General features: G+C 52.2%; 10 protein-coding genes across 27 annotated transcripts; 4 read left to right on the top strand and 6 right to left on the bottom strand.

Annotated features, from left to right (window-relative positions):
- The first annotated feature begins 24,476 nt into the window (after positions 1-24,476).
- On the top strand, positions 24,477-35,847 carry CRYBB1 (crystallin beta B1). 2 transcript variants are annotated; one of them, XM_065851360.2, is made up of 6 exons: positions 24,477-24,954; positions 31,937-32,096; positions 32,980-33,098; positions 34,817-34,949; positions 35,081-35,223; positions 35,483-35,846. In XM_065851360.2, the coding sequence occupies exons 1-6, from the start codon at positions 24,944-24,946 to the stop codon at positions 35,661-35,663; spliced, it is 747 nt and encodes a 248-aa protein (XP_065707432.2). In that variant the 5' UTR covers positions 24,477-24,943; the 3' UTR covers positions 35,664-35,846. The 2 variants fall into 2 exon arrangements, with proteins under 2 accessions (XP_065707432.2, XP_071671899.1); XM_071815798.1 differs by lacking the exon at positions 24,477-24,954 and adding an exon at positions 27,190-31,336 and having other exon boundaries at positions 35,483-35,847.
- Positions 26,415-27,706, bottom strand: CRYBA4 (crystallin beta A4). The gene is made up of 5 exons (XM_065851802.2): positions 27,664-27,706; positions 27,441-27,559; positions 27,078-27,219; positions 26,802-26,944; positions 26,415-26,641 (listed from the first exon to the last, which is right to left on the bottom strand). The coding sequence occupies exons 1-5, from the start codon at positions 27,700-27,702 to the stop codon at positions 26,494-26,496; spliced, it is 591 nt and encodes a 196-aa protein (XP_065707874.1). The 5' UTR covers positions 27,703-27,706; the 3' UTR covers positions 26,415-26,493.
- A 713-nt stretch (positions 35,848-36,560) lies between the features above and the next one.
- TPST2 (tyrosylprotein sulfotransferase 2) lies at positions 36,561-50,485 on the top strand. Of its 13 annotated transcripts, none has more exons than XM_071816081.1 (8): positions 36,561-36,646; positions 44,073-44,141; positions 45,813-46,009; positions 46,321-47,228; positions 48,043-48,241; positions 49,461-49,511; positions 49,708-49,756; positions 50,355-50,485. In XM_071816081.1, the coding sequence occupies exons 4-7, from the start codon at positions 46,393-46,395 to the stop codon at positions 49,735-49,737; spliced, it is 1,116 nt and encodes a 371-aa protein (XP_071672182.1). In that variant the 5' UTR covers positions 36,561-36,646; positions 44,073-44,141; positions 45,813-46,009; positions 46,321-46,392; the 3' UTR covers positions 49,738-49,756; positions 50,355-50,485. The 13 variants fall into 13 exon arrangements, with proteins under 13 accessions (XP_071672182.1, XP_071672176.1, XP_065708021.1 ...); XM_071816075.1 differs by having other exon boundaries at positions 45,419-46,009; XM_071816078.1 differs by having other exon boundaries at positions 36,603-36,797.
- A 226-nt stretch (positions 50,486-50,711) lies between these two features.
- On the top strand, positions 50,712-58,897 carry TFIP11 (tuftelin interacting protein 11). Its single transcript, XM_065851944.2, has 12 exons — positions 50,712-51,169; positions 51,967-52,120; positions 52,756-52,912; positions 53,451-53,578; positions 54,079-54,231; positions 55,056-55,565; positions 56,237-56,343; positions 56,555-56,723; positions 56,920-57,163; positions 57,797-57,939; positions 58,200-58,365; positions 58,451-58,897. The coding sequence occupies exons 1-12, from the start codon at positions 50,973-50,975 to the stop codon at positions 58,804-58,806; spliced, it is 2,484 nt and encodes an 827-aa protein (XP_065708016.1). The 5' UTR covers positions 50,712-50,972; the 3' UTR covers positions 58,807-58,897.
- An 802-nt stretch (positions 58,898-59,699) lies between these two features.
- SRRD (SRR1 domain containing) lies at positions 59,700-61,528 on the bottom strand. Its single transcript, XM_065851958.2, has 7 exons — positions 61,407-61,528; positions 61,287-61,327; positions 61,075-61,211; positions 60,896-60,994; positions 60,638-60,792; positions 60,374-60,419; positions 59,700-60,100 (listed from the first exon to the last, which is right to left on the bottom strand). The coding sequence occupies exons 1-7, from the start codon at positions 61,526-61,528 to the stop codon at positions 59,876-59,878; spliced, it is 825 nt and encodes a 274-aa protein (XP_065708030.2). The 3' UTR covers positions 59,700-59,875.
- Positions 61,341-75,283, top strand: HPS4 (HPS4 biogenesis of lysosomal organelles complex 3 subunit 2). 3 transcript variants are annotated; one of them, XM_065851945.2, is made up of 13 exons: positions 61,341-61,708; positions 62,423-62,513; positions 63,019-63,162; positions 64,153-64,260; positions 64,439-64,555; positions 64,686-64,780; positions 66,079-66,151; positions 66,814-66,847; positions 67,477-67,573; positions 68,029-68,839; positions 71,825-71,957; positions 72,792-72,900; positions 74,188-75,283. In XM_065851945.2, the coding sequence occupies exons 1-13, from the start codon at positions 61,680-61,682 to the stop codon at positions 74,357-74,359; spliced, it is 2,013 nt and encodes a 670-aa protein (XP_065708017.1). In that variant the 5' UTR covers positions 61,341-61,679; the 3' UTR covers positions 74,360-75,283. The 3 variants fall into 3 exon arrangements, with proteins under 3 accessions (XP_065708017.1, XP_071672171.1, XP_071672170.1); XM_071816069.1 differs by lacking the exon at positions 61,341-61,708 and adding an exon at positions 61,758-62,162; XM_071816070.1 differs by lacking the exons at positions 61,341-61,708; positions 72,792-72,900 and adding an exon at positions 61,756-62,162.
- A 944-nt stretch (positions 75,284-76,227) lies between these two features.
- On the bottom strand, positions 76,228-85,576 carry ASPHD2 (aspartate beta-hydroxylase domain containing 2). The gene is made up of 4 exons (XM_071816083.1): positions 85,421-85,576; positions 81,470-82,555; positions 78,853-78,966; positions 76,228-77,792 (listed from the first exon to the last, which is right to left on the bottom strand). The coding sequence occupies exons 2-4, from the start codon at positions 82,353-82,355 to the stop codon at positions 77,683-77,685; spliced, it is 1,110 nt and encodes a 369-aa protein (XP_071672184.1). The 5' UTR covers positions 82,356-82,555; positions 85,421-85,576; the 3' UTR covers positions 76,228-77,682.
- Positions 85,577-89,751: 4,175 nt separating this feature from the next.
- On the bottom strand, positions 89,752-128,902 carry SEZ6L (seizure related 6 homolog like). Of its 2 annotated transcripts, none has more exons than XM_065851812.2 (17): positions 128,627-128,902; positions 104,607-105,368; positions 104,259-104,392; positions 100,707-100,899; positions 99,997-100,182; positions 99,383-99,548; positions 98,389-98,555; positions 97,207-97,401; positions 96,979-97,117; positions 94,703-94,899; positions 93,327-93,521; positions 92,994-93,185; positions 92,573-92,767; positions 92,055-92,087; positions 91,803-91,917; positions 91,455-91,557; positions 89,752-91,202 (listed from the first exon to the last, which is right to left on the bottom strand). In XM_065851812.2, exons 1-17 carry the CDS (start codon positions 128,691-128,693, stop codon positions 91,173-91,175), a joined length of 3,069 nt encoding a protein of 1,022 aa, XP_065707884.1. In that variant the 5' UTR covers positions 128,694-128,902; the 3' UTR covers positions 89,752-91,172. The 2 variants fall into 2 exon arrangements, with proteins under 2 accessions (XP_065707884.1, XP_065707885.1); XM_065851813.2 differs by having other exon boundaries at positions 91,803-91,914.
- A 27,261-nt stretch (positions 128,903-156,163) lies between these two features.
- MYO18B (myosin XVIIIB) lies at positions 156,164-219,401 on the bottom strand. Its single transcript, XM_071816180.1, has 43 exons — positions 219,392-219,401; positions 217,918-218,075; positions 214,444-214,599; positions 213,046-213,768; positions 212,740-212,806; positions 212,474-212,583; positions 212,129-212,305; positions 211,327-211,525; positions 210,402-210,544; positions 209,514-209,614; positions 209,171-209,234; positions 208,680-208,824; positions 201,505-201,675; positions 200,630-200,720; positions 198,571-198,763; positions 197,335-197,415; positions 196,786-196,933; positions 196,506-196,665; positions 195,193-195,370; positions 194,242-194,428; positions 193,688-193,797; positions 191,689-191,754; positions 190,412-190,540; positions 190,130-190,273; positions 188,916-189,005; positions 187,753-187,872; positions 187,520-187,628; positions 186,869-186,993; positions 185,672-185,826; positions 184,770-184,893; positions 184,070-184,270; positions 183,869-183,979; positions 181,877-181,981; positions 178,874-179,020; positions 175,270-175,383; positions 174,783-174,899; positions 174,001-174,084; positions 172,832-172,969; positions 171,854-172,039; positions 165,284-165,417; positions 164,003-164,164; positions 157,596-158,863; positions 156,164-156,952 (listed from the first exon to the last, which is right to left on the bottom strand). Exons 1-42 carry the CDS (start codon positions 219,399-219,401, stop codon positions 157,597-157,599), a joined length of 7,200 nt encoding a protein of 2,399 aa, XP_071672281.1. The 3' UTR covers positions 156,164-156,952; position 157,596.
- Positions 218,002-278,634, bottom strand: GRK3 (G protein-coupled receptor kinase 3). 2 transcript variants are annotated; one of them, XM_065851870.2, is made up of 21 exons: positions 278,360-278,634; positions 263,287-263,363; positions 248,637-248,710; positions 244,438-244,539; positions 243,526-243,600; positions 242,105-242,166; positions 241,213-241,264; positions 240,552-240,643; positions 237,852-237,951; positions 236,429-236,507; positions 235,122-235,252; positions 234,376-234,470; positions 233,432-233,539; positions 231,510-231,576; positions 231,256-231,356; positions 230,063-230,129; positions 229,521-229,616; positions 226,776-226,938; positions 226,082-226,218; positions 225,046-225,159; positions 218,002-224,480 (listed from the first exon to the last, which is right to left on the bottom strand). In XM_065851870.2, exons 1-21 carry the CDS (start codon positions 278,470-278,472, stop codon positions 224,319-224,321), a joined length of 2,067 nt encoding a protein of 688 aa, XP_065707942.1. In that variant the 5' UTR covers positions 278,473-278,634; the 3' UTR covers positions 218,002-224,318. The 2 variants fall into 2 exon arrangements, with proteins under 2 accessions (XP_065707942.1, XP_065707943.1); XM_065851871.2 differs by lacking the exon at positions 263,287-263,363 and having other exon boundaries at positions 278,360-278,437.
- Positions 278,635-279,141: the final 507 nt, after the last annotated feature.

The following is a 279,141-nucleotide window of genomic DNA, read 5'->3' as shown; positions in this document are numbered from 1 at the left end:
AGTGTCCCGCTGCCGGGGCTGGGCGAGTGCCAGCTCTTTGCAGACACCCTGGGACGCGCCTGGGAATGCCAGAGCCCTTAAAAGTTCAGTAGCAATTTATATGCAATACCACTGAATTTTGCAGAGTTTTAGGCAAACCAGTGATGCTATTTGCAGCCACAGCCATGCCGTGTCACCGCTGTCCCCATGTGCTTATGTGTCACTGTCTCACTGCTGCTGTGGCCTATCCCGCACCCCACCAGGACAGGAGGGGTGCAGCCGTGTCCCCAAGCCCTGCGGCAGAACGGTCCTCACCGATGAACATTTTGGTGTTGTACTATGCAGGGACAGGAGCTGGACTTGATAATCCTTGTGGGGCACTTCCAACTCAGGATATTCTGTGATTCTATGATTCCAGGATGGTGCCTCGGCTGCCACCATCACATGCCTGGCCAGGCTGCAGTGGGTGCTGGTGATAGCAGACATAGCCAAACTGCTGGCATTTTAACACTTTTTCCTGGCCCTGTGATTGGAGGGAGCTGCCAGACAAGGGGATGACGGGGGGGGTCTCCCCGTGCCAGAGTGGAGCCCCCGGCTTCTGTTGGCCCATCCAGACATGGGGCTGAGCCTGAGCTGGAGGCTGTGGAGCTCTGGCTTGAGATTAAGGGCAGGTGATGACTTTTCTTTCCTGCAAATGATAATTGCCACTGTGGAGTGGTGGCATCAGGACAAACCCACGCAGGTCCGCAGCCCCAAGCCATATGCCCATCAGAGCCAGGGGCGATTTGGGAACTGCGACAGCAGCGCCGGATCAGGGCTAGTCTGGAGCCAGTTAGTGCAAATTATGCAGCAAGCCCCAGAGCATCTGTGCTTCTACACTCTTGTCTCTTTTATTTTTTTTTTTAGTGGCAAAATCTAAATCCAATCAGAACAAAAGGCCAAGCCAGCATCTAAACAACAGCCAGTGCTCTGCAAGGAGGGCTAATAACTGTGTGCAGGGATCCTGGCGCTGGTTAAATGAGGAGTTTTCAGCCTCTGGCTTCACCCAGGGCCATGAAGATCAGCAAACCACTAATAGGGCTGAACCTCTGCAAGCAGCTGAAGGGAGAAAACCTGCCAGAGGCTGCTCCTGCGCTGCAGCCTGGCCCCGCAGCATCCTCCGGCCAGCCAGGTCCCCAAAACCCCACCAGCCCCCCAAGTGACAGCAGCACAGAGCAGCAGGTGAAGTTGTGAATAAACTCAGATACAACCAGGCAGAGGGACTTTGCAACACTGCAAGGTTAATACTACAATGAACAGACTTTGTCTGTTTATTATAAATAATAACCATAGTTGGCTTTTCTTTGTACGGCTCAATCTGTCTGTCTCTCCACCCATCCGCGTTTGCGCCGTCTCTCTCCTCCTCGGACTATCAGAGTCCATTGCTCCTGCAGCAGCACAGTGGCTTGCGGAGTGGTTCATTAGCACAAGCGGATTATGATGTTGCATCTGATGAGCAGTAGCTGTAGCAGCTGCTGAGGGTAGAGCACAAATATGAACAATTAACAACACTTCTGATTGAAATGAAAACCCAGGACTGCCAAAGTGAAACTCTCTCCATGCTCCATGATGAAGGTCCCTCCAGCCATGCAGGAGATATCAAAGCAGAAGAATGGCTCAATCTTCCTCCTTCCTGACTGTTGATTTGGCCATCTGAGCTGTTCCCTCTCCCCTTTTCCCAGGGTTGCTCCTTGTCCCTGCACCTGCGGAGGTTCCAATGGCCACCTTGGGGACAGACCCGAGCAAAAGCATGGCATCTAGGACCAGCTGGCTCCCAGAACACACTGCAAGCCTGATGAGGAGTTAGTTGTCCTTAGACAGTTGCCTGTTAACTACCAGGCTGAGGGACATGAGTTCACTGCAGCCAGACCCTGTCCTCACGCTGGCATCACCTATCCTGCTGTACTGTCACTGAGCAAGGTCTGTTCCTGGCAGCCACCAGAAGCTGCTACCAACACAACATCAGGATCCTTCTGGAGGCACTTCTGGGGCTGCTCTGCACAAGCTTTGGCAGGAGCATCCCCCTGCTCCCCCGGGTGGGGGGACAGGAGGGTGGTCTGGGGACGTGCAGGACCTGGGCAGATGGCTATGAGAGCTGCCATCCCCCATGCAGGGGGCCAGGACAGATGCCTGCAAGATGAATGCCTGCTGGGGCAGGCTTCGACCATCATGTGTCTCCATTTCATCACTAATATACACAATTAATAAACTTAATTGCACGTAAAATTGCGGCAGCTGAAAAATGAGTGCAATTCTTTCTCCTCCAGCTTTGCAGCAAGCCTCTGCTGAGGACACGGGGTGCAAAGGTGTCACCACCAGGAGGTGACAGGAGTTCTTCAGACAACCGTGTGGCAAAGATTTTCTTTTATACCATGCCCTGTGTTTGGAAACCCTCCCTGAAGCCACTTTCATCCACAGCAAACCCCTCCCGCAAGGCCCGTCTGCTGGGACTCTGTGCTGGCTCTGGTTTAGACTGGACAGGGACGTTTCTTTGTGTCTGTGAGGTGCTGATCACTGTGCAACATAACCAGCCCCTGTTTGCTGGGGGATTCAATGAGTCCACAATGCAGAACTTCCCCACGCTGGTCCCCAACACCCTGCGCTGATCCCCGTGGGCTTGGGAGGACACAGGGGTGTCTGTCCCAGAGAGGGATATCTGTCCCAGATAGAGACAGATGGGCATTCACAGGGACATTGGAGCTCATGCTGCAGAGCTGCAGGTGCTGCCCAGCTCTCTCAGGAGGGTGTCATGGGGGTGGCAGGAAGGACACACAGTTGGGTCACTCATCCCTCACACGGGCATTAACAGCCCCTGTGGTAGAGCCAGGAGGGTCAAGATGCCCAAGGTCTTCATCGGCCACCACCTCTGGTCACCTTGTCTGGAGGAGAAGGAGTTAACAGTTCCCTTCAGTGCCGCAGCACTAAAGTTCATTACTTCTGCTAATTGCTTTGAAGTCAGCGATTCAGCAGCTAATGGAAAATGTATCTCTAGGTAATAGATTAATTGGCCGCTGCTGACCAGTTTGCAACAGGGTGTAGGGAAGGGGCTGCAGTCCCCTGCCGAGCCACCCACACTGGGACACCCAGCACCACTGTCTGCAGCAAAACACGGCTTCCCAGTGCCTGGCTGGTGCCACCATGCTGCGGTGGGCTGGTCCCAGCCCTGGAGGGGTCACAGCTATGTCACCACAGCCCGGGCTGCTGCAATGGGCAGCTGGGCTTTGTGTGACAGCAATGTGACCAGATGCTACACTGGTGGCAGCTCAGGTGAAGGCTTTAACTCCTGCCTCATTACAAATGCTCTCCTTTAATCTTCAAAGAATTAATGTGTTGAAATAATTTGAATGCAGCCCTATTAATGACACCACTCGTGTCACCAGAGAAGCTTTACTTTCCCATGTAATGAATGTGGCCATAAGTACTTTGCAACCATATGGTGATTATGTTTAATAAAGAACATTTTCTGTAATTAAACAGTTTTATTAAGGCATTATTAGCCCTTTAAGTTGAAAAATAGCTGAGCAGAGGTGTAATAAGGTGCTAGCATCTGTATTTGGTGAACAGATGGGTGGGAAGCTCCCATTCTTGTGCTGAGCGCCCGGTTGCAGGGCGAGAACTGCACAGTGTCGCGAGGCAGCAGCGACATGGGCCACCTTGTGTGCCGAATGCCAGACAGCTCTGGCCACAGCAGGTTCTGCTCACTGCCAGCATCGGGGCTCAGGACTCCTCATGTTCCCCTTTTTGGGGGTGACATTACCGCTGTGCCAGGGGGCTGCCAGCTCCTGGCCCATGGGCAGAGCACCCTGTGCAGCCATGGCCAGGATGCTGCCACACCAGCAGGCTCCCACTCTCCTTCCCCAGCGCTCATTTGAATAATTCAGTGTTGCCTTGTCTCGGAGGCACCGTTGTCTTCAGTGAAGGCAAATCAGCAGCCTGGACAGCCTGTTAAGAGGGCCCCAGTCTGCTGCCTTCTTCTGTAAATCAGGATTAATGAGACGGTGGAGGGAACTCAGAGCCCAGCGCAGCTCTGCTGGCAGCTCGCAGCGTGCTGCAGCCGGGCACGTGAGTGGCAGCTGCCTCTGTGTCCCTGGGCAGTGGCAGTGGCAGCCAGCAGCGTGTCATGCCAGAAACCTACCTCTTTCCTACGTGCCACCACCACCATGGGCACTCTGTTGCCGGTCACAGGGTTGTCCCAGGGAGCACAGCCTGTGCCATCACACTCAGCCCTGGGAGCAGGACAAGAATGGGGAAGAAACCCTGTGAGATCTGCTTGTGCCCTTGCACCAGGGATGGTTCAACACATGGGTTCCTGCAGCACCAGCATTCCCTTTGTTGCAGTGTAGTGTCCGTAAGGAGATGCAGGGTTTGTGCTGGGTCCTGCCGGCTCTGGAGAAGAGGAGCCATGGGCACATGCAGCTGCTTGTGCAAGCACTGACCAGAGGGAAGAGAGGTGTGACATTGCTGGTAACGATTTTTTCTCCATCTGAATTTGTGCGGCCTGTCCTCTAATCATTTGTACGTTATCCATCATCCTCTGCTGCCCCATCCCTGCTGTCGCACAGCTCCAGGCAATCTATCTTATAGTTAAAAAATTGTCTCTCTTACACAGGGGCTTTCAAACAAGACAAATAGAAAGAATAAGATCTGGTATTGAGATGCTGTGTACGGGGCGTGATACATAAAGCAGCAGGTAAAAGATCCCATCTGATTGTCGGGAGCAGATCTACGGTGCTGTCAGGGGACATGCAGGATTGGGCCCCGGTTGAGTGACAGCCTCTGCACCATGGCCCGGGGGGCTCAAGCAGCTCAGTCAGCTGTGGTACAGGTACCAGGAGTGGCTTTGGTGGCTTTCCTGACACAGGAGCACAGTCTGGCAGCCTGGCACAGAGCCTGGCACAGAGCCCTCCTGCACCAGCAGCCTGTGGCTCATACTCTGCTGGGACTGACCCTGTTGCTGCTGTTACTCTGCCTGTGAAACCTCGGACATCTCGGGTATTTGGAACGTTGCTGTCAATTGGTGCAGGTTGTGACAGGTAGGCCAGGCAGGGAGGGCAGGCAGCACCAGGAGCCGTACGGAAACTTGAACACAGAGAATGGCCCAGACCTGAGAGCTGGGGGAAAAACTCGTGTGTTTCTGGTACCAGCGCAGCGATGTGCCTGGTCTGTGTTAAACTCTGTTCCTGCAGTGGCTGAGTGCTGCCTTGTGGGACTTCTCCTCTTTCCATAATGAAGTCACTCTAATCCCCACACTCTTCCTCCTTGCTGGGCAGAGTGATGCAGGGGTGGCCGATGCCGTGGGGAACAATGCCCTTGGTGCAGCAGCTGTGCCAGTGCTCGTGTCTGCAAAGCTGATGGTCACCTGTGCAAATACCGGGTGTGACTTTAGTTAGAGTGTTATTAAAATGCTGATGAACCCATCCTCATGCCATGGAAGACAAGAGGGGTGCCAAGCACCCCATCTCCTCCAAAGGTTTTCTGCTAACCCACACCTGCTTTGGAGATAGAGTGGATAAATACATGCTCGGAGCCGAGTTGGCGGGAGTGTGACGGGCTGTGCCTCTGTGGCGGTGCAGAACCTCGCTTTCCCTTACTCCCTAATGAGACAAAATAAATTTACTTGGATTCCCTCCTAACCCCCCTTGCCTCCTCTCACGCTAAGGCAAAGGCAGTTTTACGCTAGTTTAGACAACCTCCGCTCTCGCCTGAGCCGCGGAGCTCACAAGCTGCCTGCATTTTTATGAGCTGACTTGTTATATGGGGTGGAAGTATGCAAAATATGTCAAGCCCAAGCAGAGATTTGAATCAAAATGACTCTAATTACTTGTAATAATTTTTGCATTCCAACATAAAACAATGTTTAAAAAAATCCATTACAATAGTTAAAAGACAAATCATTTAGCGGGTCCCTTACTTTATTGCTTTATTAGACAATTTACTTTGCAACATTTTGAACGTGTGAGTGGGTGATCGCCCACGGCTATTCCGCTGTAAACTGCATTAACGGAGAGTTGAGCCCTTGGCATTAGTCAAAAAGTCAAACACTGTAGGACCAACGGCCCTGTCAAATTAGCCACCATCATTAGCAGGGCACCAAACTGGGAGAAAAGCCGGGTTCTCTCCTTCCCCTGATTTTCTTCATCTCTAACATCAGCCGGGTTGATTCTCCCTTTGGCGAGTACCCCCAGTGCTGCACAGCCCCGCTGGGGTGCAAACATCGCCGGGGATTTGTCCAAACGCGCAGCCCGAAGCGGGGCGAGCAGGCTGAGCCTCACTCCTGGCCCAAAATTGTACTTTTTCTCAGTGGGAAACTTCTCTGAGCTGGTGACGCGATGGGTTTGCAAAATCTCATAATTACGCTAAAGCAGAAGGTGTCTCATTATCTGGAATAGAGCAGTGTTTGAGCACCAAGAGAAACCAAATAACGTCTCGTTGCTGCAATGAAATTGTGTCCCCGCCAGTCATTAGTGTTTGGGAGTCACCCGGCTGCCGAGATGGCTAATTCGGCTGTAAGCACCGGCTGATGGCCCATAACCGGTGTTTAGCACCTTTGGGTTAATGATACCATGAGAATAAAGCACTATCTGCTTCCTTTTTCTTCCTCATTTTTCTTTTTAAATCTCTATGACTGCCCCGGGAAGGCTGTTTAGTCTTCTAAAGCCCAGCACTACTGTCTTTCTCTCTGACCCTGCCTGAATTAGACAGTTTAGTGTTCAGGTTTTTCCTGTTCCCGCAGGCGTCAACGTTTACAAGTCCGGTACCCACTGTACAGAGTCCAGATCTATTACATTTGCAGCTTTGCAAGTATCTTCCCTTTTGCTGCCGAGTCTGGTGTGCTGGAGGCAGGAGGGCAGGAGCAGGGGTGGGAGGAGCAGTCGGGCACACGGGAGGGACGATGTTTACTCAAATCATCCCCAACGTTTGAAAACACCCTCTCCTAATAATAATATTGATTATAAAGTCGCATTCTTTTCAAATACTAATAAACACAAAAGATGAGGTAGAATAAAGAGAAATAAACACACATGAGCAATGCCCGTTCTCACTACTATTTCGGAAAATTTAATATAAACCATATGAACAATGCAAAGAATTTACATAAATATGAGTTACATCATGCAATCGCTTTTTCTTATACATTTAATTTCCTATTTTTTTTTTGCAACCACGACTTGGATTTTCTTGCCATTCGATGCTGTTTTCATGGCAGTCTTCCGGCTGCTGCTGTCACCGAGCCGTGCCACTGCAAAAACCAACTTGTGCCGCTCTTGCTGGTGGGATCTGCACCCAGTGAGGCCTCTGTGCAAGGGGAACCCCCGCGCTCCCCAGCGCACAGGCGCTGGGCTGCCCCTGGAGCTCGCACACACCAGCAAGACAAGCCCTGGCGCCTGCTCTGGCTCTGCCGCGGTGGTGCAGGGCTCCGGGGCGATCTGCCCTCCGGATTGGCACCCAGTGCCCTCTGCACACGCACAAACCGCCGCGGCTCTCAGCACACCGGGCACCCGCGTGGGCAGCACCCTCCCCGGGGACTGGCAACCCCCGCTTCCCCGGGAGCTGCTCCGGTGGGTGCCGTGCGGTGAGTGCGCAGGGAGCCCCTGCACTCGGGGGACAGGGGCTGTGGCCGGGCCGTGCTGCCGGGGAGGGTGAGGACGGGAGCGTTAAGCACGTGTCAGCAGCAGCCAACCCGGCCCTTCGTTTAGACAGATTAAGCAAGTTGCTTATTGCCGGTGACATAATTTAGATGAATGGTGTGGGTAATCCATCAGGCAGACCCCTGCGCGGGCCCTGCCAGCAGCCGGTGGGGATCCCATTACCTTACACGTGTTAACAGCCAAACTCCTTTGTATAAACAACAAAGTGGCTCTCCTGAAAAGGCCGCTTTTCCCTCATTGTCTGGGAGAGGAGCGGCGGGTCGGCGGTGATGGATGGCGGCGGCTGACGGGGCGGGATGCGGCCGTGCGGCGGGTGAAGAGGGACATCGTGTGGGGATGCGTCGCTGCACCGCGCCGTGCGCTGCACTGCCGCATGCTGCACGCTGCAACACTGCACACTGCAACACTGCCGATGCACAGCTGCATGATGCATCGCTGCACGCTGCAGCACTGCCCGATGCATGGTTGCATGCTGCACCGCTGCCCCAATGTGTGGCTGCATGCTGCATCACTGCATGACTGCAGCGCTGTTTGTTACATGCAGCACACTGCATTGCTGCACTGCTGGGTGTCAGGACGGTCCTCACCTTCCTCCAGCATTAAAACCAGCCACCAAAGTAATTTCTTGCTCCTCAACTCCCCACCAGGAACATTATCCCTTGATTGCTGCATTTATTCAGACTTATTCTGTATATCTAACAATAATGAGTGTATTAGATATGTAATTATTACTGTCATAAACGTAATAGTGACAAAACAATAATTGAAATAGTGTCTATGAGGATAATTCACCATTGCAATTAATACTGCCCTGCTTAGTTAATATGTCACGGTTTAAAATAAATGCTGTCATTACTCCATTACTAATACTATGTTATAATAATTATTGCAGTAATAATTAAGTGTCTATAGTGATCACAGATTGCCATAGATCGGAATAAAAATCACCATAAATAATGCAGGAGAAATAGCCACCAGAGGACAAGGTGAACAGTATCTTTGCTTTAGTCATCCAAAATTAACAGCAACCCTTACTAACTCCCCCCGTTCTGTGCTGGATGGGGGTCCCTCACCTTTGTCAAGTGCATTTTCTACCCAACGCAGGTACTTCATGCTAACTCAACTTTACTGGAGTTCAACTCAATTTTCTCCGATTAAATAAAATTTCCAAGTGTCACTCACTAGCAAACTATCAGTGAGAAGGCGGTTGATTTTTCTAACCCTATCTCTGGTCCAATTACAATTTTTAATCTATATGTAGATAATGGTGAACAAAACCCCTGTAGAAATGTCAAGAGTGAGGAGGTTATTAGCTTAGTTTTAATTACTGTCTATCATTCTTAGAAAACTGCAGTAACCTGATAAATTAGGTGACAGCTCTGGCTGGAGGAGTTTAGGTGGGCTTCAAAGGCAGATGTTTTTTTTAACCAGAGGTAGCTGGGGGTGGGCTGTCCTTCCAGGTGGGCTGTGTGAATGGGAGCAGATTTTGCCATGTCTCCTGCTGCCTCTCCATCCCTGGAGCAGGCACCCATCCTCCCACAGCACTCATCCTGCTTCAGCACCCAGCCCTGATGCTGGGAAACCCCTCATGTCTTTCGCTGGCAAGATGCTGGCAAAGCAGCTTATTTGTTCAAAGCACCATTTGAGGTGAGTTTTGTTTCTAAAGGAGCAGGGGACAGCCCCCAGTGCTCGTCTGGTTGACAAACAGTGTGTCCATCGCTTTTAAGGAGACAAGATGCCATTTTGCTCCCCGGAAAAGCACATAATATGACAGGTGAAATGTCAGAAATGAGACTAAAGGCTTGGGGAAAACATCCTTCAGCTGGGAAGTATTCCCGCTAGGAATGTTAAACCGTAGATTAAACGTAAATGTCTCTAAAAGCCGGGGACGTAACAGCACGCTTCATCAGCACACACATGGCCATGGGGATGCAGCATCTGCCTCTGCACACAGGGTAGGGGAAGGTTTGGGGCAGGATGGAGATGATCCCCACCCTGTGGCCAGCTGCCCTTTGGCTGCTACAGAGGGTTTCCCCAGCCCCCACACACCCCATGGCATGGAGAGGGGCCAGGATGCTGGTCCTGCCACGGGGTGTTGGGGGGATGCTCCCACCATGGTGGGGGGCCCTGGGGGACCCTGCGCTCTCATCCCCATGCAGGGACCCTGCAGGGACCACCCTGTGTGACAGGGCTGTATCCATCAGCCAATAAACAGTTCATTGCACTGAAAGAATTATCATTGCTGGCATTAAGGTCGGCTGTAATACAGACATTATTACTAGCGGGAGGCATATAAGTAGAGCCTGTGGCAGATAGCAGCCTGTAACTCCTTATTATTTATACTGAAGCTCCTGGGAGGTGGAGGCGAGGGTCCCCGGGGCTGCAGGGACAGCTGCGTTCACCCTGTGCTCGTGGGGACACCCAGGATGGGGCACAGGGAGCAGAGAGCTGTAGGGCTGGGTCCAGCTCTGGCAATGGGTCCAGCCAGGTCTGTGCATGCGAGAGCCCTGCTGCAGCCACCAGTGGCGTGGCAGAGAATGAAACCTAGAAGATATTCAGGGACCCAGTGGGGTTTTGACTGCACGCTCGGCTGCACTGGCCACGTGTGGTTCTGCTCGCCATGGCCGGCTGCTCACAGCGCTGCCGGTGCCGCCACACCGTGAGGAGCATCCCAGTGGCCAAGCACCCTGCTGGCAGCTTGCCTCATGCTCAGCGAGCCAAGAGCCCTTCAAGAATTCACTAGCTGCGTGCTTCATGGCATTAAGATCAATTTTTCTCTGAATAAAACTCCAAGGAACACATGCACGCTGACCTGCAGCATGCTGCCCGGGCTCTGGCAGCTCCCACTGAGCCCCGGGGCGGTGGTAAATGCCCATGCAGTTGGGAAAACCGCTGCCATTCCATCCACCTGACATTGTCATGGAAATCCTGACGCCCTTCCGCACTTTCCAAAATGAAAATGTGCCTCCGCTATAAGTTGTTATCAAAAATAGAAGCATTTTATCTATCTTTAGTACAGAACACAGATTGCACGGAGACATTCAATTTGGAGTCAATTTAAATTTCAATTGTCTGTGAAATCTAAATCAATAGGCTATAGTTCAATGGCACTTTAATAAAACAGGACATAACAGAGAAATCATTAGGGATTACATATGATAAGAGATTGAAAACAGTGTCTGTGTAATGGTGGAGGAGCCATTAGAGAATTACCTCGAGCATTTGCAAGTAAACCAACAACCTCCTTCTCCTCCTGAGACTAACAAGAAGACTTAATTGTGCTGCAATGGCTAAAAATACGTCTCTGTCATTCTTTGGGTTGGCAGACGATTTGCAGAGACATAAAACCATTGGGGTGCTCTGCTCCCTGGCCACCCCTCGTCCCTGGCTGCCATCCGCTGTCCCTCTGCCCGGCTGTGGGAGCTGCTGTGCCAGGGATGCGGCAGAGCTGCAGGTCCCCACCATGTAATCACCATCCCAAATTAACGGGAAGGTAATTGAGGGTCTGGACAGCTCTGGACACACAGGCAGGTATTTAAAGGTAGTAACTAACTGTGGTGATATATTACCCCGGGCTAAACTTCCCCCTGATTTATGTGGATGGTGTGACACAGAGCAGCTCCCAAACAACGTTATTTAACTTCTATTTGCATTTAACAATAATTCACTTTTCCTTAGCTCATTGCAAATTATCACAATCAGACTGAAGATGAGATTGGATTTCATCAGCCTTGGTTTCCCACTCCTAGATGGGAGAATCATCTGCATAGAAATGGTGTTCTTGGGCAGAGGGGAGGATGGTGATCGCTCATCTGCGGTGCTGAGCGGCTGCGTGTCCCCAGTGCTGCCCAGGAAGGCACCAGGATGATGCTGGAGCTGCTGTTGGGGGGCTGAATGCTCTGCAGAGCTGGAGAAGAGCTGGTTCTGCCTATTTTATACCCTCGTGATAAGGAAAAAATCTAACCCCAAGATTAACAATTTCAATAACAAACCAAGCAAAGTTAAGGGCATTTGAAAAATGTTTTTACAACCTTTGGTTAACCTGCAGTAACAGCTGTTTGAGTGCGTATAAATAAGACTATTCTGTGGAGGAGACAGGAAAAATTGGTTTTATTTTAAAGGACACTGTTTGGCTCCCCCGGTGCAGTGGCATCTGAGGAAATATTGTGTAGCGGCGACTGCGCGTCATGTTTAATACTCAGAAATGCAGCCATGGAGAGCAATACATTTGCTGGCTCCTGACAGCTGGAAAGCTGGGCTGTATTTTAAAAGCAGCTCCTCTCTCAGAAGGAAAATTTTGAGAGGGATGAAGATGAAAAGGAATACCTGTTCCCAGTGCATCCCCCCATGCCTCGACTCAGGACTGAGGTGCCCCAGCCCTGGGCACTGTCACCTGCCCGGCACTGCAGGGCCAGCGGCTGCCAGCCAGCATCAGCCCCAGGAAATACATCCCCTGGAATAACAACCATAAAACACAAATAATCCCCACTGCCCCTTTTGTTAGAAGAAATCATGGCCTAGCTTGGAACCAGAGACATTCTTTTCTCCATCTGAAAATAAAAGTGTCACGCTGCTTGCCACTTCAAACCCTGCCAGAAAGGACTCGGGAGTCCACTAAAGAGTGAGACTTTAAGCCTTGCCGTTAAGAATTACAGGAGATCCGCTGGGCAGCGTGGAAATACAAGAAATACTACAATGCCAGCGCTAAAACCTAATGAGAAATGGAACAAGCTGAGACAGAAGCTTAACAAGAAATACTGGACAAGTCCCCCAAGAAAAACTGCAGGCAGTGGTGGAGAGGAGCTGCCAGCCAGCTCTGCAGCTGTATTGATCAGGGCCAGAGAAATAAGAGGGGGCCTTTGGAAAGTAGATAAACAGGGAGATATACAGCGGGAGAGGTCCAGAACTGATGAAAACAGGAGAAAATGCAGCTTAAATCAAAGGGCAAATACACAGAAAGAGAAAAGGTAATAGGATTTGTGTTTATGGCTAAAGAGGAGAGTTGTGGGGAGGTGATCAGACACTGCAGTAATTGAAAAGAAATGGAAAATGGAGCTCAGTATAAATATTTTCTTGGGAGAAAGTGGGCTGAAAATTTGAAATAAGCCATTATTAATATCAGTTCCAGCCTGAATCTGGGAAGATCATGCAGGGAGGTGTGAGGGAGCAGATGTGTGGGCAAAGGATGGGGAGCCAAAGTATTTCTGGTGCAGAATGGCTTCTAGCTGCCCGAGGTGGCCCAGCTGGGGAAGGTGAGGAGAGGCTCCTCTGGCTGGGCAGAGCCTGGGGAGCCCCCTTCCTTGCCCGCACAAAAAACTGTGGCAATGACCCCCTGCCCCAGCCCCTGCCCTCCTGCCCGCAGTGAAGTGATGCTGCTGCGGGGCTCCTCTGTGGGAAGTGGGGCTGCCATGAGCTCCTGGGGCTGGGGTGGCGTGTGACAGGGGTGGCATGGGGCAGGGCTGCAGCATCCTCTGCCCTCCCTGGGGCAGGAGATGGGGACGCAGCCTGGTCCATGACCCCTCTGCCTGCATCCCCTCCCAGACCTCAGTGCCATAAAGCAGGAGCAATACACAAATTCTCTGCCTCCTGCCTGCTACATCTCGCCTGTCTCGGACTTGCTGCGTGATACACTCACCAGCATGCAGAAAATATGTACTGGGTGCGGAAATTTGCAGCCGCCTCACTCACTCCATCAGTACTGGGCAGCGGTGGAAGCTCCTGCACCAGGGGACGGGGGTGCAGGGTGGAAGCCCCTGTGTGGGTTCAGCCCCCCATGTGGGCACCTTGCACATCTGGGGCCTCTCCTGTTGTCCTGGAGGGCTGAGCCCCACTGCATGGGGAGAGCTGGGGGCAGCTCTTGCCTCCCACCTGGATGCAGCGGGTCTGGTTTTGTGCATGGGAGAGCTGGGGGCTCTGAGTGATGGGGGGGTCATGGCATCCCCCTGGGACCAGCCCATCCATCCCTCCCCCAGAGGGAGATTTGGGATTTTGGGGGAGGCTTCGTGGCCGCCCCAGCCAGGGGGTGGATTTACAGGGAGGCTGCATCCCCCCCGCGCCCCTCGCAGCCCTGCAGCCACTCCACCACATTGCCATGGCAACAGGAGAGGAAGGTTCCCCTTCGCTCCCGTGATGCTCGGTGCCAGCGTTCCTCCGCATGTGCACAGGCCGCTGCTGAAATATTAATCAGAGCTAATTGTCAGGAAGCCACCCCCACCCTTCATGCCAAGCACGGCAGCTGCCGGCCCAGCATCGTCCCCAGCCCGCGGCTCACCCCACGTGGCACCGTGCTGTCCCCAGTGGTGTGGGGGAGTCCTGGTGCCCCCAGCCTGCTGTCCCTGCAGCGGCAGAGCATCATCGGGCTGGTCCCCTGCTCCTCCTAAATGCCACCAAACCTCTTCCCACCACACTGCCAAAGCCGATATATCCCCCACATCTTAAAAAAGTAATTAAATTGAAAGGTCGTTCTTATTTATTCCTTTGTTGCGCAAGCCCAGAGCTATCAAATAGTCAAATTAAGTCTCAGAAGCGTTTAATGAAGGATGGGAGTGAAAGCAGGGGCTGCGCGGGGAGCGGCATGGGGCTGGGTGGAGGATGCAGAGCAGATCCTGGGGCAGGGGCAGGGTTTGAGGGTGGAAGATGGAGCCCCATAGCTCTCCCTGGCCAGGGTTTAGTGGTTGCTGCTGCTCAGAAGGCAACTCATGTTTTACCACGAGGCAGATTTGGGAAAAGCAAAGCAGAGGCAGCAGGTGGGCTTCCAAAAAAGCAGTGTAAGAGTGCAAACAGCCATTTCCACATACGACGGGGCTGCCCCGCCACTGGCACTGCCTTGGGGGGGACAGCAGCAGCATCTGCAGCCTGTGCATCACCCGCACAAGAGTGCAATATTCGCAGGGGAAGAATTTTTTTTAATAGGGCCCCATGGAGACATCAGAGCAATTTTCAAGGAGGTTTGAAGCCACCGGGAAGCTTATTAGATCTGTTCTGCAGAGTTAATTTGATGTTGGTAATCAGTGAGCAAGTTAAGCAGTTAAGGAGCTGGTGGTTGCTGAAGGCTTTGGCTGTTTAGCCTGCTTGTAAGCAGTGGTTACTAATGAGTGGCTCATGAATATGAATGAGAGATGATTACAGTGTGGAAAGGGCAGTCAGCAAACCATAAACTTAATTTCAATCTTTTTATTATCAAAGTCATGTTATTAATAAGAGACTTTACATTAAGACCAAGCTTCATCAGCCAATTACTGCACTGCCCCACCTACCCCCAGTATCACTCAGCCCCCAGCTCTGTCGGGGTGGAGGTGATGTGCCTATCACCAGGTCACCTGTTCTCATCCATCAGCGTAGGATGGAGCATCGGTGACCCCCACCCACCCCCTGCCTGGGGCTGATGTGTGTAGAGTGGTACAAGGAGCCACAGGCTGAGATTGCCCCGTGTTGCTCTCCTCCCCGACACAAGCATCCTGGTCAGTACCGCTGCCACGGGGGTGACCCATCACAACCAAACACTAAAGGATGGCCCTATTGTCTTTGTGTCTAACTAATTATAATTATTTTCTTATGGCACTATCGATACAGGCTGCTCATGTAATGAGGCAGCAGCTTCTGTGTGAAATGCTGAAGTAAGGAATGTAGAACATGTTAAAAAATATTAATCTACAAATGAAAATGATTTTAATTGGATTCTGCCTTTGGGGTCGGGTCACTGTTACATTTTCAATCAGAGTTGTCCAGTCAGCAAAGCGGCTGCACAGCCCTTTGAAATGGAAACGGCGAGCGGCTTGCAGAGGTTAATAGGAATGTTGGAAAATAAATAGGTTATTGATTGATAATAACAATAAGCTGACTCCAGTCCTACCTGGGTGACCTACCCTCACCCAACTTAGAGAAAACTCAGTTAGCATCTAATTATGGATTGCTTTACAATCACATGTATTAATGAGAGCGCGTGGCAGAAGGCAGAGTCGTGGCTGCTTCCGATGGCACCGTGTCCCATGGGATGGTGCAGAGGCACCACATGGGGTGGCAGACCAAACTTCTTCACCAGAAATCACCCTGATCCCTTCCCCTGCCCTGTGTGGCCACCAGCACCTACTGGGCTGGAGCGAACTGGGCTCTTCAGTGGAATTCTCACCCAGGAGCAGCTGGGCTGACCTGTCACCAGCACTAGTCTATCACCAGCACGGAGCACCCAAGCTGGGAACCAGGAGCCTTGTCCTTCCCAAAGCATCTCCAGCCATGAGAAGGCAAGTCCCCACAATGCTCACCCAGCTGGGGCCACTCTGCACTTTGCTCCAGGTGAGACTTAAATATTTATCCTGGTGCCCAAGGTGCAGCCACTGCCCTGTTCTGCAAAGCTGGAAGAGGAAAGGATGGTGGCTTTGCACATGCAGAAGTTTGTAACTGATATTTTAATTGTTTCAAGATGTGCCAGGATCTCCTGCCTTAAGCTTCGGCTTTATTCATTATTCCACACATGGTTTTCAGCTCTGTTTGCTACAGGATATGGAATAGTCACCACCATCTGGGAAACAAACGGGTTCCAGCCGGTCAGCACAGCTCTTGGGGAAGGAGGCTCCTCCTCGCCTGGAGGTGAGCAGCCACATCGAGCGGTCAGGACAGCAAGCACCTGCCCAGACACCAGCGCTGCCTGCACCCTGCTGCCTGCGCCCAACAACAGTTTCACTATTTAAGGTGCATTAGCCCTTCCTTGCTTCTCTCTGGTTTCCAGGGGTGTTTCAGCGCAGACCTCCCCCCATACAGCGATCCCAGACACTGCACCGGTGGTGGGTGGGCTTCTGCAGGGTTCACTCAGAAACAGGGCTTGGGGACGCAGGAGGCAGAGCATTAGCTGCTGCACAGCCACAGCCCTGGGTGTGAATGCTGTTAAAAGGCACCCATAAAGTTTCAGTTTGCACTGCCCATTTTTGTATCATTTTCAGAAAATTAACTTGGTGGAGCATTAGTTGTAGAAATGAGAAGTGGCCAGAAATAAATTAAACCAAGAGAGAAGAGCAGTTTGGGACTTCATTATTTTAATTAGTATTACTTCCACCTTCCTAATGAGGTTAGGTCAAGAGGCCGCCTGTGCAGCCGCATTTTAATCTGTGCTGCAGTGCTCACGCCCAACATGGTCCCCCCAGGGTGTCCCTGCGAGGCACTGGGGACAGCAAACACGCGGTGCTGCCCGGGATCAAGCTCCAGGACTTGAGAAAAGGCCTCGCCGAGGGTCCATGTGATGCATACATTGCACAGTTTCAGCTCTACTGTAGCCAGCTCCCTCCAGCACTCATGGGGTGAGCACAGCTCTGTTTGCCTCTCAGAGGGAAGGGAGGGAGGGGAAAATGGATTTTTTTTTTAAAAAAACCCACATTTTTGCAGATCTGGGAGCAGACGCGTCAAAAGTGCAGCACGGCACAGCTGGGGCTTGGGTAGAGCTTCAAGTACCAGGATGTTTCACAGCTCCTGAGCTACATCCACCCCCAGCAAGCACCCCATTACCCAGCACCCTGCCACCCCTCTGGGGTCCCTTGGTAGCTGGTAAAACCAGGGTGCTCGGGGCCTTCACAATCCCACTGGCAAAGCCCTTCCCATGGGGTTCCTCCTTGGCTCCATGCTGTGGTGGCAGAGGCACCCGCGCCCCTCACAGATCTGCCATGTATCCATTTCCTAGCATCGCTTGGCAATTTGATGCAAATGAACAACATTTCTCTTGCTTGTACACATTTTCTGTCAACATGTGTTTGAGAGACTTGCTGTGACACGTCAAGATGCTGCTTACTTGGGGGAAAATAAACACAGTGGTTTGGCTGCTGCCTTCGCACACCGCCGGGAATGGCGGGGCAGGGGCCGGAGCTGGGGCTCCCTCCCCACAGCCGCGATGTCTCGCCAGCCCGCTGTGTCCCTGCTCTGTGTGACCGTCGTGCCCCAGGATGGAGAGACCACCCTGCCCAAAACGTCTCTTCCGCAGCTGTGGTGTCTCTGGGCACTGCCCTGGGCAGGGCAGAACATGCTGCCACTCTGCCTGCTCCAGCAGGTCCCTCCGGTGCCCCCCTGCCTGCTCTGGGGAGGGTTTGGGATGAGCCAGACCCCACCGGGCACAGGGCAGGGACACGCCAGGCCCCAGTGCTGCCACTCACGCAGCCCTTGCTGCAGACACGGGTTTGGGGTGTCCCCTCTCCCGCACCCCCACCCGCCTGCGCTGGAGGAGCTGTGGGGTAGCCGGGGTGCGTTCCTGGGGTTTGAGTGCTCTGCAGTACCCAGGCAGCGGTGACACATCTCTGATGGGGCTGCCCAGCGCAGGGGTACTGGAGCGGTCCCTCTGCCCTCGCTCCTGCCGCCGGCTCCCAGCGCAGGTCCCCGGGCAGGGATGCGGGCAGGGCACCGCCGGGCTGCGGGCAGAACCGCAGGCAGGGATGCAGGCAGGACTTTCCTGGAACGCGAGCTCCACCTGCTGCCGCCCTCCCGGGTCCCGGCGGGTGCCCAGCGCCCCACAGGCAGAGCCGGCAGTACCTCACACCGGCCCCCCCACACCTCGTAGACATGGCCCCGCACAGAGGGGGTGCCCCCGCCGCTGCCGCCTCGCGGAACCCCGGAGCCCGTCCCCGCCGCGAGGGTCCCGGGTGCCACATTGGAGGCTGCCCCCGCCGGCGGCTCCGGCCCCGCACTCCGCACTGCCCGGCCGTGCTGCACCTCTGCACGATGTCACTTCCCCGCCCCTGTGCCATCTCCCGGCAGCGCGCGGGGAAGTGACACCCCTCTGCCCCCTTCCTGCCCCGGACGAAGTTCTTTCCCCCCGCGGGGCACCCAGAGACTCAAGAGTTTCTGTTCCCTCCTGCCCTGACACCCCGTCGGGTGGCCCTGGTTGCTCAGTGGACTGCTGAGATGGCCACAGTGACAACCGCCTGTCCTGGTCCCCACGCAATGCGCCATGGTGCGTGTGGGAGCTGGGACTCCCTGAGACCGTCCTCACCCAGCTCCCCCAGACCATCCGCACCCGGCTCTCCCAGCCCCCCACAAAGACACCAGACTGCAGTGTAGTTGCACACTTGCCATGTTGACAGCAGACATTACAGATGGTGACATCCTTGGGGCCATGGGGATCCGTGGGACTCCCACTCTCACCGACTGAGGCAGCCCAAGGACCCCTTTCCCCAGAGCATCCTTTGCCCACACCAGCACCTGCTCCCACCGTGCTGAGCAGGGGATGGCAGGGGTTCCCAGCAGAGCAGCGGCAGCCCCAGCCAGCTTGGGCTGGCATGTCCTGGGCAGGACGGTGCCTCCAAGGGCTGGTTGCCATCCCCAGACCTCTGCCCACGTCACTGCTGGTGTCACCTGGCCCCCCACCCACTGTTGCTGCAGCTGGTGAAGGGTGACCTGCTCATAACATCCTGCCCGCGCTGCTGCCTCCCCTCTTCAGATAGCTCTGGGGGCACCAGCAAAATGGGACGGACAGACAGATAGACTCCTCTCCCAGCTGAGGGAAATGAGGAGTAGGGGCAGAGCCCTGAGGTGCTGGGGAAGAGCAAAGGAGCAACCTGGCTGTTTCGTGAAGCCTCTCACTCCCCCAGCCCCTCTCTGCATGGGGAAGCAGCCATCTGGCAGGCACTGGTGGTCTGTCCCAACCCAGGGGTCTGTGGGCAGCCCTTGCTGCCTGTGCAGGGTCACTTATGCCCAAATGTTTCCTCTGGGCCATCTGGGTGACTAGTGGTCCCATCACTGACCTTGGTGACCAGCCTGGGGAAGTGACCCCTGGGTGCAGGGCTGGCTGAAAGGCTGCTCTGGAGCTGAAATGAGTGGGCTCTGACAACTCCAGCCCAGTGCTCATGGTGCTCCTGACCAGTGCAAGAGCTCTGAACCTGCCCAAGCCGTGCCCAGGTCAGCTTGTCCTCCTGCGCCCGTCCCACTCCCCTCGCCTCTGCTCGACACTCTGCCCCCAGCGGGTCCTGCCCCCTCCTCAGTCAAACACAGGAGCATCAGCCCAAAACCCGCGCTGGTCTCAGCCCTGCAGAAGAAAGGGAGGCGTGTGGTCAGTGGGTTAAGGTGGAGGTTGGACAACAGTAGAACTGGGTGGGGAGAGGATCCCCATGAGACCCCCCAGCTGAAGGACCAGGATGTGGTCAGTGCAGAGCAGGGATGCCAAGGGGAGGAGGGCAGCATCACAGGATGAACTCAGACACCCAGGAGAACCTGTAGGCAGCAGAGCTGCTAGCGGGTGAGACTGAAGTCACTAGTGACACTGGGTTACCTGGGGATGTCCCTGGCACAGAGTTAGTGAGCATAAGCCAAAACCAAGAGAGACCAGTCGTAGCTGGATTCTGCCCAGATCTGTACAATCCCTGGATAGACCTGCCCTGACCCTTGGTTGAGCAGGCCCCCCACACCACCCCACAGCTGTGTCCCCCCAGCAGCCATGGTCTGGGGTGTCCTTGTGAACCAGCCCCTATCCCAGCCAGCAGCACGGGGCCACCGTCCCCTCATGGTGTGCAGGACTTGGTTCTGTGCTCACGCAGCACTGCTGCTGGCACAGCCAGCACTTACTGCTGACATTGTCCACCACAGATTGACAGTGTCCACCGCAGATCACTACCCTGCGTGCCAGACCCACACAGATGGGCCCCATCCTGGAGCCTTAACTCCAGCAGAGTCCCTGTAGAGGCAGGGGATGTTTATCTGACTGACAGACAGAAAGCAAAGCACAGGCTGTGTCCCTATCCCAGCCTGACAATGCCCCGGTTCATGGCAGGGGGGACCCTGCAAGTACCAGCCCCATGGTTAGACACAGCCCTCGGCGCCGTGCAGTTAGTCAGGACCACGCTGCCGGTAGCGCCTTCCACATGCATCGGGGTCACAAGAGAAACTGTGGAGAGACAAAGGGAGTAAAGAGAGCACGGGAGCACCCGCGTGCAAGTGCGGGAGCAGCACGAGGCCATTCCCCATGACGGGTGAACTGGGGCCCCAGGACAGCCCCAAATTCAGGCTCTGCTGAGGCTCATGAGAACAGCATTGCTCTTTGGCTGAATCTCTCTGCAAACTGGGTTTGCTGGACCTGTTTGGCAAACACCAGTTGTTATTAACAATTTCCGCATTGTCTTATTTCCACTTAGCCTCTTTTCCTCATTTAACCACATGAAATTTCTTGGGAAAGAAGGCCAACAGAGAAATTTTCAAATCAGCCTGATCATCTTCCTTTTCATTGCATTGAATGCGAGGTAGAGATGCTCAGCAGCACTGAAAATGGGGCTGCTGCAGGTTAACAACCAAGAGTCCAAGAGGAGGCCACTGTTCATTTGTCATGGTGAATAGTACCTGAGAGTTAAAGTGCAAGAGTATTTGTTAGTAGCAATAGAGAAACAAGTCAGAAATGATTAGTACAGGCAGTTAGTAACAGAAGCGTGGCACAGTCAGTCTGACTTAGAGGACATACATACTGGAAGAGAAATGAAGAGAAAAGCAGCGACAGTTAGTTTGTTTAATTCAGTTCAGGAATGTGTTAGTAACAGAGATCTACTGGCTTAAAAAGGAACTGAAAAGCTTCTGCTGATAAAACCATTTTAGGCTCCCAGTCAGCAGCAGACTTCACAGGCAGACCTGGGCACGGCGTGCAGGGAGAATCCCCCTCCCCGTGCCAGCGGGGGCTACCTGCGCAGGCAGGGGCTGGTGCTGCCCAGCCCTGCCTGTGCTGCCTGTCACCAACACAGCAACCCCAAGCATTACCAACGTACTTACCAGCTTTTCCGTTCCCTTTTAAGGCCAGTGCTGGCTGCCACGGTTAGTGCAGGCAAGGCATGGCCGGTTAGTAGGGCATGCGCTGGGCCGGTTAGTGGGTTAGTCCGTTTGCCAGAGGCTTCAGCAGCTCTTAGGGTCCTGGCAGGTTAGTGGGTTAATGTGGGAGCGCAGCAGCAGCATGCAGAGCCCGTCCTGGTCACCCCCCCGCCGGTGGAGCAGCAGGCCACAAGAGCAGGATCCGTTTTTGGGCTTTGCCACTAGATTGAGGTTTAGGAAGATGTTGGTGGTTTAGTCTGTGTAATGTAACCTGCTTTCTGAATTAAATGCCCAATGGCTTAGCCCTCCCCAGCAGAAGCTCTTGCAGGAGCAGGCAGGCGAGAAGGGCTGTTTGTCAAGGGGTGGCAGGAGCAGCAGCTCTGCACCATGCCCTGAGAAATGGGGCTGGGAAGAGGCACCCAGGGCACCCACTGCCCCGTGTTCCTCCGGGTCACCTCCTCCTGCAGCACTAGGTCCCCCTGGTTCCCATGAGGATGCTTCTCCATTTTAGACTTCCAGGAGCTTTAACACCCACCACAAGCTTGCCATGAGTTGTGTCTGCTCTCAGCCCCCAGCCCGCTGCACAACCAGCCATCCTACCTGCTCAGGGGACACAGGAGTGGGCTGCTTGGTGGGACAGTGGTGACAGCTGCCACTGTCAGCCCCACGTGGCCTCGCAGAAGCCATGGCACGGGCACCTCGAGAGGAGGATGTGCTGCCCCTGTTGCTTTCTGTGCCCCAGGCTGCTCCACAAACCAGGTGATTTCTCAAAGTAGAGCAGAAAGCACTGGGACTTTCCTGACAGACAGAGGGACCAGCAGGATCAGTGGGGACAGAGTCCCTTTGGGATCTCGCTGTTATGTCTGCTTGAGGAGCTGGCACAGCTCTGCTCCTGTCCCCTTTCCCTTCTCCCACATGGTATTCAAGAGGGACGGGTCTCATCCTGCCCATTGTGCCTGGGGAGACCCATGCACTGGGTCTGGCTGGGATGGAGCAGCAGGAGGGAAGGGAACTCTAGCACCTTGCAGAAAAACCCTGCACACACGCAGACCCCTGTCCTCAGGTGTCACCACCGCTGTCTCTTCGGCTGCGTCCCCTACAGCAGCCGGACTTGTGGGTCTGTCCCATGGCAGGCGGCAGCGCGTTGCTCTGCTGGCCGTTGCTCAGCCGGCCTGGCTCTGGCATCCGTGTGCGGGCAGCGATGGCGGGTCCCCGAGCCCTGGCTTCTCTCCAGGCACAGCTGGTCTGGCTGGGCAGGAGCTGGGGCTGGTGGCACTGGGGAGCAGAGATGCTGTGAGACCCTGGGCAGGGTGGCGGCTGCCCCCTCCCCACCACTGGGCATGTGTGGGACACACACCCCCTTGTGCAGGTAGCCCTGGGGACAATGTGACCCATGGACCCAGCCAGAGCCCAGGAAGAGCCCAAAGCGGATAGGACTCTGGGGACTAAGGCTGGCTCCTGTCTGCCCAGAGCCCTCCCAGTTTGCGAGGGGTTGGGAGAGCATGGGGCTGGCACCACCTGCGTCTCCCTCCCTGAGGGTCCTACCTGTGGTCACCAGCTACGCAAATGTCATGCAACGTCCCCCCGTCCTGTCTGGCTGCTCCGCCGTGGAGGCCGTGCAGGGGACTGTGTGTGAACAGACCTCAGGTCAGTCATTAGCAGCTGCAAAAGAAAGCAACCAACGCAGCAAGGGAGAGCAACACAGTGCCACTGGCCCTGGGCAGAGCCTAGCTGGCGGGGACGCACCGTGCCACTGGGAACCTGGCAGGAGGGATGGACAGGGCAGGCAGGAGTGCAGCCCACAGTACCTGCATCCCTCTTACCCTGCATCCCTCTTGCCCTGCATCCCTCTTGCCCTGCATCCATCCTGCTCTGCCCTCCTCCTGCCCTGCCCACATGGAGGAGCCGCAACAGCAGCAGGTCACAGGGAGCTGGGCTGTGATGGCTCTGCAGTTCAGCTGCGGAGCCGCCACTGCTTCCTGCGGTTCAATGTCGCTGCACGCTGCAGGCGCTGCCTGCATGACAGTCCCTCTTGCTGGGACAGCACGGCTGGGCAGCATTTGCAAACCAGCTGCCGTGGGGCCAGGCAGTGGGAGCCGTGCTCAGGCTTGTTAGGGAGCAGCAGCAGGCACCCGAGATGCCATTGAGCATCTGGCAAATGGATTCCCTGCCTGGATCCGAGTGGAAGGTGCCTGTTGAGGGGCAGGCAGGACGTGTCTGCATGGGGTGGGCCGCAGGATGGCCTCTCTCACGCAGCAGTGAAGCACATCCCAGGAGATGGCAGGGAGAAAACCAATTCTGTGTGGGCAGCACTTAAGGAAGAAACGCTCACCTTGTGTATGGCGAGCGGTGATTGTCTGCTGGGAGCTCGAGCTGCCTCTTGCCACATAGGGTTGGTGGCACGTATGGTGCCCCAGGGCTGAGCACCTAAGTGCAGCATTGGGGTTAAACGGCGTCTAAAAACCCCCTCAAACAAAGAGGAGGCTGGAGGGGAGCACAAGCCCTGCCAGTGCTGCCCGCCACCGGCACAGCCTGAGTGCTTGCGCTGCCGCAGCCATGCCAGCGCTGCCTTTGTCTGCAGCTCGGGGTTGGGGGTGGTGGTGGTGGAGAAAAGCTCCCTGTAAGCTCTGAAGAAGCTGAAAATCTGATTATTTCTGGGCTCCTCCTGGCGCCCCAGGGCAGGATGCAGTTGCACACACAAAAGGCAGTGAGACAATGAGGGAGAGAAAATGGCTCCCCCAAAAGGAGCCCAGGCAGCATCTGTCAGATTAACCCTTTGCAGGGGAAGGGCTGTGCTGCCATGCCCTGGGGGGTGCTGGCCCCAGCCTCTCCACTAACCCCCTACCTGAGATCACCAGGTTTAGGAGAAAATGGTGGTTTCAAGACAAAGAAATAAACCAGTGTTTTGGCTACATTTCCTCCCAGGACCACTGAAAATCAGGAAAGAATCCATTTACCTGTCTCGAGCCCTATTCTTGATGGGGTTTCTGAAAAAAAAACAAAACAAAACAAAAAACAAGTGATGCATCAATTAATATTAATTTGGTACGGGGGCTGCACACGGTGCCGGCAGGAGCTCGGCTGCCTGGGTGCTGCTGTCCGGACCGGGTATCGCCCCGCCAGGCCAGGAACACACTGCTGCTCCTGCCTCTGACTGAGGGAGGGGACCGAGGCTGTCCCCAGCCTGGCACCCCTTGGGGGACGTTGGTGGCTCCTGCATTGCATGTGGGTTCGCGGGGGAGTTATATATAACCAGGGAATAAGGATATATTGCTGGGGGGCATTTTTTTGGGAGACCGAGCGGCTGGAGTCGCAACCCTGCTGGCCCCGCAGCCCCTGGGGAGAGGTTCCCAGAGCGCCGTCGTGTTCCGGGGGGGCAGCAGTCGTGTCCCGGGGTGCAGTCGTGTCCCGGGAGAGCCGCAGCTCTCCCTGCTCCCGGCTGGGCACGGGGTGGCCCCCGGGGCTCCGCCTGACGCCCCTGCTGCCCTAGACCACCCTAGCGCCTGAAGAGGAGCCACATGCAGAGAAGGTAAGCGTGGGTTTACCTGCTGTCCGGGGAGGGCCGAGCTGGGGACCGCCGGGGACGGCCGGGACAGCCGGCTCCGCTGGCTCTTGCCCGCCGTGCAGCTCCTTTGTGCTGGAGCTTTCCAGAGCGCATCCCTAAGGAAGGGCTCGCCGTGCAAACTCCTCCTCCCTCAGCCCCCCCGGGCCCGCCCGGCCCTACCTTCGGCGCAGGAGGATGCTGCAACCCCCATTAAATTTTAATACAGAAAATGCGGACGAGCCGCCTTCCCCCCTCCCCGCCCCCCACCGCTCTCTGCTGCGACAGACCCTGAAGCATCCACCGGCCATGGCCCCGCTGCAAAAGCCAGCGTGTGTCCCCCCGGGCCACTGGCCCACCATGGTGACAAGGGCTCCCCACAACCATTTGGGGTGGCATGGTCACCCCATACACATGAGGGTGGCACATGGGATGTGGGGTAGGGGACATGGGGCAGGGGAGGCTGGGCAAAAACGCTTGGGGACATGGTGCCATGCTAGATGGGGAAGAAGGGACAGCAGAGAGACCAGCCCAGCCTGGGGACATGTTGGTGTCAATGGTACCAGCACACAGGGGGACCGGGGACAAACCCTCACCGTGGGGGCCAGAGGGCTCAGGCAGCCCCTCTGCGGCACTTAGCAGCTGCTAGGCTCTGGCATTGTTGTCCATGTCCCATCCATGTCCCTGCCAAATCCACAGGGACTCACCAGTCCCACCACCAGCTGCACACCGTGCTGGCTCTGTGCTGGCCCCCACCAAACTGTGGTCCCTCCTCCAGGTCTCACTGACTAGTGGCCCCAGCTGTGATTGTCCTGGGGTGGCAGGAGGGTTTTACTCAGCCCATCCCAAAATTTGTTGTTTCTTCTTCTATTCTACATTTTTAATTATGATTTCCTGTGGACAGAAGCCCTTCCTGGGCAGCACTGTCTCCCATGGTGGTCCTTCTGCTGCAAATGTCAGGAATGGGACATTTTCATCACATCAGACCTTTTCTCCAGAGCTCTTCTGAAATGAGAAATTTTTCCAAGCCAGCCTTTCCCTGTCAGCTTCAGTTAACCGCCGCTTTCTCGTGAGCTGGAGAAGGTGGTTTCTCAGCAGCCCCTGACAGCTTTTAGCTGTCCCACGTTTCCTGCAGCAACAGCCCAGGGCCAGGCAGGAATGAGCATCCCAGCGTGTGGCCACTGTGCTGCCAGGACCAATGCAGAGCCACAAGCCCATGATGCCACCTTGGCGTCACTTGACTGCTCCAGGGCCAGCACAGGATTGGTCTGGCCCTCTGCTCTGCTGAGGACAGAGGGCTGCCCGCTCTGGCTATCCTTCCCCTGCAGAGTCCCCACTCTGCCCTCGAGTACGGCATCGCTCCCAGCCCCGCATCCCCACGGCACCCCCTCAACTCCCAGCATGCAGCCTTGGACAACTGAGCCTTTATTGAGCTTTGCCCCCACCACTGTGCAGGAGAGATGGTGTCCAGGGTGCACAACCAGCAGCATGGTGGCTCTGGTGGCACCGCAGCTCTGGCACCGGTGGTCACTGCTGGACCCTGCGGATGGACTGGACCTGTCCAGTCTGCGCATGAGAGCCCCACTCCCGCACGTGCTTGTACTCTCCCGCATGGCTGTCGCTCTCCAGGAGGTACTGGAAGCCCCGGTACCCCGGGTACTGTGAGCAGACCCACCTGCGACAGAGCAGAAAACAGCAGTGGTGGCTCAGGGCTGGCAGCACCATGAAGCACCCTGGCAGTGGGCAGGCTGCTGGCAGCTGCCAGAGCATCCTCAGCAGTGGTGCATGCTCCCGGTGCTGGGTGCCAGCAGGGTGCAAGCCTCTGGGGTACTCACGCGCCAGAGAGGATGAGGAAGGAGCCCACGGCGCTGCTGCCCCAGCCCAGGGCTGGCAGTGAGGGGCAGTCATCGGTCAGCTCCCCCCGCCTACCCTGGAAGTTCTCCTGCTCAAAGAGCATCAGCCTGCTGCGCCCGTGGTCCTGCCACCGAGATGGGCGTGGTGTCAGCATGGCTGTCCTGCCTGGTCCACCAGCTGGCAGTGGGCTCTGGGGACCAGCCCAGCGGTGGGTTCTGGGGGCCAGCCCCCCAGCAGGGAGCCAGGGGTTCACTCACGGCACAGGTGATGGGGCGGAAGGAGCACATTCTCTCCACATGATAGGCGTTGCTGCCGCTCCATGCTTCCCAGCACGGGTACTCACCACGCTCCAGCACGAACTGCTGCCCCTGGAAGCCACAGTGCTCGAAGCCTGCCCACCTGCCAGGGGCAAGGGGAGTGAGACCCCCGCAGCACCCACCACCCCACTTAAATCCTGGGCTGTACCCACTGCACCCTGCAAGGATGGGGCCCTTCTCCAGAGGAAATAGCCCTGTGATTCAGGTGGCAAAAGCCACTGGAGAGCTCCATCCTCCAACCCCCCTCCATCTGTGGGGTGCCAAAGCACGGTGGTGTGTCAGTGCCCCATGACCCCCACTCACGCTCCACTCTCGATCTTGCAGGAGCGGACGGTGCTGAAGCCGTGCTCCGCGGTGCTGTAGCAGTCAGTGGTGAACTCGTGCTTCTTGCCCTGGAAGAAAGGCTCATCCCACACCACGATCTGGGGAGGATGGAGGGAGTCAGGGGGTTCTGTGGGTGGAGAGGCCCCGAGCAGATGTTCACAGGGCTCAGGCTGTGTCACCAGTTCTCCCCTGGCTCCCATACCTTCCAGAGACCAGAGGACCTCCTGCAGCGGTGGGTCATGGTGGCTCTGCCAGGGCACATGGCACGGTTAAAGACTGCCCCAGGGCTGGTGCATTGCTGGCCTCCATGAGCCTGGCCCGACCCACGGGCCCTGCGCTGGGGGCTTGGCCCTTCCCTGGGACCCCCACGTCCTGGGATGGGGCTTCAGGCCACGTGTTGTGTGGGCAGTGCAGACAGGTGGAGGCATGAGCTCGCAGCTGCCTGCTCTGCTCTGCGGGACTTGCTCCAGCCTCTGTCTGGACAAAACCGCCTTCAGGAGCCTGTGCACGTCCCTTGTCTGGCAGCGTGGGAGGCAGTGATGGGGCAGCCAGAGCAGGTGCGGGGTTCTGCCAGCCCAGCCGGAGCTGCTGTATGAGCAGGTGTCTGGTAGGGCAGCCACGGACCTGGCAGCCATCCTGGCAGCACAGCCCAGCCCAGCAGCAGAGTGAGCACGCTGCCTGCCCATGCACGGGGCTGCCTGTGCCCAGGGACACTCCTCCTCCTGCAGGCAGTCCCGTGCTGGTCCCCAGGCACGCTCACTGCATGCGGGTAGGGCCAGTGCTGAGCCAGGAGTGCTGCAGAGGTGGCCACATGCCCACGCTGAGCAGCAGCACCCTGCCTTGCAGCCCCCGGCCGTGCCATGCTAGCAGGCTCAGATCCTCCTCCACACGTCCCCGTGGCAGTTCTGCCCCTAGGATCCAGCCACGCGGGGCATGGGCAGCTGCCATGAGGCTCCTGTGCTTACCTGGAGTGAGGCGCTGGTGCTGGCGGAGGTGACATGTCCAGCAGCCCTCCAGCTGGGTTTTTATAGCCTCCAGATAGAGACAGAGCCCAGGAGAGCATTACTGAAACCCCTAACTCAGCACATGGTGGGGAGGAGGGACCGGGCAGAACAAAGGCGACACTGCAGAGAAGCTGATGAGCTGGGACGCTGCTCCCGCTCCCCCAGCCCACCGAGCATGGGCTCTGACCCCCAGCCCCACAGCTGGGGTATCGCCCCCAGGGTCTGATCAATGCTCCTGCCACCCATCCTGCCCCTGTGTGCAGCTGGCCTGGCACTGTGTCCCCAGCGCCTGCAGCTCCTCCTGCCTGCAGGCAGCACTGCCTGCCCTGCGCCTCGCCTGGGGCCATGGGGAGGTTTTCTCACCTGCTTTTCTAGGAAGTAGGAGGAAAGATGCATCACTGCTTGTGGCAGCGCTTGCTCTCCCCGCTAGGGCAGAGGAGCTCTCTCTGAAAGCCAGGCCAGCTCTTCTGCAGATTGAGCACACAGCAACCACGGAGCATCAGAACAAGCAGGGACCAGAGGCACTGGAAAGCAAGGGGTCTGCAAAGGCATTAGAGGGACTGAAGATGCAGATCAAGACTTCAGGAGTGCGGTAGCAGTCTCCTGCCCCTGTGCACAGGGACCTGGAAAGAGCCCTCTGCATCCACATTTTGGCTACCTAATACCTTCAAGCTCTGCTCACAGAGACCCCTCTACAAATTGTCCTGGGGTCGTGCTGGGAGCACACAGGGCACAGAGCGCCAAGCACCTGGCAGAGACACCTGCACAACCTGCCCCTTGGAGCAGTGGGACGGCAGCCAAAGGAGGCTGTTGGGCTGGGGGAACAACTGTGTTCCCAGGTAATGCTGTGTTTTGGGACAGCGTTTGCTGGGAAACCACTGGTTGCTGAGCTGGAGCATCCTCCTCCCTGCAGCCACAGTCACAGCAGCGGTGGGCACCACCAAGGCTGAGCTGGGTCAACTGCGGCCGTCTGCACTGAGGGCAGGTTGGCACCTCTTTACTGTGTTTGAGCTGTGCGCCCCACGTGTCCCTCCATGCTGGGGTGGAATGGTGCAATCAGCAGCAGGGCTGCTCAATGGGGAGGGCAGAGATTTTGTGTCCTGGGGCACAGCAGCTGCTGAGGACAGATCCCTGCTGTCAGCCTCTCTGCAGCACCATCTCAGGGAAAATCGCTGGGCTGCTGAGTAACTGCTCAGAGTAATGGCCAAAGCAACGCAGAGCAGCTGTCAGGAGCAGAGTCCATCCAAGCACAGTTTTCCAATGCCCAAGTCCAAAGGAGCTGTGAGGGAAACCAGAGACAGGAGCAGGGTAGCAGGAGCTGGGCGAGACCTGCTGATCATTGCCATGGGCAAGGCAAAGTGGTTAAAAACCCACCCTGCCTCCAAGAGGAAGAGAATGCAGCTTAAAATTGAAATCTGTCTAACAAACTTGAAAATGAGCGCAAAATGGAAGTCATGAACCACAAAAAGCTGCCCAGTGCCAAGGTGGGAGACCAGAGTGCCCAGGGAACGGGCAGCAGCCCACACAACTGGCCAAGCCCACAGGCACAGTACCACCACTGTAAGACTGCAGGAAAAGGAGGAGGGATCAATAAGTGCTTTTTGTTCTGGCTTTCAGCCAATAGCCCAGAGGGTGCAGCTGGATCCCACTGCTGCTGGTTAACACTTCACACCTGAGGGGAATGGAAGATGATGGCAAAAACCAGTTTTCTGAGCACACAGCCTTGGGTGATTTGCTGCTGCCAGTGATGAGGAGCCAGCCCAGGAGCGCTGGTGCTGGATGCTGTGGGAGGCTGGGGGGACTGGAAAGGGCTGGAAGGAAACAAGAGTGTGGGTATTTACACGATGGGCAGGATCACAGCTGGCAAATAGGGAGAGCAGCTGATCAGAGGCTTGGAGAGAGTCAGGGGAATGCCCCCCCAGTGCCTCCTAGTGTGCAGAGTGGCTGTGGGGTGCGGGAGATGTGGCACCCCGGGCTGAGCCATTGTGGGGACCGGTACCCAGTGTGTCCCCACCAGCCACCCCATGCCCCTACCTGCCTGCTGTCAGCAAGGGACAGCACTGGTGGACTGAAACCCCATGTGGGATTTAGTGATGGAGAAGGTAGAGATGGGGTAGAATGAGCATAGAACAGGTTAAAAGGGCTAGAAATAAGCCAATGGCCATGACAGTGCATGCAGTGAGCAGGGACATCCACAGAGAACAGCATTTTCAGGAACTAAGATATTTTGGAAAGTGTCAGCTTTGATGACACATCATTTGGAAACAAAACCCCAACCCTCGAAGCATTTCAAAACACTTAAGTCTTGCATCCTGGCATCTTCAGGGTGGCATGCTCAGGTGTTTGCAGGTATGGAGCAATGTTTAAAGTGAGAGATTTAGTGTTTAGATGGGAGAAATGAGCACAGGGCAGCACTGGGGCCAGGCAGGATGGAGCCGTGGGGCTGGTGCAGCCTCAGCGTTGCAGTGGGGCTGGTGCTGCTGCTGGTGTGGGTGCCGGGGGGTGGACAGAGCAGGGCAGCGTGTCGGCATCAGTCGTGCAAGGGCTATATATGCCCTGTCGGAATGGCCGCACGTGGGGCCGCGGGTGCCGCCGCACGCTGCAAAGTGGCACGGTCAGGTCTTCTGTTGTGCCGCGGGCACAAAGGAAAGTGCTGGGTTCAGCGGCTGGGCATGGGGCCGGGGAGAGGCTTCCAGCTCGCCCAGCGCTTTGCAGGATGTGATGACTGGGCGGCCACGCAGACACTGATGAGCTGGCAGTTCCTTTGTGCGCCCGCCTGGGGGTCTGCCCTTGCCAGGCTATAAAGTGGGGGCCTCGCTGCGCCCCGAAACACAAGCCCGCTCACTCCAACAAGAAGCAGCAGCTGCCCAGGTAAGAGGACAAAGTCCCCGGGCACTGGGCTGCAGCCGGACCTGAGGTGGGGAGAGGGAATGCAGGGTCTCAGCCATGGCCACTGCTGTGGTCACTGTGTCTGGGGGCACCCCAGTGCTCAGCATCCCACTGCCCTCTGCTCCCCTAGCAGCCACTGGTGACACCTGCCTGAGGGGCCACCAGCAAGGTGCCTGCTGGAGGGCACATGCAAACCAGGGCTGCCGTGGTCCCCAGCCAGGTTCCCGGGCACATCCCTTGCAGGAACAGCCCCAGAACCTGGTGCAGCATCAGACTCCAGCCCAGCTGGGCACCCCAGCAGTGGTGGGACCATGCTCGGGGTTCTCCTGACCACAGAAGGAGTGTGTGGGGACCTGGGAGCTCTTGCATCCTCATGGGGAAGGCAGGAGCCCTGCCTGTACCTGCTGTGAGAACCTTCCCACAGCTTCTCTCCTGGGCCCAGCTGCCCACCCCATTGCTGAGCCCCCGTCCCAGTGCAACCATCTCCAGTGCAGGGTGACGGCTGGGGCAGGTGGTGGGTGCCCATGTCTGTGCTTCCCCTCTGACCTGCTGCTGCCATCTCTGTCTGGTGCCCTGTCCCAGACTTGAGCCCAACACCACGATGTCTGAGACCACAAAACCCGCTGCTCCCGGCCAGGCTGCGGAGGAGAAGGAGAAGGCGGTCCCAGCGGCAGCCCCATCCCTCGACCCTGCTCCCATCGCAAACAGCAAGGGCGAGGAACCCTATGCAGAAGCCTTCAGGGTAAGCGCTGCTGCTCCCCATGGGCAGAGACATGGTTGGGGGGTGAGGGATGGCAACAGCATCTCTGGGGCGGTTAGCAGGAGGCGTTTGCAGGTGTCCCAGGGGGAAGGACCCTCTGAGAGCCGGAGGGGAGTGCAGATGATGCTGTCCCTCCCTGCTGTGTCCCTCCTAGGCAGCAGCTCTGCAGGTGCAGGATTTGGAGGGGCCCCTGCAGGGCTGCTGCAGGAGGGAAGGATGCTCTGGTGCCCCTTGGCCAGGCCAGCTCGTTGGGGACTGAAGGCTCTGCAATGCTCTCTCCTGGGTCATGGTGTTGGGTGCTGCCACCCTCTTCCTCCAGCCACCCTCCATGGGTGAGGACTCTGCAGTGCTGGGTGGGTGGAGGAGGAGTGTGTGGGTGACAGGGCCACCCAAGGCAGCATGCCACCAAGGTGCTGCAACAGGGCTGGGGACAAGGGGTGAGTGATGTGAGGGATCCAGAGACATTTCTTCATGTGCCAGGCACCCAAGGCCATGGTGTGGATGCAGCTCCTGGAACAGCAGCTCCTTCCCAGCCCAGCTGGGGCCCCATATGGGAACCGGCACAGGGAGATGTGGCTTTGCAGTGGCAGAACTGGGGGCAGGATGAGGCCACTGGAGAGCATGGATGGCTGTCGGGGGGAACCCTCCTGTGCTCAGTCCATGTCAGGATGGGGCTGCTCCTGCACAGAGCCCAGCTCTGTTTGCCCAGGCATTAGACCTGAAAAGCTGCAGGAAGCCTTGGAGAGCCAAGGGGAACATGTGGGGTGGTGGGTTCATGTGTGCAGGGCCCGTGCAGGAACGTGCAGCACTGCTGTGCCCTTCCGGAGCGTGCCTGTCCCCATCCCACCTTTCTCTCTGCCCCCAGATCATTGTCTTCGAGCAGGAGAACTTCCAGGGCAGGCAGATGGAGTTCACCACCGAGTGCCCGAACCTGGCAGACCGCGGCTTTGACCGGGTGCGCAGTGTCATTGTCACCTCTGGACCGTAAGTGACCCCAGTGACAGCAGGGATGGTGTCCCGGGGAGGTGGGGAGGTAGTCCTGGGGAGCAGCCCTGGGCACATGGTGACGTGCAGGGACATTTCCCTGCAGCCTGGGCAGAGAGCAGAGTACGGCCAGCGCAGGACCAGAGCTGGGGACCCCAGGTCCCCTTCGAGGAGGGCAGGGTGACCCTGGGTAGCAGGAAGGCTGCTGGGGCCACTTGTACAGCAAAGGGCACTGCAGGCAGAGTCAAACACGGAGGGAAGGTGACCATCAGATCTGCCATCTGGACCTGCCCACGACATGCAAGAGACCTGCAGATTTTAGAGACACCAGGGTGAAAGGAGGTGGGTGCCTTGACCAGGCTGGTGGCCAGGGACACGGTGGGACAAGGTTGGGGCAGGCAGGGGAGGGCAGGCAGCCCTGCACGCCTGCCTGCACCGGGCAGCTGAGCAGCCATAAAGGGGCTGCAAACGTCCAAAAGCCATGGGAACAGTTGACACAGGCAGGGACAAAACTGATGGCCAAACCAGATAACGAACAGGCAGATGATGTTTGTGTTGAAAGAGCATCTCACTGCAATCATGCCCAGCTGGACACACCGTGCTCAGGATGAGACAGCCGGGGGGCTGGCAGCGCTGCAGGGAGGATACAAGGGACACGGCTTGCCGTGACAGCAGCCCTGAGGGACTGGGTAAGGTGACCTGTGGTCACCTTGAATGACACCATGTAGCGCTGATGACAACGTCGTTATTAGGAATCCACAGTATCCAACTTTTATTGAAATGAAAGAGGGATGGAACAGCCCTCAGGGAGATCAGGCGTGACACCTGGGAAGCTACACTAGATACAGAAAGGGTGAAACTTGGAGAAGAGAGTCTTTTCTTGTCACCAGTGTCCTCAGAGTCTTCTTGAGAGTCAGTGGTGAGACTCTGAGCCCAAAAATTTGCTTAGGGAAAGACAACAGCAAAATCAACCAATCTGAGTCTTAGAAGTCAGTGTAAGGTTGTACTGCCTGTGGTGCTAAAACACGTCTCCTGCCGTTAGGAGAATATCTGTTGGCATCTGCAGAAATAGCTTTGCAGGGAAACGCGAAGCAGCAAACGCAGGGCTGTTCCAGTGCCCAGGGCTTTTGGAGCCCCGAGCCCGTGACATTCACAGCACAGCAGCGCCTCGTGGCATTGCTAAAGAGGTGACATTGCAGCTGAACAAGCCCCGAGCACCCACACCCTGGGAACGGGCTGAATGCCAGAGCTGGCTGCAGCTGGCGCAGTGAAGCGTGCAAGCATGCCAGCATCAGAGAGCCCTGGCCCAGGCTTGGTGGTGCAAGAGGGACAACAGGCAAAGTCCTGAGATAATGCAGGGACAAGGCTCCAGTGTGCAGCGTGTGGGGCTCACCAGCTGCCTGGGGGTCCCCTGCTCCTCGGGACAAGGAAAGGGAGCACTGTGAACACACTGGTGTGTGCTGCCGGCCTCGGACACACGCACCAGCAAGCACTGAGCTTGGAACCTGATGGCTCTGTGCTCCACCACAACTGCTGGCTCTGCACATACCACTTTGCCTGGCTTGGGGGAAAGGTGGGAGTGGGATGGTGGGGCCAGTTCTGTTCTGACACCCGCAGCCTTTCTGGGTGCTGGGAGGCCAGCTCCAGCATCCTGCAGGCTGGGTGAGCAGGAGAGGAGCTGGGTGGCATCTGACCCACTGTCCTGTCCCTCTCCTTAGCTGGGTGGCCTATGAGCAGGCTAACATGCGTGGGGAGATGTTCATTCTGGACAAAGGCGAGTACCCTCGCTGGGACACCTGGTCCAGCAGCTATCGGAGCGACTGCTTCATGTCCATGCGTCCCATCAAAATGGTGAGTGGTCTAGCAGCAGAAAGCCCCCAGCGGGGTCTGGTCAAGGCCAGATCCTGCTGCTCAATGCCTCACTGCAGCAAGCCCCAGGGCTTTGGCCACATGACCCAGCACCTTCCCCTTGTCATCCCCAGGAGGCTGAGGACCACAAGATCTCCCTGTATGAGTCTGCTGACTTCAAGGGCAACAAGATGGAAATCCAGGAGGACGATGTGCCCAGCCTCTGGGCTTATGGCTTCTGCGACCGTGTGGGCAGCGTGCAGGTGCCCAGTGGAACGTAAGCCAGGTCACAGTGGCAGCTGCCTCCTGCCAGGCTCCCCATCCCCCCCTGCACCCTGACTCGCTGCTTGGGGCTCTTGAGCAGCCAGAAAGTGCCACATGGCTGGTTTGGGGGATGTAGCCCATCACCTGGGGGGGCGCACCCAGTGCATGGGAGGCAGGGAGGCTCTGCCAGCTTCCCAAGAGTGTGACAGCCATGTCACTGCTGCCTGTCACTACCGACCCCGCTCAGGTGTCCTCTGTTTGCTTTCCTGCAGCTGGGTCGGGTATCAGTACCCTGGCTACAGAGGCTACCAGTACCTCTTTGAGACTGGAGACTTCCGACACTGGAACGAGTGGTCTGCCTTCCAGCCCCAGATCCAGTCCATCCGCCGCATCCGGGACATGCAGTGGGACCAGAAGGGCACCTTTGTCACCCCTGACGCGCCCTCCGACTGAGCGTGCCACCTGCTAGCGCCGAGTCCCGGCCCCGTGGGGCACCCCCGCCTCCCCTGCTCAGCACTTTCCTTGTACATTGCACATTCCCTGGATGTACTCTACCTTGTGAGGCAAATTAAAAAGAAATCAGAAGGCTAGAGCTGCTGGGGAGTCCATGGTGCAGGAGCGCAGCCGTGGGATGCTCTGCGATGACTCTGCTGCTCCGTTCTGCTCCAGCCTGGGGCTGGGAGTCGGTGGGACATGCTGGAGGGTGGTTTTCCAGGGGAACTGCGCTCAGGCAGGACCCCCCCACGCTGTGGCTGCGGTGGGGACAAGGGACACCCCGGTGACAGCACAGGAAAGGGGTGGCAGGAGGCTGCTCCAGCCCGCGGGGCCGCTCGCCTCTGGGGGGAACTCGGGACGCCCCGGGAGCGCCTGGACCATGTGGGGGTCCTGTCTCCCCCGTGCCTGCGGGGCAAGGGGTCAGCGGGGGCTCACGGGCGCTCCCGGGGGGTACGTGCCAAGAGGCAGGTGTGTGAGCGGCGTGCAGCGGGGTTCACCCGAGCGGTAAATAATTAACAGCGGTAACTGCAGCCAGTCAAAGAGCAATTCACTTTCATGGAGTACTTTTCCCCTCGGGCGCTGCTCGTCTTTCCTCGGGCCTCACCCCCTCTTTCCCTCCTGCTGAAGCACCTTCGGGCTCATTTTCCTGCGCTGCCACTTCGCTAATTAGCGATCGCAGCGCCGCGGGCACGGTGCGGGCAGCCCCGGCGCTCGCTGGGGGCCGCGTCCCGCCAAGGGCTGCCTGTGGTGCACACGCGTGTCCCGGGCACACGCACCCCCGCTGCGGGAACACGCGTGTCGCGCGACACCCCCACACAGCCCCGCGCGCTCCCGGTGCCGCCCGCGGGGCGCATGCGCAGTGGGGCGGGGATCCCGGCCCCGCGTGCGCGTGACGTCGCCGCGTCTCGCGCCGCTCCGGGCCGGCGGCGGCGGTGGCCCCGGTGAGTGGGGGGGGATCGGCACGGCGGGGGCTGAGTGTGCCCCGGCACCGGGGCCGGCACCGTGTGCCCCCGCCGCGGCACCGGGCTGTGCGGCGGACGGTGATCGGTAACAGCGGGCGTTGGGAGCACCGCGGGCAGCGCTCGGTGCAAGGTGGGTGGCGTGCAAGGTGTACGGTGCAGAGCGGACGGTGCACGGAGCGGCGTGGGGTGCTTGGTGCGTGGGGGATGCAGGGTGCTCGGTGCACGGAGCCATGCAGGGGCCGTGCTGTGCAGTGCAGGGTGTGCGGAGGGTAGCACAGGGTGCTTGGTGCACAGCAGGCAGTGCACGGTACAGGGTGCCCAGCGCAGGGCGCACGGTGTGCGGTGCATGGTGCTCAGTGCGCAGTGCTCCAGGTTCCTTTTTTCCCTTTTTTCCCTTTTTTCCTGCCATACCACATGCTCTCCTCACCTCTGGGCTACCTGGCAGCTGTCTGGGAGCCAGCACCAGGCTGTGCCCTCCACCGCCCGTGCCTTGCCGTGCAGCATAATAGTGTGGAGAGCAGGCTGGGGCACACTGCCCATCAGTAGGCACCCAGAGGCTGGGGCTGTCCGTCCATCTGTCCAGGCACCCGAGGCTGCCCGCCTCTGCTGGGGCAAGCATGGTGGCCCGGGCAAGTGCTTGGTGAGAGGCTGCACCCGCGGATTTTGCTTGGCATCAGCCTCAGCTCTTGGGATGAAAGGTTTTGGCAGCTGAGATCTGGGCAGCTGCAGGTTCTGCTGGCGGCCTCAGGGTGCAGGTCCCTGGCATGGGGGTTGCAGATGGGCTCCTGCATGGCTGCCCACCCAAAACATCAGTGCTCTCTCTGCTCTGCCCATCTGTCACTGGGCCACTGCCCTGCGGTGGTGCATGCTAGGGATGCGAGTGCCACACTATTTCTGTAGCAAGATCGAGTTCCTTGGGACTGGTGGCCAGAGTCACAGTCCCTGGTGTTGCTGGCAGCATGTTCCTGCTGCCAGCAGCGTGAGCTGGCCCACGATCTTCCATGGGAAGGGTATGTTTTGCATTGCACAGGCCTTTGTTCTGTCCCTCGCTGTATTTGTTTGCATGCTCGGTCTCCGTCCAAAAAACGTCTCACAGCTTGAAAGCCCTTCACACATCTTCCTCTACGAGTCAGAGCCCAGCCCCGCCAGCTGCTTGTGCTTAATGTATGGGCTGTGAGTCTCCCCTTTGCACAGCTGTGCTCTTCTTTCATGCTCCAGTACCGAGCAAGGGTGAGTGGAGAGATTAAAATGATTTGTGCTAACAGGTTTCCAAATTTGTCGTTGCTTTTCTGGGAATGCTGCAGCATGCTTGTTGGGGGCTTGTCAAGTGCCAACGCAGGTTCAAGTGTTTCCTCCAAGCAGGGTTTTGCAGCAGTGTGCCTGCCTGCAGCCTGTGACCAGTGCCTGCCTGTGGCACTGGGCAGGAACAGCCGTACCGTACTGCCCACAGAGAGGGGTGGCAGCCCCTAAAATTGGGGTGTGATTTCCAGCTCCAATGTTCATAATCACCCCAGGGGCTGGAGTTGGAGGAAGGGGCTGGTGGATCTTGCTGGTGCACTGATGAACACCCTCCTGGCAGACTGTTGCTTTCTGAGCTTCCTCTGTTCCTGCGAGTCGCTGCCATGCCCGTGTGTGCTCAGGGGACGGCGATGTCCCAGGCTGGGGACATGGAGGCGGGAGCTGTTGTGGGTCTCTCCAGGACACAGGTTGCTGCTGGTCTCACCAGCAGGACGGGCAGGCTCGTGCTGCTGCCATTCTCTGCCTGTAGGTTTTAAAAACTGTATTAATAACTTCTGTTGCTATTTTAGGAAGCTCTTTCCAAAGGCAGTGTGCATTACAGATACGCTGAGCCTTCAGGGGATGTGCGGGATGGAAGGAGTGCTGTAAAATGCAGTGACTGTCAAAAACGTTTTTGGAGAGAGAAAACAAACACCCAGGAGGTGGTTTTATTTGGCACCATACAGATGCGTCTTCTGACGAATTGTGATGCGTTTGGGAAGCCTCGGTCACATTCCTCAAAGTGTGCTTCACTTTGGATTTCGCAGCCCTCTGAGCGTGGGCAGTGAGCGGGCAGGTCAGCAGGAGAAGCTTGCCACGTTGTCCTCTGCCTGCTGTGCTGCATACCATTTTGCAAGCCGTGAGTTTGTGCAGTTCTCCTAAACTCCTGTTTGCCCCCAGTATTGCAGGGATTCTCCTCAAAAAAATCCCATCTGAAGGTGAATGGTGCATTTTTCCCCGCTTTTTGTGCCCGGTCCATCCTTTTGTACTGTCCTGGTGGTGTGGGTGCAGGCAGGATCACGGTGCAAGTGCCTCTGCCAGGGGCTGGCCCTGTCTGTAGGAGCCGTGTGGCATGTGACAGGTCCCCTGAGGAGCTCTCCTTGCCCCTCACAGGGTCTGCAAACCAGAACTGCTGGCAGCGGCAGAGGTTGCTCAATCTGCAGCACTCGGAAATTAAGCAAGTGGTTGGTTCCCATCGCATGTTCCCCGCTGAGCAAGCCCAAACCCTGACTGGGGAATCTGCGTGTGGCTGCGGTGTCGAGGTGCTTCTCCATGGAGAAATGACGGTCAGCTCTGGGGCCGCTGCACGCCGCAGGCTGCTGTGCCGGGGCAGGGGGAGCAGCTGGGGTTTTTGCAGTGCTCCTGTTCCTGCTCGGTGCGGGGGGTGGATCCTGCAGCATGAGTGACCGTGTCTGGCACTGGCTGTCCCTGGACACACTGCAAGGGGGTGGGAGAGCATCCGGTCCCCCGGCACCCTCAAGCAGTTGTGTGCACAGCTGGCTGCGGGCCAGCACTGCTGGGTGGCATGTAGAGGAAGGACAGCGAGCAGGGGAAGGACAGCATGTTGGGGAAGAAGAGCAGCATGCAGAGGAAGGGCAGTGTGCAGCTGCAGCCCTCAGTGACCCAGCATTTGCACATGTTGATGGCAGCAGAGGAGCCAGGGCTCACAGCTGGGCTTCTGCAGACAGGAACTGAGCCGTGACGCACTCGGATGTGCTGTTCGGGGTAATTTGCACAGAGCAGCACATCTGGGAAGGACCCGATTCCTTTTCTTCCATCCATGGTTTCATGGGAGGAGCCTCTCCCATGCAGGGGCTTGGTGGGAGGTTGTTGCACATCCTGGCTGGGGCTGTGCCTGCACACGGGCTTTACGCTGTATCGCGTGGGAGGCCACGTATTCTCACATTGCTGAAGTTGGTGCTGGCAGCGCTCTGTGCCCTTCCCAGAATTACTGGCTTTGTGAGGATGCCAAACGCTCACCCTTGTGGCAGCTGCTATGTGGAACCTAGGGCAGTCGATGCTCAGGATTGTGTACCGCAGGGTGCAAAGGGACAGGGCGATGGGTACAGCAGCATTCCTCCCCACCTCACTGCCCGGGGGTGCGCAGCCTGTTCCTCTGCCTGCATTGCCCTCTGTTCAGTCAGTGCCTTTGGCTCCGGGGACTCCTGGTGTTGCTGCGAGGGGAAATAAAATATTTTCATTTTGTTTTCTAAGCAAATTTGAGGTTTTGTGGTTTTCTTTTGCAGAGGCAACCTTTTATTTGCTAATCCTGATCTTTGTGTGTGCAAGAATGGAGTTTGTTGTCACTTACAGTTTCGTGTGTGGATTTGGAAAATATTTTTTTGAAGGTACTTAGTATTTTTCCTAGTGGTTCCTCAGACTTCTTTTTGTCCTTCATGTACAGTGGGCCCTGACCACCCACTTTCACCTGGGGGATCTTTGTTCAGTTTTGGGAGGGAAGAGTCAAGTTTGCACCCAGCACGGAAGCTACAAACTTCAGCTCCCTGGTCCTACAGCACTGCCTGCGCCCCTTGGCTGTCTGTCTGTCACCATTCCTGCAGTGGCACCCGCGGTGGCTTCGCCTTTGTCCCATCGAGGCAGTGTCTGCAGACTAATTAAGCAAAGGTAAAGCTCTGTGGGTTGATTAAAAGTCAGAAGCGTCCCTGGGAAGCGCGAAGCTCCTGTCCTGTTTCAGCACAAGACATTTTGAAGCAAAGACCAAGTGGATCTGGGGGTCACAGACACCCCTCCTGTCCTGCACCCGTCCCTCACAGCTTGTACCAGGGAGCTTGGGGGGGTCTCCCTCCCCCACCTGTGCCCCATCCCTCAGCTACGTCCTTTGGTGTCACCAGTGGCCCCCGAGTCCCTTCCCCAGCTCGGTCGGGCCATGGCTGGGCTGTGAGGATGCGGTGACTTGTGCCTCCCTCCCACCCTCTGCCAGCATCTTTCGCTTCAGGAGTTTCATAATTAATAAGCCAGTTTGAGAGACAGGCTATTGCCTCATGGAGAGGTTGGCAGAAGTGGGAGCTGTGGTTTCCATTGCCGGACGATAAAATGCCATCGCTGTGCTTGGAAAGAGAGGCGGGCGGAGCAAAGCTGCTGTAAATTGGTGGGATTTTTACTATTTCAGGAACACGGTGGCATTGAACAGGATAATAAAATGTTTTTCTAATCATAGCAGCCTTGAAGCAATAAACAAGCAGTGCATTTGTGCTGTGAAATGTCTGTCTGTCCTTTGTGGGTGTGATTTAAGAGCCTGTTCAAGCAGGCTGGCGCGCCGTGCGGGCACCTCCGGGGCCGGTGCGCCAGGCGTGGGGCTGGGGGTGCCACCTCGCGGCTTTGCTGAGCGGGGAAGCCGCAGTTTGCAGGCGCTGTTTGCAGCCCCTGCAGCTGCTGCAGGGGAGCGGAGCGCTGGGTGCTGAGGCGCAAGCTGAAACACTCGCGCTGTGGTTTGGGTGCTCAGACACTTGCTTAAACGCTCCCTCGTGCAGTCATTTGACTATTTCTTCCAATATCACTTGAGATTATGTTGGCAGAGGAAATGGAAACCGCGGTGCTGTTTGTTCTACTTGGGGATTTTCAAAGGGACACATAGCCCTGAAATGCTTTAGAATCCAGGTATTTTTACTGGGATTGGCTTCTGACTGCTGTAAATGCAACTGGGGTTGTGGCCTGTAGTGTGTCTTTAACTTTAATAAGCAAAAACTGTCAATGTTGCTGTTCTCGCCACTTGGTGGCCTGAAAACCGCTTCTGTTTGGTTTTGTGTTTTTTTTTTTTTTTTCTCACGTTTTGCATGCTGTAGATGCCGTTCAACAGCTTGATTTCATGCACATAAAAGCAGGCTCTCTTCTTACTGTCCGGAGCCTCGGGCCGTTGCTCACCTGCAGCAAAGGTTTGTACAAAGGTCTTGTTCTGCTGTGAGCAGCCGCACTATCGAGTGGGGTGGGCAGCAACGCACAGCGTGGGCTGGACCCTGCACCCACCGCCTGGCCATGCCTGCGGCATCGATCCTGGCTGGACCCTGCACCCACCGCCTGGCCATGCCTGCGGTATCGATCCTGGCTGGACCCTGCACCCACCACCTGGCCATGCCTGCAGCATCGATCCTGGCTGGGATAGATGAGCAGGAGCCACGGATTGTGCAGTGGGGCTGGCACTGCACTGGGTGAACCTCGGCTGTCACTGTGGCTGCCACCTCTTGCCAAACGTCCTAAAATCTTGTTCAGCTTTTGCTCAAGCTGCTTTGAAATTGAGATGGAGAAACACCCCACGTGTTGCGTGCCAGCAGCCCGTCCCTCCCTGCTCCTTGCTCGCAGCCTTTGCCTTCTTCTCTTCCAGCTTTCCCAGGGCTCATTTTTCCCTCTCCTGTTTGCCGTTGGGACATGAGCATCCCTTTCCTGCACAGGACATGCCACGGAGCCATGGGGTGCTTTGAATGCACGTTACGAGTTGCTACCAGGAGACACCAGAAGAAGGACACGTGCCTTTGGAGGTGACAGGGTTTGTCTGAGCTCAGGTTGGGACAGGAGCGATCGCCCTCAGCCAAGCTGTGTTTCTTTTTGTGTTGTATGCTGCGTGTGAGTTAACTGGAGACTATCAATTAAGTGATTAAATTTTGCTGATTTGTAAAGATGTGAACTAGATGCATTAGGGTATTTCTTGCTGACCACAGCTTCTGCTGCTGTTCTGCCCCAAAGATATTTGTAGTTCCTCATCCTTTTATTAAGCATCAATGATTTGAGCTAAAGTTTTCCAGGCTACACCTATGTCTTTTGGACAAGTTTCAGTTAATCGCAGTAATTTCTGGGAATGGAATTCAATGATATTAAGCTTCTCATAGAAACTGGTTTTGTTGTTTGTTTGCAACGCTTTGCTGGTTTAAAAAAATGGATTTGAGCTATTGCTTCATCACTGGGGATGGTGCACAGCTCTGGCTGCACCAGCATGGGGCTGTGCCAGTGTGGGACGGCTCTGGGTGGTGGGGCTGGTTTGCCCGTTGCACAGCAGCAGGTGTGGAGACTGCAGTGGGTGCTCACTCGGCCGTGGTGGCTGTGTGGCCGTGCGTGGTGCTGGGAGGCACCAGGAAGGAAGTTTGCAAGTGCATGTGTGTCTGTCTGTGCACACGCAGGAGCTGGAGTTGTTTCCGGAGCGGGGTGTCTTGGGGCCGGGCTGTTAAACCACTGCCGCTCTGTGCACTGGATTGTTCGTGGCCCTGCAGAAGCACATCTGGGGATGCAGCTGCTGCTCCACCAACCTGCAGCCTTATCCGGGCCCAGAATCCCATGGTGGCTGGAGGCCAGGTCAGGATCGAGCAGGAAGCCTTGAGGGGAAGGAGAGTGATGCGTATGCTATGGATAAGCTCTTGCAAAGTTCCTGCTGGGTGGAGTTTCCCTCTGTTTTTTAATTAGTGCTAAAGTGGAGGGGCTGCATGACGTTTTATGGCAGCTGGGCAGGAGGGGAGGAGACTCCTGGGTGGCTGGAATAACAATTAGTGTCTGTCCTTGAAATGTTCTCAAAAACATCCTCTGAGGCTGGGATACCATCGTGCACGAAGGGGCAGTGCGGGCAGCTCCCGGCACTGAGGTTGGTGTTCCTGTCACCGTGCCAGACCCGGGCAGTCCTCTGGGCCCGGCTCCCTTTGCTGTGACTGCTCTGGGGACTCTTGACCACAGTCTGACTTGTGCCCCATGTCAGCCTTTGTCCCAATGCCTGCGGTGGGCGACTCTGGAGCTGCTGCCTCTGGGATGTGCTGTTGTGGCGGTCACTTGCGTGCAATGGAACTGTGCCATGATCCGGCTGTCGTCTCCTGGCTTGTCCACATCCCAGCTGCTCCTGTCCCCTGAGGCTTCTCCCTTCCAGGAGACTTCATTTCCTAAAAGAGCAGCCGCCTTCCAGCTTCTGTCAGTTTCTCCTTCTGGCTCAGCACTGCCAGCAATGAGTGTCTGCCGTGTCTGGCTGCCAGCACTGCCCAGGACCACCAGCTTCAACGGGACCACCATCCCCAGGCTGGGAGGGTGACTGCAACAGGGGAAGGTGCCAAGGAGGAAGAGCACCGCTTGTCACCGCACGCACAGATGCCTGTGAAAAAATACACAAATTAATATTGTGGCTTTTCTTTCCCATCAGGTATTTTTGCGGCCACCTGCATTCCAGCATGGTGCTGGGCTAGCGGCAGCATGTCTGTACTGCGGGAAGGTAAGCACAGTGGATGGCAGTGCCCGAGGGCGGGTTCCCTGGTGACACTGGGCAGGGGCTGGTGAATATTTCATGTGTCTGTGCACACCATGTTAATATTGTATTGCCTTCACAAGCTGACAAGAAACGACCTAAGCCTTGTTTATATGAATACCTGATCAGCATACAAAATAAGGAAAACTTTCTGCCTGTAGCACCTCCTGTGTCCTTGTTTGTCACTGCTCTGCTGTCACTGTCACCAGCACTCGTCCTCCTCCACGCTCTCTGCTCTTTTGCCCTGATGGTGATGGGGGATGGAGCCCCTGGCTGCGGGTCACAGCCTGTCCCTGTCCTGCAGTTCCAGAGAAATGCCCAGGGTCAGCTGCTGGAACTTTGATTTCTGCTCCCTGTCACCAGCTGCAGCAGGTCCCAGTCCCACTCTGATGTGCCTTAGAAGTCCCCAAGAGCTCCCTATTTCTTTCTGGAGCGGAAAGCTCTTGGAGCCAGGCTGTCTGCCCTGCCGGGGCAGCTGGACGATCCCAGGGACACGGTGCTTTGTCCCGCAGGTGCTGCTGACACCACCGGCTCCCAGCCAGCAACATGAGCGAGTTCCTTTGTTCCCCTTTGGTGACACTGGGGCTGGAGCTGCTGGGAGCATCTTGGTGAGAAGCACTCACTCTAAAGCGTCTTTTTTTTCTGCAAAGAACAGAGCACTTCTGTGCTCTATCAGCCTCCTTTTAAACTGCAGAGCTTTCCCGCTAATTAGCCCATCTTGGTCTGCAGAGCTGTAATTATTCCAGTTGGCCTTAAATCCTGACTGCTCCAGCTACAATGCATTGAAATGGGTCTTGTGGCATTTGCAATTATTTTTAGGGTGAACATTTGAATATATTTACGTGACTGAGACAGATCAAGATAGCAGGAAGGAGCAGATGAGCACTTATCTTTTTAATGGGTCTTAGTGCTTAGTGCTGCAAAAATGCAAGAACTGTTTGTTGTTCCTTCTGATTTACATCTAAACAAATCGCCTGGCATTTGACTTTTTGACTGTTATACTGGTATGTGGGCACACATTTGGAACCGTTAAACTGTGGTATGTTAACCAGGTTGGCCAGGATGTTAACCACGGTTCTAAAGAGCCACGAAAATAATTTTGAGCTAAAGGGCTTTGCACCGGCCGCCGCTCAATGTGCTCTTTCATGGAGAGAGTCGAGAGGAGAAACTGTTTTTCTGGAGCAGTTCTCTGGCCTGTCAGCAAAACAAAACACACGGACGTCCCGTTCCTTCACTCCATTCAGCTCCCGCCCCGGCCACATAATCACAAAGACCGTGGAAGCCCAGAGGAGGATTGCAAAACCCGGGCTTGCAAACAGAGCCGAGGGGAGGACGCAGTGCCAGGGAGTGCAGGAGTCCCTCGCGGCTCGGCACAGAGCAGGGGACTTGCAGAAACTGCCGCCTTCCTGCTTGAGATCCGGGCGGGACACAGAAAACCCAAAACATCTTAATGCCAGATGAAGCCTTCAAGGATTTTTCTGTAAGGTCAGTCTCTGGAGAGAGGGCGTTTAATGCTGACTCTGTGTGTTGCTGTAGGCCTGCAGATGGATTAATTTCTCAGAGTTTCGTTGTAATGGGTAACCGCTTCTCCTGACTCAGACCCTTAACATTTGCATGCGATGCTTTTGTTTTTCTCAGATTTCACCTTTCCCCCCTCCCCTGTGACAGCACATGGAAACTAAGGAGAATGCAGGAAGGAGGCAGGTGGCTGAGAAAAGTGAGGAACCAGACCCGAGCTCAGCTTTGGGAGGAAGGAGAACTACAGGGAGGGTTTGGGCTTCACCTGGGATGGAAGAAGTTCTCTCCAAAGATTTTTTTTTTTAAGGACTGACTGGGTACGCATGGTTTTTCCTCTCTGAGGCATTCCTGGAGCTTTGCTCCAGCTGTAAACTGTAAAGCGTTGCTCCAGCTGTAAACCTGTGATTCTGGGTATACAAACAGCCCAGAAGCAATCTCTTTGGGTGTATACTGAGGCAGACTTTAGTCACCTTCTATGTAGAAAGCACCTGGCCTGGAAACTGCTGATAAGTGCAAAAGGTGATGAAAGGCTGGGATGGTGTCAGCATCTCTGGGGAGCCGGGCTGGACACTGGGCTGGGCTGGGTCGCGGCTTCTGCTGCCCTGACTGTGCTCTGCTTCTCTTACAGATGCCTGTGGGGCTGAACGCTCGGTAGCTGGACGCTGAAGCGCGGCCAGCAGCCTGTGCAGGGGACAGCAGGATGCGGGTCACCACGAGGAGGGTGCTGCTGGTAGTGGGCTCGGTGGTGGCCGTGATGGTGACCCTGCACCTGGGTCAGCAGGTCCTGGAGTGCCAGCAGGTCTTGAGCGAGAGGAGACACAGGCTGATGCGACCCGAGAGCGAGGAGCTAGTCGTGATGGACTCCAACCACGTCGAGTACCGCTACAGCAAGGAGATGCCCCTGATCTTCATCGGTGGGGTCCCACGCAGTGGCACGACGCTGATGCGGGCCATGCTGGATGCGCACCCCGAGGTGCGCTGTGGGGAGGAGACCCGCATCATCCCCCGCGTGCTGGCCATGCGGCAGGCCTGGTCCAAGTCAGGGCGGGAGAAGATGCGCCTGGACGAGGCAGGGGTGACGGACCAGGTTCTGGACTCCGCCATGCAGGCCTTTATCCTGGAGGTGATCGCCAAGCACGGCGAGCCAGCCCGCTACCTGTGCAACAAGGACCCCTTCACACTGAAGTCCTCTGTCTACTTGTCCAGGCTGTTCCCCAATGCCAAATTCCTCCTGATGGTTCGGGATGGCCGCGCGTCCGTCCACTCCATGATCACGCGGAAGGTGACGATCGCCGGCTTCGACCTGAACAGCTACCGGGACTGCCTGAGCAAGTGGAACAAGGCGATCGAGGTGATGTACGCGCAGTGCCTGGAGCTGGGCCGGGCGCGCTGCCTGCCCGTCTACTATGAGCAGCTGGTGCTGCACCCCGAGCGCTCCCTGCGCGCCGTCACAGCCTTCCTGGGCATCGCCTGGAGCGACGCGCTGCTGCACCATGAGGAGCTCATCGGCAAGCCCGGCGGGGTGTCGCTCTCCAAGTGAGTGTCTCAGCTCCTGCCCTCGGCTTTCCAAGAAGCAGTTTAGTGTCACTACAGCAGGTCCAGGCTCAAACCAGGGGCAGGGGCACGTCAGCGGTGTTTGCGCGTGCCTTTCAGGGGCAGAAGTCGCAGCATGTACGGTTTTGCTGTGATAGGTTTTGTGTATCTGAGTAGAAGACAGCTTGAATACCAGTGATCCATTGTACCCAACAGAGCAGCTTCTCAGGCAAGGATTTTGGGAGCAAGTGACTGTTTTATTAATCTCTTGACAGTGCAGAAATGATTTTGGTCCCTAATTTGAAAAGAACTGCTTGCTCTGAAATGTGAGCTCTTTAATGACTCTTCTCTCCACCCATCTTCAAATACCTCCTCACTGTGATTAGTTTTGCTGCTAATGAGCGGCTTTTAGCAGTGAACAGCAATTCTTGCTGGGTTTGGTGCTGGTATTGCAGAGTAAGGGAAACACCGGCTTGGTGCAGACACACCCCAGCACTCCCGCTGTGTGCCAGCGTGCTGCCTTCCCCCACCTTCCTCTCCTCTTTTAATGCTCTTTATTTCCTAAATGGAGGCTTAAGTCTAACTTAGCCAAATTTAATCAGTTGTGTAAGGAAACTGTACAAATGGTCTTTGTGTAAATTGGTCATGCCCAAGTGGTGAGGGCAGTGAGAAGGGCGATGGGTGTTTGTGCTGCACCCTTGTCTTGGGCTTTGGAAGTGACATGTTGAGGTGGCTCTTCTGTCTGAGCCCAGAACACCTGTGAAATCCAACCTTAGTGTCTTGTTTTGTTTTGTTTTTCTTTATTATTCTTCCTCAGGATAGAAAGATCAACAGACCAGGTTATCAAGCCAGTGAACATGGAGGCACTGTCGAAGTGGATTGGGCACATCCCGGGGGACGTGCTGCAGGACATGGCTCATATCGCACCGATGCTGGCCCGGCTTGGCTATGACCCCTACGCCAACCCCCCCAACTACGGCCACCCCGACCCCTTGGTGGTCAACAACACGCACAGGGTGAGTGTGGGGACAGGTGGTGACCTGGAGATGGGGTCCTGCACCCCTAGAGCCCCCTGGAGCAGAAGTGCTGAACCAGATCAGAAGAGAGCTGGAGAGGAACAAATGCCCCTTTGGAAGCCTGGGAGCGAGAGACACATGGTTACACAGAGATGATGTCAAACCAGATGTGTGCGGGAGGTTTAGTCTGGAATGGCCCAAGCTGGTGATGATTTTGGGGTGATATCATTTCTTCTGCTGTGGCAGATGCTGCCCTGTCCCTCCCTGACCCAACCCAGCTCTCGCAACAGGCTGTGGAAGTTACTGGTGTGTGCTGGTGTTATCTGGGAGCGCAGCTGCAACACCAGACACGTCAGTCTGGCCCCGGAGGACACTCAGATGGTGCCGTGTCCCTGTGTTGCTCCCGCGGTCCCAGGGGAGTGCAGAACTCATAATGCATTTGCGCAAAACCAGAAGACTTTTTTTTTTTCTGGAATATTGACTCATGCCCGTGGAGCAGAGCTGGAAGCAGCTGCAGAGCCACAGACAGCGCTTACTAGAGGGAGTTCCGTGTGCTTTGGGGGGGAAATGGTTCCTCCCTGGGCTGAGGCTCCCTGAGCTTTGCTGTGCTCCCGGTGATGCTGCCCTTGGACGTGGTGTCCTTTGTCATGCTGGTGGGAGCAGGGGATCGTGGTGGGACCAGTCCCTGTGGCACTGTGTGCAGGGTAGGCAGGCGGGTAGCAGCACCGATCTGGAAGGTCAAAGAGCTTCCCTGGGACTGGTCCATGCTTTGAGGGCTGTGCTCTTATGGCTCCTCCTCGCTCTCCCTGCTTCCTGGGACCTGTTCCAGGTGATTTGGGTGAACTTGTGCCCTAGGCGGGGTTAGGGACAGTTTGGGTCTCTGATGCGGACCTTTCAGTACTATTTTGGGGTGAATTTGGAGAACTGGCATGATGGTAAAGACAAAAATACTCTTCCCTCCCAGGCTGAGGGGCAGAATCACTTGTGTTGGTTCTCCACCGCAGCAGGAAGTGGCTCCCTGTCTTTGCCTACAGTCAGGAAGGAGGAAACCTCCTGCTTTTGCCCCAATATAGCACCAGGATGTAGAACAAACACCTGTCAGGGTGTTCTGGCTGGCTCAGGTGCACTGAGACATAGGACACAGTTAATGAGATGGATTTGCTGATGTTCACAGAGCTACCACCCCTGAAGGGTCACTCCAATCTTCTCTTTTCCACAGGTTTTAAAGGGGGATTACAAAACGCCAGCCACTTTGAAAGGTCACCCGCAGGTAAGAGTCCGATGTCCCTTGAGGGCTCTGCCCTGCTTGGCGCCTGGTCCCTTCCTCCCTCATACGGGCGGTTTTGGGCTGGGCAGCTCGTGCTGCTCTCTGTGTCCCAAACGCTCCCTTTCCTCACTTTGGGGAACGCAGCGCGAGTTGCAGATGGCAGCTTAGCGCTGAGCCTCCTGTCTCTGGGTTATTCTAGGTGACTCAGAACACATCGTCTTCTCACTAAGAAAATTAATGATTTCCAGGTAAGACCTTGTGCTTTGTTTTGGGACTCAGGCAAATCCACCCACATTGCCCCAGGGCAGCATTTTGCTTGTGTAACTTCTCGTGCCTGTGGATTAACCTGTTATGTGAGATGATTTATCGGAAAATCTTTTTCGGAGCTCTGGAAATGCGCTTATTTCAGCAAAATCGGAATCGGCCGCTGCGGGGGGGTCGTTACCACCTGTCCCCACGGGAGCTCCGAAGGGGACGTGGAGCTGATGGAGCCGCTCCCTGCCTGGGACAGGACGATAAAGCAGCTGCATCTGCTGCTGGTTTGGGAAAACAAAGCTGCTGTTCATATATCAGATGTTTTTCTCTCTCTCTTCTCAGTTATCCTCTATGCTAAAACATACAGTAACATTTTTCTCTAGTAAAAATTACTCCTTAAAAGCCACATTTTACGTAAAAGCAGTATATTGCACTAAAAAAAATATGGGAAGCATTGAGCGAGAATGGAAGTTGTGTGCCCAGTTCTGGTTTCTGTCTCTATTTTTTGCTCTGTTTTGGTGCTTTACAGCCCTGGATCGGGCACCTGCGGCCGGTCCTGCTCATCACCTGTGTGTTTTCTTTTTCTTCCAGAATGCTGCAAATGGCCTTTTGTTGCCCAACAAAGAAGAGTTTGCAAGGGCACCAGTGGAAATCGGTTCTCCAAGCATATTGCTTGCTCCTGTATTGCCAAAACGCCCGCCGCACGGAATGTATTTGCATTTATTTGCAAAGGCTGAGCACGTCCCGCGCCGGGTGGAGCCGGCTCTGGGAACCCGCTCCCGTGCACGGGGAAGGGGTTTTGTGCCACGGCCGGACTCGTTAATCGCGTTTCGGTGTCTAATTAGCGGGTGTCCTGCCCCTGTGGAGCCTTTGTCGTGCCAGTGGCCTCCCCCCTTCCTTCACCGTGACTTACAGAGGCTATTGCAGAGTTAATATATGAGCCCGCCCCCTCCTCTCCTTGCACATGATTAAAATGGTGTTTTAATAGCCGGGCTCTGCTCTCCCTCTCTGGTCCTCCACCCTCGGTGCAGGCCGCCCAACCATAGAGGCGCAGCGGCCAGAGCGGCCCCAGCTCTATGGTTGGGGGCGTGGCTTAGGAAGGAGACGGTTCATTTCCGGGCGGAAGCGGCGCAATCGGGAGCGGCGGGAGGAGTGGGACCGGTTCACCGGGTGTCCGTGTGTGGGCCGGGCCGGATTCCCGCGGGCGCCATGTCGATGTCGCACCTGTACGGTACGGACGGGGAGGATGGCGTGGAGATGGAGAACTTCGAGGTGTCGGACTGGGACCTGCAGAACGAGTTCAACCCCCACCGGCAGCGGCACCGGCAGAGCAAGGAGGAGGCGACCTACGGCGTGTGGGCCGAGCGCGACTCGGACGAGGAGCGGCCCAGCTTCGGCGGCAAGCGGTACGGGCAGGGGAAGGGGGCCCAGGCGGTCCCGGTTGTGCCCGGCCCGGGGGGCCGGCAGGGCCCGGGTGGTGGCCCCGTACTGTGGGGGGTTCCAGGCTGTAACCGCCAAACCGAACAGCCCAGCCCGGGACAGGGGCGGCCGTGGGGTCTAAGGCACAGTAATTAAAATAGTGTGGCCAGCAAACTTAGGGCAGTGACCATCCCCTGGGCTGGGCACCGGGGAGGCCAAGCTTCGAATCCTGGGGTCAATTTTGGACCCCTCACGCCAAAAAAAGCCCTTGAGGTGCTGAAGTGAGTTCAGAGAAGGGAACAGAGCTCGGGAAGGGGCTTGAGCACAAGTGTGATGGAGAGCAGCTGAGGGACCTGGGGGGTTCAGCTGGAGAACAGGAGCTGAGGGGAGACCCTCTGATCTCTGAACTGCCTGAAAGGAGCTTGGAGCCAGGGGAGCTGGGCTCTGATCCTAAGGAACAAGTGACAGGGTGAGAGGAAATGGCCTCAAGTTGCACCAGGGGAGGTTGAGGTTGGATCTTGGGAACAATTTCTTCCCCAAAGGGCTGTCAGGCATTGGAACAGGCTGCCCAGGGCAGTGGTGGAGTCACCATCCCTGGAGGGTTGGGCAGATGAGGTTCTCAGGGATGTGGGTTAGTGCCAGGGTTGGGGTAACAGTTGGACTTGATGATCTTGAGGGGCTTCTCCAGCCAAAGTGATTCTACGATAGTAGACCCTGGGCTTGTGTAGGAATGTGCACGGGTCCACTGGAGCAGAATTTACGCTCAAGTCTCATTTTGATGTAGCTCCAGGGATTACTCGGCCCCCGTGAACTTCATCAGCGCCGGGCTGAAAAAGTCAGCAGCTGAGGATATGTCAGAGGAAGACTCCGATGAAGATGAAAAGCCCATTAAGCAGGAAGAAATCCCTAAAGAGTTTGTGCCAAAGAAGCTAAAAACTGTGAGTTTTCCAGGAAGTTTTCAGTTCTGTGTAATGCATTTATGAAACTTAGGCTGTAGTCAAAGGTGCCGAAACATTAATAGAGCACTCAAGAAAGGGACAGATAATTAAAACCAGAGAACCAAACCAAGCAGGTGTTTTCTCGCTATTCTGATGTATAGTTGTGTGTCTTTGGCAACATCAGCCCTTTGAGGCCATTTTATCTTCCTTAATATTCCCTTTGGTCAACTGAGGTTACAGTAAAAGAATGGTTTCCTGCCTTTCAAAGACTTTTTTTTAATCTCACAGAACAGTATGACAAATCCAGGCATGCTATAGACTAAAAATCAAACTCTTATATTCAATTACCATACACAGAAAGAATCAGGAATCAGGCTCAGCTGAAGTCTGGTGGTAGAGCCTAATAACCAGCAGCTTGTCAGGACTTTCCTTTTCCATCCAAGGAATTTTGGGAAACTCCTTAGATGTCCGGCAGCTCAGGTGGAGGCACAAGTCGTGCCCCAGTGAGCTGTGCAGTGTGGTGACAGCTGAACTGATTCTGGGAAGAACGTTCTTTTTGAGTGAAGTTATCCCAAGCGTGGTTATTATGATGCTCTAAGGTAATGTGGGATTTACTTGTTTGTTTGTTTTCACAGGGTGGTAATTTCAAGCCTAGTCAGAAAGGCTTTGTAGGGGGGACAAAGTCTTTCGTGGATTTTGGCAGCTGGGAGAGACACACAAAGGGAATTGGGCAGAAGCTTCTCCAGAAGATGGGTTACGTCCCTGGAAGAGGTCTTGGGAAGAATGCACAAGGTACCGTGATTGTGTGTCTGGTTGTTTATTGTCAACTGGTAATTTAGAGAAGAGATTGGATTCTCTAAAGAACCGCTATCTCCAGGTGGCTCACGATATCATTCTTGTGTTCTTACATCTCTTGCAAGTGACCTGAGTCCTCTTGATAACATTCAATTGTATTTAACTTAAAATAGGTCAGTTTTATGCCCTTTTACTTTGTCAAGAAAAAAAGAGAAAGAAAAAAGGGAGATAAATTCCAGAGGTAGTCAGCTCAGAGAAAAGGAAATCTTGTTTTATGTGAAAGAAAAGAAAAACAGTGAAATGCAGATGTGAATAATACTCTGCTTTGTTCTGTGTTTTGATGTGTACTGGAATTAAGTGATTTTATAGCCACTAAGAAATGAGTAAAGTGGTAGAAGGTGCCAGACTGATGAAGGCAGAGCACCGGGCTGGATGTTTGTGTTAATTTGATAACTCGGGGTACTGTAAGAAACACACTCACTGTTCTCTTTCACTAAACAAACTGCTCCTCTGATATAACTTCTGGTTTTTTTAGGAATCATCAATCCAATTGAGGCCAAACAAAGAAAAGGTAAAGGAGCTGTGGGGGCTTATGGCTCTGAAAGAACCAGCCAGTCTTTGCAAGACTTCCCAGTGGTGGACTCGGAGGAAGAAGCTGAGGAGGTATTTGTGTGACTCATGGGCTATCTGGGTCCTTGTTGTGTTGTGCGTACAAAATACTGTTCTGGTATCACCTGCTGTGTCACAGAAAACTGTTTGGGCTTATTTTAAATAAGCTGAAGATATAGCACTTGAATTGCATTTCAAGATATTTTTTGCATTTAGACATATTTTTCTCATCACTGTAATGTTCTTTTGGTTGGTTGTGGCTCAGTTTATTCCAGTAGCTGTGCTAAAACCCTACCTTCGAACAGTCCCCCCAGGTAAACAGTCTTTTTTGTCTAAAGACAAAAAGATCAAAAATATATTGCCAGCAGTATGAATAGGGGTGTGACTGGACTATGGTACCTGAGCCAGTTTGTCACTGAGCTTTCCGGCTTTCCCAGTTATTTTACTGTGCGGTGCCCTTCATTGATCTGGGGGTTATTTTCCTGCAGAAAATAGAGGCGAATTTGGGGCGTGACAAAGAGCAGCACCCACAACTCCTCTTTGGTTTTGTTTAGGAATTTCAAAAAGAGCTGAGCCAGTGGCGGAAGGATCCGAATGGAGGCAAGAAAAAGCCCAAGTACAGCTATAAGACAGTGGAAGAACTGAAAGCCAAGGGCAGGATCAACAAGAAGCTCTCAGCCCCGCAGAAGGAGCTGTCGCAGGTCAAGGTAAGGTTGGTAGCCCAGGAGGTGATCTGTCTGGGAAGCTGTTTGTCCCCTTTGGCACCACAAGTGCTTTTTAACCATCAGTTGCTGTAGTACAAACCTCTTCTAAGAACTGCCCATCCACAGCCTCATGAAAATTGAGGTGTCGGACTCATGCCTGCATCATGTCATAGACCATTGTGTCACCTAGAACACTGGCTTTGTTTTTAAGCAACAACTTTGGCCTCAGGAAAATGCAAATTAGGTCAAATGTGTTTTTTTTTTTTTAATTGCAAATTAAGTTTAATTGTTTCACGTTTGTCATAAATGCTAATGTACCTCTGAAAGCACAGTTGTCCTGATTGCTATTGTGGAACTTAAACATGTAGTTTGAACCATCTTCTGCATAAAAGGGATAGTAAAGGATTTGTCCTTTATGCGCTTAATAACATTATTCATTTAAAGCTAACATGTCTTTGAAAAGGTATAAAGGTATTGAAGGCTTCTGTGTGCTAATGAATAGTGCAGTATTTGCATCGTAACCACTTGTAGAATTACTGGGTGAAATGGTAAAACTGAGGTGAGCAGAGGAGACTCCTCCAGCTCCAATTCCAGACTCTTTCTTACCCATCTGAACTCTGTGTCTGGAGTCGGCCTTTCTAGAGGCAACCCTAGTGGCCTCCTTCAGAACACCAGACTTAATTATTAATAGTAGCCTCCTGCAGTAATTAAGGTACTTGGAAATCTTCGGTTTTCAGTTTGGAGTCAGGGATTTCTTCCTTTTTTAAAGCACAAGATACAATTAATTTTATTTTTTTTAAGACACCTTTGTTCTTGTCTGTTGGAAGGTTATAGATATGACAGGCCGGGAACAGAAGGTTTATTACAGCTACAGTCAGATCAGCCACAAGCACAACATCCCAGATGACAGCCCACAGCAGCCGCTGGGCAAGGATGCCAAGCCCCAGGGCTTCGCCTTGCCTGAGCTGGAGCACAACCTGCAGCTTCTCATCGACATCACGGAGCAGGAGATCATCCAGAATGACCGGCAACTGCAGTACGAGAGGGACATGGTTGTCAACCTGACCCATGAGATACAGAAGATGTCTGAAGTCCTTTCGCACGAGGAGACAGCGATTAGCAACCTCAGCAAGGTGCTGGAGATGGTGGAGGAGTGCGAGAGACGGATGCAGCCTGGCTGCGAAAATCCCTTAACCTTGGACGAGTGCGCAAAGATTTTTGAGACACTTCAAGACAAGTACTACGAGGAGTACAGGATGTCTGATCGGGTGGACCTTGCAGTAGCAATAGTCTATCCACTCATGAAAGATTACTTCAAGAACTGGGATCCCCTCAAGGTGCATATTTGATTTATCTGGAGTTCATGATGCCTTAAGTAGTCTTGATTATCTTGACCCCCCACCACTCCCTGTCCCAAATTCTGATCAGTCTGGAGAGAAGGAGGAAGAAAAAGTGCTTTCCTCTTGCCTGGCAGGGGAGAGGAAGGTTCCAGAGAAACTTCCATGTGTTCATGGCAGAGCAAAATAAATGTGTGCAAAAAGATAGACCCGCTCTGCACCCACTCTGAGATTTGCTATGACTGAAGGCCACTGTTCTGTGAGTTGGCTAACAATTCAGGAGCCTGAAGGTTTGAATCAGTTGCTTTCATGGGTGTTGGGAAGAAATAGTAGATGAAAACTCAGTCTCTAGTCTTTGCTTTTTAGCAAAAGCAGGAGAGCTCTGTCGTTCAGGCAGTCAGAGATATGCTGACTGTTCTTAATGCCTTTTTGGCTGTGATGGGTAATTCTGAATTCTTTCTGTATACCTGAAAAAGTCCAGGGGTGTGTTAAATCCATAAAGTGGGATTTTCCTCTTATGGGGCTTTACTAATCACAGCTGTGAGCTCCTGGCTTGCCTTATGAGTGGTGAGACAACTGTCTGTAGTGAGCATGCCACAAGCCTGCTCTTTGGGGATACAGCCAACATGAATGAAAACGGATCAAGACCACTCATGCCTTGTCATTTTCAGGACTGTACGTATGGCACAGAGATCATAGCCAAGTGGAAGAGCCTTTTGGAAAACGATCAGCTGTTGTCACACGGTGGGCAGGACCTGTCCACAGATGCTTTTCACAGGTAAAGAGCAAATGAGTTGTACTTTGTGCAGCATCTTCAAGTCCTGCTTCCTTGGGGATGGAAAAGAAGGGATATGAGTGTGCTCTGTTAAAATCCAGCTGTCAGCTATGTAAAAAGAAGTAGAGTTTGACAGTTACCATGTAGTTTAGTTAGGCCTGGGGCTATATATTTAAGCTTGTATTTTGTTTTTGTTTGTTTTTCTCTTCTCCAGACTGATGTGGGAAATCTGGATGCCGTATGTCAGAAACATAGTGGCACAGTGGCAACCAAGGAACTGCGGATCCATGGTGGATTTCTTGGACAGCTGGGTAAACGTTGTTCCTGTCTGGATTCTGGAGAACATTCTGGATCAGCTCATCTTCCCCAAGTTACAGAAAGAGGTGAGATGAGAGGGCTGTGTTAGAGCGAAGCCATGTTCTCAACCACTATTTGAATTTCAGACAACGAGAACTCCCAAAATACCAGTTTGCTGTGTCTACCTGTGCACTTAGGTTGCATTGCAGCTCTTTTTGCACCTGGCAAGACTTCCCAGTAATGGATAGGCTTATTTAAATGTTTTCTCTGTTTTACCCTGAGGTCGAAAGCTGGAATCCTTTGACAGACACAGTCCCGATCCATTCGTGGATCCACCCCTGGCTGCCCCTGATGCAGGCACGCCTGGAGCCGCTGTATTCCCCCATCCGGAACAAGCTGGCCAACGCGCTGCAGAAGTGGCACCCCAGCGACTCCTCTGCAAAGCTCATCCTGCAGCCCTGGAAAGATGTGTTCACACCTGGCTCATGGGAGGCTTTCATGGTCAAAAACATCGTGCCTAAACTGGGTGAGACAGGCCAAACAGTGCTGGATTTCTGGAATCTGCCGGTTGCCACATTCTCCCTTACAGGCAACAGGTCACATTGACATGGTTGCCAGTGTCACTTCAGAAAATGTTATTAGGAAGTTTAGATCAAGCTTGTGTCTTCTGCTACTAGTACCATGCATTTTTTTCAGAGGCAGATATTTTAGAAAATATGGAGAAGTGCTCTATTCTGTCTTATTTTTCTAAATCATCTGATTCCTCTGTTCTTCAGCTGGCAGTAACATCTGATAGCTGTCACATAGTACCAGGCTATAACATCTCTCTGTTACTCCTGTATTCTTTGGCCTATGCTTATGCTTTTGCCATGAGATTTTGTAATTCACCATTCAGCCATGCAAAGTGGCTAAAAGGTTCTGTCGTCTATAGAACAGTCAAATGTTTTAAGTTTCAGTTCTGGCAGCAAACTGTAATCACCAGAAATGGAATTGTGCTGTTTTGGTGGCAGGGATCAGTGAGTTTCAAGATCCCAAATGTCCCTTAGGGCAATAAGCAACACAGGTGCTCCTCAGATCCTGTGTGTTGGTAGTGAAACAGGTCAGGGCACTGATAAACCTGTGCATTGGGCTCTCCTGACTCTTCTCCCTCTTTTCCCAGGGATGTGTCTGAACGAACTCATCATAAATCCTCACCAGCAGCACATGGATGCCTTCTACTGGGTGATTGACTGGGAGGGGATGATTTCTGTCTCCAGTTTGGTTGGGCTGCTGGAGAAACACTTCTTCCCAAAGTGGCTGCAGGTGAGAACCTACCCAGGCTGAGCAAACAGGCAGGATTGACTGAAGTGTTTCAGTGGCTCCTGCCTAGAAGCTGCTGCCACAGCACTGAAATGGTTTAACTACCAAAGGGTGTGATTTCCACTCATAGCTCCGTACACATCATAACAGACTATATAAGACTGTCTCAGTCTTTTACTGAAAGTTCAGTAATAAACAAGTGATAATGACTCTCCTCCATAAATGTGCCTGTCCTGCTGTATCTGATCTGTTGTGTTTTGCAGGTGCTGTGTTCTTGGCTCAGTAACAGCCCCAATTATGAAGAGATTACAAAGTGGTACTTGGGTTGGAAGTCCATGTTCTCAGACCAAGTGTTAGCACATCCATCAATCAAAGACAAATTTAACGAAGCTCTTGATATCATGAACCGGGCTGTGTCTTCCAGTGTTGGTAGGTGGCTTTTGGTGACAGCTCTGCTCAACCTCACACTGGAAACAGACTGGGACCTTATTTTCACATGTTTTTCTCCGAACAGGTGGGTACATGCAGCCAGGCGCTCGGGAGAACATCGCCTACCTCACCCACACCGAGCGGAGGAAGGACTTCCAGTACGAAGCCATGCAGGAGCGGCGGGAGGCCGAGAACATGGCCCAGCGTGGCATCGGCGTGGCTGCCAGCTCTGTGCCCATGAACTTCAAGGACTTAATTCAGACAAAAGCAGAGGAGCACAACATTGTTTTCATGCCTGTGATTGGGAAGCGGCATGAAGGGAAGCAGTTGTACACATTTGGACGGATTGTCATTTACATTGACCGAGGCGTCGTGTTTGTACAAGGAGAAAAGACTTGGGTGCCAACCTCCTTGCAGAGCCTCATTGACATGGCCAAGTGAGGCCCCACAGTGAACTGGGAAGATGATCTTGCAAACACTTTTACTGTAACTCTTAGAATAAAGTAGTTACAGATTTGTAAATAGAATGAAACTGTAGCTGTATGCCAGGATTTTTTTCTTGGAAGAGCTGTTCAGGCACTGGCAAGAGATGAAATGACCTGTGGAAGTTGGTGCTAAGGGAGGAAAAAGCAGTTCTGATGCTTGTGTAATTGCCACCCTGATGGGTTTATCAGCAGATCTGGAGGGACCATGGGAGGTGGATCTGGTCCAGCAGCAGATGAGCGGAAGGTCTTCATTGACAGATGTCACAGCCTCTCCTTTCCTGCTGCACTACTCTGGCCCTGAGTTACTGTCCCAACAGTTTCCCTCCTGCAGCAGGTTCCTCTCTCCTCATCCTACCTTTTGGCATGTGCTGACGGCACCTTCAGCACAGTGCCTGCCTGTGGGCCATCAGCCATCTCAACAGAGCTGCATTGGGGCTGACTTTTTTCCAGCAAATTCACAGAACGTGTGCTGTGGGACTGCAGCAGTTTGGAGCTCAGAGGTGAAGGAGGGAAATGGAGAGTTTTTTTCCCTAGAGGGAGGGAAAGAGATTTTTTTTGTTTGTTTTCCTAGAGGGAAATGGTTCTTCACAGAAGAACAGATGTAATGCTGATTTCAGTAGCACTGCACAGCTGAAGGCATCTGCCCATGAGAAAGATTTCCTAAGCCTGCATTTAGAACTAGACAACAACACCCTCAGCTACAACCCCCTCTCAAATAATTTCTCCATCCTGATGCTTCTAAATGTGTGTAGCATATGCAAAGGGAGGGGATCAAACAAGCAATCATGTGGTATGGATGGTTTAAAAGGCAGATTTTAAACTTGTTTGCTGTAGTTAACCGAGTGGAAGTCAAAGCACAGCTTTATCGTTTATTAAATAAGTAAGATATAAAAATGTCCCATCACGCTCAGTGTTTGGGTGCTGCTGCTTTTGGCAGAGCACGATGATGATGTTGGTTCCTGAGCTTCATCTTGGCTGCACAGAAGCTGCCGCGGGAAGAGCTGCAGCCCCGTGGCAGAGCCTGCTCAGGACTCCGTGGCAGCCAGGCTGTGCCACTTGGCTCTGTCCTCCTTCAGGATGATCTCCAGGTCCTCACAGTCCTGGTACATTGGCTCCTCTACAAAGTTCCAGACCTCAGGAGACAGTCCCTTAAGCTTTTGCAAGGGAAACCAGTGGACGGAGGTGTCGTTAAAGGTGTCTAGGTACCGAGGGTGCGTGGGGAGCGCCACTTCCTCTGTCCCTTTCAACACCTAAAGAGCATTTGAGGAAAAGGTTACGTATTATGCAGAAGAACTTTTCTGCAAATTTCAGTTAATTGGTGAAGATGCTGTGATGTTAACCTCAGCCGCTGTGTGTTCTGCAAAGAATGTGGAATGATCCTAAAGGGGTTCATTTTTATACTGTAGTGGCCAGGAATACAAGATTTTTAAAATACCCCCCCCCTTTTCTTTCCAACTGCAATTAATTTATCATTAAGAGGTAATTTGTAAAAACAATAAGGTTAAAAAACTAGTGGCTCATACCTTCGCTATGTAAGAATAATCCCTTTCCAATACTCTTGACAACAGTCTAGAATAACACAAAGTAACCAGTGTTAGATACCACATTCCTGTGAAATTTAGACAACTTTTCTCACCAGGTAGGTGGGATAGGAAAGAGGTGATTGATAACTGCAAAGGGGACAGCAAGTTGAAAATGGGCAAAACGGGGGAAGGGTTGTCTTAAGTAGTGCAGGAGCAAGGAGGGGAGCTCACTGCTGGAGCAGAGGACCCAGGGGCTGCACCCACCGCTCCTCGATGCCACGGAAGCTGTTCCCGATGATGACCATTTTGGACAGGGCCCCCGTAGACCAGTTGCTCCACAGCAGGTTGTTGTACAGTGCTTTACCGCAGTGCACCATGTAGAAAAGCGTGGCCGAACCCTCAACGCCGTGTTTCCCCTCCTGTGCGGACACCGGTGCTGCCTGTCCCAGCCGAGCCCCCCGGCAGCGGCACGACGGTGCCCCCACCCCAGATCCGGGGACTCTGGTCTCCGCGGTCCCTCACCTCGTTCTCCGGGAGCAGCCGCAGCCCCAGCTGCTCCAGCACAGCCGCCTCCCGGGCGGTGAACGCGGGGTCGAACAGGGCGCAGCGCTCGGGGGGCACCTGCGGGGATAGACGGGCGGCCGTGGGCGGGGGCGAGGTGGCGGGACCCCCCGGTTCCGGTCCCGTTCCCTCGTGCTCACCCGCAGCTCCTCCAGCAGCAGCAGCAGGAACGCCAGCTGGTGCCGGGCGGCGGGGCAGCCGCTGAACCGGCCAAGCCCGTAGCACACGCAGTGGGCGGGCGGTTCCGCGCAATCGGCCAGCGGGGCCCGCACGGCTCCTGTGGGCACGGACAGACGCGTCAGGCCGGGGGGCGGCCGGTGATTTCCCCCCTGGTATCCCCCCCCACACGCACCGGCGCTCGCCGCCCAGAAGCCGGAGCTCAGCAGGTCGTCCCTGTGGGGAGAGCGCAGCGTCAGCAGGACCGGCAGCCCCAGGGAACGGGGGCACACAGAGGCCGGGCCCAGACACTCACCGCGCCTCCTGCAGCCGTCGCAGCACCGCACCGCCTTCCACCGCCTCCTCGCCCGCCTTGCCCCGCCGCCGCCTCCGCTGCTGCTGCCCGCCCGCCAGGTTCCACCCGCCCGCCGCCGCCATGCACCGCCCTCCGTCCCGGCCACCGTAGCGCGGTCGGTCACGTGCCGCGGTCACGGGACGCGCGGGCCGCCTCCCGGAAGCGGCGGCAGGAGCCCGGGCCGGGCGGTCCCGGTGCGGCCGTTCCGCAGGGACGATCCCGCTCCCGGCACTCATGGCCCGTCCTGCCGCGCCGGAGCCGTGGTGAGCCCCTTACCCCAGGCCCTCCCGGGCGGTGTCACCGGCTCCTCGGTGCTGTGGGGGTCACGCGTGGCCGGTGTCGCGGCCGCGCTGCTGCCCCGTCAAGGCGCGTTCGTCCTTTTGGTGGCGCGGGAGATTCGTCCCCTGGGGGGGCAGCGCCGGGCTCTGTCAGTCCCGGGGGTCGCTCCGGGAGCGGGGCCGGTCCCAGGGGGATCCGGCCAGAGAGCGGGAGTGGGAAAAAGTTCCTAACCCCTGGCGGTTGTGAACCGAATAAATGCCCGAGTGGGCGATTTCTAGGGAAACCCCCATCCCATGCTCTGGAGAGCCGGCGCAGGCGGCAGCGCAATGAGTAGCAGCTGAATGAACAGCAGCAGGTTGTGGGAGTTGTTCGGTCTACCCGTGGTTAATGCTTAATGATAATTATTCCGCGCGCTTGCGATCAGAGGATTTCTCACAGGTCCGTGTCTCCTTCCTCATGTCTTGGCCGCGGTTACAAGATTTATCTTAAACCCACAAAAGTGGCCGAGGGTAATAGTGTGGGACCGTGTTAGTGCTGCTTTCAGGTTTAAACTTGGTGTGATTGTGTGAGAACCGCATCTGTCCTCATTTGTAATAACTGGTTTATTGCTCTACCTGAAATAACAGAAAAGAGAAGGAGAAGCATAACAGTTTTCAAATGTGCAGTCATTTCTGCCAATGCTTTGATTTTTTTTTTAGGTGGAATTACTTTTTCCTTTACGATGGTTCGAAGGTTAAGGAAGAAGGAGATCCTACAAGTGCTGGGATTTGTTATTTTTATCCTTCTCAGGTAACATCTGCTTTAGTTTTGGTGCCCGTAAGGGAATATTCACGTTGTGCTGATAATTCCAATTCAGGAATGGCTGGGTTTTCAGGTGGAGCTTTGGATTAATTCTTATGTAGTATTCACAGATGTTTTAGGAAAACTTGTGTGCCTGGAGGCAGCTGGGGAGGGCCCTCACCAGCCCTCACTTCATTGGGCACAGTGGGGGGGACTCTGCACCCTCGCTGCGGGTCCTGGTTGGCGGGGTCATCCAGCAGAGTCCAGGTCTGTTCTGGTGGTGTCTAAATACACACAAGGGATGAAACTGCTCCTAAATAAACTCTGTGTCCTTGTGCTGCCTGAAAGAATGCAATACAGTTGTTTATTTCCCCAGAAATTTACCTGTGCTACACATTGGTTTACAATTGAATTGAACTTATAATACATTTTTATTTATACTTGAATACAGTAGTGATTTTTTTTCTATGTCCTTTTAAAAGTAAAATAAACCAACCTCTCTGTTCCCTGCCAGACACTTACGGAGCAGCAGGAGCTGCTGTGCGGGCAGCTTGCCGGCGTGGTGCGCTGCATGACCGAGATCTCCGGAGCTCCCCCGAGCCTCATTCGCCTGAGGAAGCTCAAGTTTGCGGTTCTGGTGGATGGCGATTACCTGTGGGTGAGTTTGGGAGGTCTGGGGAAGGTCACGGAGTGAGGGCAGGGAGGGTCTGAGCTACTGCATCAAACAAAGAGGGTTGTGTTTTTCCCAGCCCTGGGCTGCACACAGCAAGACCTGGGGCAAGCTGGAGTGGGAACTTGCAATGCACAACTTGCTGTTGCAAGGGCACTTCAGTTTCGTTCACTGCAGCCTGCAGGCGTGTGCTGTGGCCAGCACTTCAACTGTTCAGTGAAAAGCTTTGTGTACCTCATTTATGTATCCAGATCCAGTGTGTTTTCTTAAGATGTGCTTGACAGTGGCTGCAAAGCATTGAGTTTTGCATCATTATGTGTATCTGTGGGTGACTGGTGATGACTGGAAACAGTTTCCAACGTGCTGCAGTTTATACCAAGGACTTGGTCTCCCTGTTTGGCAGCCTGACCGTTCTTCTAACTGTCAGTATTCCCCACTGCAGAGCTTTGTCAGTGTCAACAGACATTTAGTGTGTAAAGAGGAGTGTGGGACAGAGTTGTGACAGAAATGCCCCAAACCATCCCCTAGAAACCGGACCAAGACTGGTCAGACCTGTTTAATTGATTTGCTGTTCAGGCTCGCTGGGCTCTGTTGCTTCTATTTCTCTTGACAACTCAAACACTAAATGAAGCATCTTCATTTCTGTAAATAACAAGTTAATCTGAATATTTTTATGTACTTAGTTTCAGGAAAATGTTCTCAGCTATTAGAGCACTGAGCTAGGTCATCTAATGTGGGAAGGGAGTGTGTCTAAAATGCTGGATTTGTGATATTTATTTATCCTGTCTGTGCCAGGGCTGTTCTGTGAGTATTTTTGATTTTCCTTTTCATCTGACTTGTGAATCTGGGGGATGTTTGCCTGCTACAGAGCTCCTTGTATGCCCCCGATACTCAGCTGAACGCGATAAGAGTTGTTCTCACTTGCTGTGCCTGGTTTTGTCAGGAAACATTCTTCATTCATGGCTTTCTGTATCGCAGGCTCTGGGCTGTGCCGTGGATCTCCCTGACGTCAGCTGCAGGCGCTTTCTGGAGCAGCTGATCAGCCTCTTCATCTTCTACAATGGACCCGTGCGACCTGCGTACATGGTAATTAGGGGTGGGTGTCTGCTAGAGGTTTCCTAGATGTTTGGTCTAAAGTAGCTTCCTCTCGATATCATCTTCCTCCTCATCCTCACGAGATTTGTCACGTGTAGCTGCTGCCCCAGCTGGATTGCCTCTGACCCCTCTGTGCCGTGACAGCTGTGTGGGTTTTTATTGTCCGCAGGCATTTTCTCAGGAGGAGCTGAGCAAGCAGTGGGACAGATACATCGAACATATCCAAAACAACACCAGTGACCTCCACAAGATTTTCAATTCTCTCTGGAACCTGGACAAAACAAAGGTAAAAGCAGTGTCCTCTGCAGTGTCTGGCTCTAGCACTGCCTTAGTGTCAGTGCTTTTGTGTTTTATTTGCTGCTTTGAGAGTTTCCCAGGACTTGCTGGCTTAGCTTCCTGTGGTTCTCCTGCTCCAGGTGGACCCCCTGCTTCTGCTGAAAGCAGCTCTCATCTTGCAGACTTGCCAGCGGTCCCCCCATGTCTTGGCAGGCTGCATTCTCTACAAGGGCTTGTAAGTAACTAAAGGGTTAATATGCACATTAAATCTGCCCCTTTCGGGGCTGTGATCTCGGAGCAGGGGCACTGGTTGTGCACACAGAACTGCTGTTATTGGCAGGAACGTTAATGCTCCAGGCAAGGTGACCCCTGTCTGCTGCTCTATTGCACAGAGGGTGAACAGTTACTTGTGTTTATCAGTGAGAGAAATGGAAGCATGGAAAAGATTCAAGGTTTGGGTTTTAGTAGTAATCTACTGTCTTTGATATTCAGCAGAATGTGAAGACTGAACTTCTCTTAGGCGTTTTAGGTGCAAATCACTAAGAAAAAGAAAGTTATGTGAATGTTATTCTTTCCCCATTCTCTCTTGCAAAAACAGTGCGTGTGTGTGTATCTCTATGTATTCTTTTTTGACTGGCTGGTTGGCCAGGACCATTCTCTATACTGATAGGAAGTGTGCAGACAAATGAGCCAGAATTTCCCGTGAAAAATGTTGGCTTCTTTCAACCAGAGATTAATCTTAGCTGGAGATGGTGCAGATGTGGCACTGAGCAGCATCAAGGAAAGCCTCAAAGGCAGCCTTGAAAGGAGATGGGGGAATCTGAGAATTTCTTGGCAGTAGCATTCTAGCACCATTTTTCTTTGGCATAAAGTGTTCCTGTAACACCATTTAGGAACATTGGAAATGTGCCACAACATGCGCATCTTTCCAGGTCTGGCAGAGGCAGGCCAGGCGTTTTCAAGGGAATGAGCTCAGAACGCGGAGCGCGAGTCACTGCAGCACTGGGGAGCCGGCAGCGTATTGCAGCAGAGTGGATGCTGACTTGAAAGCAGAGTCTCGTCCTGTGTCTGCCCATCGCCCACGCTTGTGTCTCGCTGCTCTGTCTCGTAGAGATTTTTTCTTTTACACCAAGTGTCATCCAAGTTCTCTGAATTGCAAATCTTACTACAGCACTACAAAGGGCTTTGTATTCGAGTTAAACTTCTACTTTAGAGTCTTTTGGAGAACCTCCAGAATGTGGATCTCAACAAGACATAAACGGAAAGACTGAGAGCAATTTTGGGAGCCCAGTTTTTCCAAATCTTCCCCAGTGCCCACAGCTCTTCATGGGGCAGCAGGAAGCCTGTATGGATTGGCCTGTCTTAGCTATTGACTTGGCAAAACCAGATTTGTTAGCTCAAAATAAATGCCCACGGATGGTTTTCCTGAGTTTGGAGTGGATTTGACCCTTTTTTTGGGTCAGAGTGCTGGGCTCTGTGGCTGAGCCTCAGGAAACAGCACTGCTCACAGGTGACTTTGTCGTGTCCTTTCAGGATTGTGAGCACCCAGCTGCCGCCACCTCTCACTGCCAAAGTTCTCCTGCAAGGTGATGAGTCTTCGCACCAGGTATGTTGCTCAACACGTTCCTGAGTGCAGGTACCCAGTGCTACGGATGCAGCCTGGGAACTCTGCTCACACCAATCTTACGCACGCTCTTGCTGGCAAGTACAAATGTTTGGAGTAAATCAAGTAAGGTTTCAAGACTTCTGCACTAGAAATTTGCCTTTTTTTTTTTGGTCTTTAAATTACTGAATTCATGAGTTCTCACCTATGTGATGTTTTGATTAGCTTTTTACCCAAGTTTAGGTATTTAGTGCTAAATATACAAAATAAATGTCTGAAAGTGACAAATAGGTCAATTTCTGTTTGCATTAAAGCTTGTCAAAAGTATTTATTTACATGGCTCAAGATATACGAACAAGCCATCAAGCTCCAGATACAGATCAGGCCTCTGCTTTTCTCTGGTTGAGTGAACCCAGGGTTTGTGCCCTGAGCAGGCAGTAGTGGCAGATTGTGGCATTTGTCCTTGCTTTTGGGTGTATTTTGGTTCTTGCAAAGTCCCCTTGGCTGTGAGGGCTGCTTAAGAACCAAATCATTGCCCAGCATGGTAAACCAGTCACAGCATTTGCCAAAGTGGCTGGGCTGGGCTCTGCTGCAGCCCCAGGAAGCTGCGGGGGCTGACAGGGGTTGAGTCACAGCACGGAGCTGATTCTTGGCTTTTCTTTCAGAGCGAGCCTGGAGGTGAGGAGCAGCGTGAGCCTGGTGAGCATGCAGCTGCAGAGAACTGGTTGCCAAGTGCACAGCATACGGACAACACGCTGGGTCGTGTTCTCTGCAGCGAGAGCATGAACTGGTTCTCGGGGATCCATGGCAAAGCTCTTGCTGGATGCAGGAGTGCGTCCCTGAGGGTGCTGCTGCCACTAAGCAGCATGTGCCAGTGGGTGTTGTGAAATCAGAACCAGTTCCTTCCTTCAGCTAAACAAATAAGTTTGCTCTTTTGGGTTTAATTGTCAGTTCTGCAGATTCCCAACGTGCCTGCTTTAATTCCAGTTACCCATGTGCCTACTTGGCCACTGACGGAGCCCTGAAAACAGATGGCCGATGCTTTCTGTCCAAACCTTCAGTCATCATTTTGAAGCATCAGTTTATAGATATTCTGCCAGGATGGTTAGGAAAAAAACAAACAAAACCAAAGGGAAAATATAACTGTGTGAGTCATTAAGTGTATGAGGAGGCTGGGAAGGTGCTGCCTAGTGAGCTGTGGGTAGCTGTGGTGACCCAGGATGGTGGCATCATTTCTCCCATGGAAGCCTGGGTGCTCATGGATCTGGCTTCTGTTCCTTATGCTGAGGCATGTTAATTTAATCCTCAAACCCCCATTGCTCTTACAGATTCTCCATTGCCGCAGGGTGTCCGTATCATCCCCGTATTCCTAACAGAAGATGAAGTCTCAGTGCTCCGAGACTTTCCAGTGGAGTGGATGTCTAGGTAGGAAATCAATCTGACACACTGAGGGGATTTTTCAGCAAGGGAGCTAACACAGGGCACTGTGTTCTTGCTGGTTGTCGTAACTGTTTTTGCCAATAGACTGTCGTCTGGCTGTTAGAGCTGCCTGAGATCTTCCAGGCTGGACAGAATTTGTGGTGTCCATCTCTCTGCCATGAAGCAGCCTAAAATAGAACTGTTTCCCAAGAGCTGCTGCGATGTTCTGTTGTTCCTCAGCTCACTGTGCTGCTCTGCACTTTGTGATGTTCCCAGGTATCTGCAGCACCAGCGGCCCCTGTGTTTCACCTGTGCTAGACTTCAGCCCATCCTTTTCTGAGGCAGATGCTCTTTATAGCAGGCAATAGATTAGCTGTTGAACGCTAATAGTGTCATTAGGTGTCTAATAACTCCAAACAGATCCTATTCAGTAGCTTAACCAACTCATCATCTCCCATTAGGTCACCTGTGTCCGACACAAGCCCCAGAGGAGAGGGAAATGCTCTGTGCTCCCAGACATTGCCAGAATCAACAGGAGTTCATGAAAACCAAGCCCTGAATAACATCTCTGTGCAGGAATGCCCTTGGCCAGCTTCAGGCACAGCTGCAGCAGAAGGTGCTGCACAGTCAGGCAGCCTCGTAAACACGGGTCCTCCGAAGGGCTTCACCAAGATGGAACCCAGTGCAAAGAATTCTTCAGCTGCAATACCGAGCAGCCCAGACAGCAAAAGCTCAGAGCTCAGTAGCAAAGCGTCATTCCCAGCAGAGAGAGACACGAAGCAGCTGCCGAGCCTTTCCACACTCCATGCTGCTGAACAAGGTCAAGCAGCAGGTCTGTATCTGAAAGGCTTCTCCTTTCCAAACCCATACGCCCAGGAGCCGAAGAGTCAGAATGTGGGGAAATCTCTTGTGGACGCTGATGTTGAGCAACACAGTTCCCCAAGTTACTCTGCAACCAGCAAACAAGATGAGCAAAGGACTGTAAGTCAAAGCAGCATCTCTGCAGAAAGCAGCGGTGCAGCTGGTGGCGATGTGCAGGGTTTGGATTGCACGGGCACTGCAGTGCAGTCAGAGAACACACGCTGTGCCCAGAGCGGGGACAGTGTCCAGCTGCCTCGGGTGGACGCTCTGAGGGCCCAGGGTGGTGTGGAGTCAAGCAAACACTGCAAACCAGTTAAAATGAGCTTGTACGTTCATTGCATCAAGGGGCTTGTGCTCTCCCTGCTGGCTGAAGATCCCCTCCGAGAGGACCAGCGCTCCGTGGAGGACGTGGTGAGTGGCAAAGCTTCTGCACACCCGCAGAACCCCTTAGTGCTGCATGTCTGTGGGGGGGATGACAGGGGTTACACTGAAGAGCGAGTGTTACACCGCTGTTCCCATCTGCTCACCTGCTCTGTGTTGTGCAAGGCAAAGCCATTTGGCTCAGGGTTTGTCACCGCAACCAAAGCTTCGTGGGCGGTTGTTCACGAACATCGCAGTGAGCCCAAGAGGTGAGAGCATCGTCTTGCAGGCAGCTCCTATTGCCTGTTGTTGTCTGTCGGTGCCAGCGCCGGAGCAGAACGTGTAGGTGTGGCCGTCAGACAGCCCCATGGGCTGCCAAGGGCCTCTGCTGGCTTTGGGATTTGTTGGGAAACCCCATCAGTTCTGTAGTGCTTTTTGGAAAGCCAGGTTTGTTCTGTTTAACCTCCACTTTTCACGTCACAGCTTCTCACTCAGAAAGCACCAGAGATGTGTCTGGCAGCAAGTCCCTGACGTGATTCCTTTCTCCGTGAAAGTCTGTCTGTCTGCGTCCCCAGCCTTCTTCTCACTGATGCTGCTCTTGGCATCCGAGTGAAGCGTGTCATTTGGGTGCTCCCGATAGGTGCTGCACCAGAGCGATCCCAAGTTACCCTGCTGGGATTTGCTTTGTGCAGAGGTTTCCCTGGCAGGTGGTGCCGCTCGCGGGGCTGTGGGGAAGGACGTGGCGGCCCCGTCACTTTCCGGCGAAGCATCAGGCTGCAGAGCTGCTGCCGGCCGCTACCGCCGCCCAGGGAGCTGAGTCAAAGCTGCAGAGCCCTGTTTGATGTGCCAGTTGCCATGGGAACAACCTAATTTCTTTAACCATCAGACTGGAAGGTGGAGGAAAGCTCAGACTAACCCTGCTTCCAGCATTAGCAGAGCTCAAGGTTACTCCTTTTCCTTCCAAGCTCCAGGACTCAGAGGATCCCCCCATAAGCGAGGGGATTGCCGCTCCGCACAGCACAGGAGGGTTGGTATGCCCAGGAAAGGGTTACTGCAAAATTGGACGAGGCCATGAGGTGCAGCCTTGGCGTTTTGCACCAGACACAGCAAATCACTCTGTCCCCTTCCTGCTTGTTTTGAACAGGCAGCTGCTCAAAAGCTCCTGCTCTGCCATGTCTTCTCCGGCTATGAGGAGAGAGGGGGATGAGGCAGGTGGGAACGGATGCTCTGGAGCTGCAGGTCAGCCGCGTTGCACTGGTACCTGCAGCTGCTCAAGGTTTCCTCCGGTCGTGGCTCTGGTCTGGCTGACAGCGTGGCTCTGCTGTGCTGGGAGCTGGTGTGGTTCCCAACAGCTGCAGCTGAAAACCGACCTCTGCTTTGCTTCGTCTCTGACTTGCAGGAGCATCTGGGGGACAAAGGTAGTGTATGAAATGTCTCGTGGGGGACAGCTCTGCTGGTGATACCCTGCATGTCCTCTTCTGTCACACACCTGGGCAGCGCCAGCAGCGTGCCCGGCCTGGTGCGGTTTGTCATTCAGCTCATGAAGTCTTCAGATCAGGTGCCCATCAGTGCTGCTTGGCATCTTGGTTGGTTTTCCTTTGTGCATTGCCCTAGGGCTGACAGAGTCTGTTCCATTCCGGTTCCTCTTTTCCCAAACACACTGCTTCCCTCTCACATGCTCTTGCTTTGGATCTCAGCAAAGCTGCACTGTCACCTAGCGTGGGTTGTGACTGGGGTTGGGTTTTTCTGACTACGCCCTTCCTCCAGGTGCAGGTGTTTGTTATCTTGTAGAAGACACTCCTGCGGGGACACCCCAGGAGGAAGCTGTTGTTGGAGGAGGCAGAGCCAGGCTCTGCTGCTGGCACCAGGGTGGATTTGAGGCGGAACCTCAGCTCATCTGTTCCTTTGTTTATCTGTAGATTAAAAATCACCCTCGGCTCTCAGGGATGTCAAAGCTTAGTTAGAATTAATGTTTGTCGAGTGCTTTGAGGCCCCTGAATGACACCAAAGAAGGGTAAAATATGCTCCTTGTGCATCTGAGAGGAGCCGACAGCACCGATCATCCCTCTGGGAGGGCGGTTTCCAACACAGAGCAGGAGGATTTGGCGGCTTTCAGGCTCGCTTTCCACCGCGGTTTAGGTCTTATCCTTTCATTTCACTGCGCAGAAAAGAAAATCCATTCCATGCCCAGCGGGTGCAAGGGCAGGCTGGACGCTGCTGTCCTGCTGAACTGAGGTTTGATCCGCTCCGCGGTGAGGGGAACAGACAGGCTGGAGGATTATGGAGATAATCCCAGCACTGCCGGCGGGTCCCTCGGTCCTACCCATGCCCTGCCTGCTGCACCGACCCTCAGCATGGCCAGGGCTACTGAAAGTCCAGCTGGGCAAGCAGCTTGGCTTTCACATTAGTGCATTGTTGTGCAAATCCCTTGCTCCATGTGGGGCTGGTGTTAACACACAGTTGAGGCTATTCCCTTGGCTTTTCTTTTTTCTCTCTGGTGCTGGCCCAGCACTGCAGTGGCCCAGGGGCTCAGAGCAGGGTGCCTGTTAGAAGATTCACTTCTGTGGAGGCTGCTGCAGGGAACACTGCCAGGAGTTGGACCCAGCGCTGGTGTGTAAAGCTGCATCCTATGCTGTACTGCCTGCCTGGTGTAATAAGGGCTGGTAAGCAAAGGAATGTTCCTCGCTGCTGCTAAAGTCATGGCCAGGGTTTGGAAATGAACCCTGGAGAGTAATGTGTGATGGCAAATCAATTAGAGTCTTGCATTTTCCCAGAATTAATAGCATCAGGGGGTTTAATGGCTTGTTTTCAGGTTGGAGTGCCCTTCTCTGAGTGCCAGTCTCACTGACTTGTGACCTTTCCTCCATCCCCAATGTTCCCAGCTATTCCTGGGTGGCACCCTGGGCAGCACATCATGGAGGGGTCTGGTCCCCTTGTCATCGACATCAGTCACCCCAGCTCCCTGCGGTACCTCCCTGGGAGTCAGGCCCAGCAGGGCTTGAATCTAACAGGTGCCTTTTTTTGCCCTATCTGCAGTACCACAGCAGTCTGGCTTCTCTGAATGGCCTTGAGGTTCATCTGAGGGAGACTCTGCCCAAGGACTCCTCATCCTCAGCCAAGACAACCTACAGCTTCACTCACTACGACTGTGTTCAGAACGTGCTCACGGGTAAGTCTTCATCTTCCGGAACAGCAGCCACTTTGCAGGAGGGAATATGGAGGAGAGGAGGTTTATGGTAACCTTTTATCATGCTTCAGACAACTTCTCAGAAATGTTGCTTGCTGTAACTCTTACCAGATAACCTGGTTGTAAGGCCCTACTGGGGAAGCTTTGTCTTTTGTGAGTTTATAATCTGCTGAGGCTTACTGATCGCTTTGTTTGGATGGGAGCCAGAGGCCGCTGGGAGATGGAGCAGCTGCCACTGGCACTTTGCTGGTGTTGCTTGGGGTTCTGCTGAGGGCTACGCCTGAGGACAGGACTCGACACCATCTTCAAACCTGCCCTCCTCCCCCCCTAACTTCCTTCGTTCCTGGTGCAATGCCTTTTGTCCCACTGTACAACAGAGTGTTTGTCAGTCGTTTCTGCCTACAAGAAGTAGGATCTGGGAGCAGGTCGTAGCCAGCAGCTCAGCGAGTGCTGCCCTGGATTGGTGGGTGGACCCTCAACACACAGAGACCCCCGTGGACGTGTTGCTCCCGTTCACTCTAATATTTTCCTTTTTCTGGCAGCCTCACCAGCAGCATCCTGCCTCTCTCCAGCTTAGAAGTGGTTTAGGGGAAGAGAGAAACCCCTGTGATTCTGGGCAACCTAGGTCTTGGGCCCTCTTGTCCCCTCACTAACTAGTGTCAGTGAGCTGACACTGGGGTTTGGGGTGTCACCCAGTCTCTGTTCTGTGAGTACCATGGTGTGTGGGAGTGTCTGCAGCCTGCTCCTGCTCAGCACACAGGGACACGCTCCTCTGCAACCTGGGCTTGTAACCCAACCCCTGCTCCTGTCCCGCAGCCAACCTGCCCCGCACACCGGGGCCCCTGGACCGGCACTTCCTGAGAGCGGCCACGCTGATCCACAGCGACTTTGGGCAGCTCCCCGCCGCCTCCGAGGTCATTGTCAGGTACGGGGTGCTCGGAACCGCTCCCTGGGGCGCATGGGAGAGGCAGAACCCCTTTCCTAGGGCTGACTGAGGTTTGGCACTTGGGGGAATCACACTGGTGTCTCTTGCCGAGGGTCAGTTGCGTCACCTTATTCCCTGAAGTTTAGTTGTGGGCTACTTAATCTTGTGCTTGCAGTGTGGTCTGGGTGGTGAGAGGCCAGAATGGCACCAGGGTGAGTGAACTGAAGGGCCACCCAAGTTGTGCCACAGCTTTGGATTAAGATACAACGCTAGAATATTGCCAGTTCTTGGCGCCATAAGGTTCTAAGATGCAGTTTTAAATATAGCTGTTCCTAATAAATTTGTGTCTCGGCTGGGAGCCAAAGGCGCCCAGAATTGGCAACCTAGATTTTGTTTTCTTGCGCGGCGTGTTGGGTTGGGAACACACTGTGATGTGCGTGGCAAACTCCATTGTAATGCGCCAGGCGGGATGGTCTTATCGCAGCCACGGTGATGCTGGCCCGGAGCTGCAGCCCGGCTCCTGCGCTGCTCATGTTGTGAGTTCGCAGAGATTCTGCTCGACTGGCCCCACGTGTTTGTCCAAAACATGATGAAATAAAGATGCTTCTGGGAATTACGGTGTTTCACTTCCCTGACGCAGCTTGCCAAGGGAATGTGAATCACACACTCCAGTGCTGGAGAACTCCTTGTTTAGCGTTAGTTTGACTGGCTCCTTAAATTCTCTACCGGCCAAGCTGACGGATTCTGCGTTGCCCCAAAAAAAGCAACTCCACGTGTGAATCAGACTGAGTAGCAAGATGACTAAAACTGCTTTCTTTTATGGCGAGTTGTCACAGAAGGGTGTCAGCAAACATATCAGTTGCTGCTTTACTCTGTCGAGGAGGAGTGCAGAGTCCTTTGCTTTGCTCCCTGCCAGCCCTCTCCCAGGTAAACCCTGAGTGGTGACTTCTCATCAACGACTTGAGCTTCTGCGGTTACACTATGTGACTGTTGTCTGAGCTTCATCACATGTGTCCTAGGGGATGAGGCATATGATGCTTCTCTTTTAGGATGCCCCGATCCTTGAGGAGGGGGGTCTGGTTCTTGTGACCTCTGGCAACACACTGTGGGGTTTTGGTGCCTATTTTAGCTCTGGGTTCCCTTGCTCTGCTGAGAGAGACCTAAAATTTCCTCTCAATAGCTGAGAGTCCAGTGCCACCAGTATCCCAGTGCCCAGCTTGGTGAGCTGAAGGGGATCTTGCCCAAAGCTGTGAATCCTGACCGCTGCCTTCTCTCCTGCCCTGCCAGGAACGCCTCCACAGCCGTGTACGCCTGCCGGAACCCTGTCCAGGAAACCTACTTCCAGCAGCTGGGTGCTCCGCTCCGCAACTCGGGCGTCCCCAACCCCCATGACAGCGCCTTCAGCCTGCCCAGCAAGGCCAAGCAAAAGCTGCTGAAGCACGGAGTGAACCTGCTTTGAACCCACGCGTCTGAGCCCATGCTGAGCGTTCATCTCCAATACGTAAAATCTCAAAGGCGTTTACTCGGTGGGAGGCAGGAGGTTCTGTGCTACGTCTGCGGGTTCTCAGCCTGCCTTGCCCTGGGGAACAGGTTCTGTTCCTGCAGCTCATGCTGTGCCAGTGCAGTTTGGTGTTGGTGTTGGCTCTTACCAAAGGCTGCAGATAGAAAATTGCTGTTGGGCTGCTTGGTTTACATTGACTCTGGGACTGTTTGTGGTTCTCTGCTGCAGGGAGAGGCTCCTGGGGTGCCTTGACCTGAAGTCAAACCTCTTCTTGCCCTAAGCTATACAGACAGTGAGCTGCTGAGTAATGCTGACTTTGAGATGTCAGACACTGCATCTACTGGCAGTCCTGTGCCTACACTTGCCCTGGTCAGACTTGGGCTTTATTTATATCTCTTAATCTATAGAAATGATCCCCTGCCATGATGTAATGCCTTACCTTAATTAACAGCTTGTTCTCAGCCTAACTGGAATAGAATAAGTGCTGCAAAACTCATAATCCTCCTACAGGAGCTGTCAGGGGGTTTGATACTATCGCTGCAGCAGAGAGGTCCTTGTCCCCCCACAGCTGCCTTCCCGCCGGCCTCTCACTGGGGCTGTGGTGATGGTGACGGTGATGAAGGCTCTACACCCCCTGCCTGCACCTCAGCCTCCTGGTCCCTCCTGCACAAGGACCTTGTTTCACCTCCTAACTTTTGCTGCTGTCTGTTCTGTTGACAAAAGGCAAGTGGGAGTCCCTTGAGCTACCAGGACCAAAGCAAGTTTGCAGCCCCTTGGCAGCCACTCTCTGTGCTGGGGCTTTCAGGGCCTGTTGCTGTTACAGATGCACACATCACCGTGACGGTGACAATAAACGAGTCTCCAAGACTCATCCAAGTGCAATGTGTCAGCGGCTAGTGTCCCCTTACTGCCTGATTGTTGTGTTTGTGATTCCTGGTGTGAGGGTTTGGGGATGGGGTTGGTGCAGCTGGGGTTGGACAGGCTGTGCCTGTTGTTTCCACCGCCCCTGCAAAGCAGCCACTTGTCAGGGTCTGAGCAGATCACTGAAGGTGGAAGTGTTGGTGGCTTTACTGTGACATGGTGACAGCAACAGAGCTGCAAGGCAGCTCCAGACCACACTGCTGCTCCGAGGGGGATGCCGCTGTCTCCTGGCCGGGTGTTTTGGGAGGTGGTGGCATCCTCCATCAGGAAACGCGAACAAGTTGAAGGAAAAGCCTGAGAGGGACAGGAGGGAGTTTTGGCACAGCAGCAAAGCACAAAATAGATGCTTTTGCCTGCTGTCGTGAGGAATCTTCCTCTGCAATCTGCTGTGCCATCTGTCGGCAGTGAACAGCTGGGGTGGCTTCATTCCCTTGTGCTTCTTGAGCTGCATCTGGCCACTGAGACCTATTTCTGTCCTTTGACTGTTAAGAGGAAAGTCATCTTGCGGTAGTACAGCTAAGATCTCCAGGCCCTTGAGTTAATGGTTGTGTTGGAGACAAGATGTTTAAAAATCGGTCATTTCAAGTAGAACATGATGAGGAGCAGCTAGTGTGCTGGTTGGGTCCGGTCTGAGCATGTGAGTGCTGGGAATGAGGGCCAAGGCCTTGTGCTGAGCCATTTCTGGTGTTGCCAGGCTGGCTCTGTGCTTGGGGAATGTCGGGTGCTGGATTTGGGGCAGCTGGGCAGGACAGAAGTGTCACAGGGCTGGGTGTTTTAAAGCATTGCTTGTAAACTCAGCTCAGGCCTGTTCCCTACTCCTTCCCTGCCAGCAGCTGCCTCAGCAGAACCCAACGCCTCTGTGTTGTGCTTGACCCCGGAGCAGTTACACCAGCAGGCAGAGCCCATTCTGTTTTCAGCACAACAGTTTATTGATAATCTTTGCTTATCCACTGTATGAATGTCACCAAACCGTAAGACAGTTGCCGAGCCAGCCTGCTTCCTTGGGGTCTGGTTCCAGGCAGTCAATGCGTGTAGAAATCATGCACTGCACATTTTCTGTAACAAGACAGGTGTAAAAAATCTCTTGGATGTATTTGAAATCTCTGCCTTATCTTGCAATCTAATCACTGAAAAATTGGTAAAGAAATCATAGGGGAGGTGGGCTGTGTTCCCTCCCGGGTGCCGGGGCGAGCAGTCCCCAGAGCCACGCCGAGGCCACCGACCCCAGCACAGCCACGTCCCAACCAGAGGTGCAAGGATGGCAGTGAGCACCTGTGACATGCTGTGCTTCACCTGTAGTGTGTTATAAACCCTACGGTAGCTCTGCACCCCAAAACCCCCAAGCAAACCCTGGATGCTTGGCGAAGTCAGGAAAAGTGCGTTTGTTGCTGGGCAGGCAGGAGTCCCAGGGTGGAGGGCTCATCCCTTGGGCTGCAGAACGAAAAACCTGCTGCCTTGGGAAACCTTTCCTGTGCTGTCAGGTATGTGTGAGCTGCTGCTCTGCATGCTCGCTCTGGTTTCAGGAGAGGAGATGCTGGAGCATTAGAAGGAAGTGTCACCTCCTCCCTTTGCTATGGACAGACAAAAGCCTTGTTCTGCGCTCTCAACGTGTCCCTTCCTGCCAGGGGCTTCCCAGATTGAGCGGTGAAAACCTGAAGGTTGCAGACAAAGCCAGGAGGGGATTTAGGCAACTGATAACTCCCTTGGTCAGATTAAAGAGTGGGGCCTGATGTGCACTGTCCCCTCGCCAGGGTGGACATTGGGTTGCTGAGGCAGGAGGGATGGGAACTGTGGTCTGGGGCCCTGCTGTGAGGGGGACAGGAGCCCCTGGGCTGGTGGTGCAGGAGCTCTCTGCAGGCTGAGCGCTGCCTTTCCTGCCTCATCTGCCCCGGGGTGCATCGTGCCTGCTACAGCCTCTGGTGTCCATCTGTCTGTCTATCTGGGGACAGCAACAGGGGTAGAGGTAGGCTGAGCTCAGCGCTGGGCCGGTTGGCTGGTTTGATGTGTGTGTGCTGTTCTTTTGACAACCACAAGTAGTTTTACATTATTACATTCAGACAAACACCCTTGGTTTAGTTACTCTACTTCTGAACACCGCAAAACACAGTAGCAACATAACACGGACGGGCGTGGTGCTACAGCGAACCATGGGGGGCAGGCGATGCGCTGGCGTGTTGGAAAATAATCCCTGAAGCCAACGATGGGAATAAAGAGATGGGTGTTGATACAGGTGACAGTTTCCATTTACAGGAGCCCCGAGAGGGAGGACCCCGAGGCCATGTGCCATCACGGCGGGTGTCCATGCATGGCGGAGCCAAGCCGGCACGGCCGCCCTGGAACCCATGACACTGGCAGCACCGTCACCGTCCCGGCGCGAAGATGAAGTCAAGGGCTTGGCGCTCCGCAGCAGCGACGTTAGGGTGCCACAGGTCCACCATAAACACCACGCGGGGACCCTCCTCTGGGGGACCTGGTGGGGAAACAAGCAGGGGCTGAGGCTGCGTTCCCAGGGCAGAGGCTGATGCTCGCCTCGATGTGATGGTGATGGGCTCCACACTGGGAAGCTATTGCCTGCACCCCGGGCAGCGCCTGCACCCAGCAGCATGGCCAGCCTGCACGTGCAGCAGGGAGGCATCTGCTCAGTACAACCCCAGTAAACAACATCTGCTCCCTGGGAGCCCAGTGCCTCCAGCAGCTGGCAAGGGCACCATCCTCCCTGCCAGGGCTCCAGGGCTGGTCTGGGTGCTCAGAGCCGGCGGGTTCCCGGTGCAGGCAGCAGTGAGATGCTGAGCCTGCCCTCGGTGCAGCTGCATCTCAACTGTGCAGGGAGCTGCCGCTGCGCCATCCCGGCCCCGCGGCCTCGCACTGAGATGCCTTCCCAACCCCACAGCAGGGTGGATGTGGGAGCAACAGCTTTTGTTCTCCCACTCTTCACCGCTCTGCTTGATGCTTTTATGCCATCAACAAATGATGTCGGTTAATCCGGGAGAGCTGAAGCTGAACGGCCTCCATCAGTGATGGAGAGAGGCAGCAAAACAGGCCAGCATGACGCTTTTCTCCCTGCACCAGAAACAAAGGCACCTCTGGCACGTCATCACTGAGCCGCTGCCTCATACCAGGACCACTGCAGCCACTGTGCTGCCACCAGCAAGGGCCAGAGGAGGCCGAGGCTGTCAGCACTGGAGCCCAGGGAAGTGTTTCTGTGCTGGCTGCCGTGGCAGGGAGAGGATCGGGGGCCCCGTGCTGCGCTGGCAGCAGGAACAAGTCCTGGGGCTCCCCAGGGCAAGGAGCATGGGAACCCTCCACTGCCCTGGAGCAGCCAGGAGCATTCATGGGGGGTTGAGCCCCACCACGCCAGCCCTGGTGCCAGCTGAGGGCAGCAGTGGTGTCACCCCTGGGATGCAGCTGCCACCAGCCCTGCAGGTGCCTTAGCAGAAGAAGGGACTGGGTACAGGTCACGCTGTTCCCCCAGCTCGCCCCGCACCCCGGTGCTGTTGTTGGTGTGAGACGAGGCCCCACACTGCACTGACCTTCGTGGAACGCCGTGTGCAGGAAGGAGTCGTCGAAGAGCAGGCAGCGGCCCTCAGCCCAGCACTGCGGTTCACCCCCCACCACCAGCTCACAGTTGCTGGGCGTCTTCAGACCTGCAGGCACAGAGAGTGAGCACAGGGAGGGTCAGGCAGTGCTGCACTCCCTGGGAGAAGGGAGCAGCCCTGAAATGCATATGGTGAGCTCCACCCGGGCTCCATGCTGCTGCCAAGGGGCTGCTTCCCTGCAGAGAGCAGCAGCAGAGGCTGTGCTGAACCCGGCGCATGGCAGAGTGCAGGTTCAGAACATCACAAAGCTGGCACTGCGTTTGCAGGCGGAACTCAGAGCCTTGTGCATCTCAGCCCCTGTCTGCTCCTCTGCCCGCTCCCTCCTGCCCCTCTCGGCCCCAGCTGCTGCAGGGCTGTACCCCAAAGAACTCGGCATCGTGGACACCCTCTTTTGTACCTGGAACAGCCACTGAGTCCCCAGAGCCCACAAACACAGACTGAAGGCAGAGCCTGCCTTCTGCTTCCTCCAGCTCTGCTGCAATCCCCCTGCCTGGGCAAGGCTGGGTAGGAGGAGATGCTGCACTGGGACTCAAGCAATGGGCTCAATTCCCAGCTCTGCCACAAGCTGCCCTTTGACCTTGTGTCACTCAGCATCTTCCTTGTCACTTGGTCCCCCACCTGAGATGCTGCCAATTCTCCCCACGAGGCAGCTGCAAGGACAGAAATTCAGGGGAGGGTCACGAAACCTTCATAAAGGAAGAGACTGTGCAGGCCACAAGCAGAAGGACAATCCTAGAGATAAAATGGGTCTTTTCCTGAAACACTAATGCAAGTCAAGCCAATTTAACAAGGGTTGATCCCACCACCCCCTGCATCAGAAATGTCACCCCCCGCAATGCTGGGGACGGTTGCAGCTGGTGCAGAGTCAACCTGCCCCGAGGATGCGGCCGTAGCGGAGAAAGGGGTCAGGGCTCACGCGGTTTGCAAATGGTAACGATGCAGCAAACGAGCAGGAGCAGATCTCACAGTGATGCCAAAACCAAGCAAGCGCAGCAGGGACTCCCAGCTGCCCAGGACAGCCAGGAGCACAAAAAGCTGCTCTGCTTTTCTAACGGGTGGTTCAAAGCCTACAAACCCCAAAGCCATTTCCCTGCAGCACAGCCTCAACTGAAGACGCTTCAGCTGCAAAGAGGGAGCGGAGCAGCCAGGGGAGGTGGGGAGGAGGTGGCCAGTGATGTGCAGCCTTTTCATCACACCTGCACCCCAGGGTCATTCCCTCCCCTTGGAGGGCAGAGCCGGTGCCTGTGCTCAGCCCTGTGCGTTCAGCAGAGCAGCAGCGGGGTTAGGGTGAAACCTAGAGAGCAACTTGGCTGCTGTGCTGCCGGCTGCTCTGGCTTTGCAGACCAAGCTGGCCTGGGAGGGCAGGTTGTCTCTTAACCACACCTGTGCCTTGGGCACAGTGAGTGCTGAGCGCCCAGCACCGTGGTGGGGACATCAGCAAGTGCCCGAGCAGCTTGTCAGCATGTTCCCAGTGCAGTGCTGTGTCCCGGCTGGGGGGCCAGCAGCTGTGGGGCAGATGGAGCTGGGAAACATGGAAGGACAAGGGAATGACCTGCATGGCTCATCTCACCTGGACCTCACCAGCCCACTCCCCTCTCAGCCCTTGCAAGGGGAGCACATCTCCCTGGAGAGGGAGGAAAGCTGGCAGCCGGGTGCTGGGCTGTCTTGGGCACCAGCGAGGGCAGATCCCAGCCCCCCATACCTGGGCATGAAGAGATCCTGGGAGCAGCCCTGAGAACTGATTCCAGTTCTAAATAAATGGCCAGTCACTGCCTGAGTGTGTTTACCCGAGAGGAGTTGGCTGAACAAGCGCGTTCGGTGTTTGCCAGCATGGCCCGTGCGGTGCCTCCCCCGGCACGATCTGTGCTGCTTCCAGCACGGCAGAGCGCCGACCATCTGTGCCGCAGGGGCTCTCCCCATCGCGGCACCCACAGTGCGGGGAGCACCGTGCCGCCAGCCCCGCGCTCACCCGCCAGAGGGGACACCCTGGGGCCCCTGATTCGCACCAAAGCAGCAGCTTTGTTCACATCTGCCTGTGTCCGCACAGAGCACCTGAAACCCCGGGAGAGGGGGAGCTGCCAGAGGTGTGGCACTGGGAAAAAGTTTCACACTGGAGCAGCACCCCCGGCTACCCCGCATCCCGCGATGGGAGGTAGGGGTGCTGCAGAGACAGGGGTGTTTGGAGACCCCTGCACAAAACCAGCCCCGTATCATGCACCGGCAGGAGCCCACACCTCCAGGTTTGCTCGAGGAGGAGGCAAAACACTCCTGCTGCTGTGCTGGGGACCCTGGGGAGGTTGGGCACCCAGTGGGGACTGAACACTGGTCTCTCCTGGGGAGGCTGTTGCTGCCAAAACCCCAAAACTTCCTCATGCTGAAATGGAGCAGCCGCCTAAGCCAGCCCTGGGGCTGCAATTAGTTGCTGAATTGGGCGAGTACAGGGTGCGAGAGGCCTTTTGTGGGCTCCTGCACCCAGGTGTGGCTGCAGCCTCCCAGCACTGCCTGTGGTGGGGACACCCAGCCAGAACGGACCCCCCCACTAGGCACTTACCCAGGTGGCAGCGGATGCGGATGTTGGTGGGTCCGTAGTGCTCAGCGATGACGGTGCCCGGGCTCAGCACAGAGATGCACGCATTCCCAAAGACATTGTTGCCAATGCAGGTGCGGAGGCTCCCGAGCAAGCGGTACGTCCGTGGGCATCTCCGGCAGTTCCTGGGCACGCACATGCCCTGGTTCACCAGGTAGAAGGTGAACCACTCCCCGCTGGGCGTGCTGTTCATTTTCCATCCTTGCGGGAGGCTGCAGTTTGAGAAAGCTTTGTAGAGGGTCTCAAACTCGCACAGGATGGTCTGGAAGTTACGCTCCAGCAACTCCACGTCATGCTTTTGAGCGTCCCGGGAGAAGTAGGGCATGGTTGGCAAGTCCGGCAAGAAGAAGACTTCTGGTTTCTGGATGGAGGGCCGGCTGTTGAGGTAACGGCCCTGCTCGCGGATGCCCTTGTGGATCCTGCCCATGCCAGACCAGGAGTAGCGCTTGGCGTATTCCTGCAGGTTGTGGTAGAGTTTCTGGTTGAGCCCGTCGTGGTGAGCGCAGCGCACGCACTCGGGCGAGTGGCAGTAGACGAAGCCGTTCTGCACACCGTTGGCCTCGGCGCTCTGCATCAGGGCGTTGACGGTGGGGTAGGCACGAGGCTGCTCCCGCCCCACGTGGTAGCAGTACCAGACGAAGAGCAGCAGGAGGCAGGCGACAGCGGCCAGGGCGCTGGTGTCGCAGTCCCGGAACGACTGAATGCCAGTGGCGATGAAATCCCGCAGCCCGTCCAGGGACCAGCTCCAGTCCAGCAGCCACTCCAGAGACATGGTGGTGCAGCGGGCGGGGGCTGCGCACAGGGGGGCCCAGCGGTCAGTCCTGGTGCTCCTCAGGGGCACCCACACCATGCAGATGGGCCGGGGCGTGGGGCGAAGGGGCTGCCATGGGGACACGGAGCTGCGGCTCTCCCCTGCGCGCCCAGGAGCTCTGCATCAGCAGCCAGGCTGCCTGGGGGTGCCAGTGCTGCGGGTCAGCAGTGATGTGCCCGGGGAGTCACTGCCCGTGCTCTTGGGCCGATCATCCCAAAAGGCAGCGCTGGAGGGAGGCTCTGAGGAAAGAAACACAGAGACATTAGGGAGGTGGTTTCCCTGCTGGGATCATGTGCTGGAGCACCAGCTTCTCGCTCCTCTTGGAGGGATGATGGATGAGGAGTCCTCCTCCCTGTCCAGAAGCCAAACACCATCCCATGCTGAGAAAAACCCCACTCCTCCCAACAGCATCTTCCACAACTACTCAAATGGAAGGTGAGGAGGGAGAGCCCAGCACCTCAGCTCTCACTGCCTAAGGAAACTGTCTCCCCTCCTGCTCCTCCCATTTCTCTCCTCCACTGTTGTCTTATCACATCTGAAATCTGACTGATAAGGCAGCAGGGCAAAGCTGGGAATAGACACTTAACAGCCCTATCGGGCAGCACATCAGTTTATCCCCTCGATCTACATGCTCTGAAACCACTCTCCCTCCAGAGACTGAACTGACAGCCCGGAGCCCGTGTCTCTGCCCTCGGGGACACCGAAGCTTGGCCAGCTAGGCGAGGGCACAGCAGCGATGGTGGCAGGTTGGGGTTGGCTTGTTTGATCGCACTGACCAGAGGTTACCAGCTCACACATCACAGGAGGTGAATGGCTCCCAGCATCACTGCAACACTCCACACACCTGGCTCAAAAAGCAGAGCGTGTTCCCCTCCCTGGGCAGGGGACAATCCTGCTATACAACCAGTGGCTGCTGCCTGTCCCTTCTTCAATGACTCCCAGCAGCTCTGTCCTGCCCCACCATCACAGCTCTTGGGAAGCAGCTTGGTGAAAAGAGAAGATGCTCCAACCTCTCACAACCATGAGTGATGTTTGCTCACCCCAAACTCCATCCCTGGACACCTTGAGCAGCAGGGGCAGAGAAGCAGACAAGGCAACAGGTCAGAAATGGAGGGGGAACCCAAACTAGGTTGGGAAGCATGCTGAGGGCTGCCCTGGCCTGCACCAAGAGGTCATCATCTGGGAGATGTGAAACAAGGATGATACAGGTAAGAGGGAAAGAGATGCTATGGGAGCTCACCTGTAAGAGCATTGTAAGGAGTAGATTGAGTTATGAAGTAGGGAAGCCATCCAAACCCTTCCCAGTCCTCCCTGCAGCCTGGTAATGAAGGTGATTTCCCTATTGATTGCAAAGGGAACGAGCTTCAGCTGTGGAGCTTTGTCTGGAACCTGACCCTGCAGCTGTGGCCCTTGTGCAGGGCTGGGTACACAAGGTTTGGGCAGTTTTACACCTGAGGAGAGGACATCCATATAGACAGCCTCTCTCCATCCTACTTCCTTGTAGCACACTGCCTGCGTGTCCCGTTCCAGGATCTGCAATCCACGTGGCATATCACAGCCTCCTGGGAATTTAAAGATAACTTTCCACCTTGCCTGCCGGCTGGCATCCCTCCAGACATGCCAACTTCTCCAGCCCAGGCCTTGGCGCCCAGGGCGCAGCCATGGAGCCGGTCCCAGGGTTATTCCCCACAGCCAGCACAATCCCCCACACTTCTCCGCGGTGCTGGAGTGTGGCTGGGAAGGCAGGCACAGCCCCGGCATGATCTGTATTCAGAGTGGCTCTTACCCTGACAGGCGAGCAGGGAGCTGCTCAGCACAGCAGCCAGGCGCGTCCAGGAGCCAACGAACAAAGCGAGTACACGGGAGGGGCAGAGTTGGGGGTGCAACAGACTCGGGGTCCCAGAGCCAGAGTCACTCACACCCATGCAAGTGTGGCACAGCACAAACATGGCCCCACTGCTGCCCTGTGGCTGGTGCCAGCACCTCAAAGCGGGGAAAATTGGAGGGAAACCATCAGAGCAGCAGGAGATCAAAGCCCATGTGCAGCCTGTAGCCAAAGAGCCTTCGGGCTGCGAGCCCTGGGCTGCACTGGGACAGCGGGCAGAGTGTCCCCAGAGATCCAGCCCAGAGCTGTCCCCTGCACTGGCACAAGCAGACCCACTGCAAACCTGCCCAAACCCACCTTCTGTAGGGGCTGTGCGGGTGGGGGCAGAGCAGGGCCTAAACGCCAGCACTGCTCTTGGCAGATGCTGCGTGGTTGGGACCCACTGCCAGGCCGGTGGGTGCTGTCACCCTTCCCTGGCTGCACGCAGCACCACAGCCCTGCATGAGACGGGTAGCTGCATAAAGCACCCCCAGCCTGAGATCCAATAAAAGGTTCCTCAGCTAATAATAAATGTCAGAGCCAGTCCAGAAGAGTGGAAATCAATTCCACAACACACTGAAGTTGTGCAGGACGTGGAGGCGAGCACTGTGCCAGGCAGCAGCGGCGTTACATAATGAAGGCAGAGAGGCTTCGATGCAGCAGAAAGTTGCATGTTGGTGGCTCCGTGGGAGCCCCAGCATCTCCTGGAGCCCAGCTGAGGTGCCCAGGCCGTGGGCACCGTGGCGGTGAGGACGTGTGGCGGTGCTGTCTGTCCTCGGCTCAGCGCCGGTGGCAGCACCTTTGGGATCATCGTGAAGAGCCTCCTCTAAATGCAGGAGTGTCGGGGTGAGGCAGGGCACTGGCTGCTACTACAGAGCTGGAGCATGGCCAGGCACCCGCGGGCGCTCACTTCACCCATGCCACTGGCGTGCCACCCTGGTGGTGTCACCCATCGCGCTGGTCTCACCCAGTGTGACAGTGTCACCCCGCGTGGCGGCATCAGCTGGTGTCACCGGTGTGGCTGCATCACCCGCTGTGGCTGCAACACCCGTTGTGGCAGCGCTCTCCGCCGTGCTGCTGTCACATCACCCAGCGTGGCAGTGGCACTTGCCGCCGTGCTGTCACCGGCGCGGTCGTGTCGCCGAGCCCCGCTGCCCGGCCGGGCGGGGCCGGGTTGCGCTCCCCGCCGAGGCCACCGCTCCCGCCCCCCCGCGATGCGCTGCGACGCGCCGGTACCGACCTGCTGCCCGCTCCAAGCCGTGTGGGGCCACCCGGGGCCGCCGCTCCGCTCCGCTCCGTTCGCCGCTGCCGCCGCGGACCACAACTCCCAGCAGCCCGGGCAGGAGGGGCCGCACCGCCCCCGCCGGGACCGCGCCGGGGCCGCAGCCTGCGGGCCCCGGGCGAGGCACCGCCCGCCCTGCGCAGCGGGCCGGCCCCCGCCCCCGCGCCCGCCCCGCCCCGCGCCCCCGCACCCCGCAGCCAGCAGCCGGGCGGGAGCGGCGGGGCTGCGGCACCCGGGTGACGGGCTGGGGACGGAGCGGCCGGGAGACGGGGGTGCTGGTTCCCGAGAGCGTCCGTCCCGCCGCGGTGGCCCCGAACACGTGTGTGGGGCTGCAGAAGCTGGATGCAGGAGGTGCAGAGGCACCGGGGTATGCAAGAGGACATGCAGGGGACAATGGCTCCAAGGATGCAGGCGCTGCAGACTGCAGCAGTTGAGATGCAGGGGATGCTGGCCCTGGGAATGGGAGCACCCAGGGATGCAGGCACCCAAGAGACAGGATGCTGACTCCAGGGACACCGACTATCAGGGATGCAGCAGTTGAGATGTATGGGATGCTGGCTCCAGGGATGCAGGGAGTACTGACTGCAGGGATACAGGCACCTGGGGACACAGCACCCCGGATACAGGGGCTGCTGCTCCCTGAGGATGCATGTGTCTGGGATGCAGGTGACAGGAGCACCCGGGGAGGCAATATCCTAGGTGCTCGCAGCCAGGAGATGCCTCAGCAAGGATGTGCAGGTGTGCTGCAGCACCTGGGGTGAGGGCAGTGTTGGAGCTGAGGTTCCTGGTCTGCAGCAGCTTCAGCTCCTGGGAGTTCCCTTGGAGAGCCCATAGGCAGCGAGAGCAGCACCTGCAGGGTTCCAGAAGAACCCGGCCATGTCTAACAGCAGCAGCTCAGCAATTGGAGCAACCAGACTTAGTGCAACTGCCTCATACACGCTTGGCTCCAGCTACTTCAGCCAGCCCATGGAGCTTGACAAAATGGGGCTTCTCTTTGTAAGCCGACCTTGCGTGTGTTCAGACTTTGGACCTATGGAAGAGACCAGTTTTGCAGGCTGGCAGTAGAGGAAGCAAACTTTTTTTGCAATTTGGGGTGTCCTTTAACAACTCTTCAGTACTGGTGAAGAAACAGTTTGTCTTGAGCCTTTCTGCTTCCTGCTTTTTTCCTCCCCATTTCCCATTCTCCTAGGCACATACTGTCAAATCCAGCGGTTCCAGGAGCCCCAAAGGTCCAGCCCTCCCTCCACCATGCCCTCTGGTGCCAGGGAAGCTGCTGGGCCAAGCTGACTGCAGGCAGAGCCCAGCACAGGCAGAGCCCTGGCAGCACCACCCTGCTCTGTGGCACAGTGCCACGTGGAGCTGCGTGGGACATGTGTCACCACTCCCAGTGTGGGGGAAGCCCTGCTTTGTTTCACGGGTTTTGCCATCCGGTGCCTGCACATCCATCCGCTGTCACAGCTTGAGCTGGGTTTTAGCAGTGACCTAAGGGCTGCTCTGCCCAGCCCCTATGCTGTGTGTGCTTGCTCTGGAGCAATGTCAGCCCCAGATTCTGCACACTTAAGCTGCACCTTGTTTTCTGTCCCAGCACATTTTTGTCTCCTTTCTGCTCCTGCTGTTCCCCTGTGCTCCCACCAGCACATTCCCCACCCCAGCCTTCCTGGCTCCCCCAGTTTGCTCCCACAGCACCCTGGCAGTGTTGCATATTGCAAGGTGAAAGGAGGGTGGGTTTATTTCTTCTTGCTCTTTCCCAGACCCCACTCAGGCTCAGCCTGCATGTCCCGCCTGCCATTGGCAGGCAGTGCACCCTTCTGCTGGCAGCCACAGCGTCTGCTGGCTCTTGGACTCTCTCATCCTTTCTCCCCTCCATCTACCTTCTGCTCTCTGCTCCCTGCTCTGCCACTCATCTCTTCTCTCTTTAGGATGTCACCTGGGGCTCTTCACCCTCCAGTGCACCAACCCCTTTCTCGATGCTGCACCCTCTCCAGCAACCTCTCTGCTGTGCAGCTTTCCCACAGTGCTGGGGTGAGGGGGTGGAATTGAGATCTGAAGGTCTGGGCTCTTATCCTGACTCCCTGCTGTGCGCTTTCCCCAACAATGCTGAGCCCATAACATGCAGCACTGAGGTTTCTTACAACACGTCCTGCACCACCCGTCCCTACCCCATGCTGGGCATGCAGGGACCTGATGCCCCTGCCCTGTGCTCTTTGGAGGGGCTGGCAGGGATGCCAGGAGGGTTAACCCTGCTGCCAGACTCCTCTTGGGCTTGTGCTCTGCAGATCCCTGCTCCTTTCCTTTGGCATGGGTGATTCCCCCAGCCTGGGGATCTGGAGGAGATGTCATTCCCATGTCCTGGGGCTGGAACGGCTCAGCTGCGATCCCCTGGCACCAGGAGGGGTCACTGGGACCCAGGCAGGGACAGCAAGGGTCTGGCAGGGGATAAACAGGCAACGAGAGCAGGCACTAAACCATTACACAGCACAAGGACCGGGAGCAGCCCCAGGATGTGCTTGGCACGGCTCTCCCAGCGACATCCTGGCAGGAGCCCCATTTGCACGGCAGCCTCCTGGCTCCAACCCTTCCTTCTCCCTCTTCCCAAGATGTGCTCCTGGGGCAGACAGTGCCCGGTGTCCCCAGAGCCGCTGCCAGGATGCGGCTGGAGCCAAAACCGGTCAGGATTTCCCAGGGCATTCAGGCTGGAGCTGGGATGGTGCTCCCAGAGGGGTCTTCCCTGTGCCCCTGAGCCGAGGAGACCTCCACCCTACCAGCTCCTGCTCCCTGAGTCCCTGCCAGAGCAGCTGGTGCCCAGGCAGTGTGCAGGACTCTCTGAGCCTGGTTTTATCCCTCAGCTCTGCATTCCTCCCACAGCATTTCTGCCTCTGGGCACTGCTCTGCTGCCGGCCCAGCCTGAGCCCCCCCCGCTCTTTGCTCTTTAATCACATTCCACCTCCGCACGGTTCCCCCAAGCCGCTGTTGACTCCTGCTGAGAAATAACCTGACAATGGGGGAAGGTGCAGGGACGTGGCCAGCGAATGGCTATGTGAAATCCCGCTGGGGAGGGATGCTCTGCCTCACCACCCTGTGATGCAGCTGTAAGGGAGGTGAGGGGTCCCTGCTGCTCCACCCCCAGCTCAGGCAGGTGAGTGGGCACGGGGATCCCTTGGCTATGTCACTGCCAGGGGATGAGCACGCTGCGTCCCCCCGCCGTGGGGGACAGGCGGGTAATGGCTGTGGCTGCTGCGCTCACACAAAGCTTCATCCACGGCACAAAGCGCAAGGCCAGAGATTGGCTCCTGCTTTACGTCACCGGGGAGGAACAGCAGCATCGAGATTTTTTTTTTTTCTCCCCTTCATTTTAATTCTGTTGCAATCTCTGTCCAAAAATAACCCAAGCTTCCTCCCCCGGGAATGCTCTGTATCAGAGCCTTGGCTCCTTCGCCCCCCTGTGCATTAGCCTGACAGCTGCTAAACGAAGCTATTATCTTATGTCATATCGTAACCTTTTTAAAAAGCAGATTTTCAGAGTGCAGGATTATTCTCCTGTTTCATGTGGGGCAGTGCAGGGATACACAGGAGGCCCCGGGTTTCCTGGCAGGGTGGCAGATGCCCCAGCTGGGGGCATTTCCCAGGGTGCTGGGGGGGGCTGCACGTCCCTGTCCCTCCCCGCTGGCCATTGCCACTGCCAGGGAAACCTGGGGCTCTGCAGGTGCTGGGAAATGCTCTGAGCTGTGCCGCTCTGCTGCGTGTTGCAGGATGAGGCCAGTGTGGAGACATACAGGGGGCAGGTGAGGCAGCCCCCCCATATTTTGCCTGTGGTTTTGGGGAGATGCTTTCCCCAGAAGGCACATGTCCCATGGGAGCTGCAAGGTGATGGCCATGAGTTTTCAGGGCATGGGAAGGATAGGTCCCCAAAGGCCCCCTGCCCCATAGGGCTGTGCTAGCAGGGCTCCTGAAAACCTTTGCACATCCTCTGTGACACGGCCGTGGGTCCACAGAGGGGTCCCAGTGCCTTGGGCAGGACCCAGACCCCCACCCCCCCCATGAGGCATCTCAGCGGCTGGGCGGGCACGGGTGGTGTTGGGTCCAGGTAGAACCAGCGCTGGCTCCCATAGAGCATCCCGGGGAGCAGAGATGTCCCCAAGGCTGTGTCAGCTCGCCCCGTGGCCCGGTGAGGTGTGTGACGTGCTCGGTGCTGACCCTCGCTTGCACCAGGCCTGCAGTCCAAGTCTCTGCAAACCGATTTCAGACATTTAAAAGTACAGAACAAATTGTATTGAGGTTATACTGAATGCTAGAGTTTCCCATGGAAGTACTTTATCATGTTCAAAAATATTTAATCCCAGCAATTTTCACATTGTTCTTATAAAAACAGACATGTATGAAGGGAAATGAAATGCTTAGTACATTTTTGGCACTTTTTTCTTTTTTTTCTTTTTTTTTTTTTTCTTAACCTTTACAAATTACAAACACACATTCATTGTTTTTAAAGGAAAAAAAAACTAAGTCTCAGCTGTACACTGCAGAGATGCACTAACCACCCCAAACCTAAACCAGTCTCCTGTGGTTACAACTGCTGTTCTATAAGGACAAAAGAAAGACACCAGCAGCCAAGGACACCTTGGTGGCTTCACTGCCCTCCCCAGGGCCTGGCAGTGAGGGGGCCCAGGGAGGAGCTGGCCCTTTGGGGGTCTGCGTTCCCACAGCTGGGGAGCAGCCCTGCCTGTGGCCAGCTCTGGCAGGGGTGAAGGCAGTGAAGCAGCGCGGGTGATGCTGAGGCTCAAACTGGGGTCCCACTGCAGTGGGACCAGCTTTGCTGGGCTGATTTCTGCCCGTTTTGCTCCCTCCTGCTTACCCTGAGATGCTACCGGGGGACAAGGATCCTGTTAGTGGGACTGGGCTCTTCCTGGTAAGGGTGATGGTGTCACTGATGAGGAACAACCAGGGTGAGCAGAGGCACTGGCTGCTCCACTGGTGCCCAGGGCGGTGTCCTTGGGGCTGCTGGGGGTGGCTGGTTAATGCTTCTCTGTGGAGCTGGGGGTCCTGGCTCACTGCCTCTCGGCATCCAAAGCAAAGCGGGAAAAGAAAAGTGGCATGTACCTTGTGTGTGCCAGGCCGTCCCCTGCTCCCCGCACGGCAAGCAGGGCTCTGCACCGGCCGGCAGCTTTCCTGAGCCACAGTGGGGACGGTCCCTGCACTGGTGGCACACAAGTGGCCCCTGAGCCCCCAGCTGCAGGTCCCACTGGGGACGAGGGGAGCGAGGGCCTGTGGGATGGGGGGCTGGCAGCCCCTGTGGCAAACTCTGCGCCTACCTCAGCTCCCAGCAATCAACTGCAGGCTCTTGCAATGGAGACATTTTTAATTTTTAACAACAGCAGAACCGCAGAAATCCACCTGCATGTCTGTGGGCAGTGCCAGGGAATGCGCTGCCACACTGAGGGGGACAGCGGGTGCCCCCACACCTCCCCAGGACCCCCCGGGCTTTGCCCCGGCTCCCGCTGCTGCCTGCGCCTGGGGCTCTGCAGCACACCTATCGCAGTTTAAATAGAATAAATACAGTGAAGAAAACAGTAAAATCTTCAATAAAGAGGCAAAAGGAAAGACAACAGCAGGTCCAGGGGTCCAACCAAACTCCACGTGGTCTCTGGATTAGTTACTGAGGAAGTTCTATGAGAGCACATTAAGGTCACAGCCGGAGACTCTCTTACCAATGTCTTTATATTGAAACTTCATATTCTCTTGTTTCCTGAGAACAAGAAAAAGCCAGTTGAGGGCAGCAGCTGCATTTCAGGATAATCTCCCCATTCCCAGATGGTAAGAGAGGCCCCAGGAGTTGCTTTGCTCCCAGGGAAATGGTGCTGACCCTGCCCAGACCCTGCAACCCGCTCTGTCCCCTCCTGCCTGCCAGAGGACAGAGTCCCCGACAGGGATGGAGCCACCCCCCGTCACTTCCCTGCGGGGACAGTCCCCAGGGAGGGATGGGTGCAGCAAGACTCACCCCTGTCTCATAGATCGGGTTGTCAAACTCCGTTTCTACCGTGATCTGGCTGTAGGGGTGGGAGTACATGAGGGGCAGGCGGAGACTGGAGTAGTACCGACACCTGCCGGGGGGGGACATGGGAGTCACTGGGCTGCATAGCAGGACCCCAGAGCAAAGCACAGCCAGCCCTGCCCTCCCATGTCCCCGCATCCTGGCTCCCCCTGCCCCCAAGGGAGCCTGGAGCAGACCTTTGTGCTGGCTCCCCAGAACCATTCCTGGGGTATGCGGCCAGTGAGAGCACAGCGATGCTGAGCCAGCCCTGGCCACGTCCCCATGGGGCTTTCCTAGCCCGGCTGAATGCCTCACCTTGTGAGATAGATGTACGCTCCTCCCAGCAGCAGGGAGATGATCAGCACTGGGATGAATATGGCCAAGGCCATATTTCCCCCCTCGAGCGACGTCTCTGCAGCGGCTTCTGCTACTGAAAGGACAGGATCCATTATGTTGGCATTTGCAAGAACCTTGCGATCCCCCCTCTGCCTCTGCTGTCCCTCCTGCCCAGCCCCTCACAGGCTTGGGGTCCCGCATGGGCCTCACACAGCAGATCATCCCACTCACCTTCCAGAGCATGTTCAAAGCTGTCTTGGTTCACTGGAAGAGAAATGGAGAGTTACTGGTACGTAACTGGGTTTGACTGGGTGTTGGCAGCTGTTGACTACACAGGGAGCCTGGGCTCAGGGTCTTCCTGCCCCGTCTGGTCCCAGCCACATTGCAGACTTTCAGATTTTAATAAGCTCTTAGTAAGCTCATGCTCAGGACTGGGCAAGTGAGACACCATCAGGACAGCTCTGCCTGGAGCCGTGATATCCTCCAGAGAGCCTTGCTGCCCCAGAGATGAGGTCTCCATGGATTCCCACTAAGCAATAATTAAGGACAATTCATCCTTGCAGCTTAGTGGCAACAGGAAGGTCTTCCTGTGTCCAAAAAGCATAATAAACCCAGAAAAACACCCAGGTCCCAGGTGATTTTAACTCCTGGCTAGAAAATCACTGGGGGTTTGCAGCCAGATGAAGGTCCCCAGGCTGCCCCAGGTCAGGGACTGTGGCTGTTCCCATGTCCCCCAGATCCCCCGTTACCTTTGCAGATGGGCAGGGGTCCGCTCCAGTGGGACGGCTGGCCCAGGATGCATTTGATGGTGACCTCCCCCATGAGCTCAAAGCCTTCATAGCACATGAAGGTCAGGGACTCTCCTGGCAAGTAGAGGCGCTTATAAAGTATTTGGTAGCCGTTTTCTGGCAGTCCTGGGTTATCGCAGGCCAGTGATTCCTCGGCTGAAAGGGAACACATCCTGGCGTGAGCCCCAGGGCTTGGGCTGCCAAGGGAGAGAAGGAGCTGAGGAAGCACCCAAGATTTCACCCCATCCCGCTTTCAAGTAGCTCGAAGCTCTGCACCACCCTGCATGGCTGGGGAAGGTCTCAGCTGCAGGGAGGAGCTTCCCAGGACCCCCGATCAGAGCAGCTGAGCTGCGGGAGAGCAAGAGAAAACCCCCGGACTTACAGACGCAGTGCGGGAGCCGTGAGGTCCAGATGGGTGTCCCTGTCTCGCGGCTGTAGCAGGTCAGCAGTGAGCTGCCCTCCAGCACAAAGCCGGGGTTGCACGTGTACTGGATGGTGGTCCCCACCAGCAGCACCGGGTCGGAGATGAGGCGGGTCGAGTGCTCCACCTCCCCTGGGTCTGTGCAGTACATAACTGGGGAGAAGAGGACGCAAGAGTGGGGACTCCTGACACGGTGGCCAGGGACTGGCAGTGGTCACGAAGCTGTGTGGTCACAGGGATGCCAGGAGAACAGCAGCACGTTGCTCAGGGCACAGATGCTGCTTCTGCACTTACTCTTTTCGCAGAAGGGGGGGTCGCTGCTCCAGCTGAGGTCCCACTGGCAGGTGAGGGTGTCACTCCCCACAATGTCATAGCCCGGGTCGCACTGGTAGGTGATCTTGGCCCCTCTCACCAGCTCTGTGTGCGACGTGGTCTTCCAGCCGTTCTGAATTTCAGGCAGGTCGGAGCAGGAGTCATTGCGGGACACCTCTGCAGCCAGGAGAGACACTGGTTGTCACCCGCCAAGCGGGACCCCGCAGCACAGCCCCCCTCGGAGCCACTGCATGGGGACATGCAGCTCTTTGCCATGCTTCTGTGCCTCCACAACAGCTCTCTGGTCCCAGGCACCACAGGCAGTGGGGCCTGGTCTCCAGATGACATTGCCTGGGCAGAGGGAAGGGGCAGCAGCAGGTAATGGGGGCTCTTTGAAGCCTCCCCAGCCCTGACAATAAAAGCAGGCATAGTGCTGTACTGATCGGGGCAGGGTCTGTGCTGGGCTCAGGACAAAAAGAGCAGCCTGGGAACACAAGGCTCAGCGCTGACTGCAGACGAGGAGCAGCGCAGATGCCGTGGTCACGGCACAGCAGGTTTGCTCTGGTGAGGGGTTTGTGCCCTGCTGTCTCCAACCCTGTGTGCTGCAGTGCACTGAGGAGGGGACCAGGTGATCTGCATTGCAGCTTGTTCTCTGTTTGTCATAACATTGCAGCTTGTTCTCTGTTTGTCATAACAGCAGTGGAAAGAAAGCATGCTTGGAAGAAGTCTGCCAAGGGAAGACAGGCAGGGGGAGAGGCAGGCAGTGAGACCGCAGGCAGCCATGGGGAAGGAGTGTCCTTTTTAGTCCTTGTCCCTTCCTTGGGCACCAGCCACTCTGGTCTGGCGGACACGGCTGCACCAAAGGACATGTGAACAGCCGTCTCCAGGTGTAGTCTCAGCTCCTCCAGAGCAAGGAGTTGTGAGCTGGGGATGCCCATCTCCAGAGCCAGCCCAAGGACGGGGTTTAGTGACCTCTCCTGGGAGGACATGTCGCTGCAGCACCTCAGTGCCATCAACCCCGTGCCTGCGCGTATGTGCTGGGGGGATTTCCCCCCATTTTCAGCCATTTCCCTCCCTGTTTTGCTCCACAGTTGCACTGGGCTAGATTAGGGCTAACAGGGACCAAAAATGCAGCTGTCCTCCTGCAGAACCACCCCAGAACTGACTGACCCAGAGACTTGCAGTGGGGCTAGGGGTTTCTGTAGAAAGTGGGTTGTGCAGAAAAGTGCTGGTGTTACAGCAACTCTCCCTGCTTCCAGACCCAGTACCTGGACAACCTGGTCTGGCTGTGTGTCACAGTCCTCACCTGCACTGCAGTGACAGTGCCAGGGACGCACCCAGCACCGTGCTCTCCCTACCTATGTAGTTCATGATGAATCCTTGCCCCTTCCCAAAGATGAGCCCGGCAGGATCCGAGTGGAACTGGATGGTGAGGTCGGGACTAGAGGAGTAGAGCTTCTGGGGCCCGCTGCTGCCGATGTACTGCCCCAGGATGCGGGCGGTGAGCTCATCCCCATCATAAATGGTAAGGATGTCGCTGTTGCTGAGGTTCAGGCTGAAAAGTAAAGCTTGGTTAGCGGCTGCAAAGGAGACCTCAGTTAGCAAGCAGCTTGGGTGCGGAGTAATGTGATGGTGTCGGGCTCAAGTGGCAGCGAGGAGACCACCTGCCCCAGCACTGCGGTGCAGCCAACCTGCCTTGTGACCTGTCCCCAGACCTGTGCCATCCCCAGGCAGACTGGACAAGCGCTGTGGGATCGGCCTGCCCCTGGGGTCTCAGAGCTGGTTTTCAAACGGCAAAGCTGTCACTTCCCCGGCGTCATCCTCCCGTCCGCGCAGTCCCCGCCTGTCCCCGCGGCCAGCAGAGAGCAGTGGCGGCCCGCGGATGGGCGGCTCGGCCGGGATGCAGTCGGGAATGACTGCGATCCAGGCGGGCAGGCAGCAAGCGCTGCTGCAGAGCCAGAGCCAGCCCGGGCAGCAGACCCATTCACCCCGTTTGCTGCAGGGATGGGGCTGTGCCTTGGGCACAAGCAAAGGGCTTCCAAGCAAAGAGCAGACGATGGATGCTCATCCCCGCGGAAACACGGCTCCATCACCTCCCGTCCCTGCAGGGGAGCTGCCAGCCAGCCCTATTGCCAGGCTTCCTCCTGCCCCTGCAGCCCCACCACTGGCTGCCTGCTCAGTGCTGTCAGCAGTAGTGTGGGTGAACCGATCAGATGAACCCCAAGGGTGGCACAGACGGTCCTGTATGCTGGGGCACGGCCAGCACCTGGCGCTCCGCTATGGGACAGTGCAGGAGGGTCTGGGACAGGGACACCACGTCTACCCCTTCCCCTTTGGGGAGAGAAACGGGATGCTCCTGGACCTGCAGGAGGAGTCTTTGTCAGGTCTGAGGCTGAAGTAACTTACCCAGCCAGGCCTGGACTCCTGCACCCGGGCAGGATCCATCTGGCTGTGTGTGCAAACACCCGTGAGCCCAGGACATGATCGCTCATGATGGGACCCCTGCCCTGCACATTGGCCCATCTAATTCAGCCTTGTTTGGAGATGCCTGAGCCGATCCCCAAACATTTTATTAAGAATGTTCTTGGAAGGCGCCCAGCTAATCCCCATGGCAAGCTGACATTTGTAGTAAATCTCTGCTTTCTGTCAAACATGATTTGCTCAGTGACATTTATGTTTGATGACTGCAAATCACTTGGCCTCCAGTTCTGCTCAGCCCAAGCACCCACAAAGCTGAGAGAGGTGCACTGGGAGCGGCCTCCAGTTCTGCTCAGCCCAAGCACCCACAAAGCTGAGAGAGGTGCACTGGGAGCTCCAACTTGTGAGTTTTACAGAAAACTTTAAAACCTTTATGACTCTAAGCCCCTACTTGAAACACACTCTCCACTTGAAAACCCAAAATAGCATTGAAGATTCCCTTTGCACTGGCAGCATTATCATGCCAAGGGCTCCCAGCCTGGCACTGGATCCTCCACCCTTCTGACCCCCCTGCAGCAAGTGCTGCCGTGTCTGCCTGCACCCGGACAGGTCAGCTGGGGCCCTGCTGGGCCTCTGCTCCACTGACCCACAGCTTTCTGAGCTGTGTCACTGAATGGCACAGGAGCGGGCTGGCGGGTGGGAGGGGAACTGATGTGTTTTGTGGTCCCAGAAGAGGTAGAAGGCAGGGCACAGGACGCAGGGGTGGGCACAGCCTCCCACAGCCACTCGTCCTTCCTCTGTCATACTCAGCCCAAAGACCTAACCCTAAGGTTTCCAGCTCAGAGATGTCCCCAGGCTTTCCTGGCCCTGCATGAACCAGCTTGTGACAGTGCTGCTGTCACCCTGAGCCGCACATGGCCACGTGCTGCTGTGGCACCACTCCCTGTGGCTTTGCTCCAGAGGAGTCCAGGAGCTGTCTCAGAAGAAATTACCTACTCCAATGGATGGTTTAACAGTGCTTTGAGCTTGGGGAGCAGCACTGGTACTGCTCTGGACCTCCACCTGGGTGCTGAGGGCATCATAGGGATTAGGAAAGCTCCAACAGAGAGAACAGGGAAAAGGCATGGGTCTGTGGCTGGGGGGAGCAGAGACAATGCAGCCAAGTGGGCTGAGCACTGGCAAGGCAGAGACACGTGCCAAGGTCTGGACTACTTACAGCTGGATGTCCAGGAAGAGCCGCTTCTCCTCACCGACGTGGACCCGCCAGATGCAATCCTCCCCCTCCGCGTAGGGCTCCGGCCAGTTGGGGGACAGGATCACCCCGGCCACGGCGGTCAGCTCCCCCCCGCACATTGCTGTGGGAGCGAGAGGCAGGCAGGGCTCAGACAGGGCTCTGAGTGTGCTCACACCCCCACCCAGCATCGCCTCGTGTGTGGGGACCGACCTCGGCACAGCGGCTCCGTGTCGTTCCAGTACGGGTCCCGCATGTTGACGCACTCGATGACAGCAGGGCCCTGCTCCAGGGAGTGCCCAGGGTCGCACGTGAACTCCACGGTGGTGCCCAGGTTGTAGGTGGGGTCGGAGGTAGTGAAGTTCCCATTCTGGATGTAGGGCTCGTAGCAGTGGCCCCGCTCGAAGGCTGGAAGACAAACCTCCCGTTAGCCACAGAGACACAGCACTGGGTCGGGGAAGCACTGCCCACCCCTGCTCCTCACACCTCAGCTCTGGGGCTTTGATGCAATGTCCAGCTGGAAGCGCATTCCTCCGTCCCTGCCCTGCACGGGTGGCCTCTTCCATGGCGTATTTTACAGGCAATTTGGATTAACAACAATTTATCTGTCCTGAGCCACACAGGCTTAACCAAACTTTATTTCCATTGTGTCTCAGCATCAGTCACACACTTGCTGTGTTGCCAGTTGCTGTATTTGCTGAGCAATCTCCCCTGGGATTACTGCACCTTACTGAGCTTGCTCAGAGGCGGGAGGCTCCCGCAGGACTGATCCCACTATCAGAATGCACTTGAATGACAACAGGAGCAAACCTGTGTGAGCTGCCCAGGGCTTTCCCAGTGCCCCGTCCCCAAAGGAGCCACTGGTGGGGCTGGGGAAGGCAGGAGCCAGGACAACCCTGTGCGCCCGGCTGGTGTGGGCTCAGTTCCCAGCAGTGCTACACTATGGGGACTGAGGGAAGGGGACAGACTGGGTGGTGGCGGTCACCACAGACTGTGTAATTCCAGTGGAACCAATGACCTTTTCAGCCTGGGTTCAGAGGAGCCCCATCCTGGACACAGCACCTGCTGCCCCAGAGCTGCCCCACAGGAGGCACAGGAGACACATCCTGTGTACATTCAGCTCACCAACAGCATTTTTGTATTTCTTTTCCCATTCATTGCCGGGCAAATGCATTCCTCAAAGCTACACCAGCCCCAGATGAGGTTTGGGTTGCCCTGTGTGGCTACAGTGACATGGGGATGGCGGCACAGTGGAGCATGGGCTCTGCTGGTGCCAAGGCAGCCAAGACCCTTCTGACAGATTTCTCTGTAAATTGCCCGAACGTCCCGAGGCCTGGGGGTGTTGCCTGAGGCTGGCCTGGGGTTCTCAGGGGCACCAAAATGAGAGCACATCACCTTCGAAGCGTATGTTGAAAGCCGTGGTGGACGCCGGCTCCTCTGCTAGGAAGTCAATCCTGATGGAGGAGCCGTCGCTGATCACCCCCTCGAAGGGGACGCTGTCTGCACGCAGCGAGTCATAGAGGACGGCAGACTGGTTTGTGTCCCCGCTGTACACCACCATCCTGCAAGGAACGACATGGCACATTACATGGGAGAAGCATTCATGTGTCCCCCCAGAGCATTGCCTAGCCCCCCTCCCCGGTGCTCATGCTCATGGCATTTTAAAGAAATTGTGCAAACAAAAATTCACCAACCAGATAAGTCTCTTTTACGGTGTCATAAACAGGGGCTTTATTCTTTGATTTTACTACAGGTCATAAAGCTGCTTTACTGCCTGTTACCAGGCTGAATGTTAATGCTGTTTAAACACAAGCGTCAGCACCACCAGCGTGTGCTTTGTGTTATGGGTTCTGATTGTGGGGGACTTGCAGTTCCCTGCACCACAGTGGTGCATGTTGCTGGGCACTGGGTATTTGGGGGAGGAGGGGACATGTGTGACACAGCCCATGCATCACCGCACAGCTGGTGCGATCTGGATTCCTGCAGGAACCCTGACACAAAGTGCAGGGCCTCGGGACAGCAGGGGCTGGGGCTCTGCACGTGCCTCTTGCAGATCTTTTTGCTCAAAGACCCGTCGTGCCTCCTGAGTTCTTGGACACCTAAATCAGGATCCTCCTCCTTGCACCAGGACCCTTCTCTACCCTCATCCCCACCATCCTCTACCTGGCAGCCTCCTCCATGCTGCACCCCAAGCTTGGGTCGGTGCTGTCCCCTGGGACACCCGCAGCCTGAACACCAGGAGGGGTGAGTGAAGGAGCTGAGACCAGGTGGGAGCTCCCAAGCTTTTGTCTATGTATCACCCAGCAAAGCTCCTGGCTCTGCACTTCGGGCAGAGCAAAGCTCTCTGCAGTCCTGGGGTGTAGGGACTGGGGCTCAGCGCAGACCTCACCTGTCCTTCTCGGTCAGCAGCAGCTTCTCAAAGTGCAGGTGCAGTTTCTGGCCTGGGGGAGCCCCGATTGCCCACACGCAGTACATGCTGCTTGACTGGTTGCCCGCATAGCTGGGCGAGAGGACGCGGCCGATGGTGGCATTGTGGATTGTCCCGCCGCAGGGAGCTGAGACACAGAGCACAGCCATTGAGACACAGGGCAGGAACATAGGACAGGACAAAGAGCATGGGGAGGCATTTGCACCTGGAGCTTCTGCACAGCAAAGGGTTTGAAGCACTCTACTCCGCTCGATGGAGAGCTCATGCCCACCCAGCTTTCCTCACCAATCTTTAGTTCATAAACCTCTTGCCCAGCTTGGCTTTGCTTTGTTTTACGTATACAGATATATACTCACACGCTCCATAAAATCTGCAATTTCCTTTCCCTTACCTGCCTAATTAGGCAGATTCTGCTGCCACTGGTGTGAAAACCCGAAGTATCTTTGGCTGGAATGGCTCTCGCTCACTCCCAGGACCGTGTTCAACTCACAGCACAAAGAAAGCAACTCTAATTCTTTTTTTCTTTGGGGATCCCAATCTTTCTTAGCCCTGAGGCTGAACACCGAGGCGCGTACCTGAGCAGATGGGCTCTGGGCTGCTCCAGTGCGGCCTGGAGGCGTTGATGCACGTGAGCACCCGGGGCCCCTGCAGCTCGTAGCCCAGGTGACAGTGAAAATGAGCAATTCCACCCGAATGCAAATCCATCACAGTGACGTCTCCGAAGTCAGGTCTCCGTGGAAAGTTGCAGCTCAGCATAAACACTGGAACAAACACATTCATTTCAGAGCATAGGGGTTGTCTGCTCCCAGCCACCCTGCAGCCCAGGGGGGACACAAGGGATGTGCTGGATGTGCCCACGCTGCCACAGACAGACCCTGTAGCTAAGGGCCAGTATCAGAGCACTGACGAACCAGCAAGTCTCTGCTTTTCTAACTGTTACTGCTTTTGCCCAGACCCAGTTTCTATTTTAAAAAATAATTTGCTTGAACTCATCTATTTTTTATAGCTCTGCAAGGGAAAAAATAGACTTGCAGGCTGGGTCTGTGCAGGAAAAGCTGCTGCATGGGGACAGAAATGGGGCAAGGTGGGTGTGAGGAGCACAGCAAACACTGGGGTCTGGGATATCAGTTCATCTTGAACCCTCTTTCCAGGGCATGACAAGAGATGATGCCTTGAGCATGGACATCCAGCGAAACAAGAGCTCAGCCTCCTTCCATCCTGCATCCTGGTGAGACTGACACCCATCCCACCCGTCCTCGTGTGACCGCAGCGGAGAGACACCCACCCTGGTAGTGGAGTTGGAAGGTCCCCACCACCTCGTCCTGGAAGGTGCGGAAGTAGACGGAGATGGTGTTGGTGGGGCTGCGGATCACCTGGCCCTCCACCAGCAGGCTCTGGTTAGCCAGGACCACCAGCGCGTTGCCATCCACCCCGCGGATGGAGAGGACCTCCCCGTCGGACAGGTTCACGCTCTTCACCTGGGGGGAGCACAGACCTGTGAGCTGCGGAGTGAAGGTGGGGGTCCCAGTGATAGCGAGATAGAAAGGAGATGGAGTGGTCCCATGAGTCACTGGTCAGGATACTGGTGGGTCCCCAATTCCACTCTCATCAGTCCTGGGAGCAGAACTGCATCTTGGGGCACCACGACACTGAGCACGGTCATGGCCAAGGCTCACCAGTCTGAGCCACGGCTGGGCTGTTCAGCACAAATCTGCCACCAAAACAGGGCATTTTTGCTCACCATCCACCCCGTGCACCAGGGATCCTCTCCAGAATCCCTCATCTACACCAGGGAGTGATGGGGAGTCACTGCAAATGAGCAGTCCCAAAAGCCTTTAATTACTATTTGGAAATAGCTGAAAAGTAACCCCCCATTTGCATTTCAGCTTAATAAATGGGCTCATATTTCAGCAGAAAGATGCTCATCAGATCATTTGTTTCCTTAAGTGGGTGAGGACCAGGGCTCTATATTTAGCACAGACCACAGCCTCAGTCCGTAATTGTGAGTGCTCCCGACGACGTTGTGACTACAAGGATTTGTTGGTGTTGTCACAACTGTGCCTGTCCCCAAGGGCTGCTGGTACTGCACACAGAGCCACCCGCGGTGCCTGGCATCCTCTCACCTTCTGCTGGAAAAAGTGAGATTTCATCTGGATAAACAACCCCACCCTGTCAAGTAACTCCCTGCCTGTCCTGAAGGTCCATAAGCCCTGAACAGTGTCTGGCAAAGCCTGGTTGTCACTTTGAACTCAGGAGGAGCTGATTTTGCCTTATTTTGCAGCAGTGTGCTGGGTTCCTGCAGAGTCCTGGTCTGCACCACAGGGAACAGCAGTCCTCGGTCCTCATGGGTGTCACACAGCACATTGGAAATACAGGACAAGTGTGTGCCCTGGACCCCAACCTGCCCTAGGTTATTTCTTCTCCAGGTTTTGTCCTGAAAATGTGCCACCCTGACACAGCGTACACACCCATTGCAGCTGGTGGGCCAGCTCAGATCTAACTATTAACAAACAGAATGAGTTAAATGTTATTTGGGATGAATTATCTGGAGTGTGGGATTCAGGAAAGCTAAACAGGCTATGTACAATGTTAACAACTCACCGCCAGCTCCCACTGGAGCAGAGTTTTTATTCCTGAGCCAGGTCTGAATCACTGCAAAGATGTTTCCAGGGTATTTCTAACACATTTTGTTCTGAAGTCACTCAAAGATAAACCTTCTCCACAGCTGGCTTCCTCTGGTGATGACTAGCACCAAACACACTATCTAGCACTGTGTTGCTCTGGCAGGAGAAACATCCAGGGGTGCTGTCCAAGTAGTTGAGCGGCCCTGCTCCCCAAAGCTCTTCCACTGGGCAGAGGTTCGGAGGAGCAGCTGGAGTGGGCAGAGCTCTGCAGAGGAGCTGATGGATGCAGCATCTCCCTGGCCCCTCGCAGGGTGGGGGCACCACTCAGCCTTCCCCTCCTGCAAACCCAGCCCAGAGGAGCCTGAAGCAAGAATGTCACCACCAAGGACCTCATGGCAGTGGCATCTTCAGGGGACTCCATCCACTAAGGTGGCATCAGCGGGTACAGATGCCATGACCTGGTGCCAGGAGCCATCAGTCACTGTGAGAGAGACCATATGTGCGAGTTCCTGCTGAGGCTGGGGAGGACAAGTTCTTACTTTAATCAAACTGCACCAATGTCAGCTCCAAAAGGGCTGGGAAGCCAGGAGGGATCCTTCATTCAAGCTGCCAGCCCCGCTCACCCACTAGAAAATCTCTTTAGGGAAATCCTATTTCCTGGCAAGAAGACTCAAGAATTTTAAAAATAAATATAATTTAACTAAACATTTGGAGAGCTGGCTCCCAGGGCTGTGATAGTGTGACCCGGCTGGTGTGGGGGCAGGCAGGCTGTGGCACAGCTCCCCCCAGGATGCTGTGGGGATGTAGAGGGCAGACCCCAGCCACAGGCAGGTTTGCTGGCAGCCCTTCCCGAGATGGTGCCTGTCAACCAGGCTTTGTGCCTAAGACCTTCCCCCATGCTCTCCAGCACATCTTTCCTCATGTTCAGGCTCCAGTGGGACCCGCTGGGACCATACACCACTCGTGACAAGGGAGGGCACCATCCAGGCTCCTCATAGAGCTCGGTCACCCCGGTTCCCCATGTCACAGAGCAGCACAGCACACACAGCTCTGCTGCTCAGTCTGGCTCCCCACAAACTAGCATCCCCCAAACCAGCATCCCTCAAACCAGCATCTGGCCCGCAGAGCTCCTAGCTCAGCCCCAGCAAACCCACACAGAGAAAAAGGAACCCCCGTGGGTTGCCACTGCATCACGCCGTCCTGGCAGGTGAGCTCAGCCCTATTCCTCCTCCCCCAGCAAGGTCCCCCCTGCCCATCTCCATTACAGGAGCTGTGAATTAACTCCAAAGCACTTAAATATTCACCAGTTATCCACAGGAGGGTGAGGCAGCTGAGGAGGTTGCACCGTGTTACTCCAGCACCTACCCCATGTTGTCAGCCTTGCAGCCACCAAAGCTTGCAGAGCTTGTATGCATGAAACAATTAAAAAGCGATGGAAGGGAGTCCATCAGCATGAAGCACAACGTGGGGAGCAGCGGGAAGGTGACGGCACACAGGGCAGTGGTACCCGCAGCGGGTGTACTCGCAGCTCCGCGCTCCTGTGTGTGCCAGCTCACAGTGTTTGCAGACACCTGCATGCAGAGCAGCCCTGCTCTCTGCACGGCTGGGGTTTGCTGTCAAATACCTGCTTGTCTCTGGGATTTTAAACCTTCCATTCTCAGGGATGTGGCCCTGCTTCGGTGTAGGAGCTGTCTGTCAACACCCATCCAAAGCAAGTGCTGGTTGGAGAGGTGACTTGGGCTGCCCACCCAAACCCCTCGAGGCTGCCCACATCCCCCCAGCAGGCAGCGGGCAGAGCACTGAGCTTGGCCCTGCTGCAGACACTGCTGCTGCTTCACCCCTTCCCACAAAGGCTGAGTGCCTATTTTGCAAATTGCCTGCCAGAGTCTCGTTGTTAAATTAATTGCATGGCATTTTAATGCTTTGATCATCGTTGACATTCAGGATGTACCAGTTCCCTCATATAGTTTATTTATTACATACCTTAAGAAAAATCTGGGTTTTGTGTTTCATTTTTGTTTGTTTGTTTTTTTGTTGTTGTTTTTCGTGGGGGGTTTGGGGTTGGTTTGTTTGTTTTTCCCTAGGAAGGGGCATTTTTAGCAAGCACTGGTACCCGAGGCAGCCATGGCCAAGATGCAGGTGCTTTGCATCCTTTGCTACCACAGCATGGCGGGGGTGGACCACGGTGATCCCCCCACTGACGCGCTTCTCACCTGGAGCTCGACGCCGTAGCCGGTGTAGACGGTGACGTTGTAGGTGCACTCCAGGTAGCTGTGCAGGGGCAGCGGGGGATAGTCCGTGGAGTCGATATAGCCCTCGGGGTCGTGGAAGCTCACGCTGCAGAGGACTGGGGGAACTCGTGTCAGCAATTGCCCTGAGGAACTGGCAGCTCCCTCCCACGGCCCTAAATCCCAGCACCCCGGTCCCTGCTCCAGCAGCCAACCCCGCCAACGTGCAGAAGGTTTTGGGCAGCCCCCCAAACCCAGTGCACGAAGCTGATCCCTGGTACCCGCTGTATCCCCCTCCCATGCCCCCCACCCTGTGCAGGCAGTGCAGCTTACCCGGGCTGGGCTCCGTGGTGGTGACGGTGGTGGTGATGATGGTGGACGTGGTGGTTTCTTGGCTCTCTTCTGACACAGAGCTGTGCACCGTGCTGTTTGTCCGGTTAATGGCAGTGCTGGCAGGAGCTGTGGTGGGAGCCTCACCAGCATCGCCCGCGCTGGCAGGGAAGGGCCCAGGGACCCCCGGCGGCAGTGTGGACGGGGAGATCTGCAGCGCAGGGCGGCTGGTGGTGGCCTGTCCCCCCCAGGGCAGCTCGGGGTTGCTCTGCTCCGCTCTGGCTGCTGCCTCTGCCAGCACATGTGGTGCTTGGGAGGCACTGGGGATCCCAGAACCCAGCGGGGTGGCCAGGGAGGGAGCCTGGGGGGGCCGTGGCAGGGCGGGCTTGGGCCTCGGGTGCTTCCTTGCCGTATTTACTTGCTTTGGAGCAGGTGGCTTTTTCTTAACAGGGAAAGTTTGTTTTGCATCAGCGTTGGGGGCGGTGGTGGGTGTTGGCAAGACACGGCTCTGCACCAGCAGCGTTGTGTCCTCTGCCACCAGCTCAGTGCCACCCTCTGCCACCGGCAGGAGGTTGAGGGCAGTGGCATGCCCAAGCTCTCTGGTTCCACCAGCCAAACCTGTGATGTGCCTGAGCTCCCCAGGTCCACCAGCCAAACCTGTGGTGTGCCCAAGCTCCCTGGCTCCACCATTTGTGTTGTCCACCAGCTCTTCTGCAGCGAGAGGGTCCGGGCTGACGGGAACCAGTGCTGCCCCTGATCCGCTCTCTGCAAAAAAATGGAGAAAAGTGGGACTTGGGCAATTCTGGGTATGAAATCGTAGCTGTGCCACTGGCACGAAATCAGCCCCCTGGGGAGCTGTCGCTGATTGAATGCCTGCCGCTCTCCCAAACGGGCTCATTATGGGAAAGCGATAATGAGCCTGCACAGATTCCCTGAAAGTTCGTTTTTTGCTGAAAGTTGGTGGCCTTATCTCGCCGTTTCAGAGCTGCTATTTGGTCTCTTTATCTAGAGGTCACTTGTTCAGGGAGGCTCACTCGCTCCTGCTGAGTTTGTTGCTCTGGCTCGGTCTCTGTGAAAAGCCTTTATTTTTGCAATTGTCATCAGCAAATGTGGCCATTTCAAAGCACCTGATTAGGCCGTGGCTCTTTCCCATTGTCTTCCCCATGCTGCTGCCCGGCAGGGAACAGACACCAATTCATCGGCCTCCTCAGCCTCCTGCAGCAGAACACCACCCGCTCAAAACCTCTCCTCGGGCAGCCACAACCTTTTGTGTTGGGTGAAGCAATGCATGGGAAAGGAAGAGTAATCAAAGCTGCACCACCACCGCTTCGGCCAGGGAGTTGAATTGCATGAAATACAGATTTAGTCACCACCACCATCTGATGGGGCTGCGGTCCACGGTGTGAAATAAGCTGTAAGCAGCACCGCGGCTCTGAGAAATGCTGCAGGAAGCTCTGAGAGGCAGAGAGTCAACATTTTCCATGGAAACAGCAGTTGCCAGGGAAGGCATTTAGTGCACGGTGCTTAAAGACGCTGATTCCAGTCCCCTCTGCTCCCCTGTGAGGGTTTACAGCCCAGGTCCCCAAAACGTGGCACCTGGCCGGGCATGGCAGGTCTGTGAGCCCCCAGCCCTGCTGCTGGCCCAGGCACATGTTGTCCTCCCGCACTGCAAACCGAGGTACCAACCTGCTCTGAAAAGTGGCTTGAGCTGCCATGACATCCCTGTGGGGCAGTGGGGACATGTCCACCATAGTGTTGGGTGGCTGGGGGATCAGAGTGGCAGCTGGGGGCTTCCCCTTCCCACATACACTCCAGCAAAGCACAACAAACCTCTGTTTCACCTTGGGCACGTCATTATAGTTAGTGTTACAGATGCTTTAAACAAAAGCACAATGCTCGCTTTAAATTTAACTTGGGTTTTTTGTGTGTTTCAAATTCTGCTAATTAGGGTAGGACCAGAACAAAAAGGAAGAAAAGGAGCTTTTGGATGTGAAACCTGAAACACAGGGACTCTGCAGGGTAGTTGTTGTGGGGGAGTACCATTTCTCTGGCATCCAACCACCCTTTACACTACCCTGTGATTTTAGAGCCTTTCAACTTCTGCTGCTGACGCCTCACCATTAGTTTTGCACAGCCAGCACAGAGCTGGGCACACTGTGGTACGATCCAGCACAGCAGTGAGACAGTTCAGTGGGTTTATGCCAGCACCACTGGGTCACCTCCACGTATGTTGGGGAGAAAAGGGACTCACAGTGGCAATAGGGTGTCAGGGTTCAGCCCTGAATGCCCCAGCAGTCCCTGCCAGCTCCTGTGGAAACCAAGCAGTGTTTCTTGATGCAGCTCATGCAGGGATAAGCAATGGCCACTGCTCTGTATGGTCTGCAGCAAAAGCAGCCCACGGGCACCCTCGGAGAAGGGAACACTCCCATCTGGCAACAGCAGGGCAGAAGGGACGGGCACAGAGGGAAGCAAACAGCCTGCTGAAAGTTGACTTTGCTTCATCTTCTGAGAAATCAAAGCAGTTTCTGACAAGAACTGAAGGGAAGACAACAGGGAAAGGAAAAGGCTGGGAGAATTAGCCTGAAGGATGGAGTTCCCAAAATCTGCATGCCTGAAGCTTGAGATAATGTATTTTTGCCCAGGTCTGTGCAGTGGGTGCAGTGCAGGAGCAAGGGAGCCTTCCCCTCGCTGCTGGCCGGCTCCCCTCTCCTCTTGCTGAGCTGTGCCAGACCCATCCCCAAGCTGCTCCTGGACAGCCCTGGCAGGGGCTGGTGGCACCAGGCTGGTCCCCAGCCCTGGCATGGGGTGGTGGTACTGCACGGGTCCCCAGCCCCAGCTCCCCGGGACAGCCAGGGCCGTGCCCCTGCCTGCCCCATCACTGCTGCTGCTCTCAGCTGCCGAGCTGCAGACCCAGTGCAGGCAAACCAGTCCTGGGCTCCCTGGCCTCTCCTCTTGTGTTTCCCACAACTTAAAAAATTAATTCCTTAATTAGCAGTGGTTCAGCAAATTCATTAGCCTATTCCCTTAGCACATTAGGATACATTTCACACACGTTGTCTGCAACCACCGACTTGTGTCAGCTCTAAATAATCTCCCCGGGAAGGCCGGTGTCCCCATGTCTGCTACTGGTGGGGCAGCCCAGGAGCCCCCACAACCTCTGCTCATTGCTGAGTGTCTCTGCCTCCCTCTGCATCCTGGCCTGGGCTGACCCTGGCCTCCACAGGAATCACACCATGGGGCCATGGGCATCCTGCCATGTTGTGATGGGGAAAATCAGTCCCCAAGTCAGTGCCAGCACCAGCTCTTCCCCCTGACAAACTGTGTGGGGCTTTCACATACTTTAGGCTTCCTCTCCCAGGCCAAGCCCAGGATGGGCAGCTGATGGCTGCTGTCCTACTGCCACTGGTCATTGATTTTAGTGCAAAACAGCTTCTCCATTACAGGAGAGGATGGGGCTGTCAGGAGGTTTCATGGGCCCAGAAGACGAGGGGAGGGGGCTCGCTGGCTGGTGGGACATGGTGGGACAGTGGCTCACAGTGAGACAGTCAGAGTGTTCCCACAGGAACCTGAGTCCTTAAAGCTGGTGTGTTACTCAAAACAGCTAAACAGCATCCTCGGGTTATTTGCCATGTGAACTTTAATTCTTAACGGATGTTGTCATTAAACCATATTTTATGCTTCCAGAAAGCTGACTAATTTCTTATTAGATCCTTTGCCAGGATGCATTTAAATGATTCTGTCCTTAACAAAGCATGAAATAAAACACTTGGTATAGCGACTCCATAATGAGATACTTAACATGCTTTAGTTTGTAAAGGGCAAATGTGTATTTCAGGGAAGCATACGCAGCCAGGTTGGAGTGGGGAGATGGAGGCACAGGGGGGCCCTGGCAGCCGTGATTAATAAGGGCATATTCCACGTTACCAGAAAGAGAAGTGATTAATGATCTTAACTCCAGATTGCATCGCCACCCCCAAACCGGAGCTGTGCTCCAGCATGTCCCCAAGCCGTGGCTGCCAGCCCTGCCTGCCTGGTGCTGCCAGACCCGCCATATCTTTGGTAAGATACTTTCCATATGATCTGAATGCAAACAGCCATTCTCTCACCTCCAAGGATAATTATGGTGAGAGATGAGCTTTGCAGTCACCCAAGCATCTTTGGAGCATTGCTGCCCAGGAGCCAGCCTGGGAGCGCGGTGGGGGTGGCAGCTGGCAGCTCTGCAGCCCCTGTCCCCTCCTAGGAGCACAGTGATACCACCTAATGCCACTAGAGTGCTAAATAAACCACCAGGGATTTATAATCAATACTGCAGATTACTCTGAGTTGCAGTAGCAAAAATATTCTGGTAATAGCAGGAAATGATGTGAGCACGGAAGGGCTGCTCGCAGTGCTCTCATAGCCAGGCTCTCACTCTGCTGCCCACTCCCAGCATGGGACAAGGCTGTTTAACGTCACCCAGCATTGCAGGATGCGCATGTCCCCGCCCCCGGCCCAAGGGATGCTCAGCTGGGGTGGGGACAGGCAGAGCAGGACCCTCCCCAGCTGCCAAAATCCATCCTGATCTGCACAAGCCGTCAATCCAGAGACACTGAGCTGGTGAAAGAGAAATGATCATGTTTGACCTTGATCTAATCTGCTAAACCATCTCCGGAGGAGGTAAATGCTATCAAGAGGTACAAGGGGTTTATCTGCTGTCTTGATCAGGAGCACTCTGCAGGCGGTTCAGGCCTGGAAAGGTTTCTCTAAATCCACAAAAGCCTCTGCAAGAGCCCCCCACAGCCCTTGCACCCACAGCACCGTGCTCTGCACAGCGGCGTCGGCACAGGCGACTGCTCCTGCGAGATGGGACAGAAAAGTCCAGGACAGTTTGGAGCACAAGTGACCTTAATGCAAAACGACAACTCGTCTTCATGTCTATTCTGGGCTCTGCCTAGATACCAGCATGTAAACACCACGGAAGGAAGCTGGGCTCCAGGGAGGACGTCTCCAACCAGCTTGCACTCCCCCGCGGTTTATACTTAGCCGCTGTCGGAAGCATTCACTCCTCGGCAGGGCACGGGTGCCCAGCGCTGTGCTGTGCGGCTGCCAGGGATGGGGGTGACAGCTAGAGAGGCAGCGGGACAGGCAGGGCAGGGGATGGAGCAGGGGCTGCCAAGGCATCTCCCCTCACTCAGAGCCAGTGCCGAGCCAGGTGCTTGCAAGGCACCAGCCACCTGCCCACACGGGCAGCACCGTCACCTGCTCGGAGAGAGCCCCAAGCACCAAAAATGTCCTTAAATACACATAAATGAGCACAAGTGCCTCTTTGAAACTTGCTTTCAGAGCAAGAAAAATTCACCACCTCAAAGAACAACATACCTGTGGTCTGTACTCCAACACTCACACAATCCTGCCCAAAGAACAACTAATTTGTTCTTGACACTATTTTTTCGGGTGCAAACAGCCTTTTTTATTTTTTTTCCACCATTTAGGATAATTTTCTCTTGCTCTTTTGAAGAATTTTGTTTTCGTGGTGCTTGGAAACAAATCTGCTTATTGCCCCGGATTTGTGAGGATACAGCGACAGATCTGGGGTTGTGGCCTGGAATTTGCCGTGAGAGACCAGGCGCGTTAACTGAGCAGACTGTAATGGATTAAGCAAAAAGAGTGAATGAGATTGCAAGGCCAGGCGAAAGCAAGAATACTAATTAAACGTGAGCTCAAGCTCTCCCCTTTGCCACAGTTTCATACACTATCAGCTCTTGTTCTCCATAATAGCAAAACAGGCTTTTCACGGCTCCTTTGCAAAAAGCAGCTGCCCGTGTTTTGCACAGGGCAGGGACACGGTGTGTTCTGGCAGTTTTCTGCTGCCTGGTGGCCACAGTCCCAAAGTTTCACCCCCATTAGAGTGGGTCCCCAGGCCACCTCCCAGTCCCAAGCAGGGGGACAGGACCGTGTCCCGTGGACAGTGATGGCAAACACGCATGTGCTGCTCCAGAGATGCTGTGGCTGGAGAGAGCCGGGCAAATCTGCTTGCTGCCCATATCTCAGCCAGAGGGACTTACAGGAATTAGGGAACTGCAAATGCTTGATAAAAGGATGCTGAAATAATCATAAAGCACTCATTTTGCTGCTGTGCTCCTGAAAGAGCTAAAGTGTGAGTAGCTGTATCGCTGGGTTCCCATTACTAATGCCGATGCTATCGCTGCCTGGCCGCCAGCTCATTCTTGGGCTGCTGCAGGACGGTGGCTTGATTGCTGGAGTTCAATAGTTACCATCCTGGAGGTGTGGGTGATCTGATTATCCCCAAAACCTTGAGAAGCTTATGCGGATGTTATTAATGGTGGCGTTCAGCCCCCGTGCTCCCCTGTGTGACAGGTTTAGGCAGATTGTCAGTGTGCTGGGACTGGCTGATCCTGCCCAGAGCTGCTCCTGCTGCAGGTGTCTCGCCTGAGCCCACCAAGAGCTGGGTCTGATCCTGCACCCCCCAGAGCCTCTGCATGCCCCTGGACTTGCACCAGCTCTGGGGGTGCCTTGCTCTGGGGAACAAGCCCCCCTTTAAGGGTCCATGGGAGCAGCTGGCCCTGCTCTGCAATAAAGCCAGGCCCAGGTGAATAGGCTTGGCTTGAGTGTAGGGCTTCCTTGGGGCAGGACTGCAGGCTCAGCCTGCTCTGTAGGGAGCTGTGGATATTTCTCTGAGTCAGGAGATGCTGCTGAGATATGTGGGGCCCATGGCACTGCCCTGGTACAGAGAACCTGCGCTCAGGGATGCTTTGTGCCAGCAGAACTACTCCAAACCAGCTGGGGCCATGCAATAAGCTTTCCTTCAAAAAGATGCTGCCTTGATTCATTTGTAGAGTATAGTTCAATTTTTTATTGTGTTCCCTGCCTTGAATGAGGTCCTCTGAAGGGTGAGATGGATGGCGCGGCAGCGAGGAGAGGGGACTGCGCAGAGCAATGAACCCCAGCAGATGGTTCATCTCAGCCTTGTCGCAGGCTCCATCGGCAGGTGAAACGGGGCAATCGATGGCTGTAATGAGCAGAACTGCTGGCACCACTTGCACAGTGTGACGGATGTGCTGGGAGCAGACACTGCCTCTGCTCCTGGGCTTGGGTGAGCAGGATGCTGAGATGGGTGGCTCGGGCAGGTGTCCAGAGCTGTGTCCTCTGTCGGCACCACACTGGCTGAGCCAGGGCTGCCCCAGCTGGGCTCACCTCCTCCCTGTTCCAGGGCTCCCATGTTGCAGCTGCCCACCAAAGCTGCTCCTGTTGACGAAGGAGCCTGGCAGCCTCTGCTGCAGCCACTTTGATCAGACCAAATCTGCTCCTTCCCTTATCTCCCGGCAGCCTGCAGCGCGTGCAGGCAGAGATGTGATGGAGCAGATGAAGGAACAGGCTGAACCCACAGAATTGCCAATTACTGCCAGGAGGATGAAGGAGAACCCGCAGGTGCTGCCATTCACTGCAACAGAAGAAGCTGGATGCTCTCCCGGGACCTTCGTCCCACGCCGTTCTCCAGCATGTGCCGTACGGATTTCATCGTCAGGGAGAAAAACATAGAGGGTTTGACTGTGAACCAAGGATCTGAAAAAAAGCAGGTTGCGTCCGTCAAAACACGCCGGTGTGACGGATAGGAAATGCTTTGGTTTCGTTTCAGATTTTAAAAGATTTTTGCCTTGAATCTTGAAGAGCAGAAAAACCTGAATCAAAACAGTCTTTCACTTTAAAAATGTCAAAACAGACCAATAGAGCCCAGATAGCCACGTCTCCAAACAGGAGATTTGAAACCTGCTCTTTCCTGCGGTTACAATTTCAGCAAATTAAGTTTTTTTCCGATGGAAAGGAAAAAAAGTTTCCCTCAAGAGCATCCTGACAGTTCAACCTATAAGCAAATAAAATAGTAGCAATCTGATCATTGGTGAGTCATCCACGTGGGAGCACAGATAAACACAGCCAGAGCACTTTCGGGCGTTTCTGAGCCATTCTCCTGCGTAAAGGCTATTTTGTGCCACCTGGTGAGGCAGGAGCGGGAAGGCTTGGGGATGGCTTTCATCCAAATGTTCGTGTTGCAGTTGGAGAAAATAGAGAATATTTTTCCTGTGGTTTGGTGCCCAGCAAGGATGCAGGAGCGGTGCTTGTCCCCAGGTCCTTCTGCTCCTTGGGGTGACAGCCTGGGGGTGCAGGGAGCCCCAGGACTCCGGTGCTCGATCCCACTTGCCGGGAAGATGTGGACATGGTGCCTTCAAGGGCAGTGAGAGCACCCTGCAGCGATCTCATGGCTTGTGCAAATCAGGGGGCTCTTGGAAATAAGCACTGGGGTGCAGGGGGTTGTATGGGGCTCCATAGTTGCCTGCAGCAGATGGAGCCACCAGCCTGTCTTCACCACAGCTGTCCCAAAGAGCAATTAACAGGCAGATAATTCAGAAGCAGGGAGATGCCAAGGCTCCCCTCTGGAGGAGACAGCAGCAGAAGTCAAGGAGCTTCAGGACCTCTCTGCCTCCCATTCCTGATGTCCCTCCGTTTTTATGAGTTTCCTAATTCCACCGAGATTCCCAGGGCCTTGGGGAATTTCCGAACGGCTTTAAAATGCTGTTAAATTGGCCATGTGCAGGGGTTTATTTATGCTCAGAGGACTGTGGTCTGAATATTTCATTTTTAAAATTTACATCTGTGTCACTAGCAATGCTCAGATAAGGTTGCCGTGGAAACCCCTCATTACGGGTGAGGATGCTGGCAGCGGTGCCCAGCCCAAGGAGCAGTGGCCGAAGGACCGGGCTCCCTTCCCCACTGCCCACGGCTCCCGTGCCCAGTAGCAAACCTGCCTTTGTTGACAGAGACAAACAAGAGGAGAAGCATTTCACCAGCACCTGCTGCCCATGGTCAGAGCGGGGCTTGGTGCAATGCTCAGGAACCTGTTGTGTTGCCAAGGGACACTGAGCTGGGACATGGTGCAGCCATCTGTGCCCATGCTTGGTGCCAGCTCTGAGCTGGGACAGCTGGAAAGGTCCCATGGACTGGTTGTGGGTAAGGGGGTTTCTGATCACAGATGAGAGCAGTGGATCCAGCTCTGTGGCAGGGGCTACTTGCAGGCAGGGCTAGTATTCTGACAAAGAAACGCTCTTTCAAAACCCCACTTTTTTGGCAAATCCACACTGCCTGTGCCTGACTCACTTCGCTCAGGAGCAAGGACACACCAGGAATACGGAACTAAACTCACAAACCTCTCCCCGCCGTGCTCTGGAGAAGCTTGTAACTGCTTTAACGATCCACAGCAGCCTGACAGATGCCTGGAAATTACACACTTCTCCTAGCTATGAGGAAAATGGATTTTCCTCCCCAGTGCTGCTTCGCAGAGCTGGAATCAATGCGACTTAGACTCTCAGGCATTTGTTCTGTCCATGCTGGCTCCGCCTGAGCACCTGCAGCTGCTGTGGCTGCAGGGAACCTGCCAATAGACGCTCCTCCTTGCTCCAGGAGGTGCTGCCTGTGGGTCCCCATGTCCCCATGATGCCCCAGCCCTCCTGTGCCTACAGCACCAGCATCCTCGGCACAGAGCAGCCCTGGCAGAGGCCCCCGTCCCCAGGGATGCACCCAAAAGGGATGTGACACCCCCAGCCAGGTTGCTGCTTGTCTGCAGCAGCTAAAGAGGAAGGGGAATTAAAGGGGCTCATCCAATTATGGAGGAATCAAGAGATTTGCAGCATGGAAGTGATACAACCTGTTGCCTGCTGACTTGTCCTGGCTGGGTTCTGCCGCCACAGCCTCCCCAGCTGATGGGTGTGATTAATTATCCTGCTATCTCCACAGAGATAGACAAGCTGGTGAGGACCGCAGAGCAGGGGACAAAAGCCATTAGACATAGCAGCACTTTCATGCAGATGTTAATTTGAGTTCACTGCAGTTTTTTACCGTTTCCAATGTAAGAAAAAATGGTCTCTGCCTTGTTACAGGCAGATAGGCTGTCTGAAATGAACTAGCGGGGTGGTTTCAAGCAGTAATTCCTTTTTTTTGAAAGCTGAGCCTCACTAGGTGCAAATAGAAAGTTTGCTATGGAGTTTCTTAGTCTTCCTGGTAAATCCATGGTGCCAAACCTCTGATCACAGCCAGATGCACCCCAGGATGGGTGCACCCCATCCACCACCAAGCACGGACACCCCTAGGTGACCTGCCATGGACCTGCTCCCTCCTGTCCTTGCTGCTGTGTCCCCCAGGTGTCCCTGCTCTGGAGGGGGTTCATCGTGAGGATGAAAGAGCAAAGGCAAACCCAACCTGTGGCTCTCCTGGGATCTGCAGATGGGGTGCTCATTCCTCAGGTCTGCCTGGGGAGAGGAAATGGAGTATTTTGGCGGCTTTTCAGGGTACAAATTGTAATGGACAAAGAGAAGCTCCTTCTATCTCAACCAATCATCCAGCCTAGTCGTCTATATCAGGGTATAAAATTAAATGGATTCCTAAAGAGAGAGTATATTTAGACACAAAAAGCCCATTCTAGTCAGCTATCTGAGACTAAAATAATTAATCTCCCATCACTGTTAAGATGCAGCGGAGCAGATCTTGAGAAGCGAGTCCTGCGATTAACTCTTTGGGAGCACGTCAGCCCTCTGAAACACAGTTCGTACCTCACTCTGTGCCGTGATCGTGGAATCATAGAATGGTTTGGGTTGGGAGGGACTTTCAAAGCTCATCCAGTTCAACCCCCTGCCGTGAACAGGGACATCTTCACCCAGATCAGGTGCAGATGGCGGGGCCAGCCCAGGTTTCTCACCAGACACACTGCACAACCCATCATCCACTGGGTTTAGTTAAAACCCCCAGTGTCTGGGGATGGTTGGGAAACAATTACAAGATATACAGCTATAAAACATCTGGCGAGACAAAGTTTAGTCTAATTATAATAGATGACTGTTTCTCTGCCTGGCTATAAATCATTCATGCTCTCACTTTCAGGCAGTCACATCCATGGATTATCTGAATATTCAACACCTCCTTGATGTTTTTCTACCTGTCTGGAGTGTGTTCACAGCTTGGTTTGGTTTGATTTCCACTCCAGAATGGGAAACATGACATGACAATGTAACGGTCGAGGTCCAGGTGAGCAGCCCAGCCCCATGCTCATGCTGCACCATCACTGCCCTGTGCTCCTGGGCAGGGGAAGCCAGAGCACTTGGCTTCTGCCAGAGCCCAGGCACAGCCTCTACATCGACTGTGAGCCACGGGGCAGAGCTGAGCTGCCTTTTGCCAGATCTGTTTGCCAATGCTTTTATTTTTCTTTCACAAGGTGTAGCAGGAAACCAAGTGTGGCTCTAGTCCAGAATCCCCAGAGTAGAGCAGATACAGCAGCTCCTCGGGGTCAGGTCGCTGCCTCCCCATAGCAGCACAGAGGATGCAGCCAGTTCTGCTGCTGCCTGTGGCTGCTGCTCTCCCCTGGGTTCTGCCAGGGGTACCCCAAAAGCATGTCTTTTTCTTCTTTTGGAGTACCACAAAAGATGCCCTGGGGCATCTCAGGGTGGAATGTGAAGCCCACCAGGTCCTGGTCATCTTCCCGGGTGCACAGGTGTCTCGGGGCAGTGAGGGTGGCACAGGAGAAGCCTGGTGTGGATGGTACACAGCGTTTTCTGCTCTCCTCGCTGAATGCACCAGGCTTTTCCCACCACAGGGATTCCGCACCTGGCAATTGCATGGTGCGCTGGGGAGAGGCAGGCAGAGCTGGCAGAGCTGGAGATGCTCAAGGCGAGAGAAGTGGGACCAGGCTGGAGTCGCCTTGTACCCCAGGCTCTGCCTTCATCCCCTGCATCCCCTACATGGCCCGTTTCTCCCTCCCCAGGGACACAACAGGGTTTCAGCTCTGCCTGCTTCGTCGGTTTGTCTGGCCAGTCATGAGGGTCGGTGTGTCCCACGGGTGGTTGCAGCCCGCATCTCCCTGAAGGGGAGAAATGTTTTTCCAGGCAATACTTTTCTTAGCATTTTCTCCGCTCACGCAGGCTGTGCAGAAACGTGTCTGCCCGCTGCCTGCAACTGCATCGTGCCCTTGAAAAGACCCCTGTTGCACTGCTCTGAAATGATGTAGCTCTGGCATCTAATGATTTCTGACAGATTGTGAACAGTCCCGCTGCTAGCAATCAGGAAGGCAGGAGAAGTGTTGGGTTGCTGATGTTTGTGGTTATTACAGTTATTGGGCTCCATCGATTGCGGGGCCGGTCTGTGCCGCGGAAGTTGTCGGTAACTAGGGCAAAGCCCGGCGCTCCCAACCTCGTGCCTGGCATACCCTGGCAAAGCGGTGCGATCGCGGCTCTAAACCGCACGTGGCCGAGGGACAGGATATGCTCTGCTCCCAAACGCCGTGTAACAGCCCTGAACACCACCAGGCAGACGTGATGCAGGTTGTCAGCCAGCTACCTCCTCCCTCACTTAGTATTTTCCCTCCAAAGAAAGTAATAAACTGCACTTCAGCTGCCAGATCCTCATTATGTCAAAACAATTTTGGGTTTGGCAGCACGGCAGCTCCCCGTGGCAGCCAGCACAGCCACCGCTCAGCTCCGCGCAGCAGCCGCAGCACCCGGCACGTCCTGCGCATCCAGCCTTGCCGTGCCGCAGGATGCACTGGCACAGCATGCTGGCTTGTTTTTCTAGAAATGAGCCTCTTTTTAGATAAGATTTGGCCGAAGAAATACGAAATTCAATTATTTTTATTTATTTATTTTCTCAGTAAAGCCAGAGTTGTTCTGCTGGGGGCAGAGCAGCAGCTCGGGGCTGGCACGTGTTTCACCACCTTGCCCTGTCCCAGCGCTCCCCGGTTCCACCACTGCAGGGCAGCCAGGCTGCTGCTGCTACTCCTCTCAGTCCTCCCTTTCGCTTTTCAGTGACACTGGTTTTTGTATAATTAATTGTCAGCTGTATCAGTCATCAGTGATTCGTGTTTTAAAGATGGCCTGGCAGAACTAATTCCATTTCTGCACTATGTCGTGCTGGATGATGATAACCTACGTATGGCTTCTCCCACAGAGCCTAATGATGAGCCGCTGCACTTTATTTTAATTAATACAGATAGAAAATATATTTTCATTAGCCATCAAGATGGCAGAAGAGAAGCACAGTCCTCCTGCACGGTGAGCAGCAATGGTGCCTTCGCTCCCAGTGCAACCCCGAGCCCTGCCCGGTCCCCTGCCAGGCTCCAGCCACCTCCACATCCTTCCGCATCCACCTGAATTCCTCCACACCCGTGTTCACCCATATCACACCAGCTGGGCAGGCAGGGGGCAGAGAGATTCCTACCAGCCCAGGATTGGTGATGTGACTCATCAGACCCTGGAAAAAGGTAATTTAGCCACGCTGCTCAGTGGCAGCAGCCCCGGAGGCTGTGGGGCCAGAGCTGGCTGCGGGGCCTGGCAATGTGTGTGCTCCAAACAAAGCCTCTCTTGGCGTCCCTCCTCCCCCCAGCACGGGAGGACATGCAATTAGAAGGCACGTTTGTAATTTCTGAAATTCAGAACAATTAAGCTGGCTTACTGGTATTTCTGATGAAAGCAGCCCCTTGTTCCCCAAGGAAGTAACAGCCTGCCCTGACCTCTGCTCTATTATTCCATTTGATTGATCTTAATTATATCAGAAAGGATAATGATAGTCTTTGTGGGGGTGCAAGTACATTGGGAACAAAGATGACAGGCTCTTTGTTGAGCGCACACGAGGACTGCACGGCCGCTGCGCCCAGCTAACGAGCCTGAGAGGTGCTGGTTCTCTGCTCCCAGCACCACTGCCCAGCCACCACCAATACCCAGGAAACCTCCGTGCTCCGCCAAAACAGACATAAAAGCACATCATAACCAAGCAAAGAGGACTTGGTCCCCTGGCTGGACCATGTTGCTGTCCTGCTGTACCTCACAGCAGATGCTCACTGGCAGCTGCTCCCCTGTGCCTACCCACCTCAGGGCACCCTGCACTGCCTGGAGATGCCCCCACTGCCCCCACCTTCCCCCCATCCCAGGTGAGATGTGCTGTGTCCCTCTGGGAGCTTTGCTGCCCCTCGGCCATGGGCGCAGGGACAGGGATGCTGATGAGGGGAATGGGTAAACATCTCCCTGGTAGGGACTTGGCAATATCTTCATCCTGCTCCCCCAAGAATTCCTTAAACAAAAAAAATCAGAAAGCACAGATATGTGAAAGATTGCCTGTTGTGCTCATTGAGCGCAGGTGGATTGAGTTAAATGAGAAAGCCCTTAAATGCCAGGGCTGAGGCTCCTTTCCCCAAACAAGCCCTCTCTGGCTGTTTTGGGGAGTGGGGCTGGATCTGGCTGTGCCAGACCATCGGGCTCTCCTGGGGACAGCTCTTCAGTTTGCAGCTTTTCTGCTCCCATCAGAGCAGCTCTGGCAGCGTGCGACATCACGGTGGCTGGATGGCTCCGGGATCAGTGGCACTTGATGAGCTTTGATATTCGAATCAGCGTGAGTAGAGGGGGCTTTGTCAGATGTTCCTCATATTTTCTTGTAAAACATGCGTGTCATATTGCTGAGGCCTGGGCGTATTTCCTAGAGATATTATTATTTTTGACACACCCTGCTGACTGTGAAATGTGGTGAGAAAGTACCCGACTCTGTTCTTCCCAGCAGGTAACGAATCGGCAAATTATAAAAAACAGTGTGTTGTCCAGCTTGGATAAGTTTTTTTTCTACTGCTGCTATTGTTTATGTTCCTACAGGGTAATCATAATTCTTAATGTACTTTTGATAGCAGTGTAGTATGATTAAAATAGGCACATCTGAGAAATAAATCCGTTTTTAAAGATTGCCTTTCTGACACGCAATATTAAACGCTCGGAGAAGGACCCTGCCTGGTGCAGCATAGCCCGGAGCAGTGTTTCTGGAGCAGTAGCTGGAGGCAGGAGCCTGTGGGTTGTGAGAAACTCAACAGCCAAGTTCATGGGAGTGGGAAGAGCAGCAGCAGGTTCAACATAAACTTGTAACGTGAATTTTCCATCAGTGAATGTTCCAGACTGTAGGCAAGAATGGTGCTGGGGGTCTTGCAAAGGAATTTTTCAGAGCCGAATGCCTTTTCCAGGACTGACTTTGACTCTGGGTACGTAGTCCTGGATCTAAGCGGGCTGTTGCCTTTGTTATTTGTTCAGGCTGCTTGTTTTGATCAAAGATGTAGTGCTCTGTAATTTAAGAAAGGCTTTGCTTGTGAGGCCACTTTGATGCATGTGGAGCAGAAATGTGGAAAAATACGGCCCTTGCCCATGGAAGCCAGTGCAGATAATCTGAGTCACTGGAGGAGATGCTATTTGCTGTGACTCAATTCAATTTGTGCGGTTGGGTGACAATGTACCAACGAGCAATAATGAGTCGCAATCGCCTTGTGCTGCATCCGCCAGCAGAGCTGGGTGGTTGGCACTGCAGAGCATCTCCCCACTGTGTTTCAGCATGAGCTGCCCCCCCCAGCAGTGCCTGGCTGACCAGGGCTGCTGCACCCCAGCATTACCTCTTCTCCTCCGTGCGCCTGTGGTTCTGCTGTCTTGGTTTCGTCTCTTTAGTTTGCAAGAGCTGGCTCCTCACAGCATGGATGGCCAATGCGGTGATGCTGGGACTGCAAACAGGTGATTTTGCTGATTCCTGAGGCTGGAGGGTTTTTTCTTGCTTTGTTTTTCAGATTCAGGTGAAATGCTTGAGCCTGCAGGAAACTGCAGGGCTACTGGTGAGCAGAATGAGCTGTTGGTTGTGCTATAGTTTGGCTCCCAGAAGCTCACTGCTGCTGAGGCTGTCAGTGCAGCTGTGATGCTGTCAGTACAGTCATCCCACCAGCTCCCAGCTCTGCCATGGTGTTGAGCTGGTGCCCTCAGCCCCTCGCCATGCTGCAACACCCTGAGATGACTCTGCCCTCGCTCCGCCAGCGGTGCAGGATGGTGGGTGTATGGAGCCTCAGAACTCTTGTGTGAGGTCTGAGTACACACCAGGGCAGCAGGAGGCTGTGGAAGGAGGGTGCAGGTGGTGACACCCAGCAGAGCCATCGGGGCTCTGCCAGATGGGTCCCAGCCAGGACCTGTGGTGGCTTATGCCCAGGGCTGGGGAGCGGAGGGCTGGGTGACTATAGTGCATTTGTCTTTCACTGCAGAGACTCTAGATAAAGCCCAGCTAGAGGAATGGAAAATGGTTTTGAATTTAGATGCTGCAAAAGATGTTTTGTAGTGGAAAAACTAAAGATTTGCCTTGGGGGAGCAGGCTGATCCTCCCCTGTGTCGCTGTCAGGAGAGTGTCAGGCTGCAGCTGCAGTTTTGCTGCACCCTTTCCTCCCACCTTTCCTCACCAATTCCAAGAAAGGCTCAATGCATTCCTGGGTGGGAATGCAGCCGTGTCCTTCACACTCATCTACACAATAAAGAGCCATTTCACCGCTGCCAGGCACGGGCTTCTCCGTGTACCAAAAGCTGAAAAGAAGCCTTTTTTTATTATTATTGTTAGATGGCTTGAAAAGTTTGCTCCTAATTGAAATTGCCTCACTGATTTAATCTCTGTGTCAGTGCTGAAGCCCTGACAGAGCAGCTCCAGCTCCTCTGAGGCCAGGGCTGCCTGGATCCTGTGTATCTTCTCCTGGTAGATGCAGATCACAGGCCCAGGAGAAGCAGGAACTGGTGCCTTGAGGATGCTGCACTGGCTGGGAGACTGAAACCCATTTTCTCTCTTTGTGCAAGCAGTGGTGCCATTGTCCAGCAAACACTGGTAAGCTCAGCTTCCTCAAGGCAGCTGCTGCTACTGGTCTGGGGATCGTAGCCCATGGAGCATCCCTTTAGCCCTGGGAAAGCCCTGACCCCATCCCTATCAATGCAGAATGTCCCCAGACAGTGCCAGTTACTGTCCCAAAGCCACAGTCACCTCCCCAACACCATCCAGCCCTGGGGCACTGGCAGATGTCTCATGTCCCCCATCACACACTGGTTCTGGTGCTGCTCTGAGTGGTGGGGGTGTGCAAAGAAACTGCACTTAATTGTTTTTTTTTAAGTATGAATGAAGAAAAAAAGATTTTTTTGGGGGGGGAAATTTTCTTTTGGGGAAATTCTGGCACAAAGACAAATTGAAATATTTCAATGCAGGCAGGGGATGGAGCCTTGGATAAAAATAAAGTGGGAGGCGGCTGCACCTTCCCGATGACATTAACTCCATTCATCTCCCTGATGACGCTGCAGTCGTTTTGCTGGCAGCGTGCAAAGGCATTAGAAGTTACATTTTCCTTCACTATTTCTCAAATATATTTATATTGGGATATATTTGTGGAGGTACATTGTGTGCCTCGGGCAGAGGATTAATTCCAAACTGTCACCTCGCTTTTTGATGGGTTTGTAAATTCTGCTCTGTTGATTTGTACTCTCAGTAAATTGGTAAAATCCTCTTTCCAAAACCTAATGCCCCATTTAGAGCTCACCAAGGTTTTAGACCTCATTGGCTCACATATTTATGTAAATATAGTGTCCAACAGCAATTTAAAAACTGCTGCATGAATAATCTGGATGGATGGTAAAGGGCGAGGAGAACTATGTTGTCTGACGGTGGCTGTGTGCTCTAGGAAACAAGTTTTCCACATCTCAGGATGCTGGGTTTGGGGACTACTTTTTTTTAAACATCTGAATTAGCATTGAAATCCTTATCAGAAAACGCAAGCCAGTTTCTGCATGGTGTCCTGCAGCCCCACGGTTGGGAGAAGAGCTGCCAGGCTGCAGGAGGGCAGTGAAGGGTGATTCCTCTGGTATTGTCCCCCAGCCACCCATCTACCTGAGATGAAAGGCTCTCATCCACTAAATGTTGACACGCTCCATTAATCCACCCTAAAATGTCAGATGGAGATTCTCTCTTGAATTTTAGATATTTTCAGCCCTTCTGACTAGCTCTGAAAGCACCCCAAGCTGACCAGTTTCTAGAAGATTCCCTCACTTCTGCCTGTTCTGCGCAGCTCCCCACAGCAATTCCCTCTTTGATGGGCTGTAGCACATCACCCCAAGTCCCCTGGCAGCGCTGGGGAGCACATTTGCTGTCCCTTCTCTGGGGTGATCCCTGCTGAGCTGCCTCTCCTAGCACGGCTCCCACAGGTCCTTCGTTCAGCACATCATGCACAAGTGTGTGAGACAGTGAGATGGACACAGACATGAAAATCCTTTTTGCCAAGCAGATCACGCTGCTCTGGGATCAGTCCCACATATATTCCTTCTGTCACACTTGAATTTTTGGACGCATTTGCATTTGGCACCAAATTTTCTATCCAGACTAACGCTTTGCATTTGGAATAGCACCTCCAGAGCTGGGTTTAGTGGCCAGGTGGCTCCCACATTCCCTCCCTGCTGCTCCTGGGAGCTTGGCTTTGAGCTTGGCTTTCAGTTGCATAAGGTTTCCTTGTATCTTCCCACTGCAGCCATCTGTCCTGGGGTGCTAATGCCCTATTCCTTTCTGTGCCCCTTGGCCCTCCCTGAGGGGATTTGAAGCCAAGCCCTTCAGCTTTCCAGGGGCTGAACACCTTCTGCTGCAGGTGGTGGGATCCTGGGGACAGGAAAGGGAGAAGGATCTTCACAAATCTCTGCTTGTCCCTGCACAATGCAAACCTGGGGAATCCAGGCAGAGCTTCCTTGCTTCACATCAGGAAAGCTCTGGGTTCAGCCAGCACACAGGTCCCTTTTGGTCAGTTGTTTTTACGGTCTCTCCCCAGGGAAAGAAGGAGGAAAAAAGGAAAACAAAAGAAACTGGCTAAGTCGGGGCTGTGCTCTCTGCTGCATTGGGTGTGCTTCAGCCTCAGCTGCACCATGGCCATGGATTTCAGCAAGCAAAAGAAGGAACAGAGGGGAAGCAGCTTCTCAGTACCCCGGGAACACAGGCCCACCTGAGTAAGGGGGACTCTGTGATGAAAATTGAGCCATTCTCCAGGAGTTTCCCAGTTTTTCCCTCCTTTTCTCCAGGCTCCAGTTGGCTCCTCCAGCTGCCTGGCTCCGTGGATCTCTTCTGATTTCTGAAATCCTTACAGATGAAGCCTGATAGATAACAGAGCTGAGCAACAAGGGGGTTGCTGCAAGTATCAGAAGTTAATATATTCCACTTTCTTCATCTTCCTGGGGTACAGTTGCTGCAGCCATCGCTGTGGGGATGGCAGTGGGTGACCAGCCTGTCCTGCCTGAGCAGCTCAGCTTTTTCCAGGGCAGCAGCTGAAAGCCTGGGCTCACGCTCGAGTGCAGGGCAAGCATCCTTCTGTCTGGGGATTTCCGCTCCCGCTGGGGCAGGGCTGCAGCAAGTGGGTCTTCACCGGAGGATGCAGATCAGAGCAGACCAGCCCCACTGGTCTGTCAAGAACATCTGTAAAAACTGATCTGTTAACAAGCTGCGAAACAAGACAGACGGACAGGCAGCTGGCAGCCTGTCCTCTGAAATGAAGGACACCTTCCCCCAGCAGAAGTGTGCTGCTTTCTGCAAAGCATTTCTCCTTATTTCATCCAGGCTCATGCGGATAGTTACCCAGGTGCTGAGTTGGACTCAGGACTGCGGAGCAGCTGAGGCACTCGAATCACACAGGTCCCCTTCGTGCATCCCATCTAGCATCGCTCATGTGCAGGTCAGCATGAAAAATGATCTTGTGAAGCAGGTCCTTTTGGGAAGGGCTCAGGAATCTTATGGAAGACAGTTAATGACCACCAGAGTGATGCCAGCCCCTCCTTGTGCCACTGCAGCCCCTCAGAGCCCTCCTGTCTCTGGGCTTTGCTCTCTGTCTCCAAGGCAGCAGCATGTGGCACAGACGTGTGCCCAGGGATGTTGGTCCTGTCCCAGCACAGCCAGCGTAAGGACTTTGAAGAGCTTTTTTCTTTGCAGTTCTGCCACCCCTGGCAGACCTAACCACCCCCATCCAGGGACATACACATGCCCAGAGGCTGTGTCTGAAAGGGTGGCAGGTCCCTGTCCCCACTGCCATGGGTGCTGGTGCCGGCTGCACCCCAGGATTTCTGCTCCCAAGTCTTGCTCTGCTGGAAACATGCCTTTGTCCCCACATGTGGCTCTGCTGAGGAAGAGGAATGGCTGGGTATTGCCCCGTGCGCTGTGTTCCATACCAGCATTGTCCACCCTGGTGCTGGCTCTGCCGAAGCTCTAAGGGGTGGGGACCATGTGCTTGTTGCCACCCTGCCCATCAGGCAGGTGACCTCCCCAGAGCTGCTGGGACCCTTGGGCCGAAGCAGGGATACATTCGTGCCTCACCCAGCACCCCATGCCTGGCAAGTCAAGCGGTTAAATACACAGAGCTCCCTCAGCCCTGTGTTCAGCAATTTCATAGCCCTGACAGGAGTGTAAATCCATTCTGATGGACTGGAAAATTGGAAAGCCAGTGTTCACACTGTATTTTCTATAGACATCTATCTGCACTCCCGAAAGATACATTTATTGGCAGGCTCCAGTTCCAGCCATGTAACTGCATGTTATGCTAATTAAAATATAGCCTGTGCTTTGTAACAGGATTTCCTTGGAGCGTATTTTACTGTTCAGTAACCACTTTCAAATATTTGAAAAATAAAATCGCATCAAGTAAATAACTTTCGGATTGCTCGCAGAAGGTTAGTCTTTTTTTTTCCCCTCAAAGCCCACTGGAACTGGCTGTACTCACTGCAATGACAGAGGATGTAAAATACACATTTCTGAGGCTGCTTGTAGTCAAGATCAAAAGCTGCATGTTATTTAATCACACAGAGCCCATTTCATTTTAAAAAGAATCTGTTTGTCCAAATGGGATAATGAAGCATCATGACCTGCAATACCTGCAAAACCACCTGCATTCTGGCAGGATGGACCATTCACCACTGTCTGTTTTTAACCCCTGCATGACCCACCAGCAGTGCCCACCGCACCTCTGTGTGCTGCCTCATCCATGACTTATTATCTATCAGTTTCTGAACCCGGCAGAAGCCGATGTACAGCTACAAGGGATGGATTATTCACTGGTATGTTCTGCACTTTTTACACGGTTTGCTTTTGTATGACCTCTGGGCAGCATTCTGTATGCCAAACGAGCACATTCAGGTTCACTGGTCTACAGCTGCCTCTTCAGCCCCAAATATTTGTATCAAATTCCTCACTGAAAAAGAGGTTAAAAATGTATAGAAGGAAACATTCGTGACACTGTAATATCCACAAAATGTGTGCTTTAAAAAGCATCTTTATATATTCATAATGGCAATACTGTAGGAGAAGTAGAGGGCTAAGAGATATTAATTTCATTTTATTGCTACTGATCCAGACTTTCCTCATTCTTCCTGCCAAGAAGGAGAGAAGGAAGAGGAGACATTTTTTGTGGCCTCTGACAGCTCCCCATCAGACAAGTTCCACTCCCCATTATCTCTGGACGTGCAGCCTGCAGCTGCCTGGCTGCTGTCACCTCACCCTGGGGGTGACACCGCTTGGGCGCTGCCATCACAGCAGCACAGCCCTGCTCACTTGTTGCAGCCCTGGCCAAGTTCTCCTTCCTGTTGGACACATCTAATTTTCTGGAACAATTCTCCCGTGGTGCTGCACTCACCACAAAGCCAGGTGAACCTGTGCGGCTTGTCATTCCACAGTGACAACTAGTCTGGCGGTGTCCAAAGGCCTTGAAGAAAAGAAGGGGGAGCACAGATGATGGGGCTCTGGTGGAGTCCGATGCCCAGCGCCCCCCAGGTTGCATTTCTGCTCCCACACCACAGCCTCAGGAAGGATTTGCTGGTCCCATCACCACCTCTAGTCTGCACAGGCAGTGCAGGCAGTGCCGCTGCCCTTTTCCGCCTGCAGCTGCCAGACTGGACCCAGCCTGCCTGTACCCCCCTTATTCACATGCTGCATTCACACACCACGAAATAAATCTCTGTCCAAGGCCATGCTCCTTGCAGGCAGCTGCCCGGAGCCTCCTGGCAGCAGTCCTGGCAGAGGGACGTGCCTCTGCTGCCGGCTCTGCTGCCACGCACTGTGCTGGTGGGTGGGTGCACGCGGATGCCGAGAGGAGAGGCTTTCACACCTCCTCCCTGTTGATCTAAATGGCTCCACAAGTGCAAAACACCAAAGAGCCACCAGCCGAGCAACTGATCGGTGCAAGTCATGTGAAATCGGTTGTTTCTTGAAAGAATGAACCAAAAGAGCAGGCAGATGGAGCACAGCAAACGAGATCTCTGCAGAGTCTGATCCTGCCCCCCCTCGCAGTTTGGGAACAGCAGGGTTTACAGACTGGGGCTGTGGCTGTGACCTCCTGCAAACAGAACCACCAGCCTTCCCCCGGGCAGGGGTAGAGCTGCCACGTTGCTACCAGCTCCTGGGCTGTGTGTGCAGGAGTTGAGGATTTTACAGCAATAATTCACCGAACCTTGTACAGGGCCAACTATTTATCAGCTCCCTCGCTGCCAAGGAAAGAGGAGCTCGGTACGCTGTGTTCTCCTACCCTGAGATTTATGACAGATCGCACTTGCCATAAGGGCCAGTCCTGTTCTGAGGAGCTGCGCTCTCAGTGGGTGCTCCCAACGGCGGCAGAGCTGTGAGCCCCGTATGGGGCCCTGCACTCAGTTTGTTTGCCCAGCTCCCCCAGACCCCCCACGGCGGCATGGGGACTATCGCTTGCTTACACATACATCTCCTGCAGCAGCTCACCCATGGCTTGGATGAGAGCGTTTGTGTAACATGACAGAGAGAAGGGTCATTCTGTTTGTTCCAATGCTGAAACAGGATGTGATAGTGGACAGAGACTTCAGATCTGATTCCTTCATATGTACATGCATGTCTATACACCAAAAACAACACGTGCAAGTGAGAGAGAAAATGCCATATTCTACACCCATTTCTGTTTTGTTACCCTGACAGAAGGATGGATTCTGTCACATAATCTCTCTATGGAGAGCCAGGTTTAAGACCAAAAAGTCCAAGTCTTTTAATGCAATCTGGACACAAGAACAGAAACTGAAGCTGGTCAGGCAGCATTGCACAGCACTCCTGACATGAGGAGCTGTTACTCTTTGCTAAAAACACACAATTGGCCCCAGAGGTCAGCCTGCCAGGCCCTGCACAGACACTGCAGCACAGGCAGACACTGGCCTCTCCCGTTCTCCCTCTGACCAATCTGCAGCGGTAACCACAGCAAAACCCATCTGCCCTGTCCCCGCAGCCTGCCAGTTACAAGACACCAGGGACAGGCACCGGTTTAGCGATCTTTAAGCACTGAGCTAGTTTGCAATGACTTCGTCAAGTCACCCACAAATGGGTCCCAAAGCCTATTCTTAGGTCTGTCATCGCGGTAGCAGGAAAGGGAGAGGGAGTGGGTTTGGTTGGAGACGTGAAACACGTGGAATGAACATGCAGCCCCTGGGAAAACACTCACGGCCATCCCCTGCGTGCCAGAGCCGGTGGGACGGGAAGACAGGCAGGAACCTGGCACCGGAGGCTGGAGGCACCGGAGGCTGAGGACAACAGGGGCTGGGGAGACTGGGCTGCTCTCCCCGCGGGAGGGCGGCGGAGGGTGTGGCACGGCCCCCGTCCGCACACGGGTCCCCGTCGGGACGCGGCTGCCCGGAGCGGCCCCGGCAGAGCCGGCCCCGGCGGCGGGAGCTGTCCCCGCTCCGCGGTGCTGAGCGGCCGCCGGCCCCGCTGCCTCTCCCGATGCCGCTCCCGCTCCCGGTGCCGCTGCAGCTCCCGATGCCCGTGTCGCTCCCGCTGGCGGTGCCGCTCTCGGTGCCTCCCGGTGCCGCTGCCAGTGCCGGCGCTACGCGCTCCCAGCAACGCCCGAAGTTTCAGCCCGGCCCGACGAGCCGCAGAAGCGGGAGACACCCGGTCGAGGGTGTCACGGCCGGTTCCAGTAGCCCCTTCCGTGCCGGTTGCCCCCTCCCCGCTCCGGCTCACCCCTCCGCGCTCACGGCAGCATTCCCCTCGCCCAGCCCCGGCCAGTGCCCCCTCCCCGGCAGCGCTCGCACCCCCTGGCCGAGATCCGCAGGGCCCCGGCGGTGGCGGCGGCCGTGCCCGGGAAGCCCCGCTCCGCTCCGCGCCGCGCCGCAGCCCCGGCCCGCTCCGCCCCGCTCCGCCCCGCTTACCTGGGCGCGGGGCCGCGGGGCTGCCCAGCAGCAGGGCGAGCAGGCAGAGCCCACGGGGCCCCGGCATGGTGAGGCGGCGGCGGGCGCGGCGGAGCCTCCGCGCTGCTGCCAGCCGAGCCGAGCCGAGCGGAGCGGGGCCGGGCCGGGGGCGGGGGCTGGGGCTGCCGCCGGAGCAGGAGCCGGCGCGGCGGAGGGCGGAGAGGAGCGGAGCGGCGCGGAGAGGAGCGGAGCGATCGGCGGGGGAGGGCGCCGGCGGCCGCCCCGGCCCCGCCCGCGGCTCCCCCGGCCCCCCCGGCTCGGCCCAGCCTCACGGATCCGCTGCTTTTCCCCGGCCCGGGGCTCCCCGGGGCTCCCCGCAGCCCCCCACGACTCCCTGCAGCCTCGCCGCTCACGTGGTTTTACCTGGTTCCCACCGGAGCCCCAGTGCCCCCCAGCATGGGTAGCGCTCTACACTGTGGGCCGCCACCTCTACCTGTGCCCATTCTCTTGTATTTTCTCACTGCTCCTTGTCCCCAAGTCACCCATAGCACCCCAAGTCCCTCTCAGCATCCCAGACTCCCTCAGCACCAGAAGCCCCTCTTAGCACCCCAAGCCCTTTTGCCTCCTTACTCAAGCCCAGCCTTTACCCCCATCCCTCCCCTCAGGGTCCCCAAATGCAGGCTGTGAATAGGGCAGTGTTGTTACAGGGGGGGCTGATACAGGCCCCATGTCCCCCTTGGCATGATGTGTGCACCAGGGTCTGATCCTGCTGCTGGTGCCAGCGAAGCCAGGCTGGGAGGGAGCTGTGCACTGGGATGATGGGCTCGGGGCATGTGAGAACTCACAGTTTGTGGAAGCTGTGCAGGGTCACCTCTGCAATTTGGGGCTGGGACTGTGGCCACGCGGGAGCCCTGGAGTGCCCTCAGCCCTACAGCAGAAGAAGCAAGGCACAGACAGGCCCCGCTCAGCACCCCAGCCTCAGCCCTGGAGATCCTCAACCTTCTTGCCTACGGGTAGGACCACGGGCCTGACAGCCCCCAGAACTCCCTGCTCCATTTGGTCCTGCCTGTTCCCCCTGTCCATGCCACCAGCAGCTACAGTTAGCTGAGAGCTTCCAGGAAACCCCTCCTGAGTCCATCAGAGCACACTGTGTAATTACAATGGCTTTGATAAGAACAGGAATGGAGGCTTCATTCTCTTGAAATCCCAAGTCCTCCCCTGAAATATTTAGTGTAAATCACCTCATGGTGAAAGCTGCCTGGTCCTCCTGGACATACTGCCTGTCAAGTCAAACAGCCAGAACAATGTCACGAAGCATGGCATGAGTGTCAAACAGCACAAGCTCAGGGCCAGGCTTTCCCCCAGATAGCCAGTTTGTTGATGCTGTCGTCTGAGAAGCCCCTGCTACCTTTGAGAGAGCAATTACGCTAATTTGGTTACCTCAGCAACAATAATCACATACTGGTATCACTACAAATTCCACCACGCAGAACACATCAAGTCAAGAAACCGTCCAAACATGAGGACCGATCCTGCTGCCTTTTTTGCTGCTGGGCTGTGCAGAGTTCCCCCAGCCGATGCCAGTGCAAGCAGGAGAAGCAGCAGCCCGGGACTGCGAGGAGCGTGCAGCAGGCTGTGCGGGCAGTCAGGCGATTTGCATTCCCTGTGTCACTCCTCGCTGCTGCCAGCTGGGAGCAGTTGGGCAGCAGGCGAGAGAAGGACAAAATAAGAAAGGGAGAGAAATCACTGAGAGGTGCAGTATATTATTTAACACTGTCATTTTCATATACAGAGTGGGATTCGCTCGCTCAGAGGTTTAATTTGGTCTAACAAAGCTATCTGCAGCAGAGTGAGCGCAGCCTGCTCTGGTCCCCCTTCTGCTCCATCCCCAGCTTCCCTCCCGACCTGCCGTTATTAAAGATAAAAGTTGTTTCTCATTTAGCAGTTTTCCTTGAGTGATTTTTATTGTGTTCATCTGCATTGTAGTAAACTCCTAAGATAGCCAGATAATAACACCAGCGCCATGGTAACAGGCAGGAAAAAAGAACAAATGCTGTATTTGCAATGCAGAAATGCCCACTAACTGGCAAAAACTGTTAGTGATGGAGAGCGAACGGTTAAGCTCAAGCCTCAGCTCATCAGCTGGGACCAGGGAGTGTAGTGGGGCCCCCTCCCCATCAGTGCAGCCCTCAATGGGCCTGGGACATTGCACCTGGCACCAGCCAGGGTTTGCTGTTCGTCCTCGAAGAACCAGTGCAGCTCTTGGGGTGCATTTCCAGACTCCCCATAGCCCCTGCACCAGAGACGAGGGGCAGGGCTGCTGGGGATGGCACTGCTCAGTGAGTTGGGGGGGTCTCAGGGTGGTGCTGGGTCCCTCCTGACCCTCCAGTGTCTTTTCTGGGGTCTTGGATGAGCTGGGAGTCTTTGGGTAGGAGGGAGGGAATGCTGGGGACAGGCAGGATGCACCGCAGGATGCACTCCCCATAGCTGGTGTGTAACAGGGTGATTTGAATAATTTTCCTCCCACAGCCTCCCTGCGCAGCCAGTGCCGAGGCCTAATGGCCTGTGAAATTTCAGTCTGAGAAACAACAGCGATGCGTGCAGCGGGGGAGCCGGCAGCTGCGGCGCTGCCCGGGTCAACACACTCCTGCTGCCCCTGTCGAAACACTGGGACCCTCTTACCGGTGTCTGGGGCCCACCACCCCAAGCCCCCTCCAGCTGGAACAGCTCCTCAGTACCGTGCATCACCGCGCATTGCTGCACATCACCGTGCACGGCCACGCATCACCATGCAGGCAGCCCGGCTGCGTACAGCGAGCGCTGTCGACTGGAGTGGGTGAGACAGCGGCCCCACGAGCAGGCAGAGCAGGCAGCCAGGGGGGTGCACGTAAGAAAAGGAGGAATTGTTATTGCTCCTTCAGCAGCGCTCAGGGCTGGAGAGGTTTGCGTGGTCAGAAAGCTGAGCTATTGGAAAGCAAATAAAGAGAAGCATCTCCTGAGGCCACTTTAGTGGGCATTGCTCTAATTAGCACCATGTTCATCGGCAGTTACCTTTGATTAACAGTGAAGAAAATCAATAAGCACAGTAAAAATTCAGATAAGTTTCACAGCTAATTTTAATTTCACATTTTAATCTTGTATTAATGTCAATCTTAATTACCATAATTAAGTCAGATGTGACTTAGCAAGAGGAGCTTGAAGATAAGACATTACAAGAAAGATGGTGCCTTTCCTGTGAGCAGACAAGAGCTGCTCACCATGATCTGGAATGTGGCTGATGCCGGGGACCTGAGGGTGCTGTGCTTCCCTATCCCTCCCCTTGCTTCACCCAGCTCCCCGCCTGAGCTGTGTCCCCACAATGCCAACAAGAGTCTGAAGCCTCTCAGATCTGCTTTGTCCCTATTTCAGGGTGCCCAAGTTTCCAGCCACCTTACAGCTGTCTTCCTCGCCCTGGTACCCAGGAGCGTAGGGGGCTGTCAGCTCTGCCATACTGACCATGCCCGTGCTCTGCTTGTCACAGCTGGTGACATTCATGAGAACCAAACTGCCTGGAAAATCAATCTCTCATTTATTTTCCTGCTGGTGATGCAGCAGCCCAGTGCTGCTGCATTTGCTCCGCAGTTACACCTATTGATCCTTGGCCACTCTCAGCTCCCAGCACCTCATGGGGCAGGAGCAGTGCTCCAGGTTGTGCATCGCTCAAGGAGCCCTTGAACACATCTGCCCTGTGGGAAGCATCCTGCAGCAGGCTCGGATGGACCCTGCGGCCATGGGACCCCCAGCACCTCCCAGGGGCTGTTGCCATGTCAAGCTGTTTGCTGAGCTGGAACCTGCATGTGCAGGAGTGGGGATGGCGAAGAGACATGGTCCGTGTGTCTGCATACCCAGGGATGGCTGTCCCTGTCTGGGCAGGGGTCTTGTAGGGGTTTTTCCTGTGATGGTTGCACGTTTCCTCTCCCTCAGACACACTGAACTGCACTGAGGGCCCAGCCTGCAGCAGCACTAACCCAGCTGACTCCTGGGGCTGAAGCTCTCCAGCTCAGTTAAGTCCAGGAACCCTTGGCTGCCTCTGGTGATTATACAGACAGTGACACCTCTCTGGGCCCTCGTTCCCAGCCCTGAGGGTGCCCCCTGCAAGGACAGCCCAGGCCGGAGCCCGTTGCCAGCTGTCAGGCAGCAGTGCTGGGCAGGCAGAGATGCAGCAGCTGCAGCCAAGCAGGGATGCAGAGAGCAAACCCGCAGCAGCTGCGCTCCAGCAGCACCTGCCAGGAACCAACAGCCATGGTGGCACCTCTGGTGCTGCAAGAAGGGGCTTTCCCAGGCTGGGCACAGCAGTTTCTCCTGATGAGCTCAGACCTCCACCCTCAGATACCAGGAACCTCCCTGAAGAGCATCTCATGGCTTTAATGTGAGTTGGGTGCAGGTGTCTCTCCCCAGGGCCAGTGCACAGAGGGTGAGGACTCAGAGCAGGGATGCTGCCATTCAGCAGCAAGGTGGGTTTTCCCTGGTGCTGGAGGGCACAGGGGATGGAGGTGTTGGAAGGACAGATCCCAGGCAGGGAATACCTGGGGGTCCTGGCTATATGCTGAGCTGCCCCTAAGTGCTCTGGGTCTCCTGTCCAGGAACCCAGGTTGCCACAGCTGCTATATGGAGTGAAGGGGTTCCTGCGATGGGGCACAGGGCAGGTGTGGGATGCCAGGTCCCCCCAGGCCTCTCAGTTCACATATGGGGCATGTCCTCCCTGCAGCCTCCTTGGGAAGCTTCCCGCCCCCCATCCATGGTGCCTTGAGGGGCTTAAATGGCAAGAGGAAGTGGAAAAATAACCTTGGCTTTAGAGTGGAAAGCTGAGGTCTCCTGTAGCGAAGCTGAATGGTGGCTCTGAGGAGCCGTGTCCACACTCTGCTAGTTGGGGGGCATTGCTGGTGAGTGGCAATATTGTCCCAGGGCAGAAAAGAGCTTTGTCCTTCCGAGATGGCAGAGCCACTGTCGCCCTTGGCTGTCGGAGCAGGCTGCCTGCTGCTCTGCCTTACAAAGGCCGGCGCTGAATGAGGGGTTTGAGCCTGAGGCCAGGCTGGGTTCCAGCCCCTTTGAGTGAGTGCCTGCGGGCACAGCTGGGGGCCCTTTCAGGAGGGAAGTCCTTGTTCCTTGTCCACAGAAGAAGACTTTGCATGGCTCAAAAACAGGGCTCTCTATTGCCCATTGGGGTTTGGAGGGGGCTGAGGGAAACAAACTGGCTGCAAGGGGAAGGGACCCCACAGGCAGCCTGGGGTGCTGGGTGCCCTGGCTTCGGGGCTGAGCACCTGGTCAGGGGGCTGTGACCCACAGTATCACCTCTGCACCCCCCTCAGCACCCCTCAGCGATGCAGTGTCACTGTGTGGGGCATCGGTCACAGCACAGCTTTGCATAGATTGGTCTCCATGACACATCCCAGGTAGCCGTGCTGTTGTTGGAGCCAAGGGATGAAGCCTGGGAGCACCTAACTGACCCTGTGACACAGTCATTCCTCAGCCATAAAATAATGTATAATTCACAGCTTAATTAACTAAAGCCCCTCATGGCAGCACCTAGAGAGGCTCCCACCACCTCCTGGCACTGCAGCTCTTCCAGCCCATTCTGCTCCATGGTTCACAGGCTCTTCACCAAGGCAATAATGCTGCTCTGGTTGCTGGATACATAACTTACTGCTGCGTTGTGCTGTCCAAAAGTTTTTAAAGACTTTTTACTTGTGATTTTCAGTTTTTTGTTCTGGCAGGATTTGCATTGGGTAAAGCAAGCAGGAGCAGTCGGCATCTGAACTCCGTGTCTGAGTCCAGAGGCAAATATTTTTCATCCAGCTGGCCCCTATAAATTCCCCACAGGAATCTTTAAAAGCACTCTCTGAGGAGCTGGTGAATTTGGCATCTCTCAATGAGGCTGATTGTGAAGAATGTCTGAGATGCCAGAGATGCTCATCAAGGCAGGTGAGCTCAGCTGCTGGTGATGGATGAAGTAAAAGGAACGGCAAAAGAAGGGAAAGAGGGAAAAGAAGGAAAGAACGTATTATAACTGGCACCAGTAACCATGGCGTTATGAAAACCAGGTTTTGTCAAACAGTTGATTGTAATCTTTGAAGAGATTATACATTTGATGGAGGAAGGTATCTGAATCGGTGTTATAGATTGTTGTAATGGATTTGATGTGGTATCAGGCAGTATTCTTGTGAAAAGCAGTATGATGCAGTATCAGTGCAGTGCATCTTAAGTGGTTAAGAACTGGCTCATTGACAGATCTCGGAGAATAGCAACAAGGAATTATCTTCAAATGGAAGAATTATTAATGAGTTAGTTAAGAACTGATGCTTAGCTGTGTCTCTGCTTCACATTCTCACTTGTGATCTGCAGGTAAATGTAAAACCAGTAGTGTTTTTACAAGCAGGAGATTAGCAGGCTGGTTAACTTGTGCAGAGACATGCAGTTACACAGCTCAGCCTCGATCACAGCACAGGATGAATTATTAAAGCTGATGCAGGCTGGCCAGTCAAATGCTGATTTCTGAGCCATGAAACAGAGGGTTTGTGGGGGAGAGCTGTGTCTGGGCAGCAGCGGGTGCTCCCCGGTGCCCTGGGGCTGGTTTTCTCTGCAGGGGCTGGCTGCTCTCTTTGTGGGGGAAAAGGGGATTTGCTCTAAAGCTCTTCTTGTGAAAGAAAAAAAAAAATCCATACTGTGTTGCTTTGCTCTGACCTGTCTCCCAAGCTGTGATGCTTTAATTGATTAGCTTGTAAGAGCTTGGCAGCAGAGCCTGGGGTTTGTTGGGAGCGTTTCCGCAGCTCCCGCAGGTGAAAAACCATTAACTGCCTCCAGACCTGGCCCTTTGGGCAATGCTTTTTGGTTGTTTTAAGTAAAAATTCCCTAAAACACACAGTCCTCACAACTCGGGCTGGGTCAGCTCTCTGCCTTGAGCTGGGGAGTCCGGGTGCATCTCAAGTATGTCGCCATCCCCAGCAACAGCGTTGGACACGCTGCGGTCCTGCAGCACTGTGAGCCCACACTGATACTGGCCTCTTTATTCCCAGAGATCTTAGCAAAATAATAACATTTCACTTGTGCAGGGCTGTTATCAAGGCTTACTCTAACTTCATGCTGCTGAGTGTGTCAGGATGATGAGGGGCTGGTAATAAACCCACCAGCAGTCTCTAAGTGCTGCAATATAAGTGCCTCCTCTGAAATAACAATACTTTGGCTGCCAGGGCCTGCTCAGGGTCCTGACAACAAAGATTCGTTTGGGTTGGAAGGTCCAGTGTTGATTCCTAGTACTTCATACAGCTGGCTATGGGATCCAACAGCTCTTCCCAGAGCAGCTTGTCCCTCCATGCCAGTCCCACAGTTCTGTGCTCCTGGCAGGATCCAGTCACGGCTCCATGCAGGGGTTTGCTCTGAGCAATTTGGAAAGGTGGGCGGTGAGCCCGGCTCCATGGTGGCTCTGGCACTGTGCTGTGGTGGGCAGCGTGTGCCAAGGCACCGGGGCCCCCTGGTCCTTCTGTGTTTGCGACATCAGCACCTGGGGGCTCCGTGGGGATGCAGGCAGGATGGGGAAAGGCAGGAGCAGGCAGCCCAGGAGCGACATGTGTGGGGCCCTGGCAGGGCTTCAGCAGCGCGTGTGCGTGTGCCTTCGCACGGCAGGAGATGTAGCGCAAGCTGACATGAGATTAGCTAACGTACTGCAAACACCAACAGGCCAGGGAGGGAATCTCGCTCTCCAAAAAATGCAAGTATCTCTGCCTAGTTTGCTGTGCAAAGTTGCCCATTAACCCCTGCACCTGCCTGCTGGGGTGGAGGCAGGGGGCTTTTGGTAACTGTGTGGGGAAGGCTCCCTCGGCTAAAACACCCGGTGTTTTCCTGCAGCTCTGCAATATGCAAGCAGAGGCTGTGCCCTTCCAAAAGGCCCTGCCTGTCACTGCCTCTGCACATCTCACACTGCACAGGCTCCAAGAGCTGCAGCCCTGGCCGTGCACTGCCTGCAGCCTGCACCTGTGCACAGGAGCACACACGATTCTGCAAGGCGGGAGGCAGACCCGAAGGGCCACGGGGCCGGTGTGCAGCTGCGATAACCAGTTACATCCCCCAGTGCCTCCGTTAAAATTAGCACGAAGCCACGGGTTTTCAGATGACGCTCTTGGCCAGGCGCTGAGCTGCTTGGCAGAGAGCAGCAGTTGTCGTGGAAGGGGTTCTGTGGGCTGCAGCCTTGCTTTAACCCTCAGTATGTACAAGCCCCTGAGCAAAAAGGTCTCTTCAGACACGTGTAATGATGCACTTGTAATGATGATGGTGACAACTGCAAGAGAAGAGGCTATTTTTCCTTCTCTCCCTTGTGTGTGCATGTCCCACAAGAGGACAAGCTCTTTGTAGGGCTTTGTTGTTGGGGAACAGAATCAGCTCTGCTCTGGGGCTGTGGATGTGTCTCTCGGATACCTCCAGGAATAACCATCCCCTGCACGGCACCATCACCTCTCCAATGCACAGCCCTCATTTTCAAAGTCACCCCTTGAGCATTCCCTCTCCGTGCAGGTATGTTTATCTAACCCTAAGCCCAGCATGGTTGCAGGGGGATGAGGGTCCAGCCCCACGCACATCACGGGAGGCAGAGCACAGAGGCTGTGCCACACAGCTCGGCTAAGTGCAACGAGTGGGGGATTTAAAATGGAAGAAGCCTCTTGACAGCCCACATGTAGGTCTAATAATTCACTGTAACTGCTTTTATAGCAGACCATAAAAATCTAAAATAAAGCCAGGAATTGTTGGGGAAATCCACATGGAGATGAATTTCTGCATAACCACCAGTTTTTAGGCTCCAGTGCCTTCCTCTGGAAAGCCTTGGTCCCTGGGCAAGCTGGGGACCAGCCCTACCAAGGGCTTCCCCAAGGGATAGTCCTTTCGCTTGTGTGAGTGCAGTTTGACATTAGCGCTGCTGCCCAGACCTCGAGGTGTGCAACAGGCTTCCTTGGTGCTTGGTGCTGGTTGATTGATGGGGTCACTGGTGGGGCTGGATCAGGGGATCACAAGTGATCCTGTGCCACCTGAATTATGCTGTGATCTGAAAGGCTGAGAAGCAGCTCCTCACCTCGCACCCTCTGGACTGTCCTCCCGCTGTTCCCAGCCTCTACCCGAGGACCAGCATCGCAGGGGATGCAGAGAGAAATTTTGTTTCCCAGGCCCAAGCTCTTCAGACCATTCTCCACAGCACAAGCAGAATATCGTCTGTCCCTGGAGGGTGACCTTAAATGTAGAGGTAATTCTACCTCTGAGAGCTAACCCACAGCAGTAGTTACTGCAATTACTCTGAGTGCCACTGGATAATACTCGGTAATTACATGGCTCTTTCATATGGGGATCTCTGAGCCCTTACTGATCAATTAATTAAACTTTGCAGCAGGCTTTTGCCACAGCTCAGGATGCCATCAGATCAATAATCCCTCTCCTGAGATGCAGCTGTCTCTGAACGGTGCGCCTGTGCCAGGGTGGGACTTGACCCCAGAGCCAGAGGGCAGGAGAGGGACGGGCGGACAGGGGGACTGGGGTGCCCAGCATCCCCAGGGAGGGTGGGGGATGAGGTCATGAAAAGCTCATGGGTACCAGAGAGAGCAGTTTTGGTCCCTGACTTGTTTCCCAGGAAGGAAGGAAAAAGTTGGGAAGTTTGTCAGTTCTTTTGTTCATTTGCAGCAATTCCCCTCAGGGCACGCAGAATGGAAACGGTGTGTTCTCCTGCCCAAAAACTCACCTTTGCATCAGGTACTGCCAGGAGGTGGAAACTTCCTAAGTTAAGCTAAATGGCATGACAAGGGAGCTACCTCTCTTTAAAAAGATTTTGCATTGCATTGCTACAATGTCAGCTCTTCAGAAATGCAAGAGTACAACACAAGGTGAAATGGGTGCGGGGGCTGTCCTCTGTTGGAGTGTCAAAGCTATTTGACAACTTGGATCTAAATTCAAGCATTTGCAGCCTGTCCCTGCTAGAAGAGCTGCAGTTAGACCATCCCCATCCCAACTCATAGCTGAACGTTGCCTGTTGCAGTTGAAGAAACGTGTCCCACCCCTCAGGAGTCCCCACACCTGAGCCAAGATACTCTCATTCCCTCCTGCTCTCCCCAGAGGAGATGCATCACTTCTCAGCCTGATCCTTCTCCTGGCTCCCTGCGATGCCTGGAGAGCAGATCTGAGGTGTGGTGCCTGCCCACCAAGTCCCTGGCTCCCAGCCCCTCTTCCCGACACTGGCAGGGACAGTGGCAGCCGGTGTGGAGGGATGGGGAGCTGAGCCGTGCTGGGCTGGAAGCGGGACAGGTTTCGCTCACCCTGGTCCAGTGCCCTGCGTACTTGGCTGTCCTTTCTTCCAGGCAACCTTTCAGCCCAGATGGAGACGCCATAAGGAGTTTTGTTTCCTTCTCCAAACACACGACACGTTCTCTGCCTGTCTAACAAGGTGTCTGCGCTAGGCGGTGCATGGCACAGTTGGCTTTGCAGGAATCAGTCACGCTCTGGCCCTGCAAACCTGCGGCAGAGAGCAATGGGGAGCTCTCTGCCCCTGCACACCCCGTGTCCAGCTGGAGCAGAGCCCCACGCTGTGTCTACTGCTCGGGGATGCTTTGTGGACATGGGACATGCTGTGCCCAGCAGGGACCGTGCACCTGCCTCACCACAGACGTGGTGCCACGCTGAGCAGAGCTTGGCTAGACCAGCCTCACCCAGGGCTGGAGCAGAGGGACACAGCGAGGGGCTGTGGGGGCACAACAGCAGGTCAGGTGGTGGCAGCCCTGTTGGGGCACCACCACCCAATCACCCCCGCCTTGGCACCAGTGCAGCACAGAGGAGGTTTTGGAGCTGAGGAGCAGGTCTGGGCACAGCCCAGCTGGAGATACTCACTCCCACCTGGGGCTTGTTGCTGGGAGCCATTAGAAAGGGTGATCCCCCCCTTAGGCATATCTGCAAATGATTTGTTATAAAACGCAGCTGCTCACAGCCCTGGGGAGGTTCAGCTCTTACAGATCCCCTGTTCTCCTTGCAGTGGGTGCAGTAAGAGCTGGAAGATCACTTGCTGCCTGTCCCGGTTCCAGTTGATCCCTGTTGCTCTTGCCAGCCTGGGGAAGATGAGGCAGCACCTTTCTAAGGTCAGATTCAATCCCTCAGGAGAAGTGCTTGTTTCTGAAGGGAGGGTGGTTTCTGATCTAAATGACATGCCTGTTGCATCCCTGTGCAAAAGGACTGGTCTAAGACTCAGCAAAAGGCTAGTGAAGGCTCAGGACAAAAGCAGCGCTGTGTTGTTTAAGGTCTATATCATGAAAGCAAAGTTTTGCACAGACAACTTCAATATATTTGTTCTTCTTGCTGTGCCAGAGCCCACGTGCTGCCCTGGGCTTGTTTAGAGCTCAGCAATGATTGCGTGCCTGTTGGGGGTGAATGCAAAGCAAGTGTGCGGCTCTGATGCTGCCTGAAGTCGTTTGTCTTTCTGCTTGTGTACCAGGATCATACCCAGCATGTCCCTGTGTGTCCTGGTGTGGGTGCTGTCTCAGCAGAACCCTAAGGAGTTGGGATGGGGGAGCTCTGCTCACTGCTGCAGGGTTGGACCTGGCAGGCAGGGAGATGGGGAGACTGGAGGGGGCTAGGCAAGATGTGCGCTCAGGCTCAAATTTGGAATAAACATCTGGCCTTTCCAGTCCAAAGTATACTCAGTCTCTTATTTGGAAGATTCCAGCTCTGCTTGCCATGGTTGTAATGATTTTGTGTTAATTACCATTGTCCCCTCAGCAGCTCTGGTGAGTGTCCTTGTCCCAGGCTGGAAGTTGACTCCATGTGAGCTCCTCGCAGGCTCTTGAGCTCTTATTTTGAGCAAGAAATGAATTACTGCTCAGCAGCTCAGGTCCTCAGATGAGCAGTACAGCTGCTGGGGGCTTTACAGGGGCTGTGAGGGGCAGGGTCAGAGAAGCCCCTTCCAGCCCCATGCTATTGGGACTTCTGCTCTGGCTACGGCACATAGGCAGGGACAGTCACAAACTGATCCGGCTTCTGCTGACATCCATCAGGAAAACTGTGGGTCCGGGGCTGAAGTCATTGCCATTCCAAGGAAAGTGCTAATTCTGCAAGAATTAGATGTAATCACCATTTCCATAATTACCTGGGGAGTGGGAAGTGTTAAGTCTGTGATGTAAAGCTCTGCAGAGAGGCGCAGGTCAGATGCATGTCAACGTAGAAGAGCTGAGCTTGCATGTGTACATGTATGGATGGATGTACATATACTCTGTGTGTGTATGCACAGAGATGTCTGGCAGTGTCCCCATCGTGCATGAACCCCTGCGATGTGTCCTGATGGCTCACAGAGCCTGGCCCTGGCAGGTTGTGTGTCTGGTCTGGGTGCACGTGAGGGGGTGACGGAGCAATCTCTGGGCGCAATCATGCAGCCCCGAGTCACAGAGACCTTCCCCAGCTGCATGTGTGGTTCTGGGTCTGGGGGTGATGACAGAATGAGCTGTACAAGCCCTCGTGCCTGGAACTAAGGGCTTGAGCATCTAACACCAATAACATAATGTCTGTAACTGTGGACAGTGATTTTTCTTTCATGGGTCTCCAAAAATTAAGACTTTTTGTAAAGCCTTTGCATTTGCTTCCTTTTCCGTACATGTGGTGGCAGATTTGTGCAGTGTACATGCCCCTGCTTTGTGCCACCTCTGTTCTGGGCTTGCAAAGCCTTCTGTGATCATCCACAGCTCCCTGTGTCTAGGAGCCCATGGACGGTGCTCTCCAACATCCTCAAACGGCCTTTCTGCCAAAGGCAGGGATTGCTGAGTCTGCGCTTCAAGGATGTTAGAAGTGATGCTTGTGTGCTGTCACTAATTGCTGTTTACAGATGAACTTGCAATGGTGTGTGGTCCCTGTGGCTGTTTTCTCCAGGGTGCAGTGCCAGGATCCACACCACAGAACCGTGTTGCTCCTGATACTGCTCTGTGTAAGCTTCCTCTTGGCTCCCAGCTGTGTCCCACACCTCCTTACAAACCAGTCATTCCTGGCATTCTCTCACTTTCAGAAGCTCTTTTCCACTCTGAGAAAAAGGTCTCAATTTACTCATCATGGCTCTAATTCCATTTGCAAACTGTGGGTGTTGATCAGTGATGGGTTAGTGAGATCCAGGAAGGACTCCCGGCTGAACGAGTGGTGGTTTCCAGCAGAAATGCCCGTGTGTGCTGGGTGGGACTGATTTCACGGTGCAGAAGCCACCCGCCAGGCAGCCCCTGCCTGTCCTCCTGCAGTGTGCAGCGCTGTGGAAAATGCATTTATTCGCGTATTAGACTGATCCTCTGCAGTTCAAGCCTCCCAGGTATTTCTGGGCCCTCCCCACCTTACCATCAGCTTTCATCCCCTTTCATCCCTCTGCCCTTGTGCCTTCCCACTTCTGAGCTGCTCAGCTTTCCTTCCCCCAGTGTTTTCCAAGAGACAAGCCACAGGATGGCACAGGGCTGGGGGATCGTTTACGGAGAGACTGCACCGTGTCAGCCTGACCTTTTCAGTATGCAGCCCGAAACAGCCCTGGCAGAGGCTGTTCCTTGCTGCACGCAGCCTTCCCCGCAGTGCTGGCATGGCCAGAGAGGGGACACAGCCACAAAGGTGGCCCATCCTGGGGTCTGGATGAAGGGTCAGAAAGCCTCGAGCAATGTGGCGCAGCAGCAAACGCTGCTCTGGGACCGGCCAAGGGGTTGGTGGGATGAGTCACAGTGCTGCAGCCCAAATGGCTGAAGTTGGGGCTCAGTGTGACACTGCTCTGGGTCCTGGGAAGCAGCCAGTGCCACTGTCTTTGTGTTCAGATGCTGACGGGTCCCCGTGAGTGATGGCTGAGTCTTCTAACCTGAACCATGCTGAATGGCTTAAAAAAATCCTGGTGATGGATGGTCTCATTAACAAGGGGTGCAATCTGAAGGAGAGGAGCAAATTACTTCTTGCCTTGGCTATGGGCTTTGCTGGAAGTGCCAGCACAGTTTATTCCTCCTTCCCCAAAGCTGGGGAAACAGCAAGATTGTATGACACCTGCAACACAGCTTGCAGGCACTGCTGGCCTTGGTGCATGGGAGGTCCCTGGGGCACCAGGAGGAGTTGCCAGGCTGGACTGGGGTGCAGCACAGGGCTTGGGGGTCCCTGTTGCAGGCAGGTCGCTGCCTTGCTGCAGCTGACAGCAGATCTTCACCTCCCACTTCGATGTCCAGTGGGAACTGGTGAGATGATGCCCAGCAGGATGGTCACAGCTGATCCATGACTCTGCTCACAAGGCGAGTGAAAGGACTTGACTAGGGCAGTGGCAAGTTTGAAATACAAGCAAGTGCTGTGCTCCCAGCACCCCTGTAGGGCAAAACAGGTTCAGTGCATGTAGGTGTCATCGGTACAGGGCTCGGTTGCTGTATATCCACATGCCAGCCGCATGCACAATGTGTGCTGGCTATGGCTGCTGCTGCAGCAGCTGGGCTGCACAGGAGATGCCATGGGGCTGGAAGTGTGGCTGCAGCCAGGGATGCCACCTCATTGTGCCGCAGAGCCACCTCGGTGCTTGAACACTCATGGTTATTTCATACCCATGTGCTCTCAGAGTGGATATCTGACAAGGTGATGATCCAATACATGAGTGGGAGGTATTTTCATTTTTCTTTCTGGGATCATGTTTATTTTCTTGGCACACTTTAAGTGTTTCTGTTATGGGGTGTAGAGGATGTGCAGGCTGTCTCCAGGCAGGTGGATGCAGGTTTTGGCAGGGGATTTGGGCTACAGAATCTGCCCTTTGTCATTGCTGGGCTCCTGACTGCCCATCTGGGATGCTCTGGGGCTCTTGGTTTTGGTGGACCTGAGACACTATTTTGATTTACTCAAGTTTGCTTTGTCTTGAAATAAAAAGTTCAAGGGAAAGCAAGTTCTTGAGCAGGGGAGGATTCTTGGCTGTGTTAGAAGGAAGATTTTCAGCCTCCAGCTGGCTGTGGGATTGAGGACTGCATTAGTATTGACCTCAGGTATGGCGAGCAGCAGAAATTTCCTAACTCAGCACAAGGCCACGCTGGACTTTAAATCTCACCTAACGCTGTGTGCATTGATAGCACCTGCCTTGCGGGAGTGTTTAGGGGCTTGATTAATCAACGTCTGCAAAAATGCATTTGTACCCAGAGATGAACGATGCTCCATCAGTACAAAGTGCTATTATGGTTGTTAATTGTGCATCATGCACAAACGTGGCATCTGTAATCATCTCGTGCAAAACAAATGTTGTGCTGAGCAGGATCCCAGTGCTGGTCTCAGGAGGGGATCAAGGGGACCTGCTGCTGCACTGGGCTGAGAAAATAAGGCTTCCCCAGCCTCCCAACCTGGGCAGGAGGCTTTGTGCAGGGGGAAAGCAGCAGCGAGGGAGCACTGGGGGTGTCCTAGGCAGGGGTTGTTGCAGGTTAGAGCATCCCTGACTGGCTCATTGCTGTGTCTTCTGGGTCTCTGCAGCCACGAAGTCCTTGCACTGCAGCTCAGCCCTGGTGCAGTGGCTCAGCTCCATGCTGGGCTTCAGCCAGAAAGAACAGGAGCTGGTTGTAAAGTCTTGTGCCACTTGCAAGAATGAATTATCCAGGCACAATGCAGGCTCTTCCCTGTGGACTCCCGAACTCCTTTGGCTTTGATATGCTTCTTCTGCAAGTGTGCAGAGACAAAGCAAACATGGAATCAGCACCATCTTCACCCAGGAGTTCATTCTTTTTAGGCTTTACTTGGTGTTGTAATGATCCAATCAATCTTGGGAGGCTCCAAATACTTATTAATTAATGCAATGATTGGGTGACTTGGTCGTCATTGCAGCTGTCTTTCACAGGGAGAAAGAAAAGCATATTCCTTTCTTATTTTTTCTAACGCCTGGCTTTCTGATGGCATGCTGCTCCTCTACCGCAGAACACAATGCAAAAGCAGGGTGACTCACAGTCAAGGATTTGTATTCAATATCAGTTCAGATTACATTAGCTTTGCCTAATGCCTTAGCAATAAAGTGCCTCTTCATTGTATAGCTGCAATTTATTTCAGCTCCTGGGTTGGTACAGAACAAACATCAGTCATGCTGCAACACGTGTGCCCTGTGCCAGGAGCAAGCGGTGGCTGTTTGCTGGGCTCAGGAGCGGTGGAGGACACAGGGAACAAGGGCTTTTGCTGGGGTTTGAAGCCACCTGAGTCCCCAGAGAGTGGATCGGCTGTGTGGGCTGTGCCAGAGAGCGACAGGTCCCCAGGATGATGGTGTTCACGTCACTTCTCTGCTGCAAATGCTGTTTTCTCGGCTCAGGGTGCTTTTCCCACTAGTGCTTCTCCCCCATGTGCAAGTGCCTTTGCAGAATAAAAGACATGGAGAAAAAAGCAGCAAAGGCTGCTGAAAGCACAGTTAATTCTGTGTTTCTGCTCTGGCTGCAGATGCTTGGCAAAGGTTCTTTGTGCTGGGGCTTTGGCAGCTCAGCACCGCTGGCAAAGCCGAGAGCAAAGGCGAGCAGACAGCCAGGGTTTCTTTTTTTAGTGAGGATACAAAGGGCTGGGGAAATGGAGTGTTTTCCTTTGATGCCCTTGTGGGACCCAACGGTGATTCACATGGGCAGCAGTGAGTAGGAGTCCTATCTTTTTTTTTTTCACTTGTTGACTTCTTGGTGCTGGTGTGGAGCGGCTCTGAGAAGGAGCAGGTCCACAAAGACCCTCCTGGAGCACTTTCCACAAGGGCCTGGCTCTGGTGAGAGGAGGGCTGAACAAGTCATAAATCAATGATTTATGAACCGCCCCTGTGCAGGGAAGAGCTCTCTAGCCCACCTTGTGCAGAGGCACCAGCCGTGTCCATGGAAGAAACTGGCCTCTGTCTTGCCCAAAGACACTGCCAGAAACTTCCATATTGCTGAAGGAACACCCCCCCCATGCATCCTCCTGTGTTGTGGTAGGTGTTGTGTGCTCTTATGTTGTTTGTTTGTCACCAGCCGGGAAGCAGGAGTGAGTAATCCCAGCTGTGCTCTCTGTGGGCATCCCCCGACCTGGAAATCATCTGTGGCTGCCGCCCTGTGAACACTCACAAATGTCAAACCCAGCCTAACGGGCAGACCGATGCTGCGTGGGTCAACGGGTGGTGACACAAAATCCTGCACGATATGGGAATGGAGAGCAGGACCTCAGGGCTGTGCTGGCCCTGGTTAAGGCTGGCACTAGCTGAGTGATGCGGTCTCTGTTAATTAGCCTGTGCTTTGCTGACGGTGTCCCTGGGGGCTGGTCCCTGCTAGTGTCAGCATGCGAGAGCAGAGCTGTCCTGCTTGCACGCCACGCTGAGCTGGCAAGGACACTGCAGCCCACTGGGGACATCGTTAGGGGTGACACAGAATTGCTGACAACACCTCAGCCTTGCAATGCTGTGATCGCAAGCAAGGCTGGAGTAGTGCCAGCGCTGGGCACTGCAGCAGCACCTGGTCATGCTCAGACTGGGATGGGGATGCTCCTCACTTGTCTGTGCTCGTTGCCAAGCTGGAGCCCTGGGGATGCACTGTTACTCCCCAGGCACCCCTGTCTGCCCTCAGAGGGTGTCCAAGACACCCCTTGCATGACAGCAGTACAGCCATGGGCAGAGCCACAAGGATTAAACAGAGCAGAGCATTCCCCTGGTGCTTCCCAGGCTGGGACTGGGGATCCCCAAGCAGCAGGGCTGCCCCAATCCCCCTGCAAATGCAGCATCGCTCCTGCTGAGGAGATTAAACTCTGCGGCCCGATGCTAAACCTATTAGCACTGACAGCGGTGCCTGGAGCCGAGCGGCTCAATGGTGAAGGTGCTGAGGGCACTTGTGCGGGATTTAGAAATGGCTTGAGCTCCAGGACACGGCTGCGTCCTGCAGGGCTTGGAGGACACTGGAAAGCAGCTCAACAGCTGCACTTGCTGGGACCAGTGGTGTCCCGCAAGAACAGGGGGATCTGGGTTACTTGGTAATTGAACTGCCATCCAAGAAAAAATACATTTTAATACAATTCCAGGTGATGTTGCAGTGTAGAGGCAGAAAATATAGGCCGTGCTCACAGACTGGGAGGTTGTGTCCCAGAAAACATCACATGTGAAAATAATGTAGAGGCTGTAGGAAAAAAAGTAACTCACCAGGCACTCCTAGGGCTGCACTTTGTGATGCGCTTCTAGTGCTCGCGTTGTGGTGGAGCAAACACCCTGGCACAGCCCCGGCGTGCGGCCAAGGGCGCTTTGTCACCGTCCTGTTGCACTTGTGGGACCTGGGGGAACGTCCCAGGCAGGGCTGGGAGCTGTGGTTCATTTAAAGAGGGGTCTGGGCAAACAGGGCAGGGTAAATAAAAGAGGTAGGAAAAACCTTTGAGATCTGGAAAAATGCCTTTGAGAGGTGAGAGAGGAGCATGAGCTTTGTGGTTTTGCAAAAAAAGGATCCAAAGGTGCCTTGAATTCTCTGTGCAAAAACATTTTGGGGATAAAGTGGGGTCTGAAAGGGCCCTTTAATCCAACACGGAAGGCATAACAAGAACTAATGACTGGAAGCTGGAGCCAGACACATTTAAATTAGAACAAAGAACACATTTCTAATAGTGAGGGTAATTAACCACTGGAACAAATTATCAAGGGGAAGTGGTGCTTTCTCCATCTCTTGAAGTTTTCAAATTAAGACGGGATGTTTTTTTCTGAGAAGGATCTTTACTCAAACACAAATGACTGGGCTGCGTCCAGCAGCGACTGGGGGACTTTAATTGCCGGTGCAGAATCCCTCCAGCCTTAAAATCAGCATAACCATACTTTGGTGAGAGTGGTGGAAGCTTTAAAGCAAAACAAGATTGAAGTCCCTGGTGCAAAACTACCCTGAAGGTAGAGCCCTGTCCAAGCTGGGGCTCTCCTGGCAGGATATACATGTATGTATGTACATATATATATATATAACCCGATGAGTGGCTGCTCTCCTGGGACTGCTGCAGCGCAGTTGCAGAGGCTGTGTGGGATGCGGAGTCATCTCTGCGGGTGTTCGGTGTCAAACAGCATCGCTGTTCCCATGAGCTGGGGCTGGTCAGGGCAGGGAAGTCAATCAGAGCTGCTCCGTAATGCTGTGGTCCTATAATTAGTCTGTGATTAAATAAAAACATAATTCCTTCAACACCTCTGCACTCCTGCTTTATTGCAGGCGAGCCCACACAAGGAATTAATGTTTAAATAATGGCTTTCCCCTGCAGGAGTAGACTCTGACATAGGCAGGAATATATTGATGCTGTGTCCTGTGTATGGGAGGAGCAGGTCCTGGCTGTGGGGCTGGGACACGGGGGCTGCAGCGCAGTGCTCACCAGCTTGGAAACCGCCCGGTAATTCCTGCAGTTCAGATATAAGTTTGATGACTGGAGGAGTGCTGAGAGTTTCAGCCGCTAGCTGTGCTGATTTTCAAAGTTGTCCATCTTTTTATATCAGCAGATGCCAGCTGAGTGTACCTTGTGAAGAATAGTCTCTCCCTGCAAAGGGCTACGCTGTTTTCAACCTCTTTATTAAAATGAACACAATTCTGTGCAACAGCAGAGAGGAAGAAAAAAACCTATGTGTGGGACTAGCCATTTTTCCAAGTTCCCAATCTCCTTGGTTACAATAACTCCCCACAACACGCAATATAAATGTGGTTTTGGAGACCAGACTGTTCACAGCTCCTCAGCTGGAGAGTTTGAATCCCGGCTTTGAGAGATTCCCCATCTCGCTACCCCACAGGGACCGGGGGGTTGGTGTTGGTGCTGGGAGGATGCTCGGTAGAGTCAGGTGTTGTGCAGGAGCTCACGCTTGTTTTGCTGAGTTGCCTCTTTAGCTGCACCCTTGTGCCATGCACAGCTGGAAGCAGCACTCCCAGCAAGGCGAGGTTTAGGAGTCTGTTAAGATTTCACAGAATCTGTGTGTTTAATGTCTCTCAAAAGTTATTTGGTTTATTTTTATCATCAGACTTATCAACAGCAAACCCTAGCCTAAAGCCAAGGCCAGGAGATGGTGTGGGAGAGGGATCTGAGCAGTGTTTGAAGCTGCAGATGCTGGGAAGGGCAGTGACCGGTGCAGGATGTCTCAGCTGCTTCCCCAGTGAGGAGGGGAGATTTCCCCCAGCAAAACCTGCTCTTATTTCCAGGAGCCACACACAGACCCCATATCCTGGGGCTGGGAGAGGGAGAGGAGCTGCAGCCTCCCCCTTGGCACACTCCCGGGGGGATTTTGGTGCAGAACCCAAAGCCAGTGCCTCCTTCACTGCAACTTTCCTGATGGGCACAGACTTAGACTGATCTCAGCAGCAAGAGCCAAAAAGCTGACCTGTAACAAGTTTTCCAAGGCTCCTGGGTACTGGACCTGGACCTGCAAAATCAAAGCGGTCATCCCTGCCCAGATGCTGCTGCTGCTTCTAATCTGCCTGAAATCCCAGGATTTTCTCGCTGGGCTGAGGTGAGCAGTCTGTGCTCTGTGTGTGGTGGTACCACCACCCCTGCAAAACGCTGCCAGCTCCCCCAGCCCCACTCCGTGCACGTCTCTCATCCCAGCTCTGTGACACCGCAGAGCTGCTGTGCTGCACTGATGGCGGGAGGCCACAGCCGCTGGGGATTGCTCTGTGTGTTTCCCTGTTAATCTCTATAAAAGTGAAAGCCAGAACTTCTGCCCTCCCTCCTGTGTGCTCTCTTGCAGCATTAGCACCGGTTATGAAATTGGCTCTGGGATGCAGAAGCGCAGCCTGAGCGCCTCCTGCAGCAACCTGGATCCCTCAGCTGTGTCCCCTGGGACCATCCCCATGACCATGCCCATCCCACAAACCCCTCTCTGGAAGGCTCTGCACAGCCTGAGTAGGAGGACAGGGCATTTTCCAGGTAGGAGCGTTAGAGGAGGCAGCAAAGTCCTGTACGGGGTGTCCAGGGCTTCTGCTATCAGATGGCTGAAGGACGCAGAGGAAGTCTCTGGCAGGAAACCCCCCAGTAGCATCACTGCAGGGCCAGGCAGAAGCAGTTCCTCCAGCATTAATGGTCTCGTCCTTGATGTGGAGCTGGGAGCTATGAATAGACAGCGGCGCGCACCGAGGGTGCATGTACCACCCTCCTGCCACACTCCTGGAGAACACCTCCCCGGCGCCTCATGTTTCCCTTGCTTCTCTTGCCACACTAATTATAATCACAGCATAATTCCTGAGCAACCTCCCCGCTGTGCTGTGTTATTCATCGGGAAGCAGACAGGTTCACGCAGCCCAGACACGCTGCTCTGGGGTATTCACGAAGCAAAGGACTAATTGGTTGTTGGGAGTTGCCGGACAGAGGGTGCGCTGCCTGTTGTACCTGGCGGGGGACCGAAGGGACCCTTGATTTGCCCCAGCCCTCGTCCAGCACCCCCATGAAGTGCAGGAGGGTGCTGCTCCAGAGCATGGGGAGGTGTGGGTGTAACGCTGCTATCGAAGAGACGCCGCTCCAGGACCATGTTCTGCTGATGCTCTGTGAGCAAATGCTTTCTGGGGTCCTGCATCCCCTGAGGCTGCACAAGGCTGGGCATGACTGCACTGCAGCATCCTTGGTGCCCAAACCCACAGCTTCTTGCCCCTTTCCACGTTTCCTCAGTGCAGTCGTGGCAGCACCTTCCAGCTGGGAAACAAGTTCAGGTCTTAAAAACATTCTCTGTGAGAGGGGAGCACCCTGGGCTGGTGCAAAATGTAAAATAAAAGGTGATCAGAAGCCCCTCTCACCCTCCAAGCCAGCACTCAAGGGTCTGTCCCAGGAGCTGCTGAGGGACAGTGGCAGGTGATCACCAGCCCACTTTGTTACCCAGGTTCATCACATTGCTGCAATCTCCATTACCTGAGTGACTTAAATACAAGGAGGGATTATTTTCTGATTATTCTCTCTAGAGTGCTTGTGGTGTCTGGTGCAGCGGGTGCTGGCAAAGCCATGTCGCGCAGGGCACGGCAGCCCCTGGGTGTGCCAGGATCACTGTCACACCGACACGTGCACGGTCACCCTGTCACCGCCACTAGCAACGCTATCCCCTAGCTGGTCAAAGCCTTCTGTAGCTATGGTAATGAACTAACATAATTCACAATTATAATGTCAAATTTAAACCAAGGGCTTGTGCAAAAAGATAAAAATATCTCTTTGCTCATGGGATCTCAGTATTATTTGCTTAGCTATATTGGAAGCTAAATGTGCTCACTAACATCAAGCAATCGCTCTGAGATTAAACACTTTTCTTCCATTTATGCACGTTTCGCCCTTTTATAGTTTTATTAAAATGCTGACTGCGCTTTCAATTAAGTGAATCCCTTTTGCAATTGTAAGCACATATCATATGAATAAATAATTTAATTTGCGGGGTGCTTTGGGCTCAAAAAAATACAACTGGTGTCATCAATGCAAAGATGCTCGAAGGGCACAGACCTGACAGCTCTCTGGGTGTCCCTTGCAGTGGGGGGAGCTGGGCATTGCCGCTGGTGGGGCTGCTGGCCACTGGCGCACTGTGCTGGGGGAAAGTGGCCTCTGTCTTGTCACCTGGCTCTGGCAGGAACATCAGCGCAAAGCCCTCGGTGTCTTTACGGGATGCTCCTGTTACAGCTCTGCTCTGCAAAGTGGAGACCCCGAGGGCGGGGGCACAGCCTGCAGCTCCTCTTCATCCCCCGGCTCTGTCATCGGCCACCTACCACGGCAATAATCCTTGAGACCTTTCCTCTGAGGATCCCGAAGCCCTCTGTAAATATTAATTAATTATCAAAACAGCACAGCTTGCCCTCAGTGAAACTCACAGACAACATTTCACTGAATTTCACATGAAAAAAAAAAAATCTGTTTTCTGCCATTTCTTAACCCCCAAATGTTGCTTTCTTGGCACTTCTCATAAAGCACGTTTGTGTTTTCCGCATGGAGCCTGATTTCCCTGGACCCCAGCCTGCACTCCCCAGGGCCTCCTGCTCGGATGAGCCCCCACGCTCCTGTTGCCGGTGGGGGCTGCGAGCCCCAGGCCAGGGCACCCCGAACCCCCAGTCACAGGAGCACACCGGGTCACCGGAGCGGCTGTTGGTCTGTCCTGCACCCTGATTTTAGCACAGTGCTGTGCATGCAAGTTCCCAGTGAAATCCCACTTTTGCTGGGAAACTTTGGCAAAGCAGAATGGTTTCATCCTGTAGCTGACAAAGGCTATGCTGTTGGAAAGTAATTGAAATAGACAGATAACAGACTCCGTGACCTTTGTCTTAAAAAATAATAAGACCTCAAGCTATTCTTAACATCCACAAAAAATGGTAGAAGTGTGATTGCCTCCCCTGTCAGCCCCAGGATTACAGCTGGCTCTGAGGGGCCCCTTTCCCAAAGCACAGTCATTGTGTCTTGGCCCTTCCAACAAGCAGATGAGAAAATATTCATTTTGAAAAGCATTTTCAACATCAACAGTTTGGTCCAGTTTGGGATTTTGCAGTTCTTCCTGTAAGTGATACCTGGGTGGCTTGAATTTGTATTGCCAATGCTGCCGCTCTACAACACGAATGCAAATGAACCTCAGACTAGTGATTTTCTTTTGTTATTGTTTTTTTTTTTTTCCCCTTTAAAAACCTTTCTCTACCCCAAGGTCCCTTAATGTGCTGCTGTCAGTCCTCAGACGCTATAAATTATTTAGCACAATAGAAATTATTACAAATTATCACTGGCTGTCCAGCAGAACATCATTGAATCAGGTTCATTTCGCAGCAGTTTTGCTTAACAAGCAAGGCTGGACATCAGTGAGCGGATGGTAAAAATTCTCTCTCTATATACAAGCAAGAAACTCCTACAGGGGACTACACTAAAGAAAAAAAAGAAAACAAACAAAAAAAAATCATTTTAACAATTGCAACAGTGCAAGCAAAAGTCTCTTTAGAGAGAACTGAAAAATAGAATGAGGAGAATTATACTGGTTTTTCCCCTAATGCACCATTCATTTGATGACATATCAAGCTCCTCTATAATACAGACACAGATAATACATAATACGTATTTTATATATATAATGCATATAACATGTATTTTGGAACTTTTGATTTGAGCGAGAGTCCAGGAGCCAAACAGAGACACATGAGTGCGGGGAGCAGGGACAGTCCTGTCCCTGCCCATCACCCACCAGAGCCTCCCAGGGGGTCACAGAAACGTACCTTTGGCTCTTGGCAGGTGCTCTGCAGTCCTGGCACATCCTCTGCTCATTTGCTATTCAGATCTCAGCTCTACACCCAAGAGCTCCCGCGGAGGCTGCACAGCAGATGGACAGACTGCGGGGAGAAGTGCTGGACTAAGCTGAGCCCAGCAAAGCCTCAGCCTAGAGACACTGGTTCTTTCTCCAGGTCCTTGTCCCGGCTTTAGGAAATTATCCCCCAGGATTTCTGCCCACTCGATGAGCATGAGGTGATGGCACATGCATGCTCGATGCAGTTAAATATTCAGAGCTTCACGGATGCTCTGGGCTCTGCTAGGATTGCCGGAGCCTCGCCGGAGAGCGGCACACAACTGTCACCGGCACGGCAGGAGGCTGCGGGCTGGCTTGTGCTGGTGTAGGAAACCTGGCGGGACTTCAACAGGGATAAAATTCAGCCTGTGAAACAAACCCCATGTCTGACAGATGGCCTTGTATCCACAGTCACTCAGCCCTGAGCTGGGGAGAGAGGCGGCTGCAGGAGCCGGGCAGGGAGCACAAACCCTGCCATCCCAGCAGGAACCATGGCCAAGGAGCACGGGGCAGCCGTTCGTCTGTCCCCATCATGGCAGGAACTTGGGCTGGGGTCACCCTCAGGGGCCCGCACGGCACAGGGGCACCATCCCTGCTCCCCATCCCTGCAGGGATGTTGGCCAAGGCCGTGGCGCTCTGGCAGGTCTGGGCTATTTTCCGTTCCCAGCTCTGCTGTGCTGATAGCCCTGGCTCACCACAGAGCCAAGTCCCCAGCCCAAGCCCATTTGAAGGTCACCACCAAGTCTCTGTGACGGAGGTGGGCTCTGGCTGCTGTCGGGGCGCCAGACCCTGCATGTGAGACCAACCAACAACAGCAAACACTAAGCAGAACACAAGGAGGCTCCCATGCCTGCTGAACTGCCCAGAGGAAGAATAATTTCAATTATCTCTCCCTTTTGGAAGGGACGCGTTGAAGTGGCAGAGTGGCTCTGTGCATAGCAGCAATCGGGTATTAACTCCCGCATCCAACAGGCGTGAAATTGAATCCTGTCACATGCAGACAGGAGTCCAACGCTGCCTGGCCCTGCCTGCGCAGGCAGTGGGGGCAGTCATAGTCCCCTCCCCATCAACCCACAGTAGAAGCCCCAGCTGCTCTGCCAGGTCCTGTGTCCAGAAGGACATGGGGAGGACGTGCCACCCCACTGAGCGGAGTTATGAATCAAAGCAGAGGGGTTCCAGATGTAGGCACCAGGAAAAGCAGCTTATTTGTTTGAAAAGAGGCTTACGGACCTGGCTGATGAACTTGGAAGTGTAACAAGGGAGCTCTGACTTCCCTGAGAGTATCTCCCCAACACCCAACTCCTGCAAAGGCATTGCAGTTCAGGGGGTGATGAGGGAGTCGCCAGCCCTGGTACCCGCCCCGTAGTGGGGACCCTGTATTACCTGGCCTGGTGACAGGCATGGGACAGCACACGAGCCCGCCTGGCTCACCCTCTCCGGCATTGGATCCTCCATCGATGACAATGTGGTGTGCCAGAGGCCAGCTGGGTCCATGTGTCGGCAGTGGCAAGATGGCTTTGGACAATCAATCCTGAAACACGCATCTTGCAAACGATGGAGCTCACCACAGAGATGGCTTCTCTGATGAAAGCTCTTGGAAGGCACATCCACTGGAAGAAAAGAGCATGCTTTAATTATGTTAATTAGGAACTTGGCCGCCCTTGATGCTTCTCTGTCTGATGTAGGGGTGCTTCCTGTTCCCTGTGTCTGCTGTACTCGACAAGGGACAGCAGCTACTGTGGTGCTGGAGGGGGTTACCAAACAGCACTGGCCTGATCCAGGCTCCAAGACACCCTCAGGTGAGGGACGCCCACCATCCGCAGGGCTCTGGGCTGGCAGCTCCGTCCCTCTGCAAGGGTGACATGGCCGTCCCATGGGGATTTACCCTGCAAGGCAGCCCCACGCTGGTCTGGCAACCTTGACATCCGGGCAGCAAACCGCCCCCGGGCACAGCACCATCCTTCACCAGTAAACAGCACAGCTCTTGTGCTGGAAGTGGGTAAATGTGGCTAAAACACAGGGGCGAAGAGAATAACTCTTCTTGTCCTCCTACTCCAGGCTATAAACTGCCACGATCCCAAACTAGACTGACCTGGCCATCGGTCACTGGTCCCCAGTGCCGTCGGGAGCAGGCAGGGAACAGGCGTTTTCACAGACACGCAGGATTTATTGCCAGCCAGCACTGATGGATGGCTCCTTCTTGCTGCCCATGAGCGCTGCTCTTCTCCTGCTCCGGCTGCTTCAAGGACAAACAATTCTCCGGACTCAGGCTGAAAAGCTCCAGTCCGAGCGTCATTTTTCCCTGGTTTGTTGTTAAAGGATGTGCAAAGCCATTTCAAGTGACAGAGCAATTTCCTTTGTGTCCTGCAAACCAAAAGGAAAAAAAAAAGTCAATGTACTACACACAAATCTGCTTTTCTTTTCCAAGTTTAAATAGTAACAGCTTAATGTTCAGCAAACCGACCGCTGTAGTAATTCCAAATCAAAGGCTCAGTGTCAAAGGAATCGTTTTGCTACAGCCACCAAATAATGAGCAATTTATGTAGCATTTCAAGATTAGATTAACAGCGAACCGCAAAGTGAGACCTCACCCAGGCAGCGTTTGTAGGTCAGACTCCAAGGGCCAAAGGTGGTGACGATGCTGAGCAGCGCTGGACCCCTTGCATGGGTTCTGGGTGGCCTTCAGGGTGTCCCTCCCACCGGTGCCATCGGCCAGCTCTGTGCGAGGTGACCAGGGGTCCCCTTCCCTGCAGCCTCCACATGCTGCAGGTATCGGCACATCCCCTCAGTGCTGGGTGCTGCAGGGATGGAGCAGAGGGGACCGAGCTGCGATGCCGTAATGCTCCTCCTGTGTGTCCATCTGTCTTCTGCCCTGATCCATGTCTGACAGCTCCAGAACCCCGTTCCCATCCCTCCCCTCGCAAGGACTCATCTGCCTGCCCGGGGCATCCTGGTGTTCCCACCCCACCAGTGCTGAACTTCAATCAGATTAGATTGGCTTGCCCAGATCGTTTGGACAATTAACTCAATGAGTCCCATACAGGAATCCCACGCAGTCAGGGCCATGGCTGCTCAGCACAGAGGGGAGTACGGGACTTTTTAAACTAGTTTCCATGTACTGATATAATTTTGTCACAAACCTCTGATAAATGAGTAAGTTTGGATGTCTTCTAGGAAAGAAGGTTGAAGCTGAAAAAATGAGCTTTTTGTGAGTGTAGATAGATGGGGAGGCCGGAGGGTCTCTGGGGAGAAGCCCCAGGCTGTGGGGAGTGCCCAGCTCTGCACCGCTCTGCTACACGGACCTGCTCTCACTGCAGGAAAGGAAAGACAAGAAGAGACTCGTGTCAAAGAAACAACTATTTTATTGTGTAAAAATCAAGCAGACATCCCATTGCCACACGACCGCAGCGCTGCCTCGCATGCCACAGGAATGTGCCCAGATGTCCCCAATAGGCAGGAGCCCTGAAAGCATGTACGGATCTGCAAATATCTACAGAATGATAAAAGCTTCAGAGAAAGTCTCAGCCTCTGGAAACTAATAAAATAAAAGCACATGAAAAGAACTGGTCTGCAATGTGCAGCTCCATTTGAAAACCAAGACCCAAAAGCAACCTTTGGCCATTTGGCTGATTTGTGAGCAGTGCTACGTGGGATGAGACATCTGGGCTGCACCTTTTGAGTTAAAAGGGAGGGATTTTGGTGTTCCTCCAGCGTGGACTTTCCCTGGCCAGCATGGCACATTATCGGACATCTACAACAGCCACTGGGTTTTAATTACAGCACCAACTCCTGAGTCAAATGACTGCAGGAGAACAAGAAAGTCCCTTGTCCCCGCGGCTGGTCCTGAGCAAAGCTGTGGTGACAGAAACAGGGCAGGAGCATGAAGACACCACGACGTGTTTAAAAACAAAGAGAGTCTCATCATCTGTAAAAGCACCCCAGGAATTCAGGGAGCCACTGTCGATCTCTGTTTAGGTTACAGATGTGTTTCCATCAGATGCTTTCCCAAAGGAGAGGGAAGTGGTTTGCCCGTCGCGGCTCCTCACTCAGTGCGATGCCAAGGCCAGTTGCTGCAGTTTATTGACACAAAGTCTGGAGAAAAGTGGGATGTTTCATTATGCAAATTGTGCTTCCTGGAAAGAAATGTTTTATTAACATGCGTTCCCTTCTTGTGTTGGCTTAGTCAATTTGGTCACAGCTTGACATCCAATAAGTTACTCTAAAGGCAGTGGTTTTACAAAATGTTTTTCTAATCTATTTTAAACACTTAATTACAGTTGTGGTGCATTCATTAGGGACTTTTCTTTCAAACCTGGATTGCAGTAATAAATCCTAATTCTGGAAGTGTCAGTTGCAATAGAGAAATTGGTGCCAACTGACTGTCAGAGGCAGTTGCAAACCAGGGAATCAGGCAGGAATCCCCTTCAGAGCAGGGGGTGACCTCCAGTGTCCAGCCAAAACAAATTGCCAAATAACCAAACCAGCACTGGGACAGATGCTCAGGGGCTCAGCAGAACCTATCTGCTGGGTGGGGTGCAGGAGCTGGGGGATGTTATTTTTGGGAAACCAGGAGGCTGAGGGACCCCAGCGGCTCATGCTGGACCAGTGGCTGCCCTGGGGTGCCAGTGTGAGCATGGGGACAGCTACTGGCTTGGGGCACCCTGTCCCCACACAACCCCCAGCATCAGTGCAGGCACCGCATGGGCATCGGCTCGGGGCCAGCACCACAGCCCTGCAGCTCTGAGCCAGCGTGGGCCAGCGGCTCAGCACCGTTACCTTAGTCTTTTCCCAGGTACTTCCTCATGATACTGTTGACATCGTCTTCCTTCCCCTCGGCCTCCTCCCGGCGGCTTGTCCCGCTGCCCTGGGTGCTGCTCCCCTCCCTGTCCCCCTTCGGGGGCCGGCGCTTGATGCTGTCAGTGCTGCGGGAGGAGCGGACGGAGCCAGAGGATGAGGAGGAGTCGGAGACGTTCCCGGGGTCCTCCTGGGGGGCTGGGCTGCGCTTGGCCACGACCTTCGTCTCAGAGGACGCTGAACTGCCCACCATGGCCTCATCCTGGAAGCGGACGGTGAGGGGCCGATGGCCATCCCTCCTGTCCCTGCCAGGCTTGGCCAGGCTGCTGGTGGAGCGGGATTTGCGGATGGCCGGGAGGAAGTCATCGAAGTCAACATTGGTTCTCCTCTCGTAGTTTAGGGTGGGGATTCGCCATGTGAAGGGGTCGCTCCCTCTCCCCTCACCCAGCCCAGGGCTGGATGGGTAGCTCAGAAGCCCCGCGGAGCCCCTTCCCACCTCCACATCTTCCACCGATGGTTCCAGGCAGCTTCTCCAGGAGCTCAGCCGCAACGTGCCCATCGCCTCCGCTCCCGTGGCCAGGGAGCTTGGACGGCAGCCGGAGCCATCGAGGGTTTGCAGGAGGGAGTCATAGGAGCCAAACTTTGATGTTCTTTTCAGCACCGGTGAGCGCGGTGTCTCGGCTGGCTCCGAGGCCATGCTGCGCAGGCTGGAGGAGCGCACGAGGCTGGCGCCGGTTCCTTCACCTTCCCCTGGCCGAGTCCCCTCCAGCTTCCCCAGGGGATCCTCAGCTGCGGGGAGAGCCCGGCAGCGGCGCAGGGCCGCGGCACCCGTGGTGCGGTAAATGGGGAGGAGGGAGGCATCGCCCAGTGCCGGCAGCCCCGGCTCCCGCTCTGCTCCCTGCTGTCGCCGCAGCTCCTCCACGTACTCGGAGAGGGCGGCCGAGGTGCTGGGCACTGGGGACAGTCCCCTCCGCCTTGGCAGTGACGGGGACCGCGGGCTGGTGACCCCCCCAGCCGGGCCAGGGGAGCCCCCTCGCCGCAGCACTGATGGGGACGTCTCTCCAATCCCGTCCACAGGTTTTTTCAGTCTCTCCAGCTCCTCTTCATCTGCCAGAGGTTTGCCATATTCCCGTCGTCTGGCACCGAGCAAGGGACTCGTCCTCTCCAGATCCGCAGCATCGACAGGCCTGGCAGCACTCAGGGAAGAAGCTGGCCTGCTTGGTGTGGGTTCCTTGGCATCCCTGCTCACCCTAAACAAGAGATAGTGGCGTCAGTTTAAGCTGCACGATTTCCAGTGACCGTAATGTTGTTCAGCAAGGACAAGACTGAACAGCAAGAAGCCAGTGCTGGCATGGTAGTCTCAGAGTGATCTCCTCCTGCTGCATCAGGCAGTTGGACAATGCCCAAAGATTTTTATCTTAAATAACTCCAAGTCAGCCAACTTGGCTAAATCCATAGTAAATCCAAACCAACACATACCTCCCAACGTCCTTTTTCCTTGACAGACCATAATAATTTGTAGGATTTATTTTATTTCTGTCAAAGCAAAAGATTATCCTCTAAAATTTTATTAAACCAGCTCACAGAGCACCTGAATGCATCTTAACGTAATTGCGGGGCATGTTTCACCCAGAGTCCTGCTGGGGAGGGAAAAATTACACCAAGTTCCTGATGTGACACTTTACCTCCCCCACAAGCACCTACATTGGCTTGAAGGGCCAAAAAACTGCATTTTCTACCTGTCCCACTGCAAGGAAAGGCAAAGGGAACCTTTGCCAGGACACGGCTGGAACAAAGCAGGCGCTCTACCGCGCTGCGCTGTGTCACTCCTGGGGACATCGCTACACATCAGTGACAGCGGTTACTATCTATAGCTGCTGCGCAGCCACGGCCAGTGCGGGGGGAGCACAGGCACCTGCCAGCAATGGGTTTCGACAATGGCTGCACCCAGCACTGGCACCACCGGCGAATTGTCCCCACCTGCATATTCCCCGGCATCACTCAGCCAGGAATCAGCCTTAATGAACAGGTTGGTGGGATGCAAATTTGTCTGAGAAAGAAAGAAGAAGGGAAAAAGAGAATGAAAAGCAGCAGAATGTAAATATAAATACATCTCTGGGAGGCCAGCAGGCTTTGAGGCATGGGAGCAGTGGTCATGTTTGACATCAGTAACGCAGCATCCTGCCCTGGGAATGCCAGGGTTGCCATGGCAATGGAGGAGAGTGGATAATCCAGCCATGGCCCAGGACCCATTCGGACCAGGCTCCGCTGACCCGTGAAATAATTTACATGCTGAGGTGGGTTGAAGATAAATTCTAGGGTTGGGAAACATGAGCGATCGCAGCAGTGATGGGGTAATGGAGCAGGTGCCCACCTGGCCTCAGTGCTTGGCACCGTGTCCTGAGCCCACAGCTCATTAAACAAACCCAGACCGTTTGGTCATTCAATGCAAAATGAATTAACCAGAGATTTAATCTCCCTGGAATGCAGCAATCCCCAGGGCTACCCAGTGCCGCTGCACCCTCATTGCTGAAGCCTCACAGATGATTAATACTTGGAGACATTTCAATAATGATGGTTTTTAGGAGCCTAAGTTGTGTCTTACTTAAATAGCTGGTGTAATCCTTCCATGAGAATTTGTAAGAAAATTGCTCCAATCGCTCTCTACATATCCAAATAACATTGTAAACTGACTGCTGCACGACTGGTTCCATAAATTAAATCGCCAGCTTTGATATTTTTCTTTGGTTTTTAAGACTGAGATAAAAGTGAGCATGAGAGGTACGAAACACTAATGGCCTGTGAACACGGACAGTTTACACTCTGCTATTTATTGTGCTGTTCAGCGTGATGCACAGTTACTATTTTTATGAAAATATTTAGAGCCTGAAATGGAGTGAAAACTGCAAATACGGGATTGTTCTCCAGTTCTCGTGGCCAGCACGAGTCCCCACAGCCCCCGGGCTCCCAGCAGGGACCTCTGTGACATGGAGCATCTCCTGCCCACGCTCGCTGTGCCCTGGCTGTCAGCAGAAGAGCTAAAGCCCAAGGCTGCCCCATCCATCCTTGTCTCTCTCAACAGTTCCTGTGAACTGCATTCATTAAGCAAAACCCAACTGCACACATGGAAAGGGGGCTGATTTCCCCAGGGAAGCCACATCTTTGAAGGTCCCTTCCAACCAGAAATCTCTCCAGGCTATGGCTGGTGTGTGCGGTGCCCGTGCGGCAGATTGGTGCCAAGGTCATGGCGTGTTAACTCTGAGAAGCAGCAGCTGCCTGTTGAGTGCACGTGGGGCCTGATTGGATTTTAAATGAAAATGCAAATACTCCTCAGGGTTGACGTTAGCAGCAAAAAGGCACTGTGCGGTGGGGAAACGCTGCAGGGATTTCTCTGCTTTTGATGCTTCTGCTCTTGCTTCCCAGCAGCTAAAACGCCTGGGTCCTTCCAGTAAAATCCACCATTGCTTCCCATCCTAGGAAGCCCAAACCTGCTTCACCCACCTCCAGAGACCCTCCCTGCAGTGGCTTCAAGCTGTCACCTACCCCGGCACCAGCCACAACCACCGCAGCACATCCCAGCACATGTGAGGGTGGTAGCATCAGAGGTGCACTGAAATCACCCCTCTGTGTCAACTAATTAATTTCTGCAAAAGGAGCTTGAGCACCACAAGGTAATTTCTCCCATGCAACACGTTTCTGATGGAACAAGCTCCGTGGCTGGGGAAGCCAGGCTGCTGTCCCCCGCCACCAGTCACACTGTGCCACTGCAGCTGCACCCCCACACCTCTGTACCAGCATCCTGATCATTTGTTCTTTTAACTATACCCTGATGGCTACCAAAAAAAACCCACCAAAATCAGGGCTATCATCCTCTTAGCCATACTCAAGCCAGCACATGTGCGGGACGATCCCATCCCATCCTGCAGCATCTTCTGCTCCCCCACACAATGCAGGCTAAAGGCTGCGGTGCCAGCGATAATTCCCATGGCTTGGAATAACCTCTGGGAGTGCCAGAGGAGGGTGATGCTGTGGGACAGGACCACGGGCACACCTGGCCGAGCACAGTGCCGCTCCTTGCCATAGCCACCACCAGGGTTTCCCCAGCCAAAGGCAACGCGGGGCCCGATGTAGAACTCAGAAGGCATCAGTAAGCCAACTGGAGTTCTGCAATATGCCATTTACACCAAAGCAAATGACACACAACAATAATTAGTGAAGATTACATAGCAATTAACATGATTACAATTATGCTAGTTGAAATAATTTATACAATAAAATCCACACATGCTTTGCAACACATGACCAGGGATGAAAGCGTGGCTCGGATGCTTTTCCTGGTAGCGCATAAATAAAGCCAAGAAAACTCCATTTCAGGGACAGAAAAGAGACTGGCCTAATTTCTGTCAGGAGAGGATTTTCTTGTCACATCATCATCTACAGAACTCCCAGTTTCCCATATAACAATTTGCTTTTGACACAATGATGTTTAAAAAGAAACATGTCGGATTCCCCACCAGCCTTGGGACCTGGGCTCCTGATTTTGTGAACCGAAGTGGAAGAGGACAGGATGCCAGGGAGAAGCCGGGGCAATGTCAGGGCTGGGGATGCTGCTGTGCCACGGGATGCAGGACACAGCGGCTGCAGGTCCATCCCCTCTTGCACCCAGGACCAGCCCCTCTATTGCGATATAACCCTGATGTGCCTGGCAAGGGGCAGAATAAATGCATAAAGTTCTGAATTGACTTCCTAAGAAAAAAACTGAGAGTTTATTCCAACTCTGCAATGTGCTGTATTTATTGAGGCTTAGTCCTGCTGGCCAACATTTTGTACAAGCATTTAAATAGCAGAGAATTAAAGAAAATGTTAATCAAATCTCTCATTCCTGTACACTACACTGACGATAACAGCCTTCTATGCTTTCCTCTGGCTTTTGGCAGCTGTTTGTTCAGGAAATATCCCATATGTAGTGCTGAGAAGCGAACGCAAGGAAGATTCATTTTTCATTACCGGGTGCTTATGTAAGACAAAGGAATCTTAATGAGGAAGAGCTCGTTTCGCTGATCTCATTTTTATTACCTTACCAGTCTCATGGTCTGTTTGTTTGCATTTCACAAAGCCTCCTCTCCACTATTTCCATCTTTGATTAGCTGAAGCCAAACACAGCTACAACACCAGGATTTGCAATTTGCTTTTTCATGACCCCCAGGACGGAGGCAGATTGCCACACTGTCTCCAGGTCTTGGTACAAACCGCCTCTCACAATGGTCACAGGCAGTCCACTAAATTATTTTTTTAATCCCCAAGCCTACATACCTGCCCTTTTATTAAAAACCCAGTGTATTTCAGCTCAGAAACACGATATTAACCATAACTTCTGATTTGCTACCATTCATTGCTGATCGGAGCTGGGTTATTTGGCCCAAAGACCACTAAGTAATGCTGAGGAATTACTTTTCTGATGGGTGCTGGAGTGCAGGGTCTGAGCGAGCTGGGCCGGCTGCTCTCTCCCTCACAGCCCATTAGCATTACCGTCAAAAATTAACATATTTTATATTAGAACTGTATAAATGCATACTGTTTCCTCAGTAGCGAAAGGCGAGCATATGGCATACAAATCCTCAAATAGGCTGCATCGCCTCTTTAAATTATCTCTAGAGAATACATCAAGGGATATTATACCGCTTGAAGCATGGTTTTGATGTAGAAACTTTCATCTAGCATTTCACTGATCCTGGCGTGGCAGTGACTGCCTTCCTTGATTTGATATTTTGACCTTAAATACCACAGGTCCCCCCGAGCTCCGTTCTGCACATCCCAAAAGGAGCACAGCCCAGGCGCCACCATCCCTATGTCTGCAGCACCCACAGAATAAACACCAGAGAGCATGTGGGAGCCCCCAGGGATGTGCAGCGGTTTGGGTTGCTCAGCAAAGGGAGTTACGGGGTTCACCTGCCACGTGTGTCCCTCCATTCGAGGGGCTGTGGGCAGGGATGCAGGCAGGGGAGCAGGCAGGAAGGTCTGCCCATGCAGAGGCTGGTGACAGGACGGCAGCTGCTGGGGCTGGCAACTCTGCCTGCTCTCCTTGTCACTCGACAGGGCAGTGTGCCTGTGGCCACTTCTCTTCACCCAAATGCTGGGAAACTGGTGCTGCCTGCTGCCTGCTCCTGCCTCTCGTGCTTTTTAAAAACAACAAAAACACAGGAGGGTTTAGAGCACCTTTGCGGTGGCTTGCTGCTGCTGCAAGATATTTTTCTATCCTCCATGCATCTGCAAGATGCTGGAGCTGGCACCAAGCACCTGTGGTTTCCCCAGAGGAAACCTGCGGCCGTACCCTGTGCAGGTGCCACCGCGGAGGCGGCCGTGCCCAGGATGGGCAGGGGTCCCCTTACCTCGGTCCTTGGGTGCTGCGGCTGCCGACAGACTGTGCCGAGATGCTCCCAGCCACGCTGGTACCCGTCGGGGATGACCAGCCCGCAGATGACCCCGGCCAGGACATGATGCTCTCTGCTGGCTCCAGACTGAGTGCAGAGCCGATACTGGAGCGAGTGTCCCTGTGGGAAGAGGAGAGACCCCATTAGGTGGTGTGGGCAGGAGGGCTGGCAGCACCGGGCACAGTCCCGGAGGAGGTGTTGGGGTGAATGGGGGGCTCTGCTCTGGCTGCTCTGTGACACTGGCACAGGTCACATAAAACAAACCTTCCCAGGCAACGCACTCCTTGTGCCATTGCCGCTGCCATCCCCTATTTCCCTCATGCTTTATGAGTGCCCTGCGGACGTGGGCAGGAAAACCTCACTGCTGCCTGCGCTGACCCGGGAGCGGAGCTGCCTGCGCCCCATCACAGCAACAGGCGCTGCTGCAGCGGGTGTTGCATTTGCACTGGCAGCACACCGCGCCAGCCAAGGGCAGGGAGCAGAAACACCATTTTTCCTGCACATACAGCTGTGGCCATCCCTGCCAGGAAGCACTTCTCACCTCCTGGTGATGTGTCAATTGTACTGAAAATCGCTTCTGGTTTATGAAGTAGTGAATTTCTGACCTCACAGTTTCTACTTCACCCTTCCCTGGTTTAATCACTACATATAGAAAAACTCTTCTCATGGCATGGTGACAGGGACATCCCTGCTTTTTTTTTTTTTTTTTAATGCATTTATCTATTTTGTGTTAATTTGTCATTATGCCACTTTAGTGGTGTAGCAGAGAGGAAAGTTGGAGGACTGTAGAGATAACACCTGAAAAAGTCACTGGAGTTTTTTTCCCTTTTTTACCTAGTAAAACCCTCTACCCAAACCATGTAGCTTCACTGGTTCCTCCAGTCCCCCAGCTCCTGGGGCTGAGCAAAGGGCAGGAATTTCAATCTATAAATCCAGCGCTGGTGCATATCACACTGCTAGGGACAGGAGGCTGCTCTGCGTGGGGGACTATTTCCACCCTTTTTTGTTTGGTGTGATTTGAAGAGTGACACTTTTTCATGAATCCTTCCATTAACATGAAGTTCTGTGTTCATAAACACGTGCCGCTGCAGCAAAAACACGCGAGGATGCACATATGTGCAGCCTCAACAACCCTGGCATTACCATTGTTGGTGCAGCATCCTCCCACCCCGCAACACAATGAGCCTGCCCTGCTGCAGCCCCCCAGCCCCTCAAGGTCCCCCACAGCCCTCGCCTCACCTCTCGGCATCGCTCTCGTCACCGGGGCGCAGCTCCTCCAGGGCCAGCTGCAGATGGGCGATGCGGCGGATGGAGGTGCCCAGGTCAGTCTGCAGCCCCTGCCGCACGGCGGCCAGCTCCGCCAGCTGCTGCTCCTGCGGGGGGGATGGCACCCAGTCAGCCCTGCATCCCCCGGGGCACCTCAAAACATAGGGTCTGCTGAAGCACCCCCCACCCAGTGCCCGGCTGGGGCTGCTGCACCCCGCTGCACGTGTGATGGCTTGTAAAATGTAAACTGCATCCTACACAAGGAGAAAAAGCACATGAACCCCTCTGTGACCAGACAACATCCCCCACAATGGAAGACGGCTCAGACGCGAAACAAAAATCCCACGCACAGGGCAGAACGTAAGAATCTACCAGCAATTATTGCATGGAAACTGAGCTGAACTCTGGGGAGGGGAGGGTGACCTTGGTTTTAGGGACACAGCCACACCAGGATCATCAGGCCTAGGATCAAACAGCCTTCCCGGTAATAATTAGTAGAGAGTAATGTTCTCTTGAGCCAGCCAGACCAGCATGGGGGAAGCACAGATGTGGCTCAGCCCAACATAGAGTATGGAACCTGGACAAGTAATAAAACAAACTTTGTAAAGAGAAACGTGTTCGATCTGGCTCCAACCCCCCAACATTCCTTCCTGGGAGTGAGGGATGCCCTGGAAAACACAGAAACTCAGTTCATAATTTAAACCACAGGGATGAAAAGTTAGATGAGCACAACCCAGATGCCTCCACGGATGTGGCACAGCCTGCAGTCAGCTGGCCTCACAGCACACCCAGGATGCCGACCCGGCACTGCCACCGCTGCGGCTGAGCAGCATCGTCCCCATCGGATCCTGAGCCCTTTCAGCCAGGAAGGAAATCTTTGTGCTGTTTTCTAAACCGTCACACAACAGAGAAGGAGACAGAGCACGAGCTGCAAATTCAACGTGATTGAAGCTGCCAGCTGTAAAATTGCCATCTCGGTGGTGACAAGGTGAGAGATGATTTGCAGCGCGGGCTGCGACAGGCCGGGGCGCAGGAGCCGGCAGACTGTCACAGTAAATAATGGAAGCCCTGGGATCACCGGGCACATGGGCCCGGGGGGAAGAGCATTTCAGTTTATCAAAACATGCAAAGAAATACCCCAGTTTGGGTTGCACGGCATCACAGTGGATTCTGGAAACAGGCTGCTATTGGTAAAAACCTGAACACTGCCAAGTAGCTTTCTGAAACTCAGCACTGCCAAGCCCTTTGCTGTCCTGGCTGGGGCAAACACAGAGGGTGGAGAGGACCTGTCTTGTTGCAGAAGCTGCTCTGAGTCGCATGGGAACAGCCCATTGCCCAGCACCAGAGATGCTCCCACGCCAGGGGCTTGGGAAGGGGCACACAGGGAAATGCTCACTCCAGAGAGGAGAAAAGCTGAAGGGCAGAAATGCCCAAGCTTCAGCTGGCTACGTGCCTGTATTCAGCTCTTTGTGACTCCCAAGACCAGGCAGTGAAACAACCACTAGCCCTTCAAACCGGCTGATAAGAGTCTCTATTGAACTAGTTCCTTGGCTCCAGGATATGGTGCAAATTGAATATAGTTCACTGGCTGCATTTAATTCCTTTTTTCCGTTCTGCTGTTATTAACCTGACAGTGACTGGCAGGGAGGCAGCTGGGCACACAGCAGCACACATCCCTCAGCACCCTGGCCCCGAACAAACTCCGGGGACCACACGGCCGTGGGCTCTACGCACTGCAGGTAACCTTGAATGTAAGCCTGAAAATCCCTCTTTCTTAATGAGAGCTGACACTGCTCAAGCACAGTAATGCTGCTAAAAGAGACTCTTTCCAGTGAAGGGACTGTCATCGGCATCACCCCAGGGACGTGGGCAGGTTGAACGCAGAGGAAAGTGCTGGCCACGTCCAGGGAATAACCTGGGGCTGCTCCACGACTCGCACCAGCCTCTGCGGAAAGGGAACGTCAGCTCTCGGGGTTCAGCCACTATTGTAAAGAGAAATCTGGTGATAAGAATCTGCAGCAAGATTTGGGAAAAGAAATGGCCCCGCTCAGTTGCTGTTCCTGCCTTCCAGCTGGGGCTCAGCTCATGTACAGCTCTGAGGATGCTGCAGCCAGGAGGAGGAACAGCTACAGCTGGGCTGGGGGCAGAGCAAGGGAAAATGCCACAAGTAAATGTGCTGCTCAGCATTTTGGGCTCAAATCACAGACAGCTGCCTTGATCAGCCCTCTGCTCCTAACGACAGCACTGTGGTGGGGATGGGGCTACGAAGTCCACAGAGCCCTCATCCCAGTGCTCAAGCCTGGGGCTCATGCACAGAGGAACTTTGTTTTACTCTGTACCATACAACTGTCTTAATTAAGGGAATAGTTATGCCAATATAATTAAATTTCAAATGCAAAAAAAGCTGTTTTCACCATATGAACTGGCAAGAATGGTCCCCACATCAGGCCACTGTTATCCCAGGGAGCCACTAGGCACCCTTGACACACGTTGTTTCAATCTAAATGTAAATGCAAGAAACATTTCCCTTTTACAATAATACAGTAACTGGTCTGAGCATTTACATCCTCGCCCGGGATGAACTGCCGAGCGTTGCTGGCATTTTGTTTCCTCTGAGCAGGAAAGAGAGGGAGGAAATAAAGGGGAAAATACATTTATTGAGAACACTCATAACCCGCCTGTCCATGTGGCTCTGCTGAAGCTGCCTGGGCAGCTCCCACCCCCCATCTTCTCGGCTCTCCACATCCCGCTTTTGCTTTCATTGCTCTCTGGAAAAAGTATTTCTGAAACCTCTTTTTCTTAAGAGTTTCTTTTTCATCTAATTTTGTCTCAGAAGCATTTGAAGATAAGTTAAAAAGAGCTAAGCAACAACAGTAGTGAAATAATTTATGTGCCTATAAAGGATGCCGAGGCAGGCACCGCAGAGCATCCACTGCCGCGTCCTCAGCACCGGCTTTTATTTTTGTTTGTGGTTCTGCTGTCAAAACATAACCTTTGCATGCTCCCATCTGCTTGAAGTGAAGTGTAATCTAATTAGTCTAATTTGGATGGCTTCTAGTTGAATAATTTCATGTACACCTGCAGTATTCATCAATCATTATTATTTTTAATTAAGCAATTAACTCGCAGGTTTTCAGAAAGTTTGAAGTGACAAAATTTCCACAGTTAAGTCTAAAGTGAGATGGGTGAGAGGCTCTTTCTGTGCTCCCAGACACTGGTGTTACTGGTAATTGGTGTGAGCAGCCACAAGTGCTGCTGATTTCCTGAAGAATTCACTTCTTTAACTGCGGAAATCCCACTCCTGCAGTACAACAGGCCTAATTGGTGTGTACATAGCCAAGTTTTCACTCACAGCTCCTCCATCACCCAACCTCACCTCTAAGGACTGGCTCCTTTTGATGATAATTGTCCTTACACTTAGTTAGAGTCATTAGTTTTTAAAGCAAAGAGCAAGTGGGGACAGCAGAGGGTTTGGGTGGGACCCTGCTGGGACCTGCGGCTTTGCTGGGGTGGGAGTGTGGTGGTCACACTGGGAGCACAAACAGCTCCCACTTTGCTTCTTGAGTTCACTGAAAGCACCAAAAAGTCTTTAACACTTGCAAATGAATAAAAATCCTAGAGCTCAGGCTGTAATGTGGTACAGCATGCTGGATCGTGGGGCAATCACAGGGCTGCGTTCCAAAGGAGATCTGCCACCGTGAAAACCAGAAAGAAAGGTTCTTTACACACTGTGACTCTCACCTTTAAAAACCAACAACCAAAGCTGTGAAGACTGTCTTCACACCTGTACTTCCATTTTCAGTAAAAATAGTTAATTATTATGCTGATGGTTTTCACAGCTTCATTAAATAGACCTGATTTTAAGACAGCACCTGAAAGGAAACCTCCCCCCCATGCTCGTGATGGACCATCATCTCCGGAGCACCCCAGCCAGGAGCTGTGCCCAGCACCCAGCCCCATCCTGCCCTAACAACAGCATCAGGAGTGAAGTCCCAGCCACAGTGACAGCAGCTTGTCACCCACCCCCCGGCTTCCCACCTGGTCCCAGCCCCGGCTCCATCCTCCCTGCAGCGGCACGCGGGGATGCTCGTGTCAGGACAAGCACTCATGCGTGTGCGTACATGATGAGCGAAGGGACCAGGATTGTTTCTAAGCTCCCCAGGATTGACTCTAAGCTATAAATCCATCTCTCGCTTCTCACTAGGACTCGGTTTCTGCCGTGGCCCCAGGGTCTCGCCTGTCAAGCTCTGGGTGAGCAACAAGGCGCTGCTGTGGGCTAGGATCCAGATTGTATCAGAAGAGGAGCTACAGCTCCACGGAGAAGATTCAGTACATGCAACAGGAGCAAAGAGAGATGCAACCGAGGCCAAGTGCTGCCCCCGCCGTTAGAAAACATGCCTCCCTCGCTGCGACGGCACGGGGCTTGGAGGGTGTTCAAAACCCATTCTTCTTACAAAATTCATCAGGCAGAGCCATCTGCCTGGCAGCCAGCTCCCAGTCCTGCCTCTCACTGGGTTTTCCCTGCTGTGGGTGAACAGCAGGAACCTGCCTCCTCCCAACTGCCCAAAGCTGCAGCCAAAACAAGGGAGGGGTGAAAATACCTGTGCTCAGCCTGGCTGAAGGTGGAGGGATGGTGGGACAGGATCTTCAAGAGCCTCCACCACTGATAAACACGAGCTGTGAGAATAAAATACCTTGTACATAGGCACCAGCTCTTAGGAGCCCAGGAAATGAGAGGGGATTTCTAACCCAACATATACAATGAATTCAGCCCTTTGATGCATTGCTTACACCCTGACAGTGTTTGGCAAGTCCACAACCTTGCAACTGTTTATTAAATACATTTAAAAAAAAATTGTTAGGTGCAGACCATGACTTAAGTAATGTTAAGTGAATAATTCATGCAGTATTTATAATTGATGGGGGATTTAACAGGAGCAGAGCCGTAAGTGGCTTTCTATTAACTATTGATGCTCTCCACCAGCAGTTCGACGCAGGGCTGGGCTCTGTGATCACAGCTCTCCCGTGATGTTTTATTTAAGTGCTGTTAAGAGCACACGGGCCGGGGGAATGTCCCTGCTCCTGGGAACACCACGGCAGCTCCCAGGGGCTCGGAGACCCCCGGTTCCCACAGATCAATTGCCTGACCAGCTCAGACCAGCCCCGGGGTTCTGTGACATTCCTTGGGGGAGTCACTCTGACCCCTGCAACAGGTGTCAGGGAACCCCAAATGTCTGGGTGCTCCTCAGTATTGGCTTGCAAGTTTGTGTGTTTATGGGGTTTCGTGTCTTATTCCAGGGAGGTGCCTCTAAAATCCCTTTCAGACTTCTTCCCAAACTTCATTTATGAGAACAGAGGCATGCTAAGGAGACTGAGTCTCTTGCTACACCCGTCATCCACATCCCCATATGAAACATTGAAAAAGCTTCTAAAAATACATGCACAAATACAAAAACACAGTTAAAAGAACCCACCCGTATCCTAACAGCGCAACTGTGTTCCAAAACACCACATTTCTAACAAAGCTGCAATAAACACACAGTTATCACAGTAGCTGAAGCCGCGTCTCGCTCGGCACCATGGGGGGCGGCAGCAGCTGGCCCCGGGGCACCCCGGCTGCACCCAGCAAAGCCTCTGCTTTTAAAATCTCAGGACTCTGGTGAGCACTGATGGCTGCACAACTCTGACCCAGCCAGGAGACCCATTTTGTGCCCAGGGAGGGTGACCCAGCAGCCTGAGCTGCGCCCAAGCACAGAGATCCAGGCTGGCAGAGTGAAGACAAAGCCTGCTCACAGCACAGGCAGGGGAGGCGGAATAATTCACACTAAAGCAACATTCCCTTCAGACAGGCTGGCAAACTCGAGGCGAAATAAATGCTGAAATCTCCTTGATTGTTAAATAAAAGATCACTGATAAAATAACTGCTTCTAATGTGGCTCTGCTGCCAGCAGAAATGCAATATCTTTCAATTACTGCTTGGGAGCGAGGCTTTCCTTTTGTTTACTGGAAAAAAAACCCCACAACATGAAAAGAGATGCTCATAGAGGATTTTAAAATGAAGTAAATCTATTTTTGCCGTACTCCTAACACGGTTGGGGCTTTGTGGACTCAGAGCAGGTTTGCTGCTTGTTGGCACCGTTGGACACGCGGCCGTGCCACAGGGGGGTTGTTTGGTCATGAGTGCAATGAGGAGCTGGTGTTTGGGCTGAGCCCTGGCACCACGAGCTGGGTTTGGGCAGGTGGGGGCGGGCAGGAGGACGGGGCATATCCCTGGTGCCAGAGGAGCACACGCACCGCTGCGGTTCTGCAGTAAAACCAGGAGCTGCAGGAATGACCCGTGCAACTGCTCAGCGTTTCACAGAGCTGACAGTGAACTGCAAACCAGCCAGCTCCCTCTCAAACACAGCGCACACAAAGAACAATGCAGAACATCACTTTTCTGGGACTTTCAAACCAATCGGCAGGTTACGGAGAGGTGACCTGCTGCAGCAAACCCCCCCATGGCCCTGGGGCTGCGCAAGCCCCAGGGGCAGCACCCCTTACCAGCTCCACGCGCTGGCGGCTGGACTCCAGCTCCCTCTGCACCAGCTCGTCCATCTCAGCCTTCATGTCCTCCATCCTCCTCTGGTAGTACCGGCTGCTCTCCTTCTCCCGTGCCTCCGACTCAGCCGCCTTCTCCAGCTCCTCGCCCATCTTTATGATGCTGTCCCGCAAGCGCAGCACCAGCACCTGGGGAAGAGGCAAGGAGGACACGAGGTGAAGAGAGGGAGATTGAGGTGAGGAATTCCAAAGCTCTCCGTGAGCATCAGCCATGTGGAGAGCTCTCCCTCCCTGACCCACGCTGCAGAGCCGGTCACTATTGTCCAGCATCACCCTGAAAACTTGTGAGTGGCAGCAGTTGCCTGCAGCAGCTGAGGATCCCAGTGCCCAGCTCTGCAGTCACCACAAGAGGCAGTGTCACCCCCCTGGGCCACACTGGGTCCCCCAAGGCTCCCACGCAGCCAGCTGCTGCTTTGAGGGCACAAGAGCATTTTCCTTCGCCCCTAGGCTGGACGTATTTGGCTGGCATGACTTGGGGAAGAAGTGACAGCAAAAATATATCCCAGGGCACCAGCAGACATGCTGATTAACGAGGACAGTGAAATACCGTGGTTGAGCCCAATATCCTGATGGTGCCAGAGCAGAGGGATGCTCATCAGAGAGGTGCTGTGATGGATGTGCTTAGCAGTCAGCACACACCACACTCTGTCCAGAGGAAGAGAATGTATACTCCTGGACCCAGTGTTGGCTTGCAATAAACACCACGCTAAAGCACGTTTACATAATGGTAGTGGCATGAACTATACAGGTTGCCCACAAACGCAGGAAAGCTGCCTGAAGACCCCATCTGTCCCCCCCACCCCTTTCCAGGTGCTTCCTCCCCACAAAGCCAAGGTGGTGCCATCACTGCATCTGCTTTTGCAAGCAAACTGCACCTCCCCAGATCCCACGTCCCCTCCGTGAGCGGTGGTGAGCTGGTACCTCAAAGCGCCTCATCTGCACAGCCTGGAAGTCCAGCTGGCTCTCCAGGTCGCGGATGCGGGCTTCCTGCCGGCTGACGATGGAGCGCTCGGCCGGGCTCTGCTCCAGCTGCGCTGCCTTTGTCTGCGCTGCCTGCAGCTGGGGAGGACAGGCTGCGTTAGCACCTGACCATGCAAACACCTCCTGGTCCTGGCCCCAGGTCCCCCACCCATTCCTCTCCTTGGTGGGATGCGCACCAAGGACCTCTCACAGCTCCTGGGACACAGGGATATGTGCAGGATCTGGCTGGAGCTGCCAGGCGCTATGGAAAAGCATCATCTTTGGGTTCCTGAAGGACTTCCACATAATAAATGCATGACACTAACATGTATTTTTGAATGAAAAACGTGCCAGCAAGATGACACATGCCTGGGTCTCTTTTGCTTTTCTCCTCTCAGCAGGCGTAAAAATCCACAGTTTACCCATGTTGAAAGCTGTTTGCACCAAGTTGTTTCTTCAGCTGTTACACCAAGATCTCCATAGAAAATGCCCTTTTAGCAATCCCAGTACAAGTTTGGTTCAGATTTTCTGTTTGTCCTAGAAGTAGGGAAATTTGCCTTCTTTTATCTGGCCTATCTCTAAAGCAGCACCCGCTCCACCTCGGAGAGACCAACTCCTGCTTCTGATTCCTGGGCAGCTTAGCTGCGCTCCAATAAAGCACTTCAGTTAATGAGATTACTCGTGTGTTTAAAATGAAACCTGTGCACTGCAGGGGGGTGGGGGCAGCCGTAGAGGGGAGGATGTGCAGCCCCCACCCTGGGTCAGCCCTGTCCCTGCACCAGCAGCTTGGGCAGGGAGGTGGGAGAAGAGCGATCCCCATCCCAGAGCCTGGCCAGGGACAGCTTTCTCCAGCCCAAGGCCATTGCCACAGAGTTCCCAGACCACCCTGGCCCCATCCTGCCTGCAGGTGAGGCCTGCGGGGATGCAGCCAGTGGCTCTGGCACCACACTGCTCTTGGGAACACGAATGTTGGGAAAAGGAGAGGAACCTGAGTGTTTCATAAAGGTTTTGCACTCCCAGAATGGAGACTTGGTGTGATTTCAGCCAAGAACGACTGGCACTGGGATGTCAGAGGAGGGTGATGGCTCTTGCTCCTCAGCTCTGGGTGCAACAGGCTGGGCAGGAATTACCTTCTCCTGAAGGCTCTGCTTTTCTTTCTTCACATCCTCCAGCTGCATCTGCAGGTCCCGGATCTGGGCGATATCTGTCGCTGACTGCAGAGAGAGAAATCCCAGGGTGGCACAGAGCTGAGGGCTTGGAGCAGAGGGCGCACGCCGTGAGGAGCGTGAGGCCGAAGGTTGGCTGGTGCCTGCACCTCCCACAACTGAAACAGCCAGAACTGCAGGAGCTTAATTCTCCCAACTCAATGCAACTTTCCTAATTTTTGAAACAAGTGGTTTCAGGACAGAAACCATGTTGTCAAGGTCATTTTTGTCCTCAGGGACCTTTCAGATACAGACTCCCAGCTCCATCACACCACGGCAAGGGGCACCAGGCTGGGAATTGTCAGTCCCACCAGCCCACTCCTGCTCCCCCAGGGGCCTTGGGGTCCCTCAGCTCCAGTTATGATCCTTTGGGAGAGCCTGACTCAGGCTGGTTATTGTGCAGAAAGCCCCAGGGCTGTCTGTCAGTGCTTTTTGACTTCTGCATGAGAAAACAGTGAAAGAAAGAATACAAAAGGATCCAGACGGAGATGCTATAGAATTTTCCAACTATTGAACCTAAAGCCAAGACACCTCTTGAAATAAAACTCCAAACTGTGAGTGAGAGGAGCTGGAGCTGTGAGCCATTCCTTCCTATCATCACCACATCTGCCTCCCAGGGTCCCCGAGCCGCTGTGCACCCATGGGGACAACTGTGTGCCCTCCCAGGGAGGGACATGCCACCAAGCTGCCACTGCCCTGGCTCCTACCTGGGCGATCAGAGCCTTGTGCTTTGCCATCAGCTCATTCAGGTCTTCCTGGTCCTCATCAATGCGTTTCAGGAGGTCTGCTCGCTCGTGCTGCAGCTGGTACAGCTGCTCGTCCACCTGCAAAGGACCCACGGGGCTGCTGGCTCACGCATCCCATGGGGACACGCAGCATCCCCTGGGGACACACGGCATCCTTGGGGACACGTTGCCTCCAGCTCCATGTTCACAGTGGGAGAGGCAAAGGGAGCCCCTACAGAGGGGGACTGTGGGATGCTAGGCCCTTTTACTATCCATTGCTGCACCCTTACCCATCCATTAAACGACCCATTGTTCCCCAAGAACCTGGGTGTTTTAGTAAGTACACTGGGTGATTTAGTAAATAAGCTGATTATTGCTGATTTGGTAACTATGCTGGTTATTGCTATCACAAGGAGGCAGGACCGCGGTGCCACCCTCCCACCTCCCCAGCCCAGGTCTGTCCCCACACCAGGGTCTTGTTCCTGCTGAGGGTCTCCAGCTCTGTCTGCAAGTTCTCCAGCTCCAGGGCTGCCGTCTGCTGGGACCTCTGGGCCTCTGCACACTTCGCTTTGCTCTCTTCCAGCTGGGAAAAATTGAGGGAGATCTTAATTAAAGGAGCACTTAGAGTCTGCAGAACCCACACGCTGCCCATGCCGTTCACCTTGCTGCACAGCCACATCTATTTACTCTTCGCTCCCAGAGCATTTTCCTCTGTGAACACATACAGAAACTCGACCTTTTAAAATCTGTGCTGCTTTTCAGCCTGTCCGCTGCTGGTTTACAGTGAAAAAGGCTTCCTTGGCAGTGCCTGGCACACCTAAGTGCAGATCCCAGCACCACTGACCAGCCTGCTGAGCATCGAGGCGAGCGCCTCGATCTGCGCATCCACCCTCTGTCTTGGCACTGCTGTGGTGAGGCAGAGCTGGGATCATTAATTTGCAAAATTATGTGAATTACATGTAATTCCTGATTAGAGCAATTCATGATTCTGAGTTTGCAAATGGGCTTTTCATGTGGCATAAATTGCATTTGCAAATACACATGCAATATCACATTTATGACTTCTAATTTGCCCTCGGTTTTTAGAGCTCAGCCATTAAGAGTACAATGATCTTCAATGGGCTGCAAACATCTGGAAGATGCAGCATCGTCCCAAAAACCTCACACTGCCAGGACGGAGTTTACGTAGGCTGTACGTGAACAACCAGTTCCTTCTTTTGCTCACTTGGGCTTCCTTATTTTCCTTAAGAAAAAGAATACTAACCCGCCCTGCATGCTGCTCATTTCCCATCCCTGTCCCCTTGCAGAAGATGCAGAGCTCCCAGGGACAACAGGAGCCGCTGCACACCATGGCCACAGTTTCAGCATTTTAGGCTGTTTTCTCAGGGTTTACTAATCTTTTTTTTTTTTCTCTCTCCTTTAAAAGAAAAGGGGTGGTTACAAAGTACTGTAACCGGAGCAATCCTTGGCTCATTGCCCTCAACTATTTCAGGTGATGGAGACCTACTTGGAGAAGCCCAGCAGCTAATTTGTTTCCTCAGCGCCTCAGCTGCAGAGGAATGCAAGGTGTTTTTCTCTTAAAGCCAATGATTCCTTTTATACACCTGGTTCGGTGTGACCTCCAAACAGCCCACCCATTGCCCTCCTCGCCCAGCACACACAGCTCCCTGTGTCCCAGGGACTGGCCAGGCATGGAGGGGACCAGACACTGCCCCTACAGCGATGAAACCTCTTCCCTTCCATCCCATGCCCAGAGTCAGGAGCTTTCTGGTACACATGGAAATGTCAGAGGGTTGTGATCATCATCCTTCACTTTCCTTCCTAAATTGCACCCCCTTCCTGCTATTTTTTTAACTCCTTCAGTGAGAAAAATCTCCTCCTCCTGGGACAACCATTTCCTACTCTGAGCCCTTCTGCCACCCCTGTGCCAACCAAGGAATGAATGGGCAGAAATATTCCCGAACACAGCTGTCTCCAGCTTCAGGGACAGCCCGTGGCTGCTCCCCACAGAAACACAAAGCTCTGCCACGGAGACATTCAGCAGTTTGCACCCTGCAAAGCTGTTATTCAAAATGCTGCTTCTGTGCCCAACCTCAGCCCGTGTCAACGGATTGTCTGGTTGGTCTATTCACATATCTGGAGAGCCGCTCACACAGCGACACGCGCTCTGTTCCCCTTCCACCAGCTGAGAAATAACCTTTGTGTTTGCATAAAGCTTGGGCAGCCGTTAATGAAATTGTATTAGACATGCTGATCAGATTCGCTGCTGGGTTTATGGCCAAGGGCTCTTCTATCTGCCCAGCTCTGGGCTCCTCCAGAGCAACCCCTTCCAAAACCAGTCCTTGGGACTGGTCTTGCCCCTGCCATGATCACACTAAAACACCAGGCAGTTTAATCAGAGAGAAAAGCATCTCCAGGACCTTTCATTAAATACCAGCTTCCATTTCACTTTGTGTAATGGAATTTTCCCACTTGGGAAGAATAAATTGAAATCCCCCCAAAAATGCATAATGCATGAACTTCTGAACAATGTTAGTTTGCTGCGCTACACCATCTGTTAAATACCTGCATAAAATGGAATGCTTCAGCCTTATTAAGAAACAATGCTATATTTCTAGCCATATGGATTTTGATTAATGGAAATGTAGCATTTTAGCTTTTAGTTTTTATTCTTGAGGAGGTTTGTGGGCTGGTGGTAGGATGTATTGGCTTTTGAGAAAGTCGTCATGAATGCCATTAGAAATTGTTTAAATTTAAAGGACAGCATAACTGTGAGGCATTTTTAACGCATGCAGAGTCCCTCGGTGGAAGGAGTCCCTCAGCATCACTGACCACAGCGAGCTCGGGTGAGGAGTGCAGGGACCTGCCAAGCAGCCCCAAATCACCTGGCTAAGGGCACCGGGGCTGGGAAAGAGCCAGGCAAGGACCGTGCATCATCAGCCCCCAACGTGGGATTTTCAGGGAACACTGAGAGATTAATTAAGTGCAGCATTACAGCATGAGCTCTATAATGGTTAAGAAAGAACTCATGAGTCCCAAAAATGGCCATTCCCACTGCCTGCCCTGGCCATTCCCTGTCCTGGCTGATCAGGTGGTGGCACAGACACGGACACAGGCACAGATACAGACATGGACACGCCACTGGCCACGTCAGGCCGAGCTCACCTTCCCCTTCTGCCCCAGCACAGGTGGGAACAGCTGCTGCTCACAGATGTTATTTATGCAGAACTATTATCATAATTATACACGTATGTTGTTGGATTTGTTCATGCCTCCCGATTAGTTTGTTACCAGGGGAGATGTAGAATACAGATTAATTAGGGAGCGGTTTTGGAGGACTGGCGTCGTTACCTCAGCCTGGGTGCCCAGCATCGTGCGATGCTCATGTACAGCCAGCCTGGGGATGGACACCCCCATGTCACCACTGTCCCATGTCAGGGCACTCCATGGGACCCCAGCTTGCCCCAGGGCTGGGGATGTCCCTGTCCTGGGAGGCACCAGCGCAGTACCCGCCCGCAGTCGCTCACCGGTCACTCAATGCTGGCTGTGAACTGCACCTAAACCACAGCAGCATGTCGTGATCCTGCTCCTGCCTCACAGCATCCCTATGGCAACGCCTCTGCACCCAGTGCCGCTGGAGCACCTCACAGACAGAGAACACACCCAACAGAAAGTAATTAACAGGGCTGCAGGGAAAGGAAAAAATGCTTAAGCACTGTTGGTTTAATTACAGAGACGTGCCCCTCACAAGGAGACCCTCGGCAGTGCGAGAGGCACTTCTCACCCTGGCTGGGGCAGCATGATGCTTGCACAGCACCGGCTCACCATGACACTCACACAGCACTGGGTCACCGCAATGCTCATACAGCACGGGGTCACTGTGACACTCACACAGCATAAGGTCAATGTGATGCTCACACAGTGTGGGGTCACCACAATGCTCGCAGAACACGAGGTCACTGCTTGCCCAGCCCACCATTCAAACCAGGAGATCCATACATCCCCTTTGGCCAGGGTGAAGGGTGATGATGCTGGGAGGGGCAGGGGGACACCCACACCCCGCAGTCACCCACCTGCCTGCGCAGCCGCTCCAGCTCCGCGGTGCTGGCCGCAGGGTCCGCAGGGGCCGCCAGCAGCAGCTGCAGGTCGGCGAGCAGGGCTCGGGTCCGGCGCAGGTCCCGCCGCAGCCGTTTCTCCACATCGAAGTCACGGTGGCCGATCTAGAGTGGGGACAGGGGGTGTGATGAGCCCTGCCACCCTGCAAAACCCTGTCGGACCTTTCCTTCCCACCCCGAGGCATTCGCTCCCCACACAACGTGGGAATGGAGAAATATTTTGGTTATGCTGAAGTCACGATGCAAGCAGATATTAAATATCTGTGTAGATATTGCAATTTTCCCTCTTTAACAAATAATTAAATAGTTAAAGAAAAGGAAAAAAATAGATAACATACACATCAAAACTAGAAGATTCCACCAAAACACTGCAGTTTTTCCTCACCAGAAAGCTGTTCCTCTGAAAACATCAGCCCACCCTTACTCTCCATCAGCCAAACGCCTGCCCAGCAACAACACCTGGGGCCAGAGGGACAGCCTGGCCACAAGACAGGGGACACAGGCAGACACTGCAGGTCCCCAGAGCCACAGCACCCTGTCCTCCCGGCCACCAGGGACTGTCACCCCCTGGAAAGCTCCTTGGCGGAGGGGTAGGGGCAGACCCAGAAGATACGGGTCCAGCATCCATGTTGAGAACTGGCACAGAAAATACAAAAGTCATTGCATGAAAGACAAAAAAGCCAGAAAATACCCTCTGCCCCTTTGAGGAAAAGAGTGATGAAGGTAGGAGAAAGTCAGCCCAAAGGGGAAAGAGGAAAAAAAGGAAAACACTGAAGAGGAAAGCTTCGCTAAGAGTTATTTACACATCTCTAATGCAAAGCATCTGGAGTTCCGCCAGCCGCGGAGGGACAAACCTGATGCTGCCGTGGTCGGTGGGCAGGCAGGAACCTCTCGTGCGTGAACCCCCCGCAGCGCTGGCGGAAAATAACACTGGGAGGTTCTGGAGCTCGGCCCTGGGCAGTGGGTGTCAGCACCATACCCTGAAGCCTTTCAAAGAAGGGAAGTAGGAAGCACCTTAAAAAAAAATACCCTCTACTCTCCCTCTTGAAGCTGAGAGCAACCATGGTTACGAGGATAAAAGAATTAGAAAAACACCAAATAAACAGGGACATGGTTTCAGTGCTTGATTTCAGAGTAATTGAAGTTTTACATCATTTTCCATTTAGTCTGTTTTCCGTGGCTCTTCTCGTCTCAAAGCTGTTCTCCTATTTTCTGTTCACTGGCTAAAATTAATTGTGCGGATTTGACCTTGTAACCTGGTTTAGAGCTGGCTGGCATTTGTTGGAACCAGAAATCGTTGGCATCTCCATTTCCTTAATTAGTTTTCTGGCTTGGCTTTTTTTTTTTCCTTTTTAATAAACTGCTCTGAAGCACCCTGTCCACTGTAAATCAGGCAGCATTTACGACCACGCTGCAGCGCGGCAGATCTGCCGTTATCCCTGCCATCCCCACGGACCGCGCCTTGGACGCCACTCAGCATCGCTTTCCCGTAGCTCAGGGTCTGCTGCCGCAGATGATGGATTTTGTATTGGAACTGGAAGCAGTCAGTGCAGCAGCCGCCACCTCCCACCATTGCAGCCTGGTGCTTTTTAAGTTACAAAGCTGGAATTTCATTTAATAGCTGCTTTCAAGGCTCTGGCTGTATTTCACACTCATTACAGCGATACCCAGACACACTGTGCCATCTCCTGTCCCTGCAGCGGGGTCGGGGCTGCAGGGCAGTGCCTGGGGACAGTCGCAGGGAGGAGAAGGTGCCTTTCCCCGAGAGCCCTGAGTTCCTGCTGCCTCCTCATCCATCCAAGTTCTCCTCTGCTGAGCAAGCGGGACGCGCTGGACCGAGAGGTAGTTATAATAATACCTCGCTTTCTTACAGCAAGATTTATTCTGACAGTTCTACAAACATTTTCTAAGTCGGGAGAACATTATGGATAAGCCTAGTCAGAACATTTTGTGTCTCCCTGAAATATGCCCAGCACCGCAAAGCTGCACAGCTCCTGGGTTCATCCCGTTTGATGAACACACACAATCACCAAGCCTGCTGGTGCTAATGGCCAGAGGATGTGCTGCTTAATTAGCACGACTACAGCTAATCAGCTCCCCCTTTCCTGCACGTGTAGGGTGAGTTGCAATGGGATGGAGCTGTGCAAGGGCAGGTGGAGGCATCGAGCTGGTACTGTCCTCAGCCCTGGCAGCACCGTGTCCCCAGGGAAGGGCCAGGCAGGACATCACTTGGTCACCTGAACTGCTTCAGCAGGAGCTGGTGCACGACACAGCCCCATGCCCAGCTGTGGCAGCGATGCTGAGCAACGCTCAAGCTGATACACGCTGTTCAATGAGGCTGCGTTCTGCCCTGAACCTTCCCATTGAACAGGGAGCAGCTGTCTGTGCTTTTCCCACTCTGTGCACTTCAATCACTGCCACAGACACATTAGAGAGTGAAAAAGGATTTGTTCAACAAATGTGTCTGGGACAGAATTCCTCTGCAAAGAGCAGAATCTGATAAACTGCTTTTCTGGGCAGATGGAGCTGCTCCAGCTTTAGTCCTGGCTAGTGTGACTCTCATGAAAAAAAAAAAAAGCAAAAAACAGATGCCTCCTCCTGCTTAGATAATTCTGTAGAATAGCGAACAGTTCCCCTCCCTGGGTCCTTGGTGGGACTGACTGTCTCCTATTTGATGCCCACAGTCCCAAACCCCCCCTGGCAGCGGGTGCCCACTGCAGCGCATGCTGCTGTTCTGGTGGGCTGGGAAGAGGTGAGAGATGGAGGGAATTGCAGCCGCCTGCACGTGCGTGAACAGCCAAACTGTCACCCTGTCTGCATTCATGCTCCTTTTTTCACAGGCAGTGTTTTGAGCCAGGGCACGGGCAGTGAAGCGGCTCAGCTGTCTGGGAGGCAGCAGCAGGAAAGCAAAGCACGCTTGTCCCTGCTGTGCTGTCCCCAGGGCGGGCAGTGTCCCCTTACCTGCTCGCACAGGGTGGCGATGAGCCCCTCTAGGTCCTGTTTCTCGTGCAGCACCATCTGCTTCTCCTCGTACTCTTGTTCCAGCTGCATTTCCAGCTGCCGGAGCTGCGTGCAGGAGACAACCCCAGTCACACTCAGAGCTCAGCCAAAGCCCTGCTCTCCGGCAGGGCACAGCCACCACCATGGTGGGGATCTGGCCACCCCTGAGAGAGGGAGCACAGCAAAGCTGCCATCACTGCACCCAGCACTGCAGACCAGGGAGACCAGACTCTGTCCCCCAGAGTCCCTGCTGTCCCCGAGGGAGGGCAACTGCTCCTGGCCAAGAGAAGCAAGGGGAAGCAGTCCAGGAGCCAGCAGGACTTTTGGGACACAATGGGCTATTTGAGCCATGGTCAGAGGTCCCCAAGGGCTGCCCCTGCAGCTCTGCAGCAGTAACACAGGCCCTCCAGCCCAGCTAGAAGAGGGTTCTGATCCCTGCAAGTTTCCTCAAGCCATCCAATGACCATGAACCAAGCAGCACGCTTCTTGCTCCAGCTCTCTACCACTGTAGAGGTGACAGTGGCCTCATGGAGCAAACATGCCATAAAGGCAGGATTTGTGCTGCTCCCACGAGCAAACAGAGCCCGAGGGCCAGCGCTGAGCACAGGAGCCACCATCTCTCTGCCCCCATTCGAGCACCACCATCCCGCAGCGCTGCGGCCGCAACAAGTGCTTTGCAGGAGGGAACCGGACCTGGCACAGCACCGCAGAGCTGTGTGTGCAGCTGTGAGAGCTCCAGCGAGTCCAGCTGGTGGTGAGGGTGGTAGAAATGTGTGATCAAAGAGGGCCAGCCCAGCCCATAGCCTGCTCCTCCCCTGCAAGCAGCTGCAGCTGTGCCTGCAGGAGGAGCCGTGCCAGCTGCACCCCTGGCACAGCTCCCAGTGCCCTCCTTGCCCCAGCCGCCTCCTGCACCCGGCTGCTGCCCAGAAACAGGGGTTAAAAAGGGAATGGGAGCAGGCTGCTAAATATCAATTGCTCTCTGTAGTGTCTCTGCCATTTACTCATTTGGAAAATGATACTCAGGCCACGCAGGGTGAGGGAGGGGATGAACGACACACTGCCAGCTGAGAGCAGCCGCAAGGCACAGCATCACTCCCTGTGCAGGGCAGTTAAACAGGCAGGGAGGTGCAGAAGGGAAGGCAGGACCCTGGGAGGAGCCCTGAGCAATGTGTCCCCATAACCAGCCCAGAGCTGCAGCAAAAATGGACCAGTGGAGAGTGGGGATAGGAGCACAGAGCTGCTGCTGCCAGAGCTCCAGCAGCAGGGGCAGCATGGCAGGAAGGGAGTGCGGGGCGACAGCAGTGATTGCACCCACCGGCAGCATTTGCACCCCAGAGCAGCACCCCTGGGCACACAGCCTTGTGACTCGGGGCACAGCTATGTGCTGACAGGAGCAAGAGGAGCATAGATTGCCTCGTTTGCCTCCCCTTTCGTTCTGTCTTCCAAAAATAGCACACGCAAAGCCCCACCAACCGCTTCATTAGGCCTCAGCAATGTTAATTCACTATTGACGGCCAGGTGTGCCCCAGGCCTGACGGGAACTGGCTGCTACCATACAGTCCCACAGTCCTGGATCAAACAGCCTGGGTATCTCATCCATGTTTGCACACCACTGACTTTGCAGCCCTGCTGAAAGGGGGTTTTCTGTTCATTATCACCGAACTCAAAGCCCTGGCTGGGTGGCGCTAGTGCCCTTGGTGTGACATTGGTGTCACCAAGAGCTGCATCACACGTGGCTGTCACACACTGTCCACAACAGCCCCTCCAGTGCGGCAGGGACTCGCCCCTGACCCATAGTCTAGTTTTGCACCCAGGGCTGTGACGGGGCTCATACCAGGCTGGTGGGAAAGCAGCTCTGACCCACACACTGCTCCCCAGGTAGGAGGGACCCCAGGAATGGACCATGGACAAGGGGAGCCCTGGAGAGCATTGTACCCCCCAGTGCTGACCTACCCTCTTCTGGCAGGACTGCCGCACATCCTCCAGCTCCTCATCCTTGTCCTCCAGCTCCTTCTGGTGCATCTGCTTCATCCGCTCTATCTCCAGCTCCAGCCTCTGATGCAGCTGCAAGATGAACACACACGGCAGCTGCTCACGGCCCTGGTGGGACAGGGCAGGAGCAGGGAGGGACATCCCCGGGGGCAGCTGCGCTACCTGCTCCAGGTGATCCACAGCGGCTGTCTGCCGCTCCAGCTCCTTCCTCTGCTCGGCAGCACTGGCCTCCAGGTCCCAGAGCTGCGTCCTGAGCGTGGGCACAGCGCGGGCGTCCAGGGCGCCGGGGGTGCTGAGCTCCTGCACCCGGCCGGCCAGCACCGTCACCCGCTGCGCCAGGCCAGCCGCCTCCGCCTCCTTCTGCTGCTCGCGGGGCAGAGCAAGGGTCAGCAGCCAGCCCCAAACGTGGGAGAAGGGCTCTGCACACCCACCCCTTGCTCTTCAAACCCAAACCGTTTCCAACAGCACCATCAGAAATACCTGGGGGCTGATGCACCTTGCACGAGCACCTGGTGCAGCATCACCCCATGGAGATACAGACCTGCAGCTTCTTGCAGATGAGATTGTGGGTAGAGGCGCAAAGGGAAGCACAAATTACTTCAGCAATAATGATGGTGGGCCTGATTAGCTAAACTGAGGGATGGCCATCACTTTTTACAAGTGATAGCCTTTCTTATGGCAGAGGATAATGTTATTTAAATACATCATGCACAGCCTAGGAATGCGCTGAAAGAAATGGGAATCAAGCTGCCAGGTTTGTGCCTGACTGCCTCTTCTATAATTGCAAAGATAACGGCTTTGCTCTGAGACCTGCTCCCAAAAACTGGATATAATGCAGAAAAGTGGGGTATTTTCCTCTTACCTCTAAGCTCTGCTGGAGTTTGCCCATCTCCCATCGGATGCTGGTGTTCTCCTGTGCCACTTTTTCACGGAGCCTCTTCTCAAAGGCAGACTCCCCGAGGGCCTGGGCTAACTGCAGGTCAAACCTGGGAGAAAAGCAAACATTTCCCTCTCCCATGTGGGTCTGTGATGGCAGCTTGGCTGCCTCTGGCCAGGGGGGTTGTGCTGAGGCAGGGAGACAGGCGAGCAGCTTCTCCCAGCACTAGACTTTCCAAGTGCTTTTGAGAGGGCAAAAAGCCTATTCCCCACAAAGTGCTGCTATCATTTTCTGAATCCCTTATTACTCCACACAAGTGCCTGACGTGGGCAGTGGGCAGTGTGGAGCAGCAGCCATGTGCACACAGGTGGTTGCCAAGAGCAGGGTGCAAAAAACTGCTGCAGTCACCTGCTACAGACCTCAAATACCCCAAATGGTGCCTGTGTGCAGGCAACAGCCCTCTGCCCAGCCCCAACACAGGCAGCTCCCGATCCAGAGCCACCGCGGCTCTGCTATGCCACTGATGCCCAGAAAGATGGTTGATGTCCCATCCCAGGCCAGGCTGGATGGGGCTCTGAGCAACCTGATCTGGGTGAAGATGCCCCTGCTCATGGCAGGGGTTCGACTAGATGAGCTTTGAAGGTCCCTTCAAGCCAAACTATCCTGTGATTCTATAATTGCATTGGGAGTGATTTCATTTATGGAAGCATGTTCCAGTCACACAGCAACGGGATGTAAAAATAACCTCCTGGCTTAGTGCAACCTCCAGCAGATGAACAGATCAGCCCATCCAGGAACTCCTCACCCCAGGCCATCCTGAACATCCCCGTTCCCTGCCCTCCCACTCTGGCAGCCCCAGCCCTCCCGCTTGCTCCCACCAGCCTTACTTCTTCTGCCTCTTCTCCAGCTCGTGGCTGCGGCTCTGCTGGCTCTCGGCGAGCACCCGCGCGTCCTCCAGCTCGCAGACCAGCCGCCGGCACCGCCGCCGCAGCTGCTGGGACGCCTTCCTGGCCGCCTCGCAGGCTGCCTGCGCCTCGCTGAGCTGCAGGCAGGGATGGTGGTGAGACCCCGCGGCACAGGCACCCTGGGCCACAAAGACCCCCACAGCACAGGGACACCGTAGCTGCTCCCACCCAGGGCTCAGCCTCACTCTGACACCCAGAGATAGGTTACTCAGAGATCTTCTACCAAACAAGGACAAATGTATGTGCTCTGACCCTTCAGGCCCCAGGCACTCTCTTGTGCCCCTGCAGCAGCCCAGTACTCTTGCTGAGTCAGCAAAGCTGCCCCAGGGGCAGACATTTGAATCCGTCTCTCTGCCAAAAGCAGCACCTGGACTGAGCGAGCTGGATCCCGCAAAGATTTGCATCGTGTTTGGGGCAGAGAGTCACCAGAGTTCTTGTCAGTCGGAGAATAGAGTTGTTAAGCAATGACTTCAAATAAGCAAAATCTTGCATTAATGAAGCCTGTAATTCCAGACTAACTATCTGAGAGCAAATGGGCTGTTTTGCTTTACCCAAGCTCCTGAGACTGGGCTGCTTTTCTTATTACTTTTTAATGTACCATGAATAATATTCATGTTCTTGCTTTATGTTTATGAGAAGTGACCTGACTGCCAGAGACTGCTCAGGGAAGCACGTTGGCTTTTTCCCTCCTTGTGGCAAAGCTCGGGCACTGGTAGCTCTTTACTTTAGCAGCTCTTTGCATGGCAGATGGTATGAGCACAACCCAGTCCAGTATCCAAAATCCAGACTGACACCAAGACCCACCACTGAGCTGCTCTCCACCCACAGCTTCCCACCCTGTGCTCACGCTTGTGCTTGACCAAGGCTGAATTTTGCCATGTCCTGGTGCAAAAGTAACTTTTTAAGCTGGAAGCAAGCTTTGGGGTATTTATTCTCATACCAGCAGAAAACAGCTGATTTTGAGAGCATCACCAGTAAGCAGTCACATTTCCACAGCTCAGCCCTGCAAAGCCTCGCCTGCCCAGAAGGAAGGACAGGACACATGGCTCCAGCCCTGCTCCTTGGTGTCGCCCCGGGGAGCCCCTGTCCCCTCCGGTGCCCGGGGCCAGCAGCACTTGCCTTTTGCTCGAGCCCGGTCCTGGTGCCCAGCTCGGCCTCCAGCCGCTGCTCCAGCTGCGCCAGCCGCTTCCGCAGGAACGAGATCTCGGTCTGCGCGCAGTCGAACCGCACTTGCCACTCATCCTCTGCCATGGAGAGACCCGGAGGGGGTGCTCAGCCCCGGTCAGTCCAAGCAGCCGTGCCAGGGTCAGATGGGCAAACGCAGAACTGCAGCTCCCGTACCCAGGGCTGCCCCAGTTTGCATAGTACACGTACCACACTGGGCACAGCAAGCATGCCCATCCAACCCCATCCCATTTTTGTTTTATCAGCCTCCCCATCACTCCAAAACATGCTTCCAACACCCTTTGAGCTGCTGGGAGTGCCAGGTGGTACCAGCAGTACCCTTAGGCAGCATCCCTAGCTCTGTGCAAGAGCCGTATGCCACTGGGCTGTGAGTGCCAGCTCTGGACAGACAAGCAATGCAGAATGACAGGGTAGCAAAAACATGCTAAGAGTGGCCAGAAGATGGGGGAGCAGCACTGCCTGGTGGGGTGGGCAAACCTCTGCCCATTGCAAGAGGCTTTGCTGCTGTGCTGGGGCAGCCGTGCTGGCCCCGCAGGTCAGGGTGGGTGCCCAGAGCAAGCACCATCACCAAACACACCCCCCTACCTCCTCCAGAGCCACTGATCTTCATCTCACGCAGCTGAACTAGTTGCTGGGCCTCTTCCAGCTGCTTTTCCACCAGCTCCAGTTTCTTCTGCACTTGGTCGTGTTTGCTCTGAGGAAAGCCGGGGAAGGAAGGGAGCGGATCTACCTGGCTCCAGGGCACTGGAGTCCAGCCAGGCTGTGCTGAGAGTGTGGCATCGCCACCAGCACAGCCCGTTGGCTCAGGGCCCTCGTACCTGCAGCTCCTGCAGCTCGTGGGCCCCCCGCAGCCTCTCTGCCCGCTCCCCATCCAGCACCTGGCAGGCGACGTCACCCTTGTACCGCTCATCCGACAGCTCCGTCGTCAGGTCGATGATCTGGGGGGGGACATGGAGACAGGCTAGACATTGCCCTGCACACCAGCCCCATCGACTCCAGCATCCTGACTGCTCCCATTTGGCAGCTGCCTGTGCTTAGGGGATGTGGTAAGTGCACATCATCACCAACCAGTGTCACCATTGGGAGCCCAGGCAAAGAGTAGCTGCTGCTGGAGCCTGTGGCTGAACCCTCACATGGCTGCCTGTGCAAACACCAGCAACCTGCTGCCTGCACTGCGCTGCCTGCAGTGCTCATCAGATTTCTGCACCATTCTAGTTGATTAGCATTAAGTTTCATTTAGAATCATAGAGTCATTTTGCTTGGAAAAGACTTTTAAGATCACAGAGTCCAACCATCAACCCAACACTGCCAAGTCCACCCCTAAGCCATGTCCCTAAGAACCTCATCTTCATGAAACATTTAATCTGTTAACCCCACGTTTGAAGACCATATCATTCAAAGTACAGCAGTCAGGAGAAAATACTTGGAAATACAACAAAGATAGCAGGACACTTGTGCGCGGTCCCCGTGGCATTCGCATTCATCCCGTTAAACTGAATAATTTCTGGTGCCCACAGAGGTCGGTGAGCCTGCAGCCCTGAGACTGTGATGAGAACACAATACGTCTGTGTGTGATTTCCCGTTCTAATTACACCCTTTTGTCAGCAAAAGGGATGACATTCACACTGCCACTTTTCAGCCCCTTATGCTGCGCTGTGCTGGTGGCAGCACGAGGTGACTTTTGTCCTTGCTGGAGGGGACCTGAGGCTTTCCTGGGGACACCCTGGGTATGGCCCAGCCCCAGGGTGTCTGGGCTGCTCTCCGGGTGTTGCCATCGGGCACTGCAGCCCCTATGGGTCCTGTTCAGAGCCCCCTGGCTGTGGTGACTCTGCTAGCAGTTCAGCAGCTGCCTCCTGCCCAACTCTCTGCTGGTCATGGCTCCTCCTGCCACAATGCAATTGGTGTTCATATTTACCCCAATATGGCTTAATTTCCAACTCAACCAAGCAGGGCTATGGCAGAGGCTTTTTTTGGGCTCTACCTTGCTTTCCAGCTTCTCTGCCGTCTGCCTGAGCTCGCTGCACGCCTGCTCGGATTTTTCCAGCTTCCTTCTCAACGCCGCCAGCTCCTCCTAGGGAAGATTGGAAAGAAAAAAAAGCACATGCAGAGCTCCAGCACCCTCAATTTATATATGAAAATCTTGTTTTCTGTTAAAAATAAATGGGAGAGACATAACCGCCTTATTAATAAAATTTACCAGGCAACTCTGAAGGCTGCTCACTGCAAATTGCTGGGACTACATCTCCTGACATGAATTCCGTCAGAGGGGCTGTCAGCTTTGCTGTGCACACAGAGCACACAGCCCAGCATCTGAATTTGCTCGGGGAGCGTTGCTGGGGCCCTGGCAGGCTATCAGAGAGCCGTGCAAAGGCACCTTGTTTTCTGTGATTCTTTTTCAGGCAGCCTGACTGCAGGGGCAGACAGAGCCGCTCGGCGCCGCCGTGTCCTGCTTTGATGTCCAATACGGAGCAGAAACAGAACGTGCAGAGTTGTGATAAAAACAGAGGTTAACGGGCGATGGGGCCTGACAGATCCCAGGTGGGTTTGGAGAGAGAAACAGAGGCTTGGGCAGCTTTTATTTCACCTGAACCAGCCTGAAAGCATCTTGTTAAACCCTCACTAAGGCAAGAGGAGGAGCAGGACACCAATAAAGACACACTAAGAATTCAGTGCAAGTCTCAGAGATGTGGAGGGCTGAAAGGCGCCTTTCCTGGGTCAGCAACAGCCCATTAACATTTCCCATCACCAGCAGCGGCTCGGATGGAAGCCAGAACAGGTACGGTCCTGTATCAAGGATGCATCTGGCTGCCCACCGTCTTGTCATCCCACAGACTGATGTGGGGAACCTGTCCCCAAGGGGCTCAGCTCAGTGGACCCAGCCCCAGAGCTCACAGGGGAACAGGGGACACTAGGACAGCTGCAGCCCTGGGACAGGGCTTCGGCTATGGGGACACACTGCATTTGCTATTGTCCCTGTAAGGAAGAAGGAGAGTTATTTCTCCCTCCACAGCGCTGCAAAATACATTACTTGGGGAAAAAAAATGCAGTGCTAAGAAAAGATGATGAATTCTGAATGGTCAGAAGAATATCCCTGCCCTGGCAGAAGTGACTGCTAATCTGACCAACACATCAGGAAGAGTCCCTCAAACGTTCTGTCCTGTCCCATCCCACCCCACCCCATCCCATCCCACACACTTCTTTAGCACGGAGCTGCTCCTCCGCAAGGCTGACGCTGAGCAGGGGCCGCACACGGCTCAGCAGCTGCCACCATGGCCAGTTTCTGATGGCCTGGAACACCACGATGTTCTTCTGGATGCAGCGGACGGCAAGGCGCTGGATCTGCAGGGAGACATGGTGGCCGTGGAGCAGCCTGCTCTGCTCACAGAGCTGTGATTTGGATGCTCTGGGCCGTATCACAGCAGCACCGAGCTGATGCTTTGGTGAGTACAGTGTACCCACAACCCGCAGGGTCAATACCTTCAGCCTCTTGAACTTCTGGCGGCTGAGGAAGCCCTTGCAAGCAGCCTGGAGCAGGATCATCTTCTGGGCTATCAGCTTGTCACGCTGCTTCTCCAGCCTGGAGATGACCCCCGGCTTCAAGAAAACCTGACAGCAAGGAACAGAGGTTACACCCCCCCAGACAGGGTCTGGCACCAAGAGCCCTACAGCAGTTCTAACTGTACATACACACACACAGAGGTAACAGCAACAGTGCCAGTTCACAGTAGGAAAAATAAAATTTACCATGTCTTTTTCTTTACCTGAACTTGTCAGAAACACCTCATAAATGATAGAGATTTGCTGATGCCATCAAATTTAGCCCAGTATCGATATCTCAGAGTGAAAGACACCTCTCAGTCATCACCTGGCGAACTTCTCGGGATATGGAACCAACCGCTCCGAAATATTGAGCGCCATTTGCATAATACAGCTTTAATAAAAACTGAATTACACTTGTGAAGCCGGTGGCGAACTTAAAGAGCTGCATTTTAAAGATGCCAAATTGAATCAAAGAACAATTCCAAGGAAACTCACTTTCTTGAGATAATGCTATGATTGCTCCACCACCTATTTGATTGTCTCATTAATGTCTGTATTAACTTCACAAGCCAGCGAGTTTTAGAAGCTAGTACAAAATCAATGCTCAAAGCGATGGCAAAACTAACTCTATAACAAGATGTGACTGGAGCTTCTATCGCGCTATTGATTAAGTACAAGGGTTTCATAGAAGAGATAATTGCAAACTGCACTGTGCAGGATAAAAGAAAGTTATTTTGCTCCACAGAACCATTTCATGAATTCTTTCTTTATAGACTCCAAGAGCTGAAGGAAAGCACGCATGCAAAATTAATTTTTCTTTGAGATTATTGCATTTAAGTTCAAATGTTGTTGCTGCAAGAACTCCTGCAGCTGCCCAGTTCAGCAGAGCATTAACCCCAGCCCACCAAAACCACACACTGCCCAAATTCCTTTTATACTCTCATCAGATATCAAAAGTCATCCGGAACTTGAAAGCCAGGAGGGGACAGATTTTTATAACCAGATACACAGTTTACATAGGGTAACATTTTTAGGTGCGAATTAGGAGCCTTCTGCTTTGATTTTTGGTGAGATTTGTTTTCGCAGCCTGCTGGGTGCTGTGGGGAGCAGCGGTTTTCCCTGCGGTTTGGGCAGTTTTGGGCAGTGCCCGGTGCAGGGCTGGCTGTGCCATGTGCACCGGGAGCACCAGGGAGCTCAGACCAGAGCCGCGGTACCTGGCTGCGTCCGATGGCAATGCTCTTCTTCTCCAGATCCAGCGCCTGGAAGAGCTCCTCGATTGCCTGTGGAGAAGGAGCATGTCACTCCGAGAACATTACACCCCGGCACGAGGCTACTGAAATGGGGCACAGAGACCCCCAGGCCTTATGGGAAGGCAAGAAGAGCCCATCCCAGCCAGGGTCCAGCTGTACCGCAGGCTCTTGGCACTGCCCTCCTGCCTGGCTTGCCAACAGCTCAGCCCATGCAGACAAAGGAAGAGGGAAAAGTGCTGATTCCCCCACCAAGCCTGCCAGCACAGGGCTGAGCACTCACAGGGAGCCAAGCAGGAGATTAGTCCTGAGCTGTACGGGAAGTCTGAACTCAATTACTCTGAGCTTTAGACCAACACACAAACATAACAGCCAGATATCCTGCACACTTGCCCAGGGCAGCAAACACTATCTGGACAAATGGATGGTTTGAAAAGCCCAGAGCTACAGAAATCATGACAAAAATCCTTCGCTAATACTTCACTTCATACAACAGCCTCCAGCCGTCTCACATGTTTCCTCCACAAAGGACAAAACCCACGTGAAAAATATTTCGGCAGGCACCAGGAGCACCTCACTGCAGCAGAAACGCAGCCCTGGTCCTCACCAGCAGCCGGACACGCAGTGGGGCGAGGAGGATGGAGCAGGGGAGTACATGGGGACACGGATCCTCACGGGGGACAATTCCACCCCATGCACAATAGTGAGGTGTGCGGCCGCAGGGTCTGTCCTTGCTGCCCCGTTGCCCGCACTGCGGACATGTATCCATGTATCCCCAGTGCTCCAGCGGCCGAGGCAATGCCGCTGCGCGGGAATCAGACTCCAGCCAACAAACCCACATGGCAACAAGCTCCGGGGAGGATGGGATTTTACAAATCCCCTGCTTACACGCAGCTGACGAGAGACCCTCTGCCTCCTCGCCACATTTAATAACAATATTGACCTTTGCTGACTGTCAAACTTGTCTTATTAAATCCCAAGGTCTTAACTGAATTTGCAGACACTGCCTGGCAGTTTGCACAACAGAGCACGTGCCCATGTTTAATTCATCTCCTCTCGGCTCTTCCCGGCTCTCGGTGTTCCTCGGCTCCCTAACAGCCTGTTCCAGAGGCAGGGGCACTTCTCCCCAGTTTTTGCTACAAATTTATTATGAAACAAATAAAACTGGCAAATCGCTGCCTTCATTCCTGAGCTCCTTTGACTTTCAGGCTTTGTGAGACAATCCAAGAAGCCACTCTGGGTGCTGTTTGACAGGTGCCTCAAGTGATGCTTTATGGTGATGCTCCACTGGGTCCCTGGGAATGCTGCCTGGCTTGTCCTCAGCCAGTTGTTTTTTGGGGGACCCAGGGCAAGAAAAGGGGTGCTGCTACAGCAGGCCAGAGCAATGCATGGATCCCGCCCTGCGCACAAGTCTCCAGTCCCACAGTTCGTGCCCTGTACAGCAAAACAAGACCTTCCAGGCATGCAGTCAGAGCACCAAGGACCGAGGCACAGCCCTCAGCAAGAAGGATTTTCCATGCCTTTTCCTCTTGAGTATCAAAAAGAAGCAATAACAGACTTAATTTCCAGGCTGATTTCTCAAAGTCCTCTCCACGGTGCAATAAGGTTGGCAAATGCAGCCCACACCAGGCATGTTTACTGCCTTTGCAAAAACTGTCCTCAGGGAGAGGAACTCCAGAATGAACTGAGCACAGCTGCTGTGCCAGGAGCTGCTGTGCAGGCTGCTGGGGACCCACGTCCCCCCGCGTTCAGGTGCATGTGGGACAGGTGAAGAGAAGCAGGATGAAAAGCCAGCCCTGCAACCCAGCGCTGCACCCGCTGCCAGATCCCTCCTGATCCAGGGAGCTCCCACTGCCCAGAGCTCAACGTACAGGCTGATCTCACAGACCCCAAACACCATCACCGCTTCTCCGCAGCGCTGCAAACGCTGGTGTGCTGCCCTGAGCCTTGCTGAACGCGGACGCACCTTGCTCTCGTCCGGCACCTCATAGGCAGATGTGTGCTTCTTCATGACATCTGGAGCAAGGACCTGGAAGCGCCGTCGGAACTGAGTGAGGAGTAGGCGATCTGCATAACCTGGGGACAGACAGACATAGCTGGGGCTGCGCCAGCCCAGGGGCACATGGCTTGTACCAAAATATCAGGGAGGGAAATGGCAGTGGGGATCAGGGAAGCTGCCCCACACTTCATGTCATGTAGGAGATTCCTCTGGTTCTCCCACACAGGTCCCTCTCCCCTGCCATAAACTGTGACCACGGTCAGTGCAGGTCCAGCCTGATGCATGATGCTCCAAGGGAAGCATGGGGGAACCTCACTGGAGCTGTGTGCCCAGCAGCACTGCCTGCTATGGGCAGGAGCAGGGCCAGGAGCCCCTGCAAAACCAGCAATAAAGACCCAGGAGCATTCTGAAGTGGGGCTGGCAAGAGGGAGATGATGAGGAAAAGCGTGGAAGGGCCAAGCCAGCAGCAGGCAGCACCAGCACAGCACACGGCACATGGTAGCAGCTGAGGTCGGGCGTACCGATGCGGTGCAGGCGCAGGGCGTCCAGGAGCTGTGTCCCCTCCAGCTGGGCTCGCAGCGTCGGCACGTCCAGCCGTGGGGCTGCATCGGGCGGTGGGGGGGACACTGGCCCCTCTGTCCCCGGTCCTGGGACGAGGCAGTGGACAAAGTGCAACCGGGACCGTCGAAGCAGGTTGGTGAGCGCATCCTGCCAGGCAAGCAGAGGTCAGCAGGGACAGAGGGGACAAAGGGGCAGCACACAGTGGTGGTGGGAAACATTCCCCATGTCCCCGCTGCAGGGTGTCTGAGCAGGTACAGCAGTCACCCCCAGAGCTCTCAGAGCTCAGATGTGTGTTAGGAACAGCTTTGATCAGAGATGAGCCTGAGGGGCCAGTCACAGATTCTCAGCAGGACCCTTCTTCCTGATGCCCCATGTTTTTGGTTGATGGGCTACAAAATATTACCAAGGTGGAGGGTTGCTGTGTGGAGGTTTGTTGGGGACAGCCAGGACCACAGCATGGGCTGACTGGGAGTCTATGGAGACTGAGTCTCGTCTCCTCGGGAGAGTTTCGGCACCTAATTACGGCTGAGCTCAGCAGGAGTTTGGCACGGTCCCAGCACAGAGAGCTGGTCCATTCGTCCCAGCGCTTAAGAGGATTAAGGGCAGCTGAGCAAGGTGTGTGTGTAATCTGCTTTACGGTTTGTTTGCCTGGGATGCTTTCCCCAAGCGACAGCAGCACTGGGGAGGCTCATGGTCACCCATGGCCAGAGCAGCATCCCAGGCCAAGAGCCCTGCGGGACACAGAGCCACAATGGCGAGCCCAGGGGAAGGTGCCTGTGGGGAATGCGGGTCCCCTCGCTAAGGGGCAGTGTGTCTAAGGCAGGGTCTGAGTGTGGGGTCAGGATACGCCGTGCTGCAAACACCCTGACCTGCACCCAAGAGGGTTCCAATGTCCCGGCGCCCACACTCACCGCCTGCAGCTTGAGCTGTGCACACACCGACCTCTTCCTCACGGCGGCGAAGCTGCTGGCGAAGGTTTTCCTGAGGCAGGCGTTGCGGTGCAAGGCGGCCTGGGAGCGTCCCTCCAGCCCCCCCACGGCGCGGCAGCCCAGCGGCACCCGTGACCGCACCAGCTCCTGCAAGGCGGTTCTGTGGGGACAGCAATGGGACGGGGCTGCAGCGAGGAACCTCCGCAGCCCAGCACCTGAATTTGGCATCGGTGCTGTCACAGGGCACCCAGCCATGGAGCAGAACAGGGTGCTGGGACACCCCCTACCCTTCCGCCCCTCTCTGATTCGAGCACCGAGCTGGTCACCACTATGGAAACTGAAGTCCAGCACAAAATGAGCTGGGAGTGTTTAAGCAGAGGTTAAAATCATCCCGTGTGCTGAGACATCTGCAGCAGCTTGATTACATTTCAATTCCAATTTAGTTTACAAGGTTCCTCGATGAGGTGGGGAAAACCTGAGCGGTCACTGCACAGGGAGATGCCCTCAGCCAGTGATGTGTCACAGCCCCGACCCACATCGAATGCCTGACCCCGTAGCATGGTGGACCTGAGGACATACCAGGGTCCTCCCTGTGTCCCCCGTTGCCCACACCTGCAGGAAGGGCCCCCTCAGATGTCCACGGCCGGGACATGCTGACAGCAGAACCCACCAGCTCTGACAGAACACTGCTCACGGCAGCACCGATCACCCGTTCGCTCCAGAGCTGCTGCGATCACAATGTGTACATCTGGTTGTCAGTCAGCCCGCGGGCTCCATGGCTGGAAGTCCAATCACTTGACATCCACTCCCCCCGCTTCACTAAAATCTGCAGATTCCCACAAAGCCGGGCTGAAAGCTGGGGGGTTTTCCAGCTTTCTTACAGGTTTTTTCCCCAGGCAGAGCTGGACTTTGCCGATGCAATGCTGGTGTCGGCTGGTTGCTCTCGGGCTGCCCTGCAGATGGGATCCACTCCAGATCCCACCCCCTCCTTGCCCACCCAAGGCCGGATCAGCACCGTTCCCCGGGCTGTGCACTGGGCAGGGGATCAGGCAGGGTGCCCTGGCAGCCAGTGACAAGGCCACTGCCTACCCTGGCTGGCCTCGGCCAGGCTGTGGGTCCTCTCCTCCCCATTGGGATGCCTTACAACCCTGTGCCTTCCCCACCACCAACCACCTCTGGGAGCTGCGGCAGGTTTGCAATCTCCAGCTGGAGCAACACGGCTCACGGTGGGATCCCAAACCACTCTCAGGGGCACAGGGAGCACCAAGGCCATAGCACACGCCCCTTGTACTTACACCTTGGACTGCTGCAGCACCTGGATGGCATTTTCTGCTGAGAGGTTGAGCTTGGCTTTGCTGAGCCAGCCCGTGAGGTCGTAGCGCACAGGGTCCGTGCCCAGCTGGTGGCAGATCTCAAAGTTCAGCGCCTGCTCACACCTCCGCATGTAGCTGTCCCCTGTGACAGTACCCCGGAAGAAAAGCCCAGGGAGAGATTTAATTTGCTGCATCATTTCCCAAAGTTCCAAAGCTGAATGGCGATGCCAAAGGGCAGGCAGCTGAGCTGAGCCGGACTTACCCTCCTGATCAGGTCCCTTCGCGGTGAAGTAGGAGCAGAGGCGGTTGAAGGCAGCGCTGTCCCCAGAGCCTGGGACCAGCACCTCCTCGTCCAGGATCCAGAGCAGCCCCTTGCGATCGGCACCCGGGCTGCCAGGCAGCACCGGCGGCTGTGGGGGAAGATGGGCTTTGGTCATGGGCACCACCACCTCTGCTCAACCATGTCCCCTGCCTAGAGCAGCATCAAGAATCCCTCCTGGCCTGGGCCAGCTCTGGACATCAGCCGTGACACCTCCACAGTCACACGGTGTCCCCAGGGGACCGGTCACCCAGCTCTGCAGCCAGGCTGGGAGGAGTTCTCAGGGCACAGGGTTTGACTGGGAAGGGTGCTTGTATTTTAAAAAGCCAAAAAAGGTCTTGGTTGATGCTGTGCCCTCCCCTACAACACCTTGGGCTGCTCTGTCCAAAACACAGGACGAGGTCCCACTCTGCCCCTGAAATCCTCACCCGTCTGAGCACAAGGATGCTCCAAGCACGGCCAGAGCAAGGAGCTGCCATGGGGACGATTTACCTGGGAGCAGCTCAGGTCGATGATGGACAGCGTGGCCAGTGGCGAGCGCTCTGGAAGATCAAAAGACACCTCAACATTTTCCTGGAAAACATTATTTAAAAGCTCACTTCAGTCACGGTCTGGCATCTGAAAGCCAGGAGGAGATCTGTTTGCATTGTGGGGAGGAGGATGGTGCAAAGATCCAGTGCTGATGGAGCAGCAACCAGAGACGCCTCTGTCGCGTCGCGGAGTCAGGGCCACGTCTGCAGGGACCACTGTGCCAAACAGCTCCTGCAGTGCTTTGGGGATGTCAGACAAGCTGCATAAATCACAGATATGATAATAACCGAAGACTTATTGAGGAAGCACCAAGAAAACAATGAATTATTAAATTTGCACCTTGCAGGCACTGTTTCCCAGCACGGCTCCTGCTTACATGTGAATCAGGGATGCTCAGCAAGAGCCAGAGCTGTGATGTCTGTCCACGTTAACAGGGATGCAGGTTTGCAGCCCGAGCATGCAGGTGGAGCAGAAAGCAGCAGTGGAGCCTGAATTTCTTCCTACCCAGGACACGTGCCATCATCACCCCCACGTGTGACCCAGCTCTGGGAGGAAATGGGTCACAGGGGCTCAGGCTCACAGATAAATTCAGTGCCCCAGAGCAGCCGTCCTTAGCCAGGACTAAGCCAAGGCACAGCCAGTCTGCCAAGCCTGCTGCCATTTCAAGCTCGGCTAGTAACTGCATTTTCATCTCTAGTGAAGAGCACATATGCACTTATTTGGTGCAAGTGATGTGTGAATATTAAGCCATGGGAATTCGATGGTTTTCCCAGGGCTACAAGTATTAAGGTAACTTCTGCAGGCCTATAAATTCATCTCTGCTTGTAGATTTTTTCAGCAGCTTATTTCTGCAATAATTCATCATTTTCCTTTCCATTCTCTACTATTCATCAGTTGAGGAAAAATTCAGCTGCAGCAACAGAAGGGCACGAAGCCTCCTGAGCTGAACAAGCATGTCCAAAGAGGTGCCCAGACATCCTGGCATCTCCAGGACATCCGAAATACCCAAGAGGATCCACGACTGGGGCAGTGGGGGGAAGAGTCCCAGCTCAAGGCTATTGCTCCGTGCAGACCCCTCATTTCTGGAACACCCTCTCAGTCCAAGCTACCGAGTGTGTTCGGTCACACCACGGGCAGAGCACAGGGACCTGCTGGGTCACAGGCAGCCCCATCGCTGGGTCCTGGGAAGCTCCTCACCTCTCGGTACCTCTCCATTTCCAAAATGAAGGTTTTCTCATAGAAGAGAGCCTGCAGCCGCTCGTGCACATAGTTGTGGCAGAGCTCTTCAAAGGTGGCCGCTCGCTCGGCCCGGTGGTGCCGCGGGTTGTGGAAGCCCGGAGTGTCCACCACGGCAATGGAGGCCATGGAGAGGTGCTGGGAGGAGAAAGACCTGGGGAAAGAGTCCCAACACATCACAGGGTTGTACCCATGATGTGCCTCAGCTCTGCTCTCAGAGGTGACACTGCCTCCTCCCCACAACATGCATGTCCCCGGCTGGGCACTGTCCCCACAGCAGCGACCAGCCCAGCATTGCCCGTTCCCCCCATCCCAGTGTCTGCAGTCAGGGAGCATCCACACACCGTGGCACATCCCTCTGCTTGTCCCTTTTGCTTCACCCACCTCTGCTTTGCTCTACTCAAGTTGAGCATCTCATCCCAGCCAAGCTGCTCCTGGCCTGGCCTAAGAAACACATCACGGTGGGGTGGGACGAGATGCCACCCATCCTGTGCTTGGCCCCATCCTGGCATGCTAGTTATTTCCAGTACTACATCTTCACCCAAAAGTGTTAAGTTTGATGGACCAGTTGATTTGAAAACTGGCTAAATTGGCACATGATGCCAACATGAATGACAAGGTGAGTCTCCAAAGCTGCGGCTGCTGGGCTGTGCTGTGCCGTCTGCTGCGTTTCTGCAGGAAAAGCTGCTGATGTTCAGCTTCTGTGGAAACCTCTAATGGGAACCGTAGCCCCAAACACCTGTGATCTCAGGAGCAGACATCAAGGGGCTTCTTGGAAGAAGCAGAGATGTTTGCTTCCTAAAATGTTGCTTGTGGCCATTTCAGGTATTTCAGATAAGGACAGCAGGGGAGTCTCACCCTGAGAAGCCTCTGGGATTGTTTTCAATGCATATTTCAGAAACAGCCATCGCGTTGTGCTGCTTTGCCGGCTGTGGTGCTGCCCCTTCCCCAGCATCCTCTTGCTTTGTAGGGATGAAAGGAGAAGCATTTCTCCTTCATCGCACAGGGCACCAAGGATGCTGGCACTTCCACAATAGCATAGGGTTGATTAAAGAAACAACAGTATATTTAGGAACTGCTTGCAGATTTTCATAGCAGCACCCTCCTGCAGCCAGATTTGAAAAGATTCACATTTACCCTCAGCTCACTGAAGAAAATGGCATTTTCATGGCTGTACTGAAACATGACTCTTCATCTGGATCATTGTTTCATTGGCTTATTTGCTTTGGTGGGCTGGTGTGGAAAATAAAGCCAGGCAAAATGAAGCTGCCCTTAAAGGGAAGAGGAGAGCCAGGACACATCCCAAGTTAATGCTGTTATTCAAGAGAATCAACAACATTTTGCTCTCTGTCAGCCCTCCGAGTACCATCAGCAATTTCCCTTTGGAGCGTGGTTGCTAGGAATTACAATAAGAATATTCTGCAGGTTAAATAACTGCAGGTTAAAATAAACCTGCAGCAACAACACAGAGTATTTTTGGGCACCAGCTTTTATGTGGATGCTGACTCCAAGAAACTGAATTGCACATCAGAATGGAGAAAATGGAATGGTTTGGGGACCTGATCCTTACCCTGTGTTAAATTACTCCATTTAACAGAGTAGGTAATTTCAGATTTACATCACCTGAAGACAGAGGTACACCAGACCACAGGGGACGTCCCTCACGTCCCTCCCATCCTGGCTCTCCAGATGGAATAAGCAGAGGGAGGACAAGCCATGGGGCAGGGGAAGGCACCGCCTGCTCGGCTGTACCAGCACCGGGACGCAGCCGCAGCCTCCCAGGGCTCCTTGGCAGCTGCTCTCGTGCCAAACCCGCTCACTCGTGACACCTCAATCCCCTCCTTTGTCCCCAGGCCAACACCCCGTAGAAGGTCCCAAGTGCCAGCGTGCTCTCCCAGACGGAGATTTTCATATCATTCTTTCTGCAGCAGCTGCCTGCTCTGTGCCTCTCCACAGAGGCTCCTCTCCAGCAGCCCCCCAGGAAGGAGACATCACCCCAGACACCCCAGCAGCTCCATACCTGTTGATCAGCGAGACAACGGCAGCAAACAGCTCTTCATAGAGACCTGCAGCCATCCCCTCCACGCACTCCACGCCTGTCAGCTTTGGCCCTGGCACAGCAGAGAAGAGCAAACAGAGCTGTGGGAATTATATCCAGCCTGGCTCAGCCCAGAGGAGCAGAGCGGGAGCAGGGGGTTCCCTCACTTGTGAGCAGGCGAACCTGCACAGCTCACGGTATTGCTCCTGGTGAACAGGCAGCGCAGAGCCACCTGCTGCCTTCCGCTCCTCTAGAGCCTCTTCCCTACTGTGTATCTAAGAAATAACACTATTGCCATGTCAAAGGCCAGCTCTACAAGTTCTTGCTTTTATCAGAATAACTTGCAGGGCCCTGGTTGTAATTCTGTCACCGAGGATGAGCTGGGTGTAGAAATGCTGTCCTTAAAGTCGGGTGACATCTCACACCCCCTCACCACCTGCATGCTGGATGTGCTTCCATTAATTAGATCCATACATTAACTTGAGGTTTATAGCCCGGGTCTCTGCAGCACAATGCTGGCACAGTTCCACTTGCAGGCACAGGGGAAGGATGCCCACCCTGTTGCCCTCCTGGTCTGAGGGTTTTCCACCCTTTTCTACCGAGAGCTCTCACATCACTTATCTGCCCGGGTCATATTCTGAATTCCCCTGACCTTCATGTGTAACAAGGAGTGACAGGCAGGGCCAGCCGCAGTGACAAAGCAGTCGATAATTAATTAATATGAACATACTTAAAGGGACCCCACTGCTTGAAGAGCAAAAGGCTCAGTGCCTCTCCTGGCAGCACGCCCTCCAGAACAGCACAGAGCTCGGCACTTCCCCATAACCCATAAAAAAAGCAGACGCAGCCCCTGGTACCTGCCGGGCTCTCCTCCGGCGGGGGCAGCCCCCGGCCCCGCACCGTCACCTGCGCCAGGATCTGCTTCAGGTGGTGCTTGAAGACGGCGGTGCTGAGCTCCTCCAGGTCACAGCCCAGCACCTCGGCCGCCGTGCTGGCACACTCGAACTTCATGAACTGCTTCCTGCCAACTGGAGAAGGGGACACAGGGGACAAAGGGCTCAGGAGGAGCCAGCCCGAGCAGAGCCGGGGGCCAGGGTCAGCCCTGCAGGCAAACTGCCCTGCCCACTCCCACGTGCAACCCCCCAAAAACTAAAATGAAACAGAATCAAACAGAATCAAATCAAATCAAATCAGTCTGCTACTTGTGGGGTGTGGTGGAGAGGCAGGGGGTTGACACCGCACAAGTGCACCCCAGTTTCTCTCCATCTCCCCAGGAAGGACTGCTGGACCAGCCCTTTCCTCACATCCCTATGGGCACATTCAGACCAGGCTCTGCCCTTGCAGACCCAACTCTGAGCAACAACCTTGAGGCTCAGTGCTGGGAAATGCCCTTTGGGCAAAGAGCCAGTCTGGCAAAGCAGGCAGGAGCTGTGCGGGGGGCAGGGAGGGGACCACTGGTCCCCAGCAGCACCGGGGTACTTGGCTGAGAGGATGCAAACCAGCTCTAAACCAGCCCACAAGGAGAGTCTGAGCATCACTTCACTGCCCGTCTGTGCAGTATCAACAACTGAACGGAAAAGCTTTTTTCTTCTCCAAGTCCCTCCGCCTGCACCTGCCATCCCTGCTCCTCGGGGACATCTCCCGGGGCTCCCTCTCACACCGGCCCTGCTATCGGTGGCCACCTGGCTCCTGCGGTGTGCGGGACATGGGGCTGCTCACCCTGCACACACTCCTGTTAACGGCAGCTGCCAGGATTTTCTCAGTTTTGCATGATGCTTATCATATTAAAGGCTGTCTGCCTTGAGAGAAGTTGACAGATTTGTCCCTTGGGCAATCATTTAGCATAAGAGGACCTTATTTTTTTATTTAGTTAGAAGACAGTTCAAAACTTTAAGGAACTCAAACCAATGCTTTTGAACCTATTTTCCCTGCTCTAGTGCTCCACAGGTGCTCAGAGCATCCCACCTGCCCAGTGCGACGAGCAGAGATGCTCCAAGGAGTTGCATTGAGGCAATTTAGAGCATTTCAGGAACAAGGACCACGCCACGCACTCAGGTTGCTGCTGCTGCCAGTGCAGCATCAGTAACATTGTGCATCCCAACAGCTCCAGTGGAGCAAACCAGCAGAAGAGTTTATGGAAACCATATGAACCAACCCCTCCAAACCCCAGCTCATCACTCCCAGCCCCAGCAGCGTTTGCTGTCCAGTCAGCTCAAAAGCCACGTTCCTCCCAGCACTGTCAGCAAACAGGGCTGGCACGTGTTACCTACGTCCAGAAATAGAAATTCCAGCTTAATGGTTAAAATCAATAGGGAAGCAATCTGCAGAATAAATCCTTTTACAGATCCGGGAAGGGAAGGTGCTGCGGAGGCAAAAGCTGGGGGGGGCAGCTTCACAGCACATCTACGAGAGCCATGCCCCCTTTCCCCTCCCCTTTGATCTTCTCCCATTATTTTTTATTCTGACTGAAGGAGTCCAACATCAAGGGCTGTGGTGGAGCAAACAGAGGAATTGCCTCAAAAATCCTGCTTTGATTTATTTTTGTTTTCACTTGTTTTTGTCTGATCTGGCTGGATAGAGGCTGATTCCCATCAAACAGAAGATCTTTGCATGCTGTGGCATGCTGGGGAGAGGTGGGTTACAGAGCCAGGGCTGCACAGACCTGCCCCCTGACTCGGGCTCCCATAGCCAGCATCCCAAATCAGACGCTCCGGCATCCCAAATCAGTCCCTCCAGCATCCTAAAACAGCCCCTTCAGCATCCCAAATCAGCCGCTCCAGCATCCCAAATCAGTCGCTCCAGCATCCCTCACCAACCACTCCAGCATCCCCAGGACAAGCAAGGGCTCCACTCAGCCCAACCTGCCGCAGCACACACTCTCCCCAGCAGAGCAATTGCAAGTGGGGAAACGATCCAAGCCCCCGCACTGCTCCAGCGTGGTAGATGTCCCGCTGCTCCAAGCAGAGGGATGCAGGTCCACATTTCACACCTCCACAAAACCAAATCACCACTGTCTGACCAGCACAGGGTGTGGGAGGCTGGTGTGACACTGCCCTACGTGCCGGTACCCCTGACACACTCCTTATCCCATCAGTGCTCCCCAAATTGCACCCTCACAGTGAACAGCTGCTGTGTGCTGAGTCAGCGAGTCTGGGGGCATGGCTGCTCCTGCAAATGCTGCTGTGCCCGTGGCTTTGCCCAGCTGCAATCTGCCCGCCCCGCAGCCCCCCGGGAGTGCCTGGGCACCATTTCACACTTCATAAAATATGAACAGCGGCAGCGGTGTGCAACCTCCTGGGTGCAATGCGACCGCTGTAAAACACACTAGCTTTAACTCATAAACGATAATTACTTCGGCCCATTTAATATTTAAGAGAAGCGATAGGAAAATACAGGGTCAGCACCAGCTTCATCTTGCTCGCATGCCCACAAGCGCTGCCCGGGCAGCGGCTGAGTTTCTATCTTCTGTTTCAATTTGAGAAGTGTGGGGAGCAGTAGGGATGACTGGGGGAACTGGACCCCAACCTCGTCCCCATCCCAGCCCCTGCCCAGCCTGTGCTGGTGTCTGCGAGCTGCCAGGACAGGGCACTCAGCATCGCCGTGAATCCCCTCTCTGTGCAAGCCGCAGCCCAGTTCACCTGCCTTCTCGAGCGCCCAGGTTGTGCAGGGCACACCTTGCCAGCCTGCCCTCTTTCTTCCACTTAGTTTGTCATTAAAACGCTTGTACTGCTAATGGTACAAATAAAAAACCACATTTGTTCGTCTTTATTACCCTGGGAGGGAACAGGGAGAGAGAGGAGGCCCCTTCTGCCTTGAACGGGTAATTTATTTGTCCTGCACTAAATTCTCCAGTCTATTCTCTGTTGACCCACTGCCTGATGTATGACATATTAAAGCCTATATATAACAATGGGAAGAGCTGTGTAATAGCATGATTAAAGAAATCTGCCATTCTGGCTGCATTTTCCCAACTGTTTGTAATAAAGATGTCAGAGTGTTGAACAGATAGTGCCGTAACTCGGCATGCGGGGAGACAGCCTGCCCTGCCCGGGGGCTATGGGGGGTCATAAAAACATCAACATCAGCAGGAACCCCCGAGCCAGCCCCCCCAGTCCCCAGCAGCAGCAACCGGGCTCCAGCCTGGACTCCGGCTGTTCCCAGTGCTTTCTGCTCCTGCTGAACCAAAACCCAGCCCCTAGAGCCCGTGTCACCTTGGTTTAGGTTCTTTTCCATGAAGCCATCAGGCTTCACCGGGGAGAACTATTGCTCCTGAAGGCTGCAACTCAAGGAGCACAGAAAGCCACCATCCTACAGAAAATGAACCTGGCAAAATCAGCCGTGCTTCCTTCTACAGCAAGAAAACCTGGTGCTGAAGAGCAGAAGGCTTTAACAGAGAGAGAAAAATTGGCAAGACTGAGAGGCCAGCCCTAATGCAATCCTTTCCAAGAATCATTTAGATGAAGGATGCAGGAAAGCAGAGGAGCACTTCCCAGCAGGAGCGACGTGCTTTTGCTCACCCGCAGCACAGAGCGACAGCAAAGCTGGTGATTTAAGCACACCCGAGGACATCGCTGGGCACAGCCCCGGGACATGCTCTGCAAAGGGAAAGCAAAGCTAAAACCAGGGCAGACGCTCCTGCGCTGGTCCTGCTCCTTCCTCTTCACCTTTGGCGCCAGCACAGTCATCACAGCCAGGGAACACGGCACCACGAACACGAGCAGCAATGCCAGATTTCCTTGCAAACCCACGTCCTCTGTGTTTCCAGGAATCCCGGGGAAAGGAGCGGCTGCAGCGAAAAACTGCAAAGGCTTGCACTCCGGTACCCAAAAGCTTTTCAAGAGCGAGCTGCCAGGAGAGGAACGATCAGCACGTGGGTTTGCGATGGTGCTTTATGCAATTTACTGCTCACCCCCCCGCCACCCCATGCTCCTGCCCCACTCGCAGCCCACACGGTACGGCAGCCCCATTGCCCACTGAGCTGCAGCCGCCCCGGCAATTTGTCCTGTGCAATAGTGACCACCCCATGGACAGGTGTGTATGTCACAGAAGGGAAACTCTGGCGCAGTGCTAATTACAGATACACTGTTCCCTGCTCCTTTTAGCAACAGGCAGCAATAAAAAAAAAGAGGGTAAATCTGGGCACCAAGGTAGGGTACAACTACAAAGGAAGTGTCATTTCCACATCAATCGAGGAAAGGTCAATACATCTCCGAGGCTGTAGAACAGGAGCAATAATGCAGGTTTAAGGTTTTTTTCTCAGCTCTGGCGGAAAAGTAATAAGTCACCCAAGTCTGCTCCTGGTTGACATCCACGCTCAGGAAGCTGCATAATTAATGCCCACTGGATCCTGCCAGGTGCTCTCCCTCTGACAGTTTGATGGACGGCCCACTGCTGTCCTTGGCTAAATGGCTCCAGCCCTTCGGGAAACTTTCCATTCCATGGAGTTAAACGGGTGTTTGAGAAGGTTTCATCCCACTGCTCCTGCCTGCAGAGCCACGGCACCGTGCACCTGCACGGGGAACCCTGCTCTCTCCTGCTCCCCCCAGCATGACCCCAGCCCAGCTCACAAACCGCTCAGTGCCTCAGTTTCCCAAACAGGGCTGTTGACCCTCCTGCCTCCCACGGGCACGATGCTGCAGCGCTGGGGTTGAACGGGACCCAGTTGGAGCACCACAGGCACTCACTCCCTGCTACGTGCTGAGGCTCTTCCACATCGGACCCCAAAATGTGCTCTGAGTGCCCCCATCCCTCTGCCATCAGGGATGCTGCTGCAGGAGATGATCCCCATCCTGAGGGGATGCGGGAGGGCAGCTGCATGCAGGATGCTGCCCTGGCACTGCGACCTTGGTTTGGGGGGGCTCAGAGCCTCCCTGGCCTGAGCAGCAGCTCCAGCACCGCCTGCACTTCTGCCCTTATGGTTTTTCTCCATTCAAGGGGTTCAGGCTGTTGGTTTTGCAGCCTCTGCCCAGTGCCCAGGGAGAATTTGCAGTCTGAGGGTATGCCCTGGCCATGGCACACACCCACCTGCAGCACCATGAGGATTTCAGCAGCTCACAGCCGCTGGAAACCCGGTCTCCTCTATTAAAGGCACACGGTGGGACACCCGCAGCAAGCAAGGAGCTGCGAGGCTTTATTTTTATCACAGTTAGCAAAATGGACAGCTTGAGAGCGAGCTGAATGCCGACCCCCAGCTGTGCCCAAAACCTCCTTCCCGGTTAAAGAGGGAATGAATAAATTAAAATATGTAATATCCTGCAGCCCACAGAGGGGACTGGAAGCACTTAGCTGAATGGGTACCTTGGGTGCCCTGCTGGCCTCTGGCTGTTGGGCTGCTTTCTCACAAAAAGAGCCTCTCCAAAGGCAACGGGAGATGCTGGCGCCAGGACAGAGCAGGCTTTTGAAATTCCACCTTTTCTTCCCACTGTTTTTCTAGCTGCACATGTATTTTCAACTCTCAGCCAGAGAGCGGTGGTGCTATTCCCTCCTGGGCAAACTGAATTTGTGGCACGGTGACGGCCATCGGCAGGAGGAGAAAAAGCCGCATGTGAGCTGCGCAGGGACTGCAGCCGGAGCACGGCGCGTGCTGGGGCCGCGGCGGTGGGGACGGCGGCAGCTGCTCCTGAACGCCAGCGAGAAAGCAGCGCCGAGGCTCCCTTTGGTGAGATCTCAAGGAGACGGTTTTGAATATACAACTTCAAAGTGCATGAAAGGGGCAGGGAAGAGCTGGCTATCAGGAGGCAGGTTTAACCACATTAAAAGAGTCATCGCCCCCACTGAGACTTTTGCTCCATCCCGCTTTGATCCATTTTTTATCCGTATTTCCTTTCATTTCTCCCCTTTTGTTGAAGCCTGATGGGGGAATCAATACCAGCGAGTGATTCTGAGACATGCTCTGGTTGTTAATCCTGCACCCGAGTCTGCTCCAAAGCCACAGCCCTGCCTGGGCCCGTTAACATCCCTATTCATACTGAATAATTGCAACAAGGTTGTTGAATATAGCACTCGATTCACTTCTAGAAGGACTTGCAGGATGCTTGGAACAGAATATTCAGTAAGTTTGAGCAAAGTAGCTCAGCCCACCCAGCAAACACTCCATGGCCAACACAGAAACCATCCCTCCAGCTGCCTGGGAGCTGGTCACTCTTAAAATGGGACAACACCTCCAGCATCCATCCTCCTGAAAACTTCCAAGGCAGAAGGAATTCCATTTCTTTGCCAAGAGCTTTATCCTACAGTTCAATCTGAGACAGCAAGTTCATTTTTTTTAAAGTTGGAAGGGCATTAGGGGAGATGGAGGTGGGGAAAGAGAACAAGAGACAGGAGGAGAAAGAGAACTCGCTGTAAGTGCCGACAGCATTCATCCTTTTAAAATAATTAATAAATGATTAATGGCATAAATTACCATAAGATGTGTTATGACATGTTGCAGAGACATTTATAAATGTCTATGGCTTAGTTTATAGCAGCCTTTATGCAGCTCTCATAAATTGAAGTGTGTAAATCAATGTGGCTGTCTCTAAAATGGGTTAGAGCACATCTTAAAATAATTTATAAGGGATAAGGCAATTTCTATATGCTTGTATTAACAAAGTCTTTATAAATACAATCTTCATCCAGACTCATCATATTATAATTCAGTTACTGTATTAGGTACTCAAGAGATGATGAAATTATTGCTACCTGAAGTTGTCCCTTTGCAGTGTCATCAGGGACAATGTGCCAACACGAGCTACCTCCCCTGGTCCTTCCCAAAGAGCTGGCACAAGGTGACACCGTGCAGCCCCTGTCCTGTCTGCACGTGGCCAGGGGACAGACCCCGAAGCCCCTGGGGGGTCAGACACCAACACAGAGCATCCCTCAGCTCCTCCACAGGCAACAAAGTGCTCAGAGCCACCCAGGCTCCAGCCGAGCATCACATGGTGAGCAGCACCTTGTGTGAGCCCAGCACCGGTCACCACTGGGACGTGCTCTCTCGCCCTCCCCTGACCCCAGCACTGAGACAAGCTACAAGGAGAGGCAGGACCTCCTGTACCTTTGCAGGCGCCAGCAGCTCCCAGGTGGTAGATGCCGGCTAAGACACGCCAGACCGCCGCCTCCTCCTCCGCTGTGATGCCCAGTGTGCCCATGGCAGCCTGGAGCTGGGCAAACGCCGCCGAGGCTTTCTGCTTCTCCTCGGGCTGCAGGGGAAAGAGCCAGAGGGGAAACGTCACCACCTCTGCCAGAGCATCACAGGCACTGGGGATGGGGGGACAGATGGGTACACAGGTGGGGAGTACAAAAGGCATGTGAAAACTGCACGGTCAGCAAGGAAAAGACAATAAGGGGACCTTAGGGACAGGTTGGACAGCACAGGGGTGAAGCTCTTGGCAGGTTCCTCAAGAGCCTGGTGTTAGGAGCGAGGCTGGGTACATCTTCTCATCATGCAGCTAACCATAATCCCCACTTTGGGAGTGCCTACAGTGACATTAAGCAGCAGCTCAAGATTGTCACTTGATATCTTCTCACTTCGGCCTTTCTCCCTACCTTTGCAAATGGCTTGATCCCAAAGGAATTGCTCTCTGACACCTGATGCAAGTGCAGCATCGTTCTGCAAGCAGTGACAGAAAATGAGACTCAAGCTCCCTCCCCATCCCACACTCCCCAACCTCCCCTGCCCTCCCTTTGGGCAGCATCTCTGACACCCAGGGAGCCCCTTTGTCTTCACAGTGACATCTGAGTGGCCTCATTGGGAACAGCTCCCATGGTCAGAGAGGTCTCAAAAACCAAGCTGCTGGAGCAAGCTTGGGTATAAATCACAGGGGACCCTCTTGGCAACGGGGGTACCCATCAGCTGAGCCACCCGGTGCCACGGGAGCCGCGCACCCACCTGTGTGCTGCATCCAGCCCCGCCAGCATCAGGGAGAAGACGTTGAAGTTGCTCTCTCCGGGGGGCTGCTGGGCGACGCGGAACCTCTCCAGGAGCAGGGTCTGGGGGGAGCAGAGCAGGTGTGAGCGCAGCGCCCTGCTGCCATGTGCGGGCAGATGGCCAGTGTGCCAGGTGTCCAGGTCTGGGCAACGTGATGGCCCTCACAGAGGTGCCACCATCTCTATATAAGCCAATAACTGGGTTTTGAGACAAGCCTGGATCTGCCTCCAGCCTTGTTGAGGCTGTTCAGTGCCAGCAGTGACACCAGGAACAAGACTCTGCTGAGCCAGGACCTCCCCAGTGTCCCATCCTCACACGAGCATCCCAGGATGGTACCAGTGGTCCAGAGAGCGAAAGCTCCCAAGGGCACGTTCTCACTGCTGGACAAGGATGGCCACGCCGTGCCCAGTGTGGGGAGGACAGCAATGGGGCAGCCATGGGGAGCTCTGGTGTCTCCCAAGACACGGCTCAAGCCCCCTTCTCCATCAGACGAGGCTCAGGGGAATGGGCAGCTCTGATTAAAGTGCCTTTGCCTAACAGCCCTGATGGCGATAAAAGCCCCCAGATGCCTCTGCTCACGGCTGTTGTGTGAGGTGCTGCTAATGAAATGCTGAATTATACATTTCCTCATGAACTTTTCATTCCAGAGCTGTTCTGCAGTCCCTGCCAGGGGAGGGGGTGATGGGGACCCTGCCATGTAGCTGACGGAGCTCCTGCTCAGCTGCGGTTTGGGGCACCTTTGGTCCAGAAGCAGAGCATTGCTCCTCTCATGCCCAGCCTGGCTGGGAATGTGGCGTAGGGGCTGCTGACTCCCGGTTTCAGCCACAGCCCTCCCATCTTGCCAGGTACCTGGAGGTGAGCAGCGGTGATCCGGCCGGTGGCACTGAAATCCAGGGACAGGACCATGGAGAAGCGCGTGGAGCTGCTGCTGTGGCCGGTGGTCACTGACCCAAAGGCTCCCAGGACTGTGAACATCGCCTGGATCTTCTCCACTGCAAAACCAGCACCAGCAGCACCCTGAGGCCCCCTGCAACAGCTGCAGCTCTGCAACACCCCAGTGTCACCGGGAGCAAGCCAGACCTCGTCACTGCTGCACCCACACAGCCTCGGGGCTGCAAACAGGCACAGGAGGAGCTTCTCCTCCCAGCTGCACCTCCACCCGCTCCTCCCAGGGCCTATCCCAGTGGACAGGGACTCGCAGCACTGGCTGGGCATGGGGTTAGCACCCTGCAATGCAAGAGCACGTGTGTGCTGGCCAGGGTACATGTGCCACCCTGTTCCAGGCCATCCATCAGCCCTTTGCCGAGTGCAGGGTGTACCCAGACTCGCCTGGACCTCCGAAATCCAAACCTGCCCTCTAAAGCTACTGATTGCTTCACAGCGCTTCCTCTCACGTCACTGGTAACTTGATCACATGGGAAAAGTGCTGCCCCAAGCATGCAAGTAATTCCCTTCTGGTGCTTACTCGGGTGTTTATCAAAATAGCAAAGCTGATGGGTCTGGGACGGGTGAGAGGCAGTGGCGCTTGCAGCCCTGCAGCCCCGTGCTACACTTGCACAGTCATACCGAGCCACCCCAGTGCGGCATGAATCATCCCAGGAATGGGCCAAATGAAGACACTGGATGGAAACTGCATCACCTTTGCATTTGCGTGCACTCTCCAGTCTGCACAGACACTGTGCACTGACTGCCCAGTGCCAAGCACCCTGCAGCCCCAGTGCTCGCTGCATCCCTGCCCAGACTCGGAGCTCGCAGTGGCCACCCAGCCCCATACCTGAGACGGTGCCATCCAGGCTGCCTGCCGTGCCCACCAGGTACTCCAGGGCGCTCTGGCAGCATGTGGTCTTCCCAGCCCCGCTGCGTCCCAGGGGCACGATGGCCTGGTCCTGCCGCTGCAGCAGCAGGTTCCTGTAGGCTCTCTGTGCCACCGAGCAGATGTGCGGGGGCATGCTGTCCCGCTTCCCCTTGAACGCCTGCAGACAGGGAGAGAGTGGGACAGCACACCCCAAAACAGGCTCTTTGTAGAGAAAATCCTGAAGACGCATCATGCTCAGGGTGATGGTTTCTCTCTATGGTGCAGAACCCCCTGAGATTTCCATGGGAAGGGGAAATGCTGCCCAGCACAGTCAGCCCAGCACTGGGGAGAGGGTTGGGGACCGACCCAGGGAATCCTCAGCAGGACCCACTTTGGCCTGGCCGTGAGCAAGAGCTCTGCCAAGCACCAGCCCAGTCCTGCTCCCTCCTCAGCCCCAGCACCCCCGCTGCACTCAGGGATTGCAGCCACAGCAACACAGCAATTTTCTCCTGGAAACCACGAAGAGTTGAGTGCTGGGAGCAGTGTCCACCTGAACACATCCTCGGCACCGAGCATCCCTGATCCCAAGTGTCCCCAGTGCACCCCCAGCCCTGAGCATCCGTGGCCCCCAAGTTTCCCCAGCGCATCGGCCACGCTGTGACAGTCGCACGGTGCCATCTGCCGGCCCCAGAGCACCCAGCACCCTCCGTCACTATCCCTGCGGGGGCTGGTGACCGCTTCCCAAGGGAGGTCCCAGCCACCCCGCAGCCCCCGCGCTCACCTTCCCCGCACTGCTGGTGGCCGCAAAGCTGGGCCTGATGGCCACCAGGCTGGGCCCGGCATGGGTGCAGGGCAGGCGGGCGCGGTACCGCTGCTGCAGCGTGTGCATGGCGCTGCACTCGTTGAGGCTGAGGAGGGCGGCCAGATCCTCGGTGTAATCCAGGCTGGGGGGGTTGGTCTGCAGGAAAAGAGCCAGAGCCCCCCCTGGGCTCTACCATTGCTGCAGGGACTGTGCTGGACCCCACCAGCGTTCTGGACCCAGCAATGGGATGCCCAGGTCCCATCCTGCCCAGCACCGCGGGCAGGGCTCCCATCCCGCGCCAGCCAAACCGTGGAGGGGGCTCACCCGCTGCACGCTGTCCTCATCCACCTCGGTGACACTGCCGTCCTCCCGGCGCACCCGCAGCCTTCCCGCCGGCAGCTCAGGTGTCCCCACATCTGGCTTCAACTGCGTGGCTGCAAGGAGAGGACGATGGGTCCCTGCTGCAAGGCATGGCCCTGGCGTGGTGCTGGAACAGCACCCAATGCTAACCCCACTCCTGACCCCCAGCCAGGCTGCAGACAGCTTGTATCTTCAGTGATGGGAGGCGAGAGTACAGGAAGGCAAGTTACCGAGCGTGAATCCGTCCTGCTGGATGAGCCAGACCTTCTCCGCTTCATACCAAACGTCCCTTGGAGCCTGCGGAGAGGAGAGAGGGGAACGGTGAGGAACCAGCAGAAAACTGAGCTGGACAAACCGCACCTGCCCCACGGACGGCAACACCTCCAGCCAGAACCCTGCCCCTCCTCTGCCCGCCCAGCACCTTCCGCCAGCCCCCAGCTGTGCCCACACGAACAAGAAGAGCTGCATGAAACCAGAAAATGGCATTGGTGCCCCAAGACACGGGTAACAGCCTGGCATGTCTGTGCACACCTTACCTGGTCCTTATCCATGCTCTCGCCTGTCTCTTTGCTCTCTCCTGGTGCCCCTTTACTCTCTCCTAGCTCTTCCTTCACCTTCCCCACCTCTTTTGCCATATCTTCCGACTTTTCTTGGATCCCTCCCGGCTCCTCCTTGGGTCCCTCTGCCTTGTTCACATTTTTTCCAGGCTTTTTGATTTCACTTGGATCCTTCTTGCCACCTCCGACATCTTTCTTCATCTTCTCCGGCTCTTTCCTAACTGGCCCCGGCTCCCTCTTGGTTCTTGCCTTGGCTGGCGGCTGCTTGTGGCTGGGGGGTGCCTCCTTCTCCTTCTTGGTGTCCTTGGGGCCCGTCACCTTGGTTGCGTCCCTCTCCTTCGCTGGGACTTTGCTGCAGCGCTGGAGGCCCTTGCTGGGCACAGGGGCTGGAGCTGGGGGGCTGCTCCCAGGGCTCTTCTCTGGGCACGACGGCTTCGCTGCCTTGGGAGCCTCTGGACGAGGGGTCTCCGCTGGTTTGGGGACAGCCACTGCTGGGCCAGGTGTGGGGGACAGGGTTTTGCTGGGAGTGGTCCCCGGTGCCACCCTCCCTGGTGGCAGCTCCTTGCGTGGGGGGGCCGAGACCCCGTCACCCCCCTGCCCTTCCACGTGCAGCCCGTTCTGCAGCGGCTGCTCCTCGCTGGCCACCTCTCCTCCAGTGACCGGGGTGTCCCCAGCTGGGCCCTCGCTGTCCTGCCCCACGGGCTGCCAACAAAGAGAGGAGCTGGGTCTGACAGGGACAGGGACAAGGACCTAACCCCATCCCTAGGAGCCGCAGCCCGTGCAGGATGCCCATGCCCAGCACAACCCAGCAGACATGCAGCTCCAGCCCTGACCCGCTCGCTCCAGTCGTGGCGATGGCTGCACATGGCTGCCTGGACCCGGCCACATGGTCGCGGTGGTGGGTGCTGGTACCTTCCAGCTCCTCCTCTTCCTCCTGCTCAGCCACCTCCCACCCCTCTGCCCATGTGCTGGGTCACAGGGATGCCCCACATGCTCCCCTTCCTGCGCTCAGGGAGCTGAACCCCAGAGCCTGCTGCTCTGCCTAATTACTCACCTTCCACTTAAGCAATTCAGGAATGGCAAGGTGCATTAATGAGGTCTACAGTATTAATTACTCAAGGCTGGTTGCTGCAGCTCAGGGTGTGCTGCGAGCCTGAGCCTTGCCATCCAGCCCAGCTCATGCAAAATAAAGCTCAGGCTCCCAGGGCCAATGTTGTGGGGTCCTGCAGCCCCAGCCTCCGAGATGAGGGCTGGCAGCACCACAGCAACTCTGGCTGCTGCCTTGGCTGGGAAACACTTTGGGCTGGGGACAGACACGGACACCCAGACAGTGCCGAGCAGGACACCCTGTGCTACACGGGGTTCACCACCACTCACCTCCTCTTTCGCACTTGCCTTGGTTTCCTTCTTCAGTTTCGCCGCCTTCGCCTCCTTCTCGGTCTCCCGCACGAGCTGCTTGATGAACCCCCCTGGGATGACCGACAGCAGCAGGGGGGGTGCAGACGGGGGTGGCCCACGGTCCTCGTCCCGGATCTGCTTGGGGGAGCAGAGGCTGGGTTACGGGTCATGGTATGGGGACAGGAGCCCCAGTAAAGGCAGTGCCACAGGCATGGCAGCAGCACAAGTGCACAGGAACATGGAACTGAGCACCAGGGCTCTGCTCTGCCGGGCACAGCCACATCGTGCAGGCTGCCAGTGAGGCTGTGGGCTGCTGGCGAGCACCAGGCTGGCTTGGGAATGCTGTGATGAGCAGGAGGAGAAGCACTAAGAAGAAAAGCCCCGCAGAGAAGCACTGAGGTTTCCACATGCCACCGAGGGCCAGGCACTGCGGGGAAGCCACAGGCACTGCCAGCTCTGCCCAGCGCCCGGCAGCTCCAGCACGGCCACAGGAGGAACCATCCCGGCTGCAGCAAGTGGTTCCTGGTGTCACCGCAGCCACATGCAGACCCGCTGCATGCCGGGCCCCAAGCCAAAACACGGCTCCACGTCCTGCAGCTCCCACAGCAAAGGGCTGCCCCAGCCATGCCATTGCGCAGCAGTGCCAGTACTGAGCCCTGCAGACACCCACGAGTCTCAGCTCTGCAAGGAACCGCGTGCCCTGAACAGCGGCAAAATTGCTCAAACCAGAACGTTCAGGCTACAAAGGTGCCTGGAGCCGGCAAGAGCAACGTGCGCAGGGAGGCGAGGGGATGGCGCCCCAAGGTATGCGGCAGGCTGGCTGCAGTGTGTCCCCCCACCCGGCACTGAGCCCCTGGGCAGCTAGCGAGCATCCAGCCCCGGAACTCCGCTGGTGCCACCACAAACCGAGACTTTCCTTCTGCTCCCAGAGCGCCAGGCGTGAGGAGATGGCCATGCTGGCAGTGAGGAGGGACGATGCTGTACGGAGAGCCACGGGGCCACACCAGGGACATGAGACAGAGAGAGAGAGTTATAGCCAGGGGCTCCAGCCAGCACCAGGGCCATGCTGAGGCTGGCAGCACCGTCACCTTGCCGGGCATTGCCCTGGGCTGAGCTCACAGCACCGGCTGGAGCGTGGCAGCTCGGGCACAGAGTGGACACGGTGTTGGGCAGCACTGGGGAGCGCATGGCCATGTGCAGCCACTTCCAGCACCCAGCACAGTGAGGGGCACAGGGTGTCAGTGGCACTGGGACCTGCCCCGGGCTGGGTGGCACAGAGGGGCTGCGGGAGCCTGCTCATGCCCCATTTTGAGCTGACCCCGGCTTCACCTGTTGAGATCATTTACGCACAGAGCAGGCCGGGGCTCGCCTGGCCCTGCCGCGCGAGCCGGCAGCCGCATCTCCTTGTACAGTAAAGGGCAGGAGCGGCCAGGAGCCGGCTGAGGAATGTCACTTGCCTTCTGGGGCAGCAGCCCCGGGCGCCACGCGCCCTCCATCCCGTTGGGGACCAGCACTGCCCCCACGCTGTCCCCCTAGCCGGGGCTCTGTGGCCAGAGGCAGAGCCAGCCCCGAACCCAGGGGTGCCCGCAGCAGGTGACCCCGCACCCGCCAGCCAGAGCTGGATCCTCAGTCCCTGCTCTGCACATGGGGAAACCGAGGCATGGAGAAGGATGCACCCCGACCAAACACGCAGCACAGCAGGAACAAGGACCAGGGGCCACCATCACCACTACTGTGGCCCCCCCAACAGGGAGCGGGCTGTGGCCCTGGTGCCCATATAGGAGCCACCTGGGACCCACTGCCACCCCGGTGGGTGCAAGAGCCAAGGCCATTGAGAAGTCCCTGGCCACCCTCCAGCACACGGCAGGGCGCACTGACCCTCTCCCCACCGCCGCTCTCCCGGGCACCTCTCCTGCCACAGGCTGGGGGCTGGAAGCCACCCCCAGAGCCGGGGCTGCCGCTACCGCCATCCATTCCCACCTAAAAATAGCCCTCCCCGCCGAAGGGCCCCAGCCTGGCTGCCAGCACAACCACAAAGCTCCCTCCGGACCCCAAGCCCCCCACTCCAAGACCCCCCAAGTACCGGTACCTGGGTGGGGACTGCGGGCCCACAGCAGCACCGGGCTCTGCCGCCGGTGCGGGACCCCGTGAGCCAGAGAGCGAAGGCGGCGTGTGGCAGCAGCGAGAGCCTCCCCCTGTCACCCCCCGCCACGACGGCAGCTGAGGTGACACATGTCACTGCTAAAAATACCCGCGGCGGTAACACCGGGGCCTTGGCTGGGAGAGGTGGTGGCACTGCTGGTCCCTCCTGCTCCTCGTCTGCTCTGCACCGCGCAGCACATGCGTGTGTCACCCACACCCCCCGGCACGCATATCTGTGCCCTCGGTGCACACGTTTGCACCTGTAGAAATGGGGGGAACCGCTGCGGGGTGACACGAGCCAGCCCAGGGCTGTTCCAAGAGGGGACCCCAGGCTGTCCCCCAGGCACCTGGGGCTGTGGGTCAGAGCTCCAGCACAGGGCTCCTGGTGCACCCCGGCACCCCCCGCCAGCCCCAGCCCTCGCTGAGCGCAGAGCTCAAAATAGCCTGTGCTCGGTGGAAAGAAGTCACGGCGGCGCTAACGCCAGCGTGGACAGCAGCCAGCTGGGGCAGGTGGGGAGCGAGCAGGGGCCATGCCTGCCCTGGGGGTCCTGGCACCACTGTCCCCAGTGTCACCTCCCCACAGAGCTCTGCTGGGGACAGAGCACATGGAGGGACGATCAGGTGACACCCCCAGGCACAGAGTGACACTCTGGGGACCGGCAGCACCAGCACCCAGCCAGGCTGCGGGCACAGGGTCACACCGAGCCCCGCTGCAAAGGTGAAACCCAGCCTACACCGCTCTGCATCGCCCAGCGAGCTCCAGGGATGTGCCCAGGGCACCAGTACCGGGAAAAGATGTTAATGAGAAAGCAAATAGGGTTGTTAGTCCGGCTGCCCCAAGTGTGTCACCACACCCCATTTCCATAGAAGTCATAGAATCATTTAGGTTGGAAAAGACCTTTGAGTCCAACCATAAAGCTAATACTTTTGAAATAGAAAGTTTTCCCAAACAATTACATTTCCAGCCGGGACCGGCATGAGGACGCATGGTTTCGGATGATCCTTCCCTTGGTCCCCAATGGCACCCACAGCTCGGGAAGCACGGCTGCGAGCGGGACTGGCTCTGGGGCCCATTCAGCTCCGGGCATCGGGGTCCCTCCCGCGCCTTTGGAAAGCCACCGTTTGTCACCCATCACACTTCACAGTCCCTGCCGGGGACATTTTTCGTGAGGATCACCCAGGAGCCCCCACACCACAGTGGCCACTGTCCCCTTGGCAAGACACAGCCACCGCGCCCCCACCAGCCGCCCGTGGAGGAAGCACAAACCAACACCACGAACAGCCGCTTCTCCGGCGAGCAGAGGGACTCACCTGGGGACACCAGGGCACGGGGGCTCGACCCGCAGGGCCGCGCGGGACGGGGCCGGCGAGACCAAGAAAAACCAGGCGGCAGCACACACGCAAAGGACGGATTTTATTGGGGTTCTCGTCATATGAGAGCAGATGTACTGACCAACACACAGAAGCAGCTTAGCTGTGCCAAAATAACCCTTTAAAATAAAAATAAACAAAACAAAAAAGAAGTCGGAATTAACTAAGTGTGGCACATCGGTCACGAATCGCCGAGGACTGTAAACTCTGAGGACAGTCTGTGAGAACTCCCGGACGTGCAGCAGCGACACCGGCACCGGGCACACCCTCCTCCGCGCAATAAATATGAAAAGAGCCAAGTACATAAAACCAAAGAATGATTCTCATAGATACAATATCTAAAGTTATTTACAGATACTGGCTTTTCTTTACCATTAAATTACACATTGAAAACAGGTTCTCTTTCAATATATTTCTTTAAATCACTAGTAGCTATTCATGTGATTCTGCTCCTTTTTTTTTAAGGACCAAATGTAGTCACTGAAACAGTGTTTGTAAAAACGCCTTTCTCCTAGGATGCTCTCGCTTTATTCTGTTTTTCAGTCTCATTTCAATTGCAATCTCACCCTTAAGGAAAAGGCGCCTCTTCCCAGCCGCACCCCCAGGCCAGCCCATAGCAGGGGCTCTGCTCCTTTTCCAGCCTGGCAGCGCAGTTACACAAACCCTGACAAATCCTGACCCTGGACCAAAGAACCAATTTTCTGCGCCTGTCCCCAGGTTTCCTAAGGAAGCCCAGCCTGGGCGCGTTAGGTTTGCAGCACTGGGCTCAGCACCATCCCGATCACAGTATGTTTCTGGGGGGTGATGCTGAGATACCGCGGTCCCACCGGCACTGGGTCACAGCCGCTGTGGCCTCTTGCTCCGAGTGCACAACCTATGGCTCCTTCCTCAGCCGCAGAAATAAAACACTGTCAGGCCGACAAGAAAAGGGGAAAACGGAAAACAAGGCAAGAACTGCTATGGGGGAAAAGCTGCCGCCCCCTCTCCATGAGAGGAGGCAGCTCCAGCTGCCAAAAGCCACATCTCACCCTTGAGATGTCACTTGGTCAAACCCTGAGGAGCACGAACTCCAGGCTCCGCCACCGCGGCCATGAAAAGCACGAGCTTTCATTCCTTGAGCATTCCTCAAACTGCAGAGGCCACGACTGCAACTGGAATTATTTTTAGCAAGTGAGTTATCTGCTGAATTTGGTGCTATTTTTGTGCCTTGCTGGGGAAGGAGGTGCCGGGGTCGGTTATCTGCGGGCACGCAGCAGCGCTCCCAACGCGCCCACAGCCCAGAGGGTCCTCACGGCCTCCTGCCTGTTCTCAACAACCACGTAAGGAGCCCGAGACAGCAAAACTCTTCCCCAGGACAGACACCTTTGCAATCCCCGACATCCGCTGGCCCATCTCTGCCCTCTGACCGCGGCACCTCCGGCCATGCCCTCATTAACCTGCAATTAAAGACCTTTGCAAACACACAAGCTGCTCTCTGAGCTTTTGTGAACACCAAGCTAACACCTCACCACTATTTAAGGTGGTTCATTCTCCCGACTCAGCCCAGATTCGGATGAAAAACAGCTCGCTCTCTGGAATGCTGAGGAATAAAGGGGAAATTTAGAAATATCAAACCAAGAGGTTTATTTACAAGAGTTTTTCAGATGTTTCTACATTCACGAGCCACTGCACTTCGAGATGGTCCTGACGGTGCTGGTGACACTGACAGGAACTGTTTCGACTTCACTATGAAAAACAGAATAAAGCTGACTGATCCTGCTTGAAAGGAACTGTCATTTCTATACATATACGGAGCAGAAACTCTGTGGAATGTCAGAAGTTGGAGAAACATGTATTTAATAAATAATATAAAATGCTTTTTTTTGTTAAAATAGAATTCTTGGTTTTATACCTACATAGCATAGCAACCTTTACATAAACAAAATAAAGCTGAGTCTGTGATGATTAGTTTAACACAAAATAAAAATACAATTTAACAATAGTATTAAAACAGCCAATGTTCAATCCACACAATATGTACACCATGGAATAGAAATCAACAGAAAACAAAAGTAGATTATCTTGAAACTCCTCAGACATTTGGATATACATATGTCCTCTGTATATTTTAGATATTTTCCTCTTTTTTTTTTACAATATTAAAATTAATACTATGCTTTTTCAAAATACGCTTTTCATTTTTTTTTCCTATAATTTGTAGAATGGACTCATTCCTTATATTAATCAACACAACCAGAATTATTTACTTTCTACTGTACACGTCAAAATAGTCCTTCCTCCATATATATTTAGAGTGTGAGCATTTCAGAGTCAAATTAACTGTATCGTTGCCATCTGCTGTGTCGGGAAAAGCGAAACCAGTGTGCGACTGCGAACGCCTGCGGTACGTGGGTCCGTACACGATATTAGAGAAGAATCTGGACTTAAAGCTGATCAGCTGCCAGGAACAGAGCAACACACAGAGCTCCGGGATTCAGGGTCCGTGAGCTGGTTTGCTGTAAACCTACGAAACGTCAGTGCATGAACCATCACACACACGGGGCTCGATTCTACTCATGGTACAAACAAAACCACAAACCAAACCCCGAGCAGCTCTGCTGGACATCAACAGCATCCACTGGTCCGGGGTCACAACTGTTTTAGCACCAAATACACAACGTTTCCTATTGTCTGTGCGCTGGACTGAGAACACCCGCATTTATATTAAAACCAAAACCAACCTAATTATGCTGTTTCCTTTTTTTCCCCCCCAGGATAGAAAGTGGGAGAAGAAAAACTCAAACGCAACTAACCTGAAGAAGCTTTTACGCTTTGAAAACTGGAGAGGCTACGCTTAGGTGAAGGATTTTTTAAAAAAATAGCAAATATTCTTTTAATAGTTTCATGAAATTGCAAAATAATTTGTGCAATACTAATTGCCCAATTGATACCTGCAACCATGGGACATCTCAGCTGACATGGGGACGCCTGACAGCACCGGCCAAGTTCATGCCCAGCTCCGGTTCCTCGGTCACACTCTGCTCACAGCAGGAAAATCTGGTGCTTTGCTTCTCCTGCACTCAAACTGCAACTCACCAAGGTCTGGATCTGGCTATAAATTTGCTGTATGTCTTGAGCGAGACATTAATTTACAGTGACTTCCACATATCAAAAATGCTGCCCTACTTCGGGGTGGAGGAAAAGGGGAAACGAGAAAAGGGAAAATACCCAGAAGAGGGCTGGAGCTTCCCTGAAGTCCCAGCCCAGCTCCCCACGCCACATCGCAGCCCGCTCTGCGGGACCAGCCTCGCTGCACGTGTCGCACACACGGAATTACCACAAATAACCCCCGCGGCACCGAAGGCACGTGGCTGTGTCAGGGAGCGCTTCACACGGCTCTATCTGGCATGTAATTCTCTATTTTGAAACACAAGAGATAATTCTCGTACGTGCTTCAATCATCAGTACAGCTGATTTTTTTAAAGGCCTTTCAGATACTTCGTTTAAAAAAAAATCTGTGTTTAATCACTCACTCAGCTCTGTCGATGCCCAAAAGCTCTGATTTATCTTTACTTCCCTGAACATAAAAAAAAAAAACTACACAAAAAACCCCACAAACAAAAATCAAACAAAACCACAAATGAAAGTAAAACAAAACAAAACACCAGTCCTACAAACGTGGTCAGAATGTGTTAAAGGACATCACCAAGCTTTAAGTTCTCTGCATTCAACAAGATGTTCTACGCATACAGCTGAAGACCCTCGTGTAAAATAAAAACACTGAGAATCTTTGTCCAAGAAAAAAAGAAAATAAATCGGAGAATGTGGGGTATGTAAAGCAGGAACAATTGGTCTGGAGCAGCGTTCTGCTCTGATGGGCGGAATTCCAGCTCCCCCTCCACACCAGAAGCTCCAGCCCCTTCCACACCCAATCTGTGTCTTACTGGGACCCCAACTTCCCTGCGTACAACAGACGCACAGTCAAATGTGTCACAAATATACAGCTTGTAGTAACTGTCGATAAACCATAGTACTAAAGAAAAACAAGTATTAAATTCCTTTTACTATTCTGCTCCCTGTCTGGTACAGACGAGGCGCTAATGACCATGCTAACGAGCAACTTCTAGGGCCATCCCAGCTCCTCCTATGCCAAAATATACATATTTCCCTAAGTCAATACACAGCCTTCCTTTCATATAAAACCTGTGGTTTTGAGGAACAATTTCCAACTGCAGACCTGTCCCTCCCCTCCTCGCAAACACCAGCGCCCGGAATCCACATCTCGCTGCATCCGAAACGGCAAAACTGCAAACACGGATCTACCATCAAAAGCAACAGTGGAAAACAACCGAGAGAAGAACGGAACCGAAAATGGAACCCAGAAAGCACAGAAGGACTAAGACTGTTTTGTATCACAAGACGAGTTTTTTTCCATATCAAGAAGAATTGTGCGGTAACCTAGGAAAAGCTTCACAACAGCCGGGGCACAGCACCAGCAAGATGAGCCACTTTCTGTTCCAAAGCGCGGTGAACACCACTGCTCCTTACACGGGATGCTGAGATGCCAAACATCACTCACCAGGAAGAATGACAGAGAAGATGGTCCTCTTTTCACAGAGTAACTCAAAATACAATATTAGAAGAAAAATAACCATTAAAAGATATCGCCTGATCCACACGCGGCACTTTCCAAAATGCATTTTCCTTTCCTGCTGCACCAGAGTTCACACACATGTGAAAGCACATGCTACGCCACTCCCACTTCTAGAAGCAAATACATCCCATTTTGTTTCAAGTATGTTCAAGATAAATACTTTCAAAATAATCCTCCTGGTTTTGCCAATTTTTACTTTTCTACGAGGAAAGAGGTCCAGGACTCTGATGATCCCGCAGCAACAAAACCAGACCAGCCGTGAGGAACTGCTGTTCCCATTTACGCAGACGCAACTCCCATCGTCTTCAGGGACCATGAGAGCTGTACCACCGTAACTGAGCAGAAAATGTTCCCCAATGTGTTTACTGAATCAGAAAACAGTTTAAATTCAGCCCTGACCTCTCTCTTACAAAACATCCCGGTAACCAGGGAAAGGCTGACTCCACATGGCTAACGCTGCTGAACGGTTAAGAGATTGTATCTTTGCTTCAGCTGATGTCTCAAGTAGGATTAATATAAATCTGGCATTTGATCAGCTCGTTTTGTCAGTTCCTTCCTCAGCATTCTCAGACTGTTTTCAATGCGGACAGCTTGAACTCTCTAGAAAAGAAAATTAAAACTCCTTTTGCAAGCCAAGCCATGGGATGTGTGCACGAACCTCCTGAGCTGAGCTACGGTGACAGTCTGGGCTATCTACGCTATGAGAACACACTTGCTTCATGTTTTTATGTACAACAGAGAAGGATCCACAAGTCCCATCACCGAAGAGTGATTTAGAATCCGTACCGAGGTACCCAGACATTTTAACCCAGTACATGCACTAGAATGCAGTGGATTTGAATAATTTCTTTTTAATTTTTAAAAAGTCCAGTTGACCTGAAATGGAAAAGAACTGTCTTTATGTTCACTGTAAACTTGTCAAAAGGAATCTGCTCTTTAAAAACTGTGCTAAAATAGTCAATTTATACAACAGAGCACTAGATGAAGCTACCATAAATTCCTCTTCACCAATTATTACTCTATTGTGTCAGTTATAGTACTGCATATACGTAGAAGAAGCAAAACGGTGGTAGCTACTATTAGTGAGTACAACAAACCAAGTGAATAATTCGAGTTCAATGTTTCCACGAAGTAGCAATAACATTTAAACCACAGGACAGTTAGAATTCAGTACTTTGAAGTGCATGAGTCCCACTGTTGATCATCAGCAGTATGGAGAACGGTTATTAGAGAGTCAGCAGCGACGGTTGGAAAGAACATGGCAACACGGCAGATCAGAGGTTATCCAGTATCAAACGCGGCAAGTCTGCAGCTCCTTCCACAGCCACGGGCACCATCGGGATCGCACACACCAGCGAATCCAGCCAGCAGGCTCGGTGTGCACCAAACACGGGTATTGCAGAGAAAACAGCATCTTCCTTCCGTCAGGAATTCTAGAGGAATGGGCCGCGGTTCCGACACCGCCGGGGAGCAAGACCCGGCCTCTCCGCCTGGTCGCTGTCAGGAGCACAGGTTCACTTGCCACGCGTCATCTTCACAACCTCCGGACACAGAGTTCTGACATCGCCCCACGCTGTAAACATCTAATTCATCCTCTCCTAAGCACATCCCGCGTCCAGGATTGCACAAAGTAATTCATAAGGATTCTGTGAAGCTCAACGTGTTCACAAAGGAGCTTTCCCCAAGTGAGCTTTGTTCTCGGTTTCTCCTACAGCCCGTTGCTGTTCCTGTGGCTGAGCGGTGGTTTTGAAAGCTCTACAACTGTGGAGCGAGATTTATTGAGAAACTTTGGAGCCCTGCGCAGCAACCTCTGTGCCTCGGTAAAAGCTTCTGTCAGCTCTTTTTTCCACTGAACAAACTCTGGGTCGCTCTGAAAGAGATACAGAAGTAGTTTGGCACTTCATAGTAAACTGCCAGTTGTGTCTTCTCTCTTAGGACAGCACTTTAAGCAACTTATTTTTATTTTCCGAAGCAATGAGCAAGTTTGGATACTCAAAACGTGGAGCCCTGTGCTTCTCCATCGCCTGCCAAAGCCAGGCAAGGCAGCAGCAACCACAGCCTGTCGAGATGTTTGAGGACTCCATAGTTCATCCCTCGCAAAGCAGCAGCCCCATCACCTACCTGCAGGGAGACACGTGCCAACGAGGCCTTCAAAGCCTCATTGAGAAGTTTTGAAGTTTTTAGCTATTTATTAAATTGAGCTCATTTTTGCCCAAATACCATTAGAAATCCACAACAGAGACTGGTGGAGCTGCAGGTTTCCTGCTTTCAAAATTCGAGTGTGATAAAAACTTCCTATATTTGCTCAGGCTCAGCTTTGCTTTGTAAAGTACACTTAGTTAATACATAATGGGAGGGCTTGAAAAACTTTTCAATCGTTCTTTCATATGCAAAACAATCTGATTAACAGTTAACGAAAAGCAAGCGTGGCTCACCTCGCACTGTAGGACAAACTGTTTTCCTCCTTTAATTCTCAGTAAGATGCATTTCTTATCTTTAATTTGTGTTTCTTCAACAGATACTATTTGTTCCATTGTCAGTAGGTTTTGCTGTGGCATTTGCAAAAAGAAAGCAAAGAGATGATTCAAAAAAACAGCTGCCCATAAATAAAGCCAACACCTAATTTCTTTGGACTACCCACATAAATCTAGTTATGAACATTAACAGTCACTACACAAACATTTCTTTATTTATGAAGGCCAGGTCATGAACTAAAGATAGATGATAAGGTAAGAGAGAGATTTAGCAAGGGGCTTGGTTGCTTCAACAGAGACAACAAAATAAAAGCTAAGAAAGCCAGTAATGACAGCATGAAATAAGAATCTACAAATAGGTGTGGCTACAAACAAAATATTCACTATTTTCTCTCAAGAGAGTTGCACATAATTTTATGCATTTTCCAAGTATTACTGCTGTTATTAAAAAAAGGCACTTACAATTTGAAAGAGCTCAAAGGGAATATTTAAGTACTATGTACTTACAAAGAAGCAACCATACCCCACAGTTTGCAGAAAAGCTTTCCCTATAGATTGTAAGAGGAGAGCAATGTTTCGAAATTCCAGAATCTTACTTAATATACAAACGATCTGCCTAGCACATGACCACAGTGGGACTAAACTAAAGTTACTATAGCATTTTCTTTGAAATAAAATGCTATAGCATTTATGACCTTACCAGTTTATGTTTTTTTGTATAAATAGTCCAGAAGTCCTAAATGAAAAACAACACCATGAACTACCAAATTCCTTTTAAAAACGTAACGAAACAAAGTAAACAGGTTTCTCAAGTCAACTCTACGTTTCCTCAGCGCAAGCGAGCTACCCATCAATTAAGGCGATACTCAAGTTTCTCGAATCCACTGGTCATTTATTGGACAAAACCACTCCCAAGGGAGGGACGGCTGAGCGTGAGCTCCCAGATTTGCCTTTCGTGCCCTCGGGAGCTGCTGGTCCCCGCAGTAACTGGACTCACCCGTGACTCCCCCTCTCCTCGCCACTCCAGTCGGTTTGGGAAGAGGTAAAAGTAGCGACGCTGCCACTGGGTCAAGAAGGGGTTCCCCAACTTCAGCATGTAGCCATGCATGATACAGTCCTTCCCGAGCGCATAATCTGCAACGAGAGGAAACATCAGTGTGCGAAACAAGGGACTGCCTGAAATCCCTCTGCAAAGGCGCTAATGCACACAGAGCCGACTCTGCCTTAACTACAGGAGCTGGTGCGGTCACAGTGCAGCAACCCAGAACAGAATTGGGTTCTTGAAAAAGTTATCGTATTAACTACAAAAAGAACTGCATACTGCTACGCAAAGTTCAGCGTTTGCAACATCCCCGCGCAGACAAGTGCGGCACCTCCTGTTTTCTCCCCCAGCTCCTTTGTCACCGAATCAAATCCCACGTACTCTTTCTTGAGCACGCGCCATAAACAAAACGGTGAAAGGCTGCACAGTACGATCTTTCAAAGAGAGTACAAAAGATTTTCCAAAACATTATGTCACCATACAGCATTGCAAAACATTAAGAAATGTCTTAAGAAAACGATAGCGACTAAATGAATTCAAACAATTACAGGTGAATGACAGTAATATGAGAGCCTGTTATGTGGAACATCAAACACATGAATTACCAGCTCGCAGCAAAAGACAGAGAGAAGCATATTTGACAGATTACCTTCCTCGTGGCCAAGCTGCTTATTTTTAGCCCTTTTTCTGGCCTCAATTTTATCTGTGTCTGCATTTACTGCATCATAAACAGTTTCTGCTACTTCTTGCTGCCAACGCTCCGATATTACCAGAGGGAAGTTCTTGTACAATTCCTGGTCACTATCAAGCAACTTGCAAGAGAAAAACAACACAAAAAACCCAACATTTTAAAAACTTTTACTATTCTTATCCCAAATAAGTAATAGTTATCCATACAACAGTATTATTTTAAAAGATATATTAAACTCTAACCTTACCAGAACAAACAGGTACGAACAAGAGAAAAAACAGATACTAATTTAAGCAGAGATATTCATTTATATACACAAAACAAGCCACCTGCTCAAAATGTGTTTGGTTTGATAACTCTAAAGGCCTTACTCAGCATTGTCCCATACTGTTCTCTAGACTTTACATTTAAATCATTATTTAAATGTAAGCAGTGGTATTCTTAACTTTGCTTAATCAGTGTTAACATCTAAGCATGTTAAAAACTTCCTCAGCACAAAAATTCCACGAATAAATGAAGAGATACTTTTACACTATGATGCCTTCCATGCTTCCATAGCTTGATTTTACATTGTTAATAAGTAACCTTCAACATTCAGCAGTGCATGCTGCAGACCTCCATTTTCCTGTTATACAGACACTCTTCTCCCCTAATCCTTAACCACAGCACTTGAATTGCACCGAAGGAAAGTAAAACTCCTGGATCTCTGGGGAAGGACCGTCTGCTGTTTGACACAGCATTGTCCTGGGTTTAGCACCTTGATGCAGCACAAAACGCGATCAGCGTTTTCCCTATAAAATTACTAACGGTTTTCATTTGAGGATGAGTTAAAGCTCTCTACAGCCACTCCTCAGTTGCTTCAACTTCTGTCCATCAGCAGATAAACGAGACTTTTCTTTTGGAGAGCCAGCCCAGAGTCATCCTTGGGCAGGGCTGGTTCGCCCCTCGCTGCAACAGCGCCGGGGGAATCAGACCCCAACTGTTCAGGAAATTTCTCTTCCCAGGTTTCCCAGAGCCAGGCACAATTCCAGAAATTCCTGTTCTGTTCCGCAACACGGACCGACGGGTACGCACGTCGCTGCTCAGAGCAAACCCAGCAGTTCCAGCCGCAGCTGCAGCTCTAGGATGGGAAAGCTCTGCCCAAAGCTGCTCCTGCAGCCAGGCCAGACACTCCAGAACTGATATTCTCCTGCTCTTCAGAGATCCACAGCTGTACCACAGCAGGAAAATACACACCGGTTCTGAAGGCAGAAGACTTCTCTGCAATTCCGCACGAGCGGCTCACAGGGACTTCTCACATCACCCGAGTTGGGGGAAAGCCACGGTCATCCAGTCGCATTCCCATTTGTCACCTCGTGCTCTTCTCGGTGTCACGAGCCGCTCTGCAGCACAAATATCATCCACAGGGGCAGCGGAGGAGAGCAAGGCACTCGAACCTGCTGTCCTCACGGGCACAGATGGCTCCTGACACCTCCGTGGAAGCTCCGACTGCAGCTGACTCGCAGGCAGGAATTATTCAGTCCCTTCTAACAGACTGTGACATCCCCGCGAAAGCGCAAAGACGCTGTACATGATCTCCCTCACTGACTCATGACTAAGAATAAACTTATATTATAGGCAGTCTGAACAAAGATTACACGCAAGTGATCTGGCTATACCATTTATAGACTTTGCTGAGAATATCTGATTCCCTCAATAAATAAAAAGACCACCTGGTTTCTCCTTGCAAAGTGTCCCTTCGAATTATGGCATTCCAGAATTGCAGGGAACCAGAATTCTGTTAGACTAAAGACAATGATGAAGATGTGGAGCTTACTGGGATAAAGAACATCCTGGATTCTCTGCATTCCTCTTTAAACATGTAAAATACTTTCTGTGCCAACTTCTGTAATTACAGCAGGTGACACTGACAGACAAGCTCCTTTTTAGGCACAGTGAGCACTCAACAAGTTTTTTTGCTTATAAAGTTTAAAGCAATTAGTTTCCCTCCTGACTCACTTCTGTAATAACAAGAATAACGTTTGATCTATTGAAGAAACGTATGACAAAAATAATGAAGGGGAGCGACCCAAGACAAGCACTGATTCACCTGGTGTCTCCAGTACTGGGGAGGCTTCAGAGAGGGGATGTCACACCCCTCCAGACATGGTAGAAACAGGCCAGCAGCTTTTGCTTCTCATTTTTTCCTTTCATTAGATTTGGGATACTATGAGAACCTTTAAGGGTTTTTAAATCACTCTTCTAACTCAGAAAGTTGCTCCCATTAATATACAGTCTGTAAGAGTTTTCCACTGCGCTCTCTGACCATGAGGTGACACTATTAAAATAAGGCTTAGTTCCATTTATCCAAGCTACCAGAAACAAATTACAATTTTGAAAACTACAAACCATTAAGCATTCTTGAAAATCTGGAGATTTCTTAAAAGTTGTCTGACCATTCGAAATATTTGCTTTATCATATAAAGCTTTTGATAGGAAGGTAGATTTCAGCCAATCTAAAAAATAAAACGTAAGGACTTGGCAAGTGACAACAAACCAGTCGAGCAGCCCGAGCAACTTCTTCAGAACAGCACGGATTAAGTTTCCAAACTTGGGAGCAACTCCATGCATGTTCAGTAGCCCCTGAGCACAGGAACGGCCCCCAGGGAAAGCTGAGCCCAGCATCACCGGGCTTTTCTCCAGCGATCGTTTGAAGCTCTGTACCTTAATGCCTTTAGTGTCCTCTTCATCAAATGACCCAATATCAAAAGCATCTGCTGCGTTTACTTCTCCCCGGGGAGGAATCAATGGTGGAGGATACTAGAAATTAAAAGCAGCGTAATTAAAGGCAAATGAATAAACATTATTTAAATCCATCCTAGCCTTTTTGCTTTGTTTTTCACAAATTACACAGAACTCTGCAAAAGTGCCTTGAAAATAAACTTCACTGCAAAGAAGTTCTCCGCTCCTTTAAGAAATGGTCCTCCAAAAAATTGGGGAAAAACCCCTACACTTTATAGACAGATAAGTAGAAGGAACCACACAGTCATGTGGTCCTGAAAAAGCAATAATTCAGTACAACCCATCAGAAAGACCTGCAGTAATGAATATCCAGCAGTTTCTATCAACAATCCTCCACGTATGGTGCAAATGAGTATGTGTGCTGGGGACTGGAAGTCTGAAGTTTTCTGTCCACTAGCTCTTCAGGCTTATTATCTTTTTATTGCTTTACCATGTAAGCTAAGGTTACTATCTTAATCCTTTACCTTTTGTAAATAGACTTGCTGCCAGTCAATGCCTTTGAAGAAAGGATGTTCTTTTACTTCTTGTGCACTGCAAAATAAAAGTAACTGAAGTTAACAAAATGAAGGGGCTTCTCAAATGTGTTTGAGAAATATAAAGCCTTCAAAGGTCACATTTGTACCAGTTGAAAACATTGGCAAAAAGCTGTTTTCTTCAAGAAAAAAACAAACCCCTCTTCCCAAGTAAACAACAGAAGAGAAGACTTTCATGTGGAAACACTGGAACCAGCGCTGCAGGTCTGGCAAGCACTCATTCCTGTGCTGTGACATTCCATCATTTCAAACAACCAACATCACTCCTCTGTTGTCAGATCCCATACGCTGCTCCTAAACAACAAACGTGCCCCACACCACATCATACATCTTTTATGGCAAAATAAGCAACTACTCTAGACAGGCCTGAGGCTGAAAAGCAACCTCAGGTCATTATCACACACAGGGGCTCCACTAGAAATCCCCTCTGAGCCCCAGCCCCAGGTGTGACCATCAATTAAGCGTTGTCACACACAGCCAGGGGTTCCTCAACACTTATTTACTCCTCTCAGTCTCACACAATGCACATGCTGGTTTTATAAACAGGTGATAAGAATAATTTCAGTTAACAGCTACAAGCAAGGTAGGACTGGCAGGAACAAGTAGTGTTTTGTAGTCAATAAACAAAATAATGCCCTTTTCCTTAAAATCATTAAATGAAACAGATACATTTACAAATAGACAACCGCAAATGAAGCAAGTATTCACAGTTTTCCATGCTTGGTGGTTTTGGGATTGGGGTGTTTTTGTGTAACAGGCTGATACCATTACAGATACAATACAAAGCAATAAATTTTAGCTGTGAGTATGGCTGAGTCAAGTAACACGACTTCATGCCAAAACAGATCAGGCAAAGACACAAAAAACACAGAGGGATAAAACATATGACCAGTACCCAATGGAAGTGTGATTGCAGAGAACTCAGGGAAATCTCTAATGACAGAAATTGTGCAAAAATTTGCTCAAACCAAAGGAAGATGAAATGCAACTCAATTTTTCATGTTCTCTTTCCAAAACTAAAATCACCCCAACAGGAAGCAGATATTTACTTGGAATTAATTCATTCAATGACAGAGAAGTGCAAATTTGGAAAGGCAGCGGTCCAAGGAGAAGATAACACCTACCTCCTTCCTTGGCATCCCAGCCTCTTGCTAACATCCCGCTGCAGGAGCCCTTCCAAAAGCGACTTCAGTTCAGGAGAAAATGAATCTGGTAGCTCCACGTTCTGTGAGAAAAAGAAATACAATAAGAGATATTTAATTACAGAAGTGTAAATACAGGTTTCTCACAAAGCAGGCTACATAGTTCCAGTTTTCAGAGGAAACGGGAGTTTAATAAACAAGAGGAATGTAAGTGCAGCCGCCGCCAGGATCCTTACCACGGTGAGCGTCATCCGGTCGATCTCGTGCTTATCTTTGGTTTTGTGCTGTCTGAAAGGACTGTGACTGTAGAAATAAGAAAATGCACTAATAAATGTAAAGCCATAACAGAGGTTATTTCAGCTGTGGCACCCCCAGGAAAGGGTGTAGCATCCTTTCAGTCCCCTTCTTCCACCTCATCAATCCTGCCCTGCAGAACAATAAAACAAGCAGTGAAATATTTAGCATTTACAATGCAAAATGAGACTGTGGCTGCCTGCTACCTCAAAAATATCAGGTGTTTCAAATGCCTTATGTCTCCCAAAAACCGGAACAGTTTCATCTAATAGGAAAACCTGGAACAATTATCGCAGCACAGATATTTAAAAACATGGATCTATATACGGAGACTGAACTCAACTCACTGAACGAAGCAAGATCTTAAAGTAAGTAGGTGAAATAGAAGATAATCACAGATATCACAACTACTTGGGAAGACATTTGATGATATCTGGTAAATTATCATCTTCATCACTTTCCTACTTTGTAATTCTGTTTTGAGTTTTTCCCTTTAGCTATAGCAGACCTTGGAATATTACAGATTTAGCATGCAGTACTTAAACAACAGCATGAAAGAAAGCAGAAACATTTGAGATTTTTTAAATTAGATTTAGGATATATTCCCCATTTCGCTGTTTTCTTCAAAACCTCAAGGGAATGATATTTTTCAAAACTACTATGTTATTTACCTATCAGTATATTAATTAGCTATTACAAAGCATTTTGTCTTGCCACATGGCAGCATGTACCAGTTTGTTTCAAATGGAGACCTGCTGCTCCAGAGCTTTTTCCCTGTTATCCTCATAACCATTTCTGCTGAATGGATCTGATGACAGCAGGACTCCCATTTTTCTGTTTTTAAGCCCAACAGGTAAGAGTGAATGGTCAGCGTCCAGTCCCGTGTACTCTGACAATGGGGATCTGAGCATATCGGGGAAAAAAAAGGATTCACTGGGCAGACTTTAGGCCACACTTTATTTGCACACTTACATTTAGTCTATTTTAATTATATAAGTATTAATATTAATGTTAGATTGATACAGTTTTATACTTAAATTCAGGAGACACCTGCTTACCTTCCTCTGTACAGTGTCTGGGACAGAGGTAAGAGCTCATAATTAATTATACACAAGGACACAGGATGATTTAACTAATGATCAATTTTACAGAGGAGCACTCTAAAAAGCTTAGAAGATTTTTTTTCTGTTTTGCCATTTACACTGAGGATGTTATTTTCAACAAACACTTGTCAGTGTGATTGACTGTTCAGATAAATCCTGTAGTCTTAATAAATTCTGCATAGCCACGAAAGTTTACGGACGAGGTACCAGTTGACAAAGCTCTAATTATTATATACTCTTGCATTCCAACACAGTAACAGGCCAGAGTCAGGAAATGGAAACTTCCACACATTACAACTTACCCAAACACTACAAAAGAGAAGACAAAGTACCATGTAAAAAGGGAACAGTGCAGCAGAGTTTCACCATAACGGCAGGTCTCAGACATGAAATGAAGCCCATCATCTACCAGGGCTGCTAGCAATGAATAACACCATATCATTCAAAACACTAACAACTGCCAAGAGATGAGTAAATCGCCTATCAGTAGAAGTCAAAAGAGTGGACAGAGCGTCCACCTTCCTCACTGCCCCACACCTGCAGCTGCTAAAGGAAGCAGAACTTGTGTTTTGTTTATTTTGGAGGCAAAAAAAAAAAGCCCGTTTCAGTCTCGCGTGCAGATGTGGTCTCAGTTACAGAGATGGTAGTAAGATATAATTTTAGGTAATATGTAATAGGTTACATATTAGCATTTCAAAGGACAGAGAATGACGAGGCCCAGGCCGAGAACACCCGCAGAGAGGCCAGGAGCCCCCACTCACCCCCGCAGCAGTTTGAAGAGCATGCAGCCCAAGGAGAACCAGTCTGCGCTGCTGTCGTACGCCGTGCCCTTCTGGAGCACCTCGGGGGCCATGTACCCGTGGGTGCCTCTGGGGAGCGGAAAGAGACAAAACCTTCAGTACAACCAAAACTATCAGTGGAAAAAAAAAACAAAAATCCAATCAGTGCTTTCTCAGTAAGATAATAAATAATTAAAACAATTAATTTTAAACATTTTATTTTGCTTTTGCTTTGACCGTACATACATATGCATATTTTGTTTATCTATTGAGCAGGTACCTTAAACAGGACAACAGAAATGATTAGGCAAACATGGCTACAGTGAGATTTAGCATGAACTTTTTCAAGAAGCTACCAAATTGCAAATCTTTTAAGATATGACAAGATGAAGCTTTGTTTTTTGCATAAATCTGAGACCAAATCAGGGCAAATGAGGACCCAAGAATAAAACATGCCAGATAAGATGTGGAATTCACACACAACCAAAGAACTTCAGATCCCAGTTATGACTTGATGCCAAGAGGCAAAAGGGAACAAAACCCGCCTCCAGTTCTGCAGAGATCCAGAAAGACACAATAAATCCTGGTTTTTAGTCAGTTTCAGAACATTTAATTATCCATTGAGGACAATTAAAACAATCTGGCACTTTAACTCAGGTTCTTATCTTCTCTGAACCGTGAATCATCTCGAAATCATGTGTCATCTCCCAGCCATGCCTACACATCAGCTGCTGCAACTGTGCAGGAAAACAGGGCGAGGAGACTGAAAGTCTTCTTGGAGCATCCAGCGTGGCTGTGTTACAAAGCCAGCTCGTGCCACGTAAGTGCTATTTTTGTCCTTTAGAAAAAGTTAAACTATAAAGACACATAAAGGTGTTATTTAGCAACAATTCTACGTGCAGCAAAGCCCCGTACACAACACTTACACACTAGCGTGTGGCTTCTTCTTGGAGAAATCACAGGCCAGCCCGAGGTCTGATATCCTCACATGCCCATGTTCATCCAACAAGATATTTGCAGGCTAGAAATGCACAGACACAGAAAGGTTACGGATTGGCATTCTTCAGTTGACAGAACTACACATTCTCAGAACACAGTAACTCATTCTCAAATATCAGTACTCCCTGGTAATAGGTAGTTGAGGTTGGGGTTTGTTTGGTTTCGGTTTTTATGTCAATATAACTGACACTTTATAGATAAAATCTACATTGTAATGGAGCTCTAACATCAACTCCAGGGGAGATAATGAAATACTGACAAATAACAGAAGAGTTAAACCAGAAAACACATGAAAGATTAAATCTGTTTTGGCCTCGAGTTCCCATTGCTTTCAGAGCAACTGTCTCCCCCCATACACCACTCTTCCAGGGCTCTCAGAAATACACTGCTTTCTAAATTAACTGCATCATTAAGATGGTGAGATCAATGACACCCCACAGGATTTATTCTGACCCCAAGGAAGCATTCCCAGGCCCATTAAACTAGATAATAGCACAGATTAGAACTGTATTGAAAGATTATTAGTAAAATCAGCCAAAGATAAGCGAATAATCTGTATTCTTCCCAAGAAAAGTTTTCAGGTGAGATACTTCGTTTAACTCATCGGTATCTGGGTTGTTCTCTGCTCTCGAACGCCCAGCTGTATGAACGCAGTCGCTGCGCTAACCATTACCTTCAGGTCTCTGTATACAACAAAGCGATTGTGCATGTGTTCTAAACCCAGGATGATTTCAGTAGCATAAAACCTCATTTCTTTTTCAGAAAACACTCCATGCTGGGAGAGGTGGTAGTGCAAATCTCCTCCTAAAATGAGAACAGAGATGGAATTAAAAACACAGTAATATCTTGCTTCATGGGCAGACATTCCAACCTGTGGAGCACACAGGAACCCAGACACACACTCTGCAAGTACACACCGTGATCAAATACCTGAGAAAGTTAATACAGAAACCTGATCACTCAAACTCCAAGGTAAAAATGCATTCACTTCATACACATTTGCATTCAGTGACTAATCCAGCAACTGAGGATTTCCATGCGGCCACATACACAGGTTTCTGAATAACTGAATAAATTCGCATATAGGACAGCCTGGGTTGGGAGGGACCTCGAAAGGTCACCTGGGCCAACATATTCAAATATTCACGCTGGGGAAAGTTTTCACACTTTCCTAATCAAAGAACAGGCACAATACAGTGTCACTCTGTGAGCTAATCCACACCATCAGCACATCAAATCGTGAATATTCCTAGAAAATCGTTTCTGATCAAGCTACAGATTTAAAACAATCAGCCAGTTACTTGAATTTGACCAACAGTTTAGATTTTAATGAGAATCCTCACTTGCGAAACACCAAAGCCAGTCCGTGACTTAGAGGATATGGGCTTCATTTCTCAGTTGCATTTCCAGCTGTGCAGCCAGTAGGTGCAGATGTGCCCAACACCTCTCGATATGGCCCGGAGGACCAGCCAGAGCTCAAGCCTAAGTCCCACCAGTGCTGAGCACCATCAGCACATCAGGGTTCTGCAGCATCTTCCCTCTCTTACCTCTGCCAAGTTCTCTCTGTGTTCTCACCAGAGTTGCACTGAGGCTTCCAGATAGAATTTCTTCCCTTTGAGGAACGCTTCCCCCACCTATTTGCTTTGCAGAGCTCTTTACAGTAGCCCTTTTATTTTTATTCTGAACGCTGTGTCCCTGATCTCCTCATACATTTCTCTGCATGACCATCATTTCCTTACGCCTACAGCCTCGTCGGCCCTTTGATATATTTATTTAAATATGTTAATCTTACGGGGTATCAGAGATTTTCCAGTCTGTTCTACCCATTCCCTGCTGTAGATCCATTTATCCCTCCTGCTCACAGGCCGGCGCTTCACACCTCAGATTATTTTCCCCTCATTCTCCTTACGATCTCAGCAAGTCCTCCTGCCAATATTTCTGTAATATTATAACATCAGCATCTGCATGAGCCTCGCTTACCATTCATCAGGTCCAGAATGAAGCAGAGTTTGTCGGGGGTGTGGAAGGCATAGGTCATACACACTATGAAAGGACAGTCCTAGAAAGAAAGGAGCAAAGAGTCCATCTTATTAGCAAAGCACTACTTGATTTTCTGAATCAACTGGTTAATTCAGAAGTGGCCAACCCCAGCAGTTCCCCGAGCTCCCTATTCCTTTGAATAGTAGTTGTGAATGCCAAGATTTGAGGTGGATTAACAAAAATGATTACACAAACGTATGTGTAATCTGCACAGCTGTTATGATGTGTTTTGCAGAGACATCTGGATTCCCATTTAAATGAGTAATTGTACTATGATGAACTTCCCAGTTCCATAAATCCTGTCGCTGGGGAAGGCACGTGCCATTCAAACCTCACAGCTTATCTTCAGGAATGAAATCAATTGCCTTATTCTACGCCTTCAAAGCTATTTAACTCTGCATATTCAAAATGTTCCGACGTCTCTTTCAACAGCAGGTGTATCGAATGTGGATGGGTGGCATTTCGTACAAAATCTCTCTTTTCAAACTCTCTTTCAAACTTCTGAGAATCTAGATTTTTAATTTCACATATAAAAGAACAAAGAAATAATTTCCAGCCCTTTATCCTTATGTTCAAGCCAAATGTGAATGCTACTCTGTGTTCACGGAAATGCCTATACCTTGCTGTGTAGCTTCCCTAGGTTCTGGTTTAAGATTTGCTTTACAGGCGTATTTCTAACAGTAGAGGAAAATGCGCAAAAGGAGCACCCCACACACCTATCGCAAGGCTGGAAAGCACCAAGTGGTGTCTGATTCACAATGTTTTCACTTGACAATTAAAGGGCACTGTTTAGCGATTATAATTCTGTATTTCTGGGTAAGCCCCGAAAACCACATCTCCATCTTTGAAAGCCAAATTTGCAGAAGACGAGGGCCACCCCAACAAGCAGTGCAGCGCCAAGTCTCGGACTATCTGTGGGTTTAAGACAAGCCCATCTCGAAGGCCCATCAGCCTGGGCTCCACGCGCACCAGAAGACAGAGAGGATACTGCACACGCGCCTAAAGACAAAACGATGCTGAATGCATCACAAGTGAGATTTTTAACAAGATTCAAATAGAAATACTTGAAAAAGGAATATTTAAAAAATCCAAAGTGGGGGCAGGAAGAGAGAGAATGAATTACCTAAGAAAGGGAAATCTCCTCAAGCCTCTTTAGCTGAAATGCTTATTTCTGTAAGCACTCCAACTGAAAACTGCTTTTCCACTCCTATTCCAGACACATTGCAAGTATCAGGGGGAAAGCTCCAGGGAGGTTTAACTTTTGCATGTCATAGAACTGAATTGATGGAATATGTATTACATGTAACAGCTTTTATATTGTATTCAAAAAGAAAAAAAATAATAACAAATCAATGATACTCACTCCTGTACTGACAAGAGACAGCATAATTCTTTCATTTAAGGCTAATGTTTCTCCTTGCTTCATCTTGATTCTCTTCTTATCTAAACATTTCATTGCATACCTGAAAATAGCAACTGTTCAGAAAAAGCACCAGAAAAAACTTCCTCCTATACTCAGTATTATTCACTAGCAGTTATGCCATGCACATTCACAGTATCCTGTAAGGAAGCTCTTTGAAGACTTAAACCTGGTACTAAAAACATCATTACACACTAAACAAGAAAACCTCCAAATCACATGGAATGAAAACATTTTCAACAGAAGACTTGTAATAGAGAAATGTGCTTTAACAAATAATTCTGCGTCCGAACAACCAAAGTGATATAGGAATTACATATCATACATCCACTTTTCAATATCGACAAGCAAGGATTTGCAGCGTGAGTTAAATAACAGAGACCCTATTACAGTTCCATCTAATTCTAACAAGTTCTACCAGGAAAGTAATATCTTGAACACATGCTGAGTTTTATATTTTTTAAGTCTTCTTTCTACTCAAAAAAAGGTCAGATATGCACACGAAAGCTTTTTCATTTTTTACCATCTGCATTACACAAAGCAATAACATTTAGTTCAAAAAAGAATGTTACCCTAACAACCATCAAACAAGAGCAGGATATACTACAGTCTGGGTGTTTTTCCAAGATGTGAGGTGAGCCTACCATCAGAGACCAGCTGCGAAGGACACCTGTGTTCCTCCATCGCTTCCTAGGCATGGGCAGCCATGGATTTTTAGGTCATTTGCTTTAAAACACGCTCAGGTCGCGTTGTGGCACTGCACCAAGGCTCATCGGCCGCCTGTGCCGCGCCGGCTCCACGGGGAACCGGGGCTCGTGCCCCTGAGCCCTCGCCATGCAGTGACAGGAGTGGGGGACAGGGAGCGTGAACATGCCGGAACGTTCAGGTTCCAAACCACGGAATGTATCCACAGCACGTGCTCTCGCCGAGGAGTTTGCAAAGGTTTCACACGCTACCCTTTATTTCTGCTTTGCAAAGTGAGTGACTTGGGCCGTTTAGGGCTGGTGGAAATCAAGTATCTCATTTTTACAGCGAGCTGGGTGCTCCAAAAGCACCGCTACCCCTCCCGCTTTGGCCTGCTGTCTGCATTTGGGCCCCTACGTCGGTGTCCTGGAGGGAGGGGAGGTGACAGGAGCCTCGGGTGCGGGGTTAGTGAGACACCGCTGGCGTTACCTTCGGGTGGCTTCCCAAGCTCCTGGCAGGCAAAGTGCGGCAGAGGCAGCCATCTAGAGCGGACGGGATCTGGATTAGGGATGGGTAAACAGGTCTGGATTAAGAAAGAACTAAACCAAACCTCTACCCAGAAACTGAGCCTCACCTAAAGTTTTGCTTCCAACTTGATAAAGGTTGGCTTTACCACACTGCACTTTCCTTTACTCTACTGATATCTGATTAAAGCTGTCCTTTGCATCCCTTGCTAGTCCCAAGGTTTATCCATCTCCTGCCAGAGCAAAACTCAGACAAGACCATGACTGGGAATCTGAGAACTGCCTCTCCGGGTGGACACCTGCTTAGTGTGGCTCAAGCTAAATAAAATGTTTATTTCTGTACAGGAACAAATTAATGAATTATAGGTGTTCGAAAAAATACCAAATCAAGAATAAAGATAGTATTCTCAGCAATAGTATTAATATAAATACTCGCGTTCACTGAAAAAATACTGAGCACGATAGCAACGCTAAGATATCTTCCACTTGTTAGTAGTTCAAAAGTTTGCTATTGTTAAGTATGCCAAGCACACGCAATTGTCTGTAACCAGCTGTGAGCGCAGAGCCTCGGCACTTCACACACGCCATGCTTACTTAGAAAAATACATGTTTAAGGACTAAAATTGTTAGGAAAAGAGCAAGATGGAAGCGGGTTGGTGGAGTGTAAATAAATAAATAAATGGATAGATAGCGAGAACAATTTGTTAAATTGATGCCCGGATGTTCAAAACAGGACATAATGGGACAATTATGCCTAGAAATCGAAATCTGATGATCAGAAGTCTGTGAATGGTAAGACCAGAAAAAGAAAACAAAAACACAGAGGGTTGATCTCACAATTCCCACCAAGAGCTCTGTCACACCCAAGTTCAACATTGCAACTATATCCTTCCAGATGTAAGCAAAGATCACTGTTTTCGCCAGCGAAACGCGCGCATCGGGGCAGAAATGTATGCAATGACAAATCTGGAATGCCACGTTCAGGGGAGGAGGCCAAGGTCCCGGCCCCACGGCAGCACCAGCGCCTGATGCGCTTTGTCGCAGGAAGAGCAACCTTGGCAGATGAGGAACCACCTCACCCGGCCCCGCAGCTGCCGCTTCGCTCTGCACCGCCCGGCTCGCACCCAGGACACCACTTCAGCACGCGCCTTATCTTAAACACGTGCGGTCTCCGTTAATTCTGACGGGAGCATTTAAACGAAGGATGTGCTTAAAAGCTCGGCCAGACTGAAGCTCCGCTGCGTGGCAGGATCAAATATCACTGAGCTCAAAGATGATCCAGAAATCAGAACCTCTGGGGATGAAATGTAATTACAAAGAACTACACAGTAACGCGATGCTGCTTTCCAGTGATTTTGTAAGAAATGATTGGAAGGATTTCCTTACTCCTTCAGAGTTTACTATTACCTCTAAAATAAAATGTGTGTATACTCACATTTTTCCAGTGTCTGCTTTTCTGCAACCATACACTTCGCCAAATCCCCCTCTTCCTATTATTCTATGTACACTAAAATCATTCATGGTCAGCTGGAAATGCAAAAAACAAAGCAAAAAGCAAAACCAGGCGTCATTTTTCAGTATTAAAAACATCTTACTGTAAGAACATCTGAATAATCTATTAATGCGTTAAGATACTTAAGTACTGTAATTCATACAGCATTTATTGTTTTGGAAAAAGGAGCCCCGGACTGTTTATATTCCAGAGGACTTGTAGCATGACAGTCCAACCAGATGCATGAGGCTGTTGGTGCCAAGGGCTGATGGGCTCATTCATCAGGCAGGAGGAGGAGGAGGCTGTTTGACAGAAAACTTCATACTGGAACAGGATGGGGGAAGGGGTGTGGGGAGAACCCCAAAATCAGGGGGAACAAAGGGGACAGATGGGGCAACTCCAGCTCAGTTCCCTTCAGCCATTACAAAACCCAAAAAGCAATTAATCAAGACAGTCAGAAGGGACACCCAGAAAGGAATCATGAGGATTGTACGTCTAACTAGAGGAGCAGATCAGTAACATTCACCATACGCCTTTTCAGAAGCAGTATTCAAATTGAACATTTTCATCCTTTGACAAGATAAATATACTTGTAAGTACTTACATGAATATTTAGTTCTACGTTTTTCCATTGACAAAATCTAGTAAACTTGTCACTGTGGGAAAAAATGTTTAAAAGTTGTCTGAGACTATTGTGCAAAGTGTTATAGGAAATTACAAGATCCTGATGATATTATTAAAAATAAAGTTTGCGCTAGGGCGTGTTGTGCTATTTAGTAAATGACGGTCTTCCTTTCAAACAACTGTAACCTCACCCCCACCGAGAAAAACAATTACTAGCCAGCGCACACTTCATATTTTACATCCTTCTAATAGGAGGATATCAGATAACCTTACCCTGTGACTGTAAGTGCTCAGTATGGCCTCACATCACTCTCGCAGATGGTTTTAAATTTTTAAAAACAACTAAGTTTGGAACTAACAAACACTTAAATTACATAAAGAGAATTATAAGAAAACAGAGGTGGTTCGATTTCTGCTAATGAACCTCTGTATACCCCAAGGAACATTTTAAACTCATTTTATCTTAAAATAGGAAAAACAACAATAATACCACAAGCTGTCGCCAAAAAAAGCCTCTCTCATTTCTACATAAATAATTAAGTATTTCTTTTCAGAGTAAGAAATAGTAGTTCTACAGAGGCATTTTTACAATTCCTTCAGTCTGGCTGCATCCCCCCACCAGCCTACAGAATATTATAATATGTATACAGAACATTATAATATGTATACAGAATATAATAATATGCATACAGAACAATATGCATACAGAATATTTGGTCATTGCTGGATGAGCCGCACTGCACAGACCAAGGGCTGTGCCCTCATCCTTATTACACCTTTTCTGCTAATTGCAAGGTGCCCAGACCTCAACCAAGGGACCCGGCTTCCTGCTACGTTAGGTAGAAAGTTCAGATAATATGTCATGTTCATACCTTTCCATAAATTTTTGAAATATTTTTCCTCGAAGACTATCACAAATTTCTTCTATATATGGCTAAAAAGGGTTAAGGAACACAGTTAATATTTCAGCATACAGTAAACTGATGATGCAATACTGCCCATTACATATAACTCACACTATGTAACTGTGCTTTCCTTGTGGAAGGCTCAGTGAAGCATTCAAGCTAGACTGAGCTTTTGGAATCTGAGCAGGTGCCCTGAAGTCAAACACAAAATATTTTCATGAGTTAGAAAACCTTAAACATTTGCTGGGCAGAAACTGTATGAAACCTGTGGATAGGACCCATCTGTGGGCAACGCATTTGACAAAACAGCCACAGCATGGTTTGTTTTTCAAATATATTTAAATACAGCACACACGCAGCCACCTCAAACCCCAGTCCAACTAACGCCGAGAGACAACTCGAGCAATGCCATTATCAATTTGTCACTTTGCCTAATTGCAGCGTTAAAAACAGTTCGCTCAGCAGCAAGAAAAATCAAGCAGGGGCAATCTTCACATTTTTGTGATATATAAAAACAGGTAAGATCATCATCAAAGACATTTAAGCTTATAAACACACTCATTACTGATGAGGTTCATTATCTGCAAAACCAGACTAACGTACCCAGCTATAAAACCCTGCGTATTTCTGAACTTCTTGTCTTGTGTCAATGTGTTATCAGGGCTGTAACAACACAAATATTCCATCTCTCACTTCTTTATTTTCGGAAGTAAATAACACCACAAAAGATGTATAATTTCACAAATCAGCCAGGATACCATTTATTTTTCTATTCCAACGGAGGATATGCAAATCCCACACTTTCTTTTAACAATTTAGAATTTTTGAAGGTTTAAAAAAGCACCGCAATTTTAATGGTGCAGAAACTCCTGTTTGGAGTGGTAACTTTTCATTGGATCTTGCCTTGTGGAGAGAGAAAAAACATGTGAGATGGTACAAACATTTAATTTCACACCATCTTCAACTATGAATTAATATACCTTAAAATTAAAGAAAAAGGAAAACTGTTTTCAAAGTTCTCATACTACTGAAAACTTAAGGCAATTTCTGCACTATGCAGTTTGGTTTATCCTGACAGGATGTGCATGGTCCTGACGTACAGAGATTCACCCAAAACCATTTCACAGCTTAAAATTACATAAATTTTAAAACTATTCTGTTCACACATCAAGATACATTTTGCTTTCATAGATGTGCTTTAAAATACTTAAAATAAGAACAGTAATTTGTCATTTTTATTTGACTTAGAAAAACATTCTAAAGCCACTATTACAGCAAAGAATATGTTACCAATACCATTTTATTCTGTTTTCTTAAATAACACGTACAAAGTCACTTACTGTCAAACAGGTGAAGAAAAGCTGAACATTCAGACTGTGTGAGCTCACCTGAAAAAGGCTGGCTGGCACTTGTTTCTTGGCTAAATGTGATTGTACGTGATCTACAGCTTGTTTCGAGAAAGGCTTTTAAAGAAGAAAAAGAAAGATTTCAAACAGCTGGAAATGTCAGAGGGTTCATTGAAACTCTACAGTGCCGTTGCTCTTTTAACCATACAGAAAATACACACACTTCAGCACAAATGGAATAGAGCTTCTCCTAAGGATATTATTGCGCAACATGCAGTAAAACAATTATTGTAAAGCAGGAAGGCAGGAGAGGGGAAGATGAGGAGGAGAGAGGTGAAGATAAAGGGCCAGATGATGCTCCTCTAGCAAATTCATTAAAAATCCCATATACAGGGATGGCACCAGAGACAGAGGTTGACAAGGACTTTTTACCATGACCGAGCCAATAACGCATGCTTAACAAAAAATTCCTTAAACCCTTCATCCAAAGCCCCATCCCACCAGGGTAAGACATCCAGAGCATCCCACAGAGCTACCGACAGCTCACGATTCTGTGAGTTTGCAGGGCAAGGCTGTTGCTGGGTTGTGGGGACGGTTGGTTAATGTACGTATACACGTGCATATATATATAGACACGCAAACTGCACTCATTTTCTCTTCTTTTTAAAATACAGATTTAGTTTAAAGCAATATAAACCAGATAAACCTCCAAATATTTCCTTTGCGTACCACGTTTAATAAAGATTAGTGCTGCGTGCCAAATTTTACACCTCATCACTGCAAAAAAAGCAAGAAGCACGCTGAATTCAGTCCAAGCCCATCCTGCGGACTGCGAACTGAAATCCACAGCACTACAAGTATTTGCAGCAAGAGTTGCTTCAGCAATAGTCTTAACTGTACTTTCTGAACGCAGCAGCAGTTACTGTGAAGGTGTGGGATGTGGGGGATACACACGTGTGAACAGGACAGCAGCTCCTTCATTATGTATGTGTCGTAAATATGCCGACTGCGGCTCAGACGCTCCTCCTCAGAATCCAGTTTCTCATACTCTTTTATCTGCAATACAAGAGAGGAAGATCCATTAGGTGAGCGCATTTCTAACGATTTTTTAAGTCATTTGGTAAAAACGGGACTTTGGTTGAAGTTTTATTTCGCTTTATTCTTTCCTTATTTAAGACTTAAAAAAAAACATCCGCAATACCATAGTTACAGCTGACCTTAGATTTCCCTCCTATCTTAGAACTTTTATGCAGGAAGACCCGTTTGCTTTAAACTGGGAAGGACAGAGCTAAGGCAGCGACTCTGCAGGTTTCCTTCCCCTCTGCACTGCCCTCGCTCCCCTGACCCTCACGAGCATTGACCCTTTTCTCAGGTTATTTCCCTCCGTGCTCTGGACTATCCCCTGCACACCAAAACGTGCCCCTTTCCAAGCTCCCGGGCCTGCAGAAGGGTTGTAACATTAGGCAGGCAGCACAGCATCCTGCTCCAGGGCAGGGATGTACGGATGGCCAAGAAAAAGTTAAAAGCACATTTCAAAATGTTCACACATGTCGAATTTGAATCCTAAAGGTGGCTCAAAAGACACTTCAATGAAATATATCAAGTTTATTCAGGTGTGCTATAGGAGGTCCAGGTGAAGCCACAGCAATCCCATAGGGGTAATTTACAGAATAAATCAGTTCCATAAAAAAAACAACCCTCACTAAGTCTAAGTGTCCTTTGGAGTGTGTTTCAGGAAAGAGTTCTTACAAGACTGACAGAATGCAAAAAACCACACAAGATCTCTAGGGAAAGGTCTCAGCTCTCACTGCTGGACCTTTTCAGCATCACTTGCTCTGCATCCCTTTGCTGGCTCCAGACAAGCGGAGCAGCATCAGCTGCAGCTGGGACTCATTCTGTGCCGCTGGAGGGGGCGCAGGCCAGGTCAGCGCTGTCTGCACCCACAACAAACCCTGCCCAGGGATGTGCCGGCTCGTCCCTCCCCAGCAGGACAGGACAGGGACAGGGACGGCTCCACCACTCCTGCAGTCGCATTCACAGCCGGAGCAGCCCCCGGGTCAACAGCCAGCACGCTGCGAGGACTGTGAACAGTAAAGACTTTTAAATACGTGTTTTGCCTCTACGGCACAATGTATTTTCCCCCTTCATTCAGATGTTGCTCCTTTGACAGGATGAGCTACACTCAAACAGCTCTCGAGCGCAGCTCCTCATGACCCAGGCCAATTTACCTTTGAAGGTGGGACACCGTAATTAAACTCGGTGTTTTTCTAGCTGTCGTCCTCTTGTTTGCTGACTATGATAAGGTAACAGTTCTGCCACTATTTGCCATCTGTGAATACTTCCCCCTTGGTACCAATTTATAATTAAAATGAATCAAAACATCTTTGCCAAAGAAACATTTTTTAATTAATGTGATACCACAAAATAATTAGAGGTACAGGAGAAAGTCTGATGTATATCGCACTGTCTTACTTGAATGCAACCTCCTGCCCTTTCATATTTATGTTATTAAACCATCTGAGGGGCTCCTACAACAGCCCCCACAGCCACCAGCTCAGTGTCTCCCCCACCTGCCCTTACAGGGGGATCTTTAACCTAAGCCCCTTTCTTTTGCAGAGCTTTGGAGCAAAGGACAGCGGGTGACAAAGTCCCCCCGCAGCAGAACATCCCTCGGTGACACAATGGGACACACATGCGCCTGACACGTTCACAACCTGATTTTACATGTGTGTTAAACAGAACATCACTGCACCACGCCAAAAAAACACAGCATCCCCAAACGTGACCCCATCTCTGCCCGCAGCGCTGCTCCGGACCCGGGATAACAAACCGAGTCAGCGTGAATTTCAGTGTTTCCCTGGCAAACTCAGCTCACCTCAAGAAAACTGTCTGACAAAGTATCCGTTCAGAAATTAAAATAAGAACGCATTAGTTTTCAAGCATCTAGAAGATTTTCTGATTTTTTTTTCCCAAACCAATCTGGATGAATCATTCATCCAGTTAAATGCTTGATCGTGACTTAAGCTGCAGCAATGTGAAACCCCTGGAGTACGGAGCCTTTCTATATCCAGCGATTTCTAATGTGGCGATGTACTCAAATTTTCTACATCTAATAAATGCAGTAAGAAAATCAAATACATATATATATATATATATAAAAAGAAAAGCTTCTGAATCTGGTATGTCACAGAAGAAAACACAATGAACCTCTCTTTAAACACCTTTAATAGGATTTTTTTAAAAGTACGCGACAAAGCATTTAAATTCTTTTTAAGCAACACTTCATTAATAACCTAAAAATACAATTTCGAATTGTTACAGAGATCAAGAGGCACCTAAAAATATCTTGCTAAACAATCTGTTGCAACATGCCTTTTTGATTACTTATGACAGCGATATCTTCGGTATATAAAAAAGATGCAAACGACAGAAAAAGATAGTATCTAATTGAGTGAGGGAACTGTATATTGCTAAGGATTTATCTCCAAACTGATAACAGGCTTGGCCTATTTTGTGCTGTTAGCCCACTAGCAAGAAAAAAATTAAATCATCAGTTTCAGAGCGATGCAGACAAAAGGTTATCTCAGGCTGCATTTCTAATTAATCCTGAGCAATGCAGGCTGCCTTTGAAAATGACGTGTGCGTGTTTAACTGAAACCAGCACCTATGGTAGGATTAACTGCAGGTTTATATTTAGAGTCACAAACATGACAAGGAATGAATGGAGTGATAAGGCTCGAGCAGGGGAGGGCTGGCTGTCGGAATATTGCTGCTCCTGGGTGCACGCCCACCTCGGGTACCGCGTCCATCAGCTTGTTGTTAATCATCTCATGACAATGGAGCACAACTGACCTTATCCATCTAGAGCCACCTCTGGTATCGCTCTCCTGCAGCATTTGAGGACGTTTCTGTTCCCTTCTGTGAGGGAAGGACACAGAGACCCCACACGCTCGCTCTGGTGGGTGACGTCAGGTGTCACCAGTGACCCCCACAGCACCAGCCAAAGGGACAAAGACACAACCTGCACTGGGAATCACGCTCCAACTTCTGCTCTTCCCACCAGCATAAGATAAAATTGCTTATTTCAGGCTTTCTGTCTTTAAGGAAAATCTTCACTATATGCAGTAGATTTGAATCCATGTCTCGCACCAGCTACAATAATGAAAAGCAGTGGTGTTGCTTGCAGGGCTTTCAGAAAGAAGGAATCTACTGTTGTGATTCCATCGAGAGCTGGCAAATGTTCCTTACCTTAACTTCATCTCCATTTTGCAGCAGAACTAAGATTAACCATCATTCTCACAAGTAAAGAGCAAAAGCTTATCCCATTTCTCAAGGACTCAAGGTATCAGAAATATTTAAGAAGCAGAGACTGAGATGGACCTAATTTCAACTCACTTCTTTTAAATATTTCAAACGAACCATAGTCAAAGAGTGTACCTTATGACAGAAAGCATTCATAAACCTAAAGATACTTTAATTTCTATTAGTATTCTTCCCCTTTCCATCATTCTCTCAGTATTTTCCAAGTTATCTCTTGACACATTAATGTAGTGAATTAAGATTTGATTAAGTGGCTGCTCAGGTAACTCTCTTCCATTGTTTTGTTTTCAATGTATTGTGCCTCAAAACTAAACATGCTTAACCCCTGAAGGACAAAAACTAGGACAGTAGCCTTTAAAATGCTTTGTCGTTTACATTTAATAAAAAGCCAAGGTTTCAGTATATGCAAACAAAAGCACTGTTAGAAGTTGAGTTAACTAGATTTTTCCTGCAAATACTCTGTTTTCTAAATGTTAACCATTTGACTAGTAAGAGGACAAAAAAAAACCATCTACGCTACTCTCACAGCATACACTGTAAGAGTCCTGTACCAAATTACCAACAGTTATATTGCTGGTTTTAAAGTCTCTAGAACTTCTTTAAAATAATACTTCTGCCTCGTTGACATGCAATTCTTATTATACAAAATATTGTCTCTTATGAATCAACCATTCCACTCTGAAGCTGAAGTGACTGAGAACAACACCCCCCTTGTCCATCCCTCTGGCCCCTGCAGCAGCGCCTGCGCCAGGACCGGGGAGGAACCATCTACCCCCGTTACCCCAGCCTGCCTTCCTCAGCACAGACCCGAAACTCAACCGACGGCCACTCACCTCTTCGTAAAACTTCAGCTGAGGGACGGCTTCATCAATCTCATTCATGCAATAGTCTTTAAAAAGCAAAAATCCTGGAAAAAGTAAAATAAATAAATAAATGAAACAGAAAAAAAAGTCTAATTACTGTGATAACTTGTAAAAAAAGGATACAAACCCACCCGGGTACTATTGTGCACTGGATACACTGGTTAAGTCTCCCTGACTGTCAGGCATCTCCACAGCGTTGGGAACAGAAAAGGACCATAAACCTCACTCACCTCCCATTGCTATATTAAACAAATTTCAGTTTCTCCTGCTAAGAATTTTATGAGATGTTTACATAACACACCAAAATATCCCATTCCTCTTCACGGATCAGATTGGGTTTCTTTTTTTTCCAGAGTAAAACCCAGACAGCATTCATGTTTTGGTTTTCTGAAACAGGTTTACCTACTTTTTATTGATGAAAAGCAACCTCTTCTGCATTCTGATTTTAGAATTACTGGTTAATGTTACCTCTAATAGTTTTTATAGCACAATAAATTACATCAGGGTCTTTATAGTTCCTTCGCGAGTAATTTAAAGCACGACCTCCGCAGCCTGCTGATGAGTATTTTCCATTATAACCATTTTAATGCTTCACCTCATGAAGCATCGTCTCTGCCTTCACCCAGCTGGTGCCTGCTGCCCGTTTGCTTTACCTGGGCATCTGTTGTCTCAGCTAATAATGGTCTGAGTTATCTGAACCTGCTTTCGGTTCGCTGCAGCAGGCAATACCTTTCCTTATTTAGAATGACTGCGTACACACTGAAATCTCACCCAGCTTCTGGAGGTGAGACCACAGAAACGTAAACGAGAATCCCAAAGGCAGCGCAAGGAGGCGGAGTGGCCGACTGGGAACCGCTCCATCCCGCTCCAACCGCAGAGGAGAAAATGCCCCTTTCAACTTAAAATATATATATATACGTGTATATATATATATACACATACAAGAGACTTCATTATTTTTTAAGATGCCATTGTAACTTGAACTTACAGCAAAATTATATCACCGACAAAAGCTGCATATCGCAGAAGGCTCAACTAAGGAATAATACAACTGCCTGCAGCACCCCATGCTTCCCAGAGCATATGATTTTAAAACAAATGCAAAACTCCCTTCATGTGCTACATAATCATTTCATTGTAGTGTGTACAGGACAGCATTTAACTGTCAGTTATGAACATTATGACCTTTGAACTCACTGTCAGCTAATTTTATCAAAGACTTCAATAATAAAAAACCCCAACCAACTACTCAGAGCAAACCCACCAGTTGCAACAGACAAAGCAACACTAATCAGGTAAATATAAGCTTTAATTTCTGTATAATGAAAACATATATCAGCTTCTTGGTAGCCCCTCTAGCTGCATCTAGATCACAACTTAAATTCCCTATTGGAAGAGCTTGCTTTCCTGAGGTCCCTGGATTTATTCGGTCACAACCAGATAGAGAAAAGAGACTACGAGCAGACCACTCCTATACTTCACTTGACTCATTTAGCTGCATAGGATGATATTTAGAAAATCACTGAAACTGGGTTTTGTTCTCTAAATAAGGACAGAAATCTAATTAAGAGATTCTCTTATGAGATTCTCCAAACCTCCTCATCATTCTCAAAGAGAATCCCTCTTGAAATATTTTATAAACAAGTGTGCTTTTTGGAAAACAAACAAACCAACCAACCCCAAGTTTTCTATTCCTTAAAAGCAATTTGCAATTAGAATGCTTCTCCCCTCCCCTTTCTTTTTTGTTAAGGGCTTGTGCCAAAAACAGCCAAAAAAGTCACCAAAAAAGCAGCATCTCCCAAACGCAGCACAAACCTGCGTTTGGGAACAAAACCCACTGCTCACGGAACAGAACCCAACTCATGAACAAAACAGCGGCACCGAGCAAAATAATGCCGAACTGACTGAACTTTTATTTGCACAGCGCACCACAGAAGATTACAGCCGTGTAATTAGGAGACTAAAGAGCAGCACAACCAGCGACGAACGCACTGAAAGAAAAATCCTTGGCGTGGTCCCAGCGACTGGCGGGTTCCCAAAAAAACCCACAAACAACAACAACACAGCCACATAAAGACAACTGTGGGAGGAGCGTAAAAATATACCAACGCTAATTTGCAACGATGCCGTGCCAAACGTTTTAGGTCTGTTTCATGTTTTCCAAACTTTTTAATGCGATTATGGCAGAGGAAGAACAGGTTCCCAAGAGCACAGCCCATGTCGCACCCCAGTTCTTCTTAAGCTGCGCTGCTGGGCAAAAAACTAGAGATGTCCAAACCAAGGGGTCAGAAACTTCTACAGATTATTAATATGGTCTTATTAAGTTACAGTCATATTAATTAATACTGAGAAAATACCGCTAGTCAGGTTATACATTGCAAAAGGGGAAAAAAAAACCAAAAAGACTTGAAAAGGTCAGTAGCATCCCAGAAGAATATTACATTACTCCAGCACTTGGGGAGTGTTTAGCACATAAATTAAAGCACCAGCTTTCCTCAACTATTCATCATTGTCTTTTCAGAAAAAAATACATTCCCCATTAATAAACGCTATTCGATAGCAGTTAAGCTGAAACAAAAGCAGATATTTCTAGTTTCCTTCTGAAGAACCTATGGCCTGGCAGCATTTATGTGCATATATTAATATACACTTTATACACACATGTAGCTTGTGTCGTCAGCCAAAAGCCAGGATTTCACACAACTGACTTCCCTCGACAGAAAAGTTCCTGGTATTATTTTTATTAAAGATATGCTCCAAACCATAAGCAGGATTTTGTACCATAAGCTTTCCAAGCAAGGGTTTAAATTCTTCATTGAGTAAGTCCTGTTCTCCAATTTTCACCTTTTTTTTGAATGATTGGCCTTAAACCATCACCTCTTTTACAGCACAACCGCAAATGCGAGTAGGAGACACTTGAAATCTTGTCCTGAATTCAAACAAACCCAATTCCAGCTTCATGTTCTCCATACTGGAAGTGTTTCTGGTTCAACCTCACGTTACATCACCAGATTCTGCACTTCCACTGCAGCACAAAGGAAACCTCTTCTCCTCCTGATGTTCTTAGATTGAGTAAAAAATTATCAGCCAGGAACCGCAGCTCTTGGATAATAGCAAAACTAATTGACAGACACAGCATTGAATAAGTGACGGGAGTTTTAAGAAGTTCAAGGAGAGCTGACAAAAAGCACAATACTCACTGTTAACTACACCCGGAAAAATGAGACCCAAGAACAGAAAGCAGGAATTAAAAAAATGATAGCGTTAAGTAACAGATAAAAGGAACCAGCAATTATTTATGAAATAAAGATGCTGACAGCTTTTGCGTTAAAGATTTCTTCCAGACTATATAATTTCTGCAACAACCAGATCACCAGTTGATAAGGGGCGGAGGGAGGAAACTAAAAAGCTTTTTCTGGTGACACCAAAGCGATGGATGATCCCAACAGAACACACATGCAAGCGCCAGACAGCACCCAGCTCCAAACCTCTGCTCGCCCAGGTCACGGACAATCGTTTTTTCACATTATCTATACAGCCAAGTTTGCCAAATGCCATTAATTGCACCAACTCCAGCTACCAAGACAAAATGTCTTTCAGAGCTGGATTAAGCCGACCCCTGATGTTTGCAGCTTGGTCTGAACGGGACGCTCGTCACCAAGTGAGGACAGGGAGATGCAGGAGCACCGAGCGGGTGATGGGAACATTCCCAAGGCTTGTCCCCAACCAGACCAGGTCCCCTTCACAAGCTTGGAGGGGCCAAGGAAGGGATTAAGGTAATCCACCCCTTAAAAAACAACATAATATTTCCTTCAATATTTATGTCAAACAATTCTGTTTTTCTAACATGATTTCAGAAATTTTGCAGATGCCCTGGTCTGATGCAAACCCAGGTCTCTGCTCCCAAGGAACAAGCGCCAGGACCAGAAGAAACGGCCTCAAGTTGCACCAGGGGAGGTTGAGGTTGGATCTGGGGAACAATTTCTTCCCCAAAGGGCTGTGGGGCATTGGAACAGGCTGCCCAGGGCAGTGCTGGAGTCACCATCCCTGGAGGGGTTGGACAGACCAGAGATGAGATGCGAAGTAGAAGCTTCTCTTACAGTTTTAATAAAGAAATGCTGCCCTTTCCACTTGCAGAGATTAAAGCTGACTTCTCATTTGACAGTTACTTGTAATTTTCCTGTCCTAACCCTATCAGTGTTATTAAAGCAGGATGCGCCAGCCAGCCCTCAGCCTCCTCCTGCCGTCTAAAGGTCACCTCTGCATTCCCAACGCCGAATCTCGATCCTCACAACGATGGCAATTAACTAAAATAAAGAGGAACTCCATAATAAAACAAACCTCGGAGCAAACTACTTATCTAACTGGAATTTTATTAGTATCTGATTCAAATATCCTTTCAACAGGAGTAAATAAAAATCTTATTAAAACAAACAGAAGTGACTAGGTAAGACAACAGAGCTAAAAATAGACACATTTAGGCCTGATGTCAGTGTTCACAATGCCACTGATTGAAAGGAAGCTGCATTTATTTACAGCAGACCTGAACGTGGTCCAAAATGCTGATGTAGATTCTTTCTAGTAGGCAAAATAGCAAATCAGAAAACAAAAATATCAAGCTGTTTTCAAATCCTAACTAAATGTGCTGTGTATAAATATGGAATAATGACAAACAGATCAGTGGCGATGTCTGCACCAGAATCAGCACCAGATCCTTCGCTTTTCTGCTGGAAAATGACCGTTCCTCCCAATATGCCATCTCATGTTTTGTCCCATTTTATTTGTCTCAAGTAACATAACAAACCCACCACTGATACCAATAACAGAGCTGGGTCTTAGACACAAAAAGTTCAGGATAGAGGTCTGTTATTAAACCATATAAAAACTGCCATTCAAACCAGCCTGCAGTTGTTACAGAATACCCAGGCAAGTTCAAAATCGTGTTCTGTACACCACACACACTCAGTTGCCATAGCACGGGATAATAAAGAGCATCTAAAACCTCCAGAATTGAGAGAACCGCTGATTTCCTTGCTCAGGAACAAAGAGACTTGCTACTACCAGGGCAAACCCATCTGAGTAGGAACCACAGCTCTGGCGAGGTACAAAGCCACAAAAATCCTCACAGCCCAGAAGGCACCACAGATTTCACTGCTTTCCTTTCCAATGAGTAGTTATTTGTCCTTAGCCTATTTTTTCCTTTAAAAAATAAATAAATAAATACATCATAACAAATTAACATATACCTGTGCATAAAAAGCAGCGTAAAAGAGCAAATCCTATTTCACAGGATGGGAGTTGCATACAACGGTGAGGAGTGCAGAACAATTTCCCTAAAACAGAATCAAACTGAGCTCAAAATGAGCCTGCAAGTTGCCAGGCAGCTTGTTTAATGACGTCTGTAAATCATTATATGAACATAAACTTTGGCTAAAAGGTTTCAGAGTGCCTTCAAATGAACTCCTTATTCCCAGGTGTATTTTCCATTAGCTTTTCACCAGTGAAATCGTTAACACTTGTTAAAACTTGGTCCCCAATACCTGTGAGTGCCCTGGATGACACGGGAGGAGCAGCAGCCCCGGATAGACCCGACGGAGAAATATTCCCCGATTCTGTGTCAGCCACCCATCTAGGATCACACAGTAAAGGATCTGAAGTGGCTCACAGACTGACCCATGGAGAGCATTCAGTTATTATTGCGCCCCAAGGCCCGGAGAGCAGCTTGGGTCATGGATGTTCCATCTCCAAAAGCGAAGAGTCGCACAACAAACCCCTTCCAGCTCCGCCGGGAGCTCAGCGCCTTCAAAGGGCAGGACCGGCGGCTGTCACGGTGTCAAGTGGAGGCACAATTCCAATGATAAAAGGATTTCTAAGGAAAAGAAGAACGTGCTCTATTTTTAACACTGAGCTGTAAATCATTAAAAAAAGAAAAGTGATGTCTGTGCTTCACCCACTGCAATTGCCACCAGATCCTTGCCTCAAAAAAACCCTCACCACGTATCAGCCTAAGACCCTCATGAAATATACCTCTGAATATTGAGCATGCAATACATCATTTTTGAAGAAAAGGATGGGGAAAACTTATACCTGAACTGCATTTAGTACATCTCTTTCATGCTCTACTCTCCCTTACCATGCTGAATTCCAGTCGACTGAAGGAGATCTATACACACATCGAAAGTGGAGTATCAAAGGCATTCAACGTATCAAAGGTGACAGAGAAAAGAGGGTTGTACATAAGAATCTCTAAAAGACCAAGGACTAATATTACCAAAGATATGTAAAAATATCCTAGTTTCTAAAAGGACAGCTAACTACAGAATTGAAGCATTTCAATTCAATCAGTTATTGCAAAGAACGTAATTTAATTCCTTGACTAAAGCTCATCAAGAAATACACAGGACGAGGTTTTGTTCTTTTTTTCACTTGTAAATAGAAGAAACTCCCACTGCTTCTGCAAGTTGTATTAGTAGCTACTAGCACGCTATTAGCAAGCTAACAAGTATTAGCAGCTTAAAAACATCATGACGGTTGGTTATTATTTATTGTATCAGTTCTTTTCCCATGTCACAAGAATATTCAGCCTCTATGATGGATGTGGCAGCTGTTATTTTCCCGGTCAGTGTTTTTCCATTATACAACTTTTTAAAATTACTTACATAATGCAAGCCAATATCCCTTTATTATTGAAAAGCACACTATTTCTTTTGACATGCTCTCAGCTATGAACTGTTCACTGTTACAAATAATTTAACACAGAAAGTACAATGGGAGGCGTATTTCTGCTTCTTGGAAAGGGCCTAGATTGGTGTGTGTTTTCTCTCAGGGGAGAGGGGGGCGACAGGACCACTGGATGAAGACAGGGAATGATTTCACACAGAAGGGTGCTCCCAAGTCCTTCACCTCAGCAAGTACTGCTCGGGATCTCAGCTGCTGTAAAGAATCAAACTGTTCTGCAACAGCATCTCAGAAGACATTGTACTGTGGTTAGAATCAAAACACAAAACCAGTAGCACAGCACTTAGGTTAAGAGGAGCAAAAGCACTAAAATAACAGTGACAGAGCACAGATGATTCTCGTGCATGAATTTTAAAGCCTTTCCCTGGTTTGCTCCAAGATAGCTGCAGAGAGCTGGGGGTTCAGAAACAGATGGTTCCACTTCTCTTCAGACTTTCCCCCTCTAATAAAAAAAAAAATATATATATATATACATATATATATATATATATATAGACAGAAGTATCTAGAAACATCAAGAAACTGTTTTGCATCTTTCCGAAGCTGTCCACCCAACCAGTGCAGACACACACAGTGGGTTTGAGAGCAGAACAATAGGGAGGTGCTGGCTGGACATGACGCTGTTGGGGGAAAACACCCAGGAAAGGGTGAAACAACTGGACTACAAGGGAATTGCTGTGTCCCCACGGGGTCTGAGGGTCCTGAGCTCGGACGGGACGTCACTCACCTCCCGACGCTGCACGGAGGGACGTCCTGCTGCATGAACCCTGCAAACCTGCACTGGTTCCCCAAGGGGCTTGCAAGTTGTATTGTGCATAGGACAGATATCGGTAGAGAACAGTAAAAGCATCTCAAAGGCTTATATTGAATACCCGTGTTTGTTCTGTGCTCTACAAATGAATTCTTGAGATAACTGATAGACAGAGCTCTCCAGCTTTTCTTCTCTGCAACTTTCTCATTGTTCCATCTCTTGAAAGCACTGCTGAAAGTTAGAAGACTTAAGCATCAGGAATTTAGATTCCACTTACTCATCTCCTCATTTCTGAGCTTTTCTCCTGTTCCTAATGAGTTATCCCACTGAGATGAAAAAGTAGCACTGGCAGGACCAGAGAATCTGCTTTATTAGTAGTACAGAGCTATGCAAGTAAATCTCATTAAAGTTGTTATTATGCCACGCTACAGACATGGAGAACTAATATTTACATTTCATAGTGGTGTTCAGAGGCTTAATTGGTCCATGAATTGTTTCAAGACGTGTTGATAAAAACTCCATGGGAGTGCAACTGTTTTGGACTGCCTGAGAAATTGCTGGGGGAGCATGAGGGGAAAATCAAGGTTATAGCCCATCACTGCTTGTACACAAGTATGATATTCTGACAGAAATGGGTTCAGAAAGCTCAAGTGTGTACAAGCAGATAGAAAACACTATCTTTGGTACGGAAGTCACTTTGCACCATATTAAGGATGGTTTTATAATGTTTTAGCCACACTGCTGCAAATGGAGTTGGAAGGAAAGGCTGGAGACTCGCCAGTGCAGGAGATTGCTGCCGAAACCTCGGCTGAACAGACCCCGAGGGGCCGTCTGATCCGAGAGGAATGAGTTTGCGTAGGTGCTTCCCATGCAAAACCAAACCAACCGATGGCATGGACACAAAGTGACTGCAGGCTGGGTACCGCTGGCTCCGGCTCACGGCCTGGAATGGGTTTTTGCTGAAAACGTGAACCATGGAAACACTCAAGTGAAAATTCATTCGAATAACTAATCATTTGTTATCTCTCTATATGTATTATACTCATTATCCATCTTGCTCATTTTCTCTCCTACAGCACTACTTCTGGCGTTCGAAATCTCCAGTCTGCATGGAATTTCTGAAAATCTGACCTAAAAGCTGTGTAATTACACTGCTCTGCTGGGATAAAGACTATTTTTCCACATGAATTAAATCTTCTAAAAATATACTGTATATAAATGCTAATATGTATCAGCATGTATATATCATTCATTATGTGAAGTTCCAGATGACAGTATATATATATATATTTCCTATTTTAAAGTTCAGACTTAATGTGTAAGTCCACTGGGAAATCACACAACTGAGTATCTTCAACTCCTCCACAAAGAAAGGTTCAGGAGCATATCAGGTTGCATCCCAACAAATAAATGCTCAATTATTTATGATCAGAGGAAAAACTAGAAAGAATACATGCATTTTTTACAGTGATTTTGGATATTATTTGTCCCTGACATACGAGACAGACACCTTCTTAAAACTGCTTGCAGGTAAAACGTACATAAAATCACAGCAGGAAGTTACACCGACATCCTTCTGATTGATTTTCAATGTAACTCATGCAAGTATCACCTTTCTTTTACCACAAACTATGCTGAAAGAAATGTAGCTTCCAGTTTAAATTATGACACAAAAACTAGATCTTAAAGCTAACACTAATTCAGTGGAAAAAAAACTGCACACAGCAAAACAGAGCGAGTGTTGCAGGAAGGCTCAGAGTGCAGATTTTCTCTCGCTGTCCACACCCCAGTCTGACCCAAGCAGAGAATTGCTGTAAAGGAACAGCTCGGCTGTGAAATGTCTTACATTAATCCTTTCTGTTTCGGTTTACAATCACACAGTCTCCGACACCTACTTGTGGTTTGGGTTTTGTGCTGTTTTTAACTGATCAGACGAACCGTGCAAGGAGAGCGCAGGTTCACCAGACTCATGAAGGCCTCCTGCACACTACCCACACTCCAGGGTTTAGGCTAAACTTAACTGAAAATACAGAGTAACACAAGAAAGATGATCAATCTTCGAACAGAATTTTAAATATAATTTTTTGTTCATATAGTTACTTCCTAATTTTGATGTTGACTACTTCTGCCTGGTGACTCTCTTCCCCAGGTCAGAAAAGGAACCTCAGAATAAACCCACTTGAACAACCAACTTGCCTTTTGCTCTTATAGAAAACCCACCATAAAAGTAACTACCGTATGGCTGCTCATTATTTCACATCAATATACCAGAACAGAGTAAAATTATCACAGCACTACAAGTCTCATGAACACTCTCAGACCAGAAGTTCAAGGCTTTCAGTCATTCAGCTCTTAGATCAGTAGCTAACGGATGCCCCTGGCTGGCTTGGCCTCTAAAAATACTCTCAGTTTTTAAAGACGCTTCTGCGCAGGTCTTTGCACAGCCCTTCCTGCTCCTCTGGAAGGACGGAGGACCTCGAGCCACCCCCGTAGGGACAGGGACAAGCTGCTGGCACCGCTCTCCCTGCTCACCCGTCCCTCCAGACCCATCGCGAGCGACTGCAAGCAAGATCCGCGCCTCGTTTTGTCATCCCCTGCTCATCTACTTGCCAAAAACACAAGTGCTTTTCTTTACTCCCAACCAAGTTTTATTGCTTTCATTGTTATTTCCTCAGAAGACTATTTAATTAGTTCAGAATGCCAACAGCACACAGATCTTATGCTTAAATTAAACAATAGCTTAAATAATGCCCTGGGGAGGTACTTTTCCCAGTCTGTTATTTTTAGGTGTCTCGGGGAGCGCAGTGCGCTGTGCTACCACACCGGCAACAGAAAGAGGAAGAGCAAGAATGTTTTCTCAACAGACTTTAAGTCAAGATCCATCTAACGATTAGCATCAAAATTCTGAAATAACGAAGTATGATGTGTCCATAACTACAGAAACAAGCAACAGAAAGCATGATTCATTGCCCTAAAATAAAACAAAACAAAACAACTCCTTTAGCTGTTCTCACCCTAGTTTGTTAGTTGTTTTTTTGATTGTTTTTTCAACAGAAAGTTGTTAACTGACAAAGCCAGAGGAAACAGCAGCCAGGGCGGTCAGGAGCAGCAGAAACGTCCCTCCCCACGGTCGCAGGTTGTCTCTGCAGGAGCTGTAAACCAGACCAAACGCTCATCTGCTCTAGAAACTCAGCTCGAAAGCTACCGGAATACATGCCAGTTATACTTAGCAGCATGAAGGAGCAGAGAAGATGCGAGAGCCCCTCACAAGACATGCGTGTGTAGGAAGAAGCACTGATACAGATGGCAAAACGCTCACCCCGGCTGGGAAGACCTCCAACTGGGAGCCTGCTGATTTAAGAGGATATAAAAGACAGTTAATGAATCACCCCAGAAAGATCATTCCTCACTATACATAAGTGGATGGTAAATAGGAAAAAAATGAAGTTTGTAACTTGTTACGTCAACTACAAGGTTTTTTAATTGGCTCTTCTTACAAGTGTTATTTTTCAAGAAAATGAAACAGAAATTAGACCCAACTTCAGAGGGAAAAAAATGCAGGTTACTCACTGGGCAAGGTGAAGAGCTTATATTTTGGCACGACCAGCTGCTGAAATAGCTAAAATATGTTCTGTTCTCACCTTTCCCAAAGACCCAAACCCAACGCCTCGTTGTAAGAGATGAGAAACTGAGAAGGATGCAGACAAACTGCCATGTCCCACCAGCTTCCAAGCAGTCACCAGAGAACCCAAGGCTGGACCTAAGCCAGGCACTGAAGTTGTGGGACACTTTACAGCCACATCCCAGAACTTCCAAGCCAACTTCATTCACTGTCTACCAGATAGATGCAATTTGGCAGAAAGCCCAGTGTCAGACCTAAGTCACTGAACTATAACGGGCAACGAGTTTGCTCCAAAGCATTTAACTTTAATGCCCACGATAAGCCTGTTCTAAAGTAACACTATGACCTAATTTGCTCCCTTTAACGCTCGGCACTGACGCTCGCTGCAGCAGACCCCGATCCGCTCAGCATGTTACATCTCCTTCCAAAACCGCTCAAAAATCAGCGTTTTCCCCAGCGCGCCCACCCCCAGCGCGAGGGAGCGGGACAAGGGCTCCGTGAGCAATCCTAACGCTGCCGGGAACCAGAGTGGATTCCACATGTAAATAATACATATTTGAGACCAGAAAAATGTCTTTTTTTTTTCTAAAGCAAACACATAATCTGGTGTTGAAGCAAACAGGATGTGGTAAAAAGAAAACTAGCTAAAGGTGGTTACGCACTCGGCCCTGAGACAGGCTGTACTTCCCCATGAAGCTTCTGCTGTGGAGGAAGCAGCTTCTGCGGGAACAGCCGGCTGCCAAAGCGCTGCCAGAGCGTTTTTCTGGGCAGCTCGATTATCTTCACGTCCTCTGACTCATTAGGCAATTTCTTAGAGAGTTAAGATCATTCTGGAGCATCGCTCCTGCAAACAGTCCTGCCGTCTTCAAGAGGGGAAGAAGCCTTCATAAAGCAAAAGATGTAAATAGAGGACAGACATTTGTTTGTGCAAATCTTGCGAAGCCTCCTGGCCATCTCCATCCCCAGAGCGGTGCTGCCTCGCTGCTCGAGGTTCCTGCTCTTACTCTGATCTGAAAGGGCACAGCAAAGGTTTTGGTTTCCAAACCCAAGTTGCCCGTTCAATCCCCTGCACAACTGGGGCAGGGAATTCGGGCCAATCTTTTACAGGGGGACCTGGAAAGCACCCAGCCTAGAGGGATTTCAGGGTTCACTAAGGATAAAGACTTGCAGCTGATAAGATCAGCACCATAATTAGACATACGTACAGGAAAACATCTGAAGAGAATGACTCCATATAGGACATCAGAAAGCCTTATATCACACCACTGAGCAAAGCCCTGGTTTTTACATCTGAAAGAAGGATGCTGAAAAAAAAATGACCTGGAGCTGTAAGAGAGAATTGTGGTCTGGAAAGAAAAAAAAGCTTAACAGTCCTCATCTAAATTGCTTGCCCATGGAAAAACTGTAGCTTGATAGGAGTTTTATGATTAGTACACAGGGAGAAAGGACTGCATACTGGATGGCTCTAACTGAGAAAACAGCACAGAGAGGAGATGAACCAGGAGAACTGCAGCTCCTGATCAGAGACTCTTTGGACTCAGGCAGATCTAAAGTCCCCTGAGCAGGTCCAGCCTCAGCCGCGGCCTCTCCATGTCCCTGCCATACACAGAGATAACAAGAGTAAAAAGGTGATTAGACTTTTAATTATCTCACCACATTTTCACAGCTTTTTGCATAATGCTTGCCTAAAATTGAAGGTACTATACCACAAGCAATTATGGTAATGTTTGGAAACAGAACTAATTTAACGACAAAGAACAAGCTAGAAAACTCAATAAAATTTAAATGAACAACCACAGTAAGGAAATGTAATATTTTCCAATGCAATGCAAAGTCTCCTGTTAAAAACACTCATGTTTATCTCTAACCTTTTCTTTTTTTTTTTTCTTTTTCTTCCATTCTGAAGCCTTTTTCAGAAGAAAGCAGCTTCAGAAGAAAGCGAAACTCCAGCAAAGGGGTCACAGCACAGCTCTGCATTTCCAGGTACCAGAGGGCAAGTGCTCCTGTGACTGTACCCAGGGGAGAGGAAAAGACTCTGCACATCTATGAACAACACATCTCGAGAGATGCACCTCGAGATCGAGGGAGAAACTCATCTGCTCCTCAGACTCTGGGCTCTAAAATTCCAGGTTCCATGGCTACCAACATGGCGAAAAAAGAAAGATAAAATCCTTCCAAGTTACTTGACTATAGTCGCTAAAACTTATGAAGATAACTGCAACAGTTCTTCGGAACCAATTATTAATGAAAAGTATTAAATTACATAAATAGAAATATCCATTACATATAAGCTGTTCTGCTTGACTTCTTTTTTTTAAAAAGGAGAAGAAAAAAAAACCCAAGAACTTCTTCATTTCCTTGCTCCCAAACAGAATCAAAGAGTTAAGGTCAGCCCGTGTTCTGTGTTTGGTTGCTCAAAATTCCGCTTGTTTTGCAACCGCCACGCTATAGCACAATATTAATGACTCAGCACAGACATCTAAACTGAAGCACATACTTAAATATGTCAGCACAAGCAAACATGGTATCTATGCATTTAGAGTATGATGGTTTTGGCCAGAAAAGTCACAGTTTTTATGTGCAAAGATATAGGCCACAATTCGCTAACACGAAGGAAAGCACCGCGAGACTTCTATGAACAGACACTTTGGACTGGGATTTCCACAACCCTCTTTGTACAAAGCTGTGTATGAAGCACACGAACCTCAACCCACTCCTCAAATCTACTGGATAAAGATTTCACAAGCCCCTGGTGAAATCCAATCTCCTGCTTTACTACCCATCCTACTACTAAAATAGTTTTATTCACATCCAGGTGTTGGGTTTTCTTAAATTCACATGTTAAGCCCCTGGAAAATTAACTAATCACAGCCTCTCTTGGCTCACAAGCAGAATACAGAGCTTCTCCATCCCAGCGTTGCCACTGGGAACTAAAACGCTGCAGAGGGGCTGATTCCTGACATTGTTTTGCACACACCTGCCCTCATTCACATAGCAGCTCCAATATCTGTGCTGCAAGCCAATTTTCCCAAGGGTCTCACCCCCTGCACACAGCAATTTCACCCAGGCCATACCTCCCTGTGCCGCCCGCAAGAACACGATGTCAGACCGTCAGGACAACACATACAGTATCTCTTCTACTGCTGGTCCCTTTATCAAAAAGGCTTATTACCCTTGCAGAGAAAAAAAAGTTGTTTAACTGATGTGACACATCATATTGTTGACAAGGCCATACCGAGTAATACGATTTTCTCCTCGATGCTTCCAAATAATTTAATTATTTTTCCAGTAGTTTTCCAGAACATGAAGTTGATAGATTGTCTTGCTTTGTCTTCTTCCCTTTCATGACATTTTATTTTACTGAAGACCTTTGTTTTATCAAGTCCCGTCCATATTTCAGTGTTCTTCAGATCATCCACAACACTGATTTTTCAGCAGTTGTTACAGAGAACTGGCAGGCAAGACAATCTTAAAAATCTTTACACGAGTAACATTGAAATACGACTTACCAATTTTCTGATGAAAGATCTTGTCGAAGGTTAATTCACCCCTTTCCTCAAGGTATTTCTGCATAACACTGCGGATACTGGAGGGAAAAAAACACAACAAAAACAACAACAGTTACTTGAAACTACTTCTTTTCAACCAGACCTTTAACATACTTTGGAGAAAGGGTCACTAAAATGAAACATTAATGTAAAGGCTCCTGTGAGATGAGATTCCACTGCATCACCACCCAGCACCACGGGCAGTCTGCTGCCATATCTGAGGACCAGAGGACCTTGGCCACCAAGGCCACCGGGCCCGGAGCCACATTACAGACACACAGAGATTGCTGAATTCACAAGAATTCACACTGCAAATTCTTTCATGAAAATTCAGTTGTCACCTGCGAATACCTTCCCAGCCACCACCTTACATAGCCTGAAATCAGCCTTGCAGTCTCAGTATTGTGGGGGTTTTTAAGGTGTTGTTTTTTCAAAGGTTCTTTGAGTTTGAGGTATACAATAAGTATCACTTTTCCCCACTGGAAATATCAACATTATCCAGTATAGAGTATTAGTAATATCAGTGCCCATTCAGTGCAGGAGATGTAACTTTTACACTTCAAGTTTAACATATCAATAGCCTACACCATAGTGTGATGCTGTTTGAATTCCTCTTCAATAATCTGTACTTATCTGTTATAATAAGGTTTGAAAATAATGCAACTGAGCATAAATTGGGGAAAAAAAATAAAATACATTGGTGACTGCACATATTTCCCTTCATAGTATGCCACTAGAGAAACAAGAGCAGCACAGTTTAAAGGACAGTTTAAAGGCTCCCAGTCTTTCCCTGGGTTTTCCCAGGGGGGTTTGGTCCCAGTTAGATATTACAGGTTGAATGGAAGGGTACAGGGCTGCCACCGGGAGCTGGAACACCAAACATCGGGTGTTTTTCCTCAAAAACATAGCAAGGAGGCTGCAGGCAGAGGCCCAGAGGCCCTGCCCCACAGAGGCCTGGGCTGGCGTGGGGTCACCACACTTCCCAGGGGACACCCTCACCATCCTTCACTTCTGCGTTCTCACACCCGGTTTGAGCTTGCACCATGGAAAATAAGTGTGCAAGTCAATCAAAGCTACATCAGGCCGTTAACACCACAATTGCCATCTATCATTCCAACAATGAGCCAACAGAAGCTCCATTAGGCCTCTGGCTTGGCTGCAGAGCACTTAACATCTACTTTGCCTAATTTGTAATGTCACAATCACTCATTTAAACCACATTAACAAAGATTTCCTTTATTTGTCAAGTAACCTCAATATTCATTTTAATATAATGCCTATAAAAATTTCATATGGGCAACAATACAAGCACATAAATTTTAAAATCAATGCAGCCCAGCAGTACTGTGTGGTAGAACTATATTGTCATAGTATTAACTCAAAGCTCCACCAGACTTTGTATGTTTCCAGTTTTAAAATTGGTATTTACATATGTATTATTTTTTTTTAAATAAAAATAAACACAAATACCCTGTACAAAGTACTCATCCCCTACACAAGACTGTTAAATATCACTCACGTTTCTGCAGAAGACCGAGCACCTAATCCTTGTAACACGTGGACTCTGAACTACTTAATGTCAGGAAAGACTGAACAGGTCAGTCCTCATGGAAGTTATAACATTTTCCGGAGAAGAAAAACTAGATTTCTGTGGTTATTTCTCATCTATTTTTTTTCTAAAGCCTCTCCATGAACAGTTATGTGTGCAGTTCTGAGTCCTGCACCCCTGTTCTCAGCAGAACCCCAAAAACTGCAGAACTCCCCAGGAGCCCATGACCAGAGCTGCCGAAAAACCTCACAAATATGAGCAAATATCTCTTCCACCTGCTTTGACGGAGGAAAGTATCCGCACTCCCACCCAAATGAGGGTCTGAGGCACCAAGTCTGAGGGACTATAATAAAACATCTATAACAAATGCCAAGAAATTAACTCAAAGGCCCCAAACCCCAATCTAGCAAATCATTCTATTAATAGTTTCTAATTTCTCAATGTCCCACATGGAACACACACCTATGAACACTGTGATCCAAAGTGAGAACTCTGGAAGCTCATCACCACATCAAGTTAAACAAGAATTGGGAGGGCTAAACGTCATTTATCAGGTTTCAGACTATGAATTATTCAGTGATGAACTTGCTAGTCTTTTTATTTGTTTGTCAAAAACTAGGTCTACTTTCTGTGTATTTTAACAACATAAATACCGATGTCAAATGAGGAGGAAGCAGTAAATAGAGATCATGTTCTGTACTTGGGAGAAGCAAGGTAGTAAAATAAAATTTATCATATCATTGACAGAATTACAAAATTTGGTCGCCTGTTCTATGGGTAGACTTTAAAAAAATATACATCCTAGCTTTACATGTTTAAAAATGGCGAGGGTAAAACTTAACTTTTCTCTTAAATCCACAAAATGTCAGCATGTGGATGGCAAAACACCTCCAGGTTCCCTGGCAGTACGGGGTTGCGGGTCGGGTTGGCGGGACCGTCACCCCCAGAGGGTTTGGGAGATCCCTGCAGCTCTGCCTGTCCATGGGCTCCTTCCCTCCACATCCCTCTTCCCCCAGCCAGACCTTCCCCATGTCTCTCCAGGCCTGCAGGAGGACCATGTACAAATGGATGTGGTCTGCATCAAGACCATGGACTTCCCCCCTCCTCGGCCGCCTGGTCTACCCAAGCCCATCAGCCCTTGGAGCACTCGCCGGCCACGTCTCATTCCCACCAACTGCTAGACCATTAGTAACATCATAAGCCTTTTTAATAATAATGACATCAAGAAAGCTTTCCTCTGCTCTAACAAGTGCACTGCAAGAAATTACATAAACAGATCAGAGTCTAGACAACGGGAGAAGACAATGAAAAATTTAACGTATGACTGAAGTGTCCAGGAAAACACTGCGATTGTGTAACGGACAAATCTCTCCAGCGCTTCTCCTCCTCTCCCTTGACATCTAGTGCTTCTGGTCTGATGGATAACATGTCAAAGGAACAAAATGTTTTTGCAGCTACAGGATCTGAACAAATTTGTAAGATGATCACAGGCTACGGGGAGTCCACGCTGCATTCCAGCTTCTGAACAAAGATTTTCACTCCTTTAAAATCATTTCTCATTATCTATATGAATAAATAAGAATAAATTACATGGAGTGGATTATGACAACCTTCTAATTCTCACACAGAACTTAAAGGTGGAAATTTTCCCGAGTTCAAAAGAAGTGAAGCAGAGTCCATATATCCTTCAGAAGGATGGGCAGCTTTAAAATGGAGCCTAGCACATTCCACAAACAGGAAGATTACCCCTCTGCTTCTGTATATTGAATCATTAGCTGCCCTACACGTAAACTATCTGGGATTAAAAGCTGCATTTCACAGAAAAGTAGCCATTTCTGAAAAGCTTTCCATATCCAAATATGCTTTCAGCGCAAACAACGCGCTAATGCGAGAAGTGGACTCTTTGCATAAGTTCATCTCGGTTCACAGCATGATCTACCTTAATAGCAACACTCGAAATAAGCAGAAACAAAAGCTGGCTAAAAATTAAATCCAGGGAGACTTCAGAAACAAAAGCGTATCCGACTGTACTGTAGAAAAACCTTTTGTCTGTATTTTTTTTATTTCAGAGAGGAAGAAAATAGCAAACAACAAAAATTTCAGAAATGCTCACTTTTCTGTCCACTTAACACAAGTCAACCGAAATAACAGGACAAGTATGTTTAGGGGAAATCAAAAGTCAGGCTCAATATTTCGTGATAAATGCAATTTGGACTCTGGATACCTCTTTGTTGGTTTAAGCAGAAACTAGAAGTTACAGACAATAATAAAATAAACAGCATTCATTTTGACATTTCCTAAAAGTTTGGCTATTAATTTCTAAGATGCATGGATTTTGTCCCTGTAGGTTTGTTGTATTAATACTACATTATGCAAGAGTTCTTTTGAAAGCATCTTGCACCTAGGAAACGGAAAGGGTAAAGAAAGATGTGATGGTTTGTATACGTACACATACTCTTAATGTTGGAACCAGATCAAGATGCTACTTACTACTGGCCTTCTTACTACTGTATCTTAAAGGAGCATTTAATTATTTATCATAAAAGTACATTATTTTTCCCTATAAATCCAGCAGAGTTCTGATTTGAGGGATATCATCTATTGTACAGAGGGACATACGCACAGCTTGAAAAAAAAAATCTGGCCTTATTGCAAGCATTGAAGAACCATATCTGCATTAAGAATACACAGTTACACTCACTAATATATTCACCTATAAGCTGAAACTGAAAAAAGAGAGCAGAAAAACAAAACAAGAATGAAATGGCAGCTTTGCAGAGCCTGGCCTGAGGAGAGCCGAGTTCAGTATGTAACTCTACCAACATTTCTTGTGTCATTCTGGGCAAGTCATAAACACAACCGGCCTCAGATCCTCGGTCTGTGAAACAAAGCTGTGTTTCTTTATTTGCTCCCCTTTGTTGTCAGGGTAGGTCCCATCTCTCTGCCATGTGCACACCCTGTCCCCAGCACACTAACTCCCGATGGCTCCTGGCACCTCCAAAAACTACTCCGATGCTAATAATAATGTCAAGAAAATGCTGGATATTGGGTAACTGAATCGCCCTGCCCCTGACTGTGGCCCTTTTGGACTGTGCTGACCATGTTCCCGCTTCCCACACTTCAAACATCCATCTCCAGGCCGGACAGTCACCCTCCATTTATTCCGGCTGCTTTCTCCTCTTCCTTGTTGCTAGGACTCTGATTTCCCTTTTTCAAATCTCTCCTGTTCTCACCTTGCTTTCCACACCATATTTATCGCATTCCCTCACCCCATCAGCTTTCATCTCTATTTTCCTCTTTGCCTTCTTGCTCTGCACAGCCGCAGGCAGGGAACTCTCGTAAAGCCAAAGATCTGAGCCTCCCACAGCCAGAACAAAACTGAGCCCGCTTAGAGCCGATTTCAAACGAGAAGAATTTCTCAAAGTCTGAAGCACACCACCACCACCGTGTCATTAATAATACAGTTTCTCCTTAAAAGTATTTTCACTGAGGTTTTGCAGAGCAGTAAAGCAAACGGGTCGCATAACAGGACAGAGAGAAGGAATGAAACATCTCAACACGAAGAGTAAATCTGTGCGAGCGATTACTAACGGTGCTATTATTTCCTTGCAATATGCTCATCACTGGCATGAAGCACGTCTCCAACCAACAGAAAACTCCCCTTAGACCAGATCGTAAACTGCAAAGAGCCCCTGGATCCCAGCACCGGCTCAGCTGAACGCTCCGCTCTGGGTGAGAGCACAGGACAGGCACTTCATGCCATTGGTACAAAAGAACTCGCTTCCCTCCTATATGAACAGAGGTAAAAAAATAGTTAACATGTTAGAGAACATTCAATCCATTTCGTTTTGCTTCCTCTCAGGCTTGTACCCAGTTCAAAGTTCAGCAGAAGTTAACACTTCTCTAAACAAATTTGTTCTCAGATGCTGTAAAAGGTTGTTTTACACATTACAGCTTTTGTTTGAGCAACTAATGGGGCAAAGTAAATTCCCAGCATATTAAGACAGAAAAGACCATTAGACCATCTAATCTGATGTATTTGTCTATTACTTGTAAAATTCTGTATTTGAAGATGAAACAAATCATTAGAAGACAGTGAAAAACACATTTTCGGACAATGAAATAACATGGAAAAAAACCCATGTTCCTTATATTCTTTTACTTTTGAGCATCCTCCAATATCGCTAGAATACCCCTGACAGCAAAGCAATATCCAGCTGGCTTCATTATTTAACAGAGAAATAGAAGTGATCACGGGTACTACATTAATTAGCGCACATGCTCTTTCCATTCATTGTCTTATCAGCTGACAAATGAAGCAGCAATGAGGAAACCCGCCTTGTTTGCAGACCCACCCCGCAGCACCATCCCACGGGACAACTGGGCTCTGCCTTTTTCTACCCCAACTTCACCCGTTCCGACCCCAATTTCTGCCTCTGTGCTCCAAAGTTGACGCTAAGCCCACTGTCAAGTTGTTTCTCTGCAGCGAACTAATGCTCTTATATTTGTCAAGGATGATTAACGGCATGTTCCGCCCAATCCCCCTGTTTGCCATGGAAGGGATTAGAGCTCAGCAGCGCTTTCCCGCCCCCCTCAGTATCTCATCCAGATGATGAAGCAGCTTCACTTACGCAAATTATATTAATGGCCAAAGTTCACAACAAGGGAGTCAGAAGCAAGAGCCATGTAGCTACAGTTTCAAACACGCACTATCCGCATGGTCCTTGAGGATCATTTGCATTATCATTGAGGAAATCTGAAACTCATATAAAAGCTTCTAAGTATATGAATCTTTCAGGAATAATTGCACTGAACTGTAACATCAAGGACTTGCCATTCCATCAGAAAGGGGCTACTGAGAAAATACAAGAAAGAGAAACTGGAGCAAAAATCACATCTCCTTCCTCCTACTGCAATTAAGTGATTTGTCAACATGACTGTCTTAAAAAAATACAAAATTACTAAAGATGTGCCCATCGTTTTTTTTAATCTTTCCATATCTATAAAATGTTTAGAACTCTCTTTAAAAGTAGCATGCAAGCATAAACATTGGAAGAGCCAACAATAACTGAAACACACTACATTCAACTGCGATTTATTCATTTATAGTCTCAGGATGCAATTTTACAGAGACTTCCATGTTTATTTGCGCTATCCAAATCCATCAAAAAGTTGCTAAAATTGGACCAAAGTTCCTGCCCCAAAGGCCTTTGAACTGAAAGCACGACAGGGTCAACAAGTCCAGCTCCAAGCAATCACAGAATGGCACACAGCCATCACAGCTCGCACTTTTTTTCCTTTATAAAAGTGCATTTAAAAGGTTTAGCAATGCAAGATTGACCAAAAGTGAAAACTGTTCAGAAATATTTGGCCGAAGAATCACATCTTCTCCAAACTCTTCTCATTGTGCATTTTAACCTGGCAGTTCCTTTAAAGTCCCAGAAGTAAGGGGGGTGTGAATGAAGTAACCATAATCATTAGAATAATTTGGAAAAAAGACTGGAAAAATCCAGGGTAAGAAAATATAATGACTAAATAAATCAGAGGACTGATGCACAGAGACACAGAACCGTTTAAATGGGAAAATGAACAGAACGCGATGGGGAAGACACAGGGAAGCCAGGTTGGGGGCTTCGGAAAAACAGCAAGTGATGAGGAGGCTGGGAAAGGACAGTCACACCCCCTCGGTGACAGTCACCTTGGTGACACCCCCTCGGGCTCTCCTTGCACCCCCAAGGGCTAGAATGTCCCCAGCAAATCACAGCCACCAAAAAATACCCCTTTCCAGGCGGTTCCTCGCGGCACAGCCAGGCTGGTCTCACCAGACACGGCCTCAAGAACCTCCTACCCACATTTTGTCTTCTTTCCATTTAAAGTTCAGCTTAACGAAGGCTCGTACTTCACAGAGCTCGCCTTTCCTCCTGAAATTCAGACAGAAATGTAGTAACAGGAATAGCAGCGTCGGCAGAGCTGTCCTGTGGGGCCTCCGATCCGCACCCAGCTCTTGAACAGGGGTGTCTTCCTCTAAGGTTTGTAGCATTGTCTATTTTCCTGGGTTGCCCAGTGCTTTTTAAGTTTTGGGGAGGATGCAGAAGCTACTGGGAGCTCTTCTCTCCTCTGCACCTTAAGCAGAGGTAGTTATTTATCGCGGGTGATGAGCACCCGTCCGTTCCCAGCTCCATATGGAGCCCCTGCGACGTCTGTCTCGGCTGCGTCCCCCGGGCTGCGGTGACGTGCGGGGGGTGGAAACGCAGCTGGTGCTTGTCTGGGATGGCAAACACGCTGCAGCGCCCGGACGGCATCGCTGTCGGCGTTTAACGACAGCTTTGGTCCGCACAGCCCTGCCAGATCCGGTCCCTTTCCCATCGGGACACAGCACATGCCGAGAGGACACATTCCTGGCACACTGGAAGGGGACCGGGGGTTTCTATGTGGAAGAGGTTTCTCCTAACATTCTCAGAAATTTTTACTTATGCAACGTATATTTATATAGGTGTTTGTTCAGTATTGGAATGATTTTTTGAGGGAAAACAGCAAGCATAGTTTGAAGGTCTTTCTGTGGAAAACAGGTGTATTTTCTAAAGCTATAAACTGCTGATTTATGTCAATTTAGTTCAATTAAATTATGCTATTCAGTTTATGCACCTGGACCTGACGGCTTCTGATGGGTTTTTTTCTAATTTTATTAATTACCCCCAAAAAAATAATCTATTATTGGTAAGAAGATTAAACCAGGCCATTCCACATGATTTCACCAGAACACAAACTGAGAGCTGCGTACGTTCATTTCCCAATTTTATAGCTCCAGCGTTTCACTGAAAACACTTCACACGGGAAGGTCCAGGCACTGAAAAGCTGTCATACCTACAAAAGGAGTAATAGCTAAGAGGTTTATTAACCTTACTGGAAAGAGAAATCTGCCTGCAGAAAGGCCAGGGGAGCTCCCTGTGCCCCTGAGCTCCCCAGTCGATGCCCCAGGCCGGTCCCAGCACCAGGATCCATTACACCTACAATGCAGCATCACATTATGGGTGCTTTCCCAAAAAACACCTATAGAAACCTCTCTCTGTTGTTAGCACAGTCACAGAAGCCTGCACACTGAGCTCTTCCCAGATCATCCTCATTTACCTTCTTTCTTAATTAAGGTAATGACGCCCAAGGGAAGGTCTATGTTTCAAAACGTAAGCTTCAGCCTTATAGCATCCCCATGGGAGAGCTAATTGGAACATCTCCCTTAAGGCCCGATCCTGTTCCTGCGCCCAGCAACGCTCCAGGTGCTGTGTGCTCAGGGGCTGGGACGGTCCAGGACCTCAGCTGAACCTCAGAAAATCTGACTTCAACCCCTGCAGCTGCCAAACATCCCACATGTGAACAAACACACAACATTTATTTCCTCATTGGCTTCTCCTGTAATCCAGTCCCACCTTCCAGACCTTCATTTCTCATCTATTAAGGCTGCAAGAGCTTTGCAGCAGGACTCTCATCTTCCCACGCGCTTCTGTACGAGCCTGTCTTTAATTTAAGCTACTGGACACCACAGTTACAACAAATAACAACCTGAATTCTCAAGGGAGAGAACACCCAGCCAGGGTGGGGAGAAGCACCCACAGCAAGCAGGAGTCCTCCTGCCCTGTGACAGCCCATCTCCACTCCTGGAGCACCCATTTTCCTGCTAATGAAGTCCTGCAGTACACAGATAACTGGAGACAAGAGTACACGCTGCCAGGAGCCCTAGCTTTCTGTACATACACTAAACTATTTTGAGAAAGCCACCTTTTTACTACCTTCTCTTCTACTGACAGCAGAGTCAGGGGGTTGAATTCCTAAACAAAAGCGAGTTTTTAACTACTCTGTCATCTCTGCTCACCCTGAGCAGGACTAACTGGAATGAGAAGACACTCACCATCTCAGAAATCAGAGTTTGCACTGGCTGGGTGGCAATGCTTTAGGAAGCACAGTAACACAAAATGTGTCCATTCCAGTAGTTTACAACCTGCTTGGAGACAGCGCCCAGTGAACTATGAGATGCTCCATTTAACGGGGACACGCTGACCTTGGGAAGCGCAAATCCATGGTGTTTGCTCCGACATCACTTCAGGTGCACCTACAGCACCAGTCCTGGTCCTCAGAATACCTGTCTGGTGTACACCACGTATTCAGCCCTCTGCAGCTCTCACCAAGCTTTGCTTCCTTGATTCTGTGCTTAAACCTTCAACTCAAACAGTGTGATACAGTATAGCTGCAAAATAATAAATCAGTTATAAAACCATTTCATCTAGAACCCTTTTTCCTCCTGTAGTTTCACAAATTACATGTCAATGAAACCATTTCAAACAGCTTGAGTGTCCTGCATGCTGGTTTGAATTTCTTACTTCAAATTTTTCAATCCAATTTTTAGTAAGCACTGGAAATGGTATAAAAATACCGAGAAACAATCTTGCCTGACACTAAAAAAAATTGTAAATGTCAAACAAAAACCTCAATCGTTTTGCAATTTTAGACAGCCAAGCTTAAGAAGTTCTCCCAGAATAATTTACAGTCATTATTGCTACAAGCAGATGGAACAAGCTTCAATAAAGTACCACCACCTTACACAGCTAAAGTACTGTGACACAAATTCATCTGAACTAACCAGCAGATCCTTAATCCTCCATGTCATCTCCCATTTAATTCTGCATTCATTGGCACCATTTCTGTGCAAACCCCAGTAAATGCACAAGCCTTTGAAAACTCTGGGCCTACATCTTTTTTTTTCTGGAAAAGAGAAACAAAACTAAACACAAATGAGTACTTTGGAAGGCTTCTCCCATTTGCACTCAGTGAGGAAGAAGTGTGACGCAGCACAAGGCTTCCTGGAGCCACTGCATTCCTGAACAACCTGGTGTTTTGGTGTTACCATCGCTGACAAGACCGTGGCAGACCCTGCTCTGCTGTGCCATGGACCAACACCACGAAAAGGCCTCCAAGGTCCCACATTTGTCATTCGGGACAAGCAAATGCAAAAGGCTGGAGAAAGCCAGGCAGGAAACACCATCAGGGATCGCAACAAATGCTGCATCAACACAGTAAGCGCTGGCAGATCAATCTCAGCCAAACTTCATCAGCTTTGCAACAGAACGTGTTTTAATGAGGGATGACTGTGACACTGAGCAAGAGACGTTCTGTGAATTAAGTGTCACCTGCAGAAACCCAAAACTGAAGGTTATGCTTGAAGCAACAAAGAAACACCTGGAAATATGCAAAGGGATGAGGTGAGCGTAATAACAACAAATAGGAAAATTACACAAACAATTGTCAGGAATTTCTAAAGAGACAGCACTCTAAATGGATAAACACAACAAGAAGGCGTTAAACAAAGCCAGAGAAAATAGCATCAAAGTAACCGAGGCTGACAGCAGAGACACAGGGGAGCTGTGGCCTGTGACTTAGAGATGTTACAGAAGCTTCAAGAGCTAAAAGAACACACTGAAGGACACATCAAAGAAATAACGGAAATTCAGAGAAAGAGAACAGTAACGCCAAGCGAATAAAACTGACAAAGCAAAAGCCATAGAGGAGTGGGTAATGATGCTGAACTCCTAGCAGAGACATCACTTGGCTTTCACCAATATTCATTCCTGCAACGGGAAGAAAGAAAATCACAAACAGCTCAGGATGGAACCAGAAAAGAAAAAGTAACCTCTGTGCATCCAGTGAACCTCAATTAGGGTTTTACACAAGTTATTAACACTTTGAATAGTAGGTAAGGAAGCAAAGAGCACACCACAGACTAAAGTGCCCTGGCGAGTGGTGGCTGGGGTACCAGTGCAAGTCCTCACATCTAAAAGTAAAGTGAATGTGGGATAATAACTGAGGAAAAATGTTATGTTAAAAGTGTTATTTTTACAATAAAAGTGACTGCAATGCACCTTTTTTCTCCCCATAGGGTTAGGATTCTGAGGAAGGTAGAAGACCAAAGAAAAAGGCTGTGAGAAAAATATGAATTAACTCAAAAGGGAGGTAATTACTGAAATAAGCAGGTTAGAAAAGGAAAGATGAGATGAGAAACACCAATAAGCACAGCAAGAGAAGCCTGGGCAGCGGCACGCTGTGTTTTGTTACCATGCCCTTGGTATCCGTACACCAAAGCTCCCTGAGCTTACACGATGTTTACAGTGAAGAAGCTTTAATGTTAACATCCCTGCACCCTCAGCCACCCCACTCCTCTCACTGCCTGGACCGTATTTCCTCAACTTCACGTTATGCAAATCCTTGACTCAAACCAGAGGAAGCTGCTGGCAGATAAAAAGAGCTGTTACACAGCGCTCTTCCACTTCCTTTGACCAAAACAAGGGAAATCTAAAACTTACATGGAAAAGTTAAAAACTTCAGAAGCCTGCTGAATAGCCTAAAAAAATTAAGAGTGCAATTCATTTATTCCTTTCCCCCCAAACTTAAAATATTTGACAGTGATCATGCAGAAAAAGATTAAGGTTTCATAATTTGCTCATATTTCAATACGTATGCCTTATTTTCCATTTTAAGTCCTGTTTCTGCAGGTCATTCTGCATTTGACAGCCCTTCTGTCCCCCAAAGTGAATCTACCCACAAAACAGGCTTTTAAGAAACAACATAAAACTAGAAAAGAGCACAGCTTTCCCCACTCTTGGCAAGGCTCTTCGGAACGAAAGGAGGAAACGCAGAAGGGAAGGAAAAGCAGATGACAGGGGATGGAAAAAGGGTTGTTTTGTTTTGGTGTTTAAAAAAAAAAAAAAACAACACAACAAAAACACACTCAGCCTCTTCCTTAGGCACTCTTGTCTCATTAGGGCTTTCTATCGTCTTTCTTCCCAAGCTGTGATATTTAATGGGTTTGGTACAAAAACAGTCTGAGGATGCTTCATGTAAACTCAGCAACAATCAGCCCCATGGCCAATAAACTCTTCACCCTCGTAGTTTATTTGCTGCTAAGCCTTGGCCTGCAGCCTTGGAATTTCTTCTGCCTGCTCTACAGCTATTTCCTTGTAAACAGGAAGCCCCCTCAAATTTGCATTACAGTAACTCCATTACTTCATTTAGCGTCAAGTCTTATCTGAGAAAGATAAAACGATGCCGACAGGTGTACCGGGCTTCAGCAAAATGACAAACTGCAAAAAGCAGGACGGGGGGGGGGAAAACCTTGGTAATATTTCTTGGGGAGGTAACGTCAGCAGCGCAGGATGCCGTCCTGGGCAGCGGTTGCCCGCGGAGATAAACCGACACCGAACGCATTCCTGGGAGGAGAACGCTGCAACAAGGCAGAGACGCTTATTTTCCAGCGTGGATGTGATATTCCAGTGACCTTCCCGCTGTCTGTCCCAGTGACAGCCAGGAGCCCAGCGTAGCTCTAGAGCTGTGCTCATGCTTCTCCGAGGAGCTGCTCTCTCACACACACACACAAATTAAAACAAACCCCTATAAGGGAGGACTTTATGTGTTGCATTTTTCACTGTTACTATATCAACCTGCATTTAACCAGCTGATTTATATAATTTTAAATGAATCACTTTGCCAGCGATACAGAATATTTAAGCATACCCAACACACCATGTCTGTTTTAATGAGAGGGATCAAAAAAACCCAACCAGAAACCAGCACGAAGACATCTGACACCAGCATAACGGTCACAATTTCCTACTGTATGAAGAAATCCCTGGTTTCAGTTAGAAGCTGAGAAGTTCAGTCATTTCAAGCAATCTAGAGCCGTTTGTGGTCCCGGCCTTAGGTAAGTCTCTGTTCTCATTTATGTCCACGCTTCCTCTCATTCATCTGCTGAGCTGTCTCACATCCCCCATTCACAGCTGCAAACCTCTGCCTCGCTTCAAGCTTCTCACCTTCTTCACAGCAAGACAGTCCTGGGGGGATGGCAAACAGTCTTTTTCCTCTAGTATTTCATGTATCTGCAAACAGGTCCTTCCATGGGCAGGTCTAGGAGCGAGCCTAATCCTTCACCTTTCTTCCAGCTCCTGCACCTGGCTGCTGTATCCCACCCTGCCGAGCATGGGTGAACCACCTCTCCCAGCTGAGGGAAACTACCAAACACCAACAAAAACGCAAATGCTGGAGGAGAACAGCACACGGCCAGCCCGTCAGACCTCGTGCCGAGGATGTCGGCCCCGGCGGCAGCTTTCCAGCCTCCCCACCAGCACCCACCGCACTGGTATTTCTCATGGCGCTGAAAGGACGCAGGTCTCCCCGGGCATCCCCAGAGGGGTAATGTCGCTGTCACAAACCAGGAGCACAACTGCACAGGGACAGTAACAAACAGAATGAAAGCACTGGTAAATGCAAAGCCACCAGCAGCCCGAAAGCACGCTGCACACCAGGTGAACAGCATAGGTTCAATATCAGGAGAAAAACAGGCACCTTCATCAGTCCAACCAGCCATCCTCAACTGGACATCAAAACCAACTGTCAAACTTCTTCATCTGAGGTTTCACTGCCTCTGCAACGGGGATGAACATGCACTGGGCACCCCAGGCCCTCGCCTGCTCCGCAGCCTCGCTGCGCTACCCAGAATTCAAGCAGAGAGGCAGAAAAACGAGAGAACGAGTAAGAAGAAGGCTCCAGTGATGTCTCGCTCCCAGCAGACAGCTCAGCTAGGCCACCAGTACGCCTGCAAACTGCCTACACATTTTGCAGTAAATTCTGGATTCTATTTTTCCTGTTGCGATATTCTGGTTGGTGGCTAAATCTTCATTTTAAACACACATCTGCAGAGCCATGAACGAAAGGGAAAGCTTACTTGTAATTTTGGTAATAAGCAGGCGATGCTCAGGTAATTTTATAACACATGCATAAGCAGGGACTGTCGTTCAGGAGAAAATCTGCTTTTACACCAAACCGCAAGAAAACGACCTCAGCCACGTCAAGGCACTTGTCTGCTCACCCAGTGACACCCGTGGGGGCCCACGGCCACTGAGACCCGCACGGGTTCCTTGCTCTACATCACCTCTGCTCGTGAGCTGCCTGCTAAGAGCCAAAAAACCTCTTTGGGAGTCTGTCCTCCCTGCCCGCATCTCCCTGCTCTGTTGTCAAACCTCACGAAGCATCACCAACAAAATAGCTCTGCAGAATAAAACAGAGCGATTCAGTTCGGTTTTGCCATTTTGTTCAGCTCACCACTTAAAGAATTTCTCACCCACTGAATGAAGCACCGAGTACAGCACCAAATGAACACTCGAACCGTGGGGTTTGGGTTTTTTTTTGCCGGGAGAAGCAGGCTTCTCCGCACCGTTACCTACCGAGACCCGCCTGCAGAAGTTGTTTGCAATAAACGCACCCGACCCGACCCCATGAAGGGCTCCGGGCGCTGCTCCCCGCCCCGCCGGAGGCCGCGGGTGCCGGGCACGGCGGGAGGCCCCGCCACCGCCAGACCGTTATGTTCGGCACCGCCGTGCCGGCGCGGGGGGGGCAGCGAGCGGGAGGCCGCCGGGCCGAGGCTCCCGGCGCCGGAGCGGACGGTACCTGGGCTCGGGCAGGGTGATCTTCTTGCTGGCCCTGGCTGCCGGGGTGCTCTTGCTCTTCTCCATCGCCATCAGGTAGCTGACATCGGCCAGCACCGCCTCCAGGTCCGCCATGTTCCCGCTCCCGCCGCCGGGCTGCAGATGGAGGCTCCGCCGGGGGCAGCCGCCCCCGAGGCGGGGGGTTGGCGGCAGGCAGGCGAGGCGGGCGGCGGCGGTTCCCCGTCCGCCCGGTGCCGCCGAGCGCCTCCCGGCTGCGCGTGTGCGCGTGTGTGTGCACGGGGGGGGCAGCGGCCGCCTCCCCGCCCTCCACGCCCGGGGCTCGCCGCCGGCCCTGCGCGCCCTCAGCCCGCGGCCGCCGCGGCGGGCGGGCGGGAAACCCCCCCCCGCGGCCGTGCCCGCCCCCGCCGGGCCGGGCCGCAGCGCCCCCCCCCGCCCGCACCGCCCCTCAGCGCTCGCCCGCCCCCGCCGGGCCCATGGCGGCGGCCGGGCACCCGGCGCGGCCCCCGCGGCTCGCAGCCTACGCGGCCCCCGCGGCGCCGGGCGGGCAGGTCGCAGCGCGGCCGCGGGGCTCGGCGGCCATGGGCGGGCGGCGCGGCCGCAGGGGCTGCCCGGCGGCGGCGGCGTGAGGGGCTGCGGTGCGGCGGCGCCTGCAAAAATCCGGACCTGGATTCCGCCGGGCGGGGGGCGTCGCCGGGGACGCCCGCGGGGATCCCCGGGAAGGGGCGGCCGCTGGGGTCTGCCCGGCCCGAGGGGCTCCGGCGGTGCCCGCATCGCCCCTGCCGC

Source organism: Patagioenas fasciata, chromosome 17 (assembly GCF_037038585.1).
Source record: "Patagioenas fasciata isolate bPatFas1 chromosome 17, bPatFas1.hap1, whole genome shotgun sequence".
In the NCBI taxonomy this organism is placed as follows: Eukaryota; Metazoa; Chordata; class Aves; order Columbiformes; family Columbidae; genus Patagioenas; species Patagioenas fasciata.
Note: the sequence above shows the minus strand (reverse complement) of the source record. Positions and strands in the feature narration are given on the sequence as shown.

Excerpts from the sequence above, each read along its gene's own strand:
- GRK3 (XM_065851870.2), bottom strand. The coding sequence starts at position 278,472 with ATGGCGGACCTGGAGGCGGTGCTGGCCGATGTCAGCTACCTGATGGCG. Across the intron at positions 248,711-263,286 it reads GATCTTTCATCAGAAAATTG|GATTTTTGCTTTTTAAAGAC; the intron begins GTAAGTCGTATT and ends TACTTTTTCCAG. Across the intron at positions 225,160-226,081 it reads GAGGAGAGGGGGAGTCACGG|CAAAACCTACTGACAATGGA; the intron begins GTGAGTCCAGTT and ends CAAATGCCACAG.
- TPST2 (XM_065851949.2), top strand. The coding sequence starts at position 46,393 with ATGCGGGTCACCACGAGGAGGGTGCTGCTGGTAGTGGGCTCGGTGGTG. Across the intron at positions 48,242-49,460 it reads TGGTCAACAACACGCACAGG|GTTTTAAAGGGGGATTACAA; the intron begins GTGAGTGTGGGG and ends TCTTTTCCACAG. Across the intron at positions 49,512-49,707 it reads CTTTGAAAGGTCACCCGCAG|GTGACTCAGAACACATCGTC; the intron begins GTAAGAGTCCGA and ends GGGTTATTCTAG.
- MYO18B (XM_071816180.1), bottom strand. Across the intron at positions 212,807-213,045 it reads AGAGCATGGATAAGGACCAG|GCTCCAAGGGACGTTTGGTA; the intron begins GTAAGGTGTGCA and ends TCCTCTCCGCAG. Across the intron at positions 184,894-185,671 it reads CTGGAGAAGAGGCAGAAGAA|GTTTGACCTGCAGTTAGCCC; the intron begins GTAAGGCTGGTG and ends CTTTTCTCCCAG.
- SEZ6L (XM_065851812.2), bottom strand. The coding sequence starts at position 128,693 with ATGCCGGGGCCCCGTGGGCTCTGCCTGCTCGCCCTGCTGCTGGGCAGC. Across the intron at positions 105,369-128,626 it reads CCCCGCGGCCCCGCGCCCAG|AGAGCGGATCAGGGGCAGCA; the intron begins GTAAGCGGGGCG and ends ATTTTTTTGCAG. Across the intron at positions 99,549-99,996 it reads CCCAGAGCCCATCTGCTCAG|CTCCCTGCGGCGGGACAATC; the intron begins GTACGCGCCTCG and ends TCTGTGTCTCAG.
- TFIP11 (XM_065851944.2), top strand. The coding sequence starts at position 50,973 with ATGTCGATGTCGCACCTGTACGGTACGGACGGGGAGGATGGCGTGGAG. Across the intron at positions 56,344-56,554 it reads TCCACAGATGCTTTTCACAG|ACTGATGTGGGAAATCTGGA; the intron begins GTAAAGAGCAAA and ends TCTCTTCTCCAG. Across the intron at positions 57,164-57,796 it reads AAACATCGTGCCTAAACTGG|GGATGTGTCTGAACGAACTC; the intron begins GTGAGACAGGCC and ends CTCTTTTCCCAG.
- HPS4 (XM_071816069.1), top strand. The coding sequence starts at position 62,119 with ATGATAATTATTCCGCGCGCTTGCGATCAGAGGATTTCTCACAG. Across the intron at positions 62,514-63,018 it reads GTTATTTTTATCCTTCTCAG|ACACTTACGGAGCAGCAGGA; the intron begins GTAACATCTGCT and ends GTTCCCTGCCAG. Across the intron at positions 63,163-64,152 it reads TGGATGGCGATTACCTGTGG|GCTCTGGGCTGTGCCGTGGA; the intron begins GTGAGTTTGGGA and ends TCTGTATCGCAG.
- ASPHD2 (XM_071816083.1), bottom strand. The coding sequence starts at position 82,355 with ATGGTGTGGGTGCCCCTGAGGAGCACCAGGACTGACCGCTGGGCCCCC. Across the intron at positions 78,967-81,469 it reads CCGCATCCGCTGCCACCTGG|GTCTGAAGACGCCCAGCAAC; the intron begins GTAAGTGCCTAG and ends CTGTGCCTGCAG. Across the intron at positions 77,793-78,852 it reads GCACACGGCGTTCCACGAAG|GTCCCCCAGAGGAGGGTCCC; the intron begins GTCAGTGCAGTG and ends TTTCCCCACCAG.
- CRYBB1 (XM_065851360.2), top strand. Across the intron at positions 33,099-34,816 it reads GTCATTGTCACCTCTGGACC|CTGGGTGGCCTATGAGCAGG; the intron begins GTAAGTGACCCC and ends CCCTCTCCTTAG. Across the intron at positions 35,224-35,482 it reads GTGCAGGTGCCCAGTGGAAC|CTGGGTCGGGTATCAGTACC; the intron begins GTAAGCCAGGTC and ends GCTTTCCTGCAG.
- SRRD (XM_065851958.2), bottom strand. The coding sequence starts at position 61,528 with ATGGCGGCGGCGGGCGGGTGGAACCTGGCGGGCGGGCAGCAGCAGCGG. Across the intron at positions 61,328-61,406 it reads CGACGGCTGCAGGAGGCGCG|GGACGACCTGCTGAGCTCCG; the intron begins GTGAGTGTCTGG and ends CTCTCCCCACAG. Across the intron at positions 60,793-60,895 it reads GGCTGCTCCCGGAGAACGAG|GAGGGGAAACACGGCGTTGA; the intron begins GTGAGGGACCGC and ends GTGTCCGCACAG.
- CRYBA4 (XM_065851802.2), bottom strand. The coding sequence starts at position 27,702 with ATGACCCACCGCTGCAGGAGGTCCTCTGGTCTCTGGAAG. Across the intron at positions 26,945-27,077 it reads TCCGCCCCATCACCTGTGCC|GACCACGGGCGCAGCAGGCT; the intron begins GTGAGTGAACCC and ends TCTCGGTGGCAG. Across the intron at positions 26,642-26,801 it reads TTCCTCATCCTCTCTGGCGC|GTGGGTCTGCTCACAGTACC; the intron begins GTGAGTACCCCA and ends GCTCTGTCGCAG.